Source organism: Pteronotus mesoamericanus, unplaced genomic scaffold (assembly GCF_021234165.1).
Source record: "Pteronotus mesoamericanus isolate MK-2021 breed Mesoamerican mustached bat unplaced genomic scaffold, CSHL_Meso_final contig_74, whole genome shotgun sequence".
Lineage (NCBI taxonomy): Eukaryota > Metazoa > Chordata > Mammalia > Chiroptera > Mormoopidae > Pteronotus > Pteronotus mesoamericanus.
The window spans coordinates 14,909,931-15,198,288 of record NW_026555247.1 but is presented as its reverse complement, the minus strand read 5'-3'; the positions used below and the strand labels follow the sequence as shown (position 1 = coordinate 15,198,288).

The following is a 288,358-nucleotide window of genomic DNA, read 5'->3' as shown; positions in this document are numbered from 1 at the left end:
TCTTTGTAGTATATTTATTACCCTGGTCTTGTAAACCATAGGAGAACAATGTCCCCAAAGACTGAAGGAAGGGTTTCAAGCTCTGCTGTAACCACTGGAAGCTGAAATGCTGCTTAAACTTTGCCTTGGTAGGCCCAGTGGAATGAAATTAATTTTATATGTTATGCCATAATTGAAATATTTTTACAAATTTATCAACCAGTATATACTTTCATGCATTGTTATATAGCACATATACAGTACATAAATGATTTATAGTATAAAATACACATTATGCATAATCATGCATTATTTACCCCATGCGTATAAGCACGTACATTATATATATTACATAGTACGTAAATGGCTCTTAGACATACTGCTTTACCACATGAGTACCCATATCACAATAGCAAAGTGATACTACATAGTACATGCTATTACTGATTATACATACTACATCAGCAAGTCATTTTCAGCCAATATGCATATCACAGTCAATAATCAATTCTTAACTACGAAGCCTCAAGAAAACAACAACCCTTACACAAATGTACCCCACTTCTTGCTCAGGGTCCGTCATTCTGGAGCTTTCAACATCAGCTCTATCCACTATCTGGTTCTTACGTCAGGACAAACTCACCTAAAATCGCCTACTTTCCCTTAAATAAGACATGTTGATGGATTAATAACTAATCAGCCCATGGAGACATATAACTGTAATGTTATGCCTTTTTAGTATTTTTTAAATTTGGCATATGCCAGGATCCAGCTATCCTCATCAAAGGCCTTAATATAATCAAGCAACCTGTAGCTTAGCTTATATCGAGTATCATTCACCAACATCAAAAACTACCAGGTGTAATTCAGTGGATGGTCATAGGACATAATCATGGCTTCCCCACAGGGCAGGTTTGAATGAGCAATGATTCAAATCTTATTCTCCAGCATCAAACTACCATAAGGTGTGATTCAGTCAATGGTTGTAGGACATAATGAAGATATGCACATATGTTTATTTATATACATGCTGATACATTTATGCATATGCACAAGCATACATTTACATATACATACACACATATGTGCTAGCCTATATTAGTAACCATCTTAACTCCTCCTACCTCCCATTAAACCTTATACTGTATACAATTATTAATATCTTTCCAAATTTCCCAAATGAGATTAAGTATGCAATAATATACAAGGCCTCATTCCTGAGCATTATGGAACTATTCAATAGAAAAATCCTCCCCTTGATTCAAGTATGCTACTTGGATGAGTTAATTTTTCTTAGACAGCTACTCCTCTAGACCTGTCATTTCCTTTCAATTATCCAAAACAACCATATTTATCAATGTTCAGAAATTTCCCCAAATCACTAATACTCCCAAATTGAGGTCTAATTAACACTCCAGGCTTTATACTTTATCCATTTATCCATTATCAATATGCAACCTAAACTCAATCTGTTAATGTAGCTTAATATCAAAGTAAGGCACTGATAATTCCTAGATGAGTTCACTTACTCCATAAATACATAGGTTTGATCCCATTCTTCCTATTCATTCTTAATAAAGTCACACATGAAAGTATCTGCACCCCAGTGACAATGACCTTTAAATTATAAAGGATTAAAAGGAGCAGGCATCAAGCACTTATAAGTAGCTCATAATGCCTTGCTTAACCACACTGCCATGGGAGATAGCAGTGATAAAAATTAAGCCATAAATGAAAGTCTAAGTTACATTAACCAGTAAGGGTTGGTAAATTTTGTGCCAGCCACTGTGGTCATAAGATTAAGCCAATTTAACAGAACCTGGCATAAAGTATGTTAAATATTTTTTTAATATAAAGTTAAATTTTAACTAGGCCATAAAAAGCTAGAGCTAAAATAAAAATAAGCTGCAAAAGTGACTTTAAGAATCCTGACTATACATAGCTAAGACCCATGACCCAAACTGGGATTAAATGTCCCACTATGTTGAGCCCTAAACCAAAGCAATTTCTATAAAAAAATTATTTGTCAGTGCACTGCTAATACTCAAAGAACTTGGCTGGGCTTTAAATACCTCTAGAGAAATCCTGTTCTGCAGTTGATAAACCCCTATAAACGTCACCAACTATTGCTAACACAGCCTATATACTGCCACCTTCAGCAAACCCTAAAAATGAATGAGTATGAACAAATATTAAGCATAAAAACATCAGGTTAATGTGTAGCTTATGAAGAGAAAAACGGGCTACATTTTCTGTTTCAAGAAAATTATTTCTTATACAAATTTCTGTGAAACTAAAGGAGGATTTAGCATAGTAAATTAAGAACAGAGAGTTTAACTGAATCAGATCACAAAGCATAGAAAAACTGCCCATGAGTTCAAAACATCATAGAAACAATATGTAACTACGTATGCTATGTATACTTTTGTATAAGTAAAATGAAGAACATCAACGAAACAAAAATGAGAGGGGAGAATTATGATTATTATTATGATTACAAAGTACTCAGATTACCCGTGATGTAGTATAGCATTATGTGAAAGTGGACTTGGATTACTTGTTAAAGTATATTGCAAAGTCTAGGTTAAACCTTAAAAATATTTTTAAAACCAAGAAGTATAGCTGGTATGCTAAGAAAGGAGAGAAAAATGAACCATAAAATCCTCAGTTATAACTACAAAAGGCAGACAAAGAACGGAAGACAAAAATAGGAAATATCAACAAGTACAACAAATAGGAAAAAGGAACAGATATAGACATTAATCCAATTATATCAATAATCAGTTTGAGTGACAATTGCCTAAATGCACCAATTAAAAAACAGATTGCCAGAGTGGATCAGAAAACAAGGTGAAATACAATCACTGTATGATCGCACCTATAATGGAACCTAATCAACAAACCAAACAAGTGAACCAGACACATGGAAATAAACAACAAACTGACGGTGACCAGAGGGAAGGGTGGAGGGAGATAACAAGGGAAAGAAGGGGAAGGGTCAAGTCAAGGAACCTGTATAAAGGACCCAAGGATAAAGACAATGGCTGGAGGGTGATTGAATGTGAGAAGTCGGGGGGAGGGTGGATAGGGCAGGGAAGAGTAATGGAACAAATAGGGACAATTATAATTGAACAACAAAAATTTTTTTTAAAAAAAACCCATTTTAAAAATAAAAACATTATTAAAAGCAAAAGGGTGGAGAAAGATATACTATGCTAAAAATAATCAAAGGAAAGAAGGAATAGCTATATTAATTTCAGGCCAAGCAGAAACAGAGCAAGGAAAGTTATCAGAGGCATGGAGAGTGTTTCATAATGATAAAGGGATTAATTCTTCAAGTAGACAAAACAACCCTTAATGTTTATATGTCTAAATGCAGAGCATCCAACTACAGAAGGCAAAAACTGATAGAACTATCAATACAAGGATAAATATATGACTCCACTACTACAGTTGGAGACGTCAAACACCTCCCTTTCAAAACTGAACAGGTCCAGCAGGCAACAAAATCAATAATAATATAGTTGAATTCTATAGCACTATCAGTCAACTGGATTGATATAATTGACATCTATAGACTATATCCAACAACAGTAAAGTACACATTCTTCTCAATCTCACATGAAATATTTGACAAAAATGTGCTCATTCTGGGCCATAAAATACACCTTAATAAATTAAAAAATAGAAATTATAATATTTATACTCTTATACCACAATAGAATGAAGCTAGAAACCAATAACAGAAAGATAGGTAGAAAATCCTCAAATGCTTGGAGATTAAACAACACAGTTCCAAACAATTCCAAATAAGAAAATCTCAAGTTAACTAAGAAATCAAGATACTACTAAAAAAGTACTTTGAACTAAATGAAAATGAAAACACTATTTTTCAAAATTTGTGGGATGCAATGAAAGCAGTATTTAGATTAAGATTATAGCATTAAATATTTTTTAAAAAATATCCCAAGTCAATAATTTAGAATTGCATCTTAAACTAAAAAGACCAAGTTACATCTAAAGTAGAAAGAAATAATAAAAATTAAGAGCAGAAATCAAATTTGAAAATAAAAAAATCAAGAGAAAGATTAACTAAACCAAAAGGTTGTCTTTAAAAAAAAAAAAAAAAAGACCAGTGCAATTGATAAGCCTCTAGCCATGGTAATTAAGAAAAAAGATATACAAATTACTAATATCACAAATGAAAGAAGAAACATCCCTAATGATCCCAAGGACATAAAAAAAATTTAAAAATACTATTAACGACTCTATGTCAGCTAATTTTTATAACCAACCTAAGGGACTGATTCCTTGAAAGATAAATTCTACCAAAACCCATGTATGAAAATTAAACTGAATATTTAAAATTTTTCATAACAGAAAGCACAAGGCCAATATGGATTCACTGGTAAATTCTACCAAACATTTAAGGAAGAAATTATATGAATTCTCTAAATTCTTTGAGAAAGTAGAAGCATGGGACTACTTCCTAACTCATTCTATGAAGCCAGCCTTATTGTAATACAAAGAGCAGAGAAAGACAATACAAGAAAAGTAGAAACCAATGTTCCTCATGAATACAGATAAAAAAACCTTCAACAAAATATCAGTAAGTCAAATCCAACAATGTATAAAAATAATGATATACAACAATTAAGTGTGATTTTGTCGAGGTAGGCGAGGCTGGTTCAACATTCACAAGTCAATTAATGTAATCCATCTTATCAACAGGCTTAAAAGAAAAATCACATGGTAATATTAATAAGTGCAAAAAAATAATCTAACAAAAATCAACACCCACTCATGATAAAAAGTCTCAATGAACTGGGAATAAAGGGAAACTTTCTCAACTTTATAAAAGTTATCCACAAAAAACATGGCTAACATAATGGTGAGAAACTTGAAGTCTTTCCATAAGATAAGGCACATCTCTCACCATTCATTTTCAATATTATGGAAGTCTTTACTAATGTGATAAGGTAAGCAAAGGAAATAAGAGGTATGCAAATTAGGAAGAAAAACATAAAATTGTCTTTGCAGATGACATAATCATCTATGTAGAAAATCAGAACCAACAGAACTACTACTGAAACTAGTAAGCGATTATAACAAGTTTTCAGATTATAAGGTTAATGTACGAAAGTCAATGAACAAGTAGAGTTTTAAAATAAAAACACAACCCTGACCAGTGTGGGTCAGTTGGTTGGATGTTGTACTGTAAAGTGAAAGGTCACCGGTTCAATTCCTGGTCAGGGCAAATGCCTAGGTTGCAGGTTCAGTTTCCAGTGGGGGTACATTCAAGAGGCAACCAATTAATGTTTCTCTACGTTTTTACCTCCTTCCCTTCCCCTCTCTCTAAAAATAAAGAAAAATCTTTAAAAAAAATAAAAACCCAATACAATTATGTTAGCATCACCAAAATGAAATATTTATGTATACATATAACAAAATATGTTCAATTTCTATATAAGGAAACCTACATAACTCTGATTAAGTAAATCAAAGAATTAAATAAATGGAGTTAAATTCCAGGTTCTTAGAAAACTCAATACTGTCAAAATGTCAATTCTTACAAGTTTGATCTATAGACTGGTTGCTATCTCAATCAAAATCCCAAGTTTTGTGAATTTCAACTGATTCTAAAGTTATTATGGAAAGTCAAAAGATCCAGAATAGGTAACACAATACTGAAGAACAACAATATTAGAAAACTGACACTACTTGATTTTATGACTTATAATAAAGCTATAGTATTCAAGAGAGTGCAGTATTGGCAAAATAGACAAATAAATGGAACAAAATCAACAGTCCACAAATAGTCATCCATAAATACAGTCAACTGATTTTTGTTGAAGTAAAAGAAATAGAATGGCAAAAACCATCTTTTCAACCAAGCTGTGGTCAACTGGACATTCACATGTGAAAACAATAATCTGGACATAGATATTACAAACTTAGTAAAAATTAACTTTAGGTGAATCACAGACCTAAATACAAAATGTGAAACCATACAAAACATAGAAGATTAACATAGGATAAAAATCTAAGTGACCTTGGGCATGGAGATGGCTTTTTAGATACAATACCAAAGACAGTACATGAAAGAAACAATTCATAAGCTAGGCTGCACTAAAAATAAGAAGCTTCTGCTATTTGAAAGACATCGTCAAGAAACTGAAAAGACAAGCCACAAAGTGGAATAAAAATTTTGCAAACGACATCTGATAAAGGACTGTTATTGAAGATACAGAGGGGGCAAAAGTAGGTTTACAGTTGTGAGTGTGTGAAACAATTTATTATTGTATTATTATTTAATGATTATTATATTATTTACTTGTATTACAACTGTAAACCTACTTTTTGCCCTGCCCTGTATATGAAGAACTCTTAAAACTCAACAATAAGAAAACAAAGAACCTAATTACAAAATTGACCAAAGACCTTAAGGGACACCTTATCTAAGAAGATATGCAGATATGAAAAGATATTCCACATCATGAGATCAGAAAAATGCAAATTAAAACAATTAGATACCACTAAATACCCATTAGAATGGCCAAAATCTGAAACACTGATAACACCAAATGCTGACAAGGATGAGGAGCAACAGGAACTCTAATTCATTACTAATGTGAATGCAAAATGGTATAGCCACGTTGGAAGACAGTTTGGCAGTTTCTTACAAAACTAAACACACTCCTAACACGTGATCTTGGTATTCATTCAGAGAAGTTGGAAACTGACATACACACACCAAAACCTGCTTATGGATATTTATAGTACCTTTTTTCTTGATTGCCAAAACTTGAAAACAACCAAGATGTCCTTCCGCAGGTGAATGGATAAGTAAATAATGGTACAACCATACAATAGAATATTATTCAGCACTAAAAGGAAATAAGCCATCAAGCCATGAAAAGAAATGGAGGAAATGTAAATGCATATTACTAAGTAAAAGAAGTCAATCTGAAGGGCTCCATACTGTATGACGACAACTATATGACATTTTAGGAAAAGAAAACCTATGGAGACATTAAAAAAACCAGTGGTTGCCAGGGATTAGGGGGAAGAGAGGAGTAAGTAGGTAGAGCACAGAGAAGTTTTTAGTAGGGAAATTACTCTGTGATATTATAATGATGAATAACTACCATTATAGATTTGTCCAAACCCATAGAATGTGCAACGTTTAAGTGTGAACTCAAATGTACATTATGGATTCTGAGGGATAATGATGTATTAATGTAATCTCATCAGTCGTTGCAAATGCACCGCCATGTGGAGGATGTTGATACGGGAGAGGCTATGCATGCATGTGTGTGAACAGGGGTTAAATGGGAAATCTCTTATATTCCACTCAAAACTGCTGTGATTTTAAAACTGCTGTAAAAAGTAAACTCTAATTTAAAACTACAACAAAACAAAACTACAGATAGTCATACACATTCAAAAGGACAAAACCCCCAAAACAAAGAAATTCTTGAATTAAGCCTGGGGGTGCTGAAGCACTTTTTCTGTAGAGGAACAAGAATAAGAGTTAAGGCAGACTTCGAGTCAGAGGCCATGAAAACAAGCAGAGGGCAAAGTATTTAAAGTTTTGAAAGAAAACAAACCCAACCTATAATTTCATATCCATCTAAATTTTTCTTCTACAGTGAAAGAGAAAGAAAAAACGAGAACCGACGCAAGTCATTGCCAGCTAGCCAGTCTTTTGAAAAATGTTAGAAGAAGTTGTTTAAAGAGAAAAATTTTATAGGTTAGAACTTTGGATCTAGATAAAGAATGTAAGAGTACTGGAGAAAGAATACATGAAAGTAACCTTTTTTCTCTTTAACTGATTTAAAAGATAAAAGCTTAAAATTATAATGATAATGTGACAATATATGGATAAGTAAAAATGAATGGCAGCAATGTCAGGAGGTCCGGTGGAATTAAGAATACTCTTGTTATAAGTTACCCGCAGGACACAAAAAGTCAGAGGGTTATTTGAATGTGGATTTTAATTTAAAATGTCACACTTTGTAATAGTCTTATAAAATTTTTTTACTGTGTTTACTCCAAAGACATCTCCTAGCACTTTTTCTTAAATAACAAAAGGTGCCCTCCCTAGGAACACCTAGGGTATCAACTCTCAATATCACTTACAATTGTTTCCCATAGTAACTGATTTTAATCTAAATTACGGATTTTCTAAATCATGTACTTTTTTGGTGTTTCTCTCTGCATAGCTCCCCAGAAACAGCTTTAGGGCATGTCTTTTGGGGACTGAAACACATTATCCTGAATTCATCTTACATAAAACTGCTTTTGCCTAATTTTTTCTCTTTCTTTTTCCACTATCTTTTCCATTCTATACTCTGTAGGTGTTTGTTAGCGACCTTAAAACATTTTAAAATAAGAAAATAAAACAAATAAATCAGTATCTTTTTAAGTGTACTTCTGAGGAATATTAGGATGAACTATAGTTATCATTTGCAGTTAACCAAATGACATTTTATCCTTTTCATCACTGATAAAGTTGTTTATTTTTATAGTTGCCTCATTGCTTTTGAGCCACATTAAGGGAGCAATAATGTCATTATAGCTTTGTCATCGTTTGATACAGTGTTCTTATGTCATATAGTTATTACAGTACTTGTCACTTTTTGAACAGCATTAATTAATTGCCAGCAAAATAACAAAAATTATTATTGTGATGTGGCTTACATTCATCATTTCACAGAAACATATAATCCTAGAGTTGGAATCTATATTAAAGGATCATTTGTTCTAGTCCTTGCTATCAGCAGATAATTATTCACAAAATTCCTAATTACAAAACTGTCAGGTTCTCCTAGAGTCTTTTAAAGATCTTCATACTTTCTTCTACCAATAAACTCAGACTGAATATCAAACGTTTAATTTACAAAAAAATTATCTTTCCTTATCTACAGTAAACATTTTAGGGTTCCTTGAAAACAATTAACACCATAATCAATAAACATTTTCTATTTCTGGAAAATGTCTATTAGAACTCTTAGTTGAGGACAAAGAGAAAAAAGTACCCCATATTTAAATAGAGCTGTAAAAAAACGAGGTCAGATTACCATCAGCCCCTGAGTTTACTAGGAGGCAGCTTCAAAAGGCTCTGGTATCATTGTATGGAGTTCCGAGTCCCAGTTCCTCTCAAACTCCTCCAGGCTACATACGGAGAAGGACAGGACTTGCACATACACAAAAACACAGCTCTCTCTTGAGTCATTGGCCTATACAGATAATGTATGATAGAATTTATCATTGAAAACTATATAATTTTATTAACCAATGTCACCCCAATAAATTTAATTAAAAATAAGAATAAAGGAAAAAGAAAGTGTCGTGCTGTCTGCATTCCTTGCTCTTGACCTGTGCTACAAATCGTGTGTGAGAAGCTGTCTGAAACAATCACTGGTAAAGACTGAGGATGTCTGCAGGGGGGAAATGCAATCCTTCCCTTGCCTGCATGTGTGCTTAGGAAACCGCCAGTTCCCCCTATCATGGACTCCTGGTTTGCCCCTGTGAGCTCATCTTAGCTTTCCCTTGAGAACAGTGTCAGCTCATTTTTGTATCTCTCCTCTTTCCTCAAAATTACTGCAAAATCCCCACGAAGTTAAAAGTACAAAGTCATTTCCTAGTAAAACATTTTCTAGAAGATTTAAGAAGCTAGAAGGGGGCAAACTGCTGATTTCCAGGAGGGGCAATATCATGAAGAGTGTTTCCTCAACTACAAAATCCTTGGGTTTCTTTTTCACAGATCACATTATGGGCTAGTGTTCCACCATGTGTAAAATAAGGCCAATGAAACAAAAATTAAGAAACATAATTATTGGAAAGGAGATAATGTTCATAACATGCAGATGATGTGATCATATAGGAAGAGAGTTCATAATGATAAATTTCAAAACTTAGAATTAAGAAAGCATAATTAAATCTAAGAAAATGTTCCACTATTAAATTTTTTACATATGAGTAATAATTACAGGCTATCAGAGAAAAATTTTACATCAGTAGAAAAATATATAAAATAATTAAGAATATCTCAAAAATGTAAAAAACCTTTAAGTAGGTTATGCAATCTTGCTATAAGATTTTAAGTGTTTGAACAAAAGGGAAAATATTCCACATTACTGAATAGAAAGTTATAAAATGATATATCTTTATGAGTTAATTTATAAGTTTAAAGCAACTAAGACAAAATTTATTGGGGATTTTTTGTAACTATAAAATTATTTAAAAATTACTGTAGTTGAATAAAAAAGGAACTAAGAAATTTTTGAAAAATACTTTTCACTATCAAATATGAATACAAATTACAATCTTTTATTAATTATAGTGTGATATTGACAGAGTAAACAGGTAAATTAATGAGAAAATATATAAGACTCTAAGAGAGTAATAATTGTAATACTGATAACTTTAAAAGTAAAGGAGTCATCACAAATAAATGGGGAAATAATTATACAACAATGTTGAGAGAATTGACTAAACATATGAAATAATCAAATAGAGATATTTCCTCATACAATGCAACAGAGCAAATTTTATGGAGTTTAAGAAAAGTATACACACACAAGTTTTATAACCTATCTAACACTTTTCAGATGGGGTAGGCACTGTTCTACATAAGACTTGCATACAGATGAAGAATTCAATCAGTTTCTATTACAAATCATCATTAAATTCTGGCATATCATGGAAATGAAATATAGCCAGTCCTCCCAAGGAAAGTGGTTGGGACCTAAAAAATTCAGGTTGTCTTACCCTTTGTTAAGGGTTACACAGATTCTTAACCTGGGACTCATGTGTGCCTGTTTCTAGCCTACCTCTAATTCCAAATAACTTAAGTAGGTTTCCTCTATATGTAGCAAAACTACTGGCTAAAGCTTCTGCAAAAACGCTAAGCTTCTGGTTCATATTTCTAGAAAGGGGTAATAGGACTAAACTCATTTTTTAAAAACCCAGTCACACTAATCCAGATGGCGACTCACAATTTTTCATGTAGAGTAGGACACTTTTGAAAGTAAAAGCATACTCAAATAACGATTAGGGGTCAAGTGGGGCTGTTCCAGGCCCCGCGGGCTGATGTTTCCCCAAGCCTAGATCACGAGCCAGCCAGAGCTGGGCCTTCTGCCCCTCCAGTGCAAAGGCCAGCCACCCGAGCTGCGGCCTCACAGCACAGGGTAACTCGGGTTGCTGCCCACCAGGCTCCAGGCTGTGGCAGGGTCTAGGCGAAGCGTGAGTGGAACAAGTACTTTAGACCAGCGGTCCCCAACCTTTTTGGCACCAGGGACTGGATTCATGGAAGACAATTTTTATAAGGACCAGGGTGTGGGGGATGGTTTCGGGATGATTCAAGCGTGTTACATTCAAGCTCACCTCCTGCTGTGTGGCCCTGTTCCTAACAAGCCCGGACTGGTACCAGTCCATGGCCTGGAGGTTGGGGACCCCTGGGTTAGACCATGTCCATTCGAGCAAGAACTTTTTAAGAATGAAGATGAAGGAAGATGGAATATATTTTAAAAAATGAACTTAGTTAAAAATATCTTTGCACCAAAAAAATAAATAGAAATATTAAAAGGCAAAGGATAACTGTAGACTTTATGCAAGAAATATTAACCCTGTTTTATGATATTTCCAAATCTTCATCTGCAGCCAGCCTATTGCTTTTCCTATACCACAAACCCTCCACAGCAGCTTTAATTAGCAAACTAAAAAAAAAAAAGTTTAAGCAAACTAAAAATTTTAAAAGCTTCATTTGTTTAACTCATTTCTAACCCCTGACTCTGAAGAGAATTATAATTAGTATTTCTAATTACAATCATGAATGCAATTTATAAGTAAAACTTCTCAAGGAGCACCATTGTCATTTGTTATTTACCTAAGAGTTATTTTCACATAAGCTTATTAAGAAGTAAAAGGGGATCTTAGACATGTTTTGAGTTGTTTATTCTAGAACATTTAGAATGCAGGATCAGAATTCTTAAAAATCAAAACAAAACATTTCCACTCTGGTCCTTTATCCCTCTTCACCCCTGTTATAATTATCTACTAATCTTCTGTCTCCCTCTTTCATTGTGGGTTAAGGAAACTTATGGTTTTATGTCTTTCTCCGCACCTGCACCATCTGTCACCTTTAGCAACATTCCCATTAACATGAACTGCCCACTCAGGGTTTTGGATACTCAGGTCATTCTAGTTCTTGATTCTCTCATGCCCCCAAACTGTATCTTCTCCACCTTAGCCTTCAACAACCATGGTCACGGCCTGGCTCGCATCTATTGGTGCTCTACCTCTAAAATTACAACTTGAAGTAGCGTGCTCCCTTCCCCTACCTCCTGTCTTTCCAGCGGGTCACCGCCCACTCTATCCACCTCCTACTCCTATCCTGTTCAACTACTCAAACTGTGGCCATTACCTGGATTCCTTAGGACTTCAGTCCTCTGGCCTTTTTTTATTTTTCCCCAAACCTCCATACTCTCTTTAATTTTATGGAGCTGAGAGCCCACCAATGATCACTTGAATAAATTCTTGCTTATAATCTAATAACCTAATTTACTGGTCCATCTTTTTGTTTTTTCATAGCCATTGACCAAAACCCCCAACCCTAAGTGAATATATCTATACAATTAATTTGTGCCGCCTGCCTCAATGAAGTCAAGAACGGGTGGAGAAAGTCATATTCCATGGAAGACTAGTTCTAAAACCAATTCACAAATGCTGGCCTCAAATGGGGCTCAGAACAACAAGGAAGAACATTTCTATCATGACCTCACTCTTCTGTTCTCCACAATGACTATTTTCAAACCTTCTCATAAGTAAAAAAGTCATCCAATTGCAGCACATTCACATATTCATTCCCATACACTCTCTATCCCCATCTCTCTCTCTCGTCAAAGTCTCCCAATGCTTTCTCCAGCCATGCAACAGAAATGCCCATATACTTCTTTTACTGAACTTGTTATTTTTGTAAATTGTAGAAATATATAAATATCAATTTAATGAATATTCATTATATATTATATGCTATAAACTATATGAGTAATTTATAATCCTTCCGTGAGAATTTTTAATCAACCAAAATCTAACTCTAACTAAGCTGCCCCTCTGAGCAAGACCACAACCAGGTTGTTCCCCATTCTCTCTCTACCAACTGCTACAGCACCTGACAGCAGCAAACACTGCAAAAATTTATATTGCTAAACATGAATACCTCAGGAAACATGTAAGTCTCTTTCAAAATAGCTTTAAATGCTCCTGATGCAGTGACAAGAACTGTACTTACAACTAGCTCTCTTCAGTATATATGACTTGTATAAAATGCATAGGTGAGATATTTAATATATAATGATTCCCCTTTTTAGCACATTCCTCATGTGAATTCTGTTCTGAAGTCACCGCTTTCATGTACCTTTTGACGGTCCATTATTTTTCCTTTTCTTGCCTTGTAATGAGAAAATGTCAGAAAACATTTTTACCTTGATTAGATTTAATATATTATTTTAAAATATGTTTAGCCATTGATATATGTTATGCCCTGTGCTAGTTGCTGAGATGTGACTTGAGATGGATGCAAAATAAGACATAAAACCTACTACCCAGGTCTCACAACCTAGTGGGAGAGATATGCATTTCCAAAGGTGTAATTTGTTAGGGATAGATTTCATTTCAAATGACAAGCAATCCAAAATAACAGAGACTCAAATTAGATAGAAATGTATTACCTTCTCATTAAATGTAAGTCGTACAATGGAACTATGGGAGAATCCCATGATAATTAAGATCACAGGCCCTTTCTCCTCACAGCCCAGCACGCCTTCTCCTGTCTCAACCAGCGCATCTATATTCTGAACAGCAACAAGAAAGGAAGGCGGAAAAGGGCACACTTCTTTCCTTCTATGACATTTTTTGGATCTTTCACAAATCAATTCTAACCTGTTTCCCTTTGACAAAACTTAACCACAAAGATGCTCTTAGCAGATAAAAAGCTGCTACTAAAAAATCAGAAGTTCTTAATACTGAGAAAGAAGGTGAGAATAGATACTGGGAGGCATCCTCTACCATAAAAAGAAACTAATGTGTTTTTTTTTTAAAAAAAGGATAAATAATAAACTAGAAGTACAAACAAAATGTAATGAGTGAACATAGGAGAAAGAAAGTAATTCTTACTGATCTGGTAATTATTTCACCATCATGAAAATAGTTGTTGAGATAAAGAATATTTTAACAAACAGGTTTTTTAAAAAGAGGGTGGGGAGATGGCATGAAAAAGGTATGAAATCCAGAAAATATTGAGCAGTGAGGAGAGAGATAAGTAGTCCAGAGTGGCCGAAACCCAGAGGTAGTGGGGATCACAGAGGGAATGGAATGTGATGGAAATATAAGGATGAAAAGGGAGGCTGAGTTTAAGATGTTGAGAGCTGGGAATGATAGACTGAATGCACTGACATTGATTAACATTCAAGAAACTTTAACCATTGCTGTTATTATTGATGTTTTGCTATTAAGAGTTTTCTATTTTGTTATCATTCCTCCATTACCTCTGGAAATTTGTAATGAATACTTTCCATGGTTTATCTTAGCAGATCCCAGAGATCTGGGTTTTGCTAATGTTCCAGGTGTGGCACCTTGACCTATTGTTGTTACTTTGTAACAAAAGAAATCACAGATAGGAAATACTCATCACTATCAGGTTCATCCTTCCTCCTTGAAATTGTCTACCTCATAGGCACAGGAACCCACGAGAACCTGTGTAATATGCAATGTGCTCTTATGTTTATGATGAAACAGCTTTGTAAAGTAGAAAAACTCATCTCTGCACACCCATCCGGCCCATTCAGACCCAGGAGCCTTCAGCTTCTCCAGCCAGAGGAGGCACGTGCCCTCCGTTTCTCTGGGTGTTGGGAGGGGGAAGAGGGAAGGGTGAGGAAAGATCAGCAGCTGCCTCTTATCCACCTGGAGCATCAGCTTGCGAAAGCAGCCATCTGAGAAAGGGCTCCGGCTAAACTGCAAGCACTGGCTGCTGACAAGCGTTATTAGGAAAGCAGCAGGGAAGGGGCTTTTCTTCGTGAAGCATGAATATCTGGATCTGGGGCTTTGTGAGCACTCTCTTCCTTGAATGAACTCAGATTGGAAAAGTGAAAACAAAAACATTCATTCCTCCGACACTTAGGCCACCAGTCCTCTTTCTGCTCCCTATAATTACACAAGACAGGACTAGCGCCAGCTCTACTTTCTGACTCATTCTGCAGCAAACGCAGTGGACCGTATTTTGTCCTGGCCTATAGAAGTTGTGTGAGGTCACATGACTTACATAACTTTACTACAGTATCCTAGAGAGAAAGATGCTGTTACAGAAAGGGCAAAAACTTTGCTTATAAGGATCGGAGGTACAGAAACACATTCACCGTGGAAAGCGGAATGCTGTGGACATATTCATTATGTAAAAGAAGTCCATAAATGAGGAAGTTGGATTTTCTTCATTTTGCATTGTATTCTTTATATAGGGTGGAAACTTCTGAAGCATCCTTCAGTTAATTCCTGGGCTTGCTTTTTCAATTCGCTTAAACACGCACACCCACTTCTAATCAAGCTCCCTGATGAGAAGGTAATGCCTCCAGCAGAAGAGAGTAATTCAGGTGTAACCCAGCATTCACCAGGCCAGTTGAGAGGTCATATTAGGGCAACGTTGACTGACCCCATGGCTGCCTCACTGCAGGACCTCACTGACAACCGCCAGGCTCCTCACTCACTTCTGAGAGCCCCAGGATGCCTATCACGTGCTCACGGAGTGGACAGTTCCCCATTGTGCATCTCAAGTCACGTGCTGGCTGATGGCAAGCTCTGAGAGAGGTGCTACCTCTCTGGGGCAAGAGCAGTTCCATGCTCGGGGGCAGGTCCTGTTGGCCCAAAGCTGCCGAGTATCCGGGGTGCGCTGCTTTGCTTTCACTGCTCATTGTCCCAGAGACACACTCAATTCCACAGAGTTAGGCTTTGGGTCTCTACGAAACTCCTCTTGTCTATTAGGATAGCAAGCAGCACAGCATACATCAAAATATCTTTGGTAAAACAGTCTCAAGTTTTTTGTTTGTTTGTTTGTTATTGTTTGATGGACTTACTGATTTTTATAGCCTCCTTGTCTGTATGGCTCAGGCCTAGTCCTTGTGCGCTCAGTTAGGAATCGCAGGGGTCTCTGTTTTCCCAAGGTCCCCATCTCTGATGCACAGCCCCTGAGCACAAAGGTCACCAGCCCAAGTGTGCATAGGCTTACAGGGAGAAGCCGAGAAGCTGTAACTTAGGGCCAGTTGGGATCGTCCCTTCCATACTAATTAACAGTATTTCCGAAAGCACTGTCTTACAGCAGAAATATTTAAACAATGTATCGCCTCTTTCAGAAGCTCAAGACAAATCTACCTTTCAGCATTTTCACTATAAGAATATCAAAGAGTGACGGTCACCCTGCATTGCTCCCCGACGCTCCAGCATCGGCTCCAGCATCGGCTGCGCGGCCTGATAATGGACCCCTTCCAAGGCTGCTATTTTCTATGCCCTGGGTGCAGCCTCCCAATGATTTGTAAGAGACGGAAACACCAGAGCAGTGTCAGGCTCTGTGTAGGAACTGGGAAAATAACCTGCACTTGGTTTTCTGGGCTGCAAATCAAGCGTTCACAGACAGTAGTTCAGGCCCCACTCCACACACACACACGGAGGAGATCCCTCAGTTCTCCCCTCCAAGCCCCAGCTCTTGCAGGGAACCCTCCAACTCTCACTTCACCTACCAACCAGCTCAAAATATAATTTAAGAAAATCCACACAAGAACTCATCATCAGTCCTTAGGGTAACGCAAATTAAAACAATAGGATGCCATTATCTACATGTCAATTCTAATTTCAAAATGGCTACAATTACAAGAGGAAGAACCAAGATGCCAAGAGGGTGCAAAGCATGTGGAACCCTCCTGCACTGCTGGTGGGGAAGCGGAAGAGCACAGCCGCTCTGCAAGCCGTTCGGTGGTTTCAGACAAAGTTAAACGTTTACCATGTGACTCAGCAATCCAATTCTCGGGAAGTGCACCAAACAGAATAAAAATACGTTAATCCAATATCTGTATGTGAGTGTTTATTGCAGCTTTATCAGTAATGGCCAAAATCTAAAAATAATTCAGATTTAATCCTTAAATCTAGAATAAACAAATGGAAGTTTTTTATATCAATGGGATACTATTCAGCAAAAAAAGGAGCAAATTTTCAGTCCACACAACAACATGGGTGACTCCTAAATACCTTTAGCTGTTAAAGAAGCCAGAGGCAGAATGCTACAAATTGTACAATTCCTAATATGATAAGGCACAGCTTTAAGGATGAAAACAAGAAATAGGGGTTGGTGTTGACTACAAAAGGACAGCACAGGGAATTCTGGGGCGAAGGTGATAAAACTGTTCTGTTATATATTTATCAAGCCCATAGAACTGTGCTCCACAAAGAGTGACTTTAACTGTATATAAACTTTATCTCCTAAACATCAGACTCAGTTCCCAGTTCTCCATGTAAGGAGCTTGGAAGTTACCACTCTGTTCTAACAATAAGTATAAAACTGAACCAACTGAAAAACAAAAAATTCTTCTTGGATCCCTAAAAGAGGGAAAGCACACAGAACAGAAAATTACCCCCCAAGAATGGAGAGAACAAAAGGGGAATAAAGAGAATATAGCTTACTAGATCCAGGGCTGATGAGCAGAATCTGCTTGGGAACCAGTGTCCGGTAGGAACACCTGCAACTGAAAAGTGGAGGGAGGCTCAGCATGGGTTAGGTTAATCCCAGTCATAGGAGCCCCCAACGCACAATCCCACTCCCAGCAAGATGTGAGATTCACCTCCAGGAGCTCAACGAGTTCCCACGGTAAATACTGGAGAAATGTCCTCTTGGACATCAGAGAGAGGAGGAGAAAGGAGCCATTTTGAAGTCAGCCAGAGCGCGCTGCTGGTCTTAAACAGGCCCGCCCCCAGGAGAAGCCAATTACCCAGAGCCTAACCTGCTGGCCTTTTATCACCTGCTGGGGTTTGATTGGAGCCTGGCTGACCAGGGAAAGGGAGACACCTAACTCCAGGCCACTCAAGCCGTCCTGTCCCCCTGCCCCACCTCGGGAGGAAGACACGTCTGAGAAACACGTGAAGTTCACAGTCCAGAGGCAGGGGCTCACTGAACGACCGAGACCTAATCATAGGATAAGAGAACACTCCCCCGACCCGAGCGCCGCGCCACCGCATCGCTGAAGGCCTGTTTACAGCAGTTCCTTTCACTCAGTATTTTATGTCTAGCTATCAAAAAATAAAAATAAAAATTACAAGGTATACCAAAAGGCCAAACACAATTTGGAGGACAGCAGCATCAGAATCAGACATGGTAGGGATTTTGGAATTGCTGACTGGGAATTTTTGCAGGCAGTGATTAACATGGATAAAGTAGACAATATGCAAGAATGGATAGGCAATGTAAGCAGAGAAGTGAAAATTCTAAAAAAAATAAGTGCTAGAGATAAAAAATCTGTAACAGAAATAATGTATTTTGTAGACTTACAGTAGACTAGACACAACTGAGAAAAGAATCTCTGAGCTAAAGCATATGCAACAGAATTTTCAAAAACAATAAAGCAAAGAAAGCAATGACTAAAACCAGCAAAACAGAATATCCAAGAACTGTGAGAAAACTACAAAAGATTTGTAATATACATATAATAGAAATAAAAAAGAAGAAACAAAAGAAATCTTTGAAACAATAATGACTGAGAATTTGTCCAAATTAGTGTTATACATCAAACCACAGATCCAAGAAACTCAGACAACACCAAGCAGAGTAAGTGCAAACAAACCAAACAAAGCAATTCCTCACACCCAGGCGTATCATTGTCAAAGTACAGAAAATCAAAAATAAGGAAAAAAATCCTGAAAGGAGTCAAAGGAAAAAAAATACCTTACCTATCCAGGAACAAAGATAAGAACTAAATACAATTTCTCAGTAAATCATACAAACAAAGAGAGAGTGAAATATTTAAAGTGCTGGGAGAAAACCTCCATTAGTTTGAATTCCGTAACCTACAAAATTATCCCTCAAAAATGAAGGAGAAATAAAAATTTTCTCAGACAAAGATTGAGGGAATTTGTTGCCAGTAAACCTGCTTTGTATAAAATATTAAAATAAGTTCTTTAGAGAGGAGGAAAATATACAGGTCAGAAACTAAGATGTATATAAAGAAAGAAGGAGCATTGAGGAAGGAATAAGTGAAGACAAAATAGAATTTTTTTCTTACTTTTAATTGATCTCTCATATAACAGGTTAGAGAAAACTAAGTAGTCACAAGTAAATACAAAGTGGGATCCTGGATTGTAAACCGGAAAAGACAAAGGATGTTAATGAAGAACCTGGCAAATCCAAATTAAGTCTTTTGTTTCATTACAGTATTATACCCATAAACATGTATTAGTTTTGAGAATTGTGATATGGTTGTGCAAGATATTAACATTAGGGAAAACTGGCTTGAATTCTATTTTGCAACTTTTCTCTATGTCTAGGATTATTTCCAAATACAAAGTTTTCAGAAATCTCTTTAGAAACACAAGAGAGTTCAGAAAAAAAATACGGGCTTGTTTAATAAACTCCAAAAACATTTTATGCCCCACCTCAAGCTCAAAGGTATATAATATTATATTACCAAAATAACATTTCAACTGTATTAAGGTGGCGCAGGAAATGACATTCTGCCTTGTAACAGGTAGATGTTGTTTCATATTTGTGTAACTGCAGGGCTAATTCCTGGAGTTCCTGTAACACAAAAGAAGTCTGCCCCAAACTCGCACTGAAGGCTGAATGCTAGAGAAGAGAAGGGCCTCTGGCAACTTGTAAATGACAGTTTTTTTCCCTACTTCCTCTCATCAAGGTTCCAATCTCTGTGTCTGGATTCCTGCAGGGCAACTTCTTAACTATAATATATTATAATTTGGGACTTTACTATATGCTATGTGTATTGCTTAAAAAAAAAAAAAGACTGCTTTCTGCATGGATAATTATAGAGCCTTACAATATCTCTGCAGTGAAAATGAGATTTTATGATAAATGCCAAAGCCTCCATTTCAAAAACTGAATAGAATGATACTTAACAAAATTTGCCTAGCTAAATTTAGGGAAATAAAATAAGAGTCCAATCAAGGATATTCTCTGGCTTGGGGCCCACCTCATTTCATTTAATTGCCAATAGAATACATCTCCATTTACAGTAATCACTTGCCTTCTAGCACTTGGTTATTCTGAAAGAGGCAACAAGTGTCAATAACCATATTTGGTCCATGATAGCTGCTTTTTTACATGAAAGATCTATTTATGTTTATTACTGCCAGCTCAAGTTGGCAACATGTTTGTTGACAGTCTACTAGAAGAATTAATCAAAACGAGTTTCTCTTCCTTGGCTTGTCGACATGCAGCTGATACCCAGGCAGCCCCAGCCCTTCTACTTTTCGAAATAATGTTTTTTCTGATATCAATGCAATACTAGAAACAGATCAGAGGTTCAGAAGGCGTTATGCATTATTACTGAAAGTAGAAGTAAGAATGTGAAAGTTTTCAGTTATTCTCAGTGTTCCACTCTTCCCTTTTCCTGTCTTCCTGAGTGGAGACTGGATCCTTACTTGCTGGATTTCATGTGAGTTTGGCTAATGAGTGCACAGGGAGAGATGGAGACGTGGGAAGAGAGAGGTCACAGTATCACTCCTTGTCTTTGTACCTGCCTCAAGCACTCCAGGCAGTGGCTGCATTCCTCAGGGGAATTGGACTGTGTTCTGAATGTGGATTCGCTTTCCCTTTCCAACATCCTGCCGCCACACCGTTGCACTGGGAATGGCTGAGTGCACACTTATTACCGTGGTATCCCACACAACATCATCTTTGACCTTGGAAGATTTTCATGGCAAAACAAGTGTGACAGTACAAGTACTCCAAATTTTATGTGTCTTAACATGGGTCCCCATCATCCAGAAGCAGCTAGTGTTTAGCGGGGTTTTGGAGATACTCTGTTGAATGGATGTTAGATTTTGTCAAGATGTTTTTCTGCAGCTATTGACAAAATCAAATGATTTTTCTTCTTTAGCCTATTGAGGCAGCAGATTACATCAATTGATTTTCAAACTTGAACCCACTTTGTATACCTAAATTAATTAACACTTTGTAGTAGGTATAAACTTTTTAAACATTGTTGGATTAGATTTATTAATACTTTGCTGAGGAATTTTACGTTAATGTTGATGAGAGATATTGGCCTCTTTTTTTTTTGTCATGTCTTTGTCTGTTTTTTATATGAGGTTAATACCAGCCTCATAGAATGAGTTAGGAAGTATTCCCTTTGTTTTTCTATATCTTGGAAGAGACTGTAGAGAATTGGTATGATTCCTTCCTTAAATGTGGTAAAATTCACCAGGGTATCCATACAGGCCTGGGGCTGTCTGATTTAGAAGGTTATTAATCATAGATTAAATTTCTTTAACTGGTACAGACCTATTCAGATGATCTATTTCTCCTTGTGTGAGTTGTGGTAGATTGTGTCTTTCAAGGAACTGGTTCATTTCATGTAGTTTACCAAATCTGTGAGTACTATTTTTATGTCCATGAAATCAGTAAAAGTTGCCCACTTTCATTTCTGGTATTAGGAATTTGTCTTCTCTCTCTTTTTTTCTTAGTTAACCTAGAAAGAGGTTTATCAATTTTATTGATCTTTTCAAAGAACCAGCTGTTGGCTTCATGAATTTTTCTGTTTTCAATTTCACTTATTATTTCTGCTTTTTCTTTTTATTTACTTATGCTTACTTTGGTTTTAATTTGGTCTGCTTTTTCTAGTTTTTGCTGCTGTCATTAGATTTACCTAAATTTCTCCTTAATAAAGTCTGAGACACACAGTTTTTCTGTTGCATTTTCCTATTTTTGCAGAAGATCCCTAGGGATATAGTGTCAGATGTAGGGATAAAGAAAGCATTCTATAGTCTTACGGTCAGGCACCAGGCCATTGGTGACACTGTGCGCCTGCTGTGACCTTTATCAGGGTTTCTCAGTGTCTGTCCCCCTTAGATGAGCCAAGAAAGCTGGAGGGGGCTGCAGTAGGGTATGTTCCTGGCCTTGGGTCAGCTGGGCTCTGGTAAAATACCAGCTGGTTTGGCTTTGGTAAAAGAGTTTTGCAGTTTCACTTGATGGCAGGCCTATGAAGAGGAGAAAGCTTTGGACATGTTTCGGTACAGCTACTTTTCCACTCTCCCTCCTCTAAGCACAAGGTTTTTTGTTGTTTTTGTTTTTGTTTTTCTTGCTGATCTTTACGGGGAGAACTTGGCAGGGTTTCTGGAGGTAAGGCTGCAGAATTATAAGGTTCCCCTGAGCCTGGGCCCCTGGAGTTTTTAACAATCAAATTTGTCTGTCGTGAGCCTCCAGCAACTTCCGGTTGCAGTTCGGGTTTTTCTACCCAGGCGCTTTTGTCTGAGGATGTTTCTGCTCCTGGGCTTCTGCTTCAGTAATTATGATACTCTGTGTCCACATGTCTGTCTCTTCGGTTTTGGTGTCAGTGGTTTGATTTGTGACTTCAATTGTCTGATAACTCTAAGAATAGTTACTGATTTTCAGTATGTTCATCATTTGGGAGGATGAGAGTGATGTCTTCCAAACGCCTTATGTGCTAGCCCAGAAATTAGAAGTCCTCAGCATGTGGTTTGAGTTAGGAAAAGCTGAAAACAGCGTATTTACAATGGAATACTACTTGGCCATAAAAACAAATAAAATGTTACAATTGTGACAATATGGATGGACCTAGATAATTTATGTTAAATTAAATAAGTTAGACAAAGAGAAATACCATATGATATCACTTACATGTAGAATCTAGAACAACAAAGTAAACAAACAAAACAGAAACAAACTCAGAGAGAAAAATGTTGACGGTTACCAGATGGAAGGGTGGTTCACTGAAGTGAAGGGATTAAGAAGTATTAATTGACAGTTACAAAATATTCATGGGGATGTAAGTGCTTCATAGAGAATATAAATAATATTATAATAACTATGTATGGTGTCAGATGGGTCCTAGACTTATGGGATCACTTCATAAGTTATATAAATGTCTAACTGCTATGCTGTATGCCTGAAACTAATATAATATTGAATGTTAAGTGTAATCAAAAAACTTAAAAAAAAACTGTTTTAAAAAGTTGAAAACCTATAAATGTCCATTACCAGACTAGAATAAATACCTTGTGTTATTGTTATATAATAAATTATTTCACATCAATAAAAATTTTAAATTAATGAACTAGAACTTTCTATCTCAATACTGATAAATAGCATAAATATTTTGCTGAGGGAAAAAGTCAAAATTATTTTTATATTGTTCGTATAAAGTTTGGGGACATGCAGAAAAACATAATGTAATAGTATTTCAGTATAGTAAGTATATATTAAAAAGTAGAAAGTAAAAAGAAATGCAAAGGAATAGTAAAATTCAAATTCAGTTTTGGAGTTACTGGAGGAAGGGAGAAAGCAAGACGGCTGGAGGCAGGAGGGTTGCACAGCGACCGTCCACAGCACCGATAATGTGTCATTTCTCAAACTGAACAGTGATCTCATAGGCAGTAATCTTTATACCTTTTATCTCAAATATTGCCAACTAAATAAATATTCATACTTTGCAATAGTATCACTATTAAAATAAATGAAGTAGAATTATGTAAACAAATTGGGAAAGATCCCCAAAACATTGTTTTAAAAAATCAAGCATACAACCACATGAAGAAAATGAGCATGTTTGAGAATGAGCAAAGCTCTATATAATGCACAGAAAAGTTTGCATATCAAATTTTTAGTAAGGGTTACTTCTGAGGAGGACAGCTTGAGTTCACAGAATAAAAAATGAAGAAAAATAGTTATGATGGATTTTGCCTATTTATGTATTGTTTTACTCTTAAAAATGAATGTACTTACTAAGGTGACAGAAGAAAATAACACTTTTCCTCTCCCCTGAAATGTTTAAACCTTATATGACATATATGATAATTATATATATGATAATTGAGGGGAAAAAGAAAATAATGAGGAGGGAGGAAAGATGAGAAAGTGAGAAGATTAAGCAGGGAAATACAGACACTAAAAATTCCAAACTGAAGCACTGAAGTGAAGGTGAGGAATCTGCTCTCTTAAAATTCATTACAATATACTTGTCAAGGTAGAGCAGGCTCAAGAACATATGAGTAATAAATAGAGTGGTAGATGAAATGATGGTTTAGAAGTCAGGGACCTGAATTCTTTTGAAAGAAATGCCTGGAATAGCATTAAGCACCCCTATTAAAAGCCTAATGGTTGTCTTTTTCTGTATATTTACACGGTATAATCATGAATATCACCCAATGAATGCCTCATTAAAAGAGACTCCCAAAGGAGGGGATCTGTAATCTGAAAAAGGTTGGCTTCCTTTGTAGTCAGCTAATAAATCTCAAGGAGGAACTTCATGATTGTTCGTCTGTGATTCAAAATTGTCAGCTCTTTGTCATTGATTCTATACTTTGGTTTTGTCTAGGAAAAGGACAGAGATTTCCTTAGATATCTTGCTATGCTCTTGAATGGTTGTGTAACACTTAAAATTCTACAAGGGTTTAATATACACATCTTGAAATTAGAATTTATAATCTTAAAATTTTAATAGTGTTAAAATTAAAATAAATCAGAGGTCACAAAAATATTTCAGAAACTTGGGCAAAAGGATATTATTTGCCAATACTTGACATTTAAAAGTCCTATGGTGATAGGGTTAGAATAATTATATTCAATGATCATAGACTCCAAGTAAACCAAGTGCACAATAAGAGAAAGTCATAAATGGGTAAAGGTTCTATTTATATTTATGAAGGCTCTGTCTCTTGCTAGGTCTTAATTATGATACTGAATAAGGGGCAATATTATTCAGAAGCTATTCAGTAAGAATTGCAAGTTAGTTTGGTGTTTGTTTTTCCTGGGATATTAAATAGGTCTTGTTTCATCTCCCAGGAACAGAACACTCAACTTTCATGAGGCATGCAACATTGTTATTTTTAATTTAGCCCATAGAACACATTTGTTACAGAAAATGCAGTTTTTTCATTGAAGTTAAAATGAACAGACCAGCCTTGTGCATCAGTAGATAAATCATGTGGGCTATTCTGTTAGTCAGAAAAGCACTCAAACCTGTGTTTGTCTTATAGTTTACAAATAAAAGATAACAGTGCCTCTAGCAGACCATGTTGTATTTCAATGCAAAGTTCTTTCACAATCATAAACAAAATCACCCTAGGTGTGTGTCGGCATAATTTTAATTATTTCTTTATTCTGTAAATCAAAACTTTTTAAGCTAACTTGGGTGGCAATTTCTATATGATGAGGTAATATATCAGATTTAATTGGCTATTCTTTTTCACTCCTGCCCATAAATCCTTCATCATTATCATTCTTTTAACTATGCTCATCACTTTCCTCAACATCCATTTCCTTTTTATTGACTCTCTGCCATGGAGAGTCCATAAATATTAAGACATTAACACCTTAATATAAATCCAGGTTTCATATTCATTGATTATTACATTAGCGGAAAACAGTTCTGAGATTATACATTTGAAATATGACACTTTCACATTTTTACCTAAGAAGAAAATAAAACATTTTCTGGAGGTCAGAAAGTAAACAAGAAAGAAAAGGATTGTATGTTGTACATTTAGTAGGAATTGCTTTTTTTAGAAAAACTTACCTGCTATAAGAACATAAATAAGTTAAAATCTAATCTTAATTCCTAACAACACTAGTTAGCAGTTAGTGTTTACACTGAGAACCAGGCTCTATTTTAAATGCTTTATTTATACCATCTATTTAATCTTTTCAGTAACCTTAGGGTATAAAACTTCATCTCATCTTAGTAAAGATGAAGCTGATAAACAGGGAAAGTAACTTGCCCAAAGTACACAGCGGGATTTGCGACAAATTAAAACCAGACAGTTTGGCTCAGGTTTGCCCTTTTAATGTTATCATTACTGTTTCCACATCCTACTCACATCAAGTGCACGCTCGCATCCTGTTCACACTCAGCATCCTTATTTATCTACAACCACTGCTGGTAAAATAACAAAACTACCTAAGATTGTACTATGAACATCAAAAGCCAACACATGCCAAACCTACAGCATTGAGTCCTACTGAAACCTAAAGTAAACAAAGAACAATTTCCTTTTTATTTCTAGTATTTGTAAATAGAACCTTAGGAGTTTTATAACTATATTTTTCATATTTTTTCTCTGATATGTATTTTCTATATAATCTTTTTGTTCACCACGTAGGCCGTTATTCTTTTTCTCCTGACCTTTTTCTCCTGACTCCTCACCTAGAAAATAGACTTTCATTCTTTTATGATGTTTCCTAAAAAAACACCATCTTGCTTTTTAAGACCAACTGTCCCCTGTGTCTATTTGATAACATTAATTTTGTATGGTATCCATGTTGGGATAGATCTTTATACTGTCACAGGAGAAATTTTTTTTTCCTGTGTGAATTCCATCTACTTCTACTTTGCATCCTTTTATTCTTCTCTTTCTGTGCTCAGCAATGGCAAAAGGTCAGATCTATTTTACATAAAATATATATTTGCCACCTGGTGCTTTTCCTGATTTAAAAAAATCAGCTTCTCAACATGGTTTCAAAAATTTTTGATGAAGGCAATTACAGATTCTTAGTAGAAACTTGGAGATGGTGGCATATTTTTTCTCAGGTATAATAACCTCTAGATTATTCTGTGACAGTTTCTAAATGCTACCTTAATCACAATGGTGAACATTAATGAAGGTTTGTGCCAGATGAAATGGGAAGTTGAAGGTCACATGAAGCTTGATATACTTAATAAAACTAACTTTAAGTTTCACGAGCATTAAATCAGTGGTTATGAACTATTTCCTTGAAAGATGGGGAGGAGAGTATCAAAGACTCACATTTCATGCAAAAGCCTTTTCCACAGAAAGTAATGAGTCATTTGCTGAGTGGTCCCCTACCACCATAAATGCCAATATGTGGCCAGTTTCCACCTCCGTGAATGTGAACCAGCAAGGGTGTTCTTAGAATGAATTTTATCTACTGAAGAAACTTCAACTCTACTTGAATTAAGCAAAGGAAAAAAATGACAATTTCCCTGGTGCTTCACTTGTGTCCATTTCTATCCCAGGTGTTTTCATATATTGTCGTTTAATTTAAAATTCCTCAATACCTTCCGTGGAAGGTGTTGATACTATTAACCATTTTCACAGAAGAGGGGACAGAGATTTACAATGCTTGGCTTAGCTGGCAAGTAGCCAGACTGGGATTCCAATCCCTGCTTTCTGCAGCATTGTCTCTTCTAAGGGAGCACGTTTGAGCCTCACAAAGAATTGACATGAAAGGACCAGTCATTAAGCGTGGGCATGCAAACCAGAAATGTCTTTGTTTCCCAAATACCCATATCATATTTATTTTTTTATTCTAAAATGCACGTTTCTAGGAACAGGTAACATAATATTCTGTATCAGTCATTGATGCTTTAGTATGAATAAGTTTTTTAACTTTTTTTCTGGAAGGCAACCTTTAATAAAGGAAAGTAAATGAGAAAAGGGTACATCAGGAGTAGCTTCAAGATACGCTTCAAATACCACAAATTGTTTGCTCTTTATGGCTACCTTGCCTGTGGGCAGAATATCAGATGTTTTTCCCATGGAAAATTAGAAATACAAAGCATACAGTTCTCAGACTGTATAATTGGACTCCTTTATTGAATTCATTGAGAGTTTCCATGGCTCTAAAATTGATGGAAGAATTTTTTTTTTTAATGGTAGATTGTTAACATTTGTCAAACATGTTTTAAAAGGAAGTCTGTATATGTCTCCTGAATGTGTTGGGGATTATTTCACCGAAGAGAAAATAGTGTGACCTAACCTTTGGATAATCTCTAGATTTCTATTTCTTCCACAAGAAGTCTCCCATTATTTGTGAAAAGGAAATTAAAGACCCAAGTCAATTGTGTCCCAAAAAACAAACAAATTCCAAAGCTGTAGTGATTCTTTTCACTTATTTATTTCCAGTATGAATATTAAAGTTGTTTTCCTGTGTCAACTATTCTAACTAAAGGGAAAGACAATGGGAGATTTTTAGCGTTGAGAGAAAAATGATAGTTTTTATTGTTTCATAAATCACTGATAATGATAATTAATAATTAACATGTTCTGTCTCTAGATAGTAGCTCCTTTTTTTTCCTATGAGGGGTATTTTCTATGCTCTCTAAACACAGCTGATAGCTGTAAAGTCATAAAATCTTCATAACACCCAAAATATGCTTGTCTACAGTGGCAAGCAAGAAAGTGCTTACCTATGATATCTCTTCAGCCCTCGGTGGAGGGTGTTGTAGCTATGCTTCCTGCTCTGTCAGCTAAACCCACAGAAGATTAAATGCTATGTACATAATAGCCAGTTAGCACAGGTCTGTCTTGGAGGCTGGCAGGTGTTCCCATGAAATTTTGCTTCACCTGTCACAGCACATAGGGAAGCCAGCACCTGGCAACCTAACAAACAGCACACTCCTTAATTGCTTTGAAACAGCACAAGCAGCAGCTGCCGCTGCTAACATTGTTAAGTAAACAACAGGTTCTGCACCTGCTCTGGCAAAATCCTGCGCTTACTATTGGCCAATCAGGGGAGACCAGGTAACATAGGCAGCCTGTCCTAATGCGAGTGACCTAGGAGATTAGTAGAAGTCCATCAGCATTGATTCTTTCCCTCAGATATGTGATGTTTGTCCCCTGCTTGCCTCTTCAGGGCATTTAATTCGAACCCTCTCTATAAAAATCAGAGTAATAAAACTTGCCTTATGAACAGTTCCTTTGAGTTCTTCTTCCCCTTGCCTCCTCTACCTTCTTTTGAAGATGATGAGAAAAGATGACTTAGCTCTAATTTTTCATTTTCTACGTTATCAACAATACCTATTTAGAGACCTAGAATGAAGGCCAAGAGTGGGGCAAATGAACATTCTCCCACTGACCACCCAAAGATCCAAGCCCTCGGCCTCCACGGCAAGAAAAATGGGCTGCCACAAAATATATTTGTTAATAAATAGTCCAGGTGGAGTTTTTAAGTTATTTTTCAGTGTTGTGTGGGCTTCTTTACTATAACATGAGAGCATGCACTCAGCTCTCATCTGCTGAAGCCAGAACAAAGTCCTGTCCAACGCAGCCTCGCTCTTCACATGCCCCCCCAGGCTCCACACACACACCCATTCTTCTGAGATTTTTAGCAGGATCTATTCCAAGGCTCAGTAAGAAACACAGTTCAGGCTTTAGGGATACAGGCCAGAAAAATGGAACACCAAGGGGCTATGGAGAAACACAACCGCAAGCTGTTGATGAGAATTTCCTTCCTTGATCACAACTTCCATAAGCCATAAATGTCCCTCTTAATGGAGAGAGCACTGGACTTTATCGGAACACTCAAGCACTTCTAGGTGGGGACAGACAACTCACATAAGGTTAATTCATAAGGCAAATCATTCAATATTCTCAGAGTCCGCAGACGACAATGAATTGGGCTTGAGTCAAAATTAATTTGTATGCAGTTTAATCCTCTGAACAAGTCTCCCTGTGACTTGACTATTTTCTGAAAATGGTAAAGGTCTTTGGTTTATCAGAGAGGCAGTAGTACATTTGCAACAGAAAAAACACACAATAATATAAGCTGAGCCTTGAGAGGAAGAGAGAACAAAGAAGAATTGTGAACCACGGGTGGAAATATACTAGAAGATGCAATGTTTCAGGTTCTTTCCTTTTCATCACAAACACACAGAAAATTCAACATAGTAGAACAAAGACTGGATAGGCCTGAAGGCAAATGATCAAAAGTCTGTTTCAGATTCTGAAACTAACGGAGTGTTTTGCTTATGGCTTGTTTATGCCATTCTTATCAAAAGGAATAATGCAATTGTGTGCTAGTTTGAGGCTGAAAAATATTTCCAATGAGATAAGTTTAATTATTTATCACTATTGATTTGGGAGAACATTTCTCCAAAATCATATTTCTTTTTCTACTTTAAGATTTCTAAAAATCATATAACAATTCCCCAAAATTGTTATTAAACCAAAAAAACTAGCTTTTATAACATGCTTGAAACAGCTGCTCAATTTGCTATTTGCATTGAAACATATCTATTTATATATTTTCTTTTTTTAAGAAAAGATTATATTCATTTATTTTTAGAGAGGGGAACAGAGGTAGAAAGAGAGGGGGAGAAACATCAATGTGTGGTTGCCACTCGAGAGCCCCCTACTTGGGACTTGGCCCGCAACCCAGGCATGTGCCCTGACTGGGAATCAAACCAGTGACCCTTTGGTTCGCAAGCCAGCACTCAATCCACTGAGCCACACCAACCAAGACTATTTATATATTTTCACCAGAATAACATATAAGGTTTGTGCCTTCTATATAATAAATGAAGCACAATGATAAGAATGTAAATTTTTATTTGGGACTCTGTCTTGAGTTATACTAATCACTAAAAGACTAGTATTATATAATTGGAGAAAAATATACTCAGAAATTTATGGAGAAATCTCTAGGGGCTTGTTGAATTTAGTTTTTTAAAGTTCTAAAACATAATCAGATGATTTTAGCCAAGACCTATAGATTACATAAATGGCATGTGAAGAAAACAGTGAAAAATCACTCTAATATTTTTCTCTTTTTCTATCTTTTCTTTTAATATCTGCAGCAACATGGAAAGGAAACAGATATTTAAGACACAGAGAAGGGGCAAGTTTCACAGCCTGGATTATCATAGGAAATAAGTAGTACTATTTATTCTTGAAATATATAGACAAGTTTTGAGGAGTATAAATAGAATTATACAATGAAAACTAATTTTCCAGTTATGAAAGGGGACATTATGACACCTGAATTGCAGAGTTTTGTGCCCTCATCTGTGAATCAGAACATTACTTGGCCTGAGCTTCAGAGTCTTACTCTGTACAAGGCAATTACACACTGACGTGCGTGGAGCTACTGTAGGAAATAACAGGTAGGGATGGCAGTGCAAGCTGGATGCTTCACTCTTCAGTGCTACCTGTGTGCCAGCTGGTCAAAATACGGATGTGGCTACATCTTTTCGAAAGTAACAAAATGAACAAGTAAAAATATCTTTAAAATGTTATTTTTCCTTCAACTAGTCTCAAATTTAAAAAGAAAAAACATAACTGATAGCGCATGTGGGTGAGAAAAGTGAAGGGCAGGAAGAAGAGAGCAATAAACATAGTTTTGGGGAGGCTAGCATATAATAAAAAGAAAGATCATCTTTTGTAAGTAACATGAAATGGTATGTTAAGGCTTTAAACTCTGGGTTTTGTCTTATACATAATAGAACCTAAATAATTTTTCAATTTATACCATAATTATGAGGTATAATTTACCTACAATAAAATGCATGTTTTAAATAGACAGTTTAATGAGTTTTAACAAATGTATCAACTTCTATAACTGTCGCCTTAATCAAGATGTGAAATATTTCTATCACTTGAGGAAGACCTTTCATGCCAAAATTCACTGCCTCCCTTCCTACCCCCATCAGGCAACCACTGACCTAAATTTTATAACTGTATTTAACTTCACCTCTTATAGAAGTTCATATAAATGAACTGTACAGTATATATTCTCTTATCAGCATACTTTGCCCAACATGTTTGTGAGATTCACCATGCAGTTGTATCAGTTCATTCACTGTTACTGCTGACTAGTGTTCCATTATAATAACATGTCATAGGTTATTTATTTATTCACCTGTTAACAGATACTTGAACTGCTCCTAATTTCTTGACTACTATTAACAGGATGCTATAAACATTTAAATACACACCTGAACTGCATTTTCATTTAAGGTGTCAAGTTTATGCGTGTAAAGTTATTTATAACAATCACAGTATTACCTATTTTCCTGCTTTCTTTGTTTTAATTGAGTAATATTACGATTCCATTCTCTCCCTCTCTCTCCCCCTGCCCCCCAGTACTAGTTATACTTCTTTGGTATGTTTGTTTGTGTTTTACAGATTAACCACAGTCACCTCAAAGGCATCTATTGCAGTTAAGGTTATCAAAGGGATTTCAAGTAAAAGAAAGCTAATTTTCTGAGGCACCAGATAAGGGGACTATCACAATCCACGGTGATGAAATACACTGCTTCATATGCAAAATGAGAATCTAACAAGAACACACTTCCACTTCCACTGTGCGGGTTGTCAAGTTACTGACTTGGCACCAAATTCACTCTTCTCCAAACTTTGTCACCTGCTCCATGATAACTCAGCTTCCCCGTAAATACCTTTCTTTTGTTAAATGACACAATGCTAAGTATTGTCAGTAGAAGGTACTGGAGAGAGGCTAGATGTCTTCCAGGTTCTGATTTGCTCCTCTCTACGTTCCTGCACAGTGTGTCCTCTCTGGTGACAGAGGCCAGCAGTGTCCCCTCACACTCTGCAGGATCTGACAGTAGTTTAATAGTAAGTCCTTCTCTCAAAGCAGCTCACCCCCTGACCACAGAGGACAGATCCAGCAAGTGTGACCACTGTAGAGCCTCAGTGACTTTTCTGCCATACAATGGGCTACAGCCATGCCACGAGTAACAAGTGTTAGAGCTGGGCTCCGGAAGTGGCTGTCTCTACCTAGGACACTCTATCTTAGCCCCAGATGTAGTGGAGCAAGTAAAAAGAGTTCTTTTTACTTATGACTAGGCCATCCTTCATTACTCCAATCTCCTGTTAAAGGTAATGATTTTGTACATTAAACTTTCCTTGTTCAAATTTCTGAGTGGTTTCTGTCTCCTGCTTGAACTCTGCCTGATACAAATTTGTCGTCAGAATAAAACTCTCAATCAGGTAGTTAGAAATTTGACTTGATTTACTCTATTATTGAATCTAGTTTCTAGACCTGAGACAATTCACAGACCCAGAGCTCCTCCATTGAAGAGTAATTCTGGTCCCCATGAGGAAGGACACTGTACCACTGCTACAGCTACACTCTATCTATCTATCTATCTATCTATCTATCTATCTATCTATCTATCTATCTATCTATACACACACACACACACACACTCTCTTACCCGAGAACCTGCTTTTTTTCATTGCTTTTAGAAAGAGAGGAAGAGAGAGAGTGAAACATTAATCAGTTGCCTCCCACATGTGCCCAGACTGGGGATTGAACCCACAACCTAGGTATGTACCCTAACTGGGAATCAAACCCATACCCCTTTAGTTACAGGATGGTGCACCAGCCAACTGAGCTGCACCAGCTGGGGCCATAGTATAAGCCTATAATGAAGATTCCCCATAAAGGACCTGTGGCCATTTACTAGAATTACTGTGCATTAGTGAAGTGGAATACCCAAACCTTTGGAAGATTCCTGGACATTGTTTTTGAATTGAGGTTAATTCCTGGGGACCCAAAATGCCAATGTGTGTTGGGTGATAGGTGGAGTAATAGCTCAAGTCCACCTTACAGTGAGCCGAGTTAGTCCCCAGACCCAGGCTGGGTTATGAGCCCAGCTTCTGAGTATGTTATTATAACAGATAGAGTTGACCATTCATTCCCCATATTAACTCTTTGAGTTATAGGATTTGGACTCTTCTAATAGAAAGGGTTAAATGAGAGTCCCTCCCCCTATGAAGACATACCAGAAGCACACTGCATAACTGAGGGAATTTCAGATATTAATGCCATAATTAAACATTTGAACACAGCAGAAATGGTGAAGCCTATAATATCCATATATTTCTCAACAATTCAACCTGTAGAGAAGACAGGTAGATATTGGAGGATGAAAATGTACTATTATAAGCTTAACAAGATGATGACTTCAACTATAGCTGCTGTTTCAGGTGTCCTAAATTCACTGAAACAACATGGATCCTGTCACTTCATGTGCAGCTATACAAGATGAAGCCAGGAGTATACTTTCAGAGACATACCTCAGGTCTCCTGCTCTCTGCAGAGGTGTAGTCTGCAAAACCTTTGATTTTTTACATTTAGTAAAATATTGCACTGGTCTACTGTATTGAGGATATTGTAGTTATTTGATATGATCAGCTGAAAGTGACAAGCATTTTAGATGCTTTAGTAAGACATAGGCAAAAAGAGGCTGCCAGGTAAACAAAAACTAGGGGCCCACCTCAGTGAAATTCCTGAGAGATCAGTAGTTTGGAGCATGTGAAATAGCTCCTTTAATGTGAAGGATAAATTGTTCCACTTCACATCATCCACTGCAAAAAAAAAAGATGCTTATTAGGCCATTTCAGACTTTGTAGGCCACTTATACCACATTGAGTGTAGAATTGAATCTATCTAAAGATTCATCCATGAGGCTGCCAATTTTTGGTGGAGACCAGAGTAAGAGAAGACTCTGGAGTAAGTTTGGTCTGTGGTACAAGCTGTTCTATCACTTGGGGCTTATGATTCAACCTATGTGATGCTAATCAATATCTATGGCATATAAGATGCTACATGGAGAACTTGGTAGCTCCTATAGGGAAAATTACAGTATATATCTTTGAGATCCTAGAAGAGCTATATCTACATTCATTTCTATTTCTCTCTATATATAGCTATACCTATATTTATATCTATATATACAGAGAGCTATTCATCTGTTTTTAAATGATTTTTTTAGAGAGACATTGATTTGCTGTTCCACTTATTATGCATTCATTGGTTGCTTCTTATATGTGCCCTGACTGAAGATTGAATCTACAACCTTGTATCTGACAACACTCTAACCATTTGCCTTTTAAGAAAAAGCTTCATGTTCTGATTTTATACTGGGCCTTAGCAGAGGATCAACAGCTAAAAATGTGTCCCCATGGATCTGAGAATACCTCATGAACTCGGCTCTCTGATCTACATAACCATAGATGGGCAGCGACAGCAGCAATCTATCACCAAATGGAAATAGTAGAAAATGGTGCAGAACAGACCAAGCTTAGGCAGGTCTGCAAGGTCTGAATAAGCTGCATGAGCAGGTGGCACTGACACTTTCAACATCAAGAAATGTTGCATGGTCTCTCAATAACATGCCTATGGCCTCCTGGGGTATTTCTTGTAACTACTTGTCTAAAGAAGGAAAAAAAATCAAGTCTGGTTTCCAAATAGGTCTTTACTATATGATGGTACTAATTTAAAGTGGGTAAATACAGCCCACTTTATTTACTGAAAAACAGCAGTGAAAGCAGGTCTTCTTAGTGGGCACCATCTTGAACAGGACATCTTGTTATTCACTCTGGAGTGACAGGGCAAGAAATACAGATTCACGTGACTCTTAGGCAGTTAGTAATGACTGGGCTGAAGGGTCAGGGACTTGGATTAGAAAATGAGTGACAAGGAAGTCTGTGGGAAGAGTACGTGGAGGGGGGACAAGAGGTGCTGCAAGAAAGGCATGACATCGCACCCAGATCGTTCTCCTCCGCCCCTACTGAACCAGAGTTTTAAAGGGGCAGCACCGGAGGAGGTGAGCAGTCAATGCTGACGCCCTTAGGACACCAGAGAAAACCTTTGTATCTGGAGAAGGAAACAACTACCTCTCCTCCTGGCTGGTGGATGGTACCCATCCCAGAATCACGGCTCAAGGAGAAGGGAACGCTGGGAAGGCTGCACCTGCGATAGAGACAGTGTCTACCTGAAACTGAGGCATATTGAGAACCATCCCAGCAGACTTTTAAAAAATATATAGACATCTAAAATGTATATAAAAAGCCAAAGGAACTCGAACAGTTGAAATAATTCTAGAGGATAAGGTAGGGGCTGGTGTATTTTCTATGGTTTTCCTCTGCCTATTTTTAAGATTTTTCTTTATCACAACTGGCTTTTTGGCCTAGGTGTGGTTTTCTTTATTTTTATCTTGAATTTCCTAAACTGCTATTTTCTTTTCAATCAAATTTGGTCATTTTTTTCCAATGTGTGTTCAAATATTCTTTTCTCTTTCATTTTCTCTCTCTCTCTCTCTCTTATTTTTATTATAAGACCATATTCTCATGTTTTCAATCTTTTTCTCTACTTGCTTCCATTTGGATGATTCCTATTGACTTGTTTTCTATTTCAATAATTCTTTCTTCTGTCCAGTCTGGTGCTAACCTCCCTGCCCACCTCTCCAATAAATAATGTTATTTTAAATAATTATCAGTTCTTGGTTTTCCATTTGGTCCTTTTTAGGTGTTCAAGTTATTTCCTAAAATTCATCATCCCTTCATTCATAAGATCTATACATTCCATGTATTCTTTAAAATGTTTATTGTAGCTCTTTTGAAATTCTTGTTTGATAATTCCTACATCTTTATCATCTCCATGTTTATATTTTATGACTGATTTCTCCCCTTATCTGTGAGTCATTCTGCTTTTTTGCTTGTCTTTTTAATTAGTTTATTATTGTATGCTGAACAATGTATCTAAAAATGTATCTGCATTATTTTTTTGTTTTAGTTTTTTAAAGAAAAAGAAAAACAGTTTCCTTTGTTGTTAGGTAACTATCTTCATTAGCATTAAACAAATATATGATCATTTTTGTCATTATCTGGTGATTTCTTGCAGTTTCAGTAAAATTAGGATGCTATATTAAAATTATATATGGCCCATAGATAGATACAGAGTGTTCGTGCCCAAACAGAGAAATTCTTTCTTAAGGTAAAGGTCAGATACTAAATAAATAAAAAATTAATTTTTAAAAACCAAAATCTATAAATATCACCCTAATCCCATCACTCCCTTTTCAAGTATTTATACTAAGTTTATCGCTCATTTCAGACTCCAAAGGTAATCAGCATTAACATTTTGATAAATATAATTTAAAATACTTCCACATTGGATTTTTTTGCTATTCTTATACAAACATAGCCTTAGGCACATATAATCACATCTGTATTTTTATTCAAAAACTAGAATATAGCACATATTGCTTCCTAACTTGCTTTGCTTACTGTCATCCTTCCAAATCAAAACATATAGGTTTTGTTCTTTTTAATTATTACAGAGAATATCATCGTAATGGCAAACACAATTTATATTAATGGTCTTCTATTGATAGTAACTTATGTTGCTTCCATTTTTCACTGCATTTAATATTCTTATAATTATGTCTTTAAACATGACTAAAAGAAGGAATTTTAAAACATAAAATATAGATTTTAATCGAGAAAAAGGCAGTTTCATGAGTTCAAGAAAAAAGATGAAGCCATTGCACTTGATTTAATGGTTTAATTTTCATGTTTTCTACTGAGTAGTTATTCATATAAATTCATTAATCATTGTTTATATGCCTGCAATTAAGCTTTCTTTTTGGCCTAAATATTTGGTTTCTGAAATATTTAATATATAATTACAAATGCTTGAAATGTTTCCATGGAGTGCAGTGGAAAGAAGAGGGGCTTTAGTAGCCATTTGTGGCCATGAATCCCAGGTCAGCCATAGAGCAGCTGTGTGTAAACTTGGAGGGTGGAGAGAGGGCACAGTGGCAATGCTACGCTTCACAGTTATTGTGAGGATTAAATGAGAATGTTTGCAAGGCACTCAGACACTTCATAGGGCTACACTCAGTAATTCATAGTGACTACCACTGTCGTTCTGGAAATGTTGATCCTAATGGAAAGAGGGCAAGGACTAAAAACAATTAAGTTAGGAAATTAATGATTAACAACTAAACAATGACTAGAGATAAAAATCAGTGTAATAATGTGTAAGAAGGATAAATTTTAGGATAATGAAATGTCAGTTTTACATTTCTGAAGTAGTTAAAAATCAATACCAAAGAAATTGATTTGAAACAATGCATAATGAATTTTTTTTGATGAGGAAGATGCTTTTTTTTTAAATGAACTCTTAGATAAAGAAAAAAGTTTTGGAAAAAAATGTCCAAAAGAGGAAAGGAAACTTTTTTGTCTCATAGGTAGAAAAAGTTGATGCCTGGCAAAATAGTAGGTAATTTTAAAATAGACGATGTCCTCTTTACATACAGGGATAATTTTGTTCTCTAAATACCCTCTCTCCCCCCCAAAAAAAGAATATTTAAATTTCACATTTTACTGGTCAGTTAAGACAGAACCAAACAAATTATATTCTTTCTCCTTTTTCTTACACAGTAGTAATCCATCTTTAAATCCTTTCAAAGAAATTATCTGCCCAAATCACTACTGCTCAGTGATTACGCAGCAACTATTTCCCTGTACAGATCAGTTATAATGACTAGTGAAATAAAACTTCCTAAAATAAGGAAATTCCCACCTGTCTGGGATACCATCTGCCTTGGAGAGAGGAAAGACATGACCTCCCAGCAGGCCCCTCTCAGGAAGCTGAAACAGCTCCTCAGATTGCAGCTCCCCACTCCTATCCAGGGGAGCAGGGGCGCCGCCAATGCTCCTGCCCAGCCTCGAGGGAAAACCACCGAGTCCCCTGCAAGGACTGACAGCCCCCTCTACTGTCTTCTATGCTTCACACAGAATGTCAGCTAGGATTTGTATTTCATCAATACAAGCCAATTAATTGCAAACAGGCGACAAACGGATTTGTGGGGGGAGAAAACATACGGGTGACAATTCCACTCAGCTCCTTTAGGTGGAAGCAGAAAACAGATGTCAGAATCTTTCTATTTTCAAATTTCCCCATTCATGCCCAGATACAGGGAAGCACAGAACGGTGTGTGCTGTAAGCATCCACTAACAAGCCAGTAGTGCAGACATGGCCACTGCAAGCTAATGTCAGGATCCCTGCCACACTCAGCTGCCTGCTGGGCATGGAAAACACAGGAACCACCCCACGGCGACTGACCATGCTGTTATTTTCTCAGTACATGAAGAATAAGTAAGTAAATCAGCTATAACAACCGGAATATGGGCCAACACTCTTTTAAGAATTTGTTTTCTGCAAGGGTTAGCGCTCACATTGCCTCTTTATATTACCAAAATATATACCAAAGCACAGGTTCTGCCCACTCCACCACGGTGCCTCTAGCGGGACAGACAGGAAGGCAAACAGATGGCCCAGTACAACTCAGAGAGCCGTGGACAAAACAAGCTCATGGCATAATGTGGTTTTGCTTACTTCCTCTAAAATGGTATGGGCAGGTTAATCAGGAGGAAAGTCAATATTGTGACTGCTTGTTTTTATATTTCTGCCTGACAATCCAGATAAAAGGCTTTAATTCTGAGTATCTTTGAGAGCCCAAAGCCTTGGAGCTCTGAAGCACGGATTCAATAAGCACTTCTAATTAAATGAATTAACAGGCAATCCTTACCTAATAAGATTCATGAAAAATTTACATGTACACTCAATGCCAACTCTCTCTCAGCAGATTATGGTTTTTTTTCCAAGAGCCCAACGTTCTGTCTATATTGCAGTATTGCAGCTATTCTAACTTCTTTCCCTTGTATCTAGTCCCTTTAAAGTCCAGTATTTTCAACCCATCATACCGCTTTCTCAAGTTATTCATCTTTCCGGTATTTCCTCGCTTTTCTGTATCTTCAACATCTCTCTCCCCTGGCTGAAGGAAATTTAATCCATACACATGCTAAAATTCTCTTCCATTTAAAAGTAAAAAAAGAAATCAAAACAGAAATAAAACAAAACCTTCTTAACTTTGTAGTACCCTTTACCTATTGATTCTGTCTTCCCACTTTTTTCAATTTTATGGGAAGTTTTGTCTATTTCCTGTGTTCAATTTCTCACTTTATTTTAATCCTCCACCAAGGACATTTTTTCATTGCTTTTTAGAAAGAGAGGAAGGAAGAGAGGAAGGGAGAGAGAGAGATATTGGTACAAGAGAGAAGCATTGATTGGTTGCCTCCCATACGCACTGGGAGCAGGGAGCTATGTGTCTGGATCTGGGGTCACATCACTTGTGCCCAAACTGAGATCAACCCACCAACTAGGTATATGTCCTGACTGGGAATTGAACCTGCACCCTTCCATCTACGGGACGACACTCCAACCAGCTGAGCAATACTGGCCAGGGCCAATATCTCACTTTTAATTCACTCTTCAGCCCCTTATGTTGTGGCCTCTGGCCCTTCAGAAAAAAAGCCCTGAGCTATTTTAGATTTTTATTATTTTATTCATTCAGCCATTGTATATGTGTATGTGTGTATATATATATTTTCCAAAGCATTTTTGTGATTTTGTATATATGTATGTGTGTGAGTGTGTGTGTGTGTGTGTGTGTGTGTGTGTGTGTAAAATCACAAAAATGCTTTGGAAAAATCTTAAGTCCACAATTCCAAATACACAGGACACCTACGTTGCTCCCTTTTACTATCAGTGCTACTGCGGACTCCTGCTCCCTGTGGCATTCCCCACTCCTTTTCTTATTCTGACCGAGAGACTTCTTAGTCACACTGGGGAGGGCCAGTGCTCCCTGCCCCGCTTGTTTCGGGGCCTCCTAGGCTTCCATCTGCAGGCCATTGGTTACTTTTCTCTGCACACTGTCCTTGGGAGTTCTCATTGATTCTAATGGTATGGACAATCATTTATAATGCCATGATTTATAAGCTAATATCTATCTTTGTTACATCTTTTCCTTCAAAATCACTTGTTCAATTGCTGACTACAATTATAATGTGGATGTCTCACTGGCATGCCAATGCCCATATGCATCAAACTGAATTTTACCCCATTTTCCTGAATGGTTCTCTTTCTTTGTTGGAGAACCTAGATATCAGTGTCATGTACTCAACCCTGTAAACTAAGGATTATCCTAGTCTCATCTTCCCTGTCATTTATCAGTTGCCTCCCCTACTATACACCCTTTATGGGGACCCCTAAATCCTGTTTATTTTAGCTCTTAAACATGTCCCGAGTCTATCCCCTATTATCTCTGCTATCGCCCCTTCCCTGAACTCCTGCAATGGTCTCCGAGGAGTGCCTCTGTGTGCTGTCTTGCTCCCCTTATTCTCTTCATTCTCAGCAGTGACATCAGAGTGGTTTATCCAAAATAAACAACCAACCATGTCTCTGCTCTACTGAAACTCCCTGGTCCTCCCATCACCTACGGGAGAAAAGCTCACACTCCTTGGTGCAGGATGCCCTCCGCGGCCGGGCTCCTATGCCCCTCTCTCTGGCCTCCATGCCACCTCTATTCCCTATCTACACTTTATGCCCCAGCAAATTTGCTTAAAATTTCCAGTCTTTGCCATGCCCACATACACCTTTCTGTTCTCCCTTTGCTTGGAATATATGTCTCCTTTGCCTTTGCCTGGATAAACCCTACTCAGTATGCAAGATTCAGATTCAGCTTCTTTCAGGTGTTTTCCAACCCCAAATCTGACCCAGGTGATGATTCTCTGTGCTTTCATAGCTACCTATATCACAGGACCTGTCATAAAGGCAAATACCATATGATCTCACCTATAAGTGGAACCTAATCAATGAAACAAACGAGCAAACAAAACATAACCAGAGACACTGAAATAAAGAACAAACTGACAGCAACCAGAGGGGAGGCGGGAGGGGATAATGGGGGAAAGAAGAGAAAGGGTCGTCAAGGAATGTGTATAAAGGACCCATGAACAAAGTGAAGCGGGGTAGGGTTAGGGTTGGGAAGTGGGAGGTACGGGTGCGTGGGGCTGGGGACAGTGGTGGTGGGACAAAGAGACAACTGTACTTGAACCATAATAAAAAAAAATTGGAAAAAAATAAAAAAATAAAATTCTTGTTTAGATACCGTCTTCCCATTTAAACTGAAAGACCTTCAGTACATTGATCATTCTTAATTAAGAATTTATGTCCATAGCCTACCCCAAGGCCTTGCGTATAATATTGAATTTTTGCTGAAATGTCCATTACTGCCTTGGTCCTGAGGAATTTTTTCTTCTGTGCGTCTGTTGTTGAAAACTAGTTTAATTTTAAAGTCTGTAGCTGAACCAGATGGAAGATTCATGGCATTTCCAGAACTGCATATGTCCCTTTGATTACTTTTGGTGGAATCCAATTTTGGGGTGGTTGCTCTAAAGTCTTTTGTATGGAATCTCTATTATCTTTCCTACTTAGGATTATTTTGGGATGCCTCCAAAGGCATAGTCTACAAGGAAAAATAAACACAGAACTATATCCATAACTAATGCTTTGAGGGAAAACAAATAACTTTATAGTGAGTAATGGTGTAAAACATTATTGAAACTGCTCTCTAATATTTGCTACTATCCCTTTTCTTTATAATTAAAGTAGCCAATTTAAGAATCTCTAGAAACCCAGGTGGTAGCTGCTTCTTTGCTGAATGCTTTCTATTCAATGCTTCAAACACATATAATACATATCCCTGAATTAAAGTATTAGTATTATTTTATGACAGTGAGTAGCAATATTCTTTAGACTACCAAATAATAACAATTCACATTGTAAAAGTATTAAAATTTTCTAAATTGTTTGTAACTACATTATCCTGATCTTTAAGAAAGCCCTTAAATAGATATCAGTGTACCTAAGTTTCCTGTTGAGCTAAAATTCCAGGAAAAAAAATAGATATGTGAAGAGGAAAGTCAAAAGCAGAGAGGATCTTATGCCATTGACTATTTGGGACTCTGAGAAAGACTCCTCCATCAGATGGGTCCCTGCTCTGGTGAGGAGCTACATGAAGGACGATTAGATGCAGACTAAATGGGTTGCACTGCCGTAACTGCCAAGGTCTGCAGTTTCAGCAAGGCCAACATAGGCCTGGGTCAACAGAGAGGGCTATTGGAGCCAGAGAAGAAAAGATTATTGACTCACTAGCCACAGACCTCAGCTGCTGACACTTGCTGAGTAAGGAGTAATCAGGTATGCAAGTGACAGGTGTAGGAAGACCTGCTAAAACACAAAGCAGAACAAGAACCTGAGAACATATAGGAGGGCTCCCTTCTACCCCTCCACTATAAGATTATACATGTCTCTTCTGCCAGATGCCCAGATACCCAGATGCTATCTTAAAGATCAGAGAAAGGAGAAAGGAAATATGAGAGGTAGACAGTTATTGAAGAGAGGATGTTACTGGACTTCTGGATTCATCTACGGCATGTAAAGAACTTGGAAGATGTTATTCCCTTCCTTACAACCACAATAACAACAAATGCAGAACAAGTTAAAAATCAATGACTTTCATGGGTCCATGAGAGAACTGACAGTACAAATCACCATCCTGAAATCTGGAGAGACAGGTGAGTACTGAGAAGCATAAACAAAATCTGTTTATCTGAGGCAGACACTGCTGGAGCCATAACTGTAGGAATACTTAAGTAGTAATTTTAACAAATTTCTAAAGGTTGAGTATGGGCTAGCTTGGAAGTGAGAAACTTCTCGGGATTATTGTCTTCGTAGGGTACCCACACTTTCATAGGTTTTTACATTGACAAACCAGATACTTATTGTGAACAGCCATGAAAAAATCACCTCCTGTATGTGGTAGGGGGAGGTATCGTTATGAAATGCTTCCAGTGAATTTCCATAATAAACTTACACTCTCCAGGGCAGAAGACTTTACCAAAGCCTTAGCTCACCTAGGCAATAGAATGATAATTACGCACTCCAGTCACCTCCAGGCTTCTTATCTCACCTGGATGTAGGTATGGGGTGAGAGAAAGGAACAGCTGTGAAAATTATATTATAGGGACTTGGGGCCACTAAAAGAATCGGGTTTAATAATAAGATAATAGAAGGCTTTCCTACCTGACTCCTTACCACTGTATCAACAGATCTTGAGTTTTAAAATTACGAATTCATGTTGATGCACTTTAAGGCACAGGCTTTATTTAAGAAGGACATCTTAGGGAGGCCCAAAGGCAATGGGAGAGAAGAAAACCAGAGGAATTTTAAGCCTCTAGGACCTACAGATACAGACAACATTAAGCACAGCCCAACTCCTAGCTAGATCAACATACCATACCTCACGCTAAAAATTTTTGTTATTTTATTACCTTAGTTCTTATCACCTGAAACTGAATCAATAATTTATAACTCTCTAAAAAGAAAGCATCAGGCTTCGATGGTTGCAGTGGTGAATTCTACCAGTCATTAAGAGAGAACTAATTCCAATTCTCTACAATGTTTTACAGAAAATAGAAGTAAACGGAATACTTCCTAATTCATTTCAAGAGTTTAGCATTATCCTAATACTAAAATCAGATAAATCAGGAAAACTGCAGACCAATATCTCTCATGAGTATATATGCAAAATTCCTTAATAAAATGTTATCAAGTATAATCCAACAATGTAAAAAAAAGAACTATTCATGATGGTCAAGTGATATTTTTCCAAGTATACAAGACTTGTTCAACATAAAAAAACTCAATTAATTGAATCTACCACATGAGCAGCCAAAAAAGGAAAAGTATGCAATCATATCAATTGATGTAGAATAAGCATTTTTCAAAATTCAGTATTCATTCATGGTAAAAAAAAAAGTACCTCTCAGTAACTAGGAAGAGAACTTCCTCAAATTGACATAAAACAAACAAACAAACAAGCCTACAGTTAACATCATGCTTAGTATACAATGTTACTACACATAGCCAATTGTTTTCTTACTTACCATCAATAAACAATTGGAATTTAGAATTAAAAACACAATACTATTCACAATAGAATAAGAAAATGCAATACTTAGGCATAAATCCAACAAAATATGTGCAGTACCTGTATGGATCAAATGACAAAATTCTAGTTTCAAAATAACAAAAACAATATAAATGCATGAAGTTATACCCTATGTTCATAGATGTAAGAGGTTCAATATTGTTGCCAATTCTTCTCAACTTGATTGATTGATTTTTTCATCCTTATCCAACGACATCCTTTTATTGATCTTAGAGAGAGAGGAAGGGGGAGAGAAAAAGGAGAAACATTGACGTGAGAAAGAAACATTGATTGGTTGCTTTTCCTATACACCCAGACTAGGGATTGAACTAGTAATGTAGGTATGTGCTCTGACCAGGAATCGAACCCACAATCTTTTGGTGTAGGGGACAATGCTTTAACCAAAGGACAATGCTTTAACCAAGTGACCCACCGGGCCAAGGCTCAACTTGATTTGTAAATTCAGTGCAGACCCAATTCCAAAAGAGCCAACACAGCACTGAAGAAGGAAAATAAAGTCAGACAGCACTACCTGACTCAAGACTTCCTATAAAATTACAGTAATCAAGAAAACACTTGATTCATGAAAGGATGGACACATTGATCAATGGAACATAATGAAGAGCCCATACATAGATCTACTCTAATACAGTCAATTGATCTTTGGCAAAGGAGCACAGGAAAGTCAATAGAGAAATGACAGTCTTTTCAACAAATGATGCTAGAAATGGACATTCATCTGCAAAAAATAAACTAGACACAGATCTTATACCTTTCATAGAAATTCACTCAAATTCAATTAAATACCTAAACATAAAAAGCAAAACCATAAAACTTCTAAAAGAAACAAAAAATAATGTCTATGTAACCTTTGTTTTGCAGATATGTTTCATAAACAATACCAAAACATAATTTGTGAAAGAAAAAAGTTGGGTTTATTAAAATTAACTTTTTCTACTCTGCTATAAATACTATTAGAGAATTGAAATATAAGTCATGGTTGTGGAGAAATGTTTGCAAAACAAATTATAAAGTACATGTATCCAAAATACACAAACAACTTTTAAACCTCAACAATAAGAAAAAACAACGCAAAATATAACAAAAGACTGGAACAGAGGACTCACCAAAGAACATATACAGATGCCAAGTAACCACATCAAAATATGCTGAACATCAAATGCCATTAAAGAACTATGAATTAAGACAACAAGATACTACTATGCATGTTTTAGAATGGCTAAGCTTCAAAAACCTGACATCGAATGCTGTGAGGATGCAGAACAACAGGAGTTCTCATTCATTACTGAAAGGAACACAAAATGGCGTAGCTATTTTGGAAGTTCCTTATAAAGTTACATATATTTTATAGCTGAAATACATAGTCTACCATGTAATGCAACAAGTATGCACTTAAGTATTTACCCAATTGATTTTAAAGTTTATGCCCACATGAAAACTTTCACACAAACGTTCATAGCAGCTTTACTCGTAATTACCCAAACCAGAAGCAACCAAATATTCTTTGATAAATTAATAAACTGTAACAAATCCATACAATAGTATATTATTTGGTGATAAAGAGAAATAAGCTATCAAATGAAACTTGGCAAAGTGAAAGGAAACATTTTGAAAGGACTACATGATGTATGGCTCCAATTATATGATATTTTAGAATAGGAATAACTATACATACGATAAAAGCATCAGTGGTTTTTAGGGTTTTGGGGGGAAATAAAGGGTTTGGTGGTTAAAATATAGGGTATATTTAGGGCAGTGTAATTATTCTGTATGATACAATAATGATATACACATGATATTATGCACTTGTCAAAATCTGTAAAGAGTAACATTAAGTAAGCAAGTTATAAAACAATCATTTATGAGATCAGGGGATTGCAGAATGGAATATAGACTGCATCAAAACAGTATAATGGTATAACAAATGTATGAAACAACCTCACTGACAGGGGTTGTAGGAAAAGCTTCTGACCTATGGAAATAGTGGTTTGTTAGACAACAGAAACTCCAGGTAAGCACTATAATATAGTTGATACAATTATTTCCCACTGTGGTATGGACTGACACTTCTGATACTGCTATGCATGGGTATTGGAATTGAACAATTAAATAAATAAATAAATAAATAAATAAATAAATAAATGGATGGTACATGTGGGAGCCAGCTTTCTCACTGTGGAGTGGGAATTTAGAAATAAGCAAGGGGAGAAGACTAGGGAGTGCATGTAGTAATGGATGAGAGTCAGAAACATCAATACAAACTCACATTTAGCTTAATGTACATAGATGCTTACATACAGAATTATTTATACATGGTTGCATATATTATACATGAATTAGAATACCTACATAAACTTCCTTGCTCTATCAGCTGAAAAGGCCTAGAAACAATAACAACCCAGTAGCAATGAACACACCTAGTGCCCAGATCTTGGTTTCCAATACCATTCTCCAATAAATGGACTGGGGTTCCCTGGTGAAATGGCTGATTCTAGGACTGTGGCAGGAAATATGTAAGATGAGCCTTAGCATCTTGTAGTGTCAGAAAACAAGAAAGTCCTCATAAAAATCAAAATTCTACAGTAATGCGAGTATCTAAAGAAATGCAGATGTCACCTGAATGAGCTCCTAATGGCCAAAGCTAGAACAATTTGAGCAAGAAAGTACAATCATTTCAGGTTACAACTTAAAATGGAAAAGAACTATCCATGAGTCCACACTGACATAAAGACATGATTGAATAAATATAAAAATGGGGGAGAAAAGACAGATCTTCCTTGAAATAGTTTATACAAATATTCTACCATCAAGGAGGGTGCAGTGTGAGTTGAATGGAGGCTAGCCAAAGACAGGTCCACCTGGTGTGATCTTATTTTGAATGATGTGATTATGTTAAGGGTCTTAAAAAGAGAACATCCTGGATTATACAGGTGAGCCCTACATCCATGGCAAACGCCCTCCTCATAAGAAGAGGAGACTGAGGAAAAGGCCCTGTGGAGGCTGCAGCAGAGATCGGTATTATGCTACTACAAGGTAAGAAGGCCTAGCGCTTGGGGATGCAAACGGGATTCTCCCCTAGAACGTTCTGAGGGAGCATGACCCTGCCAACACCTTGATTTCAGACTTCTGGCTTCTAGAATTGCAAAAGAATAAATTTCTATTGTTTTTAAGTCACCAAGTCTGTGGTAATTTGTTACAGCTGCCAGGAAACTGACATGGAGACCCCCTTAGTGTGGGATGTGATTCCCTTCAAAGAGTACAGTAGACAAAGGGAGAAATTTAAATAATTTTGCAGTAGAGAAACCCAGCGAACACCTTCTCAGTCATGTGATCAAAGTCAACATCAACGCTAAATCATGTCGATAATATTAACTTTTGATATGATGTGATGAAAATGGTACTTTACCTCTGATACTCCTCCCCAAAATCTATGTTCCCAATCTAATCATTAAAAAGACATTAAATCCCAACAGAAGGGCATTCCATAAAATACCTTACCAGTATTTCTCAAAACTTCCAATTATCAAAAATTGGAAATCCAGGAAACTGTCACAGCCAACAGGAGCCTAAGAAGACTTAATGACTAAATGGAATGTGGTATTCTTAATAGTATCCCGAAACAGGAAAAATATTAGGTACAGCTAAAGAAATATGAATAAACTAGGGACTTAATTAATAATAATGTATCAATATTGTTTTATTAATTTTAATAAATATACCATACTGATGTATGATGTTAACAATAGGGAAAGTTAGGTATGGGTATATGGGAACTCTGCTGTATCTTCAATTTTTCTGGAAATCTAAAAGTTCTCTCAAAATAAAGTCAATTATTAAAAAAAAAAGAGGGCCTTACATTAAAAAGTAACTTAAAATAATTAGATCAGAGGTTACCAGATTTGACTAGATTTAATTTCTGAATCCCCCTCATGCTGTTCTCAGTTAGAACATAATAATGATACGTTTTCTTTGTACTCCAGAGTATAATGTGTGCAAATTAGCAAAAATTTAATAATCAGAGAATTAAAAATCACATAGCAGTAATGACAGAACTGTGACTCAAATCCTAGATCTGAGGCTCTACATTCCAAGTTCTTTCTATTTTACCTGTAAAAAGCACTGTGGGAAGTTAACCAAAAATAAAGCACACTCTTATCTTTAAGCAAGCTACTTTATGGCTATGACATATCCACTTGAATATGTGAAATAATACATTTTCCATAGTCTGAGAAACCCTAGCAGTACATTTCAGGAAGATGATATAGAGAGAGAGCCATAGTGCGGACACAAAACAAGAAAGATATATTATGAAGCCAATGAGTCAAATTTGTGTCTGTAATGGTTCAAAGAACCCTATTTAGGAATAAAACAGGAACAAAATTAACTCAATTATTCACATCAAAAGAATCTTTATTGCTTTGTCTTTTATGAGCTTTGTTCAGGGTCCTCCAGACACTGTGGATCAAAAGCTTAAAGGCCTCACCTGTAATCTAATTTTTATGGTTTGTTACTATTTTATAACCTAGAGGATAAGAAAAACATAATTAGTTTACAATGGTCAATTTTTAACACTATAGCAGTTATTACCCAATATCTGAAATATTCTCTTCTTTTAAATTCAGACCATCAGTCTGATTTCAAAAATACGAGTAGAAAAAGTAGATAAGGCAAAACTTACAATTGTTAAATTGTGTTTTAGTATTTATGAAAGCAAGTGGTATCCAATTAGCTAAAATTTTTTTAGTAATTAGCTGTGCAAATTCAAATAATAGCTGGAGAGTATTTTGTATACAATAAGATTAACTCTATGAATGAATTTTAATAAAGGTAATGCTATAATAAATTGGTAGTATATGATTCCACATATATGTAAACAAAGATGATACAAGATATTTAGAATAATATATACTTGTTCAATGATGGAAATTTCAAGAAATGCACACTTCTGGTTTTTATAAGAAGAGAAAAATAATTATATAACTCTAGCTGATTACGCATAAGGACTGATTACAAGTTAGAAAATAAATTAAAGCAAAGAGATTTCATTTTAAACCAGAAAACACATTTGCTATTCAAATGAAATGCTCTTGAGTAAAAAATCTAATAGAAAATTATTAAGTACATGAAAACTCATGGAGTGGAGTTTAGTTTGTCAAAAACTTACTTTTATCCTTCTACTCAAATCAACTAGTGAACAAATAAATTAAAAAGGTAAAATGAAAGAGATAGAAATGTTGGAGCCAACACTAAATTTGAAAAGCCAGAAAAGGAAAAAATGTCATTTGCCTATGTGCAAAACTGTGAAATGAATTCATTGCGTATGTTTGCAAAGTCCCAGCCCATATACTTTTCACACAAATGCACAAATTAGCTTCCTCAATGTAAGCTATCCTTTCAGAGGTATCCATATTATGGCTTTCGTTGTCCACTTTTCTTCAGGGTTTAAGTCCAAAAGAGATCATATTACCCTTACACTACATCTCAAAAGCAGATGTCAGCCACATACTCTAAATCAGTGGTGTCCCACCCAAGCCTGCCTGCGGCCCAGGATGGTTATGAATGCAGCCCGACGCAAAATCGTAAATCTACTTAAAACGGGAGGTATTTTTTGTGATTATGTGTTGCAGTATCACATAAAATAAACAAACATATTCTTTTGGTATTTGCACATGTTTGTGGCTCCAGTTTTGCGGCAGCTTCCAGTGTGCTGTCTTCCAAGCACAGACAGTACAGTTGACCCCATCAGACGTTACATGTGCTCGTGGTGACTTAGCAAGGCAGGGAGTATCGATAATATTTCAACCTACCATTGCAATGTTAGGTGTTTAATGTAATTTAGAAGTCAGCTAAGCATTCTTATTTGATTATTAAAGGTGCTTTCACACCTTGGCGGAGCCTCACACATCATCCGCCTCGCTTTACAATCGGGCCTCCATCTCACCCTGTATCGACAGCCAATAGGGCCATGGAAGGGCCCACATCTTGCTTTCTATTTTCCTGTTAATTAATTTTCATAATAACAATAAATGAAATTCCTGATCTATTATTATTTTTTTAATCCTAGCATGGCTTTCACAACATGTCAATAGAAAAAAGAACCCCCCAAAATAAAAAAATTATGGATACAGGAAGATTGTTCTAGAAGTGGACAGATGACTTCTTTTTTGTTGAGGCAAATAGTAAGGCACTCTGCTTAATTTGTAGGGAATCTGTGCAACTTTTTAAAGACTATAATTTGAAAAGGCATTATATACAAAAACATGCTGCCAAATTTGATGCATATGAAGGATTGTATCATAAGGACAGAAGAGCAGAACTGAAAAATAAGTCTGTCTTCTCAAAAAAATTTTTTCAAAAAGTTACAACTCAGGTGGATTCCATTGTAAAAGCTAGCTATGTGACAGCAAATTTAATAGCAAAAAAATCAAAAGCATTTACAGATGGTGAATTTATTAAGCAATGTATAGAAAGTGGGGCAGATATAATGTGCCCTGAAAAAAGGAGGATATTCCTAAAATCAGTTTGTCTCACCAGACTATAACCAGGAGAATTGAATAAATTGGAAAATCTATCAAAAGAAGTTTGAAGAGTAAAGCCGCTAATTTAAAATTTTATGCTTTGGCAATGGATGATAGCACTAATGCTACAAATACGACAACTTGCCATTTTTATTAGAGGTATCGATGACAAATATAATGTCACTGAAGAAATAGCCTCTTTAGTGCCATTAAAAACACAAGTAAATCAAGAGATTTGTACAAAGCAGTAAAAAATATGTTAAAGCAATTTTATTTCTCTATTGTCAATATATCTTGTAGTTACTGATGGTGCCCTGGTGATGGTAAGAGAGAGGGACTTGTGAAATTAACAGAAGACAATGCAATTGCCACCCAAAACTCACATTTGATAAGGTATCATTGCATAGTACATCAGGAAGATTTATGCACAAAAACTTTAAAAATGGATAACATCATGCAAATCATCATTAAGACTGGATTTCATGAGCCAAGGGATTGAATCATCGCCAATTCCAGAAATACCTTCAAAGTATTAATACCGACTGTGGAGACATCATTTACTTTTAGGAAGTAAGATGGCTAAGTCAAGGCCGAATGTTGAAAAGATTTTATGATTTGTGACACATTATCAAGTCTTTTATGATACCAAAAAACAAATTTGTGCCAGAACTGGATAATGAAAACTGGCTTACAGATTTAGCATTTTTAGTGGATTTAATCACTCATTTAAATGAAGTAAATATGCATCTTCAAGGTTAAAACCTACTTATCAATACCATGTTTCAAACCATTAACAGCGTTTCAAATGAAACTGAAATTATAGCAAGCTCTAATTAAGGCAAACAATTTTAAGCATTTTGACACATTGGCTAAACACAGTCCTGTGTACAGTGAAAAATATGCAGCCTTGCTTTTCAATCTGATAAAAGAATTTGAAAACAGATTTCAAGATTTCCGGGTTAATAATCAGTATTTTGCTATATTTGTGACTCCATTTTCAGTGGTCATAAATATGTTACCTGCCAATTTTCAAGTGGAATGCATAGAGCTGCAATCTGACATTAAATTTTAAAAAAAAATTTGATCAAGTCTCTTTACTGGACTTTTATAGGTCCTATCTTCCCAGAGACAAATATCCCTTGCTTCACAATCAGGCCTTATTCATGTCTTCACTCTTTGGCACCATGTACATTTGCAAGCAACTATTTTCAAGAATGAAACACATTAAGAGTATCTGATAAGTACTTTGAGAACTTACTGAGAACTGCACCTGCTTCTATCGAACCAGATATTGAGAGACTAGTTTCTCAAATACAATGTCAAATATTCCACTAATTTTATGTTGCCCTTTTTTACTTTTATAATAAAAAATATTTTAAAAATCAATGATGTTTTATTACTTAGATATGTACATTTTCTTTACTAGTGATCACTAACTTGGGACCTGCTCAATAATTTTAAAGTATTATCACAAGAACTGCTGCATCATTAGGGTTATTATGAGGACTTTTTTGCTTATCTGTGGTGGCAGATATAATGAAAATTATGAATGGACCTCTTTTTTGCTCATCAGTTTTCATTAGTGTTTGTATATTTAATGTGTGGCCCAAGACAACTCTTCTTGTGTGGCCCAGAGAAGCCATAACGTTGGACTCTTCAGCTCTAAATCTTTAGGCTACATATATCAGAATCACCTGAGTTGCCTGTTGTGTATATAGATCATTGGCTCCCACTCCTGATATACCAGTTTCTATGGCAGGGACTCAGAATATACCTTTTCAACAAACATCCATGTTGATTCTTGGCATACTAATACTCAAGAACCTTTGCTTCAAACTAATATAATGAATTATAGTATGAAATATATAACCACTGAAAAGGAACTAGAAATGTAAACAAATACTAAAGCTTTAATGACCTAATGCCTGAATTTGCTTACAAAGTGAAATAAGAATATCTCTAAGAATGTTACAATATGAATTATGTGATATTAATGTAGAGCAAATCTCAAATAGATTTCAGCAGTTTGAACATATTTTGTGCTTGAAAATTGTCCTTTATTTCCTTCTTCTTTCTTTTCTTTAAGAGCTAAAATGACATTTGAGCTGACTTTGAGATCAGGAAAATATGAAAGCATCATACATATGTTGTATACGGATCAGCAATTTTATTTTTACCCCAAGCTATTCTTTGTGCTTTGTCATTGATAATGATAATTATACAGAAGAAAATAAACTTTGGTAAGGGGAAGAGAGAAAGATGAGTGGGGAAGACTATTGTAAACTGGTGGTCAGCAAGTGTTTCATCTTATAAAGACAGGGCAACAAGTACTTTAATTTGTCTTAATGTATTTCCTGTGTTGTTTCCTAAACACTGGTAGTTTCATCAGTAATATGTCAACTGCTACTCTTCTGAAACTAATAAGATAAATTGATTGATTTTTAAACAGTCCACAAACATAATTTATTCTGACCCAAGATGGTGGAGGAGTAAGTAGAAGCTACACTAACCTCCTCCCAGGACCAATCTAGAATTACAAAAAAATTGGAGAGAAATCATCCAAAATAACCAACTGAACACTAACTGGAGAGAATCATAACCGTGGACAGAAAGAAGAAACCACTTCACCACAACATGACTGGCATGGAACTCAGAGATGCAAGAGGCCTGGCTGGGTTCCTATGTTGTTCAGCTGAAGTTCCAGAGGGATAGTTCAGCTGCCAGGGGAATTCCCCCTGAGAAGTGTGGGGTCTAAACCACAAGCTGGGCTCCCGAACCTAAGCAGCAGAGCCAGAAAGGGGCCTAGATAACACCCAGCTGTGAAAAGCAGCAGAGTTTCTGTCTGCCTGGGAGAGACAGCTGGAGATGCAGAGAGCCTCATAAAGGGCCAGCACACAAAACCTCATATGCAGCCATTTACTCTGTACTCTGGCAAAGGGAAGACAGAGTAGATTGGAGACACTTGAGGAGAGTCTGGGGCTGGTGGCTCTGGGGAGAGATCTAAAGGAACAGCTGCCAGAACCCCTGTGCTGAGTCATTCCCTATACTGCAGGAACCTCCTCTCTCAGGTGAGCACTCCACTTGGAATGGTATCAGCCTGAGGGGTACCAATACCCCGCACCCATAGGAATTACTCTGCCCCGCCCTGTGTTGTTTAAGCCTGGCTGCTGAGCACAGGCTGATTAGATTAACTACTGATAGGTTTAATAGCTGATTAGTTTAACTGCTAAGGCAGAAAATACAAAGCAGCAGTCAAAATGGAAAGACAAAGAAATAGACCCCAAATGAAAGAACAAGAGAATTCTCCAGAAAAACTAGATGAAACTGAGGCAAACAATTGATCAGATAGAGAGTTTAGATTACTGATTAGAAGGATACTCAACATCATGAAAAAATACACAGAAACCATAAAAAAGAACCAGTCAGAAATAAAGAATGCCATATCTAAAATAAATAATACACTGGAAGGAATAAACAGTGGGTTAGATGAAGCTGAAGACTGACTCAGTGTTTTGGAAGACCAGGTAGAAAAATACTCCCAGGCAGAGCAGCAAAAAGAAAAAAAGAATTTTAAAAAATGAAGAGAGCTTAAAAAACATTTTGGACAACATGAAGCACACCAATATCCATACCATGGGAATACTAGAAGAAGAGAGTGAACAAGGGATCAAGAACCTACTTGAAAAAATAATGACCAAAAACTTCCCTAATCTGGTAAAGGAAAAAAATCACACAAGTCCAGGAAGCTTAGAGAGTCCCAAACAAGTTGGATCCTAAGAAGCCTACACTGAGACAGATCATAATTAAAATGATAAGACTTAAAAACAAGGAGAGAATCCTGAAAGCCACAAGACAACAGCAGGTAGTTACCTACAAGGGTGCACCAATTAGACTGGCATCTGATTACTCAACAGAAACATTTCAGGCCAGAAGGGAGTGGCATGAAATATTCAAGGTGATAAGAGCAAGGACCTACAACCAAGGCTACTTTGCCCAGCAAGGCTACCATTTAAAATCAAAGGAGAAACAAGGGGCTTCCCAGGCAAGAAAAAGCTAAAGGAGTTTGATAACACAAAACCAGTACAAATTGTTTTAAGAAGAAGAGCCCTGGTTGGTGTGGCTCAGCAGATTGAGCACCGACCTGTGAACCAAAGCGTCACCTGTTTGATTCCCAGTCAGGGCACATGTCTGTGTCAGGTCCCCAGTAGGGGGTGTGTGAGAATCAACCACACATTGATGCTTCTCTCCCTCTCTTTCTCTCTCTCTAAAAATAAATAAATAAATAAAGTATTTTTTAAAAACACCTATGTCATGTTTTTTAAAAAAAGAAGAAGAAAAGGAAAAAAAAGAGGAAAACAGTCTAACAATAAAATGGCACTACATATGTATCTATCAATAATCACCTAAAATATAAATGGCTTAAATGCTCCAACCAAAAGACATAAGATAGCTGAATGGATAAGAAAACAAGACCCATATGTATGCTGCCTCCAAGAGATCTCAGATCAAAAGATACACACAGGCCAAAAGTAAAGGGTTGGGAAAAGATATATCATGCAAAAGGAAAAGAAAAAAAAAACTGTGGTAGCAGTATTTATATGTGACAAAATAGACTTTAAAATCAAGGCTGTAGTAAGAGACAGAGGACACTACATAATCCAACAAGAGGATATAACCCTAGTAACATTTATGCATTCAACATAGGAACATCAAAATGTGTAAAGCAAATCCTGATGGACATAAAAGGAGAGATCAACAGAAATATAGTCATAGTTGGGGATTTTAATACCCCATGGACTTCAATGGATAGACCTTTTAGGGAGGAAGTCAATGAGACAGCAATTTTAAATGACATAGTAGATCAAATGGATTTAATTAACATCTTCAAAGCATTTCAGCCCAAAAAGCAGAATATACATACTTTTCAAGTGCACAGGGAATGTTTTCTAGGATAAATTACATGTTAGGACAAAAAACAAGCCTCAATAAATTTAAGGAGATTGGAATCACATCAAGCATCTTCTCTGACCATAATGCTACAAAACTAGAAATCAATCACAAGAAGGACACTGAAAAGCATGCAAAGATGTGGAAGCTAAGTAGCATGTTATTAAACAATGAATGAGTCAACAACAAGATCAAGGAAGAAATCAAAAGATACCTTGAAACAAATGAAAATGAGGGTACAACCTGAAATCCGTGGGAAACAGGGAAAGCAATCCTAAGAGGAAAATTCATAGCATTACAGGTCCATCTCAGAAAAACAAAAAAAAAAGCTCAAATAAACAATCTAGCCCTGGCTGGTGTGGCTCAGTGGATTGAGCACGAGCCTGTGAACCAGAGGGTCGCTGGTTTGATCCCAGTCAGGGCACATGCCTGGGTTGTGGGCCAAGTCCCCAGTAGGGGGTGCTCAAGAGGCAACCATGCACTGATTTTTTCTCCCTGTCTCCCTCCCTTGCCTTCTCTAAAAATGAATAAATAAAATCTTTAAAACAAACAATCTAATTTTCCATTTCAGAGAGCTTGAAAAAGAACAACAAATAAAGCCTAGAGTGAGTAGAAGGAAGGAAATAATAAAGATCAGAGCAGAAATAAATGAAATAGAGTAAAAAAATGATATAAAAGATCAATGAATCCAATCTGCTTCTTTGAAAAGATAAACAAGATTGACAAAACTTTACTCATACCCATCAAGAAAAAAAGAGAAAGGACCCAAATAAGTAAAATCAGAAGTGAAAGATGAGAAATAACAACAGACACCAAAAAAATACAAAGGATTGTAGGAAAATTTTATGAACAATTATAGACCAACAAATTGGATAACCTGAATGAAATGGATAAATTCCTCAAAACATACAATATTCCAAAAATAAATCAGGAAGAACCGGAGAATCTGAATAGACAGATTACACCTAATGACATTGAGGCAGTATAAAAAAACTCCCAATAAATAAAAGCCCTGGACCAGATGGCTTCACAGGTGAATTTTACCAAACATTCAAAAAAGAACTAACACCTCTCCTTCTCAAACTATTTCATAAAATTCAAGAGGAAGGAAGGCTCCCAAACTCATTTTACGAGGCCAGCATTATCCTAATTCCAAAACCAGCTAAAGATACTAAAAAGGAAGAAAATTATAGTCCAATACCCCTGATGAACAGAGATGCTAAAATCCTCAACAAAATATTAGCAAACCAAATAGCAATGCATCAAAAAGATCATACACCATGATCAAGTGGGATTTATTCCAGGAATGCAAAGTTGTACAACTTTGCAAATCAATAAATGTGATTTACCACATAAACAAAATGATAAATAAAAACCACGTGATCATATCAATGGAGGTGGAAAAAGCTTTTGATCAAATCTAGCACCCATTTATGATAAAAACTCTCAGCAAAATGGGATTAGAGGAAACACACCTAAACATAATAAAGGCCATATATGACAAAGCCACAGGCAGCACTATACTCATTGGGCAAAGACTACAAGCATTTCCCTTAAGATTGGGAACAAGACAGGAATGTCCACTTTTACCTTTTTTATTCAACATAGCACTGGAAGTCCTAGCCACAGCAATCAGACAAGAATAAGAAATAAAAAAAGCACCCAAATTGGGAAGGAGGAAGAAAAACTGTCTTTACTTGCAGATGACATGATACTATACATAGAGAACCCCAAAGATTACACCAAGGAGCTACTAGAACTGGTAAATGAATTCAGCATAGTAGCAGGATACAAAATTAGTATCCAGAAAGCAGTTGAATTTTTATATGCCAATAATGAACTAAGAGAAAGGAAAATTAAGAAAACAATCTCTTTTACAGTTGCATCTGAAAGAATGAAATACCTATGAATAAACCTACCCAACAACGTAAAAGACCTGTACATGGAACAATTATAAGACACTAAAGAAAGAAATTGAAGAAGATACAAATAAGTGGAAGCACATACTGTGTTCATGGACAGGAAGAGTTAACATCATTAAAATGTCCCTATTGCCCAAAGCAATCTTAAGATTCAATGCAATTCCTATCAAGATTCCAATGACATATTTCACAGAACTAAAACAAATATTTCAAAATTTTATATGGAGCCACAAAAGGCCCTGCCTAGCAACAGCAGTCCTGAGAAAGAAGAACAAATTTGGAAGAATCATGCTACCTAATATCAAACTATACTACAAGGCCATAGTAATGAGCCTGGTACTGGCATAAAATCAGATACATATATCAACGGAACAGAATAGAGAGCCCAGAAATAAACCCACACCTTTACAGTCAATTAATATTTGACAGAGAAGAGGAAGCAAGCAAATACCATAGGCTAAAGATAGCTTATTCACTAAATGGTGTTGGGGAAAATTGAGCAGATACATGCAGAAAAATGAAACTAGACTACCTTCTTACACCACACACAATAATACATTCAAAATGGACCACCAACTTAAATGTTAGATGTGAAACCATAAAAATCCTAGAAGAGAACATAGGCAGGAATATCTTGGATATTGCTCATAGAAATTTTTTATCAGATACATTCCCCCAGGCATGGGAAATAAAAAGTAAACAAATAGGACTACATCAAATTAAAAAGTTTTTACACAGCAAAGGAAATTGTCAACAAAATAAAAAGACAACCCACAGAATGGGAGAACATATTCGCAGATACATCTGATAAGGGGTTAATAACCAAAATTTGTAAAGTATTTACAAAACTCAACACTGGGAAAACAAACCACCCAATTTAAAAATGAGAAAAGAACCTGAACAGATGATTCTCCAAAGAGGACATTCACATGGTCAATAGACATATGAAATGATATTCAATGCCACTGATTATCAGAGAAATGCAAATTGGAACCACAACGAGATACCATCTCACACCTGTCAGATGGCTATCATCACTAAATCAACAAACAAGTGTTGATGAGGATGTGGATAAAGGGGAACCCTTTTGCGCTGTTCATGGGAATGCAGATTGGTGCAGCCATTGTGGATAGTGGTATCAAGATACCTCAAAAAATTAAAAATGGATCTGCCTTTTGACTTGACAGTCCCACTTCTGAGAATATAGCCAAAGGAACCCAAAACACTAATTAAAAAGAACATAAGCACCTCGGTCTTCATTGCAGCATTATTTACAATTGCCAAGATATGGATGCAGCCCAAGTATCCATCAGTAGATAAGTGGATAAAACAACTATGCAACATTTACACAATGGAATTGTATTCAGCTGTAAAAAAGAAGAAAGTTTTACCCTTTGCAACAGTATGTATGGATCTGGAGAACATTATGCCAAGTGAAATAAGCTAGTCAGAGAAAGGTAAATAACGTGATTTCACTCATATGTGGAGTCTAATGAACAAACCGAACTAACAAGCAAAACAGACAGACTCATAGATGGAGAGCAGATGACAGCTAATGGGGGGCAGGGAGGTGAGGGGGTGGAGGGATTGAACAAAAACGACATGGACATGGACAATAGCGTGGTGATTGCTGGGGTGAGGCGGGTATAAGGAGACTAAATGGTAATGGAAAAAAATACACAAAAAAAAAAAACCGCAAAAAAAATAAAATGTTAAGTTACATCCAAAAAAAAGAAACACGATTTAAAGAAACACGTGTTAAATCATTTTATATGTTCTCAATTTAACCATATAAATCACTTATGTTTCTAAACTGGTCAATAGAAGGTGATAAAAATTTTTTTATTGATTTGGGAATGAGAGAGAGAGAGAGAGAGAGAGATCAGTTCATTGTTCCACTTATTTATGCATTCATTGGTTGCTTCTTGTACGTACCCTGACCAGGGATTGAATCTGCAACATTGTTGTATTGGGATGACTCTCCAGTCAACTAAGCTACCCAGCCAGGGCTACCTCTCTTAGGTTTGCTAATTCTCCAAGAAGAATTAATAATAATAATAAACAGATCTCCATGTTCCTTTGAGGTCACAGACTTTCGGTGTCAAAACCTGACAGGAGCAATCCAAACCAAAAAGGTGTCATACAGACAAGAGCCCTGGGACAAAAAAATCAAGTGAAAATCATGCCCATCCCTTTAAGCTTAAAATAAGACCTAGGATCCAGTCTAAAAGAGATTTATGTAGGAATGAAAGACTAAAACCCAGTTCTTTACAACTGATCAATCCTTGCCCTACCCTCCAAATGGTTCAAAGCCACTTCTCTGCTTTAGAATTAATAACCCACTGGCACCAGTCAAGAATATAATTCGCACAATTACTGAAGGGTTTTCCAGTCTGCCCTGTACAGAGCAAACATTGTTGGTCACTGTGGCTCAGTCAGAATTTGCAATGCACCACTTATATCCCATACAAGTGCTTTTTAAAATTCATTTTCCTTTAGGTCCTACATTACTTTTTGACATAGCCCCATTAAAAGCTTGATTTGCTGTTGGCTTCAACTTTGTGAATTGCCTTTCAATTAAAAGATGTCTCCACTTTACATTTGTCTGACATGGTTGCTATTTAGTTCCTAAATTGTCTCTCTTTGTGTTGAGGCAGCTCAATCTTTACCCTTTCTTACATGTATGTCTTCTTTGGGGAAAATGACCTTTGACAGCCCTGAAGACAATTCTATGTTGTTTTTCTCTTCTTGTACCCAAAAGCATGCAAGAAGGAGCCACTGGACCAGTACTTACTATAATGTCCTTGATTTTACAATAAATATTTAATAGGCTTTTTAAAAATATATATTTATTGTTATATACACTCACTGTAACAATTAAAAGAGTAGAGATGGGAGGAAGGTAATTTTCTCCATTTTATGTCACACACATCATATAACCAATAATAATATTTTGGTGTGTATCTCTCTACTCTCATCTCAAGACTTTTGCAAACCAATCCAAACACTATTTACATATTTGACCTTCATACTTTTCATTTGGTTTTCTAGATGTGGCTAGTTTTCTAAAATTTCTTTACACTGGAATTGGAACTTGTTCAGATGTTGTTTCTGCCTACTTTTCCTTCATGATTTTACTTGTTTTCATTCAAATCATGCTCTGGGGACCGTGCTGCAGCCAGTGGCAAACCTGCCAGTCCCTTTTTGTTTATCTGTGTCCCTGTCAAACTGCAGTTGGCTACCCTCTGGGGGTGTTCAAGTGTAATTTGGCCTCTTCTTGGAGAGTTTAAAGATGACTGGATCTAATTCAGCGTGTGGGTGTAAAAGATTGCTGCTGTGTGGCAACTGTTCCTTGCACAGGACTCACGGAACATTAGCTTAAGAAAGACTATGCTACAGCAATAAAGTGATTCTAGAATTTGCAGAACAAGTCGGGTATGTTGGCAACTTACTTAGGTACACCCAAAACATCTTAGTGGTGTTCTAGTGAAAGATTTTTCTATTACCTGACAATGGTTTAAGCAGTCATTCTTTGAACTGGAAAAGCATGGTCTTCAGGGCAGACTGATTTTACCTACGAATGATGTGTTCTTCAAGAGCAACTTGGGTCAATGAGCCAGGTGAACAAAGTATGTAAAACAGACTGGGCAGCCACTGGGTGGCAGCAGAAATTTGATAAATATACTTCATGAATATGCTTTCTTATTGTTTTATCCTATCGCTTACTGCTAGCGTACTAAAAGACATTTTCAACAAAGTATCTTTTGATAGATAACATTCACTTAATTCAACTCACTGATATAAACTCGTATATTCTATTAAACTATGAGAAAATAAATATATAGACCATTAAATCTTATCAGCCAATACCTTATGGTATATAACATAGATTTTTAGTATTACTCAGGATAACTTTGTAGATGGACATGAGTTGTTTTCCTAATATTTAAAAATTGCCATTACTTTTAGTAACTTTAAAAATATGCTAACAGAACCCCAAGCCTAAATTAACCATTGATAGTTACTTGCTATTATATATATTACTTTTATTCATGAAGCTCTTTTAATATCTTGCTTAGTAAATAAGTAATTCAACTTTTTGTTAGTAGCCTAATAACATGAGCAAGGAGTATAACTATATCACCAGAGGACCTCAACAATATTAATAGGAAATATACTGACTTGGGGAAATATTTATATTTTGTCTCCATTTCTTCCTTTATTTAATGGAAATGATGATATATCCTAAGGTTATGGTGATGTCAAGGGAAGGTGATGTTTATCAAGAGGACATTTCCAACTTTGAAATGCAGGCCTCGGAAACACTGAAGGCAAGGATATGTGTCTTTGAATACCAGAGATCATTTATGGTGTCATATGCTAAGCAGTTTACATGTATTGTTATCCCTCATGATAGTCTTGCCAGTTATCATAATTGCTCAGTTTAGGTGAGTTAAATAAATCAACCCAAGTTACATTACCTGTCAATGTCAAAATCTAAATTTAAACAAGTCTTTCCGGTGACATTACCTGCGTTCATTCAACTCCAGGTCTCCATCAGGCTAGAGGCAGAAAGGCACACGTGTATGTAGACAGATGAAGTTTCTTCCTGGTGTGATGGTTAGTATCGCTATTGCTTCATCTCTTCCCCATGCTATTTATAAATGGCAAGGGAATACCTGAGAGCTGATGCTGTTATATATCATAGAGTTAACTGAGAGGAGAAAAGTAGATTAATTTATTGTTTGCAGTTTGTAAAGCTTTTATACTTTAGAAAGCGCAATTATCAACTACTCGTCAGAAAGTTCTGTATACGTTTTTTAGAGATTTTTAAAAAATGCAATAAAATTCTCCACAAGACAAAAGCATGTCTTTGCTGACAGTTTCTTTAAAATTTACAAAATTTTTAAAGATACAACTAGAAACAGGCAGGCTATGGCAGAGAAGATAATTTTGGAGCAATTCATTCATGCTGACGTGTAGCTAGAACTGCGTAGTCTATAAAGACACTGCCTTTGGAGATAGAAGGTCCTTTCCAGGTGACTTAATATGTTTCACTCTTACTTTCCCTATTGGAAAATAAGGATCATACCACTTTCTTAGCTCTCAGAGGTGGCTTTTGATCTAGCAAGGCACTAGATGATCTGGTACATGAGGGTCTTTTAATATCTTGCTTGGTGAATAAGTAATTCAACTTTTTGTTAGAAGTCTAATAACACAGGCAAAGGAAAAAAATAGTTGATTTAATCATTTGCTGGGAAAGTTACACTTTCTTTTCAAGTTGGGCCTTTGGAAATAGCTGATCCCATCAGTCATGCAAGAGTTCTGGTAAATTAAAGGCCTGGAAAGTTCATTATTTTGCCTTGTGTAAAAGTCTCCCCTTCTTAGACTTTCTAAGAATCACAGATAATTATATATAAATTATCTACCACAGCATCTTGAGACTCAGGGGCTTACACTGGCTTTTGCCTAGACCTGGAAGGCCTCTCCGTCAGATGTCTACTTGGCATGCGCTTGTACCCTCACACCTGCAATTTGCTATTCAGATATGACCTTTCATGTTAGCTTGGGTAACCACCACAAAAGACCATGAGCTAGATGGCTTAAACAACAGAAAAATGTTTTCTCATAGTCCTTGGGGCTGGAAGTCTAAGATCAAAGTGCTGGCTGGTTTAGTTTCTGGTGAGACCTCTTTTCCTGGCTTGCAGATGTCACCTTCTTGTTGTGTCCTTACATGGGAGCAGGGGGAGGGAGGGGGAAGGAAGGGAGAGGGAGGAGGAAAGAAAGAGAGAGGGAGAGAACATGAATTCTAGTATTACATTCAAGGTCAGGGCTTCACTCTGACTGGTATGGCTCAGTTGACTGGAGCATTAGTCTATACACCAAAAGGTTGGGAGTTCGATTCCCAGTCAGGGCATATACCTGGGTTGCAAGTTCCTATAGGAGGCAACAAATTGATGTTTTCTTCTCACATCAGTGTTTCTCTCTCTCTCCCCCTTCCCCTTTCTCTAAAATCAATGGACATTCTTTTTTTTTTAAAGGTTAGGGCTTCAACATATTACTTTTGGGAGTCAAAATTCATCCCATAGCACTGTCTCAGTGAGACCTTCTCTGGGAAACCTATATGCATTTATACCCTCCATACCATGATACTCTCTATGCCCTTACCTTAAATGTTATATATTTATTTGCTACCTGTCTCCTGATAGAAGAATAAAAACTCAGGGATTCCTGACTATTCATTTTGGTACATTAGCACCCATGACAGAGCCTAGCACAGAGGAAGCCAACCACATGAACACTGTTGTGCACATGAGTGGACAATCCTATGTTATGAATGATGGAAGCTGCTAGAAATACCAAAATAGATGAGATACTTCACCTGCTCTTCAGTAGGTTTCAGTCCAGTTACATATATGAGGCTCACCATAAGTGAATGGAAGCTCACTGTAACTATAAACTGTAACTCAGGACATGATTGAGTAGAAATGTAGAAATCTGTATTGTGCGCAGTCCAGGAGGACATTTGCTGTCCATGCAGGAGTTAACCTTCTCAGATTTGCATAAATCTATTCACTGAACTATGGGTCAAAAAATCAGATTTCCCATTATTAAAGTTACCCTTCATTCTTGGTAGTATTTATATGAGCCAACTGCAAACCATAAGAACAGGTCAAATCGATGTACTGAAGTACGTTTTAAATATCCAACCTCACAGGCATTTTATACGCAGAAATATCCCCTGTGACAATATTTTAATAAATGACCATGTGTAAGAATAGTCAATTGCATAGCCCAGTTTTCCCTTTCTGATAAATTAGTCCGATATTCACTTTTTAAAAATTGATTTACTAGATTTTGACCAAAGAGCTTTCTAAGTAAAGTCATCTCAACTTTTGTTAAGCTTGCCAAGGTATTTTTTTAAGCATTCCTTTATTAATCTGAATGTAAAACTATAGGGAAAATAATCTCTAATTTAGCTAGAAGATTACATTCATTTTCCTGTTAAGGTCTAGTGACAAAAGAATGTTAATGAACATTGCCACCTATGACTACAATAGTGGAACCAAAGAGAAATGAACAGATGCTGACTTACCTTCTCTGGTGAGTCATGCAGGGCACAGAACCACAATCCTGAAGCAAACCAGACCATCTGTGCTGTTTTCTCCAGATGAGCCAAATTTGGGGACAAACCATTTCCCATACAAAGGAGTTCTTATTTCTTTTTATGTTTCTATTTTAGGTGAGAAAGTATAATTTCTAGAGTAGACGCTGCGGAAACATTTTTTCTTCTTATACACTAATGCCTAAATATTTTGATTCCGAACCAAAACTAGTCAAGAAATTAAATGACGACTTCAAAGGAGATTTATCTTTCTAAAACTTCCATTTCCTCAATTATTCCTCTATCCACAACCAAGCTGTTCTGGGAAATAGAATATTTTCTAGAAAGGCACTTTTGTATTGCATGTTTTAGAAAATTCCTTCTATCTTATGACAATGTTCTATGGTACAATGCTATGTACACTAAAGAACTATTTAGTAACATTTTTTTCTTGAATAATCAAGTCATCAGTAAAACGTTGTACCCCCTATAATACAGTATCTAGCACAGAAGTGGTGATCAAAATAATGCTTGCTCATTGAATGTTGGATGAATCCGGCACCAAATGTGCCCCAGTTGTTCAAATCTCCTCACAAGTACTGCGGGTCAAGGAGTGCACTCTGCCTGGTCAGTGAGGTGACACACTCTCCTTAAGTAAAAAGGGAAGGTAAAACATCTCTCCTTGAAAACAGCAGAATGTAATTCCTCACACAATCTAACCTTATAAATTATGACAACTGTTCCATATCTTCAAAAATTACTTATTAAAACACTTAAAATATTACCTCCCTAGGTAACTTTAAGAAAAATATTTATAAGTAGGAGGTGACAGAAGATGGCTTTGTCCTGTGGGGAAGATGGAGTCAGACACTTGAACACGAGAGAATGTGAATAACCTGGAGTCACGCTCTTACAGCTGTGGCATAACAGACAGGAGGGCAGAGGCCGTGGGTGCTACAGGAGAGGCTTCTGTGTCTGGACACAGCCGGCATTCAAGTTCCCAGTTGCCAGACTGGCAAGTATGAGGCAGTCAGCGCCACTTAACCAGTCAAGGCTTGCTTCGAAAAATATTGATCCAGGTGAAGGTTATCTCTGAGCACTATATATGCTGGTGTTATCTGTTGACTGACTCTTGTATGGTTTTTCATTATCCCCAGTGACCGCAGTGTTACTCTCTTGTGATTATCGGTGGAGTGGGAAATTTTTATTTCTCCAAAATACTAGACAAGGCACTGTGAACTCTCTGACTTCAATCCAAACCTGCAACTTGCCTGTGCACAACTCTGTTTCCTTATCTTAACCCTACTGAATAACATCAATAATCAGAGGCAATGCTTTTGCCTTCAAAAAAAAAAAAAAGAATAACCTATATTACAATATATATCAGGACACTGCTAATCTTTTGCTATAGCCACTGTAATGGGATTTGACTCTTTAATATAGGAGGAATATGTATTGCATTGATTTTTTAAAAGTATTAAAAAGTCAATGAACACCAAGGACATGGGGATCCACAAACATTGCTACAATATGCTAACTCACAAAATCAATTATTACCAATATCTGAACGAATGCCTAGATTCATGTAAAAAGACCTTGGGGACAGATCTCTAAAATGTGGAGAGGACCATACACCTTGCAGAGATCCTTATCGGGGAAGACTGTGTCTTTATACATGATCCCTGTTCAAGGGGAATGACCAGGATGCTGCCAGGGAAGAGCGTGCCCTCTCTTCAACGTGGTTGCCTGAAACTCTGCCAGGTGTGGGTGACAGATACTCCTCTGGAGGCTTCGTCTCATCCAGTGGCAACTGTCAAGTGGCTGTCTGCCCCACTGCATCTTGTACAGGTCTTGGTTACACTCTTGCCACATTAAAATTATTTTATCACCCTTCCCACTAGCCAAAACTTTTTTCAAGGTTTGGGCCTTCTGATTTTTTTTAGAATCCCTAGTACCTAGTAGTCCATGTAGAAGCCATTGTGCCTTACAGCAAATAAGAGAATGAGCTTTGGTCTCTGAAAAATCTTCCATACTCCAAAGCTTAGCTGTGTGTCCTTTTATTTAAGCTCGCTAAGCCTCACCTTCCTCATTCATGACACAGATATGAGAACAGTGCCTACCTAACAGGATTTTTCTAGGGATAAATATGATATTACCTATGAAATGCTTTGTAGCACTCAATCCATAGAATTTCAGAAGTATTACCTGTTATTTTCTATTAAAGACAACCTGCCTTCTGGGAACAACTCTGGAAAATTGCCGTATTTGGTATAGTATACAATTAAATCTCTATAAGTTTTCATGTTCCCTCAGCATTGAAGAATAAGAATTTGGAGCACAGTGTTTTCCTGAACTAAAACCGTAATTTAAAACTAGAGAGCTAAGTTTGGATCAAAGGTAAAACCTATTTTCCATTTACAAGCTTATGATAAAATATTACTTTCTGATCAGCCCACAGAAAATAAGGTGGATCTTATGTGACCTCAAGTGCCCAGGCCCTTCTTTTGAAGCACCTGGTGTTCTCACCCTCGGCTACTTGTGGGAAGAGTCCACTGCACAGAGAACTTGGAAAAATCAATAGTGGGAAAGTCCTGGATATTTTATCGTGTTTGGCTTAAAGCTCACCTTTAAACAATTTCCTTAAAATATACTGTAAATGAGATTGTAGATGGAAATTTTAACTTAAGAAATGTACCTCAGAAACAAACTTTCCCATAAATGCAATGGATATAATACATATAAATCATAACTTAATAAAAGCAGATTCAGGAGCTCCTTTATTCACAGAACTAATGTTCAGCCACTCTTTATTGGTTTGTTGTAATGGGGCCATCTCTCTTGATTTGTCTGGCATTTGTTTGGCTTGGCTAATGCTTTGCAGGATTGCTAAATATTTTCAATACCAGCTTTATTTACAGTCAGGTATCACATGGGATATTAATTAATATAGCTGAAGAGCAAACTAAAACTGTTTGTTTTAAATAAAATGCCAAGAGAAATCAGCCCATACTCTGCAAATCATGTGACCCTTACTTAGTCAGAGTCAATGGTAATCAATTATACTGACAACTTGGATAAAAGTTTCTTTAAGAAACAGATTCATTGCTCCATTTAGACTCCCACATTAACTGTGACATTGGGTTACTCCGACTTCTCATTTTTGCTTATGACTGTGGATAATTGCGTGTGACCTGAACTTCAAATATTAAATCTAGGCAATTTACAACTAAAGACTTCCAATAATTCTGTGGAGTGAGAAACACTAAGATTGCTGTTCAATTGTGTTTTGCAGAAAGAAGCCTCATAATGTCATACCAACTACTCTCTTAGCTAGGTTCTTACAAAACAGCATACTTACCATTGATGACAATTAAGTACGTGAAAACTGGGTAAATCACTTGTCTTCAGATAAGCACTACATTGGATACAAATTAATACTTTAGATCCTAAGAGCAATTGTTCACTCAAATCAGGTCACATTACTATATTAAGAAGATAAAATATCTGTATAAAATCATATCATTGTACCTATTTTATGAGAATAAATGAATTAAAACATAAAAAGCATTCAGATCAGTTTCCATAAATGTCATTTTAAAGAATGCTGCACTGTTCAAACTGCACTAATAAATTTTGGGAGAGATGATACCTGTGGAGTAGTGCAAACAAAGAAATCCCATAACACTAAGTAAAATAAAGCATTTTATAAATATTTTAATAGAAAATATAAGGCAAAAAAAGAATATCATTGTAATAATGCAAATAATTTAGTGAAACTTAGATATAACTGCCATTGACTTACTTGGATGTTGGACTTTCACTGTTATAATCATTTAATTTAGTTTTAAGAGGAGGAAGAAGCATGTTTCATTCTTCTCTTTTTCTTCCAAAAGTAAATATCCTCTTTCGCCATCTGGTGGCTAAAGACAACATTTTCTGTGTGGATGAAACAGTTGAACTCAGATTTAACGGCCAATTATGTTTAAAGCTTCTGATCCATCTTACTGTAAAGGTATGCATATTTTCAACCAACATAAACATAGCGGAGGCAGTTTTGTTGTAACGGACTCCAGCACTCTATTCAAATAACCCTAACTATACTATTTAAGATTAAAAATATTAATGAGAGCAATTTAAAAAGAATTTGTGAAAGTTAACTCATTTTAAAAGTTAAAAGTATGGTAGTAACAATTTATTCAACTGAATGTCTTTTACTATAAGAATAAAATCTTTATGAAAACAAGAAGATCCAAAAATATTTTTAAATGATAAGAATAGAAGATATGGTTAATTTCAAAGAGATTTCAGTTTGATTTTTACTGTTTTAACAATCATTATAATCATATGTTGACAGTTCACTACACCAGGAAGAATGGGTAGATAATTTAATATCAATGGTTTGTCTTCTCTTTCACTTTTTTCTTAGGTAAAATGTTCAATGTATTTATTAGTGCATTTTAAGTATGTAAACTACCTCGTTTCACAAAAGAATTAAAGATGACAATTATTTAATGTTTAATTTCTTTATTTTCTCCAGAAGAGTTTAATATTGAAACCCAAATTGTTATTTTGAGAAAGGGAAAAACAGAGAAACATGAAAAGACATACATTTTGTTTAACTTATGGTATTGTGAGCAGTCACTTTTGTAGGCAACACTTTTTTTCTTTGTAGAAAAGAAATAAAAAACAAACAGCACCATTAAAGAATGCATGATCCCTGAATTCTAAACAAAATACTGTCTAAAAATTGTTTAAATGCTTGTTGCACTCAGTCAAATTTAGTCAGGTATCAAAGCAAGCGTAACAGTTTTAAATTGTAGCAGTCTTAATGAATCAACTGCTCCCCCTTCTGAGGATTTTACACACCTTTTCTGAGTTTTTCCTGTGGGAGTAATATATTCTTTGGTAAAGGACTGAAGGAGGGTTTTACTTTTCTGTCTGCTGATAAAATGTCTATGTATGTTGAGGGCCTTCACCCTCAACTGTTTGTCATGCATGTTATGTTTGGGTCGATTTCACATTTTCCTGTTACACTGTAAGAGTAATACTGCCTTTTTAAAAAAAGGCATTAAATGGCTAATGTCAAACAGATGTAAACATTCAGAATACTGACCAAAAAAAAAAAAAAAATACACACAAACACACATTTAAAAAAAGAAACTGTACTGAAAAAAATGAATCAGATTAGGTTTCCATGAAGCAGGGGAAAATACAGCAGTACAAGAAAATTATGGCAACCAAGTAAAGCACTTTCTTTGTAACATTCATGAACAGTACAAATACAACAAAGTTTTCCTACTGTCTAAATTATTCTGCAACTATCAAATATAGTACAAAGCGAAATAGTATGTGCTATAAAAAAAAGCAGCTCCTTTAAATTATCGTAAAAATGCTTTTTGTTCGCTTTACAGTGACAAAGCATGAGGACTGAAGACAAGATATTTATATTCAGTGACATTTTGGCTACATGGGCCCCTGACAGTCTGATGAGTTCCTTTGCTAGGACTCTTCACATTGTTCTCTGGAAACACAAAAGGACAGTGACTCTGGGCTCTGTACGTTCAGCGGGTTCATTCCCACCAGGTGGCTAGCACGGTGCTTGGCCTCGATACCAGAGAGACGATGCAACCCTAACCTTGGCTTCTGCTTCGGTGAGCTGGGTCTTTAGCAGACCGAGGAGGAACCAAGGCCATCATAACTTCCTCTTTAGAAATTATGCAAATGTTTGTAAAGGAAACCGGGCTGCAGCATCACGTGTTCTTACTCTTGACTGCCTTATGAAGCACCGTACGCATCAGCTTGTTTTTGCATGTTTATTTTGAAGTGAGTAAGACTATCCGAGGTCTAGAAGTCAACTAAACCTTCTATAGCTCATCCTACAAACACATAATACCACAAAGTCTTTATAGCAACCAGGCTCAACCTCATAGGTTTTTCAAGTTTTCTTTTTCAAACTAGGCCTTAGCAGGGAAATATTATAACTATGGTGCTCAGTTCACCAACATTTCTGCCATTCTCATTTGGGGGAAGGACATTATTTTCATTTTGAAAATGACTTTGCATCAGAATGTTCTTATTAACATGCCCATTAACTACCTAAATGTCTTTACACACCTCAGGCATATGCATATCATAGAGGAGGGGGATTAGGGAATAGCGGTTTTCTTCCTTCCCTTGCTCCAAAAGTGCTACTTACGGAAATATATCCTTTGTGATTAAAAAAAAAAAAAATACATGTCACATGTGCAAGTTCTATTCCTGATAAGGATAGCATAGTGTCCAATAATCAGGATAATGCACACACTAAAATTTGCACATTACACCACAATAACCATGTAGTAAATAACATATTCCATTTGCACATAGGCAGACACCTGTGGGGAATCAGAAAACTAAGAACCTACTCACCTAATCCAAATATACTGGCCTTTGTATATATAGTAAATGGACACTTGTAAAATCCCTGACCCACTTTTTACTTCTGGATTTTTTTTCTTTCTTTCCATTATTTTTTAGCCCAAAGACACTAATTTTTCAGTAATAAAAACCGTATGTGAACATTAGGAATTTAAACTGGGATAAAAAATGAGCAAGGGCATAGAAAAATTATGCTCTTTGGACCTGGGGGATAGAATCCACACATGATCAACAAGTGATCTCCCAACCTACTACCTGAAAAATCAAAACATACGGAAGGACACTTTTCTTTACTCCCAGTAAGCAACTTGCAGGCAGTATTCCACAATGATGGAACTGATATGGTCTCAGTATCACATCAGCCTCAACTGTACCTCATATACAGAGTGCAAAGGTTTTGTAGAGTTTCTTTCAACACCGTGTCAGTTACTGATACGATAGTTTTGAATCTGCTGGTGTAGACAGTATCTGACACTGGTAGAGCAGCAACTGAATTTGGAAGGAGTTGGCATGCAAGTGTCTATATTTAGGGATGCCCCTCTGTGAGACTACAGCATGGTCTTCTGAATCAAGATGACATCAGAGCCAAGCAGGCCATTGAGACAGCACGGATGAGGATGCCACCCAAACGCAACCTGGAGCAGGGTGAAGCAAGGATCCGCTGGAACTTACTCTGCATTCCATGGGAAGGGCTGGTTAAGTGCATTGCTTTTTTTTTTTTTTCAGTTGTGTGTTAATTTTGTTAATTTTAATGTGAAAAACAGAAGCAACAATACTGAAGCACCAAATTGCAGCCACAAAGGCAGGCCTCTCTTTGTTTTTCTTGCTTTTTAAGATAAAGTATCTTTCACTATCAGCAATTTGTTAATAAAAATGACATTTTCTCACCTAACAAAATTTGGCAACATCACAATAAACATGGAAGAAAAAAAAACATATACCATCGTTGATTACTATAAAAAAAGAAATCACAAGTGTTTTTTTTTTTCCTAGAAATGTAATTTCTGTTCATTCCAGTTAATTTTTAAGACGTATTTTAAGGGAATGTCAAAAGTTTACATTGAATAGGATGATCCCATGTGAAAATATCTGTCATTCTCACAATGGAGAGATGATATTTAACCCCCTTTTTTTGTTTTTTTTGTTTTTAAATTCTACAGTCGCACTCAATCAATGGGTTAATGATACTCCACATTTTGTGCTCTGTAACTGGAAGTTAAATGGGCGTAGTTTTTGTTGTCTTTCATCTTCCCACAATGTGCATGTGCTTTTGAACTTGCTTTAGGGAACAGAGCCTCCTGAACTAAAGCTGTTCTCTGGCATGAGGGTGGCCAAAGTTTATGGAATGGAGCTCAAATACTCAACACTCAGACTTCACTGGATAAATGCTGATGATATTTGTAAGATGCAGTATCCCTTTTTCAAAAGCAGTTCCACTCCCCCAGATAGGAAGACTGTGCTGAATTCACCTGAGGGGAAAGAAAATGAAACAAGCGATGCCTAGAACAATTTTTAAAATAAGGGCTATTTCAGAGTAAAACAGAATTATAGATTGTGAATCATGAGGAAAAAAATTATTCAGAGAAATGTCAACACTTCAGCCTTCTGCAGTCCCCTCTATTATCAATGAAAGTTTTAAAAAGAGGTGACCAACCTCTTCAAAGCTGGAAGAATGCAATAGTGTCATTAAAAAAGGTCTACGATTATGTCCCCCATATTTTAATACTTACTATTACATTAGAGTGAAGAGAATGGACCAATATTTACATTATCAGCTCATTTATATGTGTTTGCATACACAGCATTTTACTTATTTCCTTTTAATTTTAGGACTCTTTTTTTTTTTTTTTTTTTTTTTTTTTTTTAAATACTTGCTCTTAAAGGCCACACACATGAAGCTCTGAAATCCTCTGGGCCCATGGCTCTCTGTTGGTCAACTGATCCTACAGGATCAGGTCCAAAGGGCTCAAACCAGGTTACTGGGCATGTGGCCCACACTGCGATTTCTGACCTAAGACACTTTTCACTATAATGTTTGTACAATGTCCAAGGCCAATGCAGACGTTCTGCCAGTCTCTGAAAAGAATAAAAAGGAAGGAAAGAGAAGGACAGTGGAGTTTATTAATGGCAAACCTCCTTTAATGCATCTTTTGTGATATGGGTAAATACAAGGAATCAAACATTTAAATCAGATTCCCCTTTTCAAACATGATCTAATACTGGGGTAAAGGTAGGTCCAGAAGAGTCAACAGTGAAAACCCTTGCTGTTGGCTTTTCCACAGAACGCATAACCCACCTTAAATCACTTTTACCATTCTCTTTCTACATCTGCATTTCTGGTTAGTATTAAGTATTTAAAAATGTCCTTTTCCTATCTACACCTGAATTAAAAAAATAAAACAATAAAAAAAAACCCAACAATAAAAAAATAAAAAATTTAAAAAAACCCTGATGGGGTAGTAACCTGTATACACATGGACAAAAATCTTCCAAAGTTGGGAAAGGCAACTAAATACGTAAAGACATGCCACTGAACCACTCGGACGGGAGGCGATCTCTCCTTCCCGAGAAATGCAAAAACAATAATAATCCTATAGAGAAAAGATAATCTGTTCCAAAATAAAATAAATTAGCACAATATAAAGCACTGAGTTACTCAATTTGTTGCTGCTGATGCCACGTGGCTTTTCCATTGTTGAAAAGGGATACTGCATCTTTCATTCCGTTCTTATCGCACAACCAGGCAAGCTACACAGAGTTTTGAAGGACCTATGCAGTCATCATGGCAGAAGGCCCCACAACCTTTGCACACAATCATGGCTTTCAGCCGGCAAGAGCATTTCAGTTCCAATTCATCCGCGTTGCTGCTGTCGGCAAAGTTCTGAACGGGCATCTGAGCATTCTGACCATGCAGGCCTGTGGCGGGACTGGAGCCACTTCCCAAAATCCCAATGGACTTTTCAATTGCAGAGGCTGCCCTTTTGAAGCTCGTGCTACCAAAGTGTATTGTTGGATAATTTCCACAGAGCTGCTGTTGTTGCTGCACCTGCATTTTCTGAGCAGCTAATTGGGTAAAAGGCTTTTGTGGCTCAGAAAGCAAATAGGAAGAGAAATCTGCATTCTTTAGCGCAAATGCTTTTAACTGTTCTTTCATTTCATTCTGGTCATAGGAAACTTGTTTCATGCCCAGTTCACAGCTGCTGCCTAAACCTTCCTCAAAAGAAAGAGGTTCCGATTTTATATTGCTACATATGCCCGTGGACTGTGGCCAACTAAGTCTCTTAGTGGTTTCCATGGTAACCGGAGGTTGTTTTTGATCGGCTGGGACTTCTGCATTAGGAAGAGGTGGAGGTAGTGGAGGTGGTGGTGGGGGAGGTGGGGGCAAAGCCAAGGGTGGAGGGGGTGGCGGTGGAGGGGGTGGGGGATGCACTAATGCTTTGTTTGGCATTGCGTGTGCAGCCCCTCCGACGTCATCGCCTTCTTTAATGGGCATATTGGGGGATAACATGTTGGCTAACCTTAGCTGGTGAGGTCCTGAAGAAAGGCCCACCTCTCCCAGTCCCTTTTGTTCAAGATGCCTACTGAAGGCAAATGCATTACAGCCCACTGGGGCCTTGGCAGAGGCCTGTAACAGAGCCGCAGTCGGAATGGGGCCCCTGGAAGCCATGGGCATTTGGTAAAACTGCTGTCTGTGTGAGGTACCAGCGTCGGGATGGAAGCCGCCATTCTTGTCCACATGAAATAGGTTCTGCTGGAAGCTACAGGAAGGGAGCAGCCGCTTCTGCTGTTTGACCTCGGGGCTGTGAGCAATCCTGTTCTGCATGGCATGCTTGCTCAGCCACTCTTGCTTAAAGGGCTGGCTATGTCCTAGCTGATTCAGGCTGGAGTTGACGACGCAAGGCATGCCTTTAACGTCTGGCTCCACCAACAATCTCCCTGGTTCACATTTAACTTGAGTGTGTTCCCCCACAGTCCTGGCTACTCTCTTTTTGGGGTGGTTTTCTCGTTTTCGCATTTGCAGTGGGGCAAGAGTCCCCGCCAAGTAGCCCTTCCCGTCTGGGTTTGGAGAACTAGATGGCATTTCACCAACGTTCCTCTCTGGTGCTGTTTTACCCGCTGAGGTAGTTTGAAGAGGCAGAGGAAGCCTGTTAATTTCGAGCTTGGCTCCCAGTCTGGGCTGTGGCAACACTTTCTCCAAAGGCAGGTTGCCCTGTAGTAACTGTGTCACCAGTGGATTATTCGCCTCCACAGAGGACAGACGACAGCTTGAGCTCCCTGCATTGGGAACTCTTTTCAGGGTGTCTGTAGCCAAGGAAATAACCTCTTCAATGGGACCAGAGGTGGGAACTTTCACGTTCTGCGTCTGTTGCACACTGGGAGCTGCCTCTGTGGCCGGAGGTGGCAGCTCAGGCCCAGGGAAGTCCTCAGTGTCCATTCTAAAACCCTTCTCCACTTCATGAGGTTCAGACTTCACAGGGAGAGCGACACTTGTTATGAGGTTCCTGGGGTGAAGTTCTGACATGTGCGAGTAGCTGGCATGTTCAGTTTTAATAGCCTTTGGACAGTTCTGCTCTAGATATTCTTTCTGTTTACTTGAACCCGAGTGACTAACCAGAGGCTGTCCTGTGCTCCTCAGGCCCTCATCGCTCCAGCAAATCCGGTTGCCTGGGTTATACTGATTGCTACAGGTTGTGTCTGCTTCACTTTTGAAAGCGGTCGGGCCACGTGCCTGCTCAGCAAAGCTATTACTAGGAGCAGTCACCTCATTTAATTTATCTGGAACAACCAAGGGTACTTCTCGGAGACTTGTGCAGGGGGCCTGCATTGTTTTACTCTCTTGTTTTGCTGCAGAGGCTGCAATGAAACCAGAACCATGATCTACGCTTTCACTGGCAACCGGCTCAGGCCTGCTAATAACAGACACCTGAGGACATGCCATAGGCTGTATGGCTGCCTCTGTCCTCACCGACCTGCTCTGGATGTCCAAGCTGGCTTCTGCACTTTCAATGGAGACAGTCAGAGACAAAGTGGAGGTCAGCGTGGTGCTGTGGTCAACGATGACTTTACATGGAATCGATCTGTTTATGGCTGCTGGTGCAAAGCTCCCCGAAGGTTGCTGAGGTTTCCCAGAATTGTCTGCCCTGTTTCGAGACCCTGAATTTTTGTCCAAGCTTTCAGCACTTAACTTGGGAGGACTATCATAAGAGTTTATTGTCAGCATACTTCCGGTAAACATTGCGACGGGTGGGCATGCAACCAGAGCATCTGTAACGGCCACTGAATCCCTGCAGCTGAGGGCTGCTCTCACAGTGGTCCCCACGGACATGGTGGCTTGTTCTTCACTCCCAGGCATGGCTATCTTCTCAGGAGGAAATCTGTTAATTCCCGTTGGGGGAATCAAGACAGAACTAGTGGAGAGATGGTTTGGCAAGTTATTTCCAATGGAGGGAGTTGGCACAGAGGTGTACTGGCTGGAGACCAAGTTACCAGCACTGCTGCTTGGTATGAGCAACTGCTTGTCATCCACAGAGCCCGGTACGCTGGCGCCCCCGGTAGTAGTGGGAATGGGAGTACTTTCTACACATTTTGGTATAATGGTTATGCATGGAGTGTCAGTTCCCTGGATGGTTTTTAACATGCTTATATTACAAGCAGAAATTGTAGTGTTTGTATTATCAACAGACATTAGAACAGAGGATTTATCAATAGAACTCACAAAGGGATGTTCTTTAATTGCTCCCGACATAGCAGTGCTGCAAACAGACACAGGGACAGAATTTTTATTAAAAAGCATGGACACACTGCTATTTGCAGAAGAGGTAGATGAAACAATTTTCTCAGATAAATGGGACACAGGTATATTCTCATCAGAATTTTGCACAGATAAGTCAGTGGCAGTTTCTGGAAGTTTAGTTGGGTTAAGAGATGGCTGTAATACAGTGGTGGTCTCCCGGAGGTGCACAGACTTGTTGCTGGGGGATCTGCAGTTTGGATTGACAATGATGACACCGGTTGAAGCCTCAATTTTTGTTTCAGGGGTAGAAGAGACTTCTAAGCTTGGAGGGCCTTCCTTTGCACCAAGCGGAGGCAACCGGGACTCTTTAGTGTTCTGGAAGAGGTGGGCTCGGGCTTGATGCTTTGCGAAGAGCTTCGCCTTCGTCTGCTCTTTGATATGTGCCAGGGTTCTTGCCTTTCCACCCTCTCCTGGGCTCCCCATGGCTCCAGAGACGATGCTCGCTGCTGCAGCTACAGCAGCGGCAGCCGCTGCCTCTCGCTGGGCCCTTGCTTGCTGGGCTCGAGCCTTGATATCCGCAAGGGTCCTGGCTCCTGTGTTCCTCCCACCACTGACGGATGTGCTAGGGGATGCTCGAGACTCTGGTTTGGAGACTGGCTGGCTCTTGATAATGAAAGGTGGCCCAATTTTGGAAAGCTGAATCTGCAAGAAGGGGGAATGGAAAGATAAGGCACTTGGTCCATGATCACAGAGAAGACACACGGCACGTAACAATGCAAAGAAGAAGAGTAACTGCATTTTCTCATCATGTGTCATTAACTATACCTAAATCCCCAAATGGGTTATTAGGGTACAAAAGAACATGAAATGCAGCATGAATGTGAAAATTAAAAGTTTAATCTCTGTTTTTACTCTATGAAAACATCTACTAGTGACTTCATTTGGCATAGAAATGCAACGTCTTCTTAATGCCTCATATAAATGGAAACAAAGTCCATGTCTCTCAAAATGAGGTTATCTAAAAAAGACTTAGAGATATTTAGCTCTTAAGTTATCTTCCTTGCTGGCATGAAAATCTGGGACCTTAACTCTACTTGAGTTTGTCTGTCTTAATTTGACACGCACAAAAAAAAGCCCTATCTGAGAGATCAGGAGGAGACTAGAATTCTCATCCTGACTTTGCTCAAAAAAGCTCTATGATGCTAGGCAAATCACTGTGTCCTTCAGAGTCTCCAATAACCTCCCTGAGCCAGAAATCCTATAGTGTTTACGTATTCTTATGTCTCCTAGCATGCTGCTTTATACATATGTAATAAGCACACATAAAGAGTTTATAAACTCAGATGTAAAATGAGGCTAGTTATTTCTGGTCTATTTCCTTTACAGTACTGTTATAAAGATGGAACTCTGTTTTGCTTTGCTTTTTGTTTTTGTTTTGCCTTTAAAAGGAAGTATGGGTTGGGCTGTTTCTTTTGATAGTGGTAATCCACAATTTGCTGAATTTCATAAAGGTCCCAATCCACGCCATTCACCTATTCATGCTAGTTAAGAAACTTGCTGTCACCACCAAATTCATGAAGCATAAGACCTAATAACCAACATATCATAGTGACGTCTGTGATTTTCTAGTCACTAAGAACTTTCTTAGAGTCATAAATTTGTAGAGCTGGAAGGTATCTAGCTAAAGTCTCATTTTACAGTTGAAAAAAACTGGAGGTCAAGTAGGCTGCTCTGGGGCCATATACCCATGAGCACAGGGGGAGTCTGAGGGCTCCTCATTCAGTGCCGTTGATATGTTCTCTGCTTCCTCTTTGCCCCCTTAGAACTTTTCTTAGAAAACATATATCTCTCTTCTTAACATATGTATATTTACATTATAAATGCTTGCCATGTACTACAGGGTCATATCGATTTGGAATTATGCTGTAGAACTTTGGTAGATAGAGATATTTCCCGGAGCGATCTCACTTCTCATTGTCAAACTTGTGACGTCTCTCTTCTAATTCAGATGTTCCAAAGAAAAGATGAATTCAGAGAAGGGATTCAGTTTTTCCTTTTAAATATTTCCCTTAGTTTAAAAAATTAAAAACATTTTAAAAATTAAGCCTAGATATACTTAAGCAAGAACGCAAGGTCAAACATCAAATATACTTATAGGGTCTACCTGTTTATTGATCTTTACATAAAGTATTTAAAAACATTTCCTAAGAAAATCATGCTCATATTTTTCTTTCCACTGCTTCAGAAATTAAATGCATAGCAGGGCTTTATGTTCATTTTTTACATCTCTAGAATCTCTACTAGGTACTGCTTTATTAAACAGAATAACGACAAGCATACTCTTAAAAGTCAACCTTATAGAGATCATGAGTCACACCTAAAAGGTGTCAGAGCACAGTGAAAAAAAGAGAAAGAGATTAAGAAAAACAAAGTTTGAGTATGTTTAGAATTCTAGACCAACTCCGTGATGGAATAATCCATTTACTGTAGAACAATATAAATGGACTCAGATGAACACACCAAAAAAGTTTAAATTATAGTGGGTAGAATTTTTTTATTAAACAGAGTTTCTTTTTAATTAAACTCAATTTTATGTTTATTAGGCAGAGCCAATTTATATAAAAAGTTTGTTTTCTGAGAGTTAAAATCTACTGGGATCAAAAGAAAGTAAATAGAAATGTTTTTCTACAGGTTTTATTTTCTGTGTGAAGTTAAATACCTCTTTTACTATCTTGGAAGTTAAAAAAAAGAAAAAAGTATTTGTATGCCTATATATCCCCAGCATTTCCCTTCAGGGTTCACAAAGCAATTTCATTGACTTATTTAAGAAATATTTAATGGGGCTCTCCCAAGCCAGGTCCCTCTCTGCTAGGCAGTGGTGGTGTTCAATGTTTGTAGGAAAATTAATAAAGGGACAATATGTACCTTAAATCCTTAAGTGCATGCTTCTAACTTCTACTTCTTTCTCCAGTTCTTCTGAACTTTCTGAACTGAATTGTCTTTCAAATTTTCCCAGGTTTATTTATTAATAAGTCTCTGTCCTACACCTGGAAATCCCCAAAAGACCCTGGATCGCAGTGGCCTGTGGGCAACTCCAGGCCTTGTTCTCTCTCCCCACTTCTTTTTCCTTAAATGCTGAAGTCTAAACACATACATGTATCTAAACCTAGCATATGAACTCAATCACAGTCTAAAAAGATCATTTAATATTAGACTGGTACTGGAAATATTAGATTACCAACTGCTACATAAAACCTGGACGGAAGAGAACATTATTTATTTTTGAAAAATTAAGTCTCTACATAGAAAAGCCTATCTATAGAATAGCTTTTTATTTCTTTTCTTTTTCTCCTTTTCTTTTTTTTTTTTTTTTTTTTTGAAATACCATACCTTGAGAGGCGGCACCCTCGGTTCCTCTCTCGGAGGCGGCTCTTTCTCAGACGGGCTGCTGGATGATAGGTTCCGGGTTGATGGATCATCTTCTATCCTCGCCCTCTTTTCCTTACAGATTCCAAAGCTGTGCTGCTCTGCCGTTTTCCTCTTTGATATCTCGGATTCTCTACTTTCATTTCTCGTCCCATCAGGTGACTTGGAGGGCTCTGACAACTTGGAAGTAAATGAGGTCTCCAACCAATTCTGTGAACTCCCTTGTTTATGTGTTTTATTTCTAGAGCCTTCTGGAAATGAAGCCTTGTCCACTGGTGAGACATACTGCTTGTCCTGTAATTTAGCTGATGGGAGCTCATTTCCTTTACTCTCTGTCTCTTCAGAAAAGAGAGACAATTCCAATGGTGAAGACACCGCTTTCTTTTCTGTTCTTTGCAGGACATTATGATTTTTAACTTTTATGATTTCTGTAGAAGGACGTTCTGGAATCGAAGCAGGATAGGACTTCTCTGTTTCAGCATGTGATTTACAAGGCTGCTGATTCAGGGTCTTATTGTGTAGTTCTTCCGATGAAAATGTTTCATGAGCAATGGAAGAAGAACCCATTTTGATGGGCTCAGAAGTATTTGATAAAGTTTTCTGCTGAGTCAGAAGGCTCTCTCCCAGGGGCTTGGCAGGCACAGAACTTTCATCTTTCTGTGGGGAGAGTGGTTCTTCAGATGGGGAAGGTGACTTTCTTTGTTGGTGCACCATTCTTTCATTCATGGAAGAATTAGAAATTGGAGATGTTTCTGAAGGAAGTGGCAAACTGGATATAAAAGTGGTCTCAGATGTGAGAAGCATGGAAGACACTGAAGAAGTTTCCGATGTCAAAGGTAAATCAGACATAGGTGATGCTTCTGATGTTAAAGGTAAATTTGATACTGGAGATGTTTCAGAGGTTAAAGGTAAATTGGACATTAATGATGCTTCTGATATTTCAGGTGAAGTGGATATTGGAGATATTTCTGACATCAAAGATGCATGAAGGTTTTCCTCAGTGGGATTTCTCTGGTTATATTTGTCTGCATTTTCAGTACTGGACACCTCAGAACAAAACATTGTCTCAAGGGAGGCAGGAGTACATGATTCTTCTGAAGTGGACTGGGTTTCCCCTCCTGGAGATGTCATGCTGGTACAGGCTCCCTCTGGGCTCTCAGAAGAGAAGGAAGTTTCAGAGATACAAGCATTTTCAGAAAGCTGTTCATCAGGATCGCTCTGTAGCTCCATATCTACAGCAACTCCTTCATTTGGAAATGGGCCTTCTAAAGATGATGACCCTGTTTTCATTTTTAAAGTACTGGTCTCTAGTGCAGTTTCTGGCTCCTTACGTTCTGTGTCGTTGACATGAGTCACAGATGAAGTGGAAGGGATAAGAGAGTCACAGACTTCTAATTGATCAATAACAACTGACATTTCTTCCTGAGGAGATTCTGATTTCTCTTCCACCTTAACTTCAAGAGGAGGCAAAGTTTCTAAAACATCATTCATCACAACACAAGATTCTAAATTGTCTTCCGGAAGTGCTGTTTGGGGCTCTTCATGAGCATTGGCCGGAATTTCAGACTCCTCAGAAAATTCAGGTATTGTCTTGTGATTTTCATCCTGGCACTCACATATACTAGTCTCTACCTCTTCTGCAATTTCCTCCTGAATCACAGATTCTTCAGGGATCAAGATATCCTCTGATTCTGATTCAGCCATTACATCTTTACCTACATCTACCATAGGGCAGAGCGTAGCACAGAAATCAGGTTCTGGAGAAGTTGGACTTTTCATGCTTTTTGGCTGTTGTTCTTCCAAAGGAGTCTGTGAAGAAAGACCTGGAAGACTAGAGGCCCCACAAGAAGAACTACTTTCAGCTCCATTATTGTTTGGTCCAGAAGTGAGCTCTGTAGATTCCTCTCTTGACATGCCCAACCTGAACAGAAATTAGAACCATTAAATTGCTGTCCAACCACAAAATGTGAAAGGTACAACTTGGATCTCTCACAAACAGAGTACTCAATAAAAGTGAATGCATTGAATTAACTAAACAATCACTAAGTAACATGCTTAATTTATATAAATTAGTTTATGACTTGGTTTGCCTACTTACTATATAATCATAACTAAAATAAACTATTTGTGGTCAAGAAAGTTATAGAGTTTTATTCTGTAAGCCAAGAAATATGAACCTTACTGACAGTTAGTAAGAGGAATAAGAAAATTACTTACTCACTAGGTTCTACATAGAAGTAAGATCATACGGTATTTGTCTTTCTATAACTGACTTATTTCGCTTAGCATAAAACTCTCCAGGTCCATTAAAAAAACAAAACAAAATAGAAACTGACTCATAGCTGTCAGAGGGGACAGGTAGGGGGATGACTGAAAAAGGTGAAGGAATTAAGCAAAAAATATAATAATACAATATAATATAATATAATAAATAAAACATAAGCTTATAGATGGACAACAGGCTGGTCATTATCAGAGGGAAATGGAGGTAAGTGGAGGCTGGAGAGGGTAAAGGGGTGGATAAATGATAATGGAAAAAAACATGACTTGAAGTGGTGAACACTCAGTACGATATACAGATGATATATTATTGAATTTTACACCTTACACCTACATATTTATATAAACCTACAATGTAAGCCCAATAAATTCAATAATAAAAAAAAGAAAATCACATACTATGAAAGATTTAAAATACAGGAGAAAAGTGAAAAAATGTATAGGATCTAAAATTCTTTAAGTCATAAAATAGAAACCTCTCATTATAATAGAAAATAACAGCATTCAAAGGATGCAACCTAACTAAATAATTAGGATCAATAGAAGATGGGTATGTTATAAAAATCTTAAATTTGAAATGACTTCCACAGATTAAGTCATCTTAAATCAATTAAAGAAGTGTTGTTCAATCACCTTATGTTAGTATCTCTAACCTAAGACAACATGGAAATGTCATGAAAGAATAACACACATATTCAGGATCATCAGAGTTGTTTCTACTAGATTACATTTGTGTGAGGCCAACTTCTTTCATGCAGATCTCTTAGGGTAAAAATATTCCACAGAAATGTTAAGAAGATTAAGAAATAATCCAGCCTAATGTTCAGGTCATAAGAAGGCAAAGTTAATCAGAATTACAGTCAAAGATATTATAAATCTCTATTTCCTGTCATGCTAAGTTACAATATCAGCATCAGATGGTAGAGGAATATGAAGTTCTAAATACAGTTAAACTAAAATACCATGGCGATTACAAAGATAAGGAGAAGAGAGAACATTTCCAGAGGAAGACACATAGTTGAAATATAGCTATAGTAATATCAGTGCAGGAAAATACCTCAGTGAGATCTTTACCTTTTACTTACATCCTCAAAAGGAAAGGGAAATAAAACTGAATACAATTTTTGGGTATTTGATCTCTAAAATTCAGAAGGTTCTGAAAAGAAGATAAAGAGACTGCTTTTATAGTTAGTCTCTTTTCTTTCAACTTTCCCTAAGATGGGTTCAAATTAAGCTATAATTTATAACTATATTATACTTAGAGGAACAGAACAACTACATTATAGATAAATTTAAAGCATAATTATCAGCTGTAAATAAGATATTTTGGGTCTAGGACAAGCAGAGATACCATACTGATAGATGCTAGATTAAGTGTAGAATGTGCAGAAACTATCCGCTGGCAGCTAAATTTCTGCTAGTTGGTTACTAAGAATATTATTAAATATATTAAATATTATTAATATATGATATATATGCTACACAGAAAACAGCACTGGGTAAAATATGACTATGTCAACATTTTATTATTTTCATGGGAAAATAGACTTAAGACGGCATAAGGCATAGAAGAAAGGTGCTTATAGCACACAGCATAACCACACCAAGGAAAACCCTGCCCTCCAGAAATCTAAACTGCAAACCAACAGACCAACTCTTGTAACTCTGAGTTAGCATATACGTGGGTGATTTCTATGTAACTAAAATGAATATACAACAGTACTATACTACAAGCAGAGTAAGCCAATAAGAACCATAATCATGTTCTCAAACAAAGAGCAAAAAAGAAATCAGACAGATCTTAAGTAGAGATGAATCTGGATAGCAACATTTTTTGGAAAACTCAGAACAATGAAAAGGCACATGTTATCAGTCAACTGAAAATGATCTGATGCGAGGGGAAAAAATCCTCCACATAATGGGAACATGTGGGTAATCTAAAAGTAATAAAATTAGGACAGTCAATGAAGTGTCCAAAATACATCTGTCATCCAATATGAAATCAAAGACAGAAAAAAGCAAGAAGTTCAGTGACTTAAGGGGACAGAAACTCCATGAAAAAACTACAGCAAGAAAGGTGTTAAGTAAGAGAACTGTTTGTATTCGGAGCTCAGGAGCAGTGATGAGGAGTCTTATTTACTCACAGCGTTGTAGCTGTCATTCTCTAGGGCAGAGACCTTTAACCTGGTATCTGTAGGAGTCTGTGAAGCCCCCCAATTTCATGTAAAATGTATGTCTGTGAAATTTTTCTGAAAAGAATTTGCAGGGTTAAGACACTGAACAAATTACTTAGCCATACAGTGCAAACCTTGGAAATTTAAGTTTCACTGTCCCTCTCTTTCGGACACCATTTTTTAAATATAAGAATAATAATTATATCCACTGCATAGGATTGTTGGGAGAATTAAGTGAAATAATATTTGCAAAGCTATAAGAGAGCCAGAGTATGCTCAATGATTATTTGTTGAATGAAGGAAAGCTGCCTACAATGCACGGCCTCTAGAATGCAGGCTTTCTGAGTGCAGAGCCTAGGCAGCCTGACAGATGACCGGAGCACTGTAATTTAGGATGGCATCTAGCACAGAGGAGATGTTGGATAAATGTTGTAGGGTTAATAAAAGAAGGGGCCCAACACACAATAACAACTCAGGACCAGTGTGTTGGAGGTAACTACCTCCGTTATGCTTCTGCCACTACTGAAGACTGCTCCCAACATTCCCTTTGTTAGACAAAAGGCGAGGGAGGCCTCTTTGAATGATCTTCAAAGTCATCTTCCAGGGTTTTTAATCCTGCTGGGTATCAGCATGACCTGGGGAGCATCTAAAAATACAGATTCCTGGGCTCAACTCCTGGAGATTCCCAATCACTATGTCTGGGGTAGGTTCTGAAAATCTATATTTTCATTCATTCATTCATTCATTCATTTTATTGTTGTTCAGTTACAGTTGTCTCTACCTTTCCCCCACTATTTTTCCCTGCCCTACCCACTGCCCCCCATCTCCCACATTCAATCCTCCCCCACCCATTATCTTTGTCTTTGGGCCCTTTATACATGTTCCTTGACATGCTTCCCCTTCTATATCTATTTTTAAATGCTCCAAAGAGGATCTGAGACAGCCAGGCTTAAGTAATACTGCTAGTGCTTACATACAAGGCATATAATTAACTTGCCACATGTTTAATTTTTGAAAAAAAGAGAGTAATATATTCTTTGAGTTTTGCTTAAATATATTTATTTGTGCAAGGTCCCAGGACAGCAACTGAAAACTAGCCTTTCTACTCTGGCTGGAAGGCTCAGTTGGCTGTGACATTATCCTGTACACCAGAAGGCTGTGGGTTTGAATCCAAGTCAGGGCACATACCTAGGTTGTGGGTTTGATCTCTGGTTGGGCACATATGAGAGATAACCAATCAATATTTCTTTCTCTTTCTCTCTTTCTCTTTCTCTACCCATCTCCTCCCTCCCTCCTTCTCTCTCTCTCTCTCTCTCTCTCTCTAAATCACACATATACTCAGGTAAAGATTTAAACAACAACAACAAAAAAGCCTTCCTACTCAAGAGTACTGCTTTAGGACAATTCACCAAAGGCTAGCCCACTCTGGGTGAGGAGACCGTTCGTCATATGATTCTTTTCATGAAGAGCAATCATGTGAGATTTCTTCTGATGTTTTTCCCCCATTTACAGGGGGAATTTTGTGAAATTAGATCAAATGTTACAGTTTTTGTTACCTGAACCACCTCAGTATCTTTTACACAAAACAACTTCCAAACACTAATTGTATATATGGGAGGTAAAGCTCCAATTCCTCCACAAAGGAGGATCCAAGGTCACTGTTAATTGTCACCTTCTTAATCTCTCCTCCCTTCTTAAAGATCTCATTGTCTCTGAGACTCTTATTCTGGCCAAGTAGAGTATGTCCTGCTAACCGTGAAGCAGCAGAGAAATACTTTTCATTTAGTTCAGTCACTATCAAATTTATGTGTGGCTGGTATTATTTTTAAAAGAACCACACACACCACACACAAATGCCAGTAAGTTAAAAACTGATTACACCTGAAGAGGAAGACAAATAGAGTAAAGGGTAACACCTCAAGGTCTCCCCAGAATAAAGACTAAACAAGAGTGTATATATGCACAGTCAACATTTTTGGGAAAATGTGAGAATTCAATGTGTCTAAAACTATTTATGTCTAAAGTATTCATTAATAAAAATACTTGGATAAAAATCAGGAGGTTTTTACTAAATCCAGTTAAGAAAGCCAAAACTGACTTCTATAGAATTTCATGCTGTTTTCAGTCCAAAATGAATTTTCACGGACAAGTTGTAAACCCTTGAAAATGCATTTTTAAAAATTTAAGTGCTGATATGCCACTATAATTTTACCCACAATTTCTTACACTGAGGGACTATTGCTTTTTATCACAGGTTTATTAAGTTTTACCGCATATGAGTGTGCTATGTGAAGCAGAGAATTACATTTTCATTTCCTTCTAAGAGAAATGAGGAAAAAATGCTCTAGCACTTACTTTTCTCCATAAAACCTTTCAAAGAATTTTTCTTTCCAAGGTTCTGTTTTCTTTTCCTTCTCAATTTCTTGCCTTATCCGCAATTGCATTTCTGGAGTAAACTCTCCTAGAAAGAAAATGCTCATATATTGAGTAAAAGTGGTCATATCTTTTGCCAATTAATAAAGAAAACATGTAATTAATTTGAGTAAACTTTTATGGATGTTGAAAACTACCAGCTGAGTACTGACATCTCTACAGCTTCTCTTTTTATGAACATCACTTAAATAGTCATTTAGTCACAGATGAACTCTAAAACATTCAGCAAATGTACTGCATGCTCTGGGCTGTCAATGAGTGTGTATTCACTGTCCTTAATGAAGTCAGTCTGGTGAGAAAAAAAGGCATACAGTTGACTATAGTATAATTCAAAAGCTCTGTATAGAATACATGTAGTTAAAGTCTGTAAGGGAAAGAAAGCACTTAATTCTGCCTAAATCAATTAGAGAAGGCCATGTATAAGAAGTGATTCTTGAGTTAGCTTCTGAAGGGTGATCTAGCTTTTATAAAGAAATTAACTCAGAAGGCACAGAGATAAGAATATGTACATTTATGTTCTTTTGAGGGGCCAATTGTGAGTAGCATATAGAATGAAATGAAATATGAAAGGTAGGCTGAGGCCAATTACCCAATGTTTGTTCTCAAGAGAGTTCTGAATTTTTCCTATAAGACACAGAGGGAGGTTCCGGTGGTGTTCAACAGGGAGAAATAGGGCCAAAGAAACAGTAAGAAACAGGGTGAAGTAATTGAAGGACTCCGCCTAGGAGCCTACGAAATATAAATGAGACGTGGAAATTACAGTCAGGTCAGTAGTTGTGGGACCACGAACAGGATTCAGACTCACAGCACAATTAACACTTTATGACCAGATGGACCTGGGGAAAAGGAAGAGGATCAAAAATACCATCAAGGTTTCCAAGTGAGGAGCTGTGAGGAGATGGTGGTGATGTTAAGCTTGAGAAGGCAGAAGGAAAAGCACATTTTACAGGGAAGAGAGTGAGTTTAACACTGGCACTTTGGTTTTAAGGTGCCTGATATCAGCTGGGGAGATCCAGTAGGCATTGGGACTAGAACACTGAGGAACAGAAAAGGGGAGTTAGAGTCACATTTGAATGTTTTCAGCATATGGGCCATAATAGCAGGCTGAATGAGGCTGCTGAGCAAATATGTGTAAGTTACGAAAGAAACTATTAGGAAAGAGAAAGGTGGAGATATTAACATTTATTTACCTTCTGATGAAAAAGAATAGGAGATCCAAAAGGAAGCTGAGGCATGCCTGTCTGAAATGCAGCTTTAGGAAGCAAATTTAAATATATTATGAATGCCTACAGAAAATAGTTTTAAATTGGATGAAATGAAAAGCAAATGAGATATTGGAGGAGAAATATATTAAATGTAAGGACTGAGAAGGGGAGGCCGGACTTTGCCAGTGGAAAGCCATCACTACTTTCTTGGAGAGATTATTTCAATTGTGTATAGTGGGTTCACACCCAACTATAACAATTGGAGTGGGTGAGAGAGTAAAATGTGGAGCACTGGGTATTTTTTAGTCTTTCAAGAAGCTTGGTGACTAAAGGAAGAACAAGGTAAAGTGGTGGTTTCAAGGGAAGAAAGTATTGAAGGAAGATTCTTTACTCCCCGGGACATTGATAGAATATATAATGTGTCAAACAAGTAACTAAAATTAATGTTCCCCCCTCAAAATCTTGTTTTATCAAAATTTGTTATGTTCCAGATAATATCATGTGTTCTTCAAAAATATTGGACATCAAAAATGCCAAGTATAACAAAAAATTGATGAAGTCATTTGGAATAGAATGTGAATTTTTACTAAATTAAAGTACACTTCAGGGGGTAAACAGACTTGGAAACCAGAGAAAGGAGCAAAGCTCAATACAGCACATGTGCTCAGAAATGTCAAATAACAATGGGAAATAGGAATTTACCTTCCGCCAGTCGCTGTTTCCATCCTTGTGCTGCATATGCAAAGAATTCATTATTTAGAGCTGAAGTACTGAGGCGTAAAATTCCATCACTTCCCATCTAGGAAATAAGCCGACAAAAACAAGATTTTGTCAAGAATAACTCAAAGCAAAAGTATGCAGGAAAGAAGCAGAAACTGAGGATGTGTGTGTGAGAGAGAAACCGCAGGTAGGAAAGAGGAGAGGAACCCAACAAAAGACAACTCTCCTAGTATGAAAAGTGCACTGTTTACAGTGACTGCTATAATGACAACATACATCAATTTAAAGGAAATCCTTATTAGGCATTTCTATTATTGGTGGTGAGTATAATGAATGTGCGTGGTTTAATCAAAATAAGTTTTATATGTTTATTATTCTAATATGCCTTAAATTGTACCAAATTAAATATGTTTACACCTTTAGGTTAGGTTTTTTAAATGAAATTTCCAATTCATTTGTGTGAAAATATGTGTAAACTAAAGAAATCTGGCCTGATCACTTGAATTCCTTTGCTGTCAGAGGTTTAGACCACAAACAGTTCTGAAACATACCAGAACAAGTATGCCCACACTGTCCCATGTATCTCTGTTCCCCTTCTGCTTTTCTCACCTCTTCAAAGGCACACAAAATCAGGTATACAAGAAATATTAAAATATGTGCAACTACATAATACTAATCTTTTTCCTCAAATATACCAATTTAAAAAAAAACTCTAATTCACATGAGATTCAGATAAGCATTATCATACTGGACGCTTTCCACTTTCCAATTATTTACTGCATCTTATACGTGCATGCATTCTGCTTGCTGACGTAGGGGAGAGAATGAATTAGTCTGGTCCTTGACTGGTTTCTTAGACAGTTGGAGAATGAAGATAAAACACATCAATAGTTAGACAATGCCAGCATTAGGTAGGTGGGAATTAAGAGGTGCAGAAAGTAAAAGGGAGGGGAAGACACATAGAGGTAAACGCGAACGGTTAGGTAGAACTCGATGCCACAGGTGACCCTGGCGCAGGGTCTTGAGAAGCTGGCAGAGCTGCACAGGATGGTTTCAGGGGTAAAGCATACAGCACACTGTCAGAGGGCCCGAGCTATGCTGCAGAGGCAGGGCGTCATGGACAATCAATAGCTAGACTGTTTATGAAAGCGTGAACATGTTTTATTTTCACCTGCTACTCAAAGGCCTGGCAAATTGCAGCTCTAATCATACTTTCACAGATTTCCTCTTATGCCCATATGCATACTTCATAGATCCCAAGTTTGAATTAGTCACTGCGACCAGAAAATGCACTCGTAGATTTCTTAGCCCCATGTTTCTGTTTGTTTGTGGTCCTGCCTATACTCCATCTTTACTCATTGACACACTACTCATTTTAAAATTTAACTCAAATAATGCCTTCATGAATGGGTTAGCTAAACAACCACTCAGGGGCAGAGGAGAACCCTGAATCTAAGAGTAAACATTATATTAACTACTCTAATCTGGATAATGATCCATCAAACTCAGAAAAGAGAAATGCTGTGAACGAATGAGAGATGTGCCAAATGTTCCCATCATGACAGCTGTAAAAAGCCATAGGTTTGAAGTCCTGGTGTTTCTTCATCTAAAAAATATTCACCCGAGTTTCATTCTAAGTTTCTTCATCTAAGAAACACTAAAACGCTCAATACACTTGAAACATTTCAGCATAATTTCATTCATTCATTGATTTATTGTTTACTCACTCAATTATTTCATCTGTATTCAAAGATACTTATTAAGCTGCTCATATGAACCTATGCATGTGGTACCTGTATGGGTGTTGACAATACAGTGGCAATAAAGGAAAAGCTTATAACTTCATATTTTGAATATATTCTACATACAGTGGATGCTTCTGGTCTTTGTACATACTTTCCACCCACCAGAGTACAGCACAGCAGTGACATACAGTTATATTCCCGTGATAGTGCCCCATCTCACGGTCTTACCGCAGCCCCAAGATGTGAGTACATTAATGTCCCACATTCCCATATTCTGATTGGACAATTCGGGACACTATTCTCTGGAATGCGGTATATGCACAGAAACAATGGATGTCATTTGGTGTTGTGTCCACAAAAATTAAAATACATGGGTCCAGGAATGAGGCCTGGAATGAATGAACCTTTGTACCATCACATCCAGAGAACCACTGGCAGACTGTGTACTTCCTGTATCCACAGCTCTAGGTTATCTGGGAGCAGAAGTCCATGTTCCCAGGAGAAATCATTTCTCATAGAGCAGGGTTTCTCAACCTTGACACTAGTGTCATTTAGATCTGTAACAGTAGAAAATTGTAATGGTGGGAAGTTGTAACCTACCCCACAATTATTTTGACATTGTTTCTGTAAGTGCTGACTCTGACTCATCTTGTAAATAAACATCATGTTTGTATAAGAACCTTAGGGACTAACTTCAGAAGATACAAACTCTGACCTTCAGTCATCCTAGCTTCAGGAGATTTGCTGAACTTCAACCTTGGAGTCAGGATGATATGAAGTCAGCATGACATGAATCAAGGATGACAAAACCAGGATGACGCATACGGGACTGTCACTTGCCTCATCGGAAAGGGCTGCGTTAGTCTGCATGGAGAGAACTTTTCCATCCCTTTCCTTGATCCCTTTGTTCTCTTCCCCTCCGCTTCCTTATAAGAATCTCTGCCTCCACTGAGAGGTAAACATGAGCTTTGAGACGTGAGTAACCCATCTTCCCAGGAGACTGGCTTTGAGATGTGAGTCCCTCATCTTCCCAGAAGATGGACTTTGTGACATGAGTCCCCATCTTCCAGGTGGCCAGCATCTGCAGACAAACCACCTTCCTTTACCTCAGCACCTGCCTCCTTGCTTTGGCTTTCAGAGCAGCAGGCAGCTGGACCTGCATTCCATTACAGGTCTAGATACTTGTTTATTGTGGGAGCATGTCTTGTGCATCGTATGATGTTTAGCAGCATCCCAGTTCTCTATACACTCGACACCTACAGAAACCCCTCTCCAAGATGTGACAATTAATAACCATCTTCCCACATCACCAAATGTCTCTTACAGTGAAATCATCTCCAGTTGAGACCTATCACACTAGTGGACATGGTAAAGGCTCCACTGTAACTAAGGCTCTGCCTGATTCCTTTGTGCCTCTCAAGTTGGTGCATCAGCAAGCAAAGATAGAGTTGGTGGGAAGGCGGTATAATCAGTTCTATCATGAGGAAAAAGCATTGTTACTATAGAGCAGAGCGGGGCGGACAGAAGGATGCTGGGATGCTGGGGATTCATGGGACCTCGCTTGGTGCTTCCCTGCCTGCTGGAAACAGTGAACATGGATTCCATGGACTAATGGTAGCCAAGGGCTCAGACTCCTCAGAGATGACATCCTGGGCCATGTCCCAGGGCAAACTAGCAGAAATGCTTGCCGAGGATGAGGAAAATCAGAAAGGGTGTCAGAGAAGGGAGATGGTAAACCTTAATCCCAGCCTCAGAGCTAGCTTGAGAGTAGCAGAGCCTGCAGCTAGCTGGACACTAACCCTCTGGTCGCGAGTCTTTTTTTTTTTTTTCCTTTTGAACATATCATGAGCATCCACTCCTTAAAGGGTTAAGGACAGAGTGGACTTAACGGGAGGCAAAACAATGTCTGATTGGTACTGAAGGAGACAAGACAATACTGGATGCCGGTGATTCTCTGTTCCGTATCACCTGGCCTGCATGAGCCCGGAGCTGCCAGGGTAAACAGTGCAACACACTCGTCCTGCCCAAGCTGATAAAACCAAGGACCTGCTCGGAAATGCCAGGCCTTTGAGATGGCATGCACATGCAGCCGAGACATGCAGACACTGGCCCTAGTACAACTTGAATTCATGGGAGACAAGGGTTTGTGGCAGAAGGTCCCACTCTCCTGCGGCCCTTCTGTGGGACATTTTCTCAGAGGGTCTTCAGTAGATTTGTTCCCCAGTTTTTCAGACGGTTCTCCCCTCCTTGTCTCATACCATCCAATGCCTGGCCATGCCACCTGGGCTCAAAGACTTGTTCCAGGCTCCACTCTGGGAGGGAAAGAACAGGAGAGAATCCTATGTCACCAAATCTAAGTGTAGGGTTTATCCTCTCCGTGGAGGTGGCCCAGTGAATATGTTGCAAAGTAAACCTGCCACAGGGCCTGAATCAGCATGAGGCCTAAGGTTAGTGGCATCCAGGTCCAGGTTTCCCCCTCAGTTTACTTGGTATGCTGATGGCCATGTTCAATGTGTTCCATGGTGGGGGAAGGTGGGAACCACTGCTCCACGGAGTAGTAAACTGCTAAAAGGGTTTAAGTCTGGGAAAAAGCCTAAAATGATTTGTGTTTTAAAAAGATGACTTTAGCCCTGGATGTGTGGCTTTGTTGGTTGGAGCACTGTCCTATATCCCAAAAGGTTACAGGTTGGATTGCTGGTCAGAGCACATGCCTAGGTTGCAGGTTCGACCCCTTGTCATGGCGCGTATGGGAGGCAACTGATCAATGTTTCTCTCTCATCAAGGTTTCTCTGTTTCTCTCCTTCCACACCCGCTTCCTCTATCTCTAAAATAAATGAATATATTCCTAAGTGCAGAATAAAAATCAATAAATAAAAAGATGACTTTATTAGCTACAAAAAAAATGGAATGGAGAGGAAAAGAGAGGTACAAAGACATTGCTAGAAGGGTAATAAAATATGCCCATAAAAGACGATAGAAGAAGGTATATCTGAGGGATACGCTAGGCAGGGTTAAGGGATTCAGGAGTGAAGAGGTAGAGGCATTGGAAGGATATTTCAGGACACAATAAACATGCACGAGCTACTCTGGGAGATGGGGTGAATGAAAAAGGCAGCTGAGCTTGAGTAGAGGTCTTTGAGGACTGTTACCAAGGATGTCTAGCAAACACAGTAAAGATGAGAAGATAGTCCAACTGAATGATATGCCTCCACAAAGTCTGAAATTTTCTGTGAATACTGACTCTGAATATTTTGTCCTTATGGTTTGGGAGCCTTGTGTAAAAGCAACTTGACTTAGGAAGAGTAAAAGGGAAGAGGTATTCTTATTGCACAGATTTTAAATAGATTAGTAAGTGGAAGGCAAGCTCCCTGAAAAGGTAAAGGAATTTGTTTGCTATGAAGTGCATTTATACAAGGCATTGTGAAAAGATTAGAATTTTCTACCTCTGAGGATCTATTTGGTGCCTTCTAACACTCTGCATCCATGCAATGCCTTGTATATTGCAGGTACTCAATAAATGTTTATTGTCCTTGCTTTGTGTAAAGATTTAAAATTTAACTCCAGTAGCTGATAAGCAGGATTTCAGTTTCACATATTCTGCCAGGCCAGAGACATGATTAGTTATTAATTGAAATTTCAGCGTGATTTTAAGACACGAAGAAATAAGTTTCAGATTAGCTCTGACAGATTCTCAAGATCAGCACATGAAAATGCAAGGCAGTGTGAAATAAACAGACTCAAGAATATGGAAACTAGCCCTGGAGAAAAATGTTTGTCTTTTAAGACAGAAAAATAATATCAACAGCCAGATTTCCAGCCTATACGAGACAGCACAATTAAACACTATGGCTCAATTAGACTTAGGAAATACATGCCAATAAAACTTTTAAAATACACTATTAATTTTATGGCCTATAAGAAATACTGTCCAAAAGACATAACTTTTAATGAGCTGGAAAAAATAAACATTTCTGAAAGGTTTATTTATTTATTTATCACTGAGCTTTAAATTCTTGTTTTTCTGATTATCCACAGTAGAAATATTCATTCTAAAAACTCCCCTTTCTCTCTTATAATGAAATGTCTAACTAAGCTGTTGATAAGTTATGTCTCCTTTTATTTTAGAAGGAGGAAACTCTGACCATACTAATTACTACAGAGAAAAATATTAGCAAAGGGAAACATTCATATAGAGATCCTTTAATAAAAATTTAAACTATTGGTGAGTATATCATTTGCCTTTAGTATTGATTATATTAATACACATTTTACGGGGTGAATGCCAGTGGAATTCAAAGGGCTAAAATGTTGTTGTTACTTGCATACCTCCCAATGTTTGAAGTTCAATGAATGTTAATTCTGTACAAGAATATAATTACATTTAACAAAATCCTTTAACCCTCTACCATATTCTTTATCACCTTTTTCCTATCTTGGGTTTCTTGTGAGTGATTCAGAAGATTCAGGGCATGTGGGCTGCTGAGAGGGCTAGTAGGAGATGGCTGGAGAGTTAGAAAGTAACAATAATAATGGGACACCTAGATTTACTAAGCAGTTTGGACTTCATTCTACAGACTATGAGGAGCTGTTCAAAGTGCAGCCAAAACACAATGACAAGGCTCATGCTGAGTGTGTGCGGGTAAGCGGACTGCTGCCTTAGACATGGCACTCGGGATGGGCCTGTCTAATGCTCACCATTGAAAAGGGACGTTGGAGCAAACACCTGAAAGAAGTGAGTAAGTGAGGCATGCAGCCGTCTGGGGAAGAGTGGCCCAAGTGAAGGAAGGAACGTAAATGCGGACGCCCTCTCCTAGCTGGTGTGGTTCAGTGGACCAAGTGCTGGTCTGTGAACCAAAGTGTCGCCAGTTCAATTCCCAGTCAGGGCACATTGCCTGGGTTGCGAGCCAGGTCCCCGGTTGGGGATGTGTGGGAGGCAACCACACAATGATGTTTCTCTCCTTCTCTTTCTCCCTCCCTTCCCCTCTCTCTAAACATAAATATGTAAAATATTTAAAAATAAATAAATAAGTGCAGAAGCCCTCAGGTGGGACTTGTGAGAAGGCCCTAAGAGCTGGAAAGGCCTTAGAGTGTGGGAGGAATGGGAGTAAGGGAGCAGGATCATGCGAGGCCTTGTAGCCCAGTGAAAAATCTGGCTTTTCCTCGAGTTAGCTGGGAAACCTTCAGGGCACTTGGGCCTAACAACTGAAAAGATCTGACATTCCATAAGGACTGCTCTGACTGCTGTGTTTAAGGAAGACTTCAGAGTAGTGCAGTCCAAAAGCAATATAAATGTGAGCCACATAGGTGATTTTAATTTTTCTAGTAATCACATTGAAACAGTAAAAAGAAACATGTGAAATTCTTATTTATAATCCAACCTATCCAAAATGTTGTTTTAACACATAATATGAAATATTACTGAGATATTTTTCATTCTCTTTGTATACTAATTCTTCAATAGTCAGTGTGCATTTTTATAACACATCTCAATTCAGATCAGTCATATTTCTACTGCCCAACTGCCACAGGTGGCTAGTATCAGACAGCATAGTTTCAGAAGATAAAAACTTACCAGGGACACGACTATGTAGTTATCGCAAAACTCCAGGAAAAAGATGACAGTAGCCTGAACTCGGGTGACAGTAGTCCAGGTGGTGAGGAATGTTTGGGTTCTGATTGGATTTTGAAAGTTGAGCCAACAAGACTTGACAATGGATTGGATGTGTGGCATGAGAGAAAGAGGGCAGACAAGGACGACACCAAAGACTTTTGGCCTCGGCAATTAAAATTAGGACATTGCTATTTATTAAAATGGAGAAGGCTAAGGGAAGAGGAGTTTGGTTTCAAACCAGTTAAGGTTGAAATGTTGATTGTAATCCCACATAGATGTCTCAGATATATTGTCTTGCATGTGTGTAGAGAATGCCCCAGATAAGACAGGGACTCCTTCAAAAAACATCAAGCAAAGGCCCAAGAACAAATGCTGGAGAGTTTGTTCAGGCAGTGAGAGTAAAGATGCATATATTCAGGAGAGGTACAGAAACAGAATTGATGGGGCCGAGGGAGCCTGTGAGTGGTGAGTGCAATAAAGGCATGAAAGATGATTCCCAGGAACAAGGCTTGTGTAACTGGGTAGATGCTGGCAGCACACGTCAAGAAAGGAAAAGGCACAAGGAGGGTGCTTTGGACAAAGAAATGATAGGATTTTCTTTAGATATGCTAATATAAGAAGATCTTGGAGGCATTTAAGTAAAGATGGCCTAATCAGTAACCCAGACTAAGGCAAGAAGCCCCATAGTGAGCGTGGAATTAAACCCAGAAAATCAGGAACTATTAGTAAATAAAGTATACTTGAAAAGATGGATATGGATGATAACACACAGGAAGAATCAACAAAAGACAGAATGATTAAAGCAGAGGCCTGAAGAACACCAACACAGAGGGATGAGCAGAAAAATTAATACTGTTAGGAAGACTAAGCAAAACCAATCAGAGATAGGAAGAAAATCAGAGCAAACAGCATCATAGATGCAAGGAGAGAAATGTTTCGAGAAAATGATGTGTACTGTGTATGTGCTAATATGTACCCAGTGTGTGGAATTATTTAGGTCAACACTTTGTGCAGTGTACTATGTCAGTTCTTGTCCAATAAACACAATGAAGAGGGTCTTTAGAGCAAAGCCAACCTCGGCATTGAGAGTCCGACCAGGAGTTGAATGCCACAGTAAAAGAGTAATGAGCAGATGAACTATACATACAAACTGTTATCACTGAGCCACTTACCCCCTGATCTGAGGGTATGACTCAAGTTGTATCTGTAAGAGTAAATGTAATTCTGTAAGCATAAATTTAGGCATACAAATAAAAAAGGGTGGCTGAGAGAGATTATATCAGTAAAGGAGCCAGAACCAATAATATACTAAAGACAATTTGCCCAATAATTTCTGAATGCTTTTTTCCAAAATTGCTATAAGACAATATTTCTTAAACTGTGCTTTTCAAAAGAGGAATTTTAATAGGTAATTTTAATTTTAATGGGTAACCTATCCTAAGGGAAAATGAGTCCAGCGTCCAATAAATATAGTCTATATTTACTAAATATGGTTAAATAGCTTTCATTATAAGTATTCTCAGATATGCTAGAATTTAATTTATTTTAAAAATCTTATTTCTTTTTAGAGAGCAGGAAACGGAGGGGGGAAGAGAGGGAGAGAAACATCGATATGAGAGCAAAACACCGATGGGTTGCCTCTTGCACATGCCCCTACCATGGAATGAACCCACATCCCAGGCATGCGCCCTCACCAGGAACTGAACCAGTGACCCTTCGTTTTGCTAAACAATGCCCAAAGGACTGAACTATATCAGTCAAGGATGCTAGACTTTGTTTTAAACCACTAAGAATATTTTCATCATTCAGTATTTCCTGAAATTTTTAACCTTGTAATCCTCTCAGAGAAAAATTATCAATATTTCATGGAACAAGTGTTCTCCAGAATACGGTGTGGGAAATGATGCATTAAATGTTGTGAAAGTATCATTGTCAGAGCAGTCAAATGAGAAAAACGGAGCACAATGAATTGCACATGCTAGATACTAGATCCCAAAATCTCTGAGATCTGGACATGGAATAATTTTTAGTAGATTGCAAGAACCAAATATTCAAAATAAATAAAATAGTAACAGCATGTAAAAGATGATGTAATAAGCTTCTGTCTACAAGCTTAAAACAACCTTGGTTTCAAAGCCCACCTCTTGAAACAATTACTTGACGCTCCTTTTTAAAAATTTTATCAAAATATAAATCCGTATAACAATTTTTCTTAAAAATTAGAGACTATCATTATAAAGTTGTAATCAAAACTATCTGGAATTATATGGGCATTAAAGGGTGGGGGGAGCTACACTATTCCTATCCTCCCTTCATCAAATTAAAAATATTCATGAAGTTAAGCTGACGTGAACAAAAGGGAAATCTCAGAAAGAAAATATTACCAACAAAAGTCAACATTTCAATATGAAAGTGGAAGGCTTTTTGTGTCATTATTATTATTATAGGGCTTTAAGAGTTTCATTTGTAATAAAAGCCCCTCTTCTGAGCTGAGCTGATTTCTTTTTCCCCCTCTACTACTTGTTCCTTTGGGGAATCATACTACTGCAAATCACCAGGAATACAGTTCAGCATGGAAGCATTTGTGAGACGTGAGCTCCACCATACTAGTAAAGGTGCAATTTGCTAGAATGAAGTTCTCCAGGCAGAGGAGTGTGCAGAAGAAGTACACAGCAATATTTAATTATTAAATGAGATGTGAGTATGTAAATTACAAAGGGCTTTGAAAACCAAAGATTATAACATAGTAGCTTGTGGGAACTGACTATAACCTCATTAAAAAATACATATAAACATAACTATGTGTATGTGTACAGACATTTATCCTTATCTATCGCTACACACATATATACATAAATGTGTGTACACGCATACATACATATACAAACACATACGATATATATATAATTTTCTTCTTCCTTTAGTAACACAATTTATAAGCCAGCTAACCACTTGGCTGAGATAACGGTCGTCTTTGGAATGAAATCTCTTGTGCGTCCCATGAGAAATGTACTTCTACCAGATGACCTGCTCAGACCTACAAGTCTGAGAAGAAGATGTTCAATTAGAAGCTGTAAGGCCATCCCTAAGAGCAAGACATGCTGGCAAGCAATTTCTCTGACCCCAAGTAAAGGAAGAAGGGAATTTGCTAGGAATGTGGAAAAAAAAGGTTTTCTCTTAATTGCTGAAAAGAACTTCAGCATTGGCAACAGTAAAAACCGTATTGTATATTGAAGAATGTATATGTTAGAAATATATTTCAAATATATAATCTTGATATTAATTCTTAAAAGGTTTCAATTATGGAGCATCAATTACTATGCTAACATGGGATTTTCCTTAACTTCTATGCAATATTAAAAACAACAATCCCTCCCTAATGACATTATTCTACATTTTTACATTCTGCCTCTTTTCCTCAGAATCATCCTGTTTTCAAACGTCAAAGGGAGGAATTTCTACTCAAAGTGTTACAATGTCTCTAATGCTTCAGCAGCCCTGCTCAGAAGAAATGTAGCCTGTGGTAACATAGGTTAGAATAATGAAATAAAGACATCAAAGGAAAAAAGTAAAGTTATTGACAGAACAAGATTTAATCAACTTCTCAAAACTAAAGAAGTATGTTTTGATACTTATGGTTTATCTTTTTCATTGAACTTTGTGGACAACTCCTGGCCATATCTCGGGACAATCTGATCAACCTTGATGAGAAATTATTTTATTTAATCCAAATGCATATAAATAAAATTTGAGCATGTTGACAATGTGTGTATGTCTTAAAAGATGATCTCTCTTATATTTTCATCAATGTTTCCTTTGGGAGAGGAATATAAAAAAAAAGCAACCAACCATGAAACAAAATATAAGGGGGGACCCCAAAAAACCGAGTTACCTTCTGGAGGGTGGGCCCTTTGTAGTACGGGCTTTCCCCACTAGGGGAGTGTTCTAGGAACCCATCTGTATCAGTGTACCAGCTGGTGGTGGTGTGAGAGGCTGTGTTCGGCTTCAGTGAATTTTTTTGAAGACTTTATCAACATGTTTGTCCATTTCATGATGGCTAATTTACTGAGCGCATCTGCCTACAATGTGCTAAGTGTTCAGTAGTTTTTGACTAAAAATTGTATGATCACCATGCCCTCCCATTCCCCCGGTCTTGCCCCAAGAGACTTTTTTTGTTTCCCTGGATGAAAAAACCTTCCAAGGAAAGTGTTTGGCCAATGTGGAAGAGGTGAAACAAAAAACGGCAGGAGCATTAAAAGACATCACAATTGACGAATTCAAAAACTGTTTTGAAGGGCGGAAAAAATGTCTCAATGAGTGTGCTGCATCAAATGGAGAGAACTTTGAAGGTGACTGAAGTTTAAACACGTAAGAATAAATATATAATTTTTAATTAATAAATTCTGGGGGTTTTGGTCCCCCCTCATACTACTGTTTCATTTAGTGAAAATTAAGCTCATGTTCCTGTATAGATAAAAATACAGTTATGTTATAATGTAGTGGGAATCAATAAATCACTGTTTACACTTGAAATAAACAGAACAGCAGTGTTTAAGTGACTATTAGTCACTCATTAACGAACATTTCCTAAGCATCTACTACATGCCATGAACTGTGAAATGGACAGATAGCTTCTGCTGCCCTTACAAGAGCTGAGTTCTGAGCATGAGAGAGAAAGGGATAATGTCCATTATAATAGTATCATAAGTGCCCAGGGAAGAAATCAAAGCTATAAAGAACCTCCAGGCTGGGGTATCTAGTATGGTTTCGTTCCCCCTTTCTAGTCTGTTAGTATCTATGTCTTTGCTCCTCTCTTCAGTTACGCAATGGCCCCAATCCATTTAATTGTCCAATAATACAATAATGTATCACTATAATAATAATTATAATTACTTTAGTACCTACAACCATGAAGATAGGTAACTGGTGAAGCAGGATCTGACCCCCCAGAATGTACTCTATTACATAGGGCTTCCTTTGATTAACATGCAGGCATTCATTCTTCTACTCAAAGCCTTTATGTGCCAGGGGCTGGGAATACAACAACAACAAAAACAACAACAAAACAAAAACGAAAAGATATGATCCCTGTCCTCTAAAGTTGTAATGACAAATTGTGCCAAAGACCCTGAAGGAAAGGTGACAAGTACAATGTGAGAATGTTCTAGGTGTATGTGTGCACAGGAAGGGTTCTCTGAGGCCTCCACTGCTAAGCAGAGACATGAGTGAATGCTGGGGAGAAGTGAGTCCTGGGGCGGGAGGGCGGCGAGAAAGGAAATCCACTGAAACTGGAACGGGAAGTAAAGGAGCTTGTTAGGAAGGGAAACAGGGTGAGAGTGTGGGAACTGAAGGAATATGTGGCACCAAGATTTGTTGTTGGTGTCTTCTTACTTTTTTTAAAAAAATGGATATTCTTACCTGAGAAGGATCCACCTCTCCATGCTTCAGTTTCACCATTTGTAAACTAAGAATAAAAAACTACTTACTTCACAGATTTTGTGAGAATTAAATCAATAAATATCTGTAAAAACGCTTTGAATAGTGCTGGGTTAGGGAAAGATCTCAAGAAGTTCAGCTATAACAGTAATTATTATTTGTAGCAGGTGTGACAGACACACCCTAGGGTACCCTCAACGAGCCACACCATCGTATAACCCCCCTTTCCCTTGAGTGTGGGAAGAACTTGTGGCTTGTTTCTATATAAAAATGGGCTGTCACTCTCCTGTTTGTTATGAAAGACTCCATTCTAACCAAAGGAGACAGAAACACACTGCCATGGGCCTTGAAGAAGTGGAAACCACCCTGTGGACTGGTCTAGGAGAGCGGTGGCCTCTAAGAGCCACGGGTCTCGCCCCGCGGCTGCAGGAGCACAGCCTGCCTGCAGCCTGAGGCAGCGAGGTGGAGGATCCTAAGCTGCCGTGAGAGCGGAGCCTGCCTTCAGCCTGGTAAGATCCGAACAGGGAAATAAGCTAAGTTGTGCCCAGCCTCCTAACCCACGGAATTGTTGAGAGAATAAATATGTGCTATTTTAAGGCCTTTAAATGTGCGGTAATGTGTTACACAGCACAGAGAACTAATACCGGGGAGGTGAAAAAACTAATTTGATTGCTGCTGGTTTATCAGTTGAGAGAGAAAATTGGTTGACATGTGTGAATGTGTGTGTGCACGTGTGTCTGTTTCCAGGGACTAGGAAAAGAGAATGTAGGACTCCAAGTACTGTTATCAAAGAAGACGGACCATGAGGACAGAGCAGACTGTAATCACCTTAAGTCCTGGGATTTGCACACCACGGCAGAGTAGGTGTTTAGTAAATATTGTTGAATGAACTAATTTTGTTGCACTTTAGTGCTAGCAATATTTGATGTACCTATGTAACCCTATCTAGTGTTTTGATGATGATGCCCAAAATATACTTTTGTGAGGGTGTATGAACAACTGATTTTATAAGGTACAGATAGCAGTAGCCACTTTTAGTTGCTGTCTTTAATGTAAGGCAACAAAGAGGAGAAAAAGCAGTCAGCTGATGGTAGCTTTCACCTAGGGGTTGGCGAAACCACATAGTTGTGTTACTATGATACAACATTCCTAAGTGTAAAAAATGTTTATTTTCAAATCAAATCAATGCATTTTGTGCAAGCCAGAAAATGGAAGGAATCCTCTAGGAGGATTTAAATTTTAATTTCTTGATTCCTGACTCATTGAATATCCTTTAAGAAATTTAAAAAATCAAACTTCATATATATGCACACCATTCCCTGGTACCCTCCTTTGTTAAGTAACCCAGCATGTCGCGGTGGAAAGAGGACTGAATTCAGAGTTAAAACACTGCACTACTGAGCAGCTCTCAGCATTTACAGAGCTGCCCAAAGGGGCTCCACTTTCTTAACAGCTCTGAGTCTCTGTTTGTCTCATTATTCAAATGGGAAAGACAAACATACTTAAAAAGCTATTACACAAATTGGATATAATAAATGTGAAGAATCCCACACACCACCCAGCAAGGACTGAAATTTAAAAGATTAATAAGTAATAATACTAACCATCATTTACTGCTTAGTTGCGGTCTTTCTAAACCTCAGAATTCTCAAGGATGTCCTCTTAAGTTGACATCACCTGAATGCAGATACCATGATATCTAAGTAAAGCAACATTTGGAAGGGGCTAGCTGCTTTGAAACTAGGTATCAGAGCCAGAAAAGCCAGGAGATGGGGCAGGCTTTGCTGCCTCTGTGCTGGCTGGTCACCTGATCTCACCCTTTCTGGAAGATCAGTTCCTTGGCTACGTGAGCAACATCAGTCCTGCTACCCAGGCCGCAGCTGACTGGCCCAAACACCAGTGCCAGAAACAAAGCCATCGCAGAGCAACATTCCATGACTTAAAATAATCAATTAATCGCCTCCTCACTGTTTCAGGGAAAGAGATAAGGTCTGGAGTACCATTAAGTGGTATCTTGAAAGGAACGAAGATACCCTAGCACCGTAAAGCAAAAGCACAGAGAGGTCAGTGCATGTGAAACTCCTTCTTCCTCCCCTGGAATTACTTAAAGGGTTTTTGTTCCCCCTCAGCAGATCTGTTTCTTGCAACCTGAGCAAGGCCAAACGAATACAACTAAAAAGTATTACACTGAGTAATCTTTAAACATTTTCCACTTTGAAGACTGAGTACTTTTATTGGAGGGGAAAAAAAAATCCACTTGCAAAAAAAGCCAAAGACCATGAAAAAAGTGAAGCTGCAATACGAATAATAAGCCAGCAGTTCACATTACAGCAGCACACTGTAAGGGTAGAGTTTCATAAAGATAAGACTCTAAATCACCCATTAAATTTTCATAACAAAATGCCAAACACGCCACCTAAATCACATTGACACTGAGCATCTGGAAGAAAATCCTAAGACATACAACTCTCCTTTCATTAGTAGTAGAGAATGCCTATCCCTCACCTGATATTTGAAATATAATGCTTATGTCACAGACTAGTGACAGGCCAAACCTTCATTGCTTTACTTCATTTCCCCAAATACATTCTATGATAGTAATCCAAGAGATGTTCCTATGGAAACAAAAGATTTTATGATTGCTTAAGTTTGAGCAACATTGTTGACACAAAGTCCAACAATTTTCTTCACTATAGCGCTTTGGAGCCTTTCTTAGGCAAGTGAGGCATCATTCCTCAAACCCCTGAAAGCTCTGAGCACTGCTCTCCAAAGAATATTCTGTGGGAATGATGAATCTACAATTTATGTTCACCGTATGAAATGCTGCCTTACAGCAGCTACACCAAGTCAGAGCACTCCAGAGGTACAGAGCTAAACTTGACCTTACTACTCTGACCCTGAATTGAACTCTGAACCTGTTGCCAGAGGTCAGAATACAAAATGGCCATTGTGAACCATGTCTTGGCCAGTCTTACAAAATTACCATTGAATCATTATTCAAATACAGTTTGGGTGCTTCCCACATATAAATTAATGTTTCCTTTAAAAAAAAAAATGAGGTCCATGTTACTTCTTGTATTTGACTTTTGCCTTTGATCTCAGGAATCCTTGAAGTAAGTTGTGTCCCCAAATGCAGGGTCTTTACTGAGGGGGGTTTCTAACATAATAACCACATTCTCTCTCTTTTCTCTTTAGTAGCTACCATGTGTCTTTTTATCTATATCTCAAAATTTTAATTTTTAATCATATATATCCCAATACTTTTTATATGTAAAGAGATCATAAAAAAATAAAATCAGTTTTAAGAGTCTTGGTTTGTCTGTAAGTATTCGAAAAGTATGAAAACTTATTGCTCTTGCTAAAGCTACAAATAGAAATATCATTGTTAATGACAAATATTACTCATGTGAAGATGGTGTTTGAGGCATTATTCAATGTATTTTGAGAACTACAAGTCCACATTGGGCCCACTCTCTGCAACAAAATCACCCCTCTTCCAGTAACTATAGCTTTGAGTGATAACAGAAGGCTAAACTGAATGTGATAAAAATGTCTAAGTGACATTTTAAAAAGCTACTGTGACAAGCAAAGAGGTAGTTCTGGGAGGAAACGCAAAGGCCTACTGCTTTTAATATGCTAATGTGCAGGGCAGACCAGTACATGCCAGATTGGTTTTTAGGGTAGTAGGAATGAATTTGCAGTTTTCAAAAGAACTTGCTGGTTCAGAAGCAGGAAAAAGAACAAAAATCTCAGTGGGGTCATGTGATCCAGAATTTCAATTAAAAAACCTACGTGCATAAGGTAGGTAGTTCAGTGAACTTATGCAGGGAGTCAAACAGGTAGTCTCCAACATGCTACTAAGTCCAAAGTATGGATACCATGAAGTACTTCGTTGGGAAGTAGAAATAAAATAAAGCAGTGATTTTCAACCTTTTTCATCCCATGGTACACACAAACTAATGACTAAAATTCTGCAGCACACCAAAAAATGTATTTTTACCAATCTGATCAAAAAGACAAAACAATTTTGATTCATTTACACCAGATGGCTATTGTTGTGTTGGCTGTTGTCTTTTTTTTTTTTTTTTTTTTTTTGACAATCTAAGGGAAAAGAGGCCAGTGCTCTGAACTAAACAATCAGGTATTGCATGTTGTAAAAATTCTTGTGGCACATCAGTATGCAGGGCATAGAGGCTGAAAATCGCTGAAATAAACTAAAGTACTGAGAGCCCACCTGACCTTCATGTCCATTGTCCTGAGTCACTCACTGCGGCAGGGTGTGATGAGGGAAGAGGGGGTCCTCCTACCACATAGAGGAACCCTCCACCTTCACTCACGTTCACTGTATTTCAAAGCATTGCCCTCAACTCGTTCCCAGTTAAATTACTTTACCAGTTACAAATTTTAACTAAACTAATCATCAAAAAATGGACAAGGGGCTTGAAAAGATCCCTACTTAGAAATAGATTTAACACTAATAAGCAAATTTAAGCAAACAGGAATAGAGTAAAGCTGACGTAGGTCCTCCTAGTATGAACTCATCATGAGCCACATAGAAAGAAGGACCAGGGCAAGGAGGATAGGGGAACCTCGGGTGGGTGGGGTATAGAAAATACCACCAACTCAGGAAATGAGTTGTGGTCTAAAGCTGACTTGGAAGAAACTTGGACAGAATAAAAAGGATGCTTGCTCCCCAAGGGAAATATGGGAGTAATAAGAAATATCCTTGGCCCACTTTAGAGTTAGAATGAACCATATGTCGCTGGGCAAGTTACTGTAACCATATGAAACTCATTTAAAAGGTTCATAAAATGAAGTGATTAAAATAGAAGATCTCTAATGTTTCTTCCAGATCCAATAGTCTATGACATAGGTAGGAATAAAGAGGGAAAAAACGACAGTGATCCCAAAGATCAAGCCCCAAAGAGCACCACTTATTGAAAATAGGGTGAAACCGGGTTCAGATGAAAGTAGGTGCTGACAAATTCAATGAGTGGTGTGACTCTATGAGCTCGTGGCCACCTGCACTAAAGGCCATCTGAATCCTTGAAGGCACCTGCACTAAAAAATGGGAACTGCCATTGCAGAGATGCAAAGGACTGAGAGCGTATGTGTCAGTGTGCCGTTACCATGAAGAACTGAGAGAGCCGAAGGCCAGGAGGACTTCTACCTAGTGGACAACTTTCTAAAAGTAAGCAATGGCACTTGAAGTGTTTATGTGTATGGGGTTATTTTTCACAATTATGGGGTATTCCTTGTCTTTAGTGGGCAAAAAAGAAAGATACGGAGGCCCTGCAATGGGCACACAGTCACACACAATAGAGAATTGCCTTGCACCCCGAATGCCTTACAAATGACTCAATGGACACGCAAGCAAGCAGAACACCTGCTGTGATAATTCAAGACTAGAATACAGCACGATTTTTTTGCATGAGTTTTATATACACGGAGTCTTCTTCCTAGGGATGCACCTGATGTGTATTTTGAGGAAATACTACAACTTGCTGTGTTTAGAGCTTTTATAAAAGTTGTTTTATGGAAAATTGCACTACTGAAGTTACCTTCAATTTCTATCGACAATATACAACATGTGTAGCAGTCTCTGACTGCTGCTATAGCATCCACAGTCCTTCTACATGTATGTGCATTTTTCCACTCTCCATCATGCCTTCACGGATGCTCATGTCTGACCTCTTATATATGAACACGTACGGTTTTATTAATAATAATTTATATTTTTCTTGATACCATAATTACAATATATTATTTATATATTTAAAAAATGTGTGCATAGGAAAGTTATCTTTGATGTGACTTTAAAGACAGTAAAAAGGCTTCACCAAATTTGTATTTAAAAATAGGGTCATTGCTTCTGAGAACTTTTATTCTACATCAGTAGTTTCAAACATTTTGGAATCACAATTTCTTTTCTATATTTGATGAGAGCTGTGGATGAAAACTCTGTGTGGCAGAAGAACTGTCTCCCAGTACCCTTCCTGACCTTCATTCTTGCATATTAACAAACACCTCCCCTGGGTTTGAACAGCATTAGAGATGACATTTCCCACTCTCCTGCAGTTAGCTAAGATCTCCACACAGGAATGTGAGCAAAGGCGACGTGTATCCTTTGTGTGATCTGTCTATAAATTTGCCCTCCATATCCTTGAGCTAGAACATGGATGTCCCAGCTTCCACCTTTGGGAATGAGCAACTCTAAAAGGAAGAACTGCCCAATTCCCAAAGACCAACTATCTACTTGTGCACTATTATGTGAAAGAAAAACCGCTATTACATTTAAGCTGCCCTTTCCAGAAACTGTTACAAAAACACAGCCTCTGCCTTGACAATACATCCTAAAAATAAAAAAAGAGACAAATGCATGATCACATGTACGCACACACATAGGCACACACGTGCACACACATTTTGGGAATTTCATAAGCTCTTGGTGCTCTGAGCTAAAAGTTTTGTGGTGTACAGTGTAGCCAAAGAGCCTCTTAGGCAACCTAGCTTAAAGATGTCCATCTTTCAGTCTCAAGGAAACATTCTGTCAGCTAGGATCGCAATCTACAGGAGAAAAGGGAGAGAAAGCACTCTGAAATATAAAAATGTCATTAAATAATTGGCCCCTTTTCCAAAAACCTACATCCTTCCATATCTGTTATCTCTACTTTCAGGCCTGGAAGCAAGTAATCTTAAGGAAAGGCAAGCTTTTTCAGTTGAGTCAATGTAAATACCAGCAGTGACAAACATTCAGACTTTAAAATTACAACGCACTTGTTTTTCAAACAAGAGAAATCACTGACACACCATCATCCACATTCTCCTTCTGTTATTAATAAAGGGTTACTATCTAAAGTAAATATCTTGTAGTAAATAAAGTGGAAAACAGAGCTAAAAACGTACTTTAGGACTACACTATGGACAAATACACATTAAAAAGAATATAAGAATTTTAGCAAACTAAAAACAATTTATAGGATCAACGCTAGTTCTCAACATTTTGCTAAAGCAACACTATCAATGTTTCCTTTAATTCTAGTCTCACCTTAGCAAGCAAATAATAATGTCTAAAGAATAGCTCATTGTCCATAAACTAGACATTGCAGAAGAATGTGAAACTAATTAATTTCATATAGTATGAAAACATAAGAAAATAAGGACTGCATATTTCATGACTGCATTGCTGTTTTTTCCAGCAACTGGAGGAATGGATAGAATTTTAATCTTTTTGACAGAAGTTTTGTACTGCGGAACAATATACAAGTAACTAGACCAAAAGTCTGTGAATGTGGGGCCCCTGGGAGGAATTCTTAGGGAAGCGGTGCTGTAGAATGCAGCACAGCCTCTGCACAGACACCCACAGGCACCCCCAGCCCCGCCAATGCAGCCGTCTCCTCACACCGTGTGCGCTCATCCGCGGGACACAGCTGACCCAAGCGCAGACAATCAAGTCAACAACCGCACTTCATTCAAGGGATAAAGGGACTGAGTGGCTTTCAAAATTCCAAGCTGTTTAAAAATCAGTTACCAGTGACACAATTCATTATCATAATAACTGAAAAATGCTTCCATCTAATTAAATAACAACCATATCCTGACAAGTTAACAATTAGTGCATCTGGGAGTTCAGATAGTCCATAATATGGTTCTTACCTCATAAACAGAGATAAACTGCAATTATATAAATATTATATAAAATTGGGGAAGAGAAGCCAAACTAAATTTTGGAAGAAAATCATGTATATTCTGAAAGCCAGTTTGAAGCATATGGCACAAAACCAAATCAAAAATTAAATGGGAAGAATATTCATGAAATTTGCATATAAAGGCAAAATAAAGAACAAATGTGAAAACCATCGACATTAGAAATATAAAAATGATCTATTTCATGAGAAGGAATAGAGAAATTATGGCAATAAAATAAATTCCAACATCTGCTTACAAAATAAGATGTAATTTAGTTAATTTAGAAATCAATCCAAGAAAAATTGTGATATCTAACATGCATTCTAAAGTGACAGAATATATCTGTGGGCTAAAATAAAGGAAACTAAACAGAAAATGTAAATGAAATAATAAAGCTGAAAAAAATGAAAAAAGGACATTTTAAAATAATACAATGATATGCATAAACAATGGTGTTTTATATATATAAATAGATTTTTATCATCAATTTTTAAAATATTTTATAAAATAAAATCTTGGTAAAATATTTATTTTCTAAAAGCAAAGAAACAAAGTTTCCCAAATATTCAATAAAGAAATAGGATAAAAAGTTTAATATTGCCAGATAAACTGGAAATCCAAAGATCTCATTTTATGGTTAAAGACAGTAATTTAATGCAGATACCTTTCATGTTTGAAAGAAACAAAAGAGATAGTGAAATTTAAAAAAATATTTATCAATTGATTCATATCTAAATAAGCAGGGAATTCAAAATTAGATAATCAAATCAAGGACAAAAATCTAAGGACAAATTATATTGGTTGGAATCAAAACTATTTTAAAAGAGACTAGAGAGATATATGTCTTTACTAATTAGACTAACAGGGAGAGTTTACTTTTTGTGTCTTTGAACACATAGTCAGAAGCTCACAGACATCCCTTTCTCTATGTTCAAGTAAAAAAGAAAACTCAAAAAATTAACTTATTAGACAATATATTTCAATTGCGGGTGCAATTTTTTAAACTGAAACTAATGTTACGTATAATTTCCTAGCTGAGCCTTACTGAGCTACCCATGGTACAAACAGCAGAAAAAAAATAACACTTTGTTCATGATGCAGCTCTTAAGTCAGACATAGCAACCTCGCCACATGGGGGCTAGAGGTGGTGGTCGGGGGAGAGGTGATGAGGAAGTAATGGTGAGGAGGAGAAAGATAACTCATTGCAGATGTGACAGAACAGATTAGCCATTGCAGAGCCAAATTATGGGGAAAAGAGTAGTGGGTTTGGTTTTTTTTTACAATTTTTACAACTTTTCATTGAACTGTTCTACAACTTTTCATAGAAAGTGGAAAATTACAAGTGTTTAGCTTGGTTTATTTTCACAAACTGAACTCTCACGTTATCAGCATCCAGATTAAGAAACAGAACAGTAACAGCACTCAGAAGTGCCCCATCCCAGGTGCTAATCCCCAAGGATAATGTAATACCACAGATTGGTTTTGCTTGTCTTGGACCTTTAAAGAGATAAAATTACACAGTACAGCCTCTTATGCTCAATTTGTTTGTATGATTCATCCATGCTGTTGCATGCAAAAGTACTTTGTTCATTCTCATTGTGGTAAATTAAAATACTGGAGAAGTACGCAGAAGTTTATTTATCCATTCTGCTGTTCATGGGCATTTTAGTAGTTTCCAAATTTTAACTCTTATGCTATATGAACAGTATGGCTATAAACATTTTTGCTCATGTCTTTTAGTAAACATATACATAATTTCGTTAGGTATAAGTGTAGAAATTTAAATGCTGGGTAAACTTTTATAAATATTGTCACACTATTTTTCAAAGTGGTTGTGCACTCCCACCAAAATGAGAGTTCTGTGTGCTTCACTTCCTCACCAACATTTGTTTTTGTCTATGTACATATTTTTAAATTTTTTATGTTTGCTTGTAATACTAGCCACATTCCTGGGTATGTGGTTGTATTTCATTATAGTTTCATTTGTGTTTACTTGATGACCAACTTTCATATGTTTATTGGTCATTTTTATAATTTACTTTGAAATGCCATTTCAAGTTTTTTCCTAAATTGATAAAGGTTATTAGCATTAATAAATAAATTGAGCTAAGTTTTTGGACTGCAATCCATAGAAATCAATGTCATCACTATATATCACCACCAAAGAGAAAATGAAATTTTAGAAAGATATTATCTGTATTCATTAGATATTATCTGAATAATGCTTTGGAATAAAATCCAAATGAAAGACGTGTGAGACCCTCTGCACCAGAACTCTCAGCCTTGCAGCCTTGAGAGATGTGTACCCCAGGGGACATTTAATAATATCTACAGAATACTGTCGGTTGTTTGGGTGAGAGGAATGGGATCTCACTGCCACCTAGTCCAACTGCGTACCGGCCCGGTGTCCTGGCACACATTCTGCAATGCCCAAGACGGCCTTCCCCATGCCCGTTCCCCAACCCAGCAGAAGATGGTTCAGCGCAAATACCATTAGTGTGGATGTTGAAAAACCTTGCTCTGTACTGAGAACTATAAAACATTAAATAATTAAAGCAGGCCTAAGTAAAAGAGGGGGATGGAACATACGATGCTTATGGATAGGAAGGCTTACTCTAGCATAGAAGTCAGAAGGGTATGAGGAAATTCTTTGGGGTGATGAATCTATTCATTATCTTAACTGCAGGCTCCTTTCATGGATGTATACCTGTGTCAAAATGTATCAACTTGTATACATTCAATGTGTGCAGTATATTTTATGTCAATTAAATTCCAATGGAAACTGTTAATTTTTTAATCTCAAAAAACAAAATTAATAAAAACTGAATTTAAGAGAAATTCCACATCTACTATGGAAATTGAATATGTAATTGAAAGTCTTCCACATAGAGATCTCCAGGCCTAGATAACTTTACAAGTGAATTTTTCCATTTTGAAAGAAAATAATCTTATAAAAATTTTTCCATCAAATATTTACTAAATGATTTTAAGAGGTCAACAGTACTTTTTCTAGGAACACCCAACAAGGACATTATCAGAAAGAAATATGATTGGCCAAGTTCTTCCTCAATCATAAACATAAAAATCCTAGGCAAAATATCAGTAAATTACGTTTATATGTGTGTGTTTTGTTTACTCTAGGACTATAAAGCTTGTTTAATATCTGAAAAGCAATTGGTCATTTACTATATTAATATAACAAAGGGGAAAACAATCATCTTAAGAGATGCAGAAAATATCATTTGTAATTAAAACTTAGAAAACTCGAAATAGTATAAAACTTCCTTAATATGATAAAAAGCTTCTATTAATAAAAATCTACATTAAGCTTCCTGTATATAAATGAAACAACATATTTTTCCCTGAGATTGAAAAATAAGATACAGATGGAAGCTATTACCACTTCAACACTGTATGAGGATACTGTCCAGTAAAATAATATAATAAAGACATGAGCTCTAAAGGAAAAAGGGCTCATGGACATGGACAACAGTGTCATGATCGCTGGGGCAGGGGGAATCAGGGGACTAAATGGCAATGGGAAAAGATACAATAAAGGTTGAATTTTAAAAAATAAAAAAGTTAAATAAAAAGAATAAAAGCTGTAATTGTTACAGACAATATAATTGCATACGAACAGAATCCAAAAGAAACTATACAATTTATAAGTAATAGGTGAGTTAGCACATTCATTGGGAAAAATCAATATACAAAACTGTATTTCTGTGTTATCAACAAAAAATAAAAACAATTTACAATAGTAGCGAAAGTCAGCAGATATGTAGAAACAAATGTATTAGATGTATAAGACTTTTCCTAAGGAAACTATAAAACATTATTGAGAGAAATTAGAGAAGACATATATTCAAGAACAAGCTATATTCATGGATTACAATATTCAATGTGTTAAAAGTTTCAATTCTTGCCTAAATTGATCTATATATTAAATGCAGTCACCAATAAAAATCCATATAAGCATATAAAATATTGCTCAACTACATTAGTCATCAGAGAAATATAAATTAAGGTCAAAATATTAAAAAAGTATAAACTCTGACAATATCCAGTCTTGGTAAGAATATGAAATAACCTGAATGTTCACATATTCCTTGTCACATTGGTGTAACCACTTTGGGAAGCTGTTGTATACTATTTTAAAAAGCTGAATATATGGAAACTCTATGATCCAGCAATTAGACCTGTAGGCATAAACTCCAATGACCCCAAAGATGTTAGTTCTTAGCAATCCAAAAAAGAGAGAGAACATGTTCAGAGCAGTAATACTCAAAATAGTTCCAAAATAAAAATAACCCAAATGTCCATCAAGAGAATCAATAAAAAAAATTGAGTGATTACTCAATGGAATACTACACAGGAGTGAGAATAAATTAATTACTGCATACATACAACAAAATGTATAAATCTCACTAACAACACTAAGCTTAATTAAAACAATACAGGAAACACACAGAATGCCTTCATTTATATAAGGTTCAAAAACAACACTAGTTGATGGTAACAAAAGTGTGGATGGTAGGTTCCTTTGAGTGTACTAAAGTGAGTAAAGAAGAGTTTAGAGATAGATTTTTGTTTTGTTTTTTGCTTAATCCTTTCACCTTTTTCACCAAGCTCTCTAAAATCCCCCCACCCCCCAACAGTTGTCAGAATGTTTTCTGTGTCCATGAGTCTGTTTTTATTTTGTTTGTTTGCTTTGTTCATTACATTCCATAGACACAGACAACAGTATGGTGATCACAAGAGGGAAAAGCAGGTGGCGGAGCTAGAAGAGAGTATGGGGATAAATGATAACAGGAGACTTGACTTTGGGCACCGAACACACAATATAATATACAAATGATGTATTATAGAAGTGAGTATCTGAAACCTATATACTTTTTTTACTTATTGATTTTGAGAGAGAGAGGAAGCAGGATGGCGGCGGGGGGTTGGGGGAGAGAGTAATAAATTTGTTCTTCTACTTACTTACGCATTCATTGGTTGGTTCCTTTCTTGTATGTGCCCTGACCAGGGATCAAATCCTCAGCCTTACCATATCAGGACATTGCTCTAACCAAATGAACAACCCAGCCAGGTTGAAACCTACATAATTTTATTAACCAATGTCATGCCAACAAATAAATTGAGTAAAAAGGGAAGAGTTCTGAATAGGATATGCTCCCTCTTTTAAAAAAAGAATCTGTATGCCAGTTAAAAGGATGCATCCACTTTTTAAAAAGTTGTAACTATAGAACAATTAGATGGATAGTTATCTGTACACATGGTATACTTAAAAACATTTACATAAGAATAAAGAAATAATTATGTTTTCCTTTGACTATTCCCTCATGTTAAGAAACAGCTGACCTATAAAACAGTGAGAAAAATAAATGTGACTACCAAGGAAGACACAGGATTGATAAAATCAGAAATGGCCAAGGTAAATTTGAGAACTTGCTTAAAATAATGTAGGCTTTACATTTTCTGCAATTATCTGTTGTTTGCCATATGTTTTTAAAAATCTAAAATAAAAACATGACTTTGTGCTTAATAGTTAATCGGTCAAAAGGAGCCAAAAATCTGGCTCCTTTTATATAACATAAAAGCTTGTAGTAATAATTAACCATATTTTTTTAATTTAAATAAAGTCATCAAACACATTTGATACAAGAAAAATATTTTCAGCCAAATTTTAAAAAGTACAGTGTTATCTTCCAGATTTGGAAATGGATCTATTTGTTGGTGGGATGGTATCCCAATGTTTTTCCTTCCCCAGTGAAATAAATTTAGTTGATATTAAAAACACAATAAATGTTGGCTTCATTATTTCTATAAAATTACTTTGTTTTATGTAATATGAAATATATGCATGTTAATTTAAAATATGCCAAAAAGCAAAAATAGTCCTTATTTCTTAAGAATCAAATGTATATTAATATATTGTTATATTAATATAATATACCTAAGCATATCAAATAATATTTGAGTACCAATAAGAGCTTATTCAATCCTTTTTAACAGATATTTTTCTAGCTCCCTTCTTTTTCTTTTCAATGAAATTTCTGATTAGATAAAACAGTAGATGGATAATTTAAATGAAAACACGGAGTACAAAAAGCAACATTCTAAAAACAATCCCCAGAGGAGATTAATGAAAACAGGAAAACTGAACCACTTGAAGCATTTCATCAACCATCCATTAATGAATTCTTTCTTTTTTTCACTTACCAATTATTTAATGATATCTCTATGTACAAAATGCCAGTATTAAATAACCCAAATTTTGGCATTAAAACATCAATTAACAAAAACAAATCTCTAAAGGCTTGATGCAAAATTACTCTAGGCAAGAAACATAGATGGAACATATATTCGAAGGTTATACCATTACAACCTCTGAACTCCCACATTCCAATGGTATACTTCTGTCTGTTTTAGAACTTATCACAATGTGTTTGAAGGCTGCGTATCAGACTCTTCTAGATTGTAAAGTCTTTGTGTTCAGGCTTCACCTCATTAATTTTATCCCCAGTAGATACTAAAGAAACAGGATATTTAGAAACATGTTCAACAGTTAGGAGTTGCAAAATGAAATTTTATTGTGACCATTGAAAATCTAATATAAGTTAATTATCCCACTCTACAAAGCAAATATAAACTCCTCAAAATTATAAGAAATAAGTTAAATGTACAATCAAAAGAAATATTCTCCTTTGAGGAAAATGTACTTAAACAATTAATAAAGGTATTAAAAATGGAAATTATCAAACTCTTTGTATTGTTTTGCAAATTACCAATTTTTAATACAACCCTCTTGTTACAAGCTTCTCTAATATAAAAAAGCTTAGGAAAACTGCAGCTTTTCTCTTTGAATCTGAATGTAAAATGGAAAAAGAAATATGATAGGAAGTGTATAAAGCAGTTTTTCTGAAGTGTTTTACTCATAGAAATAAGATTTTAGTCTGATGCACATATCAAAATATCCATGCATTACTAACATGTCTCTTCTGGAAAAAAAGATGGCTTATTTAGTAAATGGTTTTGGCATACATAATTTAGCAGAAGAAAATATTTCATTTTTATAAGCTATTTATTATAATTTATTATCATATATAACACTTACATTAAAATCTAAAGATAACTGAGTTCCACTTCCAGAACGATGTGAGGAACACTGTGAACCTGTTCCTCAGTGAAACAACCACAATGGTGAAAAGTATTTTAATGGTGAAAAGAATTTTAAAAAACAGCCATTGAAAGTTTCTGAAATGTGTCCTAAGGGAACACAGCAAATGAAAAAGCAGTTATTCAACAACCTACTAAATCTTTGTATCCACGGCAAGAGTCTCTGCCACTTGAGCCCAAACCCACTCCTTCCACTCAACAGTTTCCTATGAGGGAAACACTTCTCCAGGGGGTTATGGCCATGAGGGGCTCCCACTCCTCTCAGATTCCAGGAAAGGAATGCGGTGGCTCCCTGGGAGGGGCATGCCAGTCCCATCCCCTCTAGCACAAAATGCAGGGGTTAAGTTCCAGCAAACACAGCCGAGAGGTCAGGAGCTCCCTTTCTCTACCCAGTGATCACTCTAGGGTGGTGGCTTACCGAGCGGGGGCAGGCCAAGAAAACTGGACCCTGGCATACTCTCACTCCAGCTCACTCAGAAGTGAAGGTTCCATCCCAGCAGTGGCAAGAAGAGAGGACCAGAGACTGCTACCTGCACCAAAGCTCTGCTAATGCCGGAGTATCACTCCTGTCCCCAGCTCAGAAACAGTGGCTCTCGGGTTTTCCCCAGGTAGAGAGGGAGTCCCTAAGAACAGAGAGTTTCTATGGTTTCCCAAAAGGAACTAATTTTTAAAAGTATAAAAAAGTTTAAGCCAAACGCTGCTCTTGAAAGGAATGGAGATTTTGTGGATGAGCAATTAAGAGGAAGCTGGTAGCTTTCTGAGAGCAATAAACTAAACCAGAGGTTAACTGATTTACCAGAGATATTTATGCCCCTGGGCATTGTTCAAACAGATTAAGCAATTAGGCAGCAACTGATAGAGCCAAAGGGCTGGGTGTGATACTAAATGAGATTGTAAAGTCCTTGAGCACAGCCACTATACCAACCCATTAATTTTATTCCATTGATTATGAAGGAAACAGAACACTTAGAAATGGGCTCTCAATGTTTATGATGGCAAATATAACTTGAAAACCTAATGCAAATTGATTATCCTATTCCCCAAATATAAATAAACTCCTTAAAATTATAATAACAATAAAGTTACAATTAAAAGTACTCTCCTTTTTAAGGAAAAATACTTTAAACACTGACTACATTTAACATAGGTATTTATAATGGTTTAACAGAGAGATCAGGGAAAGGAACAAAAAGAACTCCAGCAAGACTGATCATGGCCACAACTCTGCGCTTTGAGAAGCAACACCACAGGCTTCACAGTGCAGGGAAAATCAATTTCACTCAAATAATCTAGTGAAGCCTCTAATCAAACTAATATGAAAACAACAACAACAACAAATTCCCTGGAAAGAGGGGCTGTGGAATCAGTACACAGATGCTGCAAGATACAGTATAACCTAAAATGTCCAGAGAAGGAAAAGGAAAGCAAGGGCAGGGGGTGGGAGCATGAGGGGACAGGAAAAGTTGAAAGGGAAGAAAAGGGAAGGGAAAGGAACGGGAAAGGAAGGAGAAGGTGAGGGACACAAAGAAGCAGGAACGGCACCCACAGACTGGAAAATAACCAGCCATGAAAACTGCCTATAAGAGGCATGCTGTTGGATTTCACACAAAAAAGCTTCAAAGTAGCCACCACAATTATCTTTAAATAACCAAATCAAACCATGCCTAAATAAATTGAGAAAGATATGATGACCATGTTTCATCAAGTAGAGAATATCAATAGAGATATAATAATGAAAAAGAACCAATCAGAAATTTCAAATTGAAAAGTAAAATAACTAAAATGTAAATTTCATGGGGGCAGGGGCTCAATAAATTTGAACTAGCAGGAGAAAGAATCAGCACACTTGAAGATAGAGCAATAGAGATTATGTATTCTAAAAAAGAGACTAAAAAAAGAATTAAAGATACAGGCTCAGAAGAGTGGGGCTCAATAAATTACATCAACAAATGGATAACACGAGTAATACAGATGAGAGAGAGAGGGAAGTAGGAAACCATTCAAAGAAATAATGCACAAAACTTCTCAAATTTAATGAAAGTATTAATCTACAAATCAAAGAAGCTCAGCATACTTTAAAAAACCAAACATGAAGAGATGCACACCTACACACATCATAGTAAAATCTCTGAAAGCCAAAGAGAAAATTTTAAAAGAAGCAATAGAAAAATGATTTGTCGTGTACAGGGTCAGGCAGAAGTAAGGCTTGCTTGCGTGTGGTTGATAGGGTATGTGAATGTGTCACATGAGGTGGACAGCAGTTTGAACATTTCACTGAAAATGTCATATGATGTTATGTGTGATATTGTTATGTCACAGAATTACATGCTTATGATTTTGTAATAAAAGATTTTGTAAGAGGCAGGGGCATTATTTATGCCTAACCCTGTATAATACAAGGAAACCACAATGACATTAACACCTGAATGCTCATCAATACAAAAATGAAATAAAGAAAAAATCCATTTACAATAACATTAAAAACAATAAAATAGTAAGGAATGAATTTAACAAAAGAAATTTAAGACATACACTCTGAAAACTAAAAAACCTTATTGAGAAAAATTAAAATCTAAATAAATGGAGAGACATCCAGGTTGATGGATCAAGGATTAAACCTAAAGGTTTAAGACAATTTCTATCAAAAGTCCAGTTAGCTTCCTTACAGAAATTGACAGGCTAGTCCTAAAATTCATATAGAATCAGGGCACATAATAGATAAAATCTTGAAAAAGAAAAAAAACAAAATTGTAGGACTCAAACATCAAAAAACGGAAAGGAAAAAAATTTAAATATTTTAAAATTATTAGACTGCTCTAAAGGGTATTTGTATAAACTGATATAGGGAACATATTCTTAAGCTAGACACAAAGCTCCAAATCATAAGGGGAAGCTCAAATTTTCTCTAGAGCTACTAATAATTAAAAATAGACAAAATGCTATAGACGTTAGGGAGAAAAAAGGTGAGAATCCCAAACTGCTCAATCCCTATAACCCTTTGTCATCTATGATGCTGACCCACCTTCCCCATCCCAGGTGGCTTGTTCAGAGACTCCTACTATCTCATTTTGTCGCATAATTGCTCTTGGTCTCATTATGACCTCCTGCTGGCTACTCATCCCTTTTCTTTCACCTGGTCCATTGTTCCTCTCCTTGCATCACTTCTTTCCTTTTCAAATTTAGATTTTCTGGTCCATGATGTTCTTAAGATTCTTGCCCTTCTCTTCATTTGAATATATACATATGACAAAAGCTCAATCTGTGGTGGACCTCATCATTCTAGAGCAAGTACTTTGAAAAATTCACTCTTTAAAGCAAACAGGTTTGATAATTAAGTCCTCAGCTGTGAGGACCTAATCACTCTCCCACTAGCCTACTGTGCTTCTTTCAGTGAACTCCACTTTCTCATTCTTCAGTGACTACTTCAAACTCCATTCTCAAGCTTTTTACATTCTTCCCTGTGCTCACTCTACTCATCACTTCCCATCCACAATTTTGATTTCTAATTCTCTAGGGCAGAAAGAATTATAGTGATCAGATAGGAAACCCCTCCACTTCCTACCAGCAAATTTCACAGCCATCTTCTTCTCTCCCACTTTCTTCCTCCTTTCCCATTTTCCTTTCTAAGGGAAATCTCTCACCAGTACTTGGATCACTACCTTTTCCACTCCGGCCTTTTAAGGGATCATTATAACTTCCATTTTTATTTGAATATTTAACTGTTCCCTCTCACAGAGACCTCTATCCTTTTAAACACTAAACATATTAAATCATCTGCTGTGTGGAAAAAAATGTCAAACAAACAAAACTCTACCTTTCTCCTTAAATTATGCTGTTCCAGTTACCCTCGTGACTCTTCCATTTCATAACCAAATTTCTTAAAAGCCAAATTTGTATTCTCCACTTCCTTTCCCCTTACCTCAGTCCTCATTCTAATCCAAACTTTCTTCCCTACCAAACAAATGGTTCTAAAAATTATACTGACTAGAAAGGAGGGAATAAAATAATCATTCTTGGTAAGTGATATGATTATATGGGAAACTCAAGAGAAGAAAATGAAAAACAATTTAAAATTATCAAAACTTGGGTAAGATTGATAAGAAATAGCTTTGGTATGCATGTACACAAAACACAACTATGTTAATGGGAAACAGACCCCATTTAGAAGAGCAATTTTTGAAAGAACAATGGCCTTGATATACTCAACAAGAAATTCTAAGATGTACTTCTCCCTTTCTGTTCCTCTTTACATGTAGGGGAAGATGAAGAGTTCTATCCAAATTCTCTCCTTCCATTTTCTTTCAAAGCCACTGCTTAAATATTTACTCCTTTGACTTCAGTGATACACACTTTTGGTTTTTTTCTACCTCATTTCACTGACTAATTACTTTTCAGTCTCCTTTGCAAGCTTCATCTCTTTTATTTGGCCATGAATATTTGGAAATCTCAAGCCTTAGTCTTAGGCCCCCTTCTTATTGTATTCTACAATGCATATCATTTATATCCATGGTTTTAATTAACATCTATTTGTTAATGGTTGCCAATTTTTTACATTACCATATTTTGCCATTATAATGTGCTGTATATGATATGCACCCATGTTTTTGGCCCATACTTTCAGGAAAAAAAAATCTTTTGTTTCAATTTTTTAATTAAATTTTTACTTATATTTAGAAACAAAACCTATTATCATATTCCAGGGTATTATTTTGCATATGAGTATTGTTATTACTTGTTCTAGAATATTGCTATTCTATAGTTACTTTTAACGCAGAAGCATAAATAAAAGAATTAAAAACATTTATATAGATATAGAATTAGTATTACCCATGTATAATATGTATCCTTATTTTTCCCTCAAAAACCTAGGCAAAAAAGTGTGCCCTATTCATGGCAAAATACAGCAATTCCAGCTTAGAATTCTAGTTTAACCTTCAGATCTATCTAGCCAGGTTTTTATTCAAAATTTCCATAGATTTCTCAAATGCCTCTCAGATGCAACATGTCCAAAGATGAAAACATGTTCTTCTTCCAGTTTGACTTTCCTCAGTAAATAGCACCACCATCCGTCACTGGGTAAATAAGATACTGAAGCTGAGAGTCTGAGGACACCAAAGCAGAAAGAAAATCAGAGAACCAGAGCATCACAGAGAGAAAATTCTGGAATTCCTCAGTGGAGTGCTGAGTGGTGCATAAACATGAGGAAACACCAAAGGCTCGTAAGAACTACGTGAAAGGAATAGAAGTCATAGTGCTCTGCGCTCAGTGTCTGTTCCCAGCAGTGAGACTGCAGCAATGCAGAAGAATTTGCCATAGACTGAGCACTCCTCCGGTTCTGCCAAAGATACCTTAAGATGCTGAAGTCTCAAGCTGCTTCCAAGAAACTTAACTACATCGAGCTCACTCATATGCCCACTCACAAACTTTCTCTCTCTCCTTCAATGTTATAATCCCAGGGAGCTCCGTTATGTGCACTACTTCCAGTATGGTTTCTCCTGCTGGGCTATAAGTGGATGAAGGCAGATGCATGACTGTCTCATGGAACACAGTCTCCCCAATGTCTAGAACTTTGCATAGGCCACCATAAAACTTCAACTAATATAATCAAAAATATATTTTTGAAAAATAATATTTTTTCAAAAATTATTTAATTCTTTTGAATCACCTTCAATTTATTAATAGATAGTCAAAATCATTTTTATCCCACTGCAGTAACACACAGAGAGTCTTATTCTCTGAACTGTCACAGAGGGTTTCCTTTTAGAAGTGCCAAATCTTTCCTGTGTCTCATTATTGCTCTGCCTCTTTATCCTAAGAGAAAGGTCAGCTGGTGTTGGATCTGTATTAAATACTGAGATGGCTCCTGTCAGAAACTCTTGGACCTTGTATAAAACATTCAAGCTCTGAAAAAGGATCAGAAAAAGTATGTGTTTGTCCCATTGATGCTTCTGCCCAAGTACAGGCTTGGCACTTGTAAGGAGCGGGGATGGATTTTTTTAATAGAGCACATCTTAGCTATATATTTAAGGAAACATCAGTGAGGTTAGGCCTCCCTTTAGCTATCAAAACAGCTAGCCTTTGGACACAGAACACAAGACAACCCGATTAGCAAATAAAGACTAGAACATTTTCTGCAGTGGTATCCTTCTACTTAGAGACTAAACCCTAAAGAACATTTCCAGAAAGCAAGAGCAGTACAGAGATTTGCTCCTACTAAAGGCTTCACCCTGGCCACTGGCCCTGACCACTCAGAGCTGGTCTTGTGCAGGGCAAATCCACAGTCCCTTTCAGTCAAATCCCACAAAGGGTTTTCCAGTCTTTCCAGGCACTCACTTTCATTTTAGTAATCCCTTAGCTCAATCTAGTCTCCCCTTCATTATCTCCTGCAGAAATTCCTCACAGTATTAGGCATCTTCCCCTAGGTTCCAGGACTAATAAAGAAATATAATAATGGGAAAAGGCCAGTGTCATTTTAATGAAAATTTAGAAGCCAGAAAGGGAATTAAATATGCATACTTACACTGACACAATAATCCAGAGGTTCAAACATTAGTACAGTGTTCACTTCATGTTTATAACTGATTCTTTCTTTTTTTTACAATGCTCTTTAATAAATGGTAAAAATGGAATCAAAGTATTTTCTCAGGCAACTATTTTTGAATAGTGTTTAAAACTATTAGTTCTAAAGGTAATTTAGTAAGGAAATCAGTTTTCTTCTTTCTTACCCTTGAGCCTAATTTAGGAGTGAGTCATTGCATGACCCCTGTTCATAAAGGTCCATGGTGACCTTGGCATTAGAATGTCTTTTATTGAAATGACAGGCACTAATGTGTAATCTGCCACATGCATGACTCCCTTTCTCAAATTCTAGTCATTTGTATAATAAAGTAAGGGTAGCATTCCTTGTTCTTCATTCCTACATAAACTGACAGTTAAGTGTTACACATACATATATTATTAATGGATCTATATAGATAACAACAAAGGTACTTATGTAACTATTAAATGTCAATATTAAATATTTAACAATCCGGTATGGGAGTGGTGGTAGTGGATTAAACATGGCCTCTCAAATATACCCTTTCAGGTGCCAAGTTGAAAAAGAGGAGGAAGCGGTTTAATTCACAGAATGGGATGTTCTCCAGCTTCAGTGAGTGTGAGCTCCTCAGTTAACTGCCTTATGCATGGGACTGAAATCAGCTGTTTGTTGGGTTGCCTATTACATGCAATTACTTGTTTGTCTGTAATTCAATCCAGTTGATCCATTATTTCACATATATTGAAGTAGATATTGATAAACAGGATTTGGTGTTAACTATTCAGTTAGCTAAGAAATGAATATTATCCAGATGAAATCACTTCCCTTCTTAAGCATAAATCTCAAATGGCAAGAATAGAAATCTCCAGGCGTGGTCTAAAAGGATATCTTTGGCCCTGTATGATTTACTATCACCAGTAAGTGACTTAGGCTAGAAGCAATATTGGATTTCCTAAGTACTTTTAAGATATGCTTTCAGAAGAAGGGAAAAAAACCAAAGTGTCAGTTCCATTAAAATAATTACATCTCAAGTACACACTTACTTTTACTTAAAGGCTTAAAATACTAGTATTTTTTCATATCTTTAACACTTTGGAATTTTTATAATCTGTTAGGTAAATTGACATTTCATTATATATGCTATTTGTAGAATAAAATAACTGTATAATTTTTAAATCAATATATACGGTACATAGAGCGATCTCTAAGAAGAGCCTGAGTTATTGCAAATGTATGAGCTATTTCCATCGAGGAAAAAGATGGAAAGCCATTTCCCATTTGCATTTATAAAGGCTGCATGACTTCTTTAAATATATACACTGATGCCAACAGAGCCATCAGATATCAATAAATCACATTCTCATGTGCTGTAAAATGTCTGACACACACATTCATTTTCCTAGTCCAAAATTCTCTGCAAAAGGGACTGTGTAAATGTTCCATTTTAATTTAATGACATTCTTCACAGTTAAAATTATGTGCATTATTGCCAGTGAGTGCAAAAACCTGAAGAGCACAAAGCTAGATAGGATTTTAAAGAGCCTACACAGTACATATCCTTCAGTGGCTAATCATTTAACGGGCCACAGCCACACAGATATGAATGCATAACAAAATTGAAAGATCAGTAAGAATAGATTGAAATGCTGCAATTACCATTTGGGCAAAAAAAGTAGGCATAATTTATGTAGAAGCAGTTGGGGAATGGACTTGTATGTGTTTGGAGAGACAACCCTGATAGCCCCGATACCACCATATGGAGACAGAAATGAACAGCACTTAGAAATGATATAGATGGCAGAAATGACAACAACTTATTCATCAGTGATGTTCAATTTGAAAGTGTAATAAAAACCTAAATAGGACTCCACTTTAGTTGAAATTTTTTCTACCAGCTGCCATATATTTCTAAAAGGTCAGAAAATTGTTCTATGTAGACACAGTTAATAAAGTACAAGTCCTTGGAGAAGGAAGGATCTGCTCTGTATAATCAAGGGGGTTCTAAAAATTCTCCAAGCATATCTTGCAGAGAGCTGTGCACAAAGACATGTGTGGCTACAAACCCAAGCACGGAATTTATTTAAAAAAATATTCCTACATGGGGACAGAATGAAGAATTAGCTACAATTCTACCTGTACACTGGCTCATGGACCAACACGGCTCTGACCGCTCAGCTTCTTCATTTTTGATCTCTGAACCTAAATGCTGTAGCCAAGGAGAGGACTTCTGACCCATGTGTTTACCTAAACCTGATCCCATTTTGAGACGTTGTAACACCATTCAACAACATATATTTCTTCTTTTAAAGCCACATTTTCCTCTCCGTGAGACTTCCACTAATTCTAGCCCCTCTAACTTTACTTTTCTACTTACCCAACCTGAACCCTATAATCAGCCACTTTTACAAGCATTTCCCAAGTCCTCTAAATTCTCTCAGCTCTTTCAATTTGAGCCTCTATAAACCTCCCTTGTGAAACCTAACGCTGGCACATCTATTACCAAGCCAAATGCAGAAATATTTAGCACTGCTGAGGTGAAAAGCACAGAACTGTGTCTACTCTCACCTAACCTTGAATAGGGTCTCAGTGGTGTTCAGCAACAACAACACAGGATAAATCCATACGACAACCCATCGAGCTGTTTTTCCAACGCCTTTTTAGTCTTCTGAAAGCCCTAGTCCTCTAGTCTCTGATCAAACACACCACAACCCAGCTGGACCTCTCCCTTTCCACTGTCCTCTTCATATTTAGTCATTTCTTCACTCCTTCCTTTGTGATTCTCTTCTCTCTGATCTCAGAAATCAGCACTTTCCCTACCCCTTCAATCCAGCTTCTTCAATCCCCACTCTTTCTAATCTAGTCTAAAAGTTCGGTCCATAAATCAAGTCCTCTCTCTATCACCTTTAATTTCTCCCTGCAACTGCCTCAATTTTTAAGACAAAATCATGTTTAAGTCCTCCCTAGCTTTAAAAAGTACCAATGTTTTGCTATTCTCAAATGCACAATAAACACTTACCACCAAAAGGGTCTGTATTCAGGTCCTCCTGCTTCCCAAACCCAAAGCCATATGATGAAACTGTCACCCACATCATGTTTGGAGACAGGGCCTTTAAAGAGGCAATTAAGCATGAACGAGGTTACATGGGTGAGGCCCTAATCCAATACGACCGGTGTAATTATGAAAAGAGGAAGGGACACCAGGGATGTGGTCGCACAAAGAAAAGGCCAAGTGAGGACCCAATGAGAAAACGGAGAGAGGCCTCAGGAGAACCCAAGCACCCAGCACCCCGACTTGGGTCTGCAGCCTCCAGAATGCTGAGACATGAATTTCTGTTTTGGGGCCACCCGGTCTGTATTTTGCTATGGCACCCCTATCGAACTAATACAATATCTCATAGATCAGGCCTTTGGTTTTCATTCTGTAATGGCTTTGGTTAAAGTTATGTTGATCAGACATATTCCCAACCTACATTCATTCATTCATTCAGTCAGAAAATATTTACTGAGCATTTACTACATGCCAGGCACAGTGAACAGAAGAAACAAATCCACTGTCCTGGGGCTTTTATTCTCCTGAGGAAAGAATAATGACTTTAGGATAAGTACAGGGAAGATGTAAATAGAAAAATAAGACAGAAAACAACTACAGAGGGTGTATATGTTAGATGGGAGGGGGAGGCAAGAAAAGCCTTTGGTAGGAGATGCCATGAAATTAATTTGGTGGATGAGGAGCCGGCCTGGTCAAAGATACTGGAAAAGCATTTCCAGCAGAGCTGAAAGCAAGCTGAGAGAGAATTAGGTTTGAGGGACGGGGGGAAGATAGCGTGGCTAAACCACAGCAAGGTGGACAGTGGGGAATCTCCCTCCTCTGCTTCATGCTTCATTCCTCCAACAGAGCCCATGTTTTAAAGTATAAGTATGAGAATATCATGCTTCAAATGTAAATTTTCAGTATATTTTACACTGTTTGGTGACCTATGAACCCTTTTTAAAGGCTTGTTCCAACCTGCTTTTTATAGCCTCAACTTACTCTATATCCCAGCCATCTCAACTGTGTGTTGATAGGCATCACATACTTCTCTGTCTGTATCCTGCAGGCAGTGAGCATCACGTAAGGGAAAGAGCATGACTTGGAGTCAGACAAAATGTATTTTCAAACTCTGGCTCCCACAATTTTACTTGGAAGATGTCGGGTAAGTCCTAGTTTCTCCCCGATCCTCTGTCTCCACACATAAAAAGTTGGCTTAATAATACAGACCCTGTGGAGAGTTAGTATAAGAATTAGTGAAAACCTACTGAGAAAGTTTAGCCTTGTGACACACATTGTTCCCTATGCTAGGATATCCTGCTACACATCTTAACCTTGTAAACTTCCTCCATCTTCCCAGACCCAACTCATATGACACCTTCTCTGTGAAGCCTTCACTAACTCCCACAGACCATATGATTATCCCATGTTCCCACAAAACAATGCATATGTTGTACTGTCACATGGCATGTTCTGTAACTATAGGATTTTACATCTCTGTCTCCTCTAGAATCATTACCTCCCTCAGGGTAGGAACTGCGACTTCCTCAAAGGCCTGTTAGTTAGCCAGGAGTCCTAGCAGGCACAGAGGGCTCATTCAAGTTAGGGTATTTGAGGAGAGTAAATTAATGTGGCTATAAAGGCATGGTCAGTGTGCAACAAATCAGAGGGGAGAGTGCAATAAATTAGAGCTAATAATGGGGCGAGGGGAGTCGGATTTGACCTGAAACATAAGGCAGTAAGGGCTTATCAGAATTTAGAGAGGGATGTATGGACAAGACCTTCTGATAGGAGCTAGTCAGTGGATGCTGACCACACAGGGCAAGTGCGAGGCTCAACCCCACTCTTCCCCTTCTACCCAACATTCTGTTGGGACTCCCCCAAAGCTGAGCCCAGTTAGAACCCAGAGGGCCTTCTCTTTCTCTTTCCCCTCCTAAACAATTCTGGCCTTCAATTTAAAGCAACGTAGCACCTGTGCTACAGAGGAGGTGAACGGGGCTGCTGATGGCCCGGAGTATGAGCGCAGGACCTAGTGGGGTGAGGGAGGTATGAAAGTGGAGGGGAGGCCTGGAAATGGTTGCGGAAACAGCTTGGTAAGGCTGGCACCTGCACAAGGAGTGGCCTGATGTGAATGTCAGAAGTCAAGCAGGAAAGGGAAGCTGCCCATTCCAGAAGGGTGGGTAGGCAGCCTATCAGGAAATCAGAGTCTGAGTGCAGTAGAGACCTCCCACATGCGGGAGGTATGGTAACCACGGTGGAAGACTGGCTACTAACAAGGGGATTAATCAAATCTTTATATATACTAACGATTTCTCACTGTCAGTATAAGATGGCTATGGAAAAGGAGAACACTGGACTGAACGATAGGTATTAAATTAAGATGAGAGGTTTTAGTGTGAACTCATGGTTTATAAGATATAGAGAATACATGTATAAATAAGTGTAGATATAAAGTGTGTTACGTTTATATATTGTCACTAGGCTCATACTTTTTCCTCTAAGGTATTCCTTGTCTTCAAGGCACAGAGGTAAAAAGGTATTCACACATACACACGTGTACACTCACAGATGTGTTCTATGTATTCATATTTTCTAGCTCTGCTTAGAAATACATTAATATATTTCATTGCGATGTCCTAGATCTGGGAGCAGCAGCACCTTATCAGCAAAGAGCACAAGTTTTGCAGGATCTTGATTTCTAAACACCATCCTCCACTAAAGGGAACCATGGTTTACTGAACAAAGTGTACATTCCGGGGCTGTGGCAAAGAAAATATAAGATGAGACTAGGATAATTTGATGTGCTTCAAGGTAATGAAATGCTCAAAGAATAATGTCATAGACATAGGAACCACTTGAACAGGCTCCCAGTAACCAAATGCATGACAATCAAGCATAATCCTATTGAGAAGATAGGAAATAGTAAAACCATACAGATAAGAATAAATGAATAAATTGAGAGTCTAAAGAAGGACAGTATATTTACACAGTTTGAAAGACTCTCCTCATTAAACATGATTTAGCTAAACACATAAGTAGTAACTTTATACTGGAAAAGCTTGGCAGATACATTTTAATCAAATGATCAAGTAAATATAATCAGTACTGAGACAAATCAAAATTGTATGCCACCTAATAGTTGCAAGGAGAATAATACAGGATCATTTATCATATTCCTCCCAAAAATACTTAATCTGAATCTAATCACAAGGCAGTATCACACACACTCCACATAAGTGTCAAAATCATAAAAGTCTAGGGACAGTTGAAAACTCTTCCAGAATAAATGAGATAAAGAGCCATGACAACTAAATGCAGTAACAGATTCTGAACTGGATCTTGTTAAAAGCAATATTGTTGGGACAACTGGCTAATCTTAAATACAGTCTAAGAATCACATGGTAATAATGATCACTGATAATTTTCTGACCTGGCTTGCTTGGATTGTGCATATATAAGAAAATGTCCTTGTTTGTAGAAAATACAACCTTAGAGGCATAACATTGGGTTGGTCAAAAAGTCTGTTTAGTTTTTTTCCATAAAATGAAAGGTACATTTTTCATTTTCACCACTAACTTTATTGATTTGGCTATTTTGAATATGTCAGCTATCTCCTGTGTAGTATAATGTTGATTATTCTCAATTAATGTCTCAATTTAATTGCTATCAATTTCCAACTGTCTTCCTGACTACGGAGCATTGTCTAGCATGGTATCTCTAGCACAAAACTTCACAAACCAATTTTGACACATTTGATCAGTCACAGCACCTTCTCCATACACTGCACAAGTCTTTTTTTGGTGTTTCAGTTGTGTTTTTACATTTCTTGAAATAATAAAGCTTAATATGCCAAAAATGTTACTTATTTTCTTCCATCTTCAATATTAAAATGGCTACACAAAAATTCACCAATTGTTATTTTTTTAAATGCATGCTGATATGACAGCTGTCACAATACAATAACAAAATTGTTTCAAACGAAGTTAAAGAGAACTAAACACTACTAGAGACATCTTACAGAAAAAAAGAGAACGAGCTTTTTGGCCAACCAAATATTTGGGAATGGGGACAGGATGGATCATCAGGCTTGAAATTTATTCTCTATGTATCTTTAAATTTCCTATCAGTTTATGATTATTTCAAAATTAAAAAAAAGAAAGAAAACGGAAGGCATAAATCCTCCCAATGCAGTCATCTGTATATGATGAGTTAGCCTCCTGGACCTAAGCAGAGTGAAAAAAGTTGAAGGGTGGATCTAGAGGGACAAAAGAAAGACATCCATCTTACTCCTCAGTGACCTCTTAATGTCCATTGGCACTGCTGTGTGTGATATCCACATTGATGATTTCTCATGGATTTGCGTTTTCTATCTCTTCCCTGGCTCCTTCCCATCCCCTTCTTAACCACACTCTCACAAATATAGGTATATCTCTGAGGTGACTGATATCATAGACAGGGAATACCTTCTCCTCTAATCCCATAGCTGACCTAGAATTGACATAGATTTTATCACTAACTCCATTTTAAGAATTTATTTATTTACTTATTTTTAGAGAGAGGGGAAGGGAAGGGGCAAGAGAGGGGAAGAAACATCAATGTGCGAAGAAAACACTGACTGGCTGCCTCTCGCATGTGCCCCCGCTGGGGGCCGGGCCCACACCAGGCATGTGCTCTGACTGGAAATTAACTGGTGACCATTCATTTGCAGGATGATGCCCAACTAACTGAGCCACACCAGCCAGGGCAGTCACCAATTCCATTTTATACAGTCCCAAAATCTGAATATATAATCATTTCTGGACATTTCATATACTAGGAGCACATCAACCAAAAAGGTTCAAACTAAACTCAATACCTACCTTTGTGCCTACAGTGGGCACTGTTAATTGACTACCAACTTCTCTCCATCCCTCCCCCATTACACATCCTTATAATAGAACTTCCTACAAACCAGATTTCTGAAGTACCCTGACCTCTGCCACAGTTCACCATTTTATGTGTAGGTTTCAAGAGTAGGCCTGGCTGCTTTAAACCAATTTGCATATTCTATTTCCTTACATAGCGGCATTGTTTAAGAGGTGGTCATGTGGTCTAAGTAGTACCCTTAGTGTGACTCTTAAGTCTTTTCTTTGAAATACTGAAAGTATTTTCTTCATGAATATGAACCAAAAGGCAAGTACCACTTTTTAAAATTCAGGTAGCCATCCTACACAAAAGGATTCAAGTTTAGAATAGTGACAACAATAAGGGAGATGATTTTAAACTTATTCATTAAATAATAATTAAATGGGTCCTTAATAATAACTGAGACCAGGACCAACAACCAGAAGCCCACTCTAACCTCTCTTCTAGTTACCTGAGCTAATAAATCCTCTTTATATTTAAGTCAGTTTGAGTTCGATTTCCTGTTATTTGTAGCATAATTTGTGGAGAGTAAAATTAAATATAAAACTAGATGTGGCAATATTTATAAAACAACTCATAGAAAATAAAAAAATGTGATCTAAGATAAAAATACCTTCTAAAAAAGAAAGAAAAGTACAAATATAGGAAATCAAAACACCAGACACGCTAGCTTAATGATAATTGGCAGTGGTGGGATAAATGGGAAACGTAGATTCTCATAATTTAAAGGTGTAATAATTCAATGAACCCCACTCCACATGGCCCAGAGTAAAAGGCCCTGTAGGACTGCCTCGGGAGAGAAATCAGGCAGAAATCTGGAGTAGTCAAAGGAAGGAAACGAGAAAGCTGGAAATTTCAAACTTTGTAAAAGTATGTGAAGTTAGCTTTCAAACAAGTGAAATTTTTAGATATTTCACATACTTACAGTACCTTCTACTGGCTCAAATAAATCTATATAATCAGACTCGCATTTCCATGCCTTTTCTACTGATTCTGTCCCAGAAAATAGTGGTGTTCATTCCCATTTGGATATTTATAAGCTAAACTGAAATATCCACAGTTTTGGTAGCAGAGGAGAGGGTTGAGCTCAGGGTTGAACCCTGAGACAAGAGAGACAGAAAGAGCTCTAAACTTCTTGGTATCAAATGCTGATAGGACCACAGAGCCTTTCTGTCCTCCCAAGTGCCCCTAGATAAAATCTCCAGTTGCATTTGAGACCTTTTAAAACTCCACCTCACTGGCAATCTGCCATTTATTCCTACAGATCTGGGTTGCAAATATGCCTGGAAGTCAGTCCCTTCTTTTCATTTCCAAGGCCAAAGTCCAAGGTCAGGCCCTTATCTCAGATCTCAACTACTACAATTGTCTCTTAACAGTCTCCCTGTTTTAACTTCCTGCCGGTTCATCCCATCCTTCACAGGGCCTCTGGCTCTTAAGAGAAAAAAAAAATACACTATTTTATTTATCCTTTGAGTCTTCTTGTCCTCCCCTCTGTCCAAGCACTAAAATATTTGTATAAATTATTCCATGCATGCCATTTCTCACTTGAAAAAATCTCTGATGGTACCCATTCCTTTAAAAAAAAGTTCAAAGAGCTTAGTCTGCAGGCAGGTCCTGGAACCTGGAATCACCCTTCAGCAAGTGTCCGTCTTTTCCCCTGGCCCAGTCACGCAGAGCTACTGGATCTTCTGGTCCGCACAAGCAGCAAAGCTTTGTAAATGAAATGCTCTCCCTCGGCAAAGATCATTGTCCCTTGATTCTATTTACAAAATACCTATTAGTTCTGCAAGGTTCAGGTATCCTTCCCACCATGATACCTTCTCCAACACTGCTTTCTGACTAACGTTCTTTATTCAGAGGATGTTATTCTTCCGTTTTGACATTTCCATTACTTTGCCTAGTCTTATACTAAATTTGGTGTGGATCCATCCAGTTACTAGACTTCTTCTGTGGTAATGAGAAAAGTGCATATTGTACTGAATTTTAGCATGAGGTTGCTTTCTCCTCTGTCTGTTATTCCTCACAGGGGTGTCCAACCTGTGGCCCAAGATGGCTACAAATGTGTCCCAACACAAAATTATATATTTACTTAAAACATTATGAGATTTTTTTGGGGGGGGGTGGATTACATGTCAAAATGTATTTAATGTGTGGCCCAGAGACACCAAAAGGTTGGACACTTCTGCCTAGAAGAGTCATTCTTAAATCTCTATATTCAGCAAAGTCTATTAGGCACATAATACATGCTCAGTAAATATTTCTTGAATAAGTATTTCCTGATGAACTAACTGCTATTTGTGGACTGGTACCGTGCCTTACTCATTTATATTTCTCACAATGACTAGAAAAAACTGAGTAACAAAAACTGCTACAGGCTGAATAAAACTTTGGGCTTAGACTAGCCTCCTGGATTACTGAAATATTTGGCTAAATCTAGGACAATTTGTCATTTTTTCATTCCAAAAAAGATGTATTAAGTATCTTGTATATGTCAAATCTTATTCCAGGAGCTGGAGACAGAATTGCAAACAAGATAAACCACATGGATGCTGAAGTGGAAGAAATAGGGTGTGACTAAAATGTAAGTCTCCACCACCACAGAAAAGTAAAAGTTTTTCTTAATTCCTGAACTCAATTCTCAGTCGCATAAGCTTGAAATCCAAGAGCCATCAATAGCTTCTCCCTATATCTTACTTCAGCTGTTATTTGACAAAATGTAAAATTGCTACCACTGGATGATGATGATGAAGATAATGATGACATTATCCTCCTCCTCTTTAATTTCAATGTTATTTTCCAAATTCAAGCCCTCATTTTGCCTTTTTGGAACAACTAAAATTGCTTTCTAACCACTCTTTCCACTTTCATGCTTCCCATCTCTAACATTCCTTTTTAGTACTGCCAGAATAATTTTCTTAAAAAGCAACAATATTATACATTACAACTCTGCTCCAAAGCCCTCATGGCTTTGCACTGCAAACACAGGGAGAACACTGTTCAGGACTCGCCTCATACGCAAGAATCTTCCAAAATCAACTTCCATTTTGTTTCTCCATATTCATTTGCACCGTTCTAACTAAAATCCAGACTTCCACAAAATTAGCTCTAGATTTTGTATCTGTGAACCTTCCACTTGGTATATTTCTATCTTTTTTTTTTTTCAAATTCTGCTTATCTTTCAAAGCCCAATCTTAAATTTGTCTCTGATTGTTCCTTCTGCATAAGAAAGCTCAGTATACTTTGAGCTCTCCCCTTAACCTTACCTGTTTCTACATAATATTTTGATTATTTATAAATACAGATTATATATCCAACTAGAGTGTATGTAATCAGATTTCATAAACATTTAATAGCCACTTACTGCCTTTTCCATTATTCCAAAACACCTAAAACATCATATTCATAGTAAATATTAAACAATTTTTATAGAATGAAGGTAAATTTCCAAACAAATACATATCAAAATAATATTTTTACAAATATAAACAATAACCTCTACCAAAGAAATATATAAGAATGATAGAAAACTATAGTTCAATAAATTTTAAGTTTGTATGAAAGGAAGTAAGTTAGTAGAAAACAGAATCAAATAAAAAGCTCAAAAAATTATTCACAGTAATGTGGAAATATTGACTCAATCTTGCTCATTTCAATTTATGGATGTACCTACCATTTTGAAATAGAAATTCATTTTGAGATACAAATTCATAACCATACATACACTATATCTATCAACTGGAAACTATATACAGTGTCAAAATTTATTGGAATCAGAATCACAAGGAAATGTTTCCTGTTTATCATTTAACAATTTTTGTGAAATTTAATAACAGTATATGTGAGGCATTTTTTTCCTTTTCTAAGGAAACAGCTTTAGAAGATGAGTATGCCTACCATTATGGGTTTATATTTCTATTTCCTTACTTCAGAGGCTTTTCAAAAATACAAAAATACACTTACAGCATTTCCAGTTATACTAAAAAGGAGATAAAAGATGATTATTTATAGGCAATCGTATTCATGATGATAGACTCTCAGAAGGCAACTGCAAACATAAATTTTAAATGCTTTTGGGAAGAGTTGAGAATAAAAACATTTACATAATTTCTTAGAAACCCTGGCTTTTTATTGCTACACTTCAATATTCCCTCCAGGCAAGGGAGCAGCTACTTCAAAGATTTATTTGATAATGGCGTGTTTGATTTCTTTGTTTTTCCTTCCCAATATGGGTAGGACTATTGTTTTTGCTCTACAGCAATATGATGTATTTTAAAATTTGAATTGGCTCACTACTGATAATTTTAAAAAATGGTTTTATTCTGGCAGATTCAACAAATACACCAATGCTAGCAATAAGTATATAAATTATATAAATATACTCTATTATTACGAAATGGTCCATCCACTATCAGTCATCTTCCATAACAGAATTACCACTTCATAATTATATAACTAGTGACTAATAGCAAATATCCAAACTTCTACTTACCTGCCTATCCACTTCCGGTAGCAAAAGCAGGAGGTATTGTTGAAAATGCTGAGGTAAGGAAGCAAACGTATGTTTATTTATTAATGCCCTCAAGTTAGTGTTGACAAGAATAGATCCTGGGGTTTCTATGTCAATGTCCTCAGCTTTGGTCCATTTCAAGTGTCCTGCGATAAAGAGCAAGAGGCATGAATTTATTGTAGACTGGAAAACTCATGCATGCGTACACACAGATCTATGTGTATATTGGAAATATATATTATACATACACACATATATTCATGAATATATTTAATTCTACCCCTTTTAGAAATGATATTGCAGAAGGAAATCTCCAAAGCTTTGTGTTTCTGTGTTGTCTTTAGTTTTCATAACATATACTTCACTCAATACCATCTATATTTTTAACTCCATGTAGCGCCAGTTCTAGATAGAGAAGTATTTAAATTATATTCTTCCAATTAACCAGATTTTTAAAAACTTTGGGAGCATAAATGGGAACAGTTACAATACGTGTAGGTTCTATAATACATAGAATGAATAATAACAGTGCTGTTAATTTTAATAGAGATAATGATAGTGCTGATAGATGCGTGCTTCTGGTGTGTCAGGTTGAGCACCAAGCACTGGATTATTTTAGAAGATTCTTACTCAGGTTATTTTGAGGGTAATCATTTAAAAAGCAATCCTTTATAAAAATATTAGCTGCAAGGTCTGAAATGCCAGTATGTTTTGAAGGATCATTCTATAACTCAGAGCACACTGACCTCCAACAAAAGTCTGCATGCAGAGTTCACAACTCGAAATTTGACACACAAGAAAATAATCTATCATGAGGGACAGTCAGCTGATGCATCAAACAGAAGAATTACCACTCTTAGTTATTTGAGCTAAGAGAATCATTGAATGTGGTTTTGATAGAGTGTGTTTTAAATCAAGGGTCAGTAAATTATGGCTTATGAACTATTTCCAGTCCAATTGTTTAAGTATTGTCTAGATCTACCTTTGCACTACCGGGTTGAATGGTTGTGACAGAAATCACATGACCTGCAAAGCATACAGTACTGCCTCTCTGTCCTCTGACAGAAGAATTGCTGCCCTGTTTTAAATAATTAGGGACAAAAGAAGGAATGAAAATCATTATGAAAAATAGGACATATAATTTAAAAAATAGGCAAATGTGAAACAGAACCATATAGAACTTCTAACAAAATTAGTTTTTAAAAAATTAAAACAATATTCAATAGACACAGAAGAATGTATCATTGAATAAAATATAGAGTTGATGAAGATATCTAGAATACAAAATATAAACTGATGAGTGAAAAAACAGAATCAAGAATGAAATAGAGGGAATGAAATAAGCAGTCCAAATGCATACCTGCAGGATTTTCAGAATGAAAAAAAGCGCAGCAGATGGCACAGAGGCAATATCTGAAGAGCTAATGGCTGAAATCTTTAGAATTGAACAAATGAAAAGTACTCAGATAAAGCAATACACTAAATCTGAAGAAGGACAAATACCCATTTGATGTGTTGAAATCAGAAAACATAAAAAATAAAAAGAATACCTTAGAACAATTTTGAACAAAAATAGATCACCTCCAAAGGGATGAAAATAAGACACAGAAACCTTATCCTCAGTAGACAACAGATGACGGTGAAATATCTTCAAAGGGCCAAGAGAAAGTAAGTGTCAATCTAGAATGGCATTAAAAAGTAAGTCTTTCAAAATGGCAACGCTACAAGAAAATTTTCAGTATCCAAAATGGAAACTCTCTTCTTTAGAGAATCATGCTGAAATAACCAGTAAATGTTTTTAACAAATGAACTAAATCAAAGAAGGAATGAGTGGGTAGCAAAAGCAATGGTAAACTGGAGACTAGCAGACACAAGTAGTTCCAAGTAAACTTATTGATTTAAAATAATACTAACAACTAGTGAGAGTTAAAACAAAGTGAAAATAAAATAGTAGGCTGTAGCCGTGGCTGGTGTGGCTCAGCGTATTGAGCACTGGCTTGTGAACCAAAGGGTCGCAGGTTCAATTCCCAGTAAGGGCACATGCCTGGGTTGTGGGCCAGGTCCCCAGAAGGGGGTGTGAGAGAGGCAACCACACACTGATGTTTCTCTCCCTCTCTTTCTCTGTCCCTTCCCCTTCGCTAAATAAATAAATAAATATTAAAAAAATACTTTATAAAAAAATAGTAGGCCATAAATGCATGCAAGATGAGAAGGTGTGATTGCAATGAGAATACTATGAAACCCTGGCATTGTTTGGAAACAAAAGAGATACAGGCCAGTTTGTTAAAACTCAAGAAGGTTTTACCCTTTGCGACAGCATGGATGGACCTGGAGAACATTATGCTAAATGAAATAAACCAGTCAGAGAAAAACAGTATCAGCCCTGGCTGATGTGGCTCAGTGGACTGAGTGCTGGCCTGTAAACCAAAGGGTCACTGGTTTGATTCCCAGTCAGGGCACAGGCCTGGGTTGAGGGCCAGATCCCCAGTAGGGGGTGTGTGACAGGAAACCACACATTGATCTTTCTCTTCCTCTCTTTCTTCCTCCCTTCCCCCCTCTCTAAAAGTAAATAAATAAGATATTAAAACATAAAAAAAGACAAATATCATATGATTTTACTCACACGTGGACTCTAATGAACAAACTGAACTAGTAAGCAAAACAGAGACTGACTCATAGACAGACATCAGGCTGACAGGTATAGCCAGGCATTAGGAGGTAGAGGGATCAAGCCAAAAAGGAGAAAGGACTCATGTACATGGACAACAATGTGATGATTGTAGGGGCTGGGTAGGGGTATAAGAGTAATAAAGGGTAATAGAAAACATACAATAAAAATAAATTTTTAAAAAACTATAGGCAGCAATTGACAGGGGCAGGAGGGTAGGAAAGACACTCATAACTTCTAAATAAATGCATGGAAGGAAAATTTAATCAATTGAATAGAAGGCATAAAAGGAGAAGTAATTCTTAAAAATTAAGTCCCACACAATCTAAGTATATATAAATGAATTTCTGTATTATATTTAAAAAGTAACACAATCCAATTATATGATGCTTATGAGGGATACATTAAAAATCACATGGAATGAATAAAAATGAAGAGATAAACTAAGAAACTCTAGGCAGACATTCGAAGCAGAAAAAGACAATACTATAATACTAATATCAACAAGATAATCAAAGGTAAAAAACCTTAATGGGCATGAAAAGATCATTCCTTAATTGTAAAGGACCTTAATTGAAAAATATAATGACCTTAAGCCTGAATCCATTTAAACAGTCTAGCATTCAAACTCTAAAATTGAGAACTAAAGAAAGAAATTGGCATTACACAATTCCAGTGAGGAGTCTTAACATATTTTACCAGAAATTGTGATATCAAACAAAAAACTTGTCAAGAATAGAGGACTTCTAAACTCAATAATCAATCTTGAGCCAATAAATTTAACATAGGGCACTGTACTGAGCCCTAAAGGGAAAACAATGTTTTGGTCAGCACTCAGGGATGATAGGGACAAAAAAAAAGTAAGAAAACTAACCAGTGAGTCTCAACAAACAACTGAAGAATATAAAACCTTGTCTGTCTTTCCACAGAGAAATACAATCAGGTATCAAGAACACAAACACAGCAATTGTCTAATCCTCCCACGCCCATTACATATTTCATATTCAAAAACACATTTCTAAGTATTTCAAAAGTTAAAGGAAAACATTTGCTATAAAAATTACTAAATAGCCCTGGGATTCTCAATGATAAAGCCATAATTTGTAAAATGCAGCTCAATTGGTTTTAAAGGTAAATTGTATATATTAAAGAGTGGAAAAAATATTAAAAACTCATGGGTTAAATGTACAAATCAAGAAGTTAATAAGTGAACCTGAGAATAAAAATTTGAGAAAGAAGAAATAGAAGATTATAAAAAATAAAATTTGGCATTCATTAAATAGAAAAAAAAGGAAAAAATAGTTTTCTTTTTATAGACTAATAAAATAGGCATACCTCTAGTGAAAGATGGCATAAATGAACATGAACAGGAATAAAAGGTAGGTATATAATTTGAGATATAATATAGATTTACAAGGCATTATAATTATAATAAAAATAGGTTTTAAAAAGCATAATACTATGACTGCAGCCAATATCTTTCAAGACAGATAATCTATTATAAGTTTATAAATTTTCAAATTTAACTTAAAATAGAAAACCTGAATAAATTTTTAAAATACTTTTTATAATAGTTAAATAGGTATAAACCCCCACCCCACATGCACACAAAGCATTTATTATAAATAGCTCTAAAGATGAATTTTACCACTACACCAAGAAACCTTCCCATTACTTCATTTTATGTATATTCTAGTGAATAGGTAATGAAAGAAAGCTCTTTAATTCACTTTATGAAGTTAATATAACCCTTACTTTCCAAAATAACAACAAAAATAGAATGAAAAAAAAACTTTCTTGGTCAATCTCCCTTATGAACACAAAAAGTACAAAAGTTGTACCTATCTTTAAAAAATGTAAAAGCATATCCAGCAAACTCCTAATATTTGTTGAGTAAAGGTAATAGATATGTGTATGTCTACTTTATGAGCATCTGAATCTTTCTATATGTTTGGAGTACTTCACAGTTTAAAAAAAAAGGGGACCACAGGGAGAGAATATTTGGAAAAAAAGCTTCTTTTCTCATCAGAGGCAAAGGTAAAACCTAGAGACAGAAATGTTGAAAACACAGCACAGTAATTTGCTTAGTTCTTTTTTTATGGCCTAAATATTCTCAATATAAGGGAATTGAGGTCATTTACCAAAAGTAACTCTGATTGCGAGGGGGTATTGGAGAAATGACAAAACTGAGGAACTTTTGAAATTCATACTATGAGCAACGTGAGAGTCAGGGCTTACGCTGCTGGTTACTATTCAGTGTGGTTCACACTTGTTAAGAATATCATAGAAAGAAAAAGATAAAGAGAGGTATATAGACTTTAATGGCTACCCCCCCCAAAAAAAAACCTATTTCAGAGATGTCCATCTAAGCAAAAATATGCTTCATAATTTCAGAACAAAAACGGAACAGATGAAATTATTGCTAAATTTGCTGCCACACGATGTTTAATTTCTTTTTAATTATCCTCATGCACTTACTCTTAATTGGACTAAGAACAATCCAATTATATCTGATTGTCTTGTTAAAGCTAGTAGGTACCTCATCTCCCTACTGTATTCAGAGGAAGAAAAAGATGTAGTCATTTTGGTGTTTAATTACTGGACACTAGAGAGTGCAAAGTAGCTGAGGTTGATAGAAGGGAGGAGGAGAACAAAGGTTGCCCAATTGCCACCCAAGTCTAAGCTATATAAAAAGACACTAGGCTGACTCCATGATTAAAAAAAAAAAAAAAAAAATCATGGGAATGTGTCCATTCAGGGTTGGGAACTTCTCTATTTTTTTGACCAAAGGGAACTGGAAGATCACCAGTCTGAGGAAAGACTGCAGACTTCGGCACTCTTGTTGATCAGCGGGTAGTCTGCTGGCTGAAACACTCATACTTCCCAGAAGGGAACCCACACCGGATTTACACATAAAATGCACAAACACAAACAGAGACATACCAGTCACACAGAGGGAAGGAGCACATGCCAGTGCAGACCAGAGCCTTTTGTGTCAAGAAGAAAATAAGTAAAGAGTTCAAAACAAAAAGAATACTTCATTGTTTAAAAGGAATTAGAAAGGAATGGTTCAGAAAGTGCTGGGAGAAGAAAAGCCTTCAAAGAGTGAAGGGGGAAAAAAATTTATCTGAGGTCAAAATCTAATCATCTACAACATGAATCCATGTAGCCTTCTCAAATGAAAAAATTGTGTGAGAAGTCGATCAGGGAGCATTGAATCCATTAAAATATAGTACCAGGGTTAATGAACTATGGAGATTCTGATTACAAAATAGAATATAAATATTAACAACCTTAATGCTTAAAAATAATAAAACTAACAAAAACATGGAGGTAGGAGGGGCTGTAAGTGTAATTATTTCCCTATCCTTTACAATATACTGTCCAAAGTTAAATGAGTACTTAAAAAGATAATCACTCCTATCTCAGTTTTTCATATTTTTAATATCTTTGGAGAGAACTTTTAGCTATAAATATATCTGTGGCAATGCTCAGTAATTTTCCTTTTTTATTTTACTTCTGTTCTTTTTTGCTATTCAGCCTAAGCTTAATTAAATTTAATACTTTAATTTAAATGGTAAAATAAGGTTTCTCTATGACGATCTCTGGCTAGAGTTACACATTACGAGATGTCAGGTAATGTTTATAAAACACTGGGACAAATTATTTTGGATGAAAGATTTAGGCTTATTTTTCAAATTTTATTTTTCTGCATTGATTTATTTTAAAAGTATATAACATTTTATGAAACCAGTAATGTTATAATTCTTCACTACAAAAAAGATTAAACCAAATAAAATTTATTGGAATGAATCCCAGAAGTTGGGCTCAGCAAGGACATTTATTACAAACCCCTCAGAGACATCCATTAGACTCAGATTTGTTTAGCAGGCACTTTGTAAACTAACTTCTGTGTGGTTAGGTAGGAAGAACTATAATTAAAAACTGGTTTAGGTAAAAGACCCCTAATTTAAGGAATGTACACTTTGGTTAGAGAAAAATGTGAAAAATTAATACAAAACAAATGGTAAGAGAGAATGCCATTAAACAATTTTTTAAATGCTTAAAATCCATCCTCTAAGTGCCCTGAAAAATGATAATGTAGCAGAGTTATCTCATAAAACCCATAGAGAGGTTTTAAATGAGTCTGATCCTTTGCTAAAATAAGGAGACAGGACATTAAAACAACTGATTAGGCAAGAAAAACATGTAGTTCAAACCTCATTTCAGCTGTTACCTACTTTCACCTCACTGGATGTTGTTTGGACTGCCTGATTATTTGGTAGCCTAATATTTACTGTTACAATAATTTTCAAGACGTATGATCTAAAAGAACTTTTGTAAATACTTTTAGCATTTGTTTTTATGCATAACAATGTTTCTACCAAGAATGACTATGAAATGGGAGAGGAATAACAAAATTTTGTTCGTTTTTTATTCTAATGTCATCAGAGAAATATTCTATAGAGCCATTGTTTTTTTTCAACACCCAGCTGCCCCATGTACTATGTCTATTCAATCAGAGAGCTACTGAGAGGAATATTCTCATAATTTTCATAAATGACCCTGGTTAAGAACAACCAAACAAAAACAAAAACGGAACAAAACATCTACATCAAAAGGAGAGGGTTCTCGGGCTGAGTGATTTATTTATCCTAAGGACTTCAAGATCACCATCAGAACTAGAATGATGATGCTGACGCTCAGGGGCTGAGGGGTATCGGGCTCCCAGCCCTGTCCAGGAAGCTGGCACACGGCGGGGCCTGAGGAAGTCTGCGGCGCAGCCTTCACTGCAGGGTCCCCGGGGAAACGCACTGGAGCCCGCTGCATGCTGGGCTAGATGCATGAGATTCCAAGACCCAGGTGAAAATGATACCTTGAACAGGGTGAATAACCTGCACTCTAAGTAACTGCCAGAGACCAAAAGGAAGCAAGTAAGGGACAATTTAAAAATGAAGGGAAGGGACAAGTCAAGGAACATGTATAAAGGACCCATGGCCAAAGACAACGGGGAGTGGGGAGAGGATTGCATGTGGGAGATGGGGGGTGGGTAGGGCAGGGGAGAGTAATGGGGGAAAACAGAGACAACTATAATTGAACAACAACAAAAATTTTTTTTAAAACATTTCATATCCTGTTAGGGCAGTGATTTTTAACCTTTTTCATCTCATGGCACACAAAAACTAATTACTAAAATTCTGTGGCACACCAAAAAATATATTAAATTTTTTGCCAATCTGACAAAAAAAAGGTATCATTTTAATTCATTCACACTGACTGGCTATTGTTGTGTTGGCTGTTGTCATTTTTCCTATTTGACAATCTAAGGGAAAAGGGGTCAGTGCCTCTGACTAAATAGTCAGGTATTGCATGTTTTAAAAAATTCTTGTGACACGCTGGTTAAAAATCACTGTTAGGGAAATCTCACAATGAGGATGAAAATTTGGATTTACACCCTAATGTATGATTTTGACTGAATTCGTTTCAGAATTACCAGTTTAAGTTAGAAAGACTTAAGAGTATTTGTTTCAATTCAGAATAGTTTCACCATGTTAGGACTTATATACAGTTACCTCTACCTAGAGATTGCAAAGAATGTCAAAACCCCATGACTGAAACTACATGAATTACATGTCTAACTCTGGTGGGAGAAACACACAAGAGAAAACCAGCTCTCCCTGCCTGGCTGGCTCAGGTGGGTTGCGTGTTCAGCTCTCCTGGCACTGGTTTGGAGCTATACGTCAGTTCACAAAAAATGCCCTTTCCTTAAGAGCAGAGGATCGTTTTCATTCAAGGGTAATCTAAGTGACTGTCTACTATGCTGAAACCTACAGAATGCCTTGTACATCCAGACAAACCTACTAGCCCATTCAGTGACTTATAAATAATTCATTCAAAACTTACTTAGCACCTACGAAATAAGAGGGATAGAGTAGGTGTGGTGAGAACCTCAAAGATGGACAAGAAGGTCACTATTCCCAAGGAATGAACAACTTAACGGCTAAGAGGGGAGAGCAAAATGTACATAAATATGCCTTATGGAGTACCAAATGCTATCCTGACTCTAAAATGCTTCCCAGCATATCGAATCTTTTTCTCTGTAAGATCCCTAAGTTCATACAACATCAAAACCGCTACTTTCCAAGAGAGACATGGGCTACTGTCTGGAGATGGGTACATTTAAGGCTCTTCCTTCTATTTTACATTTTTTCACTTTTCATTCTATAGTACTGAGCATATTTTGGAGGCTTTTTTAAGTACTACTAACTTCATGTGCACAAAATGAGCCATGCCACCAAGTTGCTGGCTAGGTTAGTCAGTCAGTCACCGTTCTCTCCCAGGAATTTCCTTCAGTTTATTTTTGACAAACTTTTACCTTAATTGACTTAATTTAAATCCCAGCTTTTCCCTCCAACTGTTTGATTTTATAGGATCAGCCAGGAAATGTGAGAGCTGCTCACCCTTCTTCTCTGTGTAACTTAGCGTACCTGCACGCTAACACCTACAGGTGTTACCTAATGTCATGTCACCGAGTGCCATGTTGCTCCTCAGTGGTGCCTAGAGATCTACAATACAGGCTAGATGACTTGAAAGTCAGACCATATCCAGGATTAATGGTTTAGACCTTGGAGCTAGCTGTGCCTTGGCTTGTGTCTTAGCTATATCATTTATGGGCCAACCTCCTTAATCCTCTGGGCCTCAGTTTCTTCAGCTGAAAAAAATGGAAATAAGTCTACTGTACGTAATTGAAGTACGGACTAAATGAGATAACATTCGTCAAAATATCTAGATCATTGCATTAAATATGGGCAGTGGATACTACTTTACTTCTCCATTCCTTCATTAAGGCAGCTTCATCATTTCTACTACTTTGTAGTCTACAAGAAAGCAGGTTAAAAAAGAACACAGTGATCTCCTTTATGGCTTTTTACCTTTGTTAACAAGTCAGCTAAAATACTCTGACAATACAATTTTTAACATGTAGATGTTTACTTGCTTCTAGGTACATTAGATTATAAGCGACCCTAACAGAAGGCCTGAGCCCCCGAGAGGACCCTGACTACGGAGCCCACACTGTGGTTGAGTTCCAGTCCTGAAGTTAGCTAAGTGGGTAAACAGGGAGGCCCCATGATTTGAATTTTCTTGAACTCATCATATGGCCTGGCTTTACTGAGATTGTTAGCAGGCTATTTTTAACTAAAGGTCACTGACTCTTTAAATTACTTAGGGCACCATAGCATGGCACGTTTTTAGGACATTCTTTACGTATCATTCTCCTATTACAATTTTCTATTTCAGCAACTACTCAGAGTTAAGGACTTCTTTTACAATACCCAAAAGGCTAGTAGAAAAAAAGACACACATCTGTATAGGTGTAAGTGTGGTTGTACACAAACACATACATACATTTTCAGCTACACACAAACTATAAAATTATTTGGCCTTGGAAATAATGCAAAAGAATTAATTATGCTACATTTAAATAATTAAAACCAAAATAAACTCTGCTTCCCAGAAGATATCTTATCTAAAAATATATAAAGCCTATTCAAAGACTTTTTATTAAAAGTATGTTTGTAGGGGTTAGCAAAATTCCTGGTATATAGTAGGCAATCAATAAACATTTACTGAAAAAAAAATAAATGAGTCAGAATCTTGCTTGAATTTTACAAGCAGACAAACTCTGCAAATAAGAACTGCCCTACGTTGCCAAGAAAATAAGTGGCAGAACCAGTAATGAAGTTCAGGTCAGTAAATTTGTAGTTTCTATCATTTTACAAAATGTTACAATGATCCAGATCATTATCATTACCCTCACTCAGAGGTGAAATAACTGAGAGAGAAAAATGAAGCCATTAAGTCCAGACTTCCAGCAAGGCAGATTCAGTAGAGAATTACAATGTTCAGGCTAAGATACGTTTATTCCTGTCTTTTTAATTCTCATCTTTCTTTTTCTCTGAATGCTGCTGTTGAGTTCCTGAGGAAACGTTATCAGGAAGGAAATCTTCAGAAGAAACTCTGGTGCAGAATCGTAAGATCCATAGACTGTGTCTCCCTCACTTCTTAGTAATTTTACACTATTTTTCAAGCAAGCACTACTGAATATTTCAAGCAGCGCAAATGAAAAGCAAGGCAGAGCAGTTTTACTGCAGCGGATCCCAATGACAATGCACTCTCAGTTCAATGAACTCTTTATAAAAGTTGTGTTTTTTTCCCCCCAGGACAGTATGTTCTAATAAAGTGAAATCCAGTTGCAGGTACAAAATATTGCACATTAGATAGAATCATTACTTGGCAGATAATAATTACTTGTTTACATATATCATTTTAAATATCTTTAGTCTTTGTTTTACCTAATGTCATAAAATAAATTTAGCAATATTTAAGCAATGTTTAATAATCCTAATGCTTAAGATTATACCATTGTAACTACATTTCCTTATTTAGTACCCTTTTGGTTTAGATAAATTGGAAAGATTAAAAAAAATTTTGTTTAGCCATTAAAAAAATGTTCTGAGTTTTTTCATAATTTCATTCAAAAAGATATAAATCTCTAAAATGTGAAATGTCATAATCTATTGAACACTCACCTAAACCAGACTTTTTTAATCGTTTTAAGTGCTGACTTGTTTGTTTTCCAGTGGGAGATTTTTGCCCATGTTTCATTTCTTTATCTGAACTGTCTGCTTCACCATTTTTAGACTCGGATCCTAAAAAAGGAAATAGTTATTATGTCATTATCTTCCTCTTACTGTCCTTGAAAAGAAAAATCTAAAATTGTTTTTTTTTTTTAAACTGTACATATAATCTCCTTTTCTAAGAGTTAAGTCACTACCTTTGGCCACAAGCTGATTCCTCCACTGGATACAAAGAGAAAGCCCAATAAATCAATCAAACGGAACAAAAAGCAAGAACAGATGGCCTAATAGTGGAGTCAAAAACACATTCACTGATCTGATAGCTTTTCAAAGAAACCCTCAGATCTTTTTTAAAAACACACGAATAAGCTTCAACAATACTATATCATTTAGAGACAATGCACGACAGAAAGATGAAGCAAGAGAAGCTGGAGGAAAGGGAGAGATTATACCTTTATAAATAACTTTATGTTGAAGTAGGCACAGAAAACACAAACATCAGTCTATAATAAATAGAATGGTATATAGCTGATAACATGACAGAAGGTAAATTAGAAAAGGTCAGGGCCGCACTGAGGTGAGAAGAATGTTGCCAGAACACAAAAACTAATAAAAGGTTCTGATTTTGCAGCAAAGGACTGAGAAACAAATTCACACCCTCAGAGGGAAGAACTGCTTTTGATGGCATTATACATCAGCATGTGGTCCACCATTAAAGTTTAACATTCAAACAAAAGCCAAAGCAACAGCAACAACAACAAAAAACACCTAGAAGTACTACACATTTCTTATTACCAACTGACATGAGCAAATGAAGTCCTCTGATGAGTGAGTTGGTCCCTTTTTTAAAAAGAAAAATACCCTAATTTTTTTTTAATCGTGGAAAGAGTGAAAGGTATAGAAAAATTAAACGAAATCTCAAGTGGAAACATGATTCGGTTGCAGAGAAAATTCATGACATCTCTCTTCCAGCGAGGAAGCCTCCTCCGGGAAGAAGCTGGCCGAGCATAACACATTTTAGCTCTTTACCTGAAGGCGAATCCGACTGCTCATCAGACACCTTTAATGGTGTCAAAACAACACGAGGAACAGTCTTGTTTACCATCATTGAGACTCCATTTCTTCTTTTCTGCTGCTGTCTCAAAGCCTATAAAACATGATAATAAAATTTAACATGAAAATAGTGCCAAAATAATTTCTCATGATTGATTTAAATGACCCATTTGCCCATTAGATAGAACCTGTTAAGATACGTAAATACTTCAGAATTACTAATTTACCAGAATTCTTCAGAGTCACTTTCAAGTTATTTTTCCCTCAAAAGCATAAAATCAGGCTTTGGCAAAGGGTATAAACCTGAAACCATTTTTTGTATAATTCTGAAAACAATGCAGCACTTAAAGGCTTGTTCTACCTTAGACGTGTGGCTTGAAAGCCCATGGAATTTGAAACCATGACTCCCAAGTAAAATAAATGTAAAATAAATGTTTCGAGACCAGGATAAAAATATATGTGTCTGCACTTCTCTTGCAGGTGCGTCCTCTCCGGTGCACTGCTCAGTCAATCAAGTTAACACCGAGTGCCATCAGTATGTACAGCAGGTAAGGACTACAGTATTGATGCACTCACTCAGCCGTGGGGAGCGCTGCACAAAATCACTGAACATGGCAGGAATCATTTATTTCTGTGAAGGGAATCAGTCCTAATCTTGGAAACCTTGCAGCACTTGGCTTCTGTCTGCTTGACTTTGGACATTAACCTTCAGAACACGAACAGGACGGCGTTCTGGCAAAGCAGGGAAAAAATAAACTGATAGGAGAATAAATCTCTCTAAATGGGAGTGCTTTGTGTTTCATAAATGAAACAACCACGGTAATGATAATGTAATAAAAGACATTTAAAAGTTTTGAAATATAGCTTATCGAGCTGACGGTTTTACGCCAAAAATTACCTGTAATAAAAAGGGTCTTAAGCACACAAAACTGATGAGACAATAAATTCACACTTACAGGAATGCTAAAACTCCTCGAAAGGTTAAAAGGCTGACCACAGACAATTTCAAACCTTTTTATTTCTGGTTTCGGTGTAATTTCTACCAATTTTATAACATCTCAGTTACTTGATTAATGTTCTCTGACCAGCAGTTGTCACAATCTCCTGAAATACTGTACTCACTTGCAGGTCCCTCGCTGTCAGAAACAATGCCATTTTATTTGCAAAGGGTATTTAGCTGAATGTCCAACTTGTTGATCACAAGATTTAGTAATCAAATAATTACAGAAATGAAAAGTTAAATAGCATTTCAATGAGAGAAGGCATATTCAGGTTATATCTAAAACCAGATGGAAAAGTGAATTGCTTGGGAAATTTATTACAAATGATTCTGTTGCTCATGATAATGTAAGACATCTTCCCTTCGATTCTTAGATGTACTGAGCTTTTATAAAGTACCAGACACTGTGGGGGTTGGGGTAAGAGATACAAAAATGAAAAAGATGCCATCCTTCTCACCTTTTGCTTGCACTCAATAATTAATGAGAGCAAGTATGCTATGAAATATTTAAGACATTTGCTCTTTTTTCATCGAGGCATGTACATAACTGCATAAATCCCTCCAGCCTAGTGTAAGAACACAAAGCAATTTACAGACATTAACCTATCAATCCAATAATAAAACAGAATGATGAAACACAGTGCCTTAAATTACAATTAAGTCCACCTTTGCCCACTATGTAAGAGCTCACAAAACAATAAAACCTATACTAAGTGTGACAAGTTTTTAGGAGGCTCTACACTACAGATTTAAACTATTTCCTTCGGCAATTCAAATACGCACTTTAAAATTATTCATTTTATGTCAGGGTAAAGATGTGTATTCTGGAAAACCCTGGTTAAAAAAAAGAGAGGGATTAAATAAAAGAGGCCTAGAAGCTTGATTCATACATAAAGTCAAAGATGGCCTGACTTTTCAGAGCATTTTGTGATAATGATTAAAGTAATAAAAAGTTCACCCTCAATTTTTAGAGCTGAGAAGACTCTATTATTAAAAAAAAAAAAATTAGTAGTTGGATAAGAAGAAACCATGACAGGAATAATAATAACAGGAAAATGATTAAATAGTAAAAACCCATAGTTTTTTTGAATTTTAAAGAGTCACAGTGGAACCAAGGTAGGGATACTGAGCCCATTTCAATGATTTTTTTCTGAATTTCTATTTCCTACTCAGAAATTGAAGTAATATTTCTTAATATAACATTTTTAAAAGTACTGAAGTACAACACTTTGTGCCAATAGGGGATCAAAACTCAATGCCCAGCATATTAAAAGAATGATTGTTTTCGGTGTATGGAAAATACATACACTTTTTTCATTTTGTAAAAAAAAAAAAAAAAAAGCATTATATTTAACCCCAAATAACTTTTCTAGGGGTAAATAAGCAATAACTGGGATGTCTGTCACAGTGGCAAAGCAGCAGGCTACTAGGTAAAATTTGAGGAGCATTTGAGTTCAGCTATGGAAAGGGCATCTTGATCATATTTATTAAATCAACTGTCATTGTAGGCTGAGCATTTTAGGTTCCATGAATATACCAATTCACTTTCTAGAAAGCACAGTTTACTTGACTCTGGACACTGAGGACTTCTTCCACACAGATCAGGAAGTACAAGGATGAGGCAAAAACAATGTTGACTCATATGCGATGTTTAGGATAGATTAGACTGGATCCAAACAAGAGAACATGCATTTGTGGAGGCCACAAGGCAGGCTGTGCAGTGAATCCTGCCTTATTTTATTATACATATTAATATATTTCATATATTCCTGGTCTCTTATTGTAGGGCTGAGATCCCGCAAGTAAAGAAGCTAGTTACTCACATTTTCTTGTGTGTGTTTGATTACGTAACTATATTTCTGCAACTACGTGTACACTGACCCCTCACATATATGCTACTTGTGTCCTTCTCATAAATCCTTGAAAAATGCGCAATGCTTTTTGGACCACGCCAACTGTGGTAAGACAATGACAGAGGGAAAGGTTGCGGTTGAGTGGGAACACACACACACCATGATAGGGGGCAGTACCTGCTCAAGAGAACCAACACAATTAGACTTTTTATATTTTTAGGTGAGTTTTCCTTTTTATAAATAATGTGCCAGACAAAACAAAGGTGATTCTGAGTCAAATTCAGCCTGAGGGCACCAATCTTTGACACCTACTACACACCATCCCAAGGTTCCACACCTCGCCAAATAAATGAGTCTGACCACAGCCCAAGAGAGGTAGTAAAATCCCCCTCTTCTAATAGGCTGACCTGCAGGGAGCGGGCCTGCTGCAGAGCTGCGGTAATGACTGTGGGGTGCAACCGTTAAGGGTGAGGCTGTAAAGTCAGAGAAATACCTCACTGACAGAGTAATGCAGGGTAAATTACTTGGGTAAATGTCCCTGTGAAACAAAGATAGACAGTGTTGCTAAGATGTTTTAAATAGGAAATCCACAGAGCTGTTTTTTATATAGGCTGTTGGGGGATGGTCAGTGGCCATCTGGCCTTCTCCCAGTAAGTAGTCCTTTGAAGCTGGGTCTAGCACCTCTCTTCACAACTGTATCCCTCTGTCCTGCACTGAGAGCTTTAGCTCAAGTTCCAAGAGAATAAAAGTTTCTATTTTACATTATAAACATAATAGAAGTTAAATGCTATTTATCTTGTAATTATCTAAGTTTAGGTATGCCACAGCCTGGAAAATGTAAACGTATGTAATAGATTAAGAAAATAGGATTAGGAAGGCCACTTTAGTTGGTCCTGGAAGGTTTTCTCTGCACAAGAGTACCATGAAAGGGAAATATTTTTTTTGTTGTGGCAACAACTTGGGGTGAAGGCGGCTTTTTCTATTGCACACCAAAGGTATGAATTCGCCCTGGTGACCTGCTGATCAATCCGTATGTGGTTTTTATTTTGATATTGATATTACCATTTTAGTTTAGATTCATTTCAGGGGGATGCTATCAATGAGGCACCTCTACCTACTATTCAATGAAATGCTAATGGAATAGCTTATTTAACAACTTTAAATCCTATTAATTTCAAATCCAGAAACAAACAATATCAAAACCTAAATAAACAAGCAGATGCCAAGTATAAATGCAGTCTACTATGAAAAAATGTACCTTCAAGCTGCCCACACGTATAATGTCCACATGTCCAAACTACAGGGTACATTGGACTTGCCAAGTTTAATACTTTTAGGTACCATTCAATATGAAAGAAATTAACAGGCAAAAACATGGAAATAAACTTTTTAAAGGAAACAAACATAACAAAGCTAAACCAATTTAGGAAAAATAAAGAGCACAGCATACACCAACTACAATTTTAGGCCTAAGTAACAAGAAAGAAATCAAAAGATGCTGACTTAGCATGCTTTTCTCTAGAGATGTGTCAAAATATTCTATAAAAAGAAACAAAAACTTCTGGTCAAGATAGAGGCATAGGAAGACAAGTTTCACCTCCTTGCACAACCACAGAGAGAATTACAACTAAACCTCAAAATAAATAACACCTGGACTGTCAGAAAACCGAACTGTATGGGAAATCTGACAACCAATGATTTAAAGAAGCCCCATTCAGCCAGATGGGTAGGAGGGATGGAGACAGGGAAATGGGCAGAGAGGCGAGGAGACTCAGTGTGGCACAGAGAGACAGCAGTGGTGGCAGAAGGGGCAATCCCACATTCATGTGTGGTGGCTAAAAACTGGAAGGGATACCTTGGGAGCAAGCAATTTCAGCCCCAGGCCAGGCATACAGCCCAGGGTTCCAGGACTGGGAAGTGGATTTCTGGCTGTAAAGTCCACTGGGGGTTGGGGCAGCAGAAGAAACTGCGAGATTCTCAGGAGACCCCACATAAGGGGCCCACATAGTCTTAGAACATACACAAACCCTCCAACCCTGGGATTCAACACCAGGGCAACAGCTGGAAGGATGCCAGTTACATATGGGGAGTAAGTGAAGTGACTGGAAAGAGGGCAAGTGCTGGGCAAACCTCCAGAATCCAGGCAGTAGTATTGTCCCCTCTCTGAGCCCTCCCTCCCACACAGAGCCAGAAAGAAGTGAAGCAGGTTGCCCCACCCTGGCATTTACCTAAGGCTCCGCCCAACACAATTTACAGGTGCCCTTTCTATAATAGCCCATGCTACTAAAACAGGGAGTCAAAGTAGCTCTATCCAGTACACAGAAACAAACACAGGGAGGCTGCCAAATTGAGGAGACAAAGAAAATCACCCAAATGAAAGAAGAGAACAAAACCCCAGAAAAAGAACTAAATGAAACAGAGATAACCAATCTATCAGATGCAGAGTTCAAAACACTGGTGATCAAGGATGCTCAAAGAACTCACTGAGTATGGCAACAACATAAAGGAAGAAATGAAGGTAACATTATGTGAAATAAAGAAAAATCTATAGGGAATCAACAGTGAAGGGGAAGAAGCTGGGATTCAAGTCAACAATTTGGAACATAAGGAAGAAATAAGCATTCAACCACCACAGCAAGAAGAAATAAGAACTCCAAAAAACGAGGATAGCAGGAGCCTCTGGGACATCTCCAAACATATCAGCATCTAAATCATACGGGTGCCAGAAGGGTAAGATGAAGAGCAAGAAGTTGAAAACTTACTTGAAAAAATAATGAAAGAAAACTTCCCTAATGTGGTGAAGGAGGTAGACACACAAGTTCAGGAAGCACAGTGAGTCCCAAACAAGATGGACCCAAACAGGACCACACCAAGACACATTATAATTAAAATGCCAAAGGTTAAAGATAAAGAGAGAATCTTAAAAGCAGCAAGAGAAAAAAAAGAGAGTTATCTACAAGGAGTTCCCATAAGTCTACCAGCTCATTTCTCAAAAGAAACTTTGCAGGCAAGAAGGGACTCATAAGCAGTAGTCAAAGTTATGAAAGGCAAGGACCTACAACCTATACTGTTTTATCCAGCAAAGCTATCATTTAGAATGGAAGGGCAGATAAAGTGCTTCCCAGGCAAGGTTAAGCTAAAGGAGTTCATCATCACCAAACCATTAGTACATGAAATGTTAAAGAGACTTATTTAAGAAAAAGAAGATCAAAACTATGAACATTAAAACGGCAACAAATGCACAACTATCAACAACTGAATCTAAAATAACAAAATAAGCAAACAACCAGAACAGGAACAGAATCATAGATATGGAGATCATTTGGAGGATTATCCATTGGGAGATGGAAGGGAGAGAATGGGGGGACAGGTGTAGAGAGAGATAAAGAAGCATAATTGGTAGGTACAGAATAGACAGGGGGATGTTAAGAATAGTATAGGAAATGGAGGAACCAAAGAACTTACATGCACGACCCATGGACATGAACTAGGACGGGGCAAAGAGCGAAAAATTGGGAAAACTGTAATAGCATAATCAATAAGATATATTTTAAAAAAACAAAAACAACTTTTTGATAAACATTTAAATTATAAATAGAAAGCTTGTCAGATGACTGTGCAAACATCACACAGTTCTCATTACCACCCCAAAGAAAAATAAAATCTAAAATCAAAGGCTCTTGTATTAACTGGGAGTTTGCATAAACAAGTAATGCCTGCTATATTTTAGTTGAAAAACACTACCAACAATGTAATTTAAGAATGCACTGAATGTATTAAGCCCTTCACTGAAAAATCTGAAAATATCACAGGCTGTGAAAGCTAAAATAATTACAAATAGATACATATGAAACAGCTGGCTGTGTCTGACACCAACAACTTGCATGGTTGCTAGTACACTAAATGTCAACGCCCACATTCAGAAACTGCTACCATGCAACATAACCTTTTGGAATTTTGCAGTATTGGTCAGACATATAAAGCTAAAGCCAAATACCAAGAATATATCTGCTTTGTGATATGAAAAGAAAAAAGGACGTGTATCATTATGCATAAATTCTACCACCCTAAATAAATAATGCAGGAAGTCAAGCCAATGGAAACGACATAGAAAGATTCTGTTCTCCACCATTTACCTCGTATAACAGATCTCATCTTTCCTTAATCTTTCATTTGCTTCTGTTTAAAAACTTCCAAAATTTAATCTTTCTTAATCATCCTTCTTTAAAATTCAAAATCTAATTTTTTCATACATTTCAGGATCATTACAACTAAAATAACAGGGCAGAAAGAAGAGAGGGAACAAGGTAATAATCAGCAATCTGCTACTCTCCAGAAGCTTCTGAATATGCTTATTCAGGAAAAAAGCTACTGAAATAACAATACATTATTCATGCAAATACACCCAACACATGATGTTAACTAACGTTTTGATGATTAGAAAGTAGAAGGGTCCCAAGTATTTAGGAACAATGAAAATAATCTATGTCATTAGCCAATAGGTATTATAGCTTTCGTAATTACCAGGCTATAAATACGCTGCAGTCAACAGCACTGCAAAGTAAAAGAACCACGCTCTACAGCAACATGCTTCAGGTAGGGGTAGGGGTGCAGGCTCAGGACTAGGAATTATATCTGGCTTAGTTTGTATGGAGGTTTGCTTTAAATTATTATTTATGAGTTTAAAGTTACTGGATTTTGTGGGGGTTTTTCCCCATTTACTTCTAAGTAGGTAGCCAATTTATAACTGAACTACCAAAGCTCTACTAACTCAGAATATACTTCTAGTAAAATGCTAGGAGCTAATATTACTTGAGTGCTTACCATTTATATGTGCTGATACTGAACATAAGCAGTCTCTGTTTGAAAATGATATTCTTTTTTCCATTTTAATTGAATTTATTGGGGTGACATTAGCTCACAAAAATCCTACAGGTTTCAAGTGTATAACTCAATAAAACATCACATGTACACTGCATCATGCACCCATCATAACAGAATACCACGTGGCCACAAAAAAGTAAGAAATCCAACTTCCCACAACAGTATGGATGAACCTGAAAATTACCAAGCCAAATGAAATGAGCCAGTCAGAGAAAGACAAACAGCACACAATCCCATCCACAGGTGAAATCCAACAAATAAAAGAGACCAATGAGCAAAATAGAAACAGAGGTATGTACACCCAGGACAGACTCACAGCCATCAGAGGGGAGGGGGCAGAGGGGACTGAACAAAAAAAAAGGTGAAGGGATCAACCAAAAACTATATGGACAACCCACAGATGGTGACAACAGGGTGGTGACAGCCAGAGGGAAAGGGGGATGAGGGGTAGGTGGAAGAAATGGGACTGGAAGGAGACTTTGCCACATTTCCTTCTTAATGACTCAGCTGTTTTGCTTTCCTTACACTATACAAATATTCAAGAATGTAAATTTTCATCAATCAATGCTGTCAAAAATTCACCTATTTTATTATATGCCACGTGCTGCAAGGCAGTATGAGTTAAGGGGGCAGCATCTGAAACCATGATTCCGGGTTGAAATGTCATCTCCAAGATTTACTCACTAGATGATCTTGGACAAGTTATCTAACTTCTCTGGACCCTAGTTTCCTCATTTGAAAAAAATGGGGATACTAGTACATGCTTTATAGGATTTATATGAGGATTAAGTAGCATTGTACATGTAAAACGTACAACAAAATGTCTAGGACTCAGAAAAGTAAATATCAGCTAACATAATTATTAGGGTCATTCAACTGGCCCTACATTCATGAAATTATGATTTTTGCATGTAAATATACACACAGAACATATATTTGCAATCACAGAACACATATATATGGATATATCTATATATATAATATATACACTTACAAAGACTTCTACAGGGCCATTCAACTATCCAAAAGAAAAGAAATCTGCAGATTTGCTGAGCTGTGACAATTTAAAATGCCTCATGTTCAGTCAATTTTTGAAATGCTGTCTTAAGAAATTCAGCAATTATAGGGAATCTGAGCAAAATTCTGCAAGAACAGCTTTTCCAATATGAACATGATTATTAATCAAACATTAGCATAGCTGCTATATAATGTACCATATTCTTCTGGTAACCCATTTGTTATTTGGTTATACAAAAGGACATTTTAAGAAATTACTAAATAGCTTTTTCTGGACATTAAGAAGTTTTCAGAACTGCTTTCTTAAAACAAGACTTAGGTCCTAAGCAAGCAAGTGCCACTTCCCATGAACACATGCTCCATAATAAAACAAAACAAAGACCACTGGCTCGGAGTTATATGATGTTTCAGTGATTGTAAAAAATGTTTAAATGATATGAAACCAAAATGAAGGAAGTAAAAAATAATGAGACATGGCAATACAGAGATGTGAATTTTCATCTTTACATTCACACACAAGAAGACTTCATGGTGTGCACATTTTCTAAATCACCACTCCTTGGAAGTATGAGTTTCATTTATGATCATACCCAGGTTTCTTAAATGCTATGTCTACCAGTATCCAGTTTTGTATCTTCTGTTCTATTCTGGTTAATATTTTATTACCTGCATCCTATTTGCCACCTGAATAAGCCTTTCCTAGGCTTCTCTACCCTCTTCCACCCTTTATTTCAGCAATTAAAAAGTGACTACAACATTGAATTCAATTTTGTTCTTTGGCATCTAAAACATTTCCCAAGAACAATGATATAAATGGCAAGGGTTATCTGACCTATGTAGGATGAAACTGTTACTACCATAAATATAATCCCAATGAATGAAAATACTACAATTTCAATAATTAATGCAGAATAAAAAGTAATATAATTCAGTACAAAATGTTAAGTTTATCTCCTAAGTTTCTTTGTTTGAAGTAGAAGGGAAGTGGGGAAAGTCTAAATCTAGAAGAACTGGATGTGAATAGTAAGAAGCTTCACAGTGAAAAAGGTCAGTTGGTGAAAGACAATTATCTTGTGATCTCACTTATGAGGAATCCAATGAACAAAATAGACTAACAAGCAAAACAGAACCTGAGGCATGGACACAGAACACGCTGACAGTTGACAGAGGGGAGAGGGAAGGTGGGGACTGACTAAAAGAAGGGGAAGGGACTAGTCAAAGAACATGTACGAATGACCCACGGACATGGACAACAGGGTGGGGATTGACTGTGGGAGTGGGGGGGGCTGGGTGGAGGAGGGCAAACAGGATAAAACAGGACGATATAATAGCATAAACAATAAAACATTTAAAAAAGGTGAAAAAAACAGAAAAGAAATCTTTAACTTCATTAAAAACATAGTTTCTCTTTCCTTGTTATGATTACTGTATCACTAGAATGGTACTAGAATTGGTAAGAGTCAGCAAGAGGCGAAGTGGAGGAGATTGTCACACAAGGATGTGACAGAAAACAGAAATGTTAACAGAAAAGCAGTTACACTTGGAAAAACCATGAATTCATGATTAAATATGTGAACCTTCCATTTATTGACATCATTAGTATGACCATCACACGATGTCCCCATCCAGCCATAGCATGTCTTCCTTTTCTTCCCACCACGACTGAGCATCTGCCAGTGTGACAGTATAGCTAACATTTACTGAGTGATTATTATGGGCTGGACACTCAATCTACCACATGCTATCAATGTATCATGTCGGTCGCCTCTCAGATCATTCCCACATTTTCTAGGAAAAGAATTTGAGATTCAGAGAATAAAAGTAATTTGCCCAGAGTCACAGAGTGGCAAAAACTAAAACCAGAGAATGTCAGAGCCTAGAGTTCAACCTTATAACTATCGCCTCTCCCCACTACCTGTGGACAGGACACACATGTCAAGACTGCGCATACGATATCAGGATGACGCTGCAAGGGTAACCTCCATTCAGCACCAAACAACCCTCACTGAAGATGGATAGTCTACATGTAAGTAAGCCACAATTACTATTTTTCTTATTTGTAACCCATTGTATCTTTGTAATAAGAAGGAAATTATCTGTTTGTTTTTTACTTCAACTATCAGATAAACATGAGATCATAAATAGAGATACTATTTTCAAAACACCCAACTCATTGATGAACCCAATGTTTACTATAAATCACACACATGAAAATTTTAATACAAGTTTTTAAATGTTTCCAAGCACATTTCCCCTTTTATTTTTACATCAAATTTGTCACACATGCCTCTCCTAGTTTTTACCATACATTAAAATTACTGTACTGAATATTATGGAAGTGGCTGAATTCAGGGCATTTCTTTTGCCTTCTGATTGCTATATTCTTATTTACTTACTTTATCCACACAATACCCGTTACCTTAAGTAGGTAAAACCAAAGGACAGAGAACAAATGCCAGCTGTCTTACCTGCTTAAGAGCCTTTTTGGTGTGTTGCTGAAAGGAAGACACTAACTTGCTTTGCACTGCTGTGTTAGTAAGGCTTGAATCTCGAGTGGAAGATGCTTCATCAGTTACCTGCTTCGCACAAACTAGAAACAGAGAGAGATAATGATATAACTAATTTGAATTCCTTTTCTTATATCCACTGTAATTAACTCAAAGCTTTTCTCCAATTGGGAATGAATACCTAAAATAAAGCAAAATAGCACAGTAAAAAGAGGAGTATCTAAATTTGAAAGAAGGGATCATTTAATAACTGTGTGGTCACAGTTACATTTAACCTAAGTCTCCATTTCCTTACCCACTAATTGATGATAATTCCTATGTCGTAGGGCTATTGTATAGACATAAAAAAGAGCACACTATCTGCCTCAAGAGGTTGGAGTCAGTAGAGACTTTGCAAACCTGAATGTGGAGATGGGGCAACACATAGCATTGTGAAAAAACAATCTAAATTAATGAAATTGTTTTAAAACTATCAACCTTCAAGCTATTTTGATTTTTCTCTTCCTTCTTCTACAGAGTCTGTGGCCTACTAGGGCACGTTCATCCCCTCCTATGGGCCTAGTCAAGCAGCATGGAGAAGAAAAAATGAAATCCAAGATGCTGGGTATCAATTTAAGACACTTATTTTAAAAAATTCAAGTCCTCTGCAGATTACAATATGATTGGCCATTTGTACCTGAGTCAAGCTTTCCTGTTGCCTACTCTACAAAAGACATTTTCTTAGAAAAGACTGATATTTTTAGAAGAACCAATGCCTTGTTGACATGGACAACCAAAGAGCCCACATTCACCTCTTGCTCTACAAAGCCTGTGGTGGAACTAGAATACTTCATTCAATCCTCCTCGAACCTTCCACCTGCGCAACACCAGGCTTCCCACCAGAGTGGCTTTGGGAGGAGAGAGTCTTCAGACCCTTTTCTGTGCACGCTGGGGGAGAAGGAGTTACTTGGAAAACCAAAGTGAGAGAGCACTATGATTGGTGGCAGAACGGAGGCATATGTCAAAGGCAGGAGGCAAGAGGAAGTTAGATGGAAGAAAATAACTGAGAACATATGGCAAAAGCTCAAAATGTGACTTTTTAAGGGCAACAGCATTAACACTAATCCAAGAAAATTTTCCAAGACACAGAAACTTGGGAAGATTCGGACCTGGCTGTTAAGAAATATATATGAAGTAAAAATTATTCTAGTCATATATGGAAGCATATGGGAATGCACAGTGTTGAGAACACTCAAGCTCCTGTTGAGAGACTCAAGCACGTATTGCCCAGAGATGAAAATGTGGTTCAGTAAAGATAATGCTGGGGGAAAAGGGTTAATCAAATTTTGTTTTAATTCAGAAAGTAATCAGGAAACCAACCAAAATGAACAAGTTCTGGAAGATAAAATAATTATTAGTTATTAATGCCAGGCATATAACGTATGTGATTTCATTTCATCCTCACAGCTTCCTTGCAAGATGGAAAGGTATGATGTCCATATTGGAGAGAGAAAGCTAGAGTTCAGAAAGGCTCTATAACTTGCCCATGGTCACACAGCCAACAAAACAGCAGAGCTGAGATCCAAGGCCAGGCCCATAATTTTCCACTAACTATCTGGCTTCAAAACCAAGAACTGATGAAGAAAATTCAGTGTCTAAAAAACGAGCAGGGGGGGGGGGGGGGGGGGGGGGGGGGGGGGAGGGGGGGACCCCCAAAAGGAAAAAAGAAAAAAAAAAGGAAAAGAAGTCTAGTTTACTTATATTGTATTGACAGTATCGAAACAGGAAGTTAATAAGGGCACGGGGAACAACTCAAGTAGCCCCTGACATGAAAAAACTGACAACTGTTCATGAGAGAGACTGGCCCAGCAAATGCTATGGTTGAAGTAGCAAAAGGACTTGCCCATGGATACAGTGAGGGAAGTCCTTGAATTAAAGGTCAGGTGACTTTTTCTACTTGATACAATATGACATTTTTCCTTAATGTTCTGGTGAAGAAACATTTTATAACATTGCTTGCATAAACCATGGCTCCTAGGCTTCTCCCCTTGAAATGATCACTAATTTGTAACACTTTGACAAAGCTTACTTGTCAAGAAATACTGGAAATAATAATTAGTTTATAATATAAAGATTAATTTGTTTTCATACTGATTACACAGATGGCCTTTTCAATGTTCTAAAGTCTCCATGAAGTGTGACAAACCAGAGGATGGGGGAGAGAGGAAGCTGGCAGTTGGACATGTGATCCCAACTGACCAGACCCAAAGGAAGGTGATGTGGGCCTAGCTAGGAGGGAAGTGTGCATTAGCAAGTATGTGTTATTACTTTTACATTCGTACAGCAGGATTTCCATCAAGAAAAGTGGAAATATACTGGTTAGTTAAAAAGGATAACCAAATGCAGTACATGGATTTCAGGAAAATATGAGAATGCTTCTGCCTACTGGACATGTAAACAAATTTACCAGTTTTCTTAGGAAACATTATTCATAAGTGTTTCAAAGGTAAACTTCAGTGTAGCAGGACCAAAAACCAACAAATGCTTGATCAGTGTATATGTAATTAAAGCCTTATGTCCTTTATATTTTCTGACTGCTACAATAAACAGTATACAATCAGCAGTCCTTCCTAAGGATAATAGATACCTAACTTACTACTTATTCTATTTCTCTCTGATTTAGGAAACCATTGGCATCATGGCATCTATTTCGGCGTCACTATATATGCTGTATAGTTTGGTTTAAATTCACTCTTAAATTCACATTGATGTGATTCACATAGATTTACACACAGTGTTTCCCAAACAAAGATTTTGTTCAATTTAGAGTCCAGAACTTAGAGAGTAGGCAAGACAGAAAAACTGAAACACTGTCAAGAAATACTCTGAAGTGTTTTTTTTTTTTCAAGATGATTCATTTTCCTTGAAAGCAACTCTATTTTGCTTTATCTTACCCTCCATCCAAGACCTCAGTGAAGCATTAGGAGAATTCCATTACTACATAGTCATTTTTCTTCCCAATCCTTCTTTCTGAAATTCAGTCCTATTTTTCAGGGTCAAACCATTTCCCTAATTAGTTATTTCTGATAAAATAATGGTAGAATCATAAAGAATATAAATACAGTAGAAAGTAAAATCTATGAGTGTGCCTCTGGGTTAGAAACAGACGCATGGGACGCATGGACACGGATAACAATGGGGTGACTGCGGTGGGCGGGGTATAAGGGGACTAAATGGTAGTGAGAAAAGTACAATAAAAGAATAAAAGCTGAAAAAACACCTGGGGAACAAAATAAAGGAAAACACGGGTGGGACACAATGTAATGGATCCCTAGGCTCCATACGGTATGTCTGCATGTGCATGTGTGTGAGTTGATCTTGACCATACAGACTCTTAACATGGGCCTATGTGTCACACAGTTTATTCTTTTGCCAAGTATATGATGAGGGTGGCTAAATCTTAAAAACACCAAGTAGTTGGATTATGCAGGTTCACACAGTTTTACTTTCTGAAAAAAAACACATAGTTTCCTCTTTTACTTACTCTTGTAGCTTTCTTAATAACAGATATGATAAATAAATAATAGAGGGTTTACTTTAAACAGTTGCCTGAATATTTATCTAAGGGACTGAGTTTGGCGTCTGAAATACAAGCCAAAGAAAATTAATGTTAAAAAAAAGAACCGGGGAAATTTCCTGTATACAAAGTTACAACAGGAGCCAGAAAACTGAAGAATCAGGACAGATGTTTCATCCAATAAATATCAAACACTGACACGCAGCTTAGAAAGTGATATCGTCTTGGCATTTGGAATAGAATGGGAGCTTTTTTACTTAACGGTGCACTGGCATCATCACAGAATGAACATCAGGATTTTATACCTTGAAAGCCCAGAAGGCTGCCTGCTCTGTCACAGGTGGACAAACTAAAGATGAGGAAAAAATTTTAAAGGTATAGAAATACTATTTCTCTCTACATATGGCTTGCGTGCCCAAACTAGGCAGGCCAAAGACATAGTTAAACGCTAATTTGCTGCATTTAAATACAAACAGCTAATGGAATTCTCAGTCCTTGCTGCTCATCTACCTGGCCTGTCACTCACGCTCAGAGTCCCAAAGCGCCCCACCAAAATACGCTACTCAGAAGGCTTGGGAGCAAAGGGAGCTGGAGAACCACAGCTGATCAGGAGACAGGCTTGAAGGCCAGTGAAACTGGCAACTGTGTTCTAGCAAGACTGAATTTCAGCCTCTTTTCTGAGTCTCCAAGTTGTCACTCTCCTCTTTTTCACTCAGCATTCAACTTGAAAATGTAATTGAAATGAAAAACACAGGTTAGAGCACATATTTTTAAAGCTGAGTGCCAGGGAGAAGGTACGGGAGATATTCCCCTTAGTGTAATTACTAATCCACTGACAGGCAAGCAAGAGGGCCTTGACCTTTAATGTGAGACACAAAGAAAGGAAGGATCAGAATGCAATCTTGACTCTATCTCTATCTCTAGTTTCACATCTTGGTTGTCTTCCCAATTCCCACCCTCTCTGGTTCTGCCAACAGAGACTTTGTGGTATTTCCCAAATACACATATTTGCTGTATTTGCTGTAATTACCCTGACTGTCCTTATTCCAAGTAGCCTTTCTCTGTCCATCTCCTTGCCTAACAATCTCATCTTTTTAAGTTCACTTTATTGAGAGAACAATGATTAATAACATTATATAAATTTCAAGTGTACAACTTTATAATGCAGCATTTGTATACTAGCCAGGGTGGTGAACTATTGTGTGCTAAGTCCAGTTTCCTTCTGTCCCCTTGTTTTTGACCCCCTTTACCCTCTCTGTCCTCTCCCATTTCCCTTTCACCTGGTAACCACCATTCTGTGGAGGATTTTTGTTGAGCAATTATTGTTCATTTGCTGCCTTTTTTTAAAACATCTCACATACAAGTGAAATCGTATGGTTCTGGTCCTTTTCTATCTGACTCATTTGACTTAATGGAATATTCTCAAGATTCATCCACGTTGCAGCAAATGACAACGCCTCATCTATTTTATGGCTAGTAGTATTCCACTGTATGAGGTTTGTCCAGAAAGTATCAAGTGATGTAACATGAAAAATAGAGACATTTATTAAAGAAGATACAAGACACAAGAAACATTGTACACAGGACAATGATGCCTCAGTTCCCTTCAAAGGAGGTGTGTTGGGACCTCACACGGTCCTCCCAGTCGCCATCAGCTGCCCTGTTCTAATTTCCTGAATCTCATCACCAGTCTACAAATCTCTTCCCTTTCAAAGGTGATTTTAGTTTGGGAAAAGCCAGAAGTCACAGGCGCCAAATATGGGCTGTTAAGGGAGCTCAAGCACCTGGGTGATTTGACGTTTCACCAAAAAAGTCTGCATGAGACGTACTGGATGAGTGGGCATGTTGTCGTGATGAAGCTGCCAATCACCAGTTGCCCATAGCTGCGGCCTTGTGAATCATCTGAATAGTTTCTGCAGAGGAATGTTCAAGCTTAAACACAAAATTTGATGCAGATTCATTGCTCTACTTGCTCAGTTATTTTGAATGTGATGGCCACAGAGTGCACATGCTCACTCAGTGGCATCTGCCACCACCACTGACTAGTACAGTGAAATTGTCATTGCTTACATATGTGCTATTTCCATCCACCCCCCTTGGCTGCCAGGTTACATCAATGTCACTCAAACCATTCTTGTTATATTAACAATGGCTGCACTTTTTCCAGACAGACCTCATATATGTGTATCACTGCAGCATTATTTACAATAGCCAGCACATGAAAACAACCCAAGTGTCCTTCAACAGGTGACTGGAAAAACTCACTTTGATAGACCAAACTCAAACAGCAACCTCCCCAAAACTTTCTTGACTAACCCAGTCTCTGAGATGGGCTTACTCCTCACTTAGCCATGTTCCCTTGGAACTTAGTCTACAGATTCACAACAGTTCCAGCACAGCAAGGCATCTGCCTCACCACACACAGGCTCAGCAACTCAGGCACTTACACGTGTACAAAGATAGGCACAGAGCAGTTGATCTATAAATGTTTATTAAACTGTCAAATTTGATTTTCATTAAATTTATCTAAAGTAGTATCTATTATAAATGTTGACTTTCAATTACTGTTTTTAATAAGAATTCATGGAAGTGGAGATCGGCAAAACACACATTTTCATTATGGAAAAGCATACATTAAAGGTAAATTATTTTAACTTTGAAAAGAGAAGCCTTATTTAAAAAATGTTTACACTATCCTTAATTAAGTCAATTAAGGAAAATATGGAAATTGAACCCCTAAACGTCCTATTCAAGTTAGTGGGAAGTCATGTGACTTGCCACTGAATGTAGATATACTTCCTTCTGCTGTTTTTACTCACTGCCTTATTTAAAAGGACAATCACAGTTTATAGAGATTTTGCATAGTGAAATAAAAATATATTTAAAGTCAAAATTAGACATCACAATGCTTACTTGAAATGACAGGAGCTGTATAAGGACAGAACCACAAAACAGACCAGGATCTGGATAATACAGTTGCAGCAACAAAGGTATTCATTGCACTATGTCTCACTAAACTAGGCGGTAAGTATCAAGCTATCCGAGCTAACTGGTGTTCAAAGATCTAACCAAGGCACAGAGAGAAGCGTCCTTTCACCAGTTTAATGTCTATCAGTTCCCCTTCCAACTACTCCCTTTCAATTTTCTGCAAACTCAAACTAGATGCTCTCAAATCAAAACACTTATCTATAGAAATGATCCTAACATACACAATAAACTTAACACAGTTTTATAAATAAAGAATTTAAATCAAAGGCCATGTAGTATATTAAACACTGTGTTCAACAATGTTAGAATTCAATCATATTTTAAAAGCAGACTGGGTATTAGAAGGAGCTTACTTCTCTTTTATTAATTATTCATTCAGTTGTAAAACTTTTATTGAGCACCTTCATGTCAAGCCCTGTATAAAATGCAGGGAGAAAAACAGTGAAAAAGACCCAAGGCCTAATGTTGAGACCATAATTTTTTCAAATAGATATTTCAAGGAACAACGGTACAGAACTTATCAATTTTACCTGAGTACAACGGAGTCTATGAAAGCCTAGACATGATAACTATACTTTGTTTTGAAAGATCTATAAGCAGGAAATTCAAAATGTCCCTAGATAGTAAATAATCAAAATAGCTTGTTTGGACTATAATAAATACATAACTTACATTTGAAATTGTATACGTCAAATATACTGGAAACATACAGCATCAAAATAAATGCTAAAAGACTGATGACAAAAATGAGGAAAAATCCATCTGACCCAAACTAAATCTTTCATGGACTCTATTTCTTTCAGAGAAAAAAATAATTCCTTAACCCTTTTTTGATTCAGACTAAGGAAAAGTGCCCTCTCTGAAAGCATTCCTATTCCAAGGTAGAGTCTCAATTTAAACAATTTTCTCTGTTGCATTAAAAGAAAACATTCACAGGGTATGAGATACCAAGGGAGGCCAGCAATTAAACAGAGCAATAATAGCAATAATGAAAATAATAATTTCTTCCTAAGACACAAGGGAGAAAGCATCTGAACATTACAAGTATTGACACTTGATATTTAGTATGATATAATCTGTGAATAAAATATGTCTATTATAACCAAAAAGTTTACTGTATTTTAGAGCCTGCTTCATTCGCCCAAGCCAATGAATGCAAACACTCAACTTGTCACCAGCGCAATTTAGTTATACTAATATTTATGGATACCCACAAAAATATCCCTGTAAACTGAGACAAGAAAAGAGAAATTCAAACCAGAAATAAAAATATTTAATGGGAAAAGCATATCCTATAGGTACTAACCTTTGGCCATCTAACCCCTTCTACCACAGAAGCAGTAGAGATTCCTCTCTCAGAATGATGGCCAGTAATAACACAATGAGCTGCCTATGTGAGGAAACACATTAGAAGCTATTTCTCTGTACTGTACAACACCTGTGATGTTCTACAGTGCATCAGGGTCCTGAAACACCTACACAGAAATACAGCAATCCATCTAGAAAATGAAAAGCAGGAAAAAAGTGAGGAGGAAAGATATCACTAAAAGGTTGGTACAGGTCAAGGGTAAGAGCTTCACTCATGGGCATTGCTACCAATTACTTTATATTTCAACACAGGAAAGGTAACCCAGTGTACAATAAAGGAAAGTTGCGTAAGGTATTCAGGTAGCTAACTGCTGGAGAAAACGTTCTGTTACTTCAGAGAAAAACAAGAGAATGGATAATCTGGTATCAATTTTAAAAGCACATTTTTTAAGAGCATGGGTGCTTTGTTCCTATATGCCAATCGCAAACTACACATAAATCAAACAGAAATTTGGCTAGTTGAGTAATTATGGGAACACCTTTAATTTTGATTTAATTTGAGAGGGGATTTGTTTTTATTATGAGATCATAGTCTCTTTCCAATCCTTATCTCTATATTATGAAATATTTCTCTCATAGCATAGAATATGAAGGGAAAAGTACACTTAAATGGATTAATTTAGCTGCACTTAAAAATAAAACTTTTTCCTCCCATGTCCTTTATAAATCCATTTATACAAGAACAGAGTTCACAGTTCCAGGGAAATATGTAAGAAAAAGAGGTCCCTGATGGGTAAAAGAAGTAAAACATAGTATCTATAATTAATGTTTGAAAGAGCTGGGCTAGCTAGCTAAGTCATTTGGAGAAGTTAAAACAAAGCGGGTGGGATCTAGATGCCCAGCTGTTCTCCATCATCAGGGAAATAAATAAAGAGACAAAATTCATTTAATTTAAAGCACAAACGATTTCAGCATAAGGAAAAAATTCTTGACCATAAAGTTCACCCAAACAAATTTCATAACAAAATAAAATACAATGTATCTCCCAAGAAAAAAATAAAGGTTATCAAAAACACAGAGACACATATAAAGGGACTGTGAGATTCCTATCCCTCTGGACATTTACTGTTAGAATAATGTCTAATGAATCACTGGTTTAAGTAAAATGCTGTCATGAGAGAGGACATAGGCTTACATGAACTTCTGAAGTCCCCCACACTCCTCATGACCTGCGAATGCTGTGGGCTGGGATGAAAGAAAAGAAAATGAGGAAGAGTGGGAAGAGGAAGTTTTATATCTTGCCAATGGTCATTTCTGACTGTGAATGGTATTCTCTTTCCTCTGCATTTTCTTTCATGTGTAACTAAAACAACATAATTTTCACAGACTTAAGTTTCTCTAGGCCACCAATGTGGAACAGGTGCCTTCATGAGCTAACAAAGCTGTTAAAGAAAATGCAGATGTTGGGTGAAAGACAAATTAGCTTAACCTAAGAAAATCAGGGGACCTGGAAGAATTCCCCTCTCTCATCTACAACACTGTTTGGAGTAGCTGTCAGGTAGCAATTGATCATGAACACAAGATGAAGACACACAGGCCATCCTACGTGAAATCAGGGTGGAGCAGTCACAGACAAGCTGCTGAAACACCTTCAGCAAAACAAGACCCTAACACCACAAGGAATAAGACACCAAACACGCCGGCAACATCTTTGAAAGTTGGAATAAGACACCAAACATGTTGGCAACATCTTTGAAAGTTAGTCAAAACACTCCCTTATGCACCTCCACAGTCCCCTCATTTTCCCTTCCCCTACCCTGTATAAAATTGCCACTGATAAATTTGTCAGTGCTATTCCCTGAGGGCACCTAATCCTTCATTAGTACACATCTCACTTCCTCCAGGAAGCTCCTCATCTGTATGTAATTGATGTCTCAACAGAGAGCCAATCCACACACTTCAGGCCATCTTAAAGCACTTTTCACTTTTGAAAAAAGACCCCTCAAAGTGTGGCCTCAGAGGCAATGAAAACAAAGAGTGAGCTGCATAATGTTTCATTAAGTTAACACAACCCTGCCAAGAATCATACAATCAGAAACCTGCTTATGAAACTGGTCATGAAGAATAATGAAAAAGGACCATAAAAAAATCTTCAGCTGTTGGAATCATTATGTATCCTGGGATCTAAGGACTAAAACATAGGATATATGTTCTCTATAATTTTTTCCCCCTAAATAGAGACTTAAAATACTAATTCCCCTGCTAGATTGCTGCTTCCTCCCTGAAAGCCATTAGGGTTAATAACATGCAGAACCTTTTTTGATCTCTGTGGATGAAAATTGTGCATTCTCAAATTTCCTCATTTAAAAAAAAATTAAATAGAATGGTTGCTCTTGATTTTAAACATGAACTATATTAGGGCCACAAAAGGAGAAGCTGATTTTCTTGTTAATGACATTTTAGAAATAGAAGGTGAAGAAGATGAAGACTATCTACTGATGGTATTATTTTATATAAAATATGTATGGGTTCTGCAGCCAGCAATATGCTGTAAGTCAACTTAATATGTGAGCAAACTTATGATATACCAATGTATTATGTTCAGAAAACAACTCAGACACAAACATACCCATAAATCTCTGACTAAAATAGCTCATAAAATTCAAAATATTTTCTTTGGGTGACACAGATCTATACTTATATTGGCATAAATGGTCATGGGTTGTCAACAAAAATATATCAAGCGATTCACCTAAATCACTCTTCGATCTCTAGAGCTACCCTTGTAAAATTTGAAGAGTTTACTTTCTTGATTCCATAAGTCTAATTCCTATTAACCTGAGCAACTCTTGAGCAACTGTTTAGGAGTCAAAGAAACATAACATATAACTTAGGTTTTGTGTCTTGTAAATCCTATAATCAATAATATACCACTTTTCCTACACTGTAAAATTTTTAAACAAAACCATAAAACAAAATATCTTGGCAAAGCAACTCCCACTTAAAAAGAATCTGTTTCTCCAGCCAGTTGATAGCAAGAAGAGGGCTAAAGCATTACTATTTTTATCTTAACTCTACTTAACGACAAGTGTTACTGACTGGAATTAAGCTGCTAAGATTTTCTTCTTGTTATCTGTTTTCATAAAATGCTTTCTTTTCAAATACTCTTTTGCTTATCCCTTTTAAGGGTCTAGCAAATGTCAATTCATCTTTGTTAATCTGAAATAGCTCTATGGTAGCAGAGATTTATTCTTGGGATTGCCACAAGGGTATCTTACAAATTGATAGTTATTAGTATTCACCTCAATCCCTCCCAATATTTCATGCCAAAGGGGGAATGAAAGAGGAGGAGGAGGTAAATATAAAATAACAGATGGCGGCACCCTCCTCTCTCCCTCCTCCTCTTGTCCTACCCTTTCTCCTATGTCCGCACATACGCACACATGCCCACACATGCCCACACATGCCCACACATGCCCACCTTCTCTCTCTGGCAATATTTTCAAATGATATTTGTATAGCTGTAAGAAGTGTGGATATGATATTGATTCTAATTTCTGGTTCAAATATAATAAACAGAATAAGCAAGGAAATCACCTAAACCAGCTCAGTTTCATGGAATTTATTATCGATTTGTATAGAAATCATGTGGTATCCTTCTTCATTTGGATAAGCCAAAGGTTCCTCTTTGTCAAATTCTAAAGTTTATAATCAGAACAGATTTAGACAAATGTTGTAAAGATAAACTGCATTAAGGATCCCTAGCTAATAGTGGTCCCTATGATTTCAGCAGACTTGCCACTTGTACGAGACATTTAACCTAAGTTTGTTTCCTCACTGGTGGAAAAATAAAATAACAGAGCCTAGGAGTGACTATCTCACAGGAATGTTATGAGAATTAAACTATATACCTATAAAGAGTTTACAAAGGCAGGGCATTATAAGCACATAATGTGCTTTCAATATCTAGATTTGAAAATGAATCCTAAGACTAAGTTAATGAACTATACATAAAAGTGTATCATATTTACAGGGACAGAAAATATGCTTGTCCTACAAGAAGCAATTGTGGTTTGCAATAAGATGTAAGAATGGGCAAATCAAGGAATACTCAAGGAAATAAGCTATTTACTATTCTTTCATTGATTGCCCAAAGCAATTTTCCTAATGCAATTTCAAAAGGAGAGGCCAGAAAAGAAATCTAGTTTCGGTCTTATTAGCTGGAGATAGGTGGGGATGTGTCATTTTGTGAAGTACCTATCCCCATGTCCAATTAGGGGAATTTTCTTATTTCTGCTTTGGTTTAATTATTGGCTGAATGCTCTCCCCGCTTCCCAGTCCCTTCCCAGTCACTAAAACTCTCCTACTGTTTCCTCTGAAATTCAGGAGTAGCCATTAGCAAACTCTCCTATAACCTCCATCTTTTTTCTGAACCCTCTCTTTGCATCCTGATCTACAAAACCTGGCTTTCTCCTATGGACACTTCGTCCTCTTCTACTCTCTCAAGTAACAGCCCTTCTCTTTTCCATGCATCTTGTACCACTGGGCTGGACATGGGAGAGGTGACATCTATTCTCCCTCCCTGCTCTTGATATACCTCCAGCACTGTATGCTGTGTTGTCAGATTACAGTACCGAGTACTCCTCCCTACTGTACCTATCTACCAACTAACACCTGAATTACTCCCCTTCATTTTATGAAGACTTTGGCTCCTAAATGTCACACCCTTTCAATGCTAGTTCTATCATAATTCCCTGTTTCAGTATCTACACAGATGATTCTGTAATATTTTATGGCAGGACCACCCTTTACAATATCTTTGTGCAAATAAGAAAAAGAACATTTCCTCCCTGTAGACCCTGTTCCACGCCATGACACTAAGGTGGGGGAATGGAGGACTCTAACTTTCAGCCACTGAGGGCCCCTCGGCAAGGCCACTCTGAAAGTGAGTACACACACTGCCTAACCACTCATGACAGCCTGACACCGAAGCTGCTGCTTTCCTCTCATTTTAGACATATGTTCCATAATGTTACCCTAAATTCAACTGACTGCATTCCACTCTCACATCACCTATCCTTCTCAGTCATTTTCTCTAGAACACCAAATCAAATAATCCTTCCACCCCGAGGAGACTCCTCCTTCACATCATCTCTCACACATTGTATCTTCACCCACTTCCACAACCAGTTTAAATTCCATGAAGATTGATCTTAACTACTCTATTTCATGCACCCTCGGCTCTCTTACCCCTCACTCTTTTCATCACTGTCACCTGACAAAATCTCAACTCTAGTCAAATCCAACTCTGTACCAACTCTGTCCTTGTAGAGTAGTCATGAATACAACTGGAGGAAGAAAATATACAACCATTCTGACTGGTCTCATATTATATTCAGGATTAGCACCTTATGCGTGTTCTTCATGATGTCAGACTGTAGACAAATATTCTGTACCTTCTCCTTAAATCTACAAAACTATCTTCCCTGTCTTCATCCTCAGCACGTGAACATGTGTCCTATTTCACTGAGAAGAATGAAGCAATAAGAAGCAAACTTCTATAAGCCCCTCTCCCACGGGTACTCACCGACCTTTATTTCTATGCAAATGCCCTGACTTTTCCTACTGTTTCCTTAGAACACCTCTCCATACTACTTAAATAAGGCCAATCTCTTCGTCTGTTTAAAAGATCCCATTCCCTCTTATCCAAATCAAGCACTTGGCAATAGGATACCCTCCTCATTAGCAAATTCTCCTCCTCAGCAAATTCTCCTCCTCAACTGGATTCTTCCATCAGTATACAATGATTATAATATTTATCGTGAGTGGTTACAGTTACATATTTTTAAAAAACTTTCTCTTGGTTCCACTTCCCCTTCTAGTCATTTTTCCCATTTCACTCCTTTCCTTTACCACAAAAATCTTGAAAGGACAGTCTACACTTGGGGTCACTAATTTCTGTTCCCCCATTCTCTTGAACCCACTCCATTTAGGCTTGTGATCTCACTATTCAACAAAAATTATCCTTATCAAGTTCTCTTTCATCAATAGCCTCACAAAATTAATTCCAACAGTTATGTCTAAGTCTTCATTATAAGTTGACATATAGAAGTATTTGGTACATTTGAGTCAATTCCTCCCAGAAACACTTTCTTCACTTGGTTTCCAGACCAGACAACATGTTCTGTCCATTTATCCTTAGTCTCATTTGCTGGTTCCTATAATCCCTCCAAGTTCTTAAAATTCAATTACCCCTGAGCTTAATCTTTGGGTCTCTTCTCTTTCCTATTACCTTCAGTTTGTTGGTGATCTCGTCTAGTTTCTTGCCTTTGAATATCATCTATAAACTAACCACTTTAAAATGTATATCTCCAGCAAGGTTTTCCACATGAACTTGTGTCAGTTAAGTCCAATTATTTAACATATCAACCTGGCTGTTGAAAATGAATCTCTTAATATGTCCCAAACGAAGCTCCTGATCAAAACCTCTTGCCCTAAACTGATTCTTTTGCAGATTTGCCATCTACATTAAAGACAACCTTATTCTTCCATTTGCTCACACTCAAACTTCAGAATCATCTCAAACTCTTCTTTGTTTCATAACTGCACTAATTTCAGTGGCTCTTTTGTATATTTACAGAACCCAATCAATTACCATCATATCCACTACTATTTCTCTTATTCAAACCACTTTCTCTAGAAGTGTAGCCTCTTCTCTAGAGTGTGCCAATAGCTTTCTAATCAATCTTCCTGTTTTCTCCTTTTTCATATATATCTTTATATATGTATATATAGACATGCATATCTATATATCTATATTTATATCTGTATACACAAACCTACATATAGGTAGATATAGATAAAGGAAGACCAATATCTGTATGCCTTTATCTATCCATATTATACTTAGTGACCCTAAGTGAGAATATTATCCTTTTACCTCAAAAACCTACAATGGTTTAACATCTCTTTCAAACCAGAAGCCAACATCAAGGCATCTCTTCTCTGAGAGAGAGAGAGAGAGAGAGAGAGAGAGAGAGAGACCCCACACACAAGTGCTCACACAAGCAGGCAGTACAATTAGAGGAATGACCCAATAAGAATCCCCTTGATTCTGCTGAAGGAATAGAGTTCACCCCATCATCAGTCCTTACAGAATGCCAGAAATTGCCATGGACCTCTTCTTTGTTCTCTCTCTAACCACAATGATGTGCCAAAGTTCACAGTACAATTACAACAATGGTGCAGGGTTCAGTGTTCAAAAGGTATTGAATTAGGGACATCAAATTCAATGAAAGTTGATTTTTAAAAAGTCTACAAGGCCTACTTCGACCATTTTACTAGGACAATCTGTGTTTCCTACATTAATTCACAATCTGTGCTGCAGATCAGATGGGCACTGAAGCAGAAACAGTCTCAGAGGGACTATCAAAAAGCACACCAGCTTTAAGCACAGGAGTGTCCAGCCAGGACGCAGAGGGATTCCTATGGCCATTAATAAAATGAACAGCTTTGGGCTATTAGTGAAATATGATGTTTCTGCAAGACCCCTTTAAGTTTTGTTTGTTTAAAGATAATTTACTGATTCCTATGAGCCCAATGACAGACTTTAATGACACAACCTTCCACTTGTGGGATCAGTGAGTGGGGGGAGGGGGGGGGAAGTACAGCCACTTTTGTGGAACAAAACTTTGTCAAAATTCATTACAAAAATTACATACACCAGCAGAATCATAACATAAATATCTAGAGGAAGATAAAAATGAATTAACATGGACAGAATTCAGAGGTGGAAATTGTCCCCTTAGAATTCTGGAAGGGATGCTTACTTTTCAAAAGCGTTTCACAGAAAAATAACTTATTTGGTCCTTTATCCACTGTGAGGAGTGTTAACATTAAGCTTAATTTACTATGGACAAGCCTAGGAACAAAGTTATTATAAAACTATTATGATCATAGGAAATAATAGCACAATCAGACATAAAACACTAGCATTCTCAAGCTTCACCTGAGAATAAAACCACCAGACACACCCTGGAATCCTCCCACCTTGCAAGAGAAATACATTGATAACACCCAAGATTATCCAGGAGAATCCATACAATTAGAAGCAAGATAAAACAACAAGCAAAAAACTGCATACTTTTCTTAGGTAATAACCTTTTGAGTCAAGATTGTTTTATGATAAATCTAAGTAGGTGGTAAAAACTTAGAAGAAAATTGTACCTACAATGGTAGGGAACTGAATTAGTGAATTATTAAAATGTTACATAACTCTGAAGAGAACAGGGCCCGTATCTTGAACTCCGTCACACTTACCTCCATTTCCTTCTCCACGGGCGCTGGTCTCCGCCATTTCTGTGCCATCCAGTTCAGACTCACAGCCTAAATCCAACGTTCCATCAGCTGGGCATGACGACTCCTCTTTCTGTATTATTTATAAAAGGTGATTAACGGAGCTGTATTAGCAACTGAAAACAGTCAAAATACTTCCAGAATTCTAAAGTATTGTCACATTTACTTGTAATTTGAAATTTTAATATTGATTTATTTTTTAATGTAAAATCACGCCTTAAAATAACTGAAAAAGAGCACACTGCCATGGCTCAGTTTTTGGATGACCTTTTAAAAATCTATGCAAAAACTAAGTTTCTTTTTGACATGTTGCTTTCTTTTGTTTTTCAATTTTACATTCTTCTTTATGTAAGGAAATGGCTTAACAACTCAGAATTATAATCACTAAATTACACATCCAAGTAGCTATAAAAAGCAACTAAAATAATACAAGTCCTTTTGGTTAACCTGTGTTATTTTTTGAAACACCCACAGTGACAAGGGTCTGATGTTTAATAGCTGAGAAAAAAAAATCTTTGCTTCTTTGCCAGGTATAATTTTTAACATTAAAAACAAAATCTTCTGAAAGCAAATTAATGACCTTTAAATGTACTCCATCATTTATTAAAGCAGTGACTTCTTTTCAATTTATAAGAAATAATACACTGATTTTACTTGTTCTAAGGTTCATAACCATTTAGGGACCATCAGCTTTTGTCCTCTGGAAATTTGCATCTTACATGGCATTTCCCATTCTAGATGAAAATGGGAATTGCACTAAAATAATTAAGACTCAGTTACCTGAAGCTTTTAGTTTTATTTCTCAATTCTTCTAACAAATATGCACGGTTAGTAAAATTTCCTTGAGATTACTGTTTGTTTTAAAAGTCAAATAACTGATTTAAATCAGCAAGTTTTTCAGGGAGAATAGAGGAATTTCTTATTTTTATGAAATACAGAAAGGCATCAGGTGTGAAGCTATGTATCAACCAATGGTCATTAAATCAGATAGTTTGTGACAACTGATCATCTTAAGCTCTTGGCTGATGATCCCTGGCACTCGTCCATGTAAATTTTTAAGAATCAAGAATTTTAAGGAAGCCACAACTATTTTCCAATACCATATGTTAGAGTGAAACCACAGATATGCTTTCTTTCCTTAAAGAAACATGTCATCATTTATTCTTAATATGAAATCATTTTTAAAACATCTGAAAACATTTAAGAGGCATAGGGGTCATTCTTCTACCCTTTACCCCAATCTAATTTTGTTTACCTGCACATGTCGAGGGGGAAAAAAACATGATATACAGCAATAACAGACATAATATGCAGAACAATCCAACTTACTTTGAGAGCATAGAGGCCTGACTTTCCAGGGATTTTGAAGAATGTTCCATCCCCTATTCGAGTGTTAGTGTGAAGCATTGCATTCAGACAGGCTAATGGAGAAGTTCCACTACAAAATAAAAGTGTGCAAAAAATGAAGCAGTCTGAGACGCAGTTTCTGTGGCAAAAGTGATCTGTCTCTTAAAAGGAAAAAAAACAAAAACACCCTCTCACATGCCTTTTAAAAATATCCTCCCAGCCCTGAAAACATCTACATTACAATAACAGGCCAGTCCAGTTTCGCCAAAGTTAATCAGATGCATCTGTCTTATAGGCTCCAGGCAAAAAGTCTCCTGAATTGAAATTATGCTTTTATTCATAAAGCAACCAACACTATATTTCAAAGAAACCAAAGCGAAACGTTTATGTGGTGTATTTTGCAAATAATCCTAGGAAGCCTCAGTATTTAAATATTACAGACAACTTGATGGTTGCACTTGAATGATCAAATAAACCAAGTTCAAGGACAGCTCCATCCTATAGGTTGAAAAGCAACAAAAGAATAATAAGAAACCAGGAAAGAACTGATTTGAAATTACAAGCATTTAAGTTACTCATGGGATTGCATTTTTCACAAGGCCAAATAAAAATGTATATCAGTGTTTATATCTCTGATACAGCTTCAACAATAACATCCTTTTCTCAGATTTGTCAAATAAAGAAATGTGTGTTTGGGAATTCTGCCCAGCTAATAATTATGTTGTGTATGAAAGATGCAAGTGACTGAATTATGAAATCAACAGTTTTTAAAAAAGAAATCTAACAGCATTAAACTAGTGATTAAAAATATCAAAGCCCATATGTACAAACAATATTGAAATGTACTCATACACATGGAAAGATGTTTATGAAATGTGTGACACATATGTATTTCCTGGGTTAGACTTTAGAGCATTTTTTTGTATTTTGTTTGCAAACTGATATTTTTGGAAACTAGAATTTAAAAACAGAATTCTTACTTTCACTTACTTGTGTTCATATACATTTTACTTCCTTATATGCTAAAAGATCAATACTTGGTTGAACCAATACTGATTAGAAGCCCTACTCCACCCTATTTACCTCTTAGGGGTTTTGGGTATTTAATCCAAAACATGCTGGGACGTCAGAAGGCCTTTAAGATAATAAGGTCTTGATTTTGAATTTCTGTGATGGGAATATAATTTTGTGCTACTAAATTAAAGTTTTCTAAAAGCCAACATCATCAAATCCCTTACTTAGTATGAAAGCTCACCAATAAAATGAAAAAGCTGAAATTGCTGAGTTGCCACAACACACTTAATAGCCAGTCAGCATATATACACATCATCGTCATAAAGGTTTATAAGTATTGTAATAATAAGAGCACTCTTTATTATTTTAGAAAACAACTCTCTTTGCCAACATGTCAGTATGATTCCATTGGGTTTGACAGGAAGCAAGAGCCCTAATATAAATTTGGTCGAAGAACAATGCAGTTATAACACTAAAGTACACATGGTTAGAATGCTGTGTGTTTATGTAATATCTTTCCTCATGAAACTTCTACAAGCTTACAGCTTCATTTCATTATTTTTCCTTACAAAAGATTTTTTGCTCTTGTTTAAAGTAGGCCAGGCATACTTTATATAGTAAAATATATTCATCTCCCAGAAATATCTGTCCATGAATAAATTCCAGATAAATGATGCTATACATGCTACACTGAATACTGCAAAATATATTTTTTATCATTATTCTCTTCAGGCAAAAAGCACAGGCAATTTGAAGCTGGGAATTATTATGCCAGATTTGTGGAATTTTAATTTAGTGAAACTGTCAGAAACACAGATTTTTTGTAGGGACTTGGCAAGAAGATGTTAACACTACAAGCAAAATAGAATCCAATACATAAAAATGATACAATGTAGACTTTAAAAAGTATAACTTAATAAAACTGTCCACCTAACAACAACCCTCACAACATTCTTCCTGCTCTTTATTTTTAAGGCCCCAGTATACACAATTTCCAGAACTCAGAGTTACAATATTAAAGAATAAGATAGCATTAAAGATAGCTAAAAAGAACAACAAAAAAACCACTGAACAAATATAATTTAACATCATTATAATTTAAATTTTTTCTAAGGTACAGTAAACAAAAGATAATTGAAGATAAATTGACTATTAAATAGCAGTTTAATGCTATGCTTGCTGCAAACATAAGTGATAAGCACCCAGTTTCAGATAAATAATAAACCCTATTGAGCATGAATATATTATTTAATTATACTGTTTATTAACTCAATACACTCAAGATTCACTATAGAAATATTTTAAAATACGTAATCTACAATCACATGACAATATAGCTCCAAAAGTCTCAATAACTACTGTAATTTTTCCCAAATCTTACCCAAAACAAACTGCTTTATTTCAAAACTATACATTCGCTTTTAGAAGAATTAGAAAATACTTTGCAATCAAATGCAAATTGTACAACTCAAATCATTGGCGAATTAGTCACTTAGTCTTCAGCATGTCACTTGCAATTCTTTATAGACAAATATACTGATGATATAATGTTTTATTTAAAAACAATAAAACATTAGCTTCAAAAGAGTTAATTGCTTATTTCAAGGAAACTGTTTTGTCCAGTGCAGAATATACATAAAAGAATGGATTTTTTTAAATCTTTCAGACCATTTACTTTACCATTTGCTGTTAGTCTCAACAATTCCATAAAGTCTAGAAAATATGGACTGCTTTTCCTGAAGTAATGAATGCCTTAATATTAATAAATAACTATATATAAATAAATTATTTATATATTTTTATTATTTTTATATTCAGGAAAAATAGAACTAGTAAGCATGCCTTGGTCTAGTTTAAGAAAGATAAATATATTTAATAAACACATGTATACACACATACACATATGTCACAATGATTTATTGTGGGTATAAAAATGATAAGGCAAACGTGTTACAAGTCTAATTTTAGATAGCATGAAAACATATGTAACATTTCCTATTATTCATTAATTAAAATTTTTTATTTATACTTATTGTAAAGGTTAATCACAATTTTGTAATAGAGTACATACATGTATATGTATATATGAAATAATAAAATGTCAATAATTTAACAAAAAAATTTCTAAAATTTCAAAGATACTTACTTTCTAAAAAGATGAATGGAAGAGTTGTGATATCCCGATTTATGAAAGGAAAACAAAGAAAAAGAAGAAAAAAGTTAGTTTTTCAACTTAAAATGCAATTCTGCATCTTACCATTTCAATAATAGGACAATGTACAAGAAACACACCAAACTCAGGTTTGGCCACCCATAGGGAGGAAAATACTGAGGGACTGGGGTAAAAGGTGATTTCTACTTTCTTCCCTAATATTTCTATAATATTTTCATTTTGTCCACAATGCATATGTATTTCCATATGAGGAATATAATTAGAGATAAATATGTAGGACAGTATTTGTCCCTAATTCTTTTCTTTCTGCCATTCACTGTAATTGGGTTCTTTCCTATACACCTGCCAAGGTAGATATACAGCTTATCCTGTTTGTTTGTTTTTCTCCATAGACTGTAGCATTATGGAACTCTGCTGGTTTGTTTTCATTTCCCACAACCCTTGAAGCAGAACAGGGGTGGAATTTGGAGGCAGGGGAGCAGGCATAATTTAAACTGTCTAGACATCAAAGAACCCCCAGAGACGCTTTGCAGAGACCGGTGCTGTGCGAAATACAGAAAAATCATTGCTCTATCACACCAAATTGATGACAGAGCACATAAAATTTTACTAATAGTGCACACTTAATAAATGGAATGAATGGCTTATCTATTTTAATAATTTTAAGAACCAGGAAGAATACTTGGGAATGCAATTGGAAGAATATTTATAGACATGACAAAGAAAATATCATAATTGTGGCCTTCCTTTCCTTTGTATAAAAAATGGTAATGCTTTCCAAGATGGTATTTAAGTAATACAAATCTTAAACTACTTTATTTTGTTAAGTATCTCAATAAAAATTTCAGGTAAAAGCTATTTCTTAAAAACATTCTTAAATCTCAATTTTCAAATATGGGAACATTAAAAAAAATCAATCCTGAACAACACAAGTCTAAAATTCAACAAATTCAAGAAACTTATTAGGAAGCATTAAACAGTTACTGTGCTAAGTGCTACTAATATAAATTAATAGATAAAATTATATGTTCACTCTCCTTTCAAAAAATTAATAGCTCCTTTCAAGTACTTTTAGTATTGATAGCTTACAGAAAATATCTTAATTTTATTTTAACAGGAAATTATATGGGCCTCTGGGGTGCTGCTAATGTTTTATCTAGTTATTGACACAGATGCGTTCACTATGTAAAATTAAATTATAATTCGTACATTTAGCTCTATGCAACACTTCACAAAAATACTTTAATGTTATACAAAGAATAATGTCCTTGGATTTATCTATTCATTTACATATTTAAGGGGCATGTCACTACTAGTGGAGAAAATTAAACTATTTCTATCAATGAATGTGGATGATTCCTAAGTACATATAGACACAGTGTACATCATTTGATAAATCAATGACCTAGTAGTCCTAGATAATTAAAAACTACCCTAGAAAGTCAAGGTCAAACTGCCACTCACTCTTAAGAGATATTACTGCTAGTCTGGAACTCCCTAAAATAACTGAAAATAAAAACTTAAAGGTTACAGTCTTTTATACACTTTACAAGAATAATCCTAGCACATAAAATGTTAGCCAAAAAAATGACCTACAGTAACCCTTAAATTTAATTTTGAATAAAAGAACAGTATTCCAAACTTCACAGTCCCTCTGAAAAGATTACTAATCAAAGTTTTTAATGAGCACTGACATAGAAACAAGCAATTAACTCAAGAGATGGGTTATTTTTAAAGGAAGATATTTTGCCCATTTCTATGTTAAGAATATTGACATGATTTCAATATTCCACATGTCTCTAAGGTACATTTTTATAAGCTGGATATATTGAGGTAGAAAATAATTACCAAGTAACATATGTTGTACAATTTAATTCTTAGAGCAAAAATTTCAGACTCCAAACCGAAACAGTATAGCTCTGATTGGTTTGAACAATATAAAAAGATTTTTTTTAATATAAAGACATTTGAACTTAGACCTTTTATCTACTTTATGGACACTACCAAGGTGCCGCTAGATTGATTATAGTGATTTACACAGGAAACGTTTGTTTAGTCAACATTAATTTAGGATAGTATCTATAAGGAAATTAAGAAATAGTCCTATAAAACTATAAACTAAACTAAAGCATATAATAATCTATCATTTTTAAAGACCTCCAACTAAAGCATGAGGTCTCTAAAAATATAGCCTTTCACATGTAAATAAAATTGAAAATAACTTATTCAGTAAAGGTAGAGGGAAAAGAATAAAAATAATAAATATCTATTATTATAGTTACTATTTATTCAGTATCTCTTATGTGACTGAGCTTTTACAACTATTATCAATATTCCTTATAGCCACCATAAAATGTAAGCATGATTCTCAGTTTAGCAGATGTAACAGAGGCTGAGAGATTAAGAATCTTACTGCAATCAAATAGCAAGTGATACATCTGAAATTCAAGTTCTACTCTGATTCTAAAGCTAATGCTCTTCACACTATTCCATATTCCCTCTCCACAGGGTTGCCTTCTCCACCTAATGAACCTTGGGTCCTAAAAATAAAAAAAAAATATGCACACATATATACATATATTTTATATACATATATTTTATATATGTATATATAAAATATGTATATGTATACATTTTTATATGTATTTTATACATATATAAAATATCTCACTTGAAGGAAATACATAAAGGAAAGCCAGACACTGGCAAAATGTAAGGTGGTTGACACGATCTTCTCTCAATGATGCCTGTTACAATGACTCCCCATGAAAAATTTCAAGTATTATAAAGAAGGAACTAGGCTGCAGAAATGACATTGTTGGTTATCTTCTTCATGTAACGCTACCTATGTAAACTAAGAAAGAAAGAACTCTGAGAGAATAATGTAGAGAATTGAGATCCATAATCAGGATGTCTCTTTGTAGAATCCAATCATTAAAAAAACACACAATCCATTAACTGAATAATCATTTACTAAGCACATTATATATGTCAAGCTAGTGTTGAAATAAATTTGCACTCTGACAGTGCTTTGCACATAATAGAAATGCAGGCTGAGCTGAACTGAATTCTATGAATACATATGAAATGACAAGGGATTCAGGAGAAAGGAGCCTTGAGGCATGTGGCACAACAAGAGAAAATCATTTGGAATTTAAATGTTATCCTTAGTTTATTCCAAGGAGATGACTTAGATGGGATCATGAGCACATTTCTAATGTCACTGACTCAGTGCAGAAGCAGCCAACCCATGGCTATCACGGGCTCTTCAGGACTTTATACTATTTTCTCACCACTTTAATCTCACAAAGAGTACTTTCAATTAGAACAAAATATACATTTACCAAAATAAAATACTGAATTTCATATATTAAAGAAGAGATCTTATCATTATATTTGGTATGATAAATTAGTTTCATATAAAAATGCAAATGTCTACATTCTACTTGTAGCTACTCGTACTCTCCCATCTTGTTAGCGATTGCTAATTCTGCAGCATTTCCAAATGTGTTCTATGGAACATTAGTCCCAAGTGATGCTCAAAAAAATTTATCAAATGAGTTTTGGAAAAGCAGCATGCTACATGCTTCTCTTGCAAACTCACCAATACATTAATAATATATACTGAAGTGTCTGAAAAATCCTACTTAGGTCAAGAAACATGCTCAACCCAGTATTTCCTAAGCATATTTAATAATAAAAAAAATGTCCTCCACACTATAATATTTGACAACATCCCTATAGTATGCCAAGAAATATATTTGGGGAAACGCTATATCATATTTATGATTAGGATCATTAGAAAAAAAGGACCTTAGCGGTTATACTCCCAGGAATGTTTAATTTTATCAGCCAAATGCTTAAAAACATTTTGTATTTAAAGTATCTGTCTCTCTGTGGAAAAATACGCAGTAAGGTGAATATTTTTCTCTGTGTAAATTTATAAAACTGAAAAACATATCCAGGAACTTCAGCACTGAAAAATTTATAAACAGTATCCACAAAAAACTGAAATCAGTATATATTTGCAATATGATGTTACCAACATAAAAACCATCTTAGTCATCTCTCGCCATGGAAATCTGCCTTCTAATTCTCTATTTCTCTCACTCAGTGATGGGTGCTGCCCTCCTCATCATTTCCTTAGACTGAAGCACTTCTCACACTATTCAAATTATTCTGTCTTAGCAAAGTTCATCTTTCCATTTACATTTTTACTTCCTCAAATCCTAATTCAAAAACTCTTTACATCACAAGAGAACAGGTCTACAGCCCCCGACCCTAACCCTACCTTCAACATCTCCCTGCTCCAGTTCAGCCTATCCACTGGTGCCAGAGCAATGTTCCCACTAAAAAACAAATAACTAACAAAGAAAAGCAAAACCAAACCAAAAAAAAAAAAAAAATGTAGAAAAAATACTGCTCAGACTCTTCAGGCAATGCCATACACTGGATTTTTATTAATTATTTTTTTTCTTTCTTTCTCTTTCTTTCTTTCTTTTTCCTCCCTCCCTCCCTCCCTCTCTCTCTTTTCCTTCCTTCCCCCCTCCTTCCCTCCTCCCTCCCTCTCTCCCTCCCTCCTTCTATCCTTCCATTCCTTCCTTCCTTCCTTCCTTCCTTCCTTCCTTCCTTCCTTCCTTCCTTCCTTCCTTCCTTCCTTTCCTTCATCAGTGGTTTTCACTGAGGACCAGACAAAGGAAGCACAGACTCCTCAGCTGACATTAGGGTCCTGTCAAACACACTTGGCATGTAGCTCATCTTCATCTCCGATTTTCAGATTACTATCCCACTCTCAGACTATTCTCCTACAATCCAATCCAATTCAGTAAACCTCATGCCTCCATGGTTTCTCATCATCTGTTTTGGCTCATGTGAAACCTTCTACAAGGAAATGCATCCCACTCTTTGTTCCATTTACCGCTCAGGATAAAAAATTTACCTACCACTTGTAAGGTGACACCTTTTGTAATATTCCTGCACTACAGTCTCAACACTATGCATACCTCTCATGGCTTCTTTTCATCAAAATTGCTTACATTTCTAACTTTCCTGCCCTTGCTACTTCTGAGTTTGGGATCTCCATAGGGGATAGACATATATTGATTTATCTTTGTATTATCTGACAAGCAATCTCAATGTACTCGAAAGGTGTTTGTTGAGATGAATTTAAACACTGCTCTAAAAATTGTTAACAATCAAGGATTTGTGGACATAAAGCACCTGCAATGAATATCATCTATATTCTATTCAAACTCATGACTACGAACGTGTGTCAGTCATCCTACATATCACACAGGCCATCTGACCATCTTATATTTGCATGGTTGGCACCGCTTTCTCTTAGGGACTTTCCCTTCCTCAGTAATGTGATTCCAGTGTAGCCATCAATGAAATGGTCCCAAGTTTCACACCAGGAAGGCTAGCAAGATTAAACTATCTGATCGAACAGCAGAAGTTTGAATATCTTTTGAGGAACTGATGTAGGAATAAAGAGAACAGGGAATGTAGAAACATAGCTGGAGAGGTACAAAAACAGAAACGAGCTGGTGCCTACCTCTGCTTCCATGAGGACACAGACTGCTGAGAATAAAGGTAACCAAAGGAAAGCAGAGCAACACATGGAAAGAAAAGAGGGGAAAATGATATGATTCGAGCTCTGTATTATCTAGTCATGTTGAAAATCAACCTATTGGATGTTCAAGTTAATTAAACCAGTAAGTCCCCCGTTTATTTCATTTTTTACACTTGACTAAGTGATTTATGCAACCTGACCTCATTTGTCTAGGCCTCAATTTTGTCATCTGTAAAATGAGTTTAAAACAGGCATGCTTGAAAGCTCTACTAACCCCTTTCTGATTAAGAACGTATGGGCAATTAATAATGATTTGACTACTGGCTTACTGCTCATTCCAGCTATACTGTCTGCCCTCATACTACTTTCATGTTCAGCACCCTATGCTCTCCTTCTTTGCCTTCTTTTTTTAAAAATTATTTTATTTACTTATTTTTAGAGAGGGGAAGGGAGGAAGAAAGAGAGGGAGAGAAACATCAATGTGGGGTTGCCTCTCATGTACCCCCTACTGGGGACCTGACCTTCAACCCAGGCATGTGCCCTGACTGGGAATCGACCCAGTGACCTTTTAGTTTACAGTCCAGCACTCAATCCACTGAGCCACACCAGCCAGGGCCTCCCTTGCCTTCTGATAACCTCTCCAGTATTTAATGATCGTCTCTGACCCTCTCCAGCATTACAGGCTGTCCTATGACTGTAGCATTTAGCCCTGTGCTGTCTAGCATTGCATTGCTCGATGGCAACCAGCTCCTCAGGGCTCCAACTTCATCAGGATTTTTTACGTTCCCCTCAGAGAGTCCTGCCACACTTGGACACTCAGAAAACATTCAGGGGCTGTTGATAAGCTAACATTTCATGATTTACAGAGTAGAACAAAATCTGAAGCTTGGCAATACCAAATATTGGTTGAGGAGGTCCAGAAATAGAGCTATGAAATACTCCAGTGAGAATATAAATTGACACAACCAATTTGGAAAGACATCTGGCAATATCTAGTGAAAAAAAAATGTGCATGCTCTACAGATCAGCAATGTCACTGTTTGGTATAGACTCTCGAAAAACTAACATTCACAGAGACATTATTTGTCTGAGGACAAAGCTGTCAATAAACTAAATGTTCACCAATAGCTATAAAAATATTTTTACCTAAATATTCACAGTAAACCTATAAAATTCCAGACTATAATAGTAAACAGCAAATCAATGACACTGATTGCCACTAAGAATAGAAGGAAATCAAAGGAACTTCAGTTTTGTCTGTTACACTTTATATAAAAGAAATTCAAAGCAACTATGATGACGTGTCCACAACTATTAATTCCAGTTGGTGGTTTTTGGTCTATGCAATTTTACTGTATTTTGAAAATTTCCAAACATAAAATAGAATTGTTAATGTTTTTCTTTTATCCACATTTTGGCTTCTCTCTAATGTATCAGATCCTTCCCTTGTTTCAAGTTATGTTAATGTTTAAACATTTTTATGCAAGCAAGTAAATAACTACATGAAAATTATATACAGATTGTAAATGTACATCATTTTACAGAGTTAAAAATTCCCTATCAACTTCCCCCAACTGCACCCACTGCTTCGGAAGTAATGACTATTAAATATTTATCATGTTTTCTTCCATAGCTCTTTCTATTTACATTCATACACATGAATATATTCAAATCTATAGTTCGGTATTTTAAATTTATTTTCAACACAAATGATAGCATTAGTGCCTACTGGTAGGTACATGCTTTCTTAACTTAACAACATGAGTGGGAATTTTTCCGAGAGAGTATTTTTTGCCATTTATTTTCTATAGAATACTGAATGCTCTTAATATTCATTTAATGTTCTTACTATCCAATAGGGTAAATATGTTATATCATAATTTTAAAATATCTCCCTTTTATTTAACACTTAGTTTGTATCTAAGTTTACCCATTAAAATAGTGCTACAATAAAGAATCTGATATTCACCTTATGTACGTTCTATAGATTGAATATTTGTGTTACTCTCAAAATTCGTATGTTGAAACCCAATCCCCGATATGATGGCATTTAAAGGAGTAAGGGGGGAGCTTCTGGGAGGTGGTTAGGTCATGAGGATGATGCCCTCCTCTGCAGGGTTGGTGTCCTTCTAAAGGGGGGGCCCAGAGAGCGCTCTCCCTACTGCCTGCGCAAGTACTTAACATGAAACTGAAATGTCTATGAACCAGAAAGCGGGCCTTCGCCACACTCTGAATCTGGAGGCCCTTTGATCTTGGGCTGCATAACCTCTGGAACTGTGAGATGCTTTCAAAATTTGGATAGTTATTTCCAAATTACTTTCCTTGAGAGTAACTATTTTCCTCACTCTAATCAATCTTTAGTGGACACTATCAATCTTTAAATATTTGCTAATCTAATCAAAATGGAGTGACCAGGTCATTCCAAGGAGAGCGAGCAGATGAAGAAGGCGCCGATGGACAGAGTTAAAATGTGATGTACAGAAACGTGACCATTTGGTATTTCCAGAGCAGCGTGTGGGAGAGAGAGTAAGGTTAGGGTCACATTCTAGAAGGAAAGTAGGTACGACATCATGTGTACAACTTTTATACTACAGTTCAAATCCCCTGGCAAGAAGCCTCCTGCAGGGGACAGTGCAAAGCCCTGGAAGACTTCCTTAAGGAGGGCAATGTCCTTGTCCCTTTGCAGCATGAGGATAGGTCTAGAATGAGACATGCCTAGAAGAAGAGAGATTAATTAGTATCCTGTAGTATTGGGCTGCAGGGAAGATGACAAGAACCTCCGCAGAGCAACAGTGGCAGGGCAGAGGTGTAGAAGAAGAGTAGAGGAGTAAATGAGAAGAAATACCGGTGGGGGAGTTAGAAGGACAGAGAAACTGACCAGATATGTGAGATAAAGGACAGGAAATTTAGGACTGCTCCAGGGGCTGGGAGCCAATGGGGGCATAATTAAGACATGTAATTCGAGAAGAGGTAGGTTTGGGGGGAAAATGGTGAATTTAGTCCTGGACTTACTAATCTAAAGTTATGCATCCAAAATTCAGATACAAACTCAAATCACAACGCTAAGGGTTGGGGTCAGAGATAAACAGTGGGGAACCATCAGCATATCCACGGTATTTAGAAAAAAGAAAATCAATAGGCACAGATGTAGTTTAAATAATATAAGAAGAGGAAAATGAATGACTTGGAATTATTACATTCCAAAAGCCAGAAAACTGCATGGGCAAATGTTTCTGAGATAAAAAGGAGAAAAGAATTCTATGAAGAATTTCATTATAATAATGAGGTGTGACTCTCACTTCAGGATATGATTACTTCAGAAGTCAGAGTAAATCTCTGTATTCATAGGCAGTAATAACCTGTAAGAAGAAAATTACCTAGATCTAACCAGCAGAAACCCTCCTTTTAAATATAGTTTTTCTTTTAAAAAGCAGTATGTAAGAATATTGTAAAGTATCTGTCAATTGAAGAAAAGGTAAGAAAAATCACTCAAAATCCCAACTCCTTAAAGCAACCCTGAGAATTCTATAAAATTTCTTTTCGCCAATTTTTCTCATGTGTTTCTATTTTAAAATGATCATTTATCTAACTGTTGAATCACAATATTTTACTTTATATTACACCTTTTCCATACTGCTATAAAACCATCATAAATATGTTAAATGGTTAAACATATTCTATCAACTTGTTTCAAGTGAGCAATTTTCAATTTGGCTGTATATTAAAGCTTTTAGGGGAATTTTTTTAAAGCAAGTTTTGAGGCAACTCCAAATTATTAAATAAAAATCTCTGGGTGGGGCATCAGCATCAGCATTTTCTCATATCTTTCCAAATGCTTCTAATATGCAGCCAAGTTTGAGAACCATTTATATCGCCAGTGAACATTTAAATTACATCCTTTGTTTATAACTAAAATAGCATTGATATGAGTATCACAGTGCATATAATACTTCTTCTTATACTCAAGAATAATTTAATATAGGCTTACAGAAGTGGCATTATTAATTCAAAAGACATAAGTTATATAATGACTTTCTTGCAAATTACGCCAACTGGCTTTTCAAATAAGTTATTTAGGTTTACATTCTCAGCAGTAGTATAAAAGCAAGAAGCATCATTTGGAGTCAGAGTGAAGTGCATGGACTGATTAATTTATTAAGTAAACTAAGAAAAAATCTCCAATAATTACTGTACCTTGCATATCTATGATTACATTAGTAAGATCAAATGCTTATTCACATACTTGTTTTATTCTTAGTTTTATGGGCTAGAACTCTCCTGTTCGTGTCCTTTGACCACAATGCTCTAAGCTCATTATTTTTTCTTATTGTTTTAATAATCTCTTTATATTACACTTCTATAATATTAACTAAAAAAATTTTCTCCAATGTCACTTAATGTTTCATATTTCATATGCAGACACATAAAATTTTATGTAGCCAATTAAGTCCATCTTTCCTTTGTAGTTTATTTTACAGCTTCTAACTCTGAAAAGCCATTTCCCTGTCAAAGGTAGATTAAAATGTTAGCTTTCAATTTTTCTAATTTCTCTCCAATAGTATGACTTTTCATAGTTAAATTTTCAATCATGTCTGTACCTTCCTTAATATAAACACAACTAACACATTACATGTTCCATAAACATTTATCATTTTTAATGGCTTTCTCTGGTTTATGAAGAAGAGCAGAGCTCCCTTGTCCATTCCTTCATTTCTGATTCATTCTCCTACCTCTTCTCTGCAAAAGATTCTGGTGCTACTCATTGGAAATTCCTTGATCAGCAGAATGTCAAAAGAATTCAGCTCCGCGTTTTGCTGGCTATGGAAAAATTTTTACCTTTAAATGCTTGATAAAGCAAATGTCTAAAATTAACTTCACCAACTAAAACTGTTAAGATTGGCATTCACACCACAGGACAACTGTCAATTTATTTTAGCTTTCTTCTCTCCTCCCTCTCCTTCTTTCTCCTCTTTCTTTGTTCACTTACATTCTCAAGGCAGTTTGTTCAGTGGTAGTCGTCTGCTTGGATTAGAAGTGTTACCATATAAAGATATTTAATGAACATACCTATTCACCATAAAAGAGGTTTTGTGAAATTCAAATATCAGAGTTACTTGGGATGCCATGAAATACATCACAAAATTTAGGCAGAATTATCAAGTAGAAACAAACTTTATAAAAGGACCAATTTCTGGGTAAGATCTCTTATGGAAACAATATGTTTTGAGAAAGGAAAAATAAATACAAAGACCCGTGAATTTAAGCACCCTTCCTTTCCCCAAACTTAGTATCAGACACTTAAATATATACCTATGAATCTGGCAGCAGGCCTAAAAGAAATTTAATACACCTAGTTTCTGTTTTCATTTGACCCTCTGGGAAACAGGATTCATGAGAGACATAAGTTGGGAGCAGAAACTGCAGAAATGCTTGTTTGCTATAAACCATATTAATACTCTTCCATACAGAATAAGACAGTAAAATAAAGGTAAGAATGGCTAGGATCAATGCAAATGTAAAAAGAGAATAAATAATATGGTTTCAGGCTAATGGTTATGGAAAACTATAAAATTATACACACATACATATTAATAGATTCCAAAAGTAATGCCACTAATATGTTTACACATACACACACACTCTCTCTCTCTCTCTCTCTCTTTTACAGAAATAAACATCTTCCTTGGGAAAAAATGCGCATTTTGATGACCCATGGGAGAAATGTATCTTTAAACAAAACAAGATTTCCTGTACATTATTTTACAGTAATACCAATGTTCCAACCAGGCACACAGAGACACTCCTGGCAACAACTCCGATAAGAAAATAGGAGAACAACATGTAAATGTAATCAGGGTGGAAAGGAAAAGAATTCGTGAGCCAAGGTAATAATTCAAGAAAAATTTTTTTCAAGCTAAAGCCCTATTTAATCAATTAATTAAATGGTAACTGATTAAACAGTTGGTAAAATTATAGAGAACTATCTATGTTTACATAACAATATGAGAAATGTTTTTCTGCCTTCCTTCATTTTTTTAATGTTTAAGAAAGCAAAACTTGGAAGATCATGGCTTCTGGCCATTTGGCAAGCATCGTATTTAAGGAAGCATAATTCCAACCCACTCATTTGACATGAATTAATATTCCTGAGGTTTTATATAGTCACTTAAAGCTTTCAGGAAATGGTTCCTCGATGCACCTGCCACCTTATTCCATGAAATCGATATTTCACTTAAGCTAAGTCAGGAAATCTTAAGTGATGAATTCAATTTATGACTGTTGCTTCATGAGCTGCAAGTAGATAAAACATAGCAGTGAAGTCGAAAATCATTACAGTTAAATAGCTTTACTTCTTTTCGGAGGGATGTTTACTAAGGTACTGTTAGCATAATTAATAAAAGTATATCATCTTAGGGTAACAATAACAACTTTAATATGTGATATAGTACTCTTCTATTGCCACATGTCAGTTTATAAGTGATGAGATAACATTCTCTGCCTATGCCTGAAATGAATCTATTGTGATTGTGGGATACAGTTGCCCATCAATATAAAAATGAAAACTGATAATATTGATCCAAACTTCATGCAAAGATAAAAGAAAACAAGAATTTACTGAAATCCAGATATGTTACTATTTAAGCAGAACACAAAAATTCACCACATTTTCAGTCACAAGCACCATGTTATATATGAAAGGCAGTGAGAAGCTGAGGTTCCACATAAAACAGTTTTGTAGACATAGACACATTTTTTATAAAAGCTTTTATAAATAGTATATCCCTGGTATTGGTCTTCAAATGTTGTCTCTCCTCCAATAATTACTAACTACCTGATTGACTTCCATACACTGATCCTTAGAGTTTCCTAGGATTTAAATGTGGGATACCATTATCTCATTTTCAAAACAGAGAATGAACAAAGAGATAAAATCTGAAATTCTAAACCTGTCAATTTCTTAAATGGTAGATCTTTGGTGATCCTAAAATTGTTGCTTTTGTCAGTTGGCTCATTAAATTAAGAAAACTCTGGAAATTTTCAAAACAAACACATGCTAGTAAAGTATATTCCTGTATCTCTCATTTCTTCATTGGTTTGTTCATGCCTTCTAATTGGCATTCTTTTTCTTCTTCTTCTCTTCTTCTTCTTCTTTTTCCCTTTTGGGACACCTCACTTCAAGTCTAACATATTCCTGTGGCCTAACATTCGACGATGATGGAAAGACTGAGCTTTGGAATCAGCAAGACCCTGGCTCAAATATCAGATCTTCCACTTACAACTGTGTGATATTAACAAGATACCTAACTTCCCTCAGCATCAATTTCCTCATCTGTAGAATAAAGAAATAGCACCCACTTCTCAATGTCACTACGTGGATTAAATTAGCTAAAAAAATAGAAACTGCTTGGCTTAAAGCCTGACACTGATCAGTTACTGCATAAATCTTAGTTTCCTGCCCTATTGCCAAAATGACATTCAATAGACATTGCTAATGATATTTACAGGTACATATACCAGTGTTTCTTCTTTTCAGTTATTTATCTGTATTCTACTCCTAGACCTAATTAATAAATGTCCTTCATGTTCAACACTCATCAAGATTTTCATTACCCTAAAGGAAAATAACTAAAATAATATTACATAAATGAAAACCAAAAGAGACATCACATTTCTAAAGAACATGTTCAAAATTGAAGAAACTCTAGAACATTCGCTGTAAAAAGTTAAAATGCCTAAGCAGTTTGAAGAGAAGGAGAGGCAGAAAACTCCTTAATTGTACAATCCAGTTTGATTCTCAGTAAAACAGGGTTAGAAAATTGAAGAACTCTCTGTAAAGATAAAGCAAAACATTCTCTGGGAAGTCACTCATTGCCCTCAAGAGAATATATATTGTTGTAGTCAGGCTACTTTGCTTAAAAGAGCTCCAAGCAAAAGGGTGAAAAGCAGACTACAACTGTGGCAAGAAAGATCATGGAGATGCAGTCAATGTTCACAGGGAAGAAGGCTTGGATATATACCAGAAAAGACAATAAAACATTTCTATCTAACATTGTAACAGGATTTTCATGTATAGATAAATTTGTAGTCAAAATATGGCCACAGTTTACAGAAACTGTAATTCAGACAGAGAAATTAGCTAGCACACCAAGGCTTCCCAAATTTTCCCTTTCCAACAAATCACACTTTCTCAGTTTCGATTCCAGTCTGCCTTGTCACAATGATGAAACAGAAATAACGTATGTGAGGGACATCAATCTGGGAACCACCTTCTACACAGTCATTCAGATCACACTGCCTGGCTTTCAGGGGTCCAGTTGTCTTCTCAAACCCACTAAACGTGAACAAGGGAATGAGTGACAACTATGGGGTTCCATACAGGGAGACCCTCAATGTCCATTTTCACCCAATGTCACTAGCTGGTACCTACCCGGAAGGAATGAATGGAACCACTCCACTGCAATCCCAGCCACTCCTGCTAGTTCAAGCATTCGGTTCAGCATCACATCATGACCAACACGAAAGCAGCTGAGGCTCTAATATAATCATCATGGAAAGTTGTCCCAAATCCTTCATTCGAGGAAGATCCTTCATACACACCAACGCTGTCTCCAAGCCATGCCGGGGTCTGAAACCAGACTGGAAAATATTATATATGTGTATATATAGTAAAACTCCCACATACCACTCTTCTACTATGTTATATTTGTTTACAGCTGCTTAACCCATCCTATGTATATATATTTTTATATATTGCCTTCTCAAGGTGAAAATATGAACATTCAAGGAAAGATCCTTTCCATAGTAGAAGGTAAACTGAAAGCATATGAAGACCTGGAGCTGCCTGGTAAGGTAGTTGAGGCGGTCCCAAATGGAACATACTTTGTCCTGAAGGGAAGAGAGAAAACACAGTATTGGTTTCCAAAGCTAATCTTCTACACTTGGTATACAGGATCAAACTATTCCAATATTATTTAAAAAGAAAAAGAAAAACCTTGGCTTTATGGGAAGGCCATGGCAGGTTAACCCTTGAAGCTCTGCTGGATTACCAAAAATGCCTTTTTCCTCTGGAATCCCACTGTGTGACACCACTTTCATGTTCCTAACAACCATCGCCTTGACTGCATTATCAGACCCTCCACTGATCACCGCGCTCTAGACTGACAGCACTTGCTAATCATGCGGACAGGGCCTGGAACCTTTGAATGAGTAGCAACTTCAAATGGTAGGAATAATAATAATAATAAAAGATCAATGGAGACTCAAGAACTATTATATGTTAAGGAGCAAGAACAAATGAACTGAAAATATATCACTTTTTCTTCTCACTTAATGAACAGGCTTTTTAGAAAGAAAGTGACAGACATTATACAAAGTTTTCAAAGTTTAACCAGAGAATTCACTATTTTTCTCTAATTGAGACCTTTATTACAAGACTAAGGACTACATGTTTCCTTTTGACTTTCTTCTAAACTGATATATATACTACTGAAAACAAAGACTTTCAACCCCAATGCAAAATTATACTGTTTCTATATTCCCCTGAATGTGTCTAAAATAAAATTAAATGGGTTGCATCACTGCAGCATTATTTCCTATGTACTTTTCTCAAATTTTTATTTGCATCAAGTAAATGGCTATTTACAAAACTGCTCATCATATAAAATTCCACTTAAAATTAACATAATTCCATCTTCTAGTCTCCATTTCACTTGCTCTACTGGCCAGACTCATCCAATTCTTGTCAACTATATTCTGTCTGTACTAAAATGAAAAAGCTTGTTAATGTCCATTTGGTGCACTGCCTCCTCTACTCTCTCAATATACACTTTAGTTCCCAAGTCAATCATTCCATTGATGTCAAATATCCAAAAGCCTTTTAGACAGGTCTGGACCTGTGATTTATATAAATATAATACTTGCTATGTTTTGGGGGGCATTTTCCACTAACTTCATTGCATCTCATAAAAAAGTGACACATTTCTCATAAGAAAAATGCAAAACATAAGTGGATCAATGAGGCAAAGGCCTCAGAAAACATACTTAAAGGAATAGATCACTTGGTTGCTTAGCTCAGACTTAAAATCTACTTGGTGCTTAGCAATATACAATGCATTTCCCTCTTAAGTTTTAAAGTCCTCATTTGACATACTGACACTCTATTGCATAACCTGAGGGTTGACCAAGTACAGTAACATAAGAGTCTCCTTAAGCCATCCTTAGTTAATTACAGATACTAGTTAATTAGTTAATACAGATATTAACTAAATATGTCTATAAGTAATGTATGTTCAATCAAATAAGCATTTACTGAAACATCTGCTATGATCCAAGAACTATACAGAATATACAAACATCAGTATATGTCACTAGCTCTCTTTGAATTCAGGATTTAGTTAGGAGAAAGACATATAAACAAAAAGACCTCAGACAGAGATACATTAAAAAACATTCCTTGGAATATGAAAGGAGGAACCAGATATACACCTGGGAATTGTGGGGAAAGATTCCCAGGGGAGATGACAATTTGTATCTGAAAAGATAAAGAGGCGTTAAGGGTAGCAGTGATGGTAATAACCATCACTAAGACATTAACATATGTGTAATTTATAAGAATCTTGGAAATCAGATCACTACTCAAAAGTAAAATATATTCTATTCTACATTTAGTTTAATAGACAGCAAAACTATTTCAGTATAATGGGAAACTCTTAGTATACTGTAAACACTTAATAAATATTATACAAGCCAAAAATATCACACAAATAATGACATAAGTTTTCCAGGTAATTAACTGTTATCTACATATTTAAATGTAGCCCTCCTCAGAGATGGTAAAGTGGTTTGTTCAGTAGAATATTCTCTAAAATTGCACTTTGTGTATGTGAAACTTCATAATCAAATTTCAAACAAAATTTGGATGATATACAAATACATAAGACTCTGAGACACATTATTTCCCCCCAAGACATACCAATTAAATAATTAGGAGGAGGTACTGTCAGGATACTATAAATTAATACATATAAGTGTGGAGGATGAGAAAGCAGAGGAAATACTACCTCAATATTGTACATTCTAAGGCTAAAGTGACTCAAGTATGACAGTTAGCTAGAGAAATAGACCTTTGGAGTCACAATTAAGATGCCCCCAAAAGCATCTCATTTAATGAAAAATAATTTATTCACTGGTATATTGTAAATAAGAAAATACCTGATACTAGAGTCTCAACGTTAGTCATTGACAGGTATCTTATTAAAAACAACTCGGGCTCTGATTCATCGAGCAACCATGGTTTTAAATCTTATCACTGAGTCTAAGCCAACAACACAAACTAACTAGAATTCCTTTTCCAACTTCTCAGGAAATTTTAGATAAAAATTAAGTATTAAACAATATTATATACTTCTTACTGAAATGTGAAACTTTTGGAACCACTCTGCCAAAATACTACCGTGAAGTTTCTTAGAATACAAATTTGACTTGACAATCCATGCAATCTTGATTAATTTCCCTAAATTCCTAATAAGACAGCAAACAGTGAAATCTCATAAATCAAGTATCTTAAAATTTACCCCATATTTTTCAAATTATTTATCTTCATAATAGTCTTATGATGCAGAATAAGAGTTATAATTTTTCCCCCATTTTACTGGAAAGACAAAAATAAATAAAAGACTGAATGATTTATCCAGGATAATACATCATGTTATAGAATAGAGCTAGAACTCAAATTTCCATTCACTCAATCAGAAATATCATGAACCTGTTATATGAAGGGTACCATGGGATCAGTGAAACATAAACTCTACCATGAAGGAAGCTGCAGTCCTATTATAACAGGAGAAATTTTGAGTTTATTAGATACTACAATAGAGGACCACACATACTGTGTTATAATGGAATAGCAGGGATAAAACGATGAGTTAAAGATGGAGTTAGTAAGTTCTTCACTGAGGTGGTGTTATATTGCATTTGAATTGGGTTTTGGAGGTACGGAGTAGAAGATAAGAGGTGATGCAGGTCATTACAGGCTGAGCAGAGTGAGAAAGACAAATATACGGAAGATTGGCAGAAAATCAAGTATGCAGGTACTTTTATTCAAGTGTCAAAAATGATAATACATATTTAAACTAAATCAAGCTCAAACATGAGACTTAACTTAAAAATAAATACAGCAGAGGCTGCAAGTTGTTCCCTACAGTTAAGACTCCCACCTTTTATCTGAGAACATGGCTCCTGCAATAGACTATATTCTCCAGCTTTCCATTCAGTTAAGTGCAACTACGTGTCTCGCCAATGGGGCATGAGGAAGACTGATGCACTTAACTTTCAGAGCACATCTATAAAGGGACTGGATATGCCTCTTCTTCCAGCTGCAGCTTGGGACATAAATTTCATGGCAAGCCTTACAGGATGTTGGGAATGAGGAGAAAATCCTAAGTAAATGGTACAGCAAGACAGAAAGACTCTGGCTCCCTAGAATTTGGGATATAGCAAAGTTATTTCATCATTCCTTGGACTATCTACCTGTAGACCATGCTAGGATAAATGAACTTTTACTGACTTAACCACTTATTTGGGGACTTCATGATACCCATGCAAACATGATACTACTTTATATAAACAGGCTATGCTATAAAGTAAATACAAATTAAAAGTAATTTCTTGGTTCTCAATTCTCAAACCTGAGGAAATAATCTGAAAATACTTAAATTAATTGCAAAACATTGAATATAATCAACAATATGCAATTATAATAGACTTTCAAATTTATTTCTAAATTTTAATCTGTATAAACAACCTAAGTAGTAGAAAAGTCAGAGATTCATATCATTATCATAAGTAAAGAGTAAGACAATATATCATAAATTCATTACAGAAAGTATTTAATAGCTCCACATTGTACTGGATTTAACCTTATTTAATCTATAAAATTATCATTACATATGTTCCATATGCACTGATATGTTAAAGATCCATTTATAAAAACAAACAAACAAATGCATTATTAATGACAGAAAAAAGAATCAATAAATAAAAACTAAATTTTTGCTGTAAGTTCACATTAGTTGACATTGTTTTCATTTACCCATTGGACATGTCAGACCACTCAATTTTATTGTGATTACATTTAAATATTTGATTGTTATCCATTTTAAGTTGTATAGAAAACAGAGGAAAATTTAATAATATATTGTCACAGGATGAGTGAAGAAATGAAATGGGCTGCAAGAGTCCAAAGGGAAAATTCTAAAAAGAGAACAATGGGTACTGGATGACTCGTTTGCATCAAACTGTCTGCAGGCAAATCTATTTGCCCTTGCTTCACATACTACCTCATACTACAGACATTCTTAAAAATAAATGGAATAAGCATATTTAATAAAATGATCTAAGGCATTGCGCCTTACTGAGCTCACATCAACCCTCAAAGGCAGGAACGTAACACTTACCCTACTCTCATTGTCCCCCTTCGACAAGGAAGGCCTTGATGGCAACAAGAAGCCAAAGAAGTAAAAATCAAGAATGCTAGATTACCATCTGAAGTATACATTACAGCACAATCTCTCTTGTTCCCCTAACTCCTGCCAAGAGAGTTACAAATATGTACTTCAGTAGAAGGCAAGTCAAATCAGGTAATAGAGGGTGACTAAATCAATGAAAACCCACCACTTCAGGAAAATCGATTGAATGGCATGTCCCTTGTAACAGTACCTTAGTATAGAAGATTTATCTTTTCTTTATGTGGTCTGGCTTTACCTACTACTGGCCTTTTGCTGTTTCTTCTCAAATTCTGAAATAATCAGTCTCTTCTGAGTTTAAAGACGAGTCAAATATTTATTAGTTCTATTATGGTAGACAACTCATCTTCTCTAAGCCTTAGTTTATTGATATGTAAAATAAAAATTTAAGACTATATGACCTGCAAAGTTCTTAACAGAAACAAAATGTTAAGTTCTGACCTAAACTTCATCCATACCTTAGATTGCATCCCAATGTAGTAGAGGCTGCTCTGAATGTCTTCTGATTTTAAAGAGGTTTGATTTCAAATAAATTCTCAAAGCATGGCTTAAAATTGAGATAGTAATGACAAGCAAATGGCTCCTTGTATAAACTATTCCTGACTTCATGAAAGGGTGTGATTCCTTAGCTATGAGAAATTATTCAGCCCACTACTCTTTTATCACAAGAAACACTTCTAAATAAAGGCTAGGAATTGCTTCAGTGGCCAGGTGGTTGAAAATTGTGCAAGGGAAAGACCGCATTTAAAACGTTAGATAATGATCTGCTCCTACTCAAAATTCTACAGGCACTCTTTCACAATTCCTCACCACTGTCTTATGAGAAAAGGTAAGAGTGTATCACTATATCTAATATACATACTAATTTATAAAAATTTGAAAAGTAAAAGTTTTAAGTGGCTGACTCGAAAGAATAGTATCTAAAAAAGTAAATTAAGTAAATTCTAAAACTGAAAAATCAAGTTAACATTTCCAATATTAAGGATGGATAAAAGAAGTGAGCAGTGAGATCTATTCTTAGCAACTCCAAATAGTACTTTCCGTGTTCCTCATTAACTTTGTTGGATTGGAAGTATGGGGAAATTCCTAAGTGATCTTTGCTAATCCAAACATTTAGGAATGTAAAATTTGAACCACTCTTGAAACTGTCCCACTAGCAACAGCTTGTTCCAATAAATCTTCATGAATGTCATATATAATTATGCATATATAATTATGCATATATATGCATTATAGTTGCATATATATATATATATCTCAGCAGATCACCTTTAATAAACACAAATGAAGCAACAAATTTAATAATTATTGTACAAATTGTTGTATTTCATGCAGACATGCAACAGAAGAACTAAGGAATGAGTTCAGGCTAGCTGCAGTGGCCTTAAGAGAATGTGTTCTGCTTGGAAATTTTACACCTGTCTTCTGTAAAAATAAAAAAGAAAGAGTGGTGTGTTTATACTTCCCGGTGGAAATACAATGAAGGGATAAGATGAGGAAGGATGGATAAGTGGCTATGATACAGATTACCAATAACAATAAAGTATACGTGATTACTTTCTGCTTAAGAAAATTTCCTTTAAAATGCAGTAATGATGCTTCTGAAATTGCACTCACTTACTCATTTGGGCCTCCTTTCCTTTCCCCAGATGCATTTCTTAAAAGGAGAACAATGTTACTAACTTAGCCTCCTCTACCCCAACCTAATCATGATTTAGTCAGTCCCATCTATTTTCACTGAGTTGTTTCGCAAGGGTAGCAAGTGCCACCCTCTAATGTTGCCTTTTGCATCACCGACATTTTTTTGGCAACTCTGCTTTGGTCACAGTGAGCACGTTCCCTGGAAACAAGTTCCAGCCTAAGTTCAGTTATCAACCACAAAACAGTAAGAGTCCTACAAAGTCTTTGGGTCTTCCATTCCCCAAGGTATGTTTCCCACCCTCCCAGCTTTACCTTCTCAAATGAAGAGTGAGACATTCCATTTCAAACATGTCTAGCTGCTGTCCGTAAGCCCAGATCTTCACCTGTAGTCTTACTCCTCCTGCTGGATGGGCATAACAAAGTGTATCGGGGTCTTTGCGTCCTCCGAATCTAAATGCAATTTTTTTTTTTGACTCTTCAACCCTATTTACAACTAGGTTATAAACTGAAAGAGGCTCAATACACCTATATCTACAGGCTAGCCTTGAATATCGGTAACATGTAAGACTGAACAATCAGCCAGAAAAACTGCTGAGGGGGATGAGAAGAATGTACTCAGTAGAATTACATAACCAATACTTTTCTTAATCAAAACTTTATTAGGTTCATGGGATAAGTATTTAAAAAGGTCAGGTGAAACTGGTTCTGAATCAGACACGAAATCCTAATCTTGTCACTTGCCAGCCAGATAAACAGCCTTAGTTTCCCTACCTATAATATGGGAAATACAGTAAATATCAACTCACTTCAAAGGTTCTTAAAAGATAATTCATGTAAAGTCCTTAGCATTGGGCCCAATATAATTTAATGATGGAAAGGTAGGTATTCTTTTAATCCTTAGCCTGTAGTCATCAATCTGCTTGACATGCTGCATAAAATATGGTAGCTCAGCATTATGCAAACTAATGAACGGAGAGAGGTGTATATTCCTTACCTTAATGAGCTTATATTTGTAATGGAAAGGCGTCAGTTCTTGGCATGATAGAAAATACTACATTTTATTAAGAATTCAAGAGAGAATTTAGAAATTCCTAAATCTAAAAATTTTTTAAATAAAAATAAAAAAGAAAAGCATTATTCACTGGACTAAAAACATACTTTCCAGAAAGCGGTTAAAAGGCCTAATGAAATGACACAGAGAAGAATAGTTCGCAACTGTGCTGATAAATCAAGAACAGGGACTACATTTTATTAATCCAGCAACTTGTACAGTTTCAAGAACAAAGCATGTGCTTAATAAGTAAGAATGGAATGAATGCATGCCTTAAAGCTTCCACAAAATCCCCAGGATCTTACACAGTGAGCATAATAGGTACGGTATTTGAATGATTAACTTCATGTTATAATATCTGTATCTCCATTACTTTATTTCCATTTCTCTGATGTTCTTTAATTTGACTACTAAGCACCTGACAAAGCTCTGCACCTACACATCTGAGTGCTCTGAGCCGGGAGGTGATTAACAGCTGACGAGAAGGCAGAGCCAGAGCAGAAGCCCTGCACGGCACCCACAACAGGCTTTAACTTTTTAAAAAATGTCAATAGAAATCACTTTTTTTCTTTTTAATTGCATCTATTTGGATAACACTGGCTAACAAAATTATACAGGTTTCAGGTGCACGTTTCTACAACACATCATCTGTACACTGCACTGTGTTCAGCGCGCCAAGTCAAGTCTCCTTCCATCACCATTTACCCTGACTATACACTCCTCCACCTCCCTCCACCCTCCTCCCCACAGCGATCGGCACACTGTTGTCTGTGTCCATGAGTTGTTTTTTCTTTTTTTGCTCATCCCTTCATCTCCCCACCACTCCCTGACAGCTGTCAGCCTGCTCTCTCTGAGTCTAGACATTTCAGACAGACTCCCAGTCAATAATTATCAATTTAATTTTGTATAGGCATCTCAGGGGGTGTAGGGTACATGGTCCTTAATTGTCCCGAAAGAACTAAAACTTACTGTTAGGAATTATGCACTGTAGCTTTTAGAAAACCTGGCTTAACAAGTTGCCATAATTTTTATTCCTCTAAAAACAAATCAACTATAAAAAGAAGTCCCCATGTCAGCATATCAACTGTTTTGCATTTGAATTATGTTGTCAAGTTCAAAACAATGAAGCAAAACTAAAATCATTTAGGCATGTGGCAATTAAGAGCACAAGCAATGAAATGAAGAGATACAGAGAAAAAAACACCAAAAATTAAATGAAATCACCCCAGTTAAATGTCTATTCCTCCCCAAAGATTTTCACCTGCAGAGATCCTTAGAAAGACTCACGTACAAATGCAATTTTATATCCATTCCTGCTTCTATTTCTGCACTGAAATATTTATAGAGAGCTCAGTATTTCAGGACTAAATTATATGTAGATCTTGATAAAGCTGAAATCACCTAAATTACCTTTTTGTTCAATTATTTGGAAGAATGGAGAAAGAAAGCTTGACAAAATAAAAAGGCATATTAAGAAATGGTCATTTCAGAGCAGTAATTGCATACCTTAGTGAATACTGATATCTTGAGGTTTATACGCAGTCGCCACAGCTATTTTTACCAAAGGCTTCAAATAAAATCCCAATCGATTTATGTTATGTGAATTTATACATTTTATTTGAACACAAAACAACCCAAGTATTATATTGGTTTATGTTAAGAATAACATGAAACACATACTAGGAGTATGTAAAAATGGAAGCATTTTGTACAGTATTAAGCATATGGTTATGCGAATACCTTCTCGACGAATCAGATACTCACAATTCTAGAAATATCCCTATGGTATGCCATGAATTCTGGAAATGTAAATTTCTAAATTCTGAATCACTGTTACGAACTGAATTTTCACATAGGGAAGCCCGAGCCCCTAACATGGCTATATTTGGAGAAGGGGCCCCTAAGGAAGTGATTGAGGTTGTCTGAGGTCATAAGGACGTGGCCTTGATCTCATAGGATAGCATGCTTGTAAGAAGAGACATCAAAGAGTGTACTCTCTCTGCACTCACACAACCAAGAAAGGCCATGTGAGGACATGGCAAGAAGGTGGCCATCCGCAAACCAGCAAGAGAGGCCTCATCAGAAACCTACCCCGCTGGACTTTGATTTGGGACTTCTAACCTCCAGAACTAAGAGAAAATAAATTTCTATTGTTTAAGCTATCCTGTCTATGGTGTTTTATTATGGCAGTCTGAGCAGACTAAGCCAATCACATATGACTTCAGTCTGGGAACCAGGAAAAGTGCTGTTCCAAATTTGGTACATTAGTGTGAGGCATTCTATCTGAAAAGTGCTTCCTCCCCATTCAGCGATCCAATCGTATTGCCTCTTATGGACCAATGGGATAACTACCAGAAGTGCAACCCTCTGACACACGCCCACACGTGACACAGTTCATGAATGCCTCATAGCACTCTTACTTCCCAAATCATGAAAAGATAATGGGGGAGATTTCACTGTAACAGCAAGTAGTCACTGTGGCTGCAATCCCAGATGCTTGAACATAAAGGCTGTTAAGCGGCCCAAGTCCAGACTGATTAGGGGTGTGCTGAGGAGTTCAAAACTGACCCCAAAGGGTAATGTTTCACATAATTATTTTTTAACTCAGGAATGCTTCCACAGTAATATATAATCTTATCATTCCCTGAAGAATTATTTTAACAACCTTGTCAATATAAAAAAGTAATTTTAAGTAAAATAGTTTCATTTATGACAAATTACATAATTATTTTTAAACAAGTAGTCATATCCATGTATAAGTTATGAATTCTTACATACAAGTTTTATACCAGTTAATTTAAAACTAATTAATTATGTACAAAAGGACAGATAATGCCAACCAACAACCATATTAAGTGACATATTTTTGGGAGGAACCAAATGTGTATAAAAATACCAGACTGGAAATTCAAAAACCTCATCTAATTGTACCATGAATTATCATAACATCACACCCTTATTCAGATATCATCTGAATAGGAAAAAGATATCATACCAGTTTTATCTAATTATCTCCAAAAATACAACTGAAATATCTTTTGATGCATAGTTTACTAGTTGCAATATATTCTCTGGAATATTTTGGGTTATCAGTTACCAAATACTGCCGTTCTTGAGAAAAAAATGGATTTAAGAAGGGGGAGACCATGTTTAAAGAGATCAGATAAGAAGACAGTGTGCTAGTCTAGATAAGAAATTATAAGTGACCCATTTTGTGTATGGTGACAAATTGCGATCTAGTATCTAGCCCCAAAATTTGCAAATATCTATTTGTAAAGATACATATACCCCTATGTTCATTGCAGCATTCATGGTGGCTAAAACATGGAAACAACCAAAGTATCCTTTGACAGATGATTGGATAAAAAAGATGTGGTATGTATATACAATGGAATATTACTCAGCCATAAGAAAAGACGAAATACTGCCATTTGCAACAACATGGATAAATCTTGAAAATATTATGCTAGGCAAAATAAGTCAAAATATTATGCTAGGCAAAACTAGGCAAGAACCATATAATTTCACGCATGTGGGCTCTAAAACCAAAAACCACAAATGAACAAACAAGACAAAAACTCACAGACACAGACAATAGAATGGTGGTCACCAGAGGGAAGGGGAGTGAAGGGAGGTAGTGAAGGGTAAAGAGGGTTAAATATATGCTGACAGAGGGTGGCCTGACTTTGGATTATGACCATACAATGTAATATAGAGATGAGGTATTATACAATGGAACACTTGAAACCTGTATGATCTTATTAACCAGTGTCACCCTAACAAATTTAATTTAAAAAAGAAATTATAAGTGCAAAGAATGAATGGCAAAATGTGGGGATACAAAGAAAAAAAGATGTACTTAGGAAACAGGACTAACACTAGTCAAGAACCACATGGGCATGGGGGTAGGAGAGGAGAGTTAGGAATGACTCTGATTTAAATTTCTAATCTGAGTAATGACAACAAGAAAAATTTATGTAAACTTAGAGGCAGCCTATATATTCTAAAGGCTTTTTTATACACACTTATGTACACACCTATATATGTACACAAATATACCCAGTTTGCCCTATGTTTCTACTTAATAACATCATTGTCTCATTCACCCCTAAGTAGCTGACGGTGCACACCATTTGCACAATGAGAGGATTAAATGTTAGCAAATGGCATGGATGACGCTGTGAGTTAGCACTGTAATTCTAAAATGCCCCAATACAAACAAGTTCGACCACCATTTCAGTTCGAAAGGATGGATGCCAACATGGAGTCTGGAGATAAGAATTGATTTTGCAGTAGAAATTATTTGTGTTTCTTTCTTATCTCTAGACAAAACATTTCGCAGCGAGAAAGAATCATCTCCTATAGCACTAATTAGAAACATAAATCTCGCCAAGAAAAATGCCAAGAAATTTTATTGTTTGTCACTATACATGGTAATAGAATTTTCTGACATTTTATTCCCCTAGAAAAATGCAACATCTTTAATAAACCACTGCCCAGTGGAGATCCTAATTTCAGTGTATCATAACAGAGATTACAAAACAGAAAACATGCAAAGTGTTAAGACAAGTAGCTGTAAACAAATTTATTCTCAGAATTATCAGTGGGAATAAAAAGTTTCATTGATAACAGAGTAATAAAAAAATCTTAGAATGTCCTCATTGCGAAATCAAAAAATATGTCCATATTCCAAGTAACACTAAACACAACAGAGATTGTTTATAAACCTTTTCAAATGTCCCTACTGTGACAGGTAATTATACGCTGCTGATCTGTAAATGGCTGATAAAATCTAACATAGATTTTTTTTTTAAGTAAGGCAACTATAATGTAAAAATGTACCTCATAAATATTGCCCTTCCCCAATCCAAGTGTGGTCCAGGTGTGGTTTTTTAATTGCTTTCTGTGAGGGGGTTTTTTTTGCCTTTGTTTTATGACTGTCTCAACTCCATTAAAAACTGTTTACTATAATCAAATAATAGGAAAACCATATCACAGTTCATGCTGCAGTAATGACAGGTATCTTGTAATGATAATGCCCAACACATAAAAAATTATGCCTCACTGATGAACAGCTGTTCTGCTCTTGCTGGTGAGCGCTTCAAGCCCCACTCCTTGACCTTCCAACCCAGGTGTGTCACTATAACCAAGCTCACATTTCTTTGGAAGCATTACTTTAACAATTATATGAGCAGAGAAAAACATATTCTCAGGTATCAAAAATCCCTCAGTCCTCTTTGTAAAGGAATTATAACTTCTGAAAAAGCAAACCAAAAACAGAAAAGGAGAATGAAGACAATTCCAAAGTCAGTAGCCAAACCGACACGGTAATGGGAGTTACTCCTGTTTTTCTACAAATACTTTTATTTATTGCAGACAAGACCATATTCTACAGTAGCAGGCTTACTCCCTGAGGAGGGGGCAATGTTTAGCCAAGAGTCCAAGCAGGCATGTTAGATACCCACCACAAAAGCATCAAACTGCAATATGCACATATTTTATCCCCTCTCTACAAACATTGCAATTTGACTGATTATAAGAGTCTGATCATTTGAAAAGCATTCATACTGCTATGTTTTATCAGTTGTTGGCAAGTCATAAACACAAAGTAACAGAAGCCTGAAAAATAATCACTCAGAATCAGTAAGAGCAAGTGTAGAGATGGACCAGAGTAAAACAGTATTGATAGAATCTTCTATGCTATTATACAGAAGGAAATTAAAACTAACCAAAATACAGTTTCACCAAAAAACCAATTCTAGGAAATCAGGCCATGGTATTATTAATTTTTTTCAATAAAAAATATCTGTCCTTCTGACAATTTATTATATTCATATACCTTTTTCAAACCACATGAAAATTATGTATTTCAGTATGGCTTTTCCAAATAGAATTTAATCACACACTACACATTTCATCAAAACATGAAGAAGATACACAGAACATGATATAGAAAAGATGTCCTCTTTTTCTTATCTACATGAAAAGTATGTTATTTAAAGTGTCACTTGAAAAAGATCGTATAACATGTCAAGAATTTCATCTCAGTCAAATAAATTAACAGTATTATATATACTGAACACATTCAAGTAGTCACATCAGCTTTGCCAAAATTATTGGTGTATTTTTTTATTATACATTACAAGTTTAAACTGGCAGCACTTACAGTGTTTGAAAACAAGCAACAGCATAATAACCTTACTTGTTCACAGATGATCTGCTGGAGACTAACTGCATGCATATATTTAATGGGATTCCCACAAAAGTGTTAGAGTCCTTTTGATTAAAACAAACTATTGAAGAGGATGAAAAATACAAGAAGCTTCTGACTCTAAATGAAAGCCAAAGTCATCACTAGGCACCAGCAAATTACCATCTTGATAAGGAAGATTAATTTACTCAACAAATAATTGCTGAGTATCTCTTGAGTACTAGGAGTGTTAGCTACCTGTCCTTAAAGAGCTCACAGACCAGTGGGAAGACATGCAAGGATAAAAATTACAGCACAGTGAGGTAAATGCTACAGGAACTCTACCTGGAACACAGAATAAAAGTTATCCCTCCCAACCCCGCCCCAGGTACCGGAGGAAAAATGGCAACACTCCAAAGCCAGATTTGTACAGATGATTACATTAGTGGCATATTTGAGGGAGAACTGTTAACATGACCTCTCATCCATATAGGAGCCTGCAAGGGGTTATGGTCACATCAGTAACTTTCACAATCACTCCCCTGCATTTACCAGGCATATCACAACCCTGTGTTTCTTGAAAAATACATCATTAATAATACCTAGAAATTAAACAGCTATGTTTAAACTAATGATGATGGGATTTCTAAATGTAACTCCACTTAGATACAGTTACACTTCATTAACTCAGCTACCTTAAATATTTGGAAACATTTAAGAACATGGAAGGTAGCAAAAGAGTACATTAGGTAGGCAAAATAAATGTTAGAATATGCTGCCTAAAACATGCATTCCATATAGGAAAGCCCCACAACTCACTCAAAATCTATATACTTTTATTTTAGAGCTGTAATGAAGACAATTCCAAAGTCAGTAGCCAAACCGACACGGTAACGGGAAAGCAAGGGAAGGGTGGTCGCTGACATAGCAGCCATAAGTAACGGGTCCCCATTGACAGGAGGGAGATTTAAACAAATTTAGAAATAAATGAGAGCATAAAATGCATAGAGGCCCTTCAATATAAAACTGATTTTACAGAATAGAACGTTAATAGAAATATCACGTTTTTCTTTGCCTGCTCAACATGTGAATTCTTTGCAGCTACTTTCAATATTGTTGCACTGGTTTATCAGTATTGGTAACAAAAAAAAATCTTTTTTCTTTACAGAAGAACACAGTATTGGGGGTGGGGTGGAGGTGTGGCTGCATTTAGAGGAATGGGAGGGGGTGCTTTCTATTTCACTGTTCTTTATTCTTTGAAGAAGCTGTTCTGTTTGTTTGTTTTAACTGTACCTACATATGCTTACAACCCTTTAGTATACCATTCTGGGAAGACCGGCATTTTGAAAAATATGAAATAACGCTGTTATAATAATAAATGTAATTAAAATGCTGTTCAAAACCATGGTACAAGAATTTTGTACATAAGAACATAGTCATTCCTGTGGAGAAGAAGAATGTAATGAACAAATTTCAAACGTGTGCTTATAGGATAGACTTTTTATGTCTGTGTTGGCAGATCTCCCTGGCACCAATCCCACATTTGATAGGAGCTGAAATCCTTAGATTTTTACCCCCTCTTTCTTTTGGCTGTAGCACAAACATTTACAGTGCTTTCTAAATGGCACCAGTGTTTTCAAGGTTTTTGACAGGAGCAAGGAGAAAATTAATTTCCAGGTGTCCCTATTTTGTTCCCTGGCTCCTCGCATCGGCATCTGGCTTTGAAGACCGGGCTCCCCTCTCACGCAGCTGTAAGGCTCTGTCAGCCTCCTCCCTCCCCACTGTCGCCTTCCCCCCGTAGGAGAACAGTTGCTGCAAACACAGTGGAACTGCGTTATCTCAGGCTCTTCCTTCAGAACAGGCAGAAAAAGCCTCTAAGGAAGGGATGGAAATTTGAGCCTATGTGAACCATCCCACACTAAATTGTGATGTTCACGATCGCGCTTCTAAAAGATGCATCTTAAACAGGTAGCGGCTGATGTTACCCACACTTTACCACTACAGAAGTTGTAGGTAATACTGATTGTTTAGGAAAAGTTGGCCTTGGGAGGATATTCATTTCTCTCAGCAGTCCTGTCTCAGTTATCAGTCAAAATATGTGAAAGGCGGATCAACAGGTTTAGTTTTCACCAGCTTACAACCACTGCATGCTCAGGAGCTTGCAGGTATACAAATATCATACAAAAAAAAAATTCACTCTATATAACACAGGTTATAATATACATATATATGACAACTCTATGGTTATTTTATCCTCTAACAAACTTCTTCTTTTCTCCTTGAGTAATATCATCTTTGTGGCCCTAAACTGCTGGCTAAAGCCAAAACTGTAAAATGAATAAATAAATAAAAATAAAGGATCACCATAGATAAACAAAGTGTGGTATATCCATACAATGGAATATTATTTGGCAACAAAAAGGAATGAAGCACTGATTCATGCCACAACATGGATGGAGTTTGAAAAAATTATGCTAAGTGAAAAAGAATCACAAAAGGCTACACACTGTATAATCCCACATATATGAAATGTGCAGAATAGGCAAATCCACAGGCACTAAAAGCAGATTAGTGGTTACCAAGGGCTGGAGGAGAAGGGAATGGTGAATGATTGCTAATGGGTATCAGGGTTTCATTTTAGGGTGGTGAATATGTCCTAAAATTATGAAGTTGTAATAACTGCACAGATTTGTGAATAGACTAAAAACCACTGAACAGTACATTTTAAATGGTGTATAGTATGCTGCATTAATCACATCTCAATACTATTTTTTTAAAAAAATAGTTAATGATGCTCCAAGTAAAGGAGTTCTAAATATAAGAGGACTAAATTTTCATTGGCACTTTGAATTTTATCAGAGCGAGCTCATCTTTATATTGAGCCCTATCCAGCCTGTAAAAGTGTTTCTCTTGCACTATTCACGTTCAGAAACACAGTATCCTCTTAGAGAAAAGGAAGGAGGAGTGATTCCAATAAGTAGATGATTCGCACAGCTATGCTTTAACAAAGTATCCTCAATATTAATCCATCCAATGTAATTTATTAAACCAACAGGGAGTTCCAAGGAAATATCTGGTCATCCAAATATTTGGCAGCCACAAAGAAATTGCAATTAGTTAGTTAATTCACAGTGAACTTATAATTTGAAAATGTAGATACATCTATTATTTGGCAACTACTAGCCATTATTAATCAATAAAAATGGGAAATGTTGGAAATATAAATACTGACCTTGTTTCTTTTAACCCTTCTTTCTGAATGACTTCCAATATCTGCTTTGCTGTCATTGGTGAGTTGGGGTGTTTTTCTAGTGCCTGAAAAATAAAAATAAACATAAGATTCATAGATTATTGCATGGAAGCATACAAAATGAAAATGTGTGAGTCATGCATTGTTTCCTTAAAATTTTAACGGGGAAGTGGCTGTTATGTCAAAATAAGGTCCGATCACACAATTCAAGTGTCCAAAGTAAGAATGCAACTTTTTTCCTGGACATGTATGGCAATTTCTGCAACACATAGGGGTCATTCTTTTTTTTTTTTTTTTTTAAAGACACAAAGGCGTACACACCAAAAATAAAGGTGAAACTTTAAAAAACAAAGTTAATAAATGTATATCATTTCCCTTATTAAATATTGCTTGTATTTTATGGTTAAAGACATGCTTTCAGGCTGTTTAAATGTTTCCTAAATTTCCAGGACCTTGGAAACATGGAGCCTGAATACTACCAAGAGCAGAGAACAAAATGCTCATCAGAAATACCCTCTCTGGATTCATTTTGATCACCCTCATTTATATTAAAAAGAAAATCAGAAAAAAAGTCCTTCATGACCCAAATGGAAAGAAGCATACAGAAACCCAAGTAACTCATTACAATGTGCTTTCCAGTTCAGCTCAGTTTCCTTTCTTTTGCCTTTTCCAATTAATTTCAAGTAAACCCCTGCCTCTTCCCATTCAGCCCATCTCAGTTTTATAAAATGAGTTCCATTTTTTCCTCTTCCTCTGTGTCTTACACATGTTTGAGTAGAAGGGATTTCCTTAAAGTGTGGGGAAGACATGGGACATAGTTATTTCCACAGGCATTAGACGCTCTGCCCTGGGAATCCACTTTTTTTATTTAGCCAGGGACCTAACTGCATGTTGTGAAAGCAGCAAGCAGCAGCGGCCACACTGCGAACCAGCGCGGGCTGCAGGGGGCCTCCGCTGGGTACAAGGAACCAGTCTGCCCACTCTTCACCGTGACTTCCTCCCAGGGCAGACAACACCTACTTAAAGACCTTGTACAGAAGCGTCTGCACAAGTCATAGCCCCATGCAACTTAGAGATTCTAGAGTTCTGATTTGTGATGATTTACTAGAAGAGTCATAATTATTAAGAATGAACAGGGGCGTTCAAAAGTTACAAATTGAAAAGGCTTCCAAATCTGCTCCTAAGAGCTCTGTGAGCTCCCCTGCTGTCAATGGCCCAATTTCAACAAAGTCACTAGCGAAGGTTCCATTCATCAGGCCCTCCGAAGAGTTGCATACAGGCAGCCCCATCTCACCAGTGGGGCCACTTTCCTGGTCTCCCCTGTCTACTTTCCAGGTGATTTCCCCATTTTTCCCAGTCTGGATCAGTCCCTTAGTCACAGTTGGTAAGTTCTTTAAAGAACATGGAAATACGAGCTACACTAGAAAGAAGGTATGTCATTAGGAAAGAAGAAAAATTGTCCTCACAAAGGGAGACACTGAGAGCTGAACTGAAAACTGGGAAAGGGGGGAAAAGAAACAGAGGCATAGCTGCATAGGGAAGAGGACTAATGTGTAAAAATATTGGTTACAAAAAAGGCAAGAAGGAAACTGCATAATAGAGCTGAAAAGGGGAAAGATTAGACCACAACGAAGGGAGGGAAAGAAATAGACATGAAAACAAAAAAAGCTGACAGAATTTTTAAAATAAGAGCTGTAAGTAGAGAAGTGCATACTTATGAATCACTGAAAGGAGGTGCTGTGGTCACATGGACTATATATGGGGTGTGCATCACCCCCACATGATAGGCAATGCTGGGGACACTAATGGTGTCTCACAATAGATGTGGGCAGAAGGTCAGTAGACACAGACATACACAAGTAAGCAAGCAAGGAAGAAGGGGGCTGGCGGGGAGAGGTGCGGGATGGTGGAAAGAAGGGGGTGGGTTAGAGGAGAAAGGAGAGAAAGGAGGAAAATTGAGCTGAACTGGGAACGTCCAAAAGGCAAACTGATTTAATCTAGGAAGGGCCGAAGAGGAAACTCCAATGTACTGGGCAATATTTCAACGAAAATTCGGGTGCACTCAAAAGTGGGGTTACTCACTGTGGAGGATTCCCTGTTTCTCTTCCTGAGTACAGGCCCCTCCGCACACCTGGGCAGCTCCTCCCAGCAATTGAGAGAATTTGGATAGCCCTGTCCCCTTCTCTATGACATCACATCCTACTCTACAAAGGAAGTAAAAGTGCCAAGAATTACATCATGAAGTGGATGAGAGGCAGGAAGGAAGTGATGAAGCCACACAAACACCAGAAGCCACCCTCAGTTCCTGGAGGACAGAGAAAGGAGACAGAGAAGAGGAGGTTCCTGGGTGTGGGCAAACGGCACTGAACTAGCTCTGTGAACATTAAAAGAACAAAAAGTAGAGAGAAATTACCTTCACAGAACAAAACAGTGATACCATCAAAATAATGTGACACATGGCAGAGACATGAATCAGACTCACAGGCAGCCATACTCAGACACTGCGATGGGGAGGAAGTCACAGTCAGAGGGAAATGGCATCCTAAGCCACCCAGCCCCAACGACCAGATTGCCCCAACGATCTCCTCGCACGGAGGTATTAGTTAGAGTTTCACGTGTCCTCCAAAATGATACTCTCTGGATTATCCTTCATGACGTTTTCAAATACTAGTATTTTAATATGCTTTCATGATTCATTAGTACTTATTCTGAATTTAACATGTTCCTCCAATTGCTTTCCATGTTGTACCTACTTCTTTAGAAAACGGGGTCAAGGATGCAATAGAGCAGAGAAGGAACTGGATTTTTAAGGCTATTTAGCTCAATAAGATTTTTTCAGAAATAGATCCAATAAATATTTTGGATCATCAAAATGAGTTCAAACTGGCTTGGGCAATAATGATGTAATTGTGACAAAATAGGAAGTCCAGTTTTAAAGTTTGTCATGGATAATTTAAAATGACCTTCCTTCTGATAGCAAAAATTAAAAAAATGCAAACTCATAGCCATTTTATTAAAAACAAAATGCACCCACAGGCCTACCACCAAGAATATAACCACTGCTAATATTTGTTTTCTTTCTAGTTTTTCTTTTATGTTATTTTTAATATAATTATATAAAAGAAATGTATACACTATTAGCTGTCATACTTTTCTCCACATAAATTGAATTCTTCAAAATCAGCATCATAATAAACATTTCCTTGAGAGTGGGTATTATTTATATTGTCTTAAAGATTCAATTACTAAATATAGATACCCGAAGAATACACTGAATGTAACATTTTTAGAGTATTATTGAGTCGAAGAATGTGAGTTCTGTTATGTCTCTTGACATACTGCTAATTGTTTGCAGAAAGATTTTAACAATTTATACTCTCACCAAGCAGAACTTAATCTACCTCCTTCACCACAGCATTACCAGTATTAAGCATTATCTCAGTAGGTCAAGTAAATGGTAATTCATTGTTGTTTTTATTATACTTCTGTAATCACTAATGAGGATAAAGATATTTTCAAATGAATGTCCTGTGGGATAGGATATGACACGGGATATTTCTGTTTTTCTTATTAATATGCAAAAAGCTCTATAAAGTATGAATATTATCCATTATTTTCCATATCAGTAAAATAGTTATTCCTTTTGTTGCTTATTTTTTGGATATTTTAGGGAGATATGCAAAGTTTTCTATTTTCAAATGAACAATTCAGGTTTTTCTATTGTGACACTGCTTCTATGTTTAGAAGTTCCTTTTATGCAGAAAGCATGCAAATATCTACAAACATTTCAAGTGCTTTTATGTTTTAATTTTTAAGTTCATCTAGAATTTTTCTTTTTGTACTGAGGCAAAGCACTAACTTAAGCCTCCCACCTCCCATTAATAAGTCAAGATTCGACAACATAATTTGTTTCATAAGCCTGTCAGGATTAGTTAGGCATCCTCTACCACCTACTAATATTAGGGCAATGAAAACCCTTCTGGATGGGAAACGAACGAGTAAATGTGGGAACCCGTTATTTGAAATGCACAAAAGCAGAGCTGTTATTGTTGAGGCAGGGATGAGAGAGCTCAGAGGCCCCATACTTTCTCTTAAGGCTGAAGGAACTTCTGGGCATTTTCAGGGTCTCTGAAATGAACTGCAAGCCACTGTGCTTGGGGCTCATCCAAGAGTCCCGCTATATTCCACCGAGCTTTCAATCAATTGTCGTGCCAGCACCACACTGCTTTAAATTGCTGTCATATTACAATACATTTTACTATCTGGACAGGACACTGCCCTCATTGTTCCTTCTTAAATTTTTAATTGTTCAGTTCTTTATATTTCCAGATGAAATTTAGATCGGAATTAAATGAGACATCTAATTAAATTTTTAAGAAATTTACACACATTGTTCCATGTATTTAAGTTTTATTTTATAAACTATAAGCTTTTTATTGTTTTACATTTTCAGTTGCAACTATGAATACTCTTTCACATAATATTCTCAAACTGCATTGCTAATACATACAAAAGCCAGTGAATTGTGATAATTATTGTCTATATGAACAGCAAATTGAATTCTTAATAGTTCCAGTAGGCCAGAAGTACAGAATCATATTTCCTTCAAATAATATGAATTGTGTCTCCTTTCTAACAGCTCTCGCTGTTTTCTCTTTCCTACATTATTCACTTTAGATAAAAACTGATCTTTTCTAGTCCCTGTCAAAAAACTTTTGCTGAAAAATGAGCTGTTTTATCATTTATTTCCTCAAAAACAGGCCCCTAACACCACCGAGTTTCCTTAAGAATGTCCGTAGCTAGAATGAGTTGAACTAGCAAGTGCTGCCAAAAGAAGACTGTAATTGGAAACCACTGGCCAGATATCACTGTCTCTTCTATACAAATCAAAGTCAGAAACAGCATTCAATCTTTCCATAAAATGTCCTTTCTTTCTATGTAAAACAAATTGTTCTCCATGTCAGAGCTATATTTGGGATTCCTCTTCACTCACACACTCTAAGGTTGTATCTTGCACCTCTCCTGCTCCTTCCTCAGGGACTGAAGTCCTTTCCATTCTTAACTACCCTCTTTCTTCTGCACCGCTACCCCAAGCAGGTTTCAAATGAAGCATCTCTCTCTGTAAAGGGGAATTTCCATGGCTAGGGACACAAATATATACAATCAGCTCCCTTCCTAGCAAAGGATCCTCTTGTGTTTTTGAAGATGTGAACAGACGTGTAGAATTGGCAGATACACCAGTGGATTGATTTCACCCTCTTTACTTATGTGACCGACTCTATGAGAGCCTATCTCAAAGATATCTCAATTCATGAAACCTGAGGCAGGACAACTCATCCCAGAAACCTCCTCCTCCAGACTTCTACACGTCACAAGAGAGGGAAGAGAAATACCCTGCAAAAAAGGATAGTAATATAGTTAAGAGAAGGAGAGAGTAGTTTGCCAAATCATCAAGGGCACAGGCCAAGCTAAGAATGTATTTTTCTGCTTTAGGTTCAAACATGTTAACCTACTAAATATAATGTTTCAAATATTTTAACTTACTCAAGATTTCTTGGTGTCTCTCAAACAGAAAAGTCATTTCAAGTATCCCTAAGATAAACACATTATACCAAGTGTTCATCAAATGATTAAAATAGTTATTTGGGGGCCCTAAATAAAATATGCTGAGCTTACTTATTTGATTGCAAAATAAAAAGATTTCCACAATTTAAAATCACATCTATGGTGTATGTTTAGCTTTGTGGAATCCCAAATGAGTATCAAACACCAGGCTCTCTCCCCTTTGCTAACACTGTTGTGTCTTCCCTTAATCCATACTGGCATTTCATTAAAATACTCAGCTGTCTTAGGTAAATTATTTGGGGATTACAAATTAAACCATTACACACACACACAAACACACACACACACACACACACACACACACACACACACTCTCTCTCTCTACAATTAGAGTGCTTTCACGCAACATATATTATTTCATTTGTTTTCACACAACACATATTTTTATTTCATTTGCTTTCATACTACAATGTTATTTTATTTGACTTTTACAACAATTTGGGCAGATACAGAGAGAAGGCAATAACTTATTCAGACATTCACAAAGTTGAAGTAATTGGCCCAAGGCTATAAAACTGGTAAATGGAAGGAGAAGACTTGTATACATGATGATGTTGATGGTGATAATATTTAAATATAGTAAGAATAGCTAATACTTATTAGACAGCCCCTCTGTGCGAAGTGTCTAGGGGATGTGCATATAGTGCAATAGATTCTGGGATTCATATATTTAACATTCTTATTTCCACTATTCCTGAGACATCTCAGAGATCCATGTCATTTTAATGAAACATGAATTTGGATCACTGGTAGTATTCAGATGAGGAAATAAATCATGTAAAAAATGACAGCACCTCGCCTAAAGCTAAATTAGGTTATTCTCTACTCCTAACATATGTGATTACAAGGTAAGGGTTTAAAGACGGTGCTTATAATTTTTCTATTCTACTTACATAAATTTTAAGGGAAATTGTATGCCATATGCCATAATAGCATTTGTGATTGGGTGGCTTAAAAAACACAGAAATTTTGTTACAATGGCCTTGAAAATCAGGCCTACTTCACCCAGAAGAATGCAGCCTCCAAGAGCATAAAGCGGCTATGAGGTCTGGCAGCTGGTAGGTGATGGGTCTAGCCCACCTGACACTGGAGGCTGCTCTTCCTGCTGAGTTGAATTCTTTCTCATCATGATCACAGGGTCCTTACAGGAACTAAAGGCCTGTAGTAAAGACATTTATGTACAACATCTACCTCATAATCCCCACATCAGTAATCTCACAATTAAGAACAATCAGATATGTTCTTGAACTCTCGTACCATGGTTTAAACCATACTTCCTTTGGTGGAAGCTGTCAAAACTGTCGTTAATTGTCACTATCTATTTAATGATATTCTTTCTGCAACACTGCAAGCCTCATGTGATCAAGGACATTGGTCTTCATTCATGCCTTTAGCTCCAGATTATGACACTACTAAGTAGGCTTCAGTGAAGACCAAGTTAATGTTGGGAGATGTTTCTAGTTGTTCTCCAAGACAAATCTTTATAGAATAATAAAAATGGTTATGAGCTTTGGAGTCAGGTGGACCAGGAAACCTTCACTCACTACCTGTCGGATCTTAGATACTTAAACTCCCTGAATCTCAGCATCTTCATTTCCTCATTTATTAAAAAAAAAAAAAAAAAGTTGAGAGAACTTAATAACATAATGAATGTAAAGCACTTATTCTGATATAACAAATGACTACACAGCAATATGTGTTAATAATCATTAGCTAATACTATTCGCTGGTGGAAAAAACAGCCCACTTTGAGCATCGCCTAGACCAATCAATCTTTTCAATACAGAGAAGAGAGCTATAAAAAAATGATGGATATTAAATGTGTTCTCTCTTTGAGATTTCCTGCATAAACTGCACCAGAGTTCTACAAGTCAGGTTAGCCCCGTATTGCCATCCTTCATCATCTGACCGCTGCCAAACTTGTTCCACCACAGATTCCCAGGTAACTCTGCACTACTCTATGCCTAGTTTCACCACGCAGCAGTCTTTCTCTGTTTGTCAGGAGGGATTAAGCCCTATGGCCCTCTTTGAGACGCTGCTCTGTTACCTAAGAAGAACAGCACACTACAGGGACACATTATCCTCCTATACTTGTGTTACAAATCAAGTAAAAATGTAGAGTATCAACTGTAACAACTTACTTCCAACAATATATAATTAAAGACAAATTTACAACTGTGATATAGAGTATCGTAACATATCCATCAGAAGAAAATCCGGCCTTACAGGAAAATTATTTTAGTTACCCAGCTTCATCAAACCTGAGCACAGCAGAAAGTAGTGTCTTTCTGAGGCCTGGAATAGTTTAGAGAGTATTTATTACCTGAATTTGCAATTAATATTGAGAATTGAATTCTAATTTCCTATGAGATTTTGGCAACTCTTCTCTACCTCAGTAAGTTTCTAATCTTTTGAAACAGTTGACAGTCCTTTTTTAAACAGAAAAAGAGGTGAGAAACACCCAGAATTTCTATAGTGTTTTTAAAAGTTTTAAAAATTATTTAAATGATAACACATGTGAATCCATTTTAAAAAGTAAAACATCTCTTTAATGAAAAAAAGGTCCTTCTACCATAGAAATTTGCAGGCAATCTACTTTATTCAGAACCTACTAACTGTTAAAAAGTTTTTTCTACAAATCATGTAAAAAATTATGCTTTCTTATCACTTCTACTATGTAGTACTAGTTTTTCCTGTTGAACCTGACAATTACTTAATATTAAATTCCAAGCACTTTCCTAACAAGTAGCTTAAAGTAAGGTAATTGTGTTATATGAATTTACAAAATGGGGTCCAATAATTTGTTTACCTGATATATTGTCACCTGTTTTAAAACACTATTAGGGGGCTGGTCTCCCTTTATTTCCAAGTTAACGGCAATTCAGTTTCTTCCATCAATTCTTACCTAAAATAGCTCACAGGCATTACCTCCCAAATCATCCTTGTTTGAATATGCTCGAGTTTGCCAGTGTCACTTGTAAAACACAGCATGCCTTAAAGAATTATACTAATTAAAATAAATTAGCTAAATACCATTGATAAATATTTTTTACATGTAGTTTGATCAAAACATAATACACTATTACTTCCCTTTTGCTAACTCCTGTTACCATAGTAACGCAACCTAATACTACACTTCCTCTTTAGTACTCCTCACACTGTCATTCAACTAAAACTTCCAGGTCTGTAACATTTGCTTCTGAAATCACATTCATAACTCTGTGGTGTATTTCCCAAACTTGTGAGACATAAATAGCATATTTTGCCATGTATCATGCACACCTATGTTTTTGTGTGCGTGATACATGGGATTAGTATGCCCATTATACCCATGGTATGTAATCATTATACCATGCATAACGCACATCGTTATTTTTCCCTCAAAAATGTGGGCAAAAAAGGTGCTCATTATACATGGCAAAATATGGTATATCTTTGTTTAATGCACTAGTGTTTGTTTCAACATATTTTTGTAGCCCCTGAAATTTTATTCCTGAATACTTGATTATCCAGAACAATAGCTACACATTGTATAGTCCACAAATTTGAAAAATATTTACCTCAGTTAAACATCATCTTATTAGGTTCAGGTTATTTATTCAAACATAAAAGTGCTTTTGGAATCATTATTATCCTGTCCTACAGCTCCATTTCCTTTTCTATTTTCTGATATCCACATATTTGACAAGTATGACTTTGATGTATTTCTCCAAGTTATTCATGACAGAGCTGAACACGCAATGAAAAACAGAGAAACACAGCACTGTGGCTGCCGCTGGGATCTCCTTTCAGACTGACACTGATTAGTGAATCAATATACTTTGTCTATAGATGCTCAATCTGCTACAAACTCGTTTAATTATACTATCACTCAGTTAATAGTTGTCTATCACTTTTCAAAGAGGTTCATAATAGACTATGTCAAATGACTGGCTGAAATTTAGCTCCAACAGGAGCACCCTCCTGATGTGTAACTCTCATAATCCTATCAAAAATAAATTAATTTAGTTTGACATGAATTAACTTAGAGGATCCATATGCCTTCCAGGGATCATTATTTCCATTTTCAAGTGCTCACAGTCATCTGTTTAATAATACAGTCTAGAATTTTATTGAGAGTTGAGATAAAGCTCAGTAGTCTATGATTTCAAAAAATGTTCTTTTACATCTTTTTTTTCAGTTTATTGACTTTAAAGACAGAGAGAAAGGAAGAAAGAGAGGGAGAATGAAACATCATTTTGTTGTTCCACTTATTTATGCATTCATTGGTTGATTCTTGTATGTGTCCTGACTGGGGATTGAACTCACAACCTTGGTTTATGCAGATGATGCTCTAACCAACTGAGCAACCCAGCCGGGGCCTGCCTACCTCTTCTCTAATAATAACAATAGCAAACACTTACACAGCAGATACTCTTCTGCATCAAGCATTATTCTAATATGTATATAATCTCACTTATTCCTCAAAACAATCATTTTACTTACAGGGACTATTCCTCATTTTACAGATGACAGACAAGGTAACTCAGGTGAAGAGAAGTTACTCTAACTCTCCCAAAGTCACACAGCTACCCAGGTGGTTCAGTTCTTAGGAAAATCCTCCCCTTTTGTCTCTGATTTTCCCCATGGTTGTCAGCAGTGCTCCTGATCATTTCTGTAGATCTTTTCAGTATCTTGTCATTGAGCTCATAGTTCATCATTTCTCACCCCATGCAAAACACAGTGGATATAACTTCCATGTTACTTTCCTTATCACACCTTGTTAAAAAAAAATGCACTAGTTTAAAAGAAAAAAAATACAATGAAATATTTCAAAAATGAGATTTTTTTTCTCATTTTTGATAAGAAGATTGCTGTAACTCTACTAATTCATGGCTGCTAAAATGTAGAGGCAAATATTAGTTAAAACCCATTCGCTAAATAAAAGAATATTAGTCTGTCAGAGCAAACAAAGGTTTTCCTATTTCTAAACTAAGACAACTGTCTTATATAGATATTCATATAGAGGTACTAGGTAATAATGGACAAGATCTTCAATGAAAGTTTCACAAAAGCAGACATATGACACCTGTAAATTTTGTTGCAGAACATCTTATAAAAATCTAAACATAACACAAAAATATAACTGAGAATAATAATTAGGTCAAATAATCCAAGTATATTGTTTTCCCAAGGTCTAATATGATTGAATTAAGATTATGTACTCTAACCAACTTGGAGTTAACATTTTACTACTAAAGACAGATATAATAATCTTGAGAATCAGACTTGCAGATAGAAGAATACAGTATTATGAAAATCAGGGAGCATAACGTACTTGTATGTCCACATACGAGAAACTAAACAAACACCTGTCCATATGAAAAAAAACCTGTGATGAAAGCCAGCATTCTCCTCAGGATGGCATTCCAAAGCAGCAATCAGTTTAGACTCCGACTTTGCACATCATGGGAACTCTTACAAGGTGCTCCTATTTAATAACAGCAGATAGTACTTATACAATTCCAAAAATATTTTGTAATAGAAATAGGAGTCACTTTTATAACAATTTGAATTATGTTAAAGAACTTAATTCTCAGAATCACCTATCAAGGTAGATTCTTTTTTTTTTTTTTTTTTTGGTAAATGACAGAACTGAGAAACAGATATATTAATTCACTTATAGCAGGCTCCTTCCAGGTAGTAAACAGAGCTGGAATTAAAAAAAATATGCCTTTGGACTCCAAGTTTTTCACCATCACAATACAGTACCTTGTAGCAAATAGTACATTATTTGGAAAGTAGTTTAGCAGTATCATTAAAATATAAAAGGTAGGCTGTCCAGTTTGCTGAACCTAATCCATCTTTAGGTATTTTTCTTATAGAAACCCACAGCTCATCCTGCATGTACAGTAAAACATTATTTGAAACTTTTTTTTTTAAAGACAGTCTAAGAGGACAATGGTTAAATAAGGCATATACGCACCATTAAATAATACACAGCCATAACAAAGAAAATAGGGACTGACAAAGAATGATGTCCATGAGGAAGTGATTAGTAAAGGTAAGAAAGTTGCAGAACACATGCATAGAGGAAGTATATATTCAAGTGCATGTGGTATACATATATGTATACACACACCCACACCCACAACCCCCTTCACCACCCAACACACACATTCACACTGTATAAAAATATTCAAACAGTGAACAATTGTTACCCTGCAGAGTGGCAGAAAAATACTTTAAAAATATTTTTACATTTAGAAGCATAAATTACTTTCATAATCTTTACACTGTGTATTATATAATTTACATAATATACGCTTACATTATATAATATTTAATGACATATAAAAATCAGTTTCAAAGCAAAATAAAAATGAATACTCAAACAACAAAAGAAAGAGCCGTATACCTTAAAATCTAAAGCACAGTGCAGAAAATAAAATATAGGTATATTGAATTTTTTCCAAAACAAACATTACTCATCATTCAATCTGAGTCAGGAAAATTCTTCAGTGTTATTCTCACAGATAGTCTGAAATGACATAGCATCCAGATGTAGCTGCCAAAACGAATTAGTTGTAAAATATATCTTGAGATAATTGTAGAAAATGACTTCGTTATATGGAATTATTTGATTCTGACCACTTAAATGTTGAAGAATGACAAAGACAATGATGCTTTCTTTGTCAGAGTTAATAGCAGCCCTTTTCTCCTGACTGTAGTTAAACAACAGCCTTACCTCCTCAATAATTCATTGATTTAACAAATATTTACCAAGCGCACACACACACCAAAATGAAATACAACAAAACATATTATCACCATCTCTTGAGACACTTTTACTCTGGTTTACTGTAGTTGGGGAGGGGAGGGTAGCAAACATCTGATTCACTTAGAAATAGATTTTAAAATAAAAGGAAAGAGACTAAGCCATGTATTTTCTTTCATATTCATTCAAAATGCCAATTTAGTTTACATAAAAATGACCTTTGCCTCCTCCATTCCCAAGGGTAGTATTATAATTCAGATTCTATGCACTAGTAATGTTCATCATGTCTTTTTTCCTTTTTGGTCGCTGCTTTATTTCCAGTACCCAGCACATTGTAGGCACTTATTAAAACTTGTCTAATGAATGAAAACAAGATAAACAAATGACAAGGAAATAGTGATGCGCTGAATTTATTGGTGTTTGTGAACTCATTCTTTATTTCTAACAAATACCCTTTCCTACTTCAATTTGAATAGAAGCTGTCATACTCCCGTAGGTCCTGAGTTATCCCCTAATGAGGGGGTGGTGGGATGGCAGGGCACAGGTACACAACGTGGGCCAGTCGCTGATCTTCCCCAGAATACAAATCTAAGTTGCTTTCTCGTAGTAACACCATGTGATGAGACCCTGAGATTTGCTGGATGCTGTGCCCCTGGCCATGTGGAAGGAGGCAGGTTTAGAAAATAAGGCTTCTGTGCAGCGAGAAGGAGAGCTGAGAGCGTCCTGGGCACATTCATTGCTTCTTTTCAGGTGTTCCTGAGGGCTTTCATTCACCTGTATTGGTTGATGTTTATACAAGTCTTTCGATAAATTCTCCTTCTCACTTAATTGGTTAGATTTGGATTTTAGTCTCTGTTGGTGGCTAAATGTTCGTGGCTAATGTTTCTTATATTAATTAATAAGCCCTTTGTTGGTTCCTCTCATGGGATTTTTAAGAATTACAAAATAAATAAATGATATTTCTTTCTGATGTTAAACTTTGATTCCTTTAGAAAATGAATAGAAGAGTAGTTATTGGTAAACTTACTTTTTCCTCATTGGTAAACTAAATTCTTAATGAAATAAAATTTGGGAATGCAGATTGTTAGCCCTTTGTCAAATATTCACTTTGCCCCATCCAGAGACAATAGATAAAAAATTAAACTGTATAAAATTAAGAACTCACCAGGTGAAGCTATAAATAATTCTAGCAATTTAGAGGTCTTTACCTAGAACTCACGTTTGATAAGAAAAACATTTTTGAATCCCAGCCTTCAGAAAGAGGACCAACATTAAAATGTGTGTGTGTGTGTGTGTGTGTGTGTGTGCGCGCGCGCGCAAGTGCAAGTACACGCGCATGAATCAGGTCTCTTAATATTTTAGCAATATGACTGGGAAGACTTCTATAGGCCCAAAGGCTTATGAGATGTCAGTCTTTTTGCTCCCCTGTTTCTGATTGGAGTCATGCATAAAAACCTACCATAACTGTTTATACTAAAAACCAAGTAAAAGATCTCCCACCAGCTTTACTATGCTCAAATAATAAAGGTAGCATTAACGTATCTATATCAAGATTTATGCTAAATACATTCTTGGGGGCAACTACTTTTTATATTCCACTTGATATACTACCCACCTTAATATTAGCCATGTTTTCTAAACCCCTCTCCATCTTTCCCCCGCTTTTTGGTCCTGTTTCATCAAGTATGTGCTAGAAGAATGAAGGCCATATTTATCAGTGCACAAAGCAAACAGAGCTGGTTTCGATCAGCCAATATTTGTTAATATGAAATATGGGCTGAGTCTCTGTAAGGAGGCAATGCAGCATTAAAAGTTATCTTTGCCAACATAAGATTCATTATGAAATCAGATAGTCTCTATTGCTTTCTAGCCTTCCTCACTCCCGAATTTACCAGTAGAGTTCTACATACAGCCAGGCTGGGAGCTCATTATACTATAATGCTATATTTAGATGTCAGAATGAAGCAAAATGATTAGCTCTGATGTGATCAAAATATCTATCCCTTTGAAAGAAAAATGAGTAAGAGTTACCTATTAACCAACTGTAAATTAGCACTTACATAAAGTCTTACTTATATTTTTTCCCAGATGTTGCCATGTAGCATTATTAAATTATGCCTGGAATATACACTGGGTCAGATGTTTTTCTCTTAGGTTCACTCAACTACAGGCAGTAGCCACTAGGCCCACAGGAATCAAATCTTCCCCCATGAAAGCTGTTCATAGGAAAAGTTTCGAAGGCTCTGCTAACTACCTTGACATTCAGGTTTTAAGAGATAACTACACCTGCCATCAGGTGTAGAGAACATATAGGAAAACGAACACTGGAATGTCCTGTGGGGATCCTTGTGCAAGGGGGGATAAAATGTAAAACATTTCATCTCCATATTATTGGGAATTAAAAAGGGAAGGTCTGTTCTGTGACCCTAGCAATTCAGTGGTGACCTTACCTATAACAATCATTGAATAATTAAGTACCTACACACCCACATAAAAGACAAAAAATCATGACAGAATTCACTGAAAATAAATGTGTCCAGCAGATAAATTCTATCATAATGAAAAATATAATCTAACACATAAAGGATCATGCATTAACAACTCCATTCCCATCTGAGCAAAAGATTGCTAGAAAATTCTAGGAAATCGAGTTTTGAGTTTTTGCAATAGAGCGTGCAATAGATATGGCTGCATACTGGTGAGCTGAAGGGCTGGACAAATATTGTTCATCTGGTTTAAGATGCATATGGTCAACACATTCCTTGTGGTATGAAAGTCTGCAGGCTTTCAAGACAAGTTTTCTTCCTTTTCTCCCCTTTTCCTACATGAAGGGGTAGAGCTCAACAGGGAGTCTCTCAGCTGTCAGGGATTTCTTTATGCTACAGGTAGAGAAGAGTGGAAACTGGTGGGAAATAGCCTAAGGGTCACTTTGCTCTCAATGGAAGTGAAACGCAGACAGGAATCTTGGAGACAGACTGGGAAATATTATCCCTTACTGGGGGTGCTCCTCTCCACCAGCACTCCTCTAGGCAAGCCAGAGAGACAGAGAGGCAGACAGATGTGGGGAGGGAGGGAGGAAGGGAGGGAGGCAAGGAGGGAGGCAAAGAGGTGTTATTACAGTGTCTGCTTTCCTCTTCTCAATGGTGTGTGGAAATCTGGCCATACCTTTTCAATGAAACACAATTTGTCTGGACTTGGGAACTTGAACTTATTTAAACTGTCCAGGTGCCCTTTTTCTATCTCTTCCACTATCTTGGAATTCAATTCCCTATTAACAATAATTGTTCTCCTCTTTCTGGTTAAAAAAAAAAACTTTCCTCCTCAATAGACAGATGGGAGGAAAAGCAATTATTTTACAAGGCAAAACTACTAACAGAATTATCTCAAGATAGAATATAAAAAAAATTTTCCTTGTAATGAAAATTCTCTATTGTTTACTGGTTTAAAAATATCAAAGAATAAACACTGCAGTGGATGATTCTACAAGGCAATTTAATGTAATGGAGAAGAAAAAAGGGATTTAACCTTGTTTGCCTTACTTACCTCTTAAACATATAATTATGCATTTAATGTCTCATAAACAAAGGTGAAAGGTGGCCTGGAATAAAAACATCTGTTTTGCTATAAGGAATTTTTTTGTCAGGATAGGCAGGGATACAAAACAGTAAACATCAACATTGAAATCTCAGTGGACTAAAGCAAACACTTATTTCTCACTCACATCTATACATCCAAACAAGAACCAGGCTGACTGAAATCCCATCTTGTCACTAGCTTCTGTGATCAACACAGCCAGGAAAGAAAGGTGAATCACATACTGGCTACAGGGAACAAGACAACTCACATTGTAACGCCTAACTTCAAGGGGTCAGAGAGGTGTTACCCTACCACATAACCCTAAGGAGGGAAAATGAACAAACTGTGCACCAACCTACCGACTATACCAAAATACCCAGTCAACCATGCATTAAAGACAAACAAAAAAAAAAATTAACACCTTAGTAGAAGACAATCTTTTTTCCCTCTATTAACTCTATCCAACACAATTAAAGATATATGCACAAACACAGAGATAAAATATATAACAATGCTGTAAGTTTTATTAAAGTCTTACTCTGTTTCTTCATCATTCATTTTTCTGCATGACACCTTCAGTGGGCTTAAAGTTGCCTCTTTCTGTGAAGCTGCCTACTCGCTTCACCTACCACCAAAGGATGAGAGAGAAAATTCCATGAAAAGATAAAGTGGGCACACTGCACTAAATAAGAAAGGGCCTCATTCTCTACTGCAATTTTTAAGAAATGAAAACTGTTTAACTTTCATGAATCTTACATTTCCTACTATGAAACTAAACTCAGAAGTGAATTCTGGAAGAAAAAGCAGAGTCATTAGAAGATTAAAAGGAAATGCAATATCTGTATTTGCTCACTGATTTTTTTTTTCCTACTGATAGTCCATCTCTATTCCTATTTAGTTACTGGAACTTGGTTTGTGAACGTTAATTAAAAAAGTAAAAAGACATACGAAAAAATGGAGAAAGGATGGAAACAGAGATAAGATTTTTTCTTTTTTCTTTTTTTTTTTTTACATTTAATAGTGTCTTTATTTCTTTTCTTCATTTCCTCATTAAAAATGCTGGTGGAATAAATGTGTGTTTTTTTCCTTCATATACAATAGCATCACTGCCTAGAGCAAACCATGAATAACATTAACTCTAAGTACCACACACCTTCACCGAAACTGAAAGGTATAATTCAATTTCCATGAGGCTTAAAGAGAAAAAAAGAGGAATAAGGAGAAGAAGAAATTTTCTAAAGCACTATCCTTTTTTCATTTAAGCTCTAGGAGAAAAGAAATTCCATTAGATGAATGAATAATAAGTGAAAGAAATAGACTATAATGTCCATAAATTCTACATGAAATAAGGAGTCACTGTCTTATGCTGATCTTATCAGAATATTCAGAGAAATAAGTGCAGATTTACACTATTAATAAGAAAAGTTTGCTCTCTTTTTCTAAACTAACATCTTCTGTAGATCATGATCCTCTGAAGAAAACCTGGCAATTAGATAGCAAATAAAAATATTTACTTGCATCCAGAAAGTACCTGGAAGCTTCATTCACAATTATATATTTTGTGAATTCAGATCTTAAATTGTGTTAAACTATGTTATAAATATTACATATAAATTATTTATATATATAACTCAAAAGAAACTGGCCTGGCCCTGGCCAGGTAGCTCAGTTGGTTAGAGTGTCGTCCCAATACACCAAGGTTTTAAGTTCCATCCCCGGTCAGGGCATGTACAAGAAGCAACTAATGAATGCATAAATAAGCAGAACAACAAATAGAGATCTCTCTGTCTCTCTCTCTCTCTCATATCCCCTCTCCCTCTCGCTCCTCTCTCTCAAATCAATACATCAAAATTTTTTAAAGAGAAAATCTGGTCTGTGAGGGACAGAATCCATACACCGTAACTTCTAGCCCCTAAGTCAGGAAAGTAAATTTCAGAGAAAACAGACAAAAGAAATCTTCAGAATTTTTGCAATGGCTGCCTTGGCTTTAACATTTTAAAAATGTAAAACCAATGTCATAAAAATAATACCAGAAAGAATGTATGAGAAATTATCTTCATTAACACGCCTCAGGTCTAGAGTTCTAAAGTTGTGCAGACATGGATTTCAATTGCTCCACTACTTACTAGCTCAGCAAGTTAATTTACCTTCTCTGCAGTAAAATCAATGGCATTTATAATTTGTTTTCCCAGAATATTTTCCATCTGTCTTTTATTGATGTTTTTGTGTAATTTTCCTTTGCTCCCTGTAATTCTCGTGTAGCAATCAATCATGTTACCTGATCCTGGCCACTGCTGTTGGTGAGGAATGGGTGTATCAGTCAAGTAGGACACAGTGAAAACTTTCCTGGGATTGGTATTAAATAATAATAATGAGAAGAAGGAGAGGGAAGAGGAGGAGAGACAGGCAGGTAGGCAGTTAGGCTGAGACTCTTACGCTGGTGTGCTAAGCTTGGAGGATGCATGTCTGGAGTGTTAGTGACCACTGTATCTTGTGCAAGACTTGGATGGAACCCTGACGCGGTATGAAAACAAGAAAAAAAAGCAAAGAAAAAGGAGAGAAAGCAAATACCTTGATGACATTATCCAAATCTCTATATCCACTTACAACTGAAGTCCACTCTGATTTTTCAGTTATGTGGGACTTCTTGCTTAAACTAGCTTTAGTTTAATTTATTTCAGTTGCAACTGAGAGAAACTAAACTAAGAGACACTAAAATCTCAAGTTCTTGATTGAAAAGAAAATTGGATAATATTACATGTCTCCTAGGTTTCCTTTTAGGATTAAACAATATAATGCATATAACAAGTTAGTGTGCAGTGTCAGGCATATAAGTACTTAATAAATATAAGCTCTTATCCATTATTATTAATTAGTGTTACTTTAGTAATAGTAATATTTTATGATAATTGATATACTAAGACTATACTATCATTCTATTAGAATATCACATTCTCAAAAGGAGGCTATAACACCAAGCATATAAATATTTGTCTTATATTTATAAAGGAGATTATTTAGTTTGCAAACATTTCCTATCTGTGTTATAATCAATGCACAGGATAATTCTTCTCTTGGTTTGTAAGTGATAACAAGTTTTTACAGATCATCATTATACCTTATTAAAATCAAACACAGAAAATTACTTTTAGGTTATTAAATTTTACTACACTGCACAACTTTAAATTTACAGAGAAGTATCTTTATTTTTTTACATTAATTTCCCAAAGGTCAAGGTCCATATTTTATTTCATTCACATGTCTGCTAACATAATAGCAGAAATTGAATACTTTTCAGTGCCATTAAGCATGATGACTACTAAATTATTATCCTGAAGAATTAAAAGATACTAGTGGGCTGAAAGTAGACACACTTATAAAATCCATCAGTTGTCCAATTGATTCTTGGGAAATTTAATCCCTTCTCTAGATTGCACGGTGACAGTTTAGCAATGACACAGAAATAAATTAGGACATAATTTTTATAGTTCTACTAATCTGTTGAAAACTTTTAAAGACTTAGTTCTAACAGCTCCCCTGAAAAATCTTCCTGGACTCATTCACTTTATTCAACTGTAATCAGCACTAATTTAACATGAGGTAGTGCATTAGGCTCTCAGGAAATAATTATAAACAAGTAAACAACTAATTATATTGTCACAACTACAAGTGCTTTAGGAATATATAAAAGCTTCTCAAAGAAAGATGAAACCTGAAGAAAGCATAGGAAATTACGAGATAAAAATAAGGGGAAGGGTAGAAAGGGAAGACTTTATGAAGAGAGGGAACAACATGTACAAAGTCAAGGCAAAATGTGGGACTATGATAAATCCAAAGGTCTAAGAGTACTTTTAAATGACTGGTATTTAGAATGCCAATGGCAGAAGAGTCAAATAATGAAATTATGGAAGTATATAAAAGACAAAGCTAAAAGATTCTGAAATAAGTGTGATTATACTCTCAGAATAATGAGACACTATTAAAACATTTTTGAAAAAATGATGTTGTTCATTCTACATCCGTGACTCCAAATTCACAATCTACCCTTTTCCACCCAAATCTATGGCTCAGTAGTCGGACAGCTACAAACATTCTCAACAAAGATCCCCTGTCCTCCGGCTTCTGGATGGACTCAGCCAATAGGAGGCACTATCTGGAGATCAGAGAATGGAAGGAGAGAAGTGTCAGAGTACCGATATCCATGCCTCCACTGAAGCACTGCCACGCTCTACTACCTGCAGTTACAGTTCCAACCACACACCCTTTCCCTACACTCAAAGCTCACAACATAGCAGTAAACCACTTCCTGCTATTCCTTTTCTAAAATCATTCCTAAAAAGTTTTCATTACAGTTGACATACAGTATTATAAAAGTTTCCAATGTAATATCTAATCACTGGGGTGATTATACAACTTATTAAGAAATCATCCCAATAAATCCTGTACCCATCTGACACCGTGTACAGTTATTAGAATATTATTGACTATATTCCCTATGCTGTACTTTACATCCCCATGACTATTCTATAACAACTAATTTGTACTCGTTAATCCCTTCACCTTTTTCACCCAGCCCCTTAACCCCCACCCCATCTGGCAACCATCAAAATGTTCTCTGTATCTAGGAGTCTGCTTCTGTTCTGCTTGTTCACTTACTTTGTTTGTTAGACTCAATTGTTGATAGATATGTATTTACTGCCATTTTGTTGTTCATATTTTTTATCTTTTTAAAATTCTTTTTAAAGATCCTTGAACGTTTCATGTAATACTGGTGTGGTGGTGATGAATTCCTTTAGCTGCTCCTTGTCTGGGAAGCTCTTTACATGTTCTTCAATTCTAAATGATAACTCAGCTAGGAAGATTAATCTTGGATGTAGGCCTTTGCTTTTCGTCACTTTGAATATTTCTTGCCACTCCCTTCTGCCCAATCAGAACAACAACAACAAAAAAAGAATAAAAAAAAATGAAGATTGTTCAAGGAGCCTCTGGGACAACTTCATGCATATCACATTTGCATCATGGGGGTCCCTGCTGTTCTTAGCCATTCAAGTCAAGGGGTAGTAACAGCTTCCTGGTGGTGATATCCCTGATTTTCCACACTCTATTTTGTTCTTTTCTTTTACTGTGCCCTGACTTTCTTTAATCACTTCTTTAATATAATGTCATCTGTTTCCTACAGGAACTAAGTCAGACTCAGTACCATGGATCAGCATGGACCAGTTTTTACCTATAGTCAGAACTCAAGGGGATACCATAAATCAGCCTTACCTTTAAAGAAGCAGTTATGGATGCAGTAAGGAGAATTATTCCAAGTGAAAAGCAAGTCGAGAGTCTGTGAAACAAGTTACAAAGTTGCTATAAAAATTCACCAAAAAGATGGAAACTACCAGACACTATCATCAACTGGCATGTCTAATGACAAGACACTCTACTAAGTACATTAAACACATTATCTTACTTAAATATTCCAACCACTCTTCAATGTTATTATTCCCTTTTAATGGACACTGAAACTAAAATTGAGAGATGTTAAATAATTTGCCCAAGGTCAAACACATAGTAAGTGGCAGAATGGAGACGCAAATCTTCCTGACTTTTAAGCCTATCATTAATCTACAGTCTTCCCCGTACACTGCCAGTGTCGATGTAAATTACAGTGGAGATGGATGTTTGTATAGGATGTAAATATTCATAGAGGATTGAAGATTTGAAGAAAAGGAGATGAAATCAGCAGGGTTCAGTGATTATGTAATAAAAGGAAAAATACAAAAAGGCATTAATGAAGATGGTGGTGGCTTTCACCAACAAATGAAAGAGAGAGAGAGCAGACTTGCTGGGGGTGGGAGTGGAAGGTGGGAAAGGGATGATGTATTTGGTTTTAATCTTTTTGACTTTATTTTTGCTATAAAATGCAAATGAAAAATTTCCACTACAGTACTGAAGAGGCGATATATACTTTCTCATCAGTTCCTAGTTGCTGAGGTATAGAAAAGGGAAGTAGAGCCTGACAAGTAGATGCATCTACCTGTGACTTTCAACCTCGAACACAGATGCAAAGACAGAGCAGATGATAAAACAGTCACACGATACACTGGCCGCAATGGCAGTATCCCATGTCAGCACTAAGTCACAATGGTGACCGTTAGCAGTGGTAGTGGTGCCCACAAAAATATCCCAACGACACTCTTTTTGCAGCAAGGCTCTGTCTGTGTGCTTGTGCTTTGCAGCCTCTCCTGATCTCTGCCCATTTTCCCAGCCTTGCTTTTCAGATACTTCCTGATGATTATGTATATACTACTTTGTGGCCTCCAAAAAACTTTTTCTACTTAAGTTGGCAAGAATTATTTTCTGTTGCTTGTAACCCATAATTCTGACTGATAAAACCAACACAGTCATTGCTGTATGCAGTTAAGTATTAGGGGAGTCCTTTCAGCATTGCTCTTAAATAATTTCCAATACATAAGCTAAATATGCTAAATGCGCTAGATGCTGAAGGAACTCTTAGAAGACCTCAAAGAATTCATGACCTAGAGGGAATACAAAGCACTAAATAAGTTCTATGCCACAACATGATTAAAAATTTTAGAGCATAAAAAGGATAGCAAATATACTCTAAAAAGTAGAGTCTACTTTTTTAGTTAAAGGTACTCTAAGTACCAAGTAGAGTACAAACAAATCCAGCCATAAATATCAGGATCTGGCAGAAATAACGCCTGCCTGAGTGTGATTGGTAGGATAATAATATGGATAATATGGATGTAATAATTTATAGTTTTAATGTGAACATTTGACCTAAAATGTCATATGGTATGCTTGAGTGTGATAGAGTTATGTTACAGAATTACACGCTTATAATTTTGTAATAAAAGATTTTGTAATAAAAAGGGGCATGATTTGTGCCAGACCCTCTATTTAAGACGGAGTATTAAAACTGCAGAACTTCAAGGATAAAGATAATATGCAACAACGTTCAGATACAAAAAGAGCATATTACTTCTCAGAAAAAAAACTGATTATCACAACAATTGATGCAAGAATATAATAAAGGTACATTTCCAAAGTATGCAGGATAAAAAACTGTCACCTAAGAGACTTTTATAACCAGCTAAATTATCATTCAAAGGTGAAAGCAATTTGGGATCTCTTAGTTTTTCCTACCAAGTTTATCCATCTTTTTTAAAATGGAAGATGTGCTAAGTTTTGTGAAGAGACTTTCTGAATTGTAATCCACATTTTTGGGGGATAATGCTTCCTAAAGGCTTCTCCTGACCACTTTAGTACATCTAATCTTGACTATTAAATTTATGAGGATCGGAAGGATGTATGGAACAGGTACGGATGACAGGGAGAGAGCCTGCCTGGCCATTTGCTCATTCTTTTCTTGTTTAATTCTTACAACTTCATGTGAGTCTATAATTAACTTAACACACAAAAGTTTTTTTTAAAAGATTTTTAAGGGGTAGATAAAACAAGAACATTTTAGATGTACAAAGCCTTTATGAACGCAGAGACTCCCACTTAGAATAAAAAGCTGTTGAAGGAGGCAATTCAGAATAAAGGGAAGGAAAGTATGATAGAAAATATAAAGCTGAACACAGACATTCATAAAATATGTTAATAAATTTAATTAACGACTGTTAAAATGACCACTCTGTTGTGTTTTAAAGGAACATAAAATAAATCTAAGACTGTAGAAATTGCTACAAGATGGGAAGGTGGTTGTTATGTATAAAGACGGAACATGCTAAATTCTGCATATAATTAGGGAAAATAATCATATGCCTCTTTAAAAAGGTGTTGCCAATATTGAAAAGAGCTTCCTGTGACCTGTTGGACTTTAAATTACAGGTGATTAATCACAAAAGTTTTTAAGCAGAGGAATGATTCAGTATGATCAGATCTGTTCTGAGAAGATAAACACAAGTTTAATAAGCAAGATTTGGAAAAGAGATTAGAGATAAAAATTAGTGGGAAGGTCAAGAATATGTAAAATATAGTGAATGAAAAGAGAAGGAGCTATATGTGAACTATATACAGAGGACAGAATTCACTGCTTTCCACAGACACCATGTGTTCAGGTAACATAGATAAGTCCCTCCCAAACAGGAATGCTGTCACATTCCCCTCTCTGTGCCCAGTGCCTAGCACGTGTGTGGGAGGTACGCAATAGCTGTTTAACTGAACTGGGTAAGTTGCATTTGAAATGGCCATAGTACATAAAGATAAACAATAGCAGTTGCTAGTATATTTAGGGAAATGATGGAGACTGGAGTCCTCATCATGGAGACATGCCACTGGGTGGGTGAGCTGAGAAGAGACCCTCAAGTAGGCAGGAATGGGTACAAAGAGTGATGGAAAAAGAACAAGAAGAATATAAAAGAAGTTTGATTCAAAATGTTTCCATTGAATTTCTAGGGCTGATTTTAAAGAGATAAGAAACTAAACTAATCAGAAAGGATTTAGGAAAGACCATTTCTAATTGCAAGATCTTGAAGAATTATAGCACATATTTTAAAGAAAGAGAATTTTCTCATTAACATGTTTTAAAATTAGACATTATCTGTTGTGTGTGCATGGTGGGGGAGGGAGCGGCGGGGGGGGGGTAGGGTGGGCTGAAGAGCAATATACACTTCTGATGGTCCAGATAACAGCTTCGTTCTGTAACCATGTCAACAAGGTTTTAATATATGTACAATTATATAAGCAGTCATTAATTTTTGACATTAAAAAAAAAAACTACGAAGAATAAACCACACCCTCACTATACTACGACTGAGCTGGAAAACAAGCCTTCAAAATCCAATCTCAATTTCAAATTCCTTAAAATTATTCTAATAGGTTCTAGCACATTATAGCTAACAAAATTCTGGAAATGCCATCTGTCTTCTGAATAAGTTGAAGAGGGTCAATTCTATTCCCTTCTTTACGTCACAGATAATGTTGATATATTCAAAAATCAACTACTGCATAACTAAAGAAAATGGAATACTTGCCAAAAAATACCAATTGTGGAAATATTTAGAAATCATTATCTAGTTTTTCAAAGACTAATTTATGTGAAAGATATGCAAAATAAACCAAGAGAAATAACTTTTATATAATAAATTATACATCTATATATTTAGAAATAATCTTATCATTTCTAAGCTTGTCCACTAGGTATAAATTGCACAGCTTTGGAAAATTCCTCAGGTTCTAAAAGTTTCCACCAAAGCTAAGGTATTGGATATCATTTAAGTTCTATACTTCAGCTATTAAAGTCAATGTTCTGACAAGCCCTTTGGCTCTAACCCCAGGGCATGAATTTGCCTTAAAACTACATAAGAATGTGTCAGAGGGCTATATGTCAATCAACCTGGAGAAGTGCCTATTCCCAATTTAGTGTTGTCAGTTGCTGACATTAAAACCAGCAACAGTTAATTGTTACCACTTCAAGTGGGAATGTTTGAGGGAAGAGGAGATGTAGGTGTCTAAGTTCAGGCTGATAAAGCTGTTAATTGCTACCCTTTTATGTAGATTTGTATAATAATGAAAACAATGTGGCTAATCATATAATGTTTCCATTTGTTCCCCAAGGGCTCTTCAGGGAAAGTTTCAGTCCGGGCTAAATTTTCCCCAGCTACCAACTGTGCAGGGACAAAAGCAGAACAATCAAGGCACTCAGTGCTGGCAAATAGCTGAAAGTGGTTCTATACAGATGTCCCTCCTCCCAGCCCTATCAGGACAGGGTCAGAATCCACTACTGACAACCTCTGGGGGAGGACTCTAAAATTATAAATTAACAACAACAACTACTTCATGCAGACTTTGGATGATTTAAAAAAAGAGGGAAAGAGTGAAAAATGAAGGAAGCCTGATGCAGGCTTGGATTCGCCATACAGCAAATCAGTTAAATTCACATCTGTTAAAATGCCTGTATTATTTTTAAAAATCAGAAAGACAGCACAGAATTTTAAGATCCTGTGCCAGCTCCACTCCTTACAGACAGAGTGATGGTATTGGGCACATCATTAAACCACACTCGGAGACCAAGTTACTGAGATAACTCTACCTACCTACTTACTGATCCCAAGGCAGTATTTTAGGAAACAAAGTACTCTGTCAATGTTTTCTAGAAATGTATATCATTTACTGATGTCTACTTTGCCTCATTTGGCAAAGGATATGGGATAGAATAAAGTGGTGTTATTTAAAATGAAGTATTTCATACATCAATTTTGTTTTCAGACTCTTTATTACCAAGTAATGGAAGCATCCAGAGACACCCCAAGACCACTGGTGTCCCCTCTTTATAAGTGACAGCGAGGATGTTTTATGGTTTTTTTAAAAAGTTCTCTTTCTACTACCCCCTCCTTCATCAGCTCCATGCTACAATTTACAAAGACTAACTGCCTTAAAAAATGCCTTTCAAAGCCCTCTCCCAAAAATAATTTTCAACTTGTCTGCTCATTGGCCTCTGGACCCATCCTCTGTCCTGACTCTATACCTTTTTTCAAGCAGTTTTCTCGGGGTCTCCTCTTGTTACCTGTTTAATCTTACTCATATTTCAAGGACAAACCAAGTTTTATCTAATCCAGTAAGCCTTCTACAACCACTCTATGCCACATTGCTTTTTCCTTCTGTAAATCTCTAAACTAGCACCTGCCTGATCGTTCATGCAACACACTCAGATGGTGTCTGCGCATCATTCTCCAGCTTTTCTTGTCTTCTCTACTTAACTCTATATTCCTTGAGGATATAACTTTGTCTCCTCCCAAGCATTTAAACTGTACAAGTTGGAGCCCTCAAAATGTTCAGGGACCATATTTCACATTTCCAATGCATTTCAGTAAAGCATTGAAAGTATTACATTATTAAATATTAAATTTAATTACTTTACAAGTTAGTTTTTCTGGAGTGAAATTCCTTTACAGGTATAACTCTACAAGTCTAAAAGCTAGAGTTTGCCAAGAAAAGAGTCGATTTCTGACATCCAGGAATCATCTGCTACCAAAGAGTTTGTCAAAGAAGAGACAAACTTAAGACAATTCTTAAAACTCCCTTTCATGTCGGCAGGACATAAAAAATTAACAACCTAAACACTAGACCTAAGTTCACATTTCTCATTATTCCAAACACATTTTTCAACTTGAAACTCATTGTTAAAAAACGGAGATTGCTAACTCTTCCATCTTTTACATTGCAAAATGAAAATTTAGGTTCCATCTCTGAAAGAAGAGATGATGAGACTGAGACATAAAGAGATGATGCTATGTGTAGATCACAAAAAAACAGCTGAGTCAAACCAACTGAAATGTAAGCGGTTGAAAATAAAACTCCATTTGCCAAATACATTAGCCAGGCTTGTAAACCCATAAGCACTGTCACAATTATGCTCTTGTGCACCTTTGGGGCTCACCCCAAATCGCAAGTCAAAACGTCCCCAACTGTTACGGCCAGGTCAGTCCCTAAAATCAAAGCCCCACCAGCACAGTGAAAAATGCCAACAGCAGGACCAACGCTCTCCACCACCCCCAGGCTCATCATTCCCGAAAAATTATGCTTATTTTTAAAACACAAAGACAAGAGGCCAGGCAACCAGTAAACTAACAATTATGAACTGCTTTCTATTTTAACAGCTACCAATACCATTCAGCTTCATTTCCTAACAGTTTATTTAGAATATAATGCATTATGAATCTTCACTATGCAAAAGATTCACACAGATCTCCTTTAATGAATAAACCCTCTACTTAATTTTTAATACAGTTATGACTTACAAGATTTCAATTTCTTTAAAGCCTTCAGTAACCCTGCTATGGCATAAAGGGATATGTGCCTGTTTTCTACAACAATGAGGCAAATTTGCCATTTAAAATATTTTTCCAAAGGTCACCTTGAACTAACAACAACACACAAAAAACCCACTGATATTCATTATCTGGGTGAATGTATCTAAACTGTGAGCAAATAAATCAGCCATGCTACCAAGTACAAAGCTACTGAAGATTGTTAAGATTTATTTTCAGGTGCCAGTGAGACTAAACAAAGATTGTAAGGAATGAAACAAATGGAAGGAAACTCAGGGAACAAATTAATACATTGAACCATTATCTTAACAGCGGTACTCCCCATAGAACAAAGTGATGAAACTATCAAAAAGCACTTCTCAAAGCAACAACATTTTTGCATGTCAAAAAAAAAAAAAGAATTAACCTAGAAAAAATATATAAATAACAGTATGTTCTGTGTTAAGCCAGTAACAAAGAAACCCCTTAGTGCAGTAAAACAAAGTCCTGTCAAATCCCCATTTTTTACAAAGAAGCATGAAGATCCTTTCACAATGGTTTAAACTGTATTTATAGTAACAGAGTGAAGACTTGAGATAAAAGTCAAAAAGATTAAAGTCAAAGCCCCAGCTCCACATGAGTTATGGTTTTGATTTTTATTCTCATTGTGGTCTACAAATATTAAGACAGAAGATACTTCCATGTGATTATGGGATCCTCTGAGACTCTACAACCTTAGAAGAGCAGATAAAACAGATGAAAATGCATCTGGTTTGGGAGCAGACTCCATATTAAATGGCAATGCGTAAAGTAACAACCACAACTGCAGAAAGCCGAGGGGGAGGGGAGGAGGCTGAAGGCTGAAATTTCTGCAACTGATGCAGGGCAGGGGGAAAAAAAAAAATGTGGTATTACTGTTTTAAAATGGCAGCCTGTTAATAATCACTGCATTCCTGAAAATACAGGGAAAGTATACCACCATTCCTTCTCTTCTAAACTAAGACAGCTCACCACATACAAACATTACATACTTCTGCAGAAAACTGGTAGTGCTTCAGAGCTGCATCTCTATCTAAAACAAAATCCCTGAGTTGCCACTCAGAGTTTATAGATCTGGAGACCATATACTTTTCTCACAAAGGAAAACAAAACAAAACAAAACAAAAAACAAAATTCTGTTGTTGACTGGAAGTTCTTAGTTACTCTGGAAAGATTTGTTTTACCAAATACATTCTTCTTAAAAATGAATAAAAAAAAAAAACTACATTTAAACACAGCTTTTGGTCACAGTTCAAAAAATCTATTTTGCATTTCCTCCCCCTTGATATCGTCTCCTTTAAGATAATCACTCTCTCACACACATTCCAGTGTATGTAATGCATACTGTATGAATTGGAAGGTTACTCTTTATGTTAATTTGGATAGTGTCTCTTGAGTTCATATATTGCATGAACCACATACTGAGTTGTATATTTTCAGTCCATCCTTAGTATTTACATTTGGTTTAACATTTGGTGAAGAAAGGGTAAAAGTCCTTAACAACAACAAGCACAGCAAGGGACAGTGTAAAATATGTAATGATAGTATTTGTACCATAGAAACGCTAAGAAAAAAAGCATTCCTTCTTCATTGAGTATAAATAAATACTATCAATTATAAGAGTAAAAATATTTTTCATACAAGTTTGGGGGAGTTTTTAGGTCTCTATGCATTCATGTAGTCATAAAGAAAGCATGAAAAATGTCACTATTACCCAGATAGAGCCATTTCTCTTTTATTCACGAAGTTAAAAATAACTGAAAGTCACTTTCACGAATCACAAATTTCTAAAAAAGATTTTTCTAGTACAATTACTTGCTATTTTATTCAGTATTTTATTTCGACTGTAACATTTTGAATACATACGCATTTGTACAACTACCAGGGGAAAAATAACTTGAACCAAATTGAAAAATTACCATAACTACTAGTTCAATATGTCTGGTTAAAATAGAGACATCTGGTCTATCATTAATTCTTTTGTGTTGATGATTCCTAGTGTGTCTTTTCCAATCAATGGACTTTGCCAGAGAAAAATACAACTTTTAACAAAAAACTGTGGCTCAGAAATCTATTCCAAGATTGTCAATACAGATATATTATGATTAGATCAAATAAAGCACACTACTTTGAAGAATAGTAGCGTATACTGATTGAATACAAATGGTGAGCTTTAAATTCCATCAGAACAATGTTATTAAATAATTCTCCGCAGCCAGATATGGCTAATTCATGACTCATGAGTTAAAAATATTGATAAATCAACACATTGTTCATTTGTTTAAAATACATACACAGAAGCTCTATAATAATACTTGATTGCCACTCCAAGGAACCTGAATAATACATTTTCAGAAGCCTTGCACTCCCCCACACAATTCTGAATTAATGGCTGAGCAAACAATAAGTAATGTACTCTGCTCTCGCAAAAATTCAGTGATAACATCAATCCGGCATCTACTTAACACTTACTGCTTACTTTTCACATATTCTTCACAAATAAGTTTCTCCTCCCAGACTCAGTTCATTAGAGGATGACTATCACCTGCCCATTCATCCACAGAGAGGGAGTGATTTAGTGATTAATACGATTACAGATAAGGGAAGGAATCATAACATAATACTACTACAAATTAAGAGATGAAATAAAGGGGCCTGGCTAGTTGTGCTACCAATAACTAGATTGCAATTAAAAAGGACCAATTATCTAAAACCCTTTGCTAGAATCCAGAGACATACCAGTAAAGCCCTTCAACCAAACTCAGATAATTACTTTTGACAAATGTTCTCCTTGAACATGATGTAGTTGTTCAAAACCATAAAAAAATAGACCACAGTTATAGTACAACAACCTCTACAAAGCCAACCCAACAAAATGTCCTGGGGTCTTTCCTCCCACCCGCCTACCCCTGCTGCATGCAGTCTGCTTTCTTTTGGCCAATTTATAGCAGATAGTTAGTTGGTGAATAAATATTTAATTTGTGCAGCCAAAACCCCGAAAGGCTGAGCTTCAAATGTAATGCCTTGCATTCCCATGAGACACGCTGTACAGAAATATCCTTTAAAAAATCCATTTACAGCTGTCCTTTAAAAGAAGAAGGAAAAAAAGAAAAGAAAAACCCACACAGACACATGCATCAAACCAAAGATGCCGACGCCCCTCTGCCAGCCAGCATTTCTATAGAGACATTCTTTCGATGATTAAAACGTAAGCTCCGAAAGGTTAAAGAAAAGGAAAAGCAGCCAAGTAACACCGCCCAGGAAGCCAGCAGTAAAACATACCTAGCTGTACACTCTTAATAACCTCCCGCTACAAATGACACCGACCCAACTTCACCAAACACACACACACCCCGACACACACTCACAAATTGCACACACGTGCACAGAATGTATACACAAACATCGAGCAGAGCACAATACCTACAAACACAAACGAACTTGATCAACACAAAACATGCACCTATCAGTGTGCATACATAATACACACGACACGATACACAGAAACGCAACGATCTAGCCCACATGCACACTCCCCACCAGTCCGTGTCGGACACACACCGTGCATGCACGTGTAAAATGTATGAACTCACAAACGCCGAACATACACACAGACCGTGCACTGAGAGTTATTGATGAAATTCCGGGGGGTGGAGGGGCCGGGAGGGAGTGGTAATTGCCACACAAAGGTCTCCGGAGCGGCAGAGAGGGAAGTCGAGCGGGGCCAAGCGCTCGGAAATTCACCCGTGGAGGAGGCACAGCCGAGCCCCGACAGCGAAGTACCGGGAGAAGTGTCCCGGGCGGTCCCGGGCGCGGCGGGCGCGGGGCTCCCCGAGATAATCGCTGCGCCCGTCCGCGCGCGCACGCATACACACGGGGGCCCCTGGGCGAGCCCACTCCCGCAGAATAACAAAGAGCAGGAGCCCGGCGAGCGGGCGGCGGCTCCGGCTGGAAGTGGCCGTCTCCGCTGCCGCGGGCCGGCGCGGGGCGAGCGGCGGGGCCGGCGGGACGCGCGGGCGGCGGGCGGGGGGCGGTACGTACCAGGCGGGCAGCCTCGGCCCAGGTGCGGTCCTTCTTCTTCCTCTTGTCTTTCATGTTTGCATCTCATTGATGGTTCTAATGATGACGTGGGGGATTCCACGGGGTGCTCGGGGTAGGGGCGCGGAGACAATGACCCAGTGACCCGGTGACCCGCACTCGCTCCGCGGGGGGAGGCGCGCGGGCGGCGGCGGCGGCGGCGGCGGCGGCGGGTGGGAGGGATGGAGTGAGGGGGTGGGGTAGGGGGGTGGGGGCGCGCGGGCGGCGGCGGCGGCGCGCGGCGGGCGGGCCGGGGGCGGAGGCGACGGCGGCGGGGCCGTGGACAGGGGCGGGGGCGACGCCGGCCGGGCTCGCTCGTGCGGGGCTCGCACTGCGCCGCCGCCGCGGCCGCCGCGGTGACAGCTCCGGGGATGCTCCGTTTGGCCCAGCTCACAACAATACACTCTGACGTCACGGGGAATGGCGACGCGGCCGCACACTCGCCGCGCTCACACTCGCCCTCTCGCGCGCGCACACCCGCGCACACTCGCCGCGCGCCCCCCACTCCAGCCACGCCCTGAAACACTCGCGAGACCCCTCTCCCTCCAACCCAACGCCCCAGCGAACCACGGGGCGCTGCCTGCTGGGCGCGGGCCGGGGGTCCCCAGCCTCACGAGGACCGAAAACTGCGGACGCGGTGGTCTTTGGAACTTGTGGACGAGTCGGCTCCGCAACTCGATGCCTCGGTCCTGAGCGCTCACACTCACACACTCACACACTCACAGGCTCTCGCACGCACATTCCGTACACCCCCTCTGCTGGACTCCTTTAACCCTTTTTTGCTTGGCTGGGTGGTTTCCCAGAGCCTTTTCGAAAGGGTACAAAAACCAGTCTCTTCTCTTACGGAGCTAATATTGAAGGTATAAGTTGACACAGCGTTGAGCCACCTACCGCATCTTAAACAATGCACGACCAAAGAGCTGTGGCGGTGGATCAATGTCATGCCATGCCTTAGCGCTAGTTATTTTCAAATTGCGTGCAGGCATCAGCGTATAACATGCTGTATATGTAAACAACTGCACAGCTAACGCTCGCTTATTTTTTACATTATAATTGCCAGGTTTGGGATGCACGAAGAGAGTTGCATTGTTAGTCTTGTTAGCGAACTACCAAAAAAACCCAAAAACCAACTGTGTGAAGACTTGAAAGTTTACTGTAACCTTTCCAACTTCTTAGATCGCTGGTGAATTGTGTAGGTCAAAAAGTTATTGTTAAACAAAGAAAGAAATGGCTCTATGACCCACACAGTAATTATATGTGTATTTGTCTTGTGTATCTAAAAAACAAAAAGAGCACTCGTACTGGATTATTTATGTAAGGTTATTTCCTGAATATAAAAATAATGGTATGTAAATAGTACTTTGTGTTTTTTCGTGTACGTTATCGCATTTGATCCTCAAAACGTCTCAGTTAAACATATTTTTCACTCTACTGCACAAATGAGGAAATGGAGCTTAAAACATTACATTGTATCCAAGGTCTCCTGCTAAATCAGTGTTAGGAATCAAACCCAAATCTTTTTACCCTAATCCTATTTTCTTTCTATTATTCTAAATGGCAGTGCTTAAAAATAAATACTCCCAACTAGAAGTGAACATCTATGTCTAGTGCAGACTTATGTCTAAGAATGAGAGCAATTATACTAAGGTGATTCCTTTGAGAATACAGTCGAATAACTGAAGTAATAAAAATGTTTGATTACCAAAATTTAAGCAGAAGCAGTTTGTAATCATAAGGAGCTGGTTATGTTAATTCTTTAAAATATTTGCTTCATTAATTCATTAGAATAAGAGAAAGATATGCGTCACTTTAAGGAACTATCAAAAGATTATCTACACTTTTCCTTCTTTCTCTTTTTTAAAATGGATTTGAAGAACACACTAAAGTTATCCCTAGGGAAAAAATTTACACATGCAATCTGCATAACTCTATCCAGGTGTACTATATTTTTACTCTACATTTCAAATATATTAAATTTTGATTCACATTCACATCTGCTTTTATTTTCAAGAATTCTCTTTATGGCTAAATAAATGGATATATTTTCAAAGTATTCTCATTCCAATGGTGTCTTCTCTATTCAGAAAGAGCTATTTTAGACAATCAGACCATAATATATAATTTGTAATTTTCTGTGAAATAGTGTTTAATAAGAAGTTTTGAAGCCAGCTAAAGAGATACATATTTAGTTGCTTTGCAGTAATCTATTTTTCTTTGGTTATTAGAAAAAATATATCATCTCACTTAAACAGATGTAAATTCATTGTTTTTTTTTTTTAACTGAAACAAAAAGCAATCATTATGCACCCATTCCTTGACAGTGATCCAAGTATAAATAATCAATATTAGGAACTGACTCTTAGAATCTACCTCTGTTTGGGGGTATCTGAGTATAAATAGTCCCTAACTGGTAAGTTTGATTGAAGTCTTGTTAAACATCCTATGCCAAAATAACATGTATTTTACAGAGCACCAGAATAAAGATGGGCCACCATTCCAGAAAAGCTGTTGCTGTTGTTATATCCTCTTCTTCTACATGTATTTATGTACATTGAGTCATACTTTCCCTTATGACTCACTCAATCTCAATAAATGTTTGTGGTGGAAGGAGGGACTGTATGACTCAATTATAGATTTTTATAGTTTGGTAATTACATGAATATCTTTTTTTAAAGAGGTATAAAGTGATGAGTGTCATAAGAAATATACAAGGCAACTTATATGAAAATTAATAAGAGAACTAACTCTGCTGCAGAGATTAAAAGAAGGCTTTAAAAAGAGATGTCCTTTGAAATGGGGTTTGAAAGATGGAAGAATTTGAACATTCGAATTTATAAAAATGAAGAGAAGCTTTTCCAAAATGAGTGTAGTGAAAGTCAGGACACCTTTGGACAAGGGAAATATTTAAATAGATAGATGGCACCTACTGGGGGCTGCTAGCATATGTTCCAATTTCATATAAGGTCACATGTATTTCAGGAATCTTTCCTTTAAATGAGGAGAGAGGAATAACTCAAAGAGCACCGATTTCAGCCTAAACTACCCTCCACTTCCTTTCCTGAGATCCCCATCCCAATTACACAGCAATGGGGGTAGCACCAGAGTTCAACTGACATGTAACAAACAGCCCCTTCTCTGAATTCCTCTCCTTTCTTTCTTCCATTCCTGAATTTAGGTGTGGAATCCAACGATTCAAACCCCTGTTGCGCATGCCTCCGTTCATCAATTCCAGCAGATCATTTCATTTCCTGGAATGTTATTTTGTTTTAAATTACAAGATGTTTAACAATTGATAAACACTCAATACAGAGCAAATCCAAACAGTTATAAATGTCAATTAATATAAGACAAAATAGAGCTGGTGGTATCCTGGGAAAGAGTTAACATTCATTGGAGATTCCAATACTAAGAAAAGAGAGACTTAAGAATTCGAAGACAGAGGCTGTTGTGTCATGACTGGTCTGTCCGAAAATATAATCAAAGTGTTGACCAAATATGGGGAAATGTAGGCAGGAATAAGGGCCTGGGATTGCTTTTACTGCCATCCCACACACCCATTGCATGTGGAAGTCTGGAATGAATGGAGAGCTCTTTCACCCCTCCCCCATGCATGCCTACCAGCAGGCGCAAGCAGAGCCGAAGGTGGGGCGAGGAGGGAGTCATAAAAGTTGAGGGGAGGCAACGAAGGCAAGGGCTGCAGCGGAGATGGAAGAAGTCCTAGGTGGTTTTCATGGCCACGCAACATGGGTTTTATTTCTGAAATGTTTTTATTATGCATGAACTGAAGATCTCGGAATTCTACAAATAAATTTAATCATCTTATTTTTCCTGATCAATTAGGAATTTCCATAAAGAAGGTCACCTTGTCTCCTTTGTCCAGTACCCAGTTCAGTGAATTTCCAGCACTAAGCAAATTACTTGTCATAATCTAGTCCACAATAATTTACCGAATACTTATTTACTGAATAAAAATAAAAATATTTACTGAATAGAAAAATTGAAATTTTAGTTACATAATCCTTTTGTTGTAAATACAATAAAAGTCCAGCCAATCAGGATATATTTCCTTTTCTTCCCCCCTCCTAATACCAAAATATTTGAGGGGTTTTCCCCCTCTTCTCTATTTCACTGAGCATTTCAGGAGTGATACAAAGTGAAGTGAAATAAAACCAAATATCAGTGCTAATTATAGGTAGTCAGATATTACTGAGTGAATCTTCTAATTGCTAATATATTTTGACCTTTTTTCTCTATTCTATTCTTATATATCCCATGCAACTCACTTTGAACTCAATGTATTCACTTAAAGTCAGTTTACACTATGAATATAAACATTAGCTGCACTCTAAGAACATACAGAGAAGTGCTTTAATAATATTGTCTGAGACAAATTGTATCTAAACTTGTGACAATTCTTCCACTAGAAAATGAGTGAATTAACTGTGATTACTTTGGTTTTAACTTGAATTCTACAATAGTTCAATGTTTTAAGATTTCAGTGTACTATAATTACAGAGATACGTAGGTAAAAAGGAAAAAATCTTGTACATTTTTTCAGAACTTTTTCTGTAGCTGCTTTTATTTGCATTGCTAAAGCATATAGTTTTCTTGTAGTTGATTATAGCTAAATGATCAACTTTTAAGACAGCTCATATTTTAATTCTCTGGTCAATTGTATTACTATTACATTTCAGTGCACTAATTTAAAAAAAAATGGTTTTTTCATATTATATCTAGACCCTTTAGGATCAAAACCCTGGAGAAAATAGCCAGATTCTAAAGCATTCTAAATCTGAGAAGAAATAGAATAAAATGACAAAAATATTTTCCTCTTTTTCACTTTCTTAAATTGCTCTTTTTTTCTGCTTTATCTGTGTACTTCCTTTGTGAAATAACAAACTCTGCTTCTGAGTAGAGCCCTTCATTCAAGAATTTACCTTTTTCCCTTTAAACCCTTAATTAGGCATAGAGAACACAGTCTGATTTATGGCCTTGTGTTTAACAGGACTCACACTTAATCCATTACACAAAGAGGGATACACATATTCCTTAACAGAACCACTCATTAAGTTTATATAAAATGGGGGAAAAAAACGCTTAGGAAATGTAAATAAAGCTTTGCTTGATACTATCTTCTTATGCATATGTAATGTGATCAGAATATCAACATTGCAGTCTAACAGCTTTTTGCTTATTTTCAAAACTACAAATTAGATTCCTCTAGGTAAACTCTAATTCAGTACCACATTTAGTGGATGAGAAGGAAAATTACATGCTGCTAAATTCATCTTTGTGTGTAAGGAATGTTCTTAGTTCACAAAGAAGAAGACTAGAATCCTGATTACAACTACTGTCTGGGGCTCTGTAATTCAAAGGAATCTTGGCCTCAGTTTACATGTTTACAACAAGGTTAGCGTTTGTGATTGAGAGCCCTCCAAAAAAGAATTTTGGGGGAGTCACCAGAAAGTAATTTATTCCAGTAATTTTTCACCTACCTCCTGTTTTAAATTATAATAAGGTGTATAGAGTATACACTGTAGGCATTAATCTAGAAATGGAACATCTTCTTCATTCCAGGCATAGCACCAAAAGCTCAAAGGAAGATATAAGGCCATTCTGCAACTTTTACAAGGATGAAGTGAAGTGATGGGGAGATAGGGCTCCTTTTGTAACTGAAGAATTCCTATTGTTTCCCCATTGATTTTTATTGCAGGGGACATTGATGATCATCTTAGCCAACACCCTTCCAGTAACCATGGGATGACATGATTGATTAGCTAAATAGCAGGAAGCAGGAATAACTGGATCTCTTAGAAGCCCATTGTAGCCATGGAAATGCCATCTGAATGTCTACTGGTTTATGCGATGAGAGAAAAGAAGTGAGAATGTGTATGTGTGCGGGAATTGCCACCTCTGCTCAGAAAGGCACCTCGCACTGAGGAAAGGCAGCAGCATTGTACTTCAGAAAGGAGAACAATGTCTCTGCTGTATCTGAGTTCTGTCCAGGATTTTCATAGTCTCAGTTGAGGCTTGGGGTCCATGTGGGTGGAGCTAAGTATATTTACCTTTTATGTGGGAATAGAGAGAACCAGAGAAAGAGATTCTTGCTCACTTACTATTTCCCCTGACTTTCTACCACTCTATCATCACGTTTAGGCAAGGTATCCCTAAGGAAAAGGATCAAAGATAGTTATGACATTTAGATGTCAAAATAATGAATCATGCATTTTAACAATACCTGGATTGGGTTGCTGGTAAGAATTTTGATCAATGTGCATTTCTTAGTAGAAAATCCTTTTCTCTGGAGACTTTCCCTTTTTTTTTAGACCAAGAGGTGATTAACTCTATAGTAGATCCAAAATGTCTAGATCACAATTCTTCTGCCTAACCCGTAATCATTCATTTAATTTCCATTTCATAAAATTAATTCCTTCTTTCTCTCTATTTGTGGGCTTATTGATGAGTCCTCCACCCGGGCAAGACATATGTTGCTGGTAAAACTTTTTAATTTTTTAAAAAATTTCTATTCTTTTTTTAACTTAAGGTATAATTAACAAAAATAGAATGCATAGATCTCAAGTGTTCTATTCAATGAATTCTGATTATTGTACCCACTTCAGCAGCATTTACAAAATACAGAACATTTTCATCATCCCCAGAATGTTTCCTCATGCTATTGTCACTCATTCCCCACCCCTTACAGAAATAGATGCTTTCAGACTTCAACCATGATAGATGAGTTTGACCTGTTAATAAACTGTTTATATTTTTCCCTGCCCATAGCTTGTCTATTCATTTTTGCAATGGTGTCTGGTATATCTAATGAGGTCCAGTTTATGATTTTTTCTCTTATAAGTAGGGTTTTTGAGCATTGTCCAATAATATCTTATCTTTTATTCCCAAGTGTTGATATTTTTTATGCTTTTTGAAATAGTATTTTAATTTTATTTTTGGATTATTTGCTGATAATAAATAGAAATAAAATTGGTTTGAAAATGTTGATCTTGTATATTGTGACCTTGCTGAATTCACTTATTGGTATTATAGTTTCAAGTAGAGTGGCTATGTCTATAATTATGTTGTTTATAAATAATAGCAGGTATACTTCTTTTCTGATGTAATGCATTTTATTTATTTATTTTTCTTGCTTTATTGCACTGGCTAGAACCTCCAGAAAAATTCTGAATATAAGAAGTAAGAATAAACACACTTATCCTGTTCCCAAATTTTGCAGTAAAGAGATCCATGTTTCACTTAGGTATCATGTTACCTGTATGATTTTGTAGATGCCCTTTTCATCTGACTGAAGAATTTCTCTTCTTTTCCTAGAAGGCTAACATAAAGTTCCTCTCTTTGCTCTCTCTGGGTGAGTTTTAAATTTTATCAAATACTTTTCTGCATCTATTGAGATAACTATAAGATTTTTATAATTATTTTGTTAATATTGTGTTACATTGATTGGTTTCTAATGTTAAAATAAGCTTGCATTTCTTTTACAAATCCTACTTGATCTTTTATACTTTTATATGTGGCTGGATTCATTTTTTCTAGTATTTTGTTAATGATTTTTGTCTTTATGCTCATGAGGAATATTGGTTATGTTCCAAAATATTTTTGAGATATCTTAATACCATGTCATTGATTAATTCATAATATGACTTGGAAAGTTTCTTTCCCTTTTGTATGCCAAAATACTGAAATAACTGTTATTATTTCCTTCTTAAGTGTTTGGTACATTATTGTTAAAACCCCCTAGAACTGGAGCTATAGTCGTGTGTGTATGTGGGTGTATGTGTGTAAATGTTTGCCAGCAAATTCAATTTCTATAATGTATCAAAAGCTACTCATTAATTCACTCTACTGTTCCTCTAAATTCTATTTTAATAGTTTTATAAGTTTTACTGAGGTATAATTTACATACTATAAACTTATTCAATGTAACTGTACAGTTTGATAGTTTGGTTTGGTTTGTAAATTTATATAGTTATGCAGCCATCGCCTTAACCTAATTTTAGAAACCCTCATGCCCATTGGAAGTCAAAACCCAGTACTACCTGCAGGGCATGGATCACACACATCTAGCTTCTTTTGCTCAGGACAATCTATTTTGTATTTGCCCATTTTGTTGCATGCATCAATAGTTTGTTTCTTTTTATGTCTATGTAGTATTCCACAATACGGATACATATATGTTTTGTTTATCTGTTCACTAGTTAAAGGGCATCTGGAATGTTTCTAGTTTTTAACTATTATAAATAATACTGCTATGAATATTTGTATGCAAATCTTTGTGTAGGCATATGTTTTCATTTTTATGAATACCTAGAAGTAGAATTACTGGATCTTATAAAATATGCTTCAATTTTCAAATTGAGTCTCTTATTCTAGGTATATGTTTATATTTATAAGAAACTGCCAAACTAGTTTCTGAAGTGGCACTATACACTTCGGTGAAATGTGTTTTCAAATATTTTCAACCCATTTTTTATTGTATCATTTATCTTCTTATTGAGTTTTAAGAGTACTTTATATATTCTTCATATAAGTCCTTTATCAGATATATGAGTTACAGATATTTTCTCTCAGTCTACTACTTCTTTTTAAGAGCAAAAGATTTCAATCTGTATAAAATTAAATTTATGATTTTTTCCTTTTATGCAGTATCCTCATGGTATCATATCCTAGAAATCTTTACTTAACTTGAAGTCACAAATATATTACTTATGTTTTCTTCCAGAGGTTTTTCAGTTTCACCTTGTAATATTTTTAAATGATCAATTTTGAGTTATAGTGTGGATTTTATGTATGGTATGAGGTGAAGGTATTGATTTATTATTTTTGGCATATAAATATCCAATTATCCTAGCACATTTTGTTGAAAAAAAATTCTTCAGACGGAAATGTCTTGGCACATTTGTTGAAAATCAATTGAAAAACATTTTTTCTGGGTTGTCTATTAAGTTGCATATATAAGCATATGTGCAACTCATGAGGAATCATGAGGAACCAATATCACACTGTTTTGATTACTGTAGCATTATTATAAATTTTGAGATCAAGTAACATAAAGTCTCCAATTTTGTTCCCCTTTTTTGAAGTTGCTTCAGCTACTCCAGGTTCCTCAGATTTTACATAAATCTTAGAATCAGCTTATCAATTTCTGTCACAAAAGGAGGAGGCTGCTGGTACACAATCCCTGAAATACTTCCATTGTCTTTACACTCGCGTTATTTTTTATGAGAAAACTGCAGTAATGTTACTCTTTGTTCCTTTATTCATAAGGAGTATTTTTTCTTCTGGTTACTTTAACTTTTTTTAAGAATTTATTAGTGGCTTTGGCTGATTTTATTAGAAAGTTCCTTGATGTAGTTTGCTTCTGGTTTCTTCTTTGTGGGGTTTGTTGGGATTCTTGCACCTAAATTTATAGTTTTCACCAAATTTGGAAATTATTCAGTCATTATGTCTTCAAATGGCCTCTCTGTTTAATATCTAACCCTCAAGAATCTCCCTACTAACTGGACATTTCTAAGAAAGGAGTGATGTCTTTATGGCCGGCATTGAACACCATGAATACACCAGGACTTAGTGCATGTAAGTCAACCAATGCTTGAACGAACTATGCATGAATTTCCAAGCAACAATAATAGTATTGGTTCCCCTCATTTATTACGATTAAGAAGCATATCTATATTGACTAGAAATAATTAAGTGATTATAAACCACCAGTTTGGATTACTATAATTCTCAGGCTTGTTTGATTAAGTCCCACCATCTCAGGCCAGGACACTCTAATATGCCTTCTCCATTTTTACTTGTATTTCCTTTTACTACCCCCCCTGTATTTGAAAGGACTAGAAAACAAAGAACAAAAAAGTGAAGGATAAAGCTGTGGAAGGGAGAGGTGAAGAGAGAAGATGCACTTGGACTCTCCTTTGCAATGCCTGAATAGTCAGTATGAAATTTTCTAATCTTCACACCTACAAGGCTGCACTTGGAGAAATTTTATTAACCTATTTTTACATCAAATATTAGTCTGTGTTAAGGATAATACATACGTGGAAATGGGTGGTGGGTCTTGGGATTCTGCCAATTTTAACAGCAGCCAACATTTATTCAGTACTTATTATGCCGTAGAGGCTATTATAAGGATTTGTCCTGTTATTTGCAAGAGCATTATAAGTTATATATGATTATTTTACTCTTTCACAGATAAGAGAGCTGGATTGTGGAGAGATTAAGTAAATTGCAAAAGTTTGTACAACTTGCAAGTGACAGAGGTGAGATAATACTTACACATTCTCATCAAAATGTGTTACTTGCACCTCTTTCAACTAAGCACATCTTGGCACAATAATGTACACTTTCCTAGTATGAGATAATTTCTATCTTTGTTAAAAGTAAAAATAAGGCTATATTTATAATTTTATTATATTTCTGGTTTTGCTGAAATATATATGCCACAAAGAAAGACACTGATTCCACCAAAGTATGGCTCTATTTTATCAAAAAATATTTGTAAAAGAAGCACATGCCTCCTTGTTTTCATCTTTTTTTGTGAATATGTATGTTCTTTTTTTAATTTACTGTTTATTATATTTTTTTTCCATTACCCACCATATGCTTAATTGCCTTAAGACTTTTGAGACCATCACTTTTAAAATACATATTGTATTTTAGGACAGTTTTAGATCTTTATTTTATTTTTTCAGCTTTTTATTTTATTTTTAATTAAATGTATTGGAATGACATTGGTTATTAAGATTATATAGGTTTCAAGTGTGGGTTTCTATGGTACATGATCTGTATATTGCATTGTGTGCCCATCACCGAAAGTCAAATCCTCTTCCGTCACCATAGATTTGGATCCCTTTACCGTTTACTATATCCCAACCCCTATACTCTGGTAGCCACCATACTATTGTATGTGTCTATAAGTTTCAGTTTTATATCCCACATATGAATGAAATCATATGGTTCTTAGCTTTTTCTGATTGATTTTTGCTTAACATAACATTCTCAAAATTTTTAGAAAAATTACAAAGACATACAGGTTGTTTAAAGATGGTGCTCTTGAGGTCAATATCAAAGTTAAATGTTATACAAGCAATTTGGATTCATACAAACAAAATGTTTTGGACACGTGTGCTTCTGTGTGCTGGTAGTTCTCCGGTCTTCTACTCTGACCCTGTCTACTGATTTGCTGATAGAAATATTTGCTTATAAAGAAAGAAGATATTCCACATAGCTTACTCAGTTAAAACCCAGCACCCAAAAGCATATATTGTGAAAATGATGGGTCTTTATTGCCCTGTTGGTATAAAACAAAACAAAACAAAAAGTACTAAGAAGATAGGTAAACATATGCTTGATTAGGAACCAAATGAACATTAAACACTTTGGAAGTTAGTTGTTCTTTCCCAGCATGCGGCAGGATTGCAGGCTACTTTTGATACAGCAACTCAAAGTTTCTTAATGCCTTTGAAGAAAAAGCCAGAGGCCCCTGGAGTTAGAGTAAAAGTGTCAGGAAAAACTGGAGGAAAAAATATATATGTATATTCTGCTTCTGGGAATTATTATTATCCCAGCACTTCTCAGATCCCAGCAGTTAGGAGTCGGCCTCTTGCCATAAACTCTGTGGCTATAGCAACTTACACTACTGTACACCCCTCTAAATGGATGAAAGAGTTTCTGACCATCATCAGGTATTTTTTTTCTTCCTAATAAAAAGCGCCATGCCTTGAATAATTGTAGCAGTAAAATTTTAAACCACAAATGCCCAGTATCCAAACAACAGAAACCTATCCACATTCATTTTGCAAGATAAGTCGCGTCTACTTAAAAGCAAATAAAATAGCATCAGCTCAAGCTCTGTACTGCTCTATAGCTTTACAATACATTGGATTATGGTTTGGGATGATGTCTATCTCTGAAAGCACTACATCTCTTCCTTGAATATACAATTAACACAAATGTAGTTGTAGGCACGCGCGTAACTGTGGTTCATGAAACCCACTTTGCAGTCCCAATCAATGTCAACAAATTTCTTTCCTGTGGAATGTGCTCCTTTAGCATTTTGTTGGCTTGTCGGCTAGTTCATTAATATTTGACAACAGAAAGTAAATGTCTTGAGATTCCAAAATCATCACAAACTGCCTCAGCTTCACTCTATTGGTTATTATAATGTCATCAAAATCCTTTGATATATGTATAGAGGCCTCCTTAAAGGGAATGGTTTCTATTCTCAGTTCATACATATGCAGAAGGGAGAAAACCTGTAAAATTCAACTTTAATGCCATTGAAGATTTGGAAGGCTGTTTTGGAAATCTGTGTACATTTTTGTCTTCAGGATGGTTCCCATGGTGAAGAGTATTCAGCACCTTTTTTCAGGACAAATCAACCCTCTTGAGTTTTTCATCTTTTTTATCTGGCCTCCTGTTTACAAATTGATAAAGAAAATATTAAAATGGAATGAATATAAATAGCAGATGCAGAATGTATTCTGCCAAGACTACAGCATGTCTTAGAACTAGTTTCTAGGGGGAAAATACTTCTTGACATTTCTTACTCAGTGAAGAGCTGTCCACTCCAGCTGTAGCTGAAACTATTGGATATATATACAAATTGAAGTGGGAAATTAAGGCAAATATCAGAAATTTTTCTTCAAACAATGTCTTCACATAACAGAAGCCCATAATTACTTGTTGAGTAGAAGTGATATTTAGGAAATATTAATGACAAATTAATTTTTTTCATGCTAGATGTATGCAAAAAAAGTTTATTTTGGAATATTTTTGTTTTTTTTAATTTTTTTTAATCATCACCCTAGGACATTTTCATTACTTTTTTAGAGAGGAAAGGAGAGAAAGACACATCTATGCAAGAAAAAAGCATGGATTGGTTGCCTCCCGTACATGCCTGGACAGGGTATCATATGTGCCTGGACCAGGGATCAAACCCGCAACTTTTCAGTTATGGGATGACACTTGAATGAGCCACATTGGCCAGGGCTACCTTAAAAATGTTTAAACAAACAAAGGCTAAAAGCTGAATGAATGAACACATATTTTGTGCACATAGATTTAAAAATTACTGTTATTTTTGTACTTGCTCTGTGTGTGTTTTTTATCTTCATGTGTAAATAGCTTTAGCTATAAATTGACAAGTTCATGATGAGGATCTCTTTTTGCCTCCTGTTAATGTGGGTATGGAGTCCTGGTATACAAGGGAAGACCTAGAGGGTACCTACAAGGTCAAGTGTAGTGGTCTTGTGACATATTTATCTAGGCACACACCCCAGAGAGTTAAAAAATATTATCAGAATAACTACATGTGCTCCTATACTACTGTGTACTGTATCAGTACAGTAGTAAATTTATATATCATCAAACATATTAAAATACAAAATAAAAAGAAAGCCTCAAATATTAAATAAGACATACTTGTTGTTACTTTTTCATTTAATTTATTAATGTCACTAAATATTTTTGTTCTTGAAATATCAAATAATCAATATTAGCTTTCAGTGAGAACACTATAATGAAAAATATTGTATTTTTAAAAAGGCTAGTTTAATTTTAAATTAACTTATTAACTAATTAAATTAGAAATCAAGCTAATTTAGTTCTAAGTTAAATTTACTTTAGGTACTGTTTCTAATAGCCATCTAACTGAAAAAAAAGATACTTCATAAATGTACAAAAACTAATGGAAGAAAAGTTTCATTGGCTGTACTTACTAAATGATGATACACATATTCAACCATATCCTCCAGTAATGAAAAAGATTTGTTGAAGTTTAGCTAATATATTTCTATCTTCCGCAATGTCAATTGGTTGCTTTAGCAAATAATTGGAAGATGTTGGATTTTAATTATAGTAGAAAATTGATGAAATATAAATTCCTGAAATTCTTTATTTGGAAGATTAACAAATTAGAAATTCCATTTCCATGTTTTTTTGTTTTTTAATTTGACCAAGCATGAAAATCTTTTCTTTAAATTTGAAATAATATCATTTCATCAACAAAATTCACTTAATGATTATAACATTCCAAACATCTATTTTCAAAGTTCTCTTTTTATTCTATGAAATTCTTTTGAAAAGGCAGCCATTTTCTTAATTACTGTTAAAGCCATATTTGTCTCTTAATGCTATAAGCAAGTACATTTATTTTTATATTTTAATTTCTGTTGCTGACATACTGTTGACAGCCATGTATTATGATATGTTTCTGCAAAATTGAAACAGATACATCTTTGTTTAAAAAAAGTATAACTTCTTTAAGCTCAATGACTTTTAAGTATTTCACAATTGAATAATCTTCGAAGTCTTGCATGGAACAAAGGTTGTTGTGATCACTCTTGATTTCTTTACAAGGTGCTCTAAAGAGTCTACTATTTAAGATCATATGTGCCATCAGTCCATTACTTCACAGTGCACTGCATGAACTTGAAACTGAATCAATGTTTTAGAGAGCCACTATCAGGCCCTTCTTGTCCTATAGCCTCTTTTCTTCTCTTCCTTCAAGATACCTAATATTCTCCTCATGACATACATACCAGTCACTCTATGTGCTAAAAATAAGAAAGCGTGTATTTTTTCAATTTTCTTTCTTCTTTTCAGAAAGATTATAGACACAGACAACCTAATAGGCTTATACAGAACTTATTTATAAAATAAAGGGAAGGTTCTGAGGACAGAAGAATTGGGGTAGGTGGAGTATACCAGACATTCTTTTTTCCTATTTCCCCTGCTATGTACAGCTGAAAAATCCTGGGTATTATTCAGGGTTGGGCAAAAGTAGGTGTACAGTTATTTGTATGGAAAATAGTATAACAAATAATAAATTCTGTGCTCACACTGCAAACCTACTTTTGCGCTACCATGCATATAAATAAATATAAGAAGTCTCTGAAAGGTAGAGTATTGGCTAGAAACTTTGGGACTCAGGTTCCACAGTGATCTATTTCTTGCATTTTCTTTTGCCTCAAGTAATGCAAACAGGGTACTGCACAAGTAAAATACTCAGAAACACCCAAGGATATAGGAAAAAGCAAACAACCCAAGGCCTGCTTTTTGTCAAAGGGATAGGAAAGGGTCGATCTGGTAAGACAGAGACTTCAGACAATCCCTATGCTATTCCAGCCACAGGCCCCAAGAAAAAACCTGTGGCTCCATCTCTACCCATGCTGGCAAAGGCCATGTGGGAGCCTACACTGTCACTCTCAGGAGATTGTTAGGTGGTGCCCCAAACCCCTGCACCCACTACCTCCCCTGCCCCAAGCCACGTTTGTGTCACAAAAGGCTGAGTCAGAATCGGGGACTTTGATCCATGCCAGGTGTTAAAGAGATTCCCATCTTCTGCGGTGTTAGTGGAGACCAAGAGGGGAACCTGGATCTTCATCCCCACAGCACCCCTTTCCTTCCCTGCCAGGGCGGTGTCAGAGGAGGCCTATGAAGAATCAGGCTCACCAGGGCTCGGGAGGAATAGCCACAGCCTCGTGGGGGAGGCTACAAGGACAGCCCGAACTTCCAGCCTGTCCGGGAGTAACGAGGCGCCCCTCCCCTCCACCCAGGTGTTAAAGGAGGCTGCGGGGAGAAGCCGGGCCTTCCATTACCACTTGGCAATAAGGAGGCTCCATCCTCCTTTCCCCCATGAGATTGGTGTCAGAGGAGATCTGCTAAACCAAGATTTAAATAAGATGCAGAGTCTCCTAACATAATACCCTAAATGTTCAGGTATTCATTTAAAAAAATCACTCATACAAAGATTCAGGGTGCGCTCTGGCTCTTTAGAGCATGCCCACCCCTCCCCTCCCTTCTTTCCTTCAGTGCATATCGTTTGCTCTCTTTCCTCTAAGCTCTAAGGGCCCTCCTTGTGCCTCTGTAACTGGTTTTGGAGTCCACGCAGCCCAGCTGACTCACTTTTGCCTCTTTGACTTTCCTTCTAAAATGTTAAATAGACCTTGAGAGTTTGTTCTGGTGTCCTATCAGGGGAATGCAGCTACTCGTATACCCTTGACTGAAAAATGGTAGTCTCTTATAGTGGGAAAGGTCGTCACCCTCTCGGACCTAGAACACAGCTTTGGGAAGGATGCACATGAATCCGTGATTGGAGAACGGGGGCAGCAGCCTAGCCAGAGAGATCGACCAAATCATCACTGGCGATCCATGGGGTGACATGCCATAGCCAGATCAAAGGAAATCTTACTTTTTGCCACAGCATGGATGGACCTGGAGATTATTATCCTAAGTGGAATAAGCCAGTCAGAGAAAAACAAGTACCATATGATCTCACTTGTATGTGGAATCTAATGAACAAAATAAACTGATGAAGAAAATAGAAACAGACATGGAACAGACTGACAGCTGTCAAGGGGAGAGGTTTTCAGTGGGGGAAAGGACTGGGCGAAAGAAGATGAAGGGATTAGCCAAAGGACATATATGCATAACCCTTCTACACGCACAGGAAACAGGGTGGTGATGGCCGGAAGGAAGGGGTAGTGAGGGTCGCTTAGAGGCAGGCAAAGCAGGGGAATGTGGGCATCTGTAATAGTGTGAACAATAAAAATAAAGAAAATTATAAAAAAAGGCTAAATAAATTTCTTGCACTGGGGAAAAAAAAAGACTCAGGGCGTCCTTTTGAATAAGGAAATGCAATCAATAGATGTCAACACTGAGATAACACATATGTGAGGATTATCTGGCAAAGATTTTAAAGCTGTCATCATAAAAATGCTTCCATGAGCAATTATGAACATTCTTGGAACAAATGAAAAAGTACGAAGTCTCAGCAAAATATAGAAACATAAATAAGAACCAAATGGAAATGTTAGATCTAAAATATATAATAACTGAAACAAAAAATTCAGTGGATGAGCTCAATAGCAGAATGGAGAGGACAGCGGAAACCAACAGTGAACTTGAGGATAATACAATATAAATTAAACAATCTGAACAACAGGGAGAAAAGAGACTAAGATAAGATAAACAGAAACTCAGGGTTTGTGAGATTTTAACAAAAGACTTAACATTTAGCATTAGAATCCCAGAAGGAAAGGAGAAATATAGTGGACTTTAAAAAGTACTCAACAAAATAATGGCTAAAAACTTCCAAACTTGACAAAAGAAAAAAAAACCTATAGATTCAAAAAGCCATGTGAGCTCCAAATCCAAAGGAACCCATGCTGACATGTATCAGAATCAAACTGAAAACTAAAACTAAAACAACACAAAACAGAAAAAAGAACTCTTGAAAGCAGCCAGAGAACTCATGCATTACTTATAAGGAAACATCAATTTGAGTGAACAGCAAATTTTTCATCAATAACCATGAAGGCCACAGGAAAGTGACACACATATTTAAAGTATTAAAAAAAAAGTAGTTAACCTATAATCCTATATCTAGTGAAAGTCCATAAGAAGACTTTTCAGATAAAAGAACATTAAGAAAATCTGTTGCCATAGCTCTACCCTAAATGAATGGCTAAGGAAGTTCTCTAAACAGAATGAAATAATAAAGACAGAAGCTTTGAATATCAGGAAGGAAAGAAGAACACAGTAAGCAAAAATATTAATCAATAAAATAGACTTCCCTTCTTTTGAGTTTTCTAAATTATACCTATAATGTAAGCAAAAATTAAAACATTGCCTAATGTGGTTCTTAATGTAGGTAGGTATATTATAGACAATTTACTCTAAGTGAGGAAAGGTGAAGATACATAAAGGGGGTAAAGTTCCTAACTTCACTGTTAAAATTTCAACACTAGTACTCTGTGACAAGTTATGCATAGATAATTTGATACCTAGAGTAAGCACTAAAAAAGTATACAGAGACACTAAAAGAACTATAGAGAACTCAAAATGGAACTTTAAAAAAATATTCAACTACCCCTAGGAAAGAATGAAAAAGATAATATTTTTATATAGACATACACAAGATTATTTAAAATATAATATGGAAAGACAAAGAAACTAGAGCCACTAACAGAATAAATTTTTAAAAAATAATAAATTGTGAGGAATCAGTCTGCTCTATTAGACAAATTATATAGCTACACTACTCAAGATTGTATGATATTCGCAGAGGATAGATGTACAGATTAAAAGAACAGAATAGAGTACAAAGAAGCAACCCCAAAAAGGATAGCTAACTCATATTTGACTATGTTTCCAAAACATAGTTACTATGTTTTGAATTAACTATGTTTCCAAAGTAATTCAATGAAGGAAGCATAGTCCTGTCAACAAATTGTGCTGGAGCAATTAGATATCCATAGGCATAAACAACAACAAAATGGAGCTCAACTTAAACCTCAGAACTTTTAGAAAATTGTCTAAGAGCTGACTAGGAAAACTTGAGAAAACAAAAAATGGTGGTGAATGTTTGATATAGATAGTTGTAGATCTAAGACTAAAATAAAGGTTGGGACAAGAGTGAAAGAATAAAACAAGGTAAAAGTGTTGCTGGCAATCTGAATATAAGACAAAGTAGAACTCAACTAAAAAGACATTAAATCATGACAATGAAGGACACATTTTAATCCTAAAAGCCATATTTTACTATATATATAATTGTTATGAACATTTTTTATCTTATCTTGCAAATTGTTATGGACAATGATTTGACACATAAGGAAGATAAAACAACCAATGAGAACAAGAAGAAAAAAAGAATCCAAAGAAAACAAGGATAGTGTAAGAAGCCTTTGGGACAACTTTAAGAGGTCTGATGTTTGCATGATAGAGGTGCCAGAAGGAGAAGAGAAGGAACAAGAAATTGGAAATCTGAAAAAATAATGAAAGAAAAGTTCCCTAATTTGGTGAAGGACATAGACATGCAAATCCAGGAAGCACATAGAGTCCCAAAAAGGATGGCTGCAAAGAGACCCACTCTATGACACATCGTAATTAAAATGCCACCGTTTAAAGATAAAGAGAGAATCTTAAAAGCAGCAAGAGAAAAGAAGTTAGTTACCTACAGGGGAGTTCTCATAAGACTGTCAGCTGATTTCTCAAAAGAAACCCTGAAATCTAAAATGGATTGGCAAGAAATATTTAAAGTCATGAAAAACAGGGACCTACAGCCAAAATTGCTCTACCCAGCAAAGGTATCATTTAGAATCGAAGGGCACATAAAGAGCTTCTCAGACAAGAAGAAACTAAAGGAGTTCATCATCACCAAACCACGAGTACATGAAATGTTAAAGGGGCTTACTTAAGAAAAAAAAAAGAACAAAACCATGAACAATAAAATGGCAAAAAAAAAAAAAAAAAGTCTATCAATAATTGAATCTAAAAAATGACCTAAGCAAAAAAGAACAGAAACAGAATCATGGATATGGAGAGTGCTTTGATGGTTGCCAGATGGGAGGGGGAATGAAGGAGAATGGATGAAGAAGTCAGAGGATTAAGAAGTACAAATAGGTAGTTAGAGAATAGCCATGGGGATGTAAAGTACAGTATAGGTAATAGAGTAGCCAAAGAACTTATATGCATGACCCATGGACATGAGCAATGGTGGGGGGATTGTCTGAGGGATGGGGTAGTGCTGGGTGTAGAGGGCCAAAGGGGAAACATCAGGGTAACTATAAAAGCATAATCAATAAAATATAATAAAAAAACAAAGATAACACATAAAGAAATTTATAAACCAAAAAATAAAATATTCATGAAGATAAGCACACTATGTAAAGACAATTAAGTAGCATTTATTTCAGGAATGCAAAGCTGGTTATCCTTTTCTCTCTCTCTCTCTCATATGCATATACACATACACACATATATACATCATACATGATAAGGAAAAAGAAATATTCCTACTTTCTCTTCCATTATTTAACACCGCACTGGAGGTATTGTCCAAAGCAATTAGATAAAATAAATCAATTAGAGACCAGTGAATTGTATAAGAAGTAAAAAAAAAAAATCTCTAGTAGAAGAAGATATAATAGTGTACTTAGAAAACTTGAGAGAATCAATTATTACATTTTCAAACAATAAAAAATTGAATCAGGTTGGAAGATACACAAATGATATACACAAATCAATAATTTTCATGTATGGGCTCTATCCAGAAAAAGTCCAGTCATTAATATAACAAGAATTGTTTGCACGATATCGATGGAACTGGCAGCCAAAGAGAGTAGACTGGAATGCACATGCATGAACAATGGTGACTCCACTGCACTAGTCAATGGTGCTGGTAGATGCTGTTGAGTGAGCATGTGTACTGTGTGGCTGTTGCATTTAAAATGACTGAGCGAGTAGAGCAATGAATCTGCATCAAGTATTGCCTTAAGCTTGAACATTCCTCCACAGAAACAATTCGGATGATTCAGAAGGCCACAGCTATGGGCAACTGGTGGTTGGCAGCTTCATCACGACAACATGCCCGCTCATGAAACATGTCTGGTGCAGAGATTTTTGGTGAAACATTAAGTAACCCAAGTGACTCAGCCCCCTCTACAGCCCAGCTTTGGCACCTTGCAACTTCTGGCTTTTCCCAAAACTAAAATTACTTTTGAAAGGGAAGAAATTTCAGGCCACGGATGTGATTCAGGAAAATATGATTGCGTAGCTGATGACAATTGGGAGAATTGTGTGAGGTCCCAAGGTGCCTACTTTAAGGGGACTGAGCTATCATTGTCCTAGGTACAATGTTTCTTGTATCTTGTATCTGCTTCTAAAATGTCTCTTTTTCATAGTAAATGGATGGATACTTTCTGGACAGACCTTGTTTATAAATAGCCAGTTAGAAGGTAAAATATTAGTAAAGCCCATTTTCAATCTTTAAAGAAAATTAAATACTTAGAAATAAATTTAACAGAAAATAACCAAAACCAATATAAAGAGAAGCTTGAAATATTTCCGAGACATAATCATAGGTTTATACAAAGGAAAAACATCTCTATTCTTCAACTGAGTAAGTGAACATTATTAAGATGTCAGTTCTCCCAAAAGTACTTTGTAAATTTTATACATTTCAATAAAATACCAATAAACTAGTTTATGCAGCTAGAAAACTTGATACTAAATTTCATGTGGAAAAATAATCATGTAAGAATAATTAGAATAACAATGAAAAATAGAAACTATAAGGGACTAGCCTCGTAAGATATTAAAATACATGAGATATCATCTATAATGAAAACAGTATAATATTTTCCCATAAACAGATAAACCAGCAGATAATAGAAATTTCAGAAACAGACCAAGGTACATATGAAAATTAAATATATAATAAAGATGGTGTCACAAATATCCGGGCAAAGATAGGCTATTTCATAAACAGTGTCAAAATAAATGGCTGGCCATTCTGAAAAAGATGAAGGCAATAATCAATGTCACACACTATATGTAAGAAAATAATCTCCATATGGATCAGGGACTGAAATACAAAAAAGAAAATGCATACAAGTAGTAAAAAAAAAAAAAGTATGTGCAAGCTCCTCAATAACCTGGCTTTCTGAAAAATGACTAAAAATCCAGATGTAACATTGAACACTTGGTAAATTCTACTATGAAAAAAGTAAAACATTTTCATGACAAAACACCATAAAACAAATCAAAAAACAAATGACAAACGGAAGAAAAATTTGTAATTTATAGCACAGCTGAAGGGCTAGTAACCTCAATATATGAAAAACTGCACAGCTTCATAGTGACTGTCTTGAACTAGAAGTATTAGAGCAATTATTCATTTTATTTCTGAAATATGCTTGTCATAATTATGTTTCTCATATAGAATCATCCACATGAGAGTTTTAAAGAAAATATATACTTCCATTATTTGAATTACATTTGAATGTAGCTGTAAATTCATAATACTGAGCCTTCGGCAAAATTGTCTTTTGGCAACTTGAACTGAGAACATTTGATTGCAAAAGTCATATATCCACAGCCTGATTTTATGCTAATTGGACAGGTGATTCAGGTTTTAAAAAGAAATTTCTTTGCCTGATCCCCTAATCAATTTACTGTCTGTCTTTGAAGTTCTACGACACATTCTGGACTAGTCTTTGGGTAAATCCACCACAGTCTCTTTGACTAAATGGATGTTAATGAATACAATATTGAGCCTTTTTCTTGTCTAAATTACCTCTAACAAGACATTTTAGAGTTAATTTAATGAAGTGCACTAGAAAGTTAAGTGGTTTATTTCATTAAATGAGGCAGGTTGAAAGAGAATAAATACAATAAATACTGTAAGGTGTAATTTTATTGTTTACAAAGTATTTTGTAATCTTTCAAGTGAAAATGGGAACTGCTGTCGTTAATCACTTCCTTCTGTGCCTTATCTCCCTGAGTATTAGAATGAAGAATGTATCTGTTGCTCTTTTGATACAGGATAATTTCACTACACTTTTAAAACCAAATATGGATGGTATACAAATTTGCTATGTAACCTTAATAATGGATGTATCCAAATGGTATTCTAAAGTAGAAAAACCTGCATTTTTAACATCTATTACTTCTAGAAATACAGGTACTATTTTCAAAATGTGAATTAGAAATAAGAGGAATTGCATGGCGATATAAAGTTTCCATAGCACTTCACATAAATTATCTCTTTAGATTCTTACAGTAAACTTGAGATAAAAAAAGGGGGATTATCTTCTCAGTTAAAGATAAGAAAACAAAGGATTTAAGAATAAGTTGAAGGGCATAAAATCATATTGTTGGTATTGCAAAGCTTTTCCATTGAAATAAAGTGCTTCTATGTAAAATGAAGTTTGTTCATTAAATGGTCTGGGGATAAATTGTTGCTGCATGCATCAAACAAACATCTGGTACTGGCCTCATTATTTCAGATAGTCCACCATTTCTTTGTGGAGTCAACAAATGCTTTAAGAGAGAATTTCCCTTATATTTCTTAAAGTTCTCTGCCCGGGTAGGCCTCAGCAGTGCATTAGTTGGAGTGCGTAAGTACTTCCACCAAATATTATGAACTCTTTTGAACACAGATTAAAAACAGTGACACACTCTGGATAATCAGACCAGAAACTTGTTGATTTGCCACGAACACATGCTGCACTTTTGTGTTGAGTTGGAGGCAGCTGAGTGTTGGCAAATGTTTAACAATTGGCTCTCCAGAAAACCAGAAGTCCTTATTTGTAGGGTTTGCCAACTCTGTTCTGTAAATAGTCCCATGATGGAGGATTTCAAACTTCTAACATAGCTGTCACTGAATGCAGAGTTGGGAAGAGATGTAAACAATCGGTTCTCAGGGGCCACTGTGATTCAGCCCCAGCACATCCCTGGTAGGAAGTTTCCATTAATCCCTGAGCACTGAAAAAGCACTGGAGAAGGAGTAGTGGAGCAGATACTTTCAGATTTACATTAGCTTTTCTGTCTTGCCTGAGTCACTTGATATTTTTACCTACTGCATAACTAATTTAAGACCAGGGGAATGTAAAAATGCAGAGATGACTACTTCCTATGGCCCATTTTACCAGAAAACTTTCACAAGTGGAACTCTGAAGTAATAATTTAGTCTGCTAAGAATTTAGTCAACAAATGCGCTGCAGAAAATATGACAGAGATTCAAGGTCTTCTTTACCTTCTGAGTTTGAATGAGTAAAAGAGATCTTCCTTATATTCCACAAAAAGAGTTTCCCTCTCAAAAATCAGAACTTAGTTATGTCATAGATACAGAGAACAGACTGACAGCTGTCAGAGGGAGAGGGGTAGGGGGCTGGGTAAAAAAGGTGAAGGGATTAAACAAAGAAAAAAACCCTCGTAGGGACAATAGAATGGTGATTACCAGAGGGAAGGGGGTGAGGGAGGTAGAAGAGGGTGAAGGAGGAATAGTAAAGAAAAGAGACTTGGCTTGGGGCGGTGAACGCAGAATGCAATATACAGACAATGCATTATAGAATTGTACAGCTGAAACCTATATAATTTTATTAACCAATTTCACCCCAATACATTTAATTTAAACAAAAGAAAAAAAGAACCTAGTTGTGGTCATGGCACAGTATTAGACAAGTTAGGCATGCTCTGTTATCTATGGGTCTACAATCTAGCAGGAAGAAGGGCCCAAACACAGGTAACAATAATGCATGTCTTAAGGGCAGGCGTTTGAAGTACAGCTTTGACATAATAAACATCTAACTGCTTAACCACTTGACATCCATTTTTCAGGTCTTATGTTACTGTTCCTTCTCTTCACATAGATCAATACATTGTTTGTGCTGGTTGAAAAAGAGATTAATTTGGATTTTTCTCATGAGTTGACATTTTCAACATGTTTTACTTAAACTAATGTCAGAGTTGTCTTGAACACTGCTTCTTTATTATAACTAACTCCGTGAACTGGAACTATTCTCCTTAAATTGGCAAAGTCTCCTTAAAAACTGACTCTGCCATGACTGAATTGTCATGTGCGATGATAATCCATTGCAATTACTAATATTTTTCTGGTGAGGATCTTCCTGGAGGATGTGGTTAATAAATCTGCTCTAAGAGAATATGCCCTTGACCTCTGAGAGCTGTTGGTGTTGAAATATTGGAGAATATACTTCATTGAGAAGAAATGATCCTGTTACTGAACAAATGGACCCGTGGTGGTGGGGGAGGAGGGGGCGGTGGCGTGCCCAGATGCTATTTCCAAAACAACGACCCCCGCTTCCCCGGGGTCCCTTGGTTGTAGGTCCTTTGCCCTCCGCCCTCGGAATTACGGCTCTGAATGGCAAAATTTGGTGAAAAGGAAAGAAACTATTTATTCAAAAGTTATATAGGTTTGATTAGTGGCTAAATGTCGCTCTTAAACTTCAAAATTCCTTTAAAACAATCACTCCAGCACACACACAGTCCTGCCTTCCCCACTTTGCCCAGTTAGGCCAGTCAGGCCATTCAAGGGTATCATTCTTCAGAAGAAAAAGAACGGAAGTCCGGGGCTTGGCTAGACAGGCCTCTCACGGGTCTCAGCACCTCAGCTGCGTCGCCACGATCTCCAGCTCTTAATCCGTAACTCTGTGGCACCTTCTCATGACCCACTAGCAAGAGTCTTTCCTTCCCTCTTTCTTCCCACGTGGTCTTCACACTGTTCCCCAGAATCTGTGTCCCATTGTCTCTCCTGCAGGCCCCTGTCTCTACTCCTCCCTCTCTCAGTTATATTCTGTATAAAGTCTTTTAAACCTTCCTGATTAGCTTTGGTGATATGCAAAATAACCCATTTTGCATAGGAGGAATGAAGCTATCCTGTTATTGACATGCAAAATAACTCTCAATGGCCCTGCTCAAGGCTCCCATCCTCCATGGCGGCCCGCCCTGGGGTGGGGAGAATATATTTTTTCTTGGATGCCCCATTTTCTGGACCCTGTTACAAATACCCTTTGGCAGGGACCCTGGCTGTACCCCGTTAAAATCCTTCTCCTCTGATGTTGTAGTCCTTTCTGTCTGGCTGTCCTTCTGGTACCCTGCGCGATCACCACCAAAGAGTAGAAAGCTGGAAACCAACAGAAGAATTCTTTTAAACTACCTTGGTAAAAAAATCTTAGAATTTCCATTACAAAATTGGCAATGTTTACTTATGTGAATCTCATATATTAATGGAAAAAAATTCTCAGCTCTGTCTTTTACCTGCTGATTTACTGAATTAGAAATTCTAGAACTGGGACCCAGGAACCTATGTTTCAATACAATCTCCAGGCCATGATGATGCAGACCTGAGTTTGAAAATCACTGTCTTAGAACAATGGTCATTAAGGCAGAAAAACTTTATTTTCTAGGGTCCCCCCTACACTGATTTATTTGAATCAAATTTTAAAGAAAGATAGCAAATTTTTTTCTTGATATTTTTTCCTGATAGATTAATAAAAACCTTCAAATGTGACCTACTTTTTAGCTGCTAACTTCTGTGGTTAAAAAAAAAAAAAAATGTTCTTTGGAAGGCAACCTCACAGGATGATCTGATCAGAAATTCCCAACTGGGTGGGTCAGGGTGAGTAGTCACACCTCAGGCCTAGATCTCGTTTAGTCGATCTACTTTGTTTTGTTTTAAGCAAGTCTTGTCCATTGTTCTTGTATATGTAGGACATGAACACAATGCCAGAAGAAATCCTTTTTCCAGACGTCTGGAAGGTGTAACCACCTTCAAGGGAGCACGCAATCTTGTTAACCATCCTGTACCTTGTCTCCTGTAATCTTCCCTATGGCCCTTCCTTAATTCCAAAGGTATAAAAAGGTGCAAAATAGCAATACTCTGAAGCACTTCAGATCTTGTTTCCCAGGAGCTGTCCTCAGTTTTGGCTCAAATAAAATCATGAAAATTCTTTACAGGTCTGGATGTTTCTTATGTTGACATGTTACGGAAGAGCACTTGGGGTCCTGCTGTCCCCCACCGGCCACCGGCCACCACCCTCTAGGCAAAATTCCAGAGGCAAAGCTCTGGTGATAGAGGAAAGGAGTCTTTATTCAAAAGCTTTCCAGTTTTGGAATAACAGCTTTCCACATGCATTAGTCGCTTAGGTCTATCAGTTAAGGCTGAACTCTTTAACACCTGGGATCTCCTATCATTTCCCCCTGTTAGTTTTTATTATCTTATTTCTATGGGGTTACTTTATAAACTAAAACAACATAAGACACAAAAGCTACACAATGTTGGAAGGATGGGAGGCTTCTGCCTCAGGGTCTGTTCCCTCTAGGACACTCAAAGAATATATCTGCACCCAATCCTCGGCTGTGCTGAAAGTTACTTCCCATCCAAATACTGTCTGTTGGGAAACACAGGAAACTGTAGCACGATCACCAGGCATCCTTGAGGAAGAAGAGGCCAAGAGTTAAACCAGTCTGTCAGACAACCAAAGCGCCCAAGAGTGCCTCTTTTATTTCAAATCTTTTTGCCCATAATTCTATGCACTTTGGAGGCAGTCAGCTTCTCAGCCAATCCCATCCTAGGCTGTATACCATTGTCTTGGGCAACCTCCTTGGAGGCCCCTCCCCACTCCTTCCCAATTATCGGATCAGATCTCTGTATCATACACTTCCATAATAGAGTACTTCCAGAATAAACTCATCCTGTCAACATAAAGTTACTCACATCCTCTAAGGCTTCCAAACCACTTCATCTACATTTAATCCTACATTAAACACAAGTAGATTGGAATTTTAGGATCCTTAGAGAGGTGTTTACTTTGTAGTTATGAAAGGGTGTGGGAAATCTTTCCAGAAATTTCTTCTTGAGTCTCTGGCTTCACACTTTTATGTGAGGGGTCCCTTAAGGCTAAATTTAAGTCCTAAAATGAACAGTCAAATCCTTTCTTTCCTATTCTTCAGAATGTGGTATAACTTGCTAGCTCCCAGTTACTTGAAAATTCATTTGGCAGAAAGCGCGTTGCTGCACCTGTGATTGTCTGAAAATTGGATCCTCCTAGGTTTTATTGGCTACATCCACTTAAAAGAAGCCTGATATCATAATTACTTATAAAATCAACAATATCGAGATTTACTAGGTCTTACCTCCCTACTCTGTTCTGAGGTAATTTTCTTCTTTCTTCCTTGCTTGGATTCTTTCCCCAAACCAATCTCTGTTTTATCCCAATTTAATTTCTATTTCCTAATTCTTTCTTGTTCTGACCTACTACTTTTTGCCCTCTCGTTTTTTCCTGTTTCCTTTGTCATGCCCTGGCTGGCTCCAATTATGGAAACTTTATATTTACTCTTTTAAGGTCAATATTGGAAAATAGTCTCCTTCACAAATAAGTACACTTTTTGTAAATGGACTAATCCTATTGAGAGAAACACATTAAAAACAACGAGATTATGGGTGCTGGTTTCAGATAATGAGGTAAGTAAAAATGTTGTTTTACTGAGAACTCGATCTGCTGGCTTCCCTGCCCCCATCCCCTTGCTTGCTTAATGGTTTATAACTTTCTGAGAGCAAGTTCTCCAAACCAGAGAGCTTGAAAGCTATCCTTTAATGGGCTTCCACTCGCCTCTCATTATTTTGTTTGTCATTCTTTAGAAAGTAAAGGTAATTTTTTTCTTGCTTTTTTTTAAGACAAATTATTTAAATTATTTTGAAAGCATAACATCCAAAAAATGCTGTGATTTGAAGTGTTTTAATATCCAAATTGAAATGTTTTAAATTTGCTGTTTTACTGTTTGAATGCTTCACACCAAATCACAATATTTTTGTCTACATTTTCTTAGATGTGACAATGTAAATGCCACATGTCCCTAGAGATTCTTTCATGCTTCACATTTAGTTCACAGAAATTAGCTTTACTCTTCCTTTGGCTGAGTATTTACAATGAAGGAGTGGGCTGATATATGTGTGTCATACTTCAGTAAAATCTACAGTCTCATTGGTGATATATAATGCTTTCAAATGTTCTTAACTGTGAGTTTTTCACTTATTTTAAGCAAGCCAGTGTCTTAATATATCAGTTAACTTTGAACTAAAATAAATATAAAATACTCATTTTTTCAGACCACCAGTTCTTTGGTCCTTTAGTTTTTATGTGTTTCTTCTAATGTGCAAGTACAGGGTGGGGCAAAAAGTAGGTTTACAGTTGTGAGTACACAAAACGTAGTTTATTCTTATATTATTATGTGTTAATTGTTGTATTACTTTCCCATAGGAATGACTATAAACCTACTTTTGTCCACCCTGCATGTGGAAGATTATCCTGCAGCTCATCTCTCATGTCAGTGGAGCTGAGAATTCTAAGGCACTTTCTGGGCATTCTTTAGATTTTGTATCCCCAGATTATGCTTACTTCCCATCAGTTTTGTTGAACGATTTTATTCTACATTAAATTAGTCAGTGTGTGTTCCTTTTAGTTTTTACTCTCACTTTTATAATCAGAAAATAATAGTATCAATAAATACATGAGAATTAAATGACAGATCCTGGGACTGACTCAATTAAATATATTTTAGATGCTTAAATATTTATGCTTACTTTGAAGGATAGAAGTACTTAAGTGTAATGGTATATCACATATTTCTAAAATTATTTTTGAAAAAATTATAAAGAAGGAAAAGTACACAGAAATTCCATAATTAAGTGTATGGGCATGCTAGAATTAATAAACACTAGCATACTGTGTTATTTGGTTCATAAATTTTAATAAAAGAAAAAGTATAAGTACAGTTAAAATTTCCATTGTCAAAAAAATTTTTTCATTTTTCACCATTCCTATCTCTCCCATTCTTCATTATTATGTATTTGATCTAAGTTCTATGTGTATCACTGTGAAATATACAACTTGCAGGAGTTTTAAACTTTTTAATGTAAATGGCATATTATTTAGTCATTCTGCTACTGGCTTTTAAAATTTTTTTACCTTTGCCAATGTATATACTGACTTTAATTTACTACTGTACACTATTTCATTCTGCTAGTCTTCTATATTATTTTTACCCATTTCCATACAGACAGTGATGTTTTTGCTGTTATAAACAATTTTGCAGTGAACAATTTTATATCTGTCTCTTTATGACCAAGTGGGAAGTATTCTTCTGTTAGGGTAGATACCTGAAAATTTGGGGGTTGTAGGGTAGGCATATTTTCATTGTTGCTAGATTTTGTTAAAGTGCTCAACAACAAGGCACACTCCCAACAGCTGTGAATGAAGTTTCAGGTTCCTTTCTTATTAGCCAATATATAATGATGTCAGACATTTAACATTTGTCAACATAATGAATGAGAAATTTCATTATGTTATTAGTTGCATTTTTCCTGATACTTAGACGTTCTCATTGTAATTCCCTATTCATATCCTTTGTTTATGTTTTATTGCATGTTTTGCCTTTTTCTTATTTATCTGCAGAAATTCTTTACCTATATTCTAGGTTTAAACAATATCTTTGTTTCCTATGTTGCAGATATCTGTTAGTATGTTGCTTATTTTTAACTTTGATCATAGTGTTTTCTATTTATGAAATGTTTTTAATTATTAAAAATGTAGATTATAACGTCTCTTCTGATTGACCATGAAAGTAAAATATTAATAATTCTTGTTCAGCTTTTCTTGACTTATAATTACAACTTAACATTCAGGTTGAGAAGTAATGCTTTTTTAAAAAAAAATATATTTGAAAGAATGACCTTATTGGGAATACATTATAATCATTATGCTTTTCTGATGAATGACATTAATGAGCTTTAAATTCTTCGATGATACAGAACTATATGTTATTGATTAATGACTAGTTTCACAAAATTACTATGTTTTAGCACTGAAAGTAACATTAAAGATATTTTTTTTCCCCTCACTTTACAATTGACAGAAATAAAGTCCAGAGAATGTTGTGGCCAAAGACCCAGTATCATGGGATATACAGCCAGAATCAACTTCTATTTATTCCTAGTTTGGGACAATTTCCTTTGAACCACAGTCAAAGCATCTCCAAGAACAAATAGATGTATCTTACTTTTCAGAATTGAAGTTAATGGTGTTCTTAACTAGCATGTTTCCTTTCCTTCTAGAAGTGAGTGACATTGGACAGCGAGTATTCAGATTTTACATAACATCAACTTTCTTTCTAAAAGGGGGGAGGTCAGAACATGATTAAATTCAGCTGTTTAAAGAGACAGGCAAGTATACACACTCCCTGCTCACTCCTGGCAACTCCACTCAGCAGGTGGCAGAGAACGGAAATGAATCTAACTTACAGAAGTTTTACCAATTTCTTCTCCTGGAAAACTGTTCTCACATTCAGAAAAATTCTCTAGTAAAGGCTAAACTAATCCCAGGTTCCCAAATGCCAAAGTTAACTTTTGGATGTTGTTCACGATATGGAGCAAGTTAACCACAGAGTAATTACGCCGTAATTATCCTGTTTGAGAACTGTGCTTACAACAAACTCCTGTGAGTGGAAAAGCACTGAACATTGTAGATGTTTAATGACTCACTCTTACTTTTACTGTAACTACATTATACACACACATCCATTTGTTTCCAGAAATCTATCCATTCAGGTTTGTTGTTACTTTTCCACCCAAAAGAATGTATGGTTAGAACAGGAATAAAACAAATATAACTAAGAATACAGCTTTGGGTCATTGTACAACTATTTTGAAGGGCAGCTGAAATGCTCTCAAACATAACCTGAGCTTTTTATTCCCTGAGCTGTTTGTAAGTAGGAGTCCTTTCATGTTTTCATGGTAGTTCATCTTTTATTTACTTTTAATAGCAATTTTGTAGTTCTGGCATCAAAGACTAGGCATTCTTTCTGGTTTGTTCAATTTTTGATCAAAATAAAACCAGAGGGTACTAGAGGGAGAAAGAAAATAATTATTTTAACACTGCTGTACTCTCCCATAGGAAGGAAATCTACATTACAAGCAAGTACATATATCCAATTCCTATAGCATAAAGCGCTCTGAATCTTAGAGATCAGTTTGTGTCCCACATGATATCCTCTAGTTGCCATGGAAATTACTTGTTTTCATTGGGCAAGTGAGCTAATGGTCACATCTGTTCTTGCTGAGCTCCCCCTCCCCTTCTGCACCTAACACAGAACATAGGAAATAGATTCCCTTCTTAGTGCACAAAGATTTACGGGCATAACTGTCTCCACATCAAGGAGAGGCCATAAATCTCAGGTCAGAAAGTCACACTTACCCTTGAAAACCCTCCCTTTTTTCTGTCCAAATGTTCTCCTATTCTTCCATAAACACAACTAAATATGCATTTATTCAGTGGGAAGAAAGGCATAACATTCCCCTTAGGTAATAAAGAAATACATATTTAGATATACGATTGAAGAAATGGTAACTTGTACACTGGCACAGTGATTTTCTGAAATTCAAAATAAAAGATTCCCTTGGATAAACTAGTTACATCTTTTTTTTTTTCTTTTCCTTTTAAGCAAGTATATTTTAACTGACAAAGGCCTTCTGGTAAATAAGAATTAAAATAGCTAAATTCTGGTGGCAATTTGAATTACAAGATCTTTTTGCACCTTGGTAAATTTGTACTACCTTCACTGAAATAAATAACAGCTGACCCAAGTCAATTTTTTCCCATTTCCTGCAGAGAGAGAGAGAGAGAGAGAGAGAGAGAGAGAGAGAGCAAGCTCAGTGATAACAACAATGTGTGGAGACACTCAGGCCAAAAATCAATTCATTAATAACAAGAGCCATGAAAAAGATAATTTCTGGTATTTCTGCTATGTCCTTTTCTAACGTGAGAATCATAGGATTCCATCTGAGAGAAGAGACAGCACCAGGTTTCTTGTGTTTTCTCTAGTTGTCAGATACTTGTCTGGGGCTAAAAAGCTTCATATTCATCTAAAATGGTAGAACCTACTCCACTTTTTTTTTTTTTTTTTTTTTTTTTGCTCAATTTTTCCTGGGAGTGTAAGGTTAAATTCTCAAGATCTGGGAGATAGTGTAAAGATGGAGGTCATCTGGATGATTTGAAATTTTCTTGAGTAATTCTAGACAGATGAGGGAAGTCTGAAATTCTTAGGTATAGCAAATCTATATTGGGCAACTATACTCTATCCAATTAGAGAATCAATTGGTTTTCCAGATATTTCCCTAGTATGTTAAGGCCATAGGATTTAAGAAGCAGAAAGCTTCATGGTGGTGAAAAATTCTGACTGAGAAAAGCCAAACACCTGTTCTCAAGCTGACCTAACAGTTATGCCAAACCTAAAGAGATAAAGGGAGCAAGATGAATAAGTGAGCATTTGAGTCCAAAGGCAGAGATGAACTTAATCCACAGTGAGAGATCCAGCAGTGGAATCCAAGCTAAACTCAAGATTCAAACTGTGCACCACATAGGCAGGGAGTTCAAAGAAGTCTAGGCATGTGAGGGTTTAATTCCTCTTCCTCAGAAATTATGGTAGGCCTAAGCATGAATTCAGGTCATGGTGCCTGAAATCCAGTTCCAGGAATAAGGGGTGGCTCACACTTTATGGTTATCCAGAGCAATCAAGAGCAGGAAGAACTGAAGTGTGAGCACAAGCCCCGACCTAGAGAGCAGTGAGGCCCAATGATAAGAGTTGAATCCTATCCTGATCAGTGCAATGAAAAGGTCAGAAGTCAGGGGTGCACGGGATTGGTGCCCGGAAGTAGAGGCAACATGGAAAGGGATTACTTTCAACCGTGTGAGCCTATTAAATAATTCCAGGAAGGCAAGGATAGGGTTCTTCTAGTTTACCTTTGTAGCCTCAGTGTCAAAACAGTGTCTAGCAAAGTAAACACTCAGTACTTGGAGAATGAATGCATACGTGAATGAATGAACAATTTGATGAATAGACAGCCAAGGACAGGGAAGGAAGAAATGGGTGGAATAGGGAATACTGAAGATCCTGGGCGTGAACGTGAGAGTGGATGTGTTCATGTTTGGTGTATGGTATAGGAAAAGATCTTTGAGATGCTAAATCAAAGCTTTGTCCACTTCACAGTTTTGAAAGGAGAAGGCAGTAGCTCACGTCTACATAACTCTGCAGAAAGGTGAAAATATTATATTTAGTTGTCTCATATGCCTTGGAGTCACCTGGATCTGGCTTTGCATGCCATAACTCTGTATTTATTAGCTGATCTGGAGCAAGTTACCTAAACTTCTTGATCCCCAGTTCCCTTACTTATAAAAACCAGAAAATGATACTTACCTGACATATCTGTGAGCATTAAAAATAAAGTGCCTAGACTCATCTCACATAGATGTTCAACTAATGCTTTCTTTTCTGCTCAGTGTTCATGTCACCTTCTGCCCTTCCCACTGGCTTACCATTCACATTTGCAGGCTATTTTATTTATCATTCAGACCACATTTTCTTTGTTAATAGAAAGAGTAAACTGTTTAAATAAATAATAGAAAAAATAGCACACCATAATTTTAAAGGAAATGCTGGTAAATAAATTCAGGATGAAATGGGTAATTTCAAAGACTAGAGCCAGTCAAAACAAATAACACAAGATAAAGTGAACAAAAATCTGCAATAAAGACTCAAAACTTTCAAGTTGTTTTTTCAAAGTACACTTGAGTACTTACTAATCATTAATTTGTATCTACGCAGTAAACATAAAAATGAGGGTTTCAAATGATTTTATTAACATTACTCCGTCTTCACATTCAGCGATGTTTTTGCCTATCTTTGGACATGAAAGCAAGTTAAAATTGCAAAAGAAATTAGGTATTCTTTGTCTCTAGATTTGACAGATTTTTCTGAAGGAAACATCAATGGTTTATTTAAAACAATTATTTTGGTAAAATTAAATGTTAATCACCAAATTACTATTTGACGATTTAGCCACATAGATGAATGCATTGATACACAGATTCATAAACTTTTAAAAGTGCATTATTGGTTCATTTATTAGATAGCAAGGTAGTTGTCTCTAATTTGTATGAACCAATAAAAAAATGAATGTTTTATTCAATAACACATTTTTACATTTATCTTAATTGGCTAAAAGTATCCCCTTGATTCCTCAGCATATTCATCAAAATACTAAGACAACAACATGGGGGGGGGGGGGGAATTATCTCATTTAAAATACTGGTAAAAACAAAGTTACTCTGAACCAAGTTTGATTAGATATGTCAAATAATTATCCTTTAAAAAAGTATATATTCCTTTAAAATGCCAAGAAGATACAGTTAATTCACTGCCAGGTTCTGCCTAAATAAATTAATAATAACTATAATAAATATTTGAAGATAAAACTGTAATGGAGACCTCTTTAAGATATTATCTCTGTGTTTTTATTATGTTTTTGAGTAAAAGCAACCCAGTTCAAGTGAAAGGAAAATAAAACACAAGTTAAAAACTAAGTAAAGGGCAATGCTCTCGCTTGAGAGTTTCAATTTCCTTTTCTGGTAAGATTGGGACCTGCAGCTAAAATACCTGTCCACCCAGGGAGAAGCAAGAACCATAAAGTGCTTTTGTTTAGCTCTATCACCTCAAGGCCTTTCTGTAAGACTGGAGGGGCAAGTCCCAGGTCAAACCTGCCCAATGGCCATCTCCACAGTATACTGTTTGCAAATTGGCTAGGATGTAAAGTGTTTAGTCACTTTGCCTACTCTGTTTTTATTCTATTCAAATTAAGTCAGTTGTGAGTGAAGAGCTATTTCTTGCAATTTCTTAAATTTAACTCATTAAGTGCCTTCAAAAATGACAAAGCCTGTTCTTCTTTTAGCTAAAATTGTTCTCTAAGAAAGTACTTTCTCTCCAGCTGTGAAATTGATTGATGGTTTCAAAATCCCCAAGGAACTTCTCCTGGCAGCTAAGGTTGCAGTTTTAAAAAAGAAATAGATGTAGTATGTGTTTTTATGTAAAGAAATGTTCAATATTTTTACTTGAAGAAGCAGAATTACTATGCATGAGGCACTGAAAACCAGTGCAATTAATCAACATTTTAAATTGATTTTTATTAATGCTTAAATATTTAAAAAATTAGGGTAAATTATTTTTTAAAAATATTGGCGCATGTTTAGGCCCCTGCAACATCGTATTAATAGGTGCTCCACCTATGAATAATCAAAATGCTGTCTTTTTTTAGGAGGTTGCTTAAAACCAGAAAAATAATTAAGAAACAATTTAATGGGGATTAAATACATCAGAATATCTATATGCATACATTGGAATACCTATTTTATGGAAAGAAAGGAGGAGAAGGAATACAAGGGAGAATAAAGAGAGGAGTAAGAAACAGTGGGTAAGGGCAGTAGAGAGTAAGGAAGAAAACCTTCTGCTTTGAAGAAGTCACCTGAGCTGATCCAAGCCAGTTTGCCCATCTATCACTGTGGCATTTTTAAACAATCCAAGGTAGGGATGAGAGCTTTAGAGATCTCCCACACAAACTTTCTACTAGGTTGTATGTTATAATAAATCCAATTTTTCAAACAACTTCTGCCACAATTAAATATTTATTAGCAGGCAAGCATAAAAACATCAACTATTGTTTTGGACTTGGTGAAGTCCCACTTCTGTATCCTTAAGGAATCGTGATAAGTACTTTGCATGAAACTTTTATTGGCGGCAGATGCTACAATATTCTAACATCATGTTCAGATAATCACTAGTCAGATGGGGAACAGAATTCTTATGCCTAAATGAACTAACAACTATAATAAATATTTCAAAAATAAAATTATAATGATTTTTTGATGAAATTATCTCTGCACTTATTATGTTGGTGAATAAAACCAACCTAGTTGAAATGAAAGGTAAACGAAAACTATAGCACACTAAGTGAAAGGCAAAACAGAACAGAATCCTAGGAGATAGATCTCTTTTCTGAAAAATCTTTAAACCCTGTTCAGACAACAGGGCAGATATTTGTACAGGATTATTAGCATCCAGTTTGGGTTAACAAAATTAGTACATTCGCGGTAACAAGAATTTTAAGGCTATCAATTTTCTAACCGGAACTTCCATATATACCATTTCCTAAATCATGCTGGCTCTTCTTTTTCATCTGCCTTTTACCCATCCAAAATCTCCCAATAGTGTATGGCCCTCAGGGCATCCAATCTGGGTATTTAAAAAGGAACAACACAAAATATTGTTTGGTGAAATGTCCTTTAAATATCAATCAAGGCTATTAGCTTGTAACATTCCTGTTTTGTAATTACATTGGCACATATTTCCCCTTCCTCTATTTTCTGAAACATTGTGTGTAGGAATGGTATTACTTCTTATGAAATACTTTATAGAATTTACTATTGGAGCCATCTGGGACAATGTCTCCTTGTGAAAGCTTTTTATGTATAAATTCAATTTTTTAAAGAGACATAGAGCTATTCAGATTTTTTGTTTTTCCATTGAATGCTTGTTTTCAAGACTTTTATGGTCATTTATAGTGCTTTTTCTTTGAAATTTTGCCCTCTACTAATGCATGCCCCTTCAGCTGTCTTTTCTAAATGCTTCAGGTGTTTTCCACAGATCCTCTCTTCTGGCTGATTGGAATATGCATAGCACAGCTCTGTGAGTTTTGTGGAAGACTCACTTTAAACTTTCTTGGTCATTCTTTGAATGAACATGAAGATTTCTGGAGCCTTTCATGTGCACGGTTCCCCTTCTTTGTTATAATGCCTTGCAGATTTCCAGCTACTTCTGTCTTGGGATCTCTGATGTCTCTCCTCCCTGTAAGACTGCCTGACCAGGCTTGGATCCCTGTCAGAAATGTCTCCAGGCAAAAAGCTGGGGAGATAGGCAGAGCAAGACAGAGTGTAACTTGTTAGTACATAGTAGTGGATTTTCTAACAGTGGTTTACCTAAACCAGATTTCTTTTGGTTATTTTTTTGTCTGATGAAATGCTTTCACTTCTCAAGAAGTTTCAATCTCTACATGCTTTTATTCTTTATGTTTTTCTCTTGTAAATAGTCTGAACATGTGTCTTGAATATTTACCTTTAGATTATTTCTTAACATGTTTGTATCTAATTATATTTTGGTTTAGTATCTCATCTCATGTTCTCTATGTCCACTTTAAAACTTTACTTATTTATTGTCTTCAACTGTTAACTATATTTCTCATCTCTAACAAGATGATATGCTTTCTCATCCCCCATCACCCTCCTTCCTCCCTTTTTAGTTTCATGTTATCTAGACTTTAATTCTTGGATACATATATATTTTAATTTTTCTGATGTTCACTGTATTTTTAAAGAAAACAAATTTTACTGACATATTCAATGTCTTACTATTTCTGTAGCATCTCTTAGATTTATCAAAAAATAAAAATGTTATTATTTAAAATACTACTTTAAAAACATCCAAACCTATTTTCAAAGTAAATCCTTTTTGAGAAAAGCTAAGGCTTTAAATTTATGTGAGTATTTTTTTTTCTTTCTAATATTTGAACTAGTTTGGTTGGGTCTAAGGATCTACAAGATCTGTCTGGAAAAACTCCAGCCATTGTTACTGTAATGAGAACGGTTTTTGCAATGTCCATGTAAACTGACAGCCAAGGAGAGTGGACTGGAATGCATATGCATGAACAATGATGACTTCACTGTACCAGTTAGTGAGGGGTGGTAGACACCTTTGAGTGAGCATGTGTACTGTGTGGCCATCACATTCAAAAGGACTGAGCCAGTAGAGCAATGAATACGCATCACATTTTGCATTAAGCTAGAACTTTACTCCCCGGAAATTATTGGGATGATTCACAAGGCCACAGCTCTGGGCAACTGGCGATTGGCAGTTTCATCACAACAACACACCTGCTTACATGTCACATCTTCTGCAGAGTTTTTTTGCGAAACATCCAATCACCCAGGTGACTTAGCCCCACTATTGCCCAGATTTGGTGCCCGGTGATTTCTGGCCTTTCCCAAAACTGAAATTACCTTTGAAAGGGAAGATATTTCAGACTGTTGACGAAATTCAGGAAAATATGACAGGGCCGCTGATGGCGGTTGGGAGGACTGTGTGAGGTCCCAAGGTGCCTACTTTAAAGGGGACTGAGGTACCATTGTCCAGTGTACAAAGTTCCTTGTATCTTGTATTTTCTTCAATAAATGTCTCTAGTTTTCACATGACTGGATACCTTCTGGACAGACCTCGTATGTTCAAATTTCTTTCTTTTCATTCCTTCAAGAAACCATTTCATCTTCATATTGCTTCCAGAGATGTTGAAAAATGGGTTGTTGATGTGATCATTTTCCTTGATCTGCTCTTTCTTTCTAAATCTTTAAGAAGTTTCTTGTTGTTTTTGATATATTCTTTAATTCCCAGGTATTTCCCCAACCCTACTAATTTCTCCCTTATGAACTCTTAACTACCTATGAACTCTTGCAATATGAATTATTTCATTTATTTTTTTAAAATTCTGGAAAATGTTTTCTCTATTACTTTGAAAAATATTCCCTCCTTTCAGTTTCTGTTATGCCTTCCTTCTTGGAGTTACATTATCTGTATTTTTAAAAATTCTACTTTCCATGTTTCTTAACATTTAATAAATTATTTTTCTTTAGCTTTTACTTCTTCCTTCTGTATAGTTACTTAAATGGGTCTTCCCAATACTAATTTCTCAGTTACATCAATTCATATTTGTAAAACCATTGTAGCCTTTATATAAGCTATCCTATTTTTCAAATCATTTTTCCTCTTTGTTCTTTTAATGTGTGCTTATTCTAGTTCACACATCTTGTTTATCCTTTAATATGCTTTAGTTTGTTTATTAGCTTTATTTAAAATTTTTGGTTTGTTTGTTCCAATGCTTCTATTTCTGAATGACTTTATACAGTGTGTTCTTTGTATTTTTTTTCCTAATAGTTTCTTCAAATATTTTATTATTCATTCTGTGAGGATATTTCCATCAGAAGGTAACAGATATCCTCTCAGATGCTAAGTAAGGAAGGTCAGTTTTCAGTTTATAAAGCACTGAAAGTCCGAGGGAGGAGAATGGATATGGCTTGTGCTTTCAGAGGACCATTCACCAGAAAGCCACAATTGCCCTTCATTTAGGAAAACATTTGTCATTAGAGTTTCAAGTTTTGTCTTTTGGGTAGAAGCCAACTTAAGAGACCTGACTTTTTCTGTAGTTCTATTAGCTATTGAAATAGGTGCATTAAAATTTCCTGATAAAATTGTTGATTTGTTTAGGTCACCAATGAGTTTTCCAGGTTTTGTTCCTATTCTTTCTCTGGTTTAAATTGAGTGTTTTTTAAAAAGTTCAATAAGTTTTTTCAATTACAGTTTATATTAAATATTATCTTGTATTAGTTTCAGGTGTACAGCATAGCGGTAGGACACTCATACTCTTTAAAGAGTGCTCCCCGATGTTCCCAGTGCCCCCCGGCACCATCCACAGTTATCACAATATTATTGACTGTATTTCCTATGCTATATTTTATGTCCCAATGACTATTTTGTAACTGCCAATCTGTACTTCTCAACCCCTTCATCTTTTTCACTAAGTCTCCCAACATCCCTCCCCTCTGGTTACCATCAGTGAGTTCACTGTAACTATGACTCTGTTTCCATTTTGTTTGTTCATTTATATTGCTCTTAATTATTTTATATTTTTCCTTTTCCTATCCTCTTTTAGCATATATTACCTTTAAAAATAGTTTTAGTTGCTGCCTTTGGGTTTATAACTTTAAAATAACACTACACCACTTCATAGATAGTGCAGGCACTATGTAATAGAATCCAGAAAACTTGAATACTATAATACTGCATGTAATGAGTAGTCCCAATTTCTCTCTCATAACATTTCTGCTATTTATTTCATTTATCCATAAACTATAACTATCCAATACATTATTACTATTATTATTTTCAACAGGTATCTAATAGGTAAATCGAGAATAGGAGAAATAAAAGATTTTATTTTCCTTTTACTTATTCCTTCTGTGACACTTTATGTTTCTTTAGGTAGATCTGGATTTCCTACCTAAATCATTTCCTTTAACTTGAAGAAAATTCTTTTAACTTTCCTTTCGAGGAACTTCTGGCAATGAATTTGCTCATTTTTGTTTATCTGAGAAAGTCATCATTTCTCTTCATGTTTGGAGGATACTTTTGCTGGACATAGAATTTTTGGTTGGTAGTTTCTTCTTTTATTCCAACACTTTAAATATGCCACTTCACTCTCTTCCTCCAGTTATTGTGTCTGATAAGAAATCTTACGCAATATTATGTTTTCCCCTTATAGGTAAGGATTGACTCCCTCCCTCCCCAGCTTTTGTCAAGTTTCTCTTTGTCTTTGGATTTTTTGAAGTTTGAATATGATATGCCTAGATTTTACATATTTTGGTTAGTTATCCTGATTGGTGTTCTTTGAAATTCCTGGAACTGTAGTTTGTTGTCTGTCATTAATTTTGGAAAATTCACAGCCATTATTACGTCAAATATTTCTTCTGTTTTTACTCCTTCTGGTATTCTAATTACATGTGTGCTACACCTGTTGCAAATGCACCACAATCTCATAATTCTTGGATATTCTTTTTATTATCTCATTTTCCTCTGGCAAGTTTCTATTGAAGTATCTTCAAACACATTGCTGGTTTCCTTCTTTTCAAGTCTACTGATGAGCACATCAAAAGCATACTTCAAAAAAAAACCCCACAATTTTTATTTCTAGCATACCTTTTGACTCTTACAGTTTTTATCTTTCTGACTAAATTATCTATCTAGTCTTGCATGTAGTCTACTTCCTCCATAAAACCCTTAACATATTAATTGTACAGACTTTAAATTCCCTGTCTAAAATTTTCCAGATCATTGTTGTAGCTGAATCTAGCTCTGATGCTTGCTTTATATCTTCACTCTTTTTTTTTTTTTTTTGGAATAACTTGTAACTTTTTGATGAAAGTTGAATGTGTTAAATAGGGTAAAAAGATCCTAGGTAATTACGCATTTAGCGTGAGGATTTTTGTTAATTTGGCTGAGTTGGGCTGTGTTTTATGTTTGTTGTATCTGTAAGTGTAGAGGTTTCAGATTTTTCCCTAGTGTCCTTTTTTCTTCCTTATTGTCTAAAAACTCTTTTATGAACAGATTCTGTGTATTAAAGCGATTTCAGCTGCAATTTACTTTGTAGTACTATAGTGCTATTGATGTAGGGGTAAGGGGAAGATTTCTATAATATTTTGATTAAAATTGGTCTTTTCATGGGCCTGAGTCCCTGAGCTGTAACCTTCAAAATGTTTCTTAGCTCTCCCCAACCCCCCAGTGAGACAGGAAGTCTAAAGGGTTGGGTTTGGCTAATTGCCATTTTCCCAGGTCAGAAAAGACTCTGGTAAAGTATTTTCCCTTGGAGAGCTTTTATGCAGAAATCTCTGGGTATATTTCAAAATGGATACTTTCCCTTTTCCTCTGCTGGAAACAGGAGGGGATTTTTCTTAGATCTTTACCATTAGAACTTGGCAAAATTCCTAGAGGAAAAACCCATGAAAGTATGGGGTCCTCATGAGTTTCTCACTCTGAATCTAGTCCACCCTCAGCCTCCAACACTTCATCAGAATTGCAATTTAAGTATTTCTACCAGATTATGGCTCCAGCAGCTTCTGCTCGAGGAAAGCAGATTTTAGCTGTGTCTCTATGGTAAACTCTCTCTCCGAAATCCACAGTGGTGGTGTGAATTTGTGACCCCAGGTTTTGATGAGTTTAGTCATGGTTTTCAGTACATTAGGCTCGTGTCTTATTGTAAGGACAAAATTGGTAACTTCTAAGCTTTTTACATAGCAGAACTCTAGAATTATAATTGCTGTACATTTTTAGTGTAGGTTTCTAAACATATTCTTGTAGTTTCTTTGTCTGAAAACCTCTTTAATGTACCTTCACAGAGGGCAGACTGAATATTTTTACTGGGTAAAGAGTTCTAGGTTGGCAGTTTTTCTTTTAATTTCCTTAATGTGTCATTGCATTGTGTCCCAGCTTGCACCATCAGTCTTATTATCCCTCCTTTGAAGGTAATGTGTCTTTTTACCCTTCTTGCTGATGTGAGAATTCTCTCGTCATTGTTGTCCAGCAGTTTTACTATGACGTGGCTCAGAAGGGTTATTTTCTTATTTATCACTGGGGATTGCTAGAATTTTTAAAGATGCTCAGCTACAACTTTTTCAAGTGTCATGTGGTCCATTTTCTCTTCTTTTTTTCTGGTATTCTTATGAAACACTTTTATTTGTGCTTTAGTTGTGCATTGATCTCCCTTTCAGTTTACTTACCCCTTCTTCTGCTATTTCTAATTTGATATTAACATATTAGATCAATTTCTAGTTTCAGATATTATATTTTAAGTTCCAGAATTTCAGTTCTATATTTTTCTTTGTGTAGTTCTAAGTGTCTGGTGAAACTCAGTATTTTCTACAACTTTTTCTCTATTCTTCTGAGCAGGTTATTATAATTATTTTAAAGTCTTTGTCTACTAATTCCAATATCTGGATTGCATTTGATTCCTTTATTGTTGTCCATTTATTTCTCCTTAGCTTGGCTATATTTTCTTCCTTCTTGGCATACCTAAATTTTTATTGAATCTTTCTGATGGTGTCCTCATGCTCCAAGAGTATTGTCCCTTTTTAATGCTAGGCAGAAGAAGGTGAGTGCTTGACATTTTGACATTTTAATAAGTTCAGTCTACCCCTGGTTTATCCTATCACTAAAGTCTGGCTTTCTGGGACTTTTCAGTGAGAGTGCTGTTGTGTTCACTGGAGCCCCTCCTGCTAGTCTTTGTCCTCCCAGCATTGCAAAGACTTTGAGAGACTTTTTGAGTTAACTATTTAGTTTTGTACACTGAAGCACTTCGGAATTATGTAAGTGTTTAAAATAAAACAACTTCTGTGCTTGATATCCTACAATTTTCCACCTCTGTCTCCCTAACCCCCTGTGCTGGCCAGAAGGTCAGCTTTTCATGCAGACGCCCTCAGTCCCACCAAGACAGCAGTATCAACCCATAGCACTGACCCTCCAAATTAGTAGAATACGCCCCCAGTAATACTGGTTTCAGATCCTCAGGTCACTGGTTCTGGTATTTTCCTTGAAGCCACTTTCCCTGAAAGGTCTTTGTTTTCTGAGATTGCATACAATTCATTTCAGGATTCCATTGTAGCTCCTTTGCTTCCTCCCTCCCCAATAAAGCTTCAAAATTCAGTAACCGTGCCATGTATTGAGGCTCCACTAGTCTCCAGATTCTCTACCAGGACCTGCCTCCTATAAACACCTGCACCAGAATCCTGCATCACCCATGCTGTGGACAGACAAGACAATGATGGGAAAGAAGCAAAAGCAGAACTCTAACTACATGGTTTCTACCTTTCCTCCCACAATAACCTCAGGGTTACAGCCCTATCCTGGCCAAAGCCTAGAAGCAACCCCCTCCCAAACACACAATTGGAAAGCAATAGACTTGTTACCCCAAAGGACTTTAACACTTCTCTTGTTTTCTTGGTATTTCCCTATCTAGTTTCTCCACGGTTACTTTTGGAGAAAGGAGCCGACTATTGTACCATTTTAGCATCTTACTAGCAAACAGATCTAGAATTCCTCTTAAGTTAATTATATTAGTTTATCTTTTGTAATAATGTTAACAGTTTATAGATATACTCACATTACTATCTATAGATAATTAAACTTCATTACCTAACAATGAAGTAAGCATTTTAAAATAAAATATATATAAAGTGAAGACAAATATGCAAATAAATGCTATCACAAAAGATAATAGCCAAGATTTGGAAGCAGCCCAAGTGCCCATGAGTAGATGAGTAGATGAAAAAGCTATGGTACATTTACACAATGGAATACTACTCAGCCATAAAAAAGAAGGAAATCCTGTCTTTTGTGACAGCGTGGATGGACCTGGAGAGTATTATGCTAAGTGAAATGAAACCATTCACAGAAAGAAAAGTACCATATGATTTCACTTATATGTGGAATCTAATGAACAAAATAAACTCACAAACAAAGTGGAGACAGAGCCATGGATAAAGAGAACAGGCTGACAGCTGTCAGAGGGGAGAGGTTGGGGACTAGGTGAGAAGGGTGAACGGATCAAAGAACAGAAAGGAAGACTTACGGACACAGACAACAGTATGGTGATTGCCAGAGGGGAGGGGGCGTGGGGGAGGTAGAAGAGGGTAAAGAGGGGATAAATGGTGATGGAAGGAGGCTTGACTTGGGGTAGTAAACACGCAATACAAGACACAGGTTATGTACTGTAGAACTGTGGACCTGAAATCTATATCATTTCATTAACCGATGTCACCCCAGTAATTCAATTAAAAATAGATAATATAACACTTTTTATTTTATCAATGCTTTGCTTCTTAGAAGAATGTTTTTGAAGTGTTATTTACTCAATCAGCCACATCA

General features: G+C 36.5%; 1 protein-coding gene across 1 annotated transcript; it reads right to left on the bottom strand.

Moving 5' to 3' along the window:
- Positions 1-74,312: 74,312 nt before the first annotated feature.
- ASXL3 (ASXL transcriptional regulator 3) lies at positions 74,313-239,270 on the bottom strand. The gene is made up of 15 exons (XM_054583813.1): positions 239,143-239,270; positions 227,890-227,989; positions 225,784-225,858; positions 211,769-211,851; positions 201,212-201,214; positions 177,355-177,463; positions 175,990-176,098; positions 159,780-159,901; positions 148,534-148,651; positions 147,457-147,576; positions 136,180-136,343; positions 89,539-89,635; positions 87,554-87,659; positions 80,709-82,665; positions 74,313-78,020 (listed from the first exon to the last, which is right to left on the bottom strand). The coding sequence occupies exons 1-15, from the start codon at positions 239,268-239,270 to the stop codon at positions 74,313-74,315; spliced, it is 6,999 nt and encodes a 2,332-aa protein (XP_054439788.1).
- Between the last annotated feature and the right edge of the window lie 49,088 nt (positions 239,271-288,358).

Coding starts and splice junctions, on each gene's coding strand:
- ASXL3 (XM_054583813.1), bottom strand. CDS start 239,270: ATGATGAGCCTGGGGGTGGTGGAGAGCGTTGGTCCTGCTGTTGGCATT. Junction 159,902..175,989: donor CCGTGGAGAAGGAAATGGAG/GTAAGTGTGACG, acceptor CTCTGTTTCTAG/TTTGTGCGAAGCAGGTAACT. Junction 82,666..87,553: donor GAAAGGTTTTATGGAGAAAA/GTAAGTGCTAGA, acceptor ATTTCTGTTCAG/GTTGGGCATGTCAAGAGAGG.